General features: G+C 52.6%; 2 protein-coding genes across 2 annotated transcripts; one reads left to right on the plus strand and one right to left on the minus strand.

The window, feature by feature from the left end:
• Window positions 1-1,333: 1,333 nt before the first annotated feature.
• On the minus strand, window positions 1,334-138,641 carry EPHB2 (EPH receptor B2). The gene is made up of 15 exons (XM_052635730.1): window positions 138,585-138,641; window positions 134,565-135,249; window positions 54,977-55,132; window positions 53,368-53,703; window positions 37,046-37,170; window positions 27,077-27,239; window positions 24,247-24,355; window positions 23,160-23,224; window positions 11,562-11,684; window positions 10,770-11,017; window positions 8,732-8,947; window positions 7,723-7,872; window positions 6,263-6,456; window positions 4,291-4,446; window positions 1,334-1,611 (listed from the first exon to the last, which is right to left on the minus strand). Exons 1-15 carry the CDS (start codon window positions 138,639-138,641, stop codon window positions 1,503-1,505), a joined length of 2,892 nt encoding a protein of 963 aa, XP_052491690.1. The 3' UTR covers window positions 1,334-1,502.
• Window positions 138,642-216,012: 77,371 nt separating this feature from the next.
• Window positions 216,013-217,347, plus strand: LOC128061408 (collagen alpha-1(III) chain-like). The gene has a single exon (XM_052653721.1). It carries the CDS (start codon window positions 216,013-216,015, stop codon window positions 217,345-217,347), a length of 1,335 nt encoding a protein of 444 aa, XP_052509681.1.
• Window positions 217,348-254,024: the final 36,677 nt, after the last annotated feature.

The following is a 254,024-nucleotide window of genomic DNA, read 5'->3' on the forward strand; positions in this document are numbered from 1 at the left end:
GCAGCCTGATTGAGGCTTTCCAGAGACAAAGGGGGTTCTGGCCATCTGAGGGCACTCGGGAACCTCGGAGGGGCCGATTTACCTGCAAAATACTGGACAGACTGGGCCAGAAGGAGCACCAAGATGCAGGCAGAGACTTCTGACCCCGCGGCCGCCTCTCCCTTCTTAATCTCTTGCTCTCAGAGACAGTCCTGGGGTGGGATTGGTCCTCCACCTTGGCCCCCTACCCTCCGCCCAAACCTCAGTCTCTGAATGGCCCAGATGGCCCCTAGGCAGTTGGCTTTGGTGAGGCCTGGCAGTGGGAGGGAAACTCTCTGCGGAGTGGGGGACGGGTGGGGAGAAGGGAAGGATGTCAGTGAAAACCATATAAAAAATCCAGAAATGTGCATATAAAATCTCGCCCTTGGTGTATTGCCTAAGTCAGTAAGCAGAAAGCACCTTCTTCCTGGAGAAGGATCAAGTCCTCAAAAGGTAGGAAATGTCAAAGTGTCACTTCATTGTCATAAAAAAAAAAAACCAACAAGTCCCGTTCCCACCCCCCCCCAACCCAAACCAAATCCACCCCTGACCAAAAATACCCCCGAGTCCACGAATTGCTGTAAACAAACCCAGATGCAGGAGCAGTCCTTGGTGGCAGTCGTAGCTAGTCCTCCGGATGGGGGCTGGTGGGAGTGGGTGCCCCGCTGGGCCGGGGCCGCCGCACTGGGCCCATGATCTGGGCGTGCAGCTTCAGATCCAGGTGGCGGCGGGTGCTGTGCCCAGCCTCAGAAAGGCTGACCTTTCAGGTGTCCCCATGTTCTCCCTGACCCAGGGGGACAGAAATCCCTTCGCAGCCCCGGGAGCTGACAGGGGAAACAAGTCTCTTTCATTGGAGTTTCTAAAATATTTTCCAAAGACAGAAAGATTCTGATCGCCCGGGAGCAGCAGGATTGGATGTTACCAGGCTGGTTCCAAGGGTGGCTGCCTGTCCGCCTGTCCATCCGCTTGGCACGTTGCTGTTGAGCGAGACCTGGAAGAGCAGCGCTAGGGACAGGAGAGAAGGGTGGGCCCCTGTCTCTCCCCTTCACATTTGTTTTCCTGAATGTGTTTCTTGGCGCCCGCCAGGTCACCTTCCCAGAGGGAGTTGGAGAGAAACTGCTTTTGATCTCCGATAGGACAAACTGCATGGATCTCCCAAGCCCTTTTTTTTTTTTCTTTTTGTTTTCCTCCAAGAACGATGATCGCTTTCCTTATGAGAATCCTCTTTAAAAAATATTCCTCGGTATTTCCCGCCCCCTCCCAGGATCTATTTTCTTTTGTTCCCATTCCCTTTTTTTCCATCATCTGAGTTGCACATATTCTTGGTGATGTCTCCTGGCTGGAGCGCTGCTTGGTTCTTCCTGTTGCCGGTGGCCTCCTGGCAGGTGGCTGCTGACCCTGCGGTGGACCGAGAACCGGGGGCCGGCTTGGGGGCGCGGAGGGGGCGGGGCCTGGAGGAAGCGGTGAGCCGAGGCAGGTGAACGTCAAACCTCCACCGACTGGATCTGGTTCATCTGTGCCCGCATCACCTGGATACTGTTGAGGATTTTTTTCTGGTGACCGGCCAGGGTGACCCCAACCCGGAGAATGTCCCTTTGGGGAGAGAAACACATGTGTTAGGGACACGTGAGCGTGGAGGGACTCCATCCAGGTAGAACCACCTGGGCTATTCCAGGGGTTTCTCACTGGAGAGAGCAAGGGAAGGGGGAGGGGAGCTGGAGTGAGTGAATGTTAAGATCAGGAGAGAGGGGGTTGGGAGTGAGGGCACCTAGGTGTACGCGTCTCCTTTGCTACAGGGGAGGAGAAGGGACCCTGCATGACCCTGCAAGAACTAAGTACCCATGTGTTCACTTTTATCTCTGTTGCTCTTCCTACCACACCCCAGTTCACAGAAGAGAAAACTGAGGCTAAGGGGAGTCCTGTGATTTGCTCAAGGTCACTCAGATGGTCAATACCGAAATCAGATTGATTATATTCTTTGCAGCCAAAGATGGAGAAACTCTATACAGTCAGCAAAAACAAGACTGGGAAATGACTGTGGCTCAGATCATGAATTCCTTATTGCCACATTCAGATTTAAGTTGAAGAAAGTAGGGAAAACCACTAGACCATTCAGGTATGACCTAAATCAAATCCCTTATGATTATACAGTGGAAGTAAGAAATAGATTTAAGGGATTAGATCTGATAGACAGACAGCCTGAAGAACTTTGGATGGAGGTTTGTGACATTGTACAGGAGGAAGTGATCAAGACCACCCCCAAGAAAAAGAAATGCAAAAAGGTTGTCTGAGAAGCCTGTACAAACAGTTATGAAAAGAAGAGAAGTGAAAGGCAAAAGAGAAAAGGAAAGATAAACCCATTTGAATGCAGGGTTCCAAAGAATAGCAAGGAGAGATAAGAAAGCCTTCCTCAGTGAATCAATGCAAAGAAATAGAGGAAAACAATAGAATGGGAAAGACTAGATATCTCTTCAAGAAAATTAGAGATACCAAGGGAACTTTTCATGCAAAGATGGGCACAATAAAGGACAGAAATGGTATGGACCTAACAGAAGCAGAAGATATTAAGAGGTGGCAAGAATACACAGAAGAACTGTACAAAAAAGATCTTCATGACCCAGATAAGCACGATGGTGTGATCACTCACCTAGAGCCAGACATCCTGGAATGTGAAGTCAAGTGGGCCTTAGAAAGCATCACTATGAACAAAGCTAGTGGAGTGATGGAATTGCAGTTCAGCTATTTCAAATCCGAAAAGATGATGCTGTGAAAGTGCTGCACTCAATATGCCAGAAAATTTGGAAAACTCAGAAGTGGCCACAGGACTGGAAAAGGTCAGTTTTCATTCCAATCCCAAAGGCAATGCCAAAGAATGCTGAAACTATCACACAATTTTACTTATCTCACATGCTAGCAAAGTAATGTTCAAAATTCTCCAAGCCAGGCTTCAGCAGTATGTGAACCGTAAACTTCCAGATGTTCAAGCTGGATTTAGAAAACGAAGAGGAAACCAGAGACCAAATTGCCAACATCCACTGGATCATTGAAAAAGCAAGAGGGTCCCAGGAAAACATCTGCTTTATTGACTATGCCAAAGCCTTTGACTGTGTGGATCACAATAAACTGTAGAAAATTCTGAAAGAGATGGGAATACCAGACCACCTGACCTGCCTCCTGAGAAATCTGTATGCAGGTCAGGAAGCAACAGTTAGAACTGGACATGGAACAACAGACTGGTTCCAAATTGGGAAAGGAGTTCATCAAGGCTGTATATTGTCACCCTGCTTATTGAACTTATATGCAGAGTACATCACGAGAAACACTGGGCTGGAAGAAGCACAAGCTAGAATCAAGATTGGCGGGAGAAATATCAATAACCTTAGATATGCAGATGACACCACCCTTATGGCAGAAAGTGAAGAGGAACTAAATAGCCTCTTGATGAAAGTGAAAGAAGAGAGTGAAAAAGTTGGCTTAAGAAAACGAAGATCATGGCATCTGGTCCCATGACTTCATGACAAATAGACAGGGAAACAATGGAAATAGTGACAGACTATTTTTTTGGGCTCCAAAATCACGGCAGATGGTGACTGCAGCCATAAAATTAAAAGACGCTTGCTCCTTGCAAGAAAAGTTATGACCAACCTAGACAGCTTACTAAAAAGCAGAGATATTACTTTGCCAACAAAGGTCCATCTAGTCAAAGCTATGGTTTTTCCAGTAGTCATGTATGGATGTGAGAGTTGGGCTATAAAGAAAGCTGAGTGCCGAAGAACTGATGCTTTTGAACTATGGTGTTGGAGAAGACTTTTGAGAGTCCCTTGGACTGAAAGGAGATCCAACCAGTCCATCCTAAAGGAAATCAGCAGACTCATTTGAGAAGACCCTGATGCTGGGAAAGATTGATTGAAGGCAGCAGGAAAAGGGGATGACAAAGGACGAGATGGTTGGATGGTATCACCGACTCGATGGACATGAGTCTGAGTAAACTCCAGGAGATGGTGATGGACAGGGAGGCCTGGTGTGCTGCAGTCCATGGGGTCGCAAAGAGTCGGACACGACTGAGCAACTGAACTGAACTGAAAAGCCAGTGGGTGGCAGGAGACCCGGGTGTTGATCAGAATGTGATTTCTGCATTGGCCATCTTGCTCCTTGGTCCCCCATATCCCTGCTGGGACACTGTCAATTCCTCACTCTCCAGAGCCCCTGTGCTTGGCGGGATGGGTGGAGAGGGGGGCTCACGGTGGTGGGTGGAGGCGGCTGGGCACTTACTCCATCATCATCTGTGACACGACATCGAAGGAGGTGAAGCCGGCATTGGCGAAGCTCTCCTTGTACTGCCCCATCTTAATGGCCTCCAGCCACTCGTCCACTGTGTTAAAGCTGGTGTAGTCGGGGATCGTGCGGTCCAGCAATGGCAGGTTGATTCTAGGGGATGGGGTGGCGACAGGTACGGTCAGTGCATGTGCTGCCCTAGGGGTGAGGGTAAGCGTGGGCGTGGGCACAGATGCAGGCTGCGTGTGTACCGGCCTGTGTGCATCCATGTGTGTGAACACAGTGTGTATGCATGTGGCCACTTCTGTGCGAGAGCAGGCGTGAGTCTGAACCCACATAAATGTGCACACGTGTATGTGTGAGTAGGTGAGAGTGAGTATGTGTGCAGGTATCAAAGGTGGGGCCATCTGGACAGTCTAGGGAAGCCTCTAGGGGACTGCTGAGAGGCTGGAACACAGTGGTGAGGCAGGGACAGGTCTCCATGCCGCTGCTTTGGGGGAGGGTTTCAGTTGGACTAATTGTGCTGATTTTATCTATCTATCATCTATTTATGCCCGGTCTTAGTTGTGGCATGCCAACTCTTAGCTGTGACATGTGGGATCTAGTTCTCTGACCAGAGATCAAACCCAGACTCTCTGCATTTGGGAGTGCAGAGTCTTAGCCACTGGACCGCCAGGAAAGTCCCATCACTGTGCTGAGTACTTGTCATTTCCTCTCCCAATGCCCTTCTCTGTCCTCCCCTACCCTGGCTATGCTACAGGAAGCCGATCTTGTGGGCCACATCTACAAAGTCCAGACACAGCTGGTGGGGCTGGTGGGAATGACTTCCGGGCAGGCAAGGTGTGAAGTGACCATCATGAGGCTAAACGCTCAGAATGATTTTTATCCAGAGAATCAGGAGTAGCTGAGGCAGGGTTGTGGTGAGGAGGGATGGGAAGGGGCATACATGGACATCTCCTGGCAGGTGAAGGACTTGGGCCCAGAGAGTCTCTGGACACAGCCAGCCCTGGACCCTGAGGATATCTAGCCAGACACCCCTCAGACAGCCCATGGGGTCGAGGGTCCTGAAGAGTAAGGATGTGCAGGGCTGGGACCAGTCTGTGAAAGCCGCCCAGGGAGAGCCAGGGTTGGCTGCAGGTCTGGTGCAGGGTGCCCTGGGACCACTGGGCAAAGGGAAGCGCTCGGATCATTGAAGCTGACGCTTGTGCACCTGAGCCAGTCTCTGCTACGAGGATGGTAACCCCAGCGCGGGGGCATGCGTGCCTGTGTTTTCTGTGGTCTGTGAGTACTTCTGAATGTGCATGCTCAGATACGTATGGTTGTGTGTACGTGTGAGAGCTTGGGAATGAGTGTATCTGTGTGTGAGAGATTGTGAGCATAAGCATGAGCGTTTGTGCCCAAATGAGCGTTCATGTACATGTGTAGGACTGTGTGTGTGTGTGTGTGTGTGTGTGAAAGCATGGCTGTGTCGAGGAGGATGCAAATGCAAGTTAGAGGGTCCAGGTTTAAGTGTGGAGTAGGAACCTGAGTGAGGAGTAAATCTATTCACCAAGATTCTGAGAACTGGGACTTCCCTGGTGGTCCAGTGGCTAGGACTCCAAACTCCCAGTGCAGGGGGGGAGCCTGGTTCCATCCCTGGTCAGGGAACAAGATCCCCCACATGCTACAGCTAAAGATCCTGCGAGCCACATCCAAGATCCAGCACAGCCAAATAAATATTTTACAAAAAGATACCGATAATTTCTTTTAAACCCTGTCCTCTCTGACCACGTTTTAAAAGATGCTTTCTCTCCCACCCATCTCGGGCTTCCCTCTCCTCCTCAGGATAGCCTGTGCCCTGCACCCTGCACCGCAAGGCAGGCAGCCTCCCAAAAAACCCTGGCACTGTCCTTCCCCATCCCAATTCAGCAACCACAGGAGTGGGCGGGGCCAGGCGGCTCTGGGAAAAGGGGCGGGGCAGGGGACGTACCCGGAAGAGAGCGGCGCCATGGCTTTGAGGCTGTTGGGGTTGCGGATCATCTTGTCCAGCGTGTTGACGATCTGGCCGAACTTGGGCCGGTGGTTGCGGTCCTTCTGCCAGCAGTCCAGCATGAGCTGGTGCAGCGCGCTCGGGCAGTCCATGGGCGGTGGTAGCCGGTAGTCCTGTTCTATGGCGTTGATTACCTGGGGAGGGGCAGGGAGGGATTCCGGGGGTGAGGTAAGCGCATCTGTTCTCTGGCCCTGCCCCCAGTGCGTTGCAGGACAGGCTTATTTGATTGCGCCGTGGCAACCATCTTCACTTCCTGGAGGCAGCCTGGGTTCCCACCATCTCTGACCTCAGTCTGGCCTGGAAGCTGGGCATCTGGCTCCCCTTCCACTCAGCACCCCAAGATACCCTCTGCCTCAGGGTCCACCAGGCCCACTCTCCTCTGAACAACCCCCCTTTGGCTGCTCTGTTAGGGGAAAGGAGCCCAAACACCTCTCCAAGCCATCCTGCCCGCATGGCCAAATTTGTCTTCCCCAGCTTGACTGTGGGTATCTTCCCTGCTCAAGTATTTATTCCCTGTTCTGCATTGTTGCAAATCAGAATTCCTAGAGAGGGACTTTCAAACACCCCATTACTGAACCTCAGCAACCGTTCTGACCAACTTTCCACTGCTCCCCAGCATGACCCCTCGTCGTCCCACTTCTGGGCCTTGGCACAGGCTGTTCCTTCCACTGGAAGTCCTCACATCTTCAAGTCTCACTACTGTTTGAGTCCCAGCTATCGGTATAGACCTCATGGCTAACTGTGCCACGTTCCCTTTCCTGAGCACCTGCAGGGTTTGATGCCTGCCTTCTTCACTTTACCACCTGGCCATACATAGCACCTGTTAACTCCATCTGGTTCCCTGAATGACTGTCTTGTCCCTCACATGGGAGGTGAACCCCTGAGGGGCAGACATGGTCGCTTAGGGTTGGCCACAGGTGGCTGGATCCTGAAGATCTGCCTATTTGTGGATGGGTGGGCCTTTTCTGGGCTTCCCAGGTGGTGCTAGTGGTAACGAACCTGTCTGCCAATGCAGGAAACATAAGAGATGCGGGTTTGATTCTTGGCTCGGGAAGATCCCCTGGAGAAGAGAATGGCAACCCCTCTCCAGTATCCTTGCCTGGAGAATCCCATGGACAGAAGAGCTGGCTGGCTACAGTCCACATGTCGCAAAGAGCTGGATACGAATGAAGCGACTTAGCATGCATGCATGGGCCTTTTCTCCTCCTGACCCCCTGGAGAGTCCAGGGTCCTGTGCAGATGTTTGAATCAACCAACACTGTGCTGGGAGCTGCCCGGACCCAGGATCTCAGAGACCTTGCTCCTACCTGCTGAAAGTCGAGCAAAAGCCCTAGCGTTCTAGGTCCTCCCCTCCCGCCTGGCTGGCCAGAGAGGCTATGCCCACCTCCTTGCAGACTTACGTCTTGGTTGGTCATGTCCCAGTAGGGCCGTTCCCCGTAGGACATCACCTCCCACATGACGATGCCGTAGCTCCAGACGTCACTGGCCGAGGTGAACTTCCGGTACTGGATGGCCTCTGGGGCTGTCCAGCGGATGGGGATCTTCCCACCCTGGGGAGCAGAACAGGGAGCATCAATGGGTGGGAGGCTGAGCCGAATGGCCTCTGCTGGCAAAGCTCCCTACCCTCCGCCCCATGCTGCACAGTCACAAGGTGCCTTATTGCTTCCCTAGACTGTCTTACTCCTTTCTGTTTAAAACTCTTCAACAGGGCCTTCCCTGGTCGTCCAGTGGTTAAGAATTCATCTTTCCAAAGCAGGGGACATGGGTTTGATCTCTGGCGGGGGAACTAGGATCCTACATGCTGTGGGGCAACTAAGCTCGTCCGCGGCAACTACTGAGCCCATGCTCTGGAGCTGCAACTAGGGAAGCACGATTGCATGCCTCAGTGAAGACCCAGCACAGCCAAAAAGCAAAACCACCACCCCCACCCCGCCCCGCCTCCCTGCAACTCTTCAACAACCGTAACAGCTTTCAGGAGAGAGTCCTGAGCCTGGGCAATCAAGGGTCTCCAAGATGTGGCCCTGCCTACCTCTCCAGCATGGTTGCCCACCACTTTTCCCGACAGCCTGTGTGCCAGTCATACCTGCCCATGAGAATACAGCATCTGGCAAACTTTTACTGGCACTTGGCTTTCAGCTCAGCTATCATTCCCTCTTAGCAAGCCTTCCCCTGCCTCCTAAGTCTGGTGTCTGACTCTTAGCCCCATTGCTCAGTAGTGCTCTGTACATCTGTGCCCACCAGCCTGTGAGCTCCAAGAGGGCAGAAATCGGGGTTTGTGTCTCTACCTCTCCAGGGCTCAGAACAGCGCTTGGCATGAGCAAGTGTTGGTGAGAATGTGTTGTGGGGAGAGACGGACGTCCGCCCTCTTTCCCGGCCCTGCGGCTCCGCTGTCCCTTGCCTCCGTCTTACCAGGGCGCTGGTGTACGTGGGGTCTGAGGTATCATCCTCCAGGAAGCGTGAGAGCCCGAAGTCAGACACCTTGCAGACCAGGTTGCTGTTGACGAGGATGTTGCGGGCGGCCAGGTCGCGGTGGACGTAGTTCATGTCGGCCAGGTACTTCATGCCAGCCGCGATGCCCCGTAGCATGCCCACCAGCTGGATGACTGTGAACTGCCCGTCATTTTGCTTTGGGAGAAGTGGAGGAAACAGAGTGAATGGAAGTGCGTGTGTCAGATCTCTGGAGCTTTCTCACAGTGGGACACCAGACTGGGACCCTGTCGCCCCGGCCTGGGCTCCCTGTGGAAAGGACTCAGATGCTCAGGCCATACAGAGGCCCAGGAGAGGCTGGTTTCAGGGTGGCGGAGAGAACATGGACTCCGGGGCTGGTTGGATTCTGGCTTTTTCCCTTGCTGGCTGTGCAACTTTGGACATGTGACCTAACCTCTCAGAGTCTTGAAAGTCAAAGTCGCTCAGTCATGTCCGACTCTTTGCAACCCCATGGACTATACAGTCCATGGAATTCTCCAGGCCAGAATACCAGGCCTTTCCCTTCTCCAGGGGCTCTTCCCAACCCACCAATTGAACCCAGGTCTCCTGCATTGCAGGCAGATTCTTTACCAGCTGAGCCACCAGGGAAGCCCCTGTGTCCTCAACTGTGTGTTAAATGGGAATAAGTAATGCCCACCTTCTAGGGCACTCAGTGTTCAACAAGAAGGTGCATGGAAGGCTCCTGGCACATACTAGGTGCTTAATAAATATTTGTTAAATAGGTAGTTCAGTGGCATACTTCTTTAAAAAAATTTTTATTGCCGTATAACTGATCTACAATGCGGTGTTAGTTTCAGGTGTACAGCAAAGTGAATCAGTTATACGTATACCCACTCTTTTTAGATTCTTTTCCCATATAGGTCATTACAAAGTACTGAGTAGAATTCTCTGTGCTATACAGTAGGTCCTTATTAGTTATCTTATAGGTGTGTGTATGTATATATATATATATATATATATATGTTGTTGTTCAGTTGCTAAGTCCTGTCTGACTCTCTGATCCCATGGACTGCAGCATGCGAGGCCTCCCTGTCTTTCACTATCTTCCAGAGTTTAACCAAGTTCATGTGTATTGAGCCAGTGATGCCATCTAACAATCTCATCCTCTGGTGCCCTCCTCTCCTTTTGCCTTCTATCTTTCCCAGCATCTGACTCACTGGAGAAGACCCTGATGATGGGAAAGATTTTATTTATAGTAGCATGTATGTGTCAATTCCAATCTTCCAGTTTATCCCTCCCCTTCCAATGGCATACTTCTGATTCCTAGTCAGTGCTCTTTATCTAGCTGGTTGACTGACTTCTCGGGGGGCCTAGAACTTTCGTCTGTTGCCTTGTGCTCCAAACTCTTCCTCTATAGCTTTGGGGAAATCCAAACCTGGTGGAAACTCTGGACTAAGGGTCAGGAGACCTGGATCCAGTCCTGGCTCTCATCTCGAGCCTCCGGGTAACCTTGGGCACACTCTGCTTCTCTTAGAGCCTCAGTTTTTCTCTTGGGCGTTATGAGAAGGCTGGCTAAGTGCTTGGAGGGAACAGATTTCAGGTTGTATGCCAACTCTGATCAACTGGCCGTGGTTTCCCTGATAGAGAAAGATTCTGAGATTGCTTCTGGGTTTAGTGGAGAGAGTCTGGGATTTATTAGCAATGCCTGTTGTGGGTTCAATCCCTCTATCCCTGGGTCAGGGAGGTTCCCTGGAGGAGGGCATGGCAACCCACTCCAGTATTCTTGCTCGGAGAATCCCATGGACAGAGGAGCCTGGACAGCCACAGTCCATAGGGTCGCAAAGAGTCAAGACACAACTGAAGTGACTTAGCACGCATGTACACCATGTGTAAAGGAATAGAAAGTGGCAGCAAGCAAGCCATTCTTGACCATGATCTTTCCAAGACCTTTCAGGCTCTGACAGCATGAAGCTATGTTCACCACTGCTCTTCCTGCCCCACCACTCTTGGCTTTCCCTACCCGGAGGAAGGAGTCCAGGGAGCCGTTTTCCATGAACTCAGTGATGATCATCACAGGTGTGCTCTTGGTGACCACACCCTCTAGGTGGATGACGTTGGGATGGTCGAACTGGCCCATGATGGAGGCCTCGCTCAGAAAGTCCCGGCGCTGCTTCTCAGTATAGCCCGACTTGAGGGTCTTGATGGCCACGAAGATCTCTCTCTTGCCCGGCAGCTTCAGGTGGCCACTGCATACCTCACCAAACTCCCCTGGGACAGACACACCAAAGAGGCAGGATGTCACTTAGCAGGTGGAAGCGCCACCTCCCTCTTCCCTGTCACCTCTGCCCCTGGGGCCAGTTAATCCTTGCAGACACAGAATCCCTTTAGAGAACGCAAGGGCCCCAAAGAGTCTCAGCCACCTTCAGGAGGAAGGGTAAACCCTTCATGGCCAAGCCGTGGTGTTTGGCTAGGCGTGGGGTGAGGATGTAGGGGGACCTGGGGAGATGGAGCGAGGGACCTGGGATGAATGGCAGGAAGGACAAAGCATTAGACAGAGTCCAGAGTACCGGGTCCCAGAACTAGCTCGGTCTCTGATGTGAGCAAGCTCCTTCCCTGGGCCTATTTCCTCATGTGATGAGGAGGTAGTTTTACTGGACATCTTTGGGAGCCCTTGCACCTTGGACATTCTGAGTCTTCAGGCCTTGGAGGGTCCTCTGAGGCATCCTACCCTCCACCCCAGGAGTACACATTGGGGTGGTCCCCCCTACCCATGGCTGAGGCCATGGTACTTGGGAGGGTATCAGTCACCTACCTGCTCCAATCACCTGCTCAATTTTGACACAGGAGATGTCAATTTCCTTGGCAAACTCCCGCACTGCCTCATTGGGGTCTTCGTAGGTGAAGGGGTCGATGTAGATCTTCATGCCTGGGGTCACTGGGAGAGAAGGTCAGGCTTAGTCACGTGCACAGACTCAAGAGGTGGACAGACGGGAAAAGTGTGAACCAGTCCTTCTGCGGAGGGAAGGACTCTCCCACAGGGCCCCAGGAAGAGCTTGGCAACCCCCTGCATTTTCCCTTGACCTCTCTGGGTCTCAGTGAGCAGGTGGGCACTGAGCTAAGTAGAGGGTGAGAGGAACAGAAAGGTCAGCAGGGATAGCAAATAGGTTCTAGTTTTTGTTCCAACTGCAATTGATTAATAAGGGCTTCCTCCAGCAGCTAAAAGACTGTGGGGATTGATTAACAAGGTCTGTTCGAGCGTGGGCATGAAAGGACAGATAGGCTGGTCACGCTTGTGATGGAGAATCAGGGGGTGCAAAGTAAAGGAAGAGGAAGACAAGAAAGGAGCAGAGGGAACTGGAACAAAAATACAGAAAAAGCAGGCAACAGACCATGGTCTTGGTCTTTTGCTAAGATTTCCCTGCTTCTCAAGGCCTAATTCAGGCCTGCTCTCTGCTCAGGAGACTTTTTGGCTGCCTCAGGCATCCCAGGCACTGGAGGGACTGCCTCATAAGCATCTGAGTACCCACAGCTCCTAGGCCCACCTCCTGGGTCCCTCTGTTAGCTAGGTCTCAAACTTTTCTGGATCTCATATTCCTTGGTGATCAGCAGGAGGCTGGACACGGGGCATATGCATTTAATTCCTGATCTGATATGGATTTTTATTTTTGATGCAGAAAGGAAGATGGTAACTTGGATACTAAAGACCCAATTCTGACCTCAGCAGTGAGTCAGCAACGTGCTTTGAAGGAAGGGAAAGACGATCCCTCCCTCCTCCTCCCAGATGACTAGTCTTCCACTTCCCAGACCATCTGGCTGTCACCCAGCTGGGGCCTTCCTCTGGGTCCTGAGCTCCCTCCCCGCATTCTCCGCCTGCTCCAGGAGCTGTGACTTTGGGGGCAGCAGCTCTCGGCGTTGGGCGCTGGAGTCTCTGCACCGTAGCAAGGTTGGCTGGTTGGTGAGTGGGGTCACAACCCTGCTCAGCTCCGTGACCTTGGACTTGTTAGTTGACCACTCTCAGCCTCTAGTTAAGACATTCCAGTCATCTAAGAGCTGGAACCTCTAACATAGGGGTTGGCAAAATGGCCCACTGCCCATTTTGTAATAAAGTGTCATAAATAAAGTTTTATTGGAACAAAGCCACACACATTCCTTTGTTTGTGACTGCCTTCATGCTCCAGTGGCTGAGTTGATCAGTTACAACAGAGACCATAAGGCCTGCAAAGCCTAAAATATTTACTGTCTGACCCTTTACAGAAAAGCTTGCCAACCACTGCTCTAACACATTAGTTTTATTTTGTCTTATTTATGTGGGTGTCTGCCTAGCCCTTTAGGTCAGAGTTTTCTTAATTTGGATCTGTGAACCACTTGGCAGGCCCAGGATGGGTTGAGTGGGGCTGCTGAAATGGAATACATTATTATTGTCTTTTTGGATTAGAAAAATAATTTATGCTCTTTATAGTTTAAAATTATGTAAATACATATTGTTGAAAATAAAAGTTCTCCAAAAATCTATCTCTGAATATAGAATTTTTTTCTGGATTTCCCTTATAATTTTATACACGTACATATGTATATTTGTGTTTTTCTGGGCATAGGATCCAAAACTTTTAGCAGACTTAGAGGAGTCTCTGACCTCAAAAGAGGTTAAGAACTACCGTCTTCCAACTTTCCTGGTGGTCCAGTGGTTACGAATCTGCCTTCCAATGCAGGGGACTTGGGTTTGACCCCTGATTGGGGAACTAAGATCCCACATACCGTGGGGTAACTAAGCCTGTGTGCTGCAACTTTTTAGCCCACGTGCCACAACAAAAACCCAGCACAACCTAAATAAATAAAAAATAAAACTATAAGAATTAAGTGAGATGATTAAAAAAATCCACCATCGTGGGAGCCTGGGAAGCAGGGGATGGGTGCACGTTTTTTCCTCAACCCTCCCTCCCTGGCACACTGCAGAATCAACGCTCTGCATGCCGTTGACACTCAGTGTCTGTACATTGACAGAACCTGGATGATAGACATAGAAGAATAACAATACCAGTTTCCACTTTCTGAGCCCTTTGTCTCTGCCCAACACTGTGCCAGGCTCTTTATATGTATAATCCCATCTCCTCCACCCAACAGCTAGCTCCTAGAGGTTGTTGTTTAGTTGCTAAGTCCTGTCCGACTCTTTGGGACCCCAAGGGCTGCAGCACGTCAGGCTTCCCTGTCCGTCACCATCTCCCTGAGTTTGCTCAAACCTGTGTCTATTGAATGGGTGATGCCATCTCGTCCTCTGTCGCCCCTTCTCCTCCTGCCCTCAGTCTTTCCCAGCATCAGGGTCTGGGTCTTGGCAATTTGCATCAGGTGACCAAAGTATTGGAGCTTCAGCTACAGCATCAGTCTTTCCATTGAATATTCAGGACTGAGTTCCTTTAGGATTGACTGGTTTGATCTTCTTGCAGTCCAAGGGACTCTCAAGAGTCTTCTCCAATACCAGAATTTGAAAGGATCTGCGCTCAGCCTTCTTTTTGGTCCAACTCTCACATCAATAGTAATAGTCATTTACAATAGGAAATGACTATTGGAAAAACCATAGCTTTGACTAGACAGACCTTTGTTGGCAAAGTGATGTCTCTGCTTTTTAATATGCTGTCTAGGTTTGTCATAGATTATCTTCCAAAGAGCAAGGACCTTTTAATTTCATGGCTGAAGTCACCATTTGCAGTGATTCTGGAGCCCAAGATAATAAAATCAGTCACTGATTCCACTCCCCACCCCCCCATCTATTTGTCATGAAGTGATGGGACTGGATGCCATGATCTTAGTTTTTCAAATGAGATCATTATTCTCATTTCACATGAGAGAAAACTTTAGCTCAGAGAGGCTAAGTAATTTGTGCAAGACCACACAGCTAGCAAATGGCACAGCCAGCAATTGAACCCAGGTCTGTCAGAATTGAGCCGAGGGCCACTGTTCTGAATCACCAAGCTCACTGCTTCCTGAAGGAAACCCATCCAGATCTGGTCCATGCTTCCTCCTCCTGGATTCATCTGTGATTCCTCCTTCCCCAAGTCAGCCCTCCCCAGAGCAGGGGCATCAGCTCCCGCAGAGAGGCTCTCTTTTTTTGCCCAGACTCAGCATCTGGACTGTGGCCCTTGGTGACTGACTTTTCGCTTCCCTGCCAACAGAACTAGGGGAAGCTTTTCCTGCTGGACCAGCTGGGGAGGGAGGACAGGAATGAGTCAGTTCAGGGAGCTAAGGGAAGCATGACGGCAGCTCAAAGCCTGCTTGGATGCCGCCAACCAATCAGATGCTGTCCCCAAGCCTTGGACAGGAGTGCTAGTCAGGAGGGCTCATCATTTACAGCAGGGGTCCCCAACCCCCTCGGGCCACTTGGACTGGTACCCGTTAGGAACCAGGCCACACAGTAGGAGGTGAGCAGCAAGCAAGTGAGCAAAGTTTCATCTGTATCTATAGCTGTTCTCTATCACTCTCCCCAGAGTGGGGAGGAGAAGGGGACGACAGAGGATGAGATGGTTGGATGGCATCACCGACTCAATGAACATGAGTTTGAGTAAGTTCTGGGAGTTGGTGATGGACAAGGAGGGCTGGCATGCTTCACTCCATGGGATCACAAAGAATCAGACATGACTGAGTGACTGAACTGAACTGATCACTCTCCCATCACCCCCAAATGGGACCATCTAGTTGCAGGAAAACAAGCTCAGGGCTCCCACTCATTCTGCATTATGGTGAATTGTAGAATTATTTCATTATGTATCACAATGTAATAATAACAGAGGGCTTCCCTGGTGACTCAGATGGTAAAGAATCTGCCTGCAATTCATGAGACCTGAGTTTGATCCCTGGGTTGGGAAGATCCCCTGGAGGAGGGCATGGCAACCCACTCCAGTATTCTCGCTTAGAGAATTCCATGGACAGGGTTGCAAACAGTTGGACACGACCGAGTGATTAACACACACTAATAATCATAATAGAAATAAAAATCATAATAGAAATCACGGTAAATGTGATGCACTTGAATCATCCCTCTACCCCTGCCACTGGTCTGTGGAAAAATTCTCTTCCACGAAACTGTCCCTGGGGACCTCTGGCTTAAAGGAGGTCCTTAAAGGCGAGTGCCTTCATCTGGCCTTCTTCCGTAATGGCCTCCACTGACAGCTCCCTGCTACTGCCAGCACGAGGAATTACTTACCCAGAGGTCCCGGACACACCTCACAGCTTCTGGCCTCTCTGCTTCTGTTCACTTGGTTCCCTCTAGCTGGAGCACCCTCTTCTTCCTTTGTGTCCAGGTCGAATGCCACCTCCTCTGTGCAGCCTGCCTGGATCCCTCCAGAGGGGACCAAGGCCTTCTCAGGCTAGCACTGCTCTGCCCCCACGCCCACTCCCACAGACGTCTGTATGACTTCTCTACCTCGTGCCAGGGCTCCCGGATTCACAGGCCCACAGTCCCCTCCCACCCTTTTCTGGAACACTCTCCTGCCTGTGAGGGCTTGCTTTACCCTCTCTCCCCCAGGGGCACAGAGGCCATGTCTGTCTTGTTCTTGCTAAATCCCAGGGCCTGGCACATAGACGGTGCTCAATAAATGCTCACTGAAAGAACACTAGCCTTACTCATTGACATGCCCTTGTTTTCTCTCTCCACCTGTTTGGGGTCACAAATACCTTTGGGAATTTTATGAAAGCTATGAACTCTGCTTCCTGGCCAAGAATTCACACGTGTGTGCATGTGCCCATGGTCAGCATGTAATTTTGGGATGTTTATAGGCCCCGGAAGCTCTAGGAGTTATGAACTCTCCAGTTACGAGCCCTTGCTCTAAAATTTTTTCTCTACAGTATATTTGAGGGTCGTATACAGTAGGTACTTAATAAATGCTTTTTGACTATATGGCTCTGAGTGCTGCAGTTCCTGCTTCGGTGGCCCTCTGGTTTTGCCTTACCATTGATAACATGATTTGCTCACAGTTTAGCATGGTTTCACCACATAGCAGACCCTGTTCTAGGCACTTAACAGGTATTGATCCAATTAATCTTCCCTGACAATTTTTCTGGGTAAATGCTACTACTAGACTGAGCCCTACAAAACTGTCAATATTTGACTCCTCCTGATCTACATGGAACAACAGACTGGTTCCAAATAGGAAAAGGAGTACGTCAAAGCTGTATATTGTTACCCTGCTTATTTAACTTATATGCAGAGTACATCATGAGAAACGCTGGACTGGAAGAAACACAAGCTGGAATCAAGATTGCTGGGAGAAATATCAATAACCTCAGATATGCAGATGACACCACCCTTATGGCAGAAAGGGAAGAGGAACTAAAGAGCCTCTTGATGAAAGTGAAAGTGGAGAGTGAAAAAGTTGGCTTAAAGCTCAACATTCAGAAAACAAAGATCATGGCATCTGGTCCCATCACTTCATGGGAAATGGATGGGGAAACAGTGGAAACAGTGTCAGACTTTATTTTTTGGGGCTCCAAAATCACTGCAGGTGGTGACTGCAGCCATGAAATTAAAAGACACTTACTCCTTGGAAGGAAAGTTATGACCAACCTAGACAGCATATCCAAAAGCAGAGACGTTACTTTGCCAACAAAGGTCCGTCTAGTCAAGGCTATGGTTTTCCCAGTGGTCGTGTATGGATGTGAGAGTTGGACTGTGAAGAAAGCTGAGCGCTGAAGAATTGATGCTTTTGAACTGTGGTGTTGGAGAAGACTCTTTAGAATCCCTTGGACTGCAAGGAGATCGAACTAGTCCATTCAGCAGGAGATCGGCCCTGGGATTTCTTTGAAGGGAATGATGCTGAAGCTGAAACTCCAGTACTTTGGCCACCTGATGCGAAGAGCTGACTCACTGGAAAAGACTGATGTTGGGAGGGATTGGGGGCAGGAGGAGAAGGGAACGACAGAGGATGAGATGGCTGGATGGCATCACGGACTCGATGGACGTGAGTCTGAGTGAACTCCGGGAGTTGGTGATGGACAGGGAGGCCTGGCGTGCTGCGGTTCATGGGGTTGCAAAGAATTGGACACGACTGAGCAACTGAACTGAACTGAATTGATCTACAAAAATGGCCATTTCCTTTGGTTTCAACCTAATGGTCTCCCCCTTTTTTGATGAAGAAACTGGTATAAGAAAGGCTAAATGGGACTTTCCTGGTGGTCCAGTGGTTAAGAATCTGCCTGACAATGCAGGGGACACAGGTTCGATTTCTGATCCGGGAAGCTCCCACCTGCTGCAGAGCAACTAAGCCCATGCAACTACTGGGCTTGTGCTCTGAGACAAGAGAAGTCACTGCAGTGAGAAGCCTGCACCGCCACGAAGAGTAGCCCCGCTCACCAGAACTAGAGAAAGCTGGTGCACAGCAATGAGACCCGGTGCAGCCATAAATGAATGAATGAATGAATAAGGTGAAATAACTTGCCCAAGGGGACATGGACATAGCTAGTTAGTGGCAGAAGTGTTGTTTGAATCCAGGTTGTCTGCCTTGAGGGTTTATTCTGAGTGCTTCCCCACCTGTGTCTCGGGATAGAATGTGAGCCCCTTGTGGTCAGAGGTTTGCACAAGGCCTGGCTCCCAGGAAGGGCATCTTCTGAACTGCAGTTGGATGAGAACCTTGGCAGGCAAGAATCTTCAGAAAATATTGGGCCACTGTTTGGATGATTCATGACTGTCAGGGTCACCAACAGTGTCATATGCCATCCTGAACCCATGTGGGAAATTCAAGATGAGGGAAGGAGGAACCAGGCATCCAGAGACCTGGATCTGCCAGCAATAATGGTAACAAACAAGTTGCTTTATGAGTTTGAATTCAGGATCAGCCACTGTATTAATCTGGCCGTGTGCCCTTGGGCAAATTACTTCACCTCTCCGCATCTCACTTTTTTCATCTTCAAAATGGAGATAATAAACAAATCCCCTATCTCGTAAGGAGGTTGCAGAGATTAAATGAGAAGCTTTTGTTCAGGATTTGGCAACCAGAAAGCACTGAATAATTGTTAATTGTTATCATGAGGAGTTGCTTATTATTAAATATTATTATTGCAAAGCACTTTAACATCCATTAATTCATTTAATCCTGAAAACTCTGTGAAAGAAGCATCAATCCTGCTACTTCCCACATAAGGAGGCCAAGGCTCAGAGTGGCTTTTCCTGAGCTTCCAGTGACTTCCCCAAGGTCACTGAGCTGGCCGGTAGCAAAGTAGGGTTGAGAAACCCGGTGCATCCCTCTGGCTCCATGTCCAAGCACCATAGATGTCAGCACTCATTCAGCATTTGCTGCACAATGGAAAACATGAGCCCATGAGGGTGACCTTGGGTCAGCCACACACATAGCCAGGCCTCAGCTTCCTCCTCTGTCCCAGCCACACAGGGCTGCTGGTAGATATGTGATCACGGGGCTGGCAGTGTTTTGAGAAAAAAACAAAACAACAAAATCTTGCTCAGATGCAGAGAGTAGGAGTATGAGCTTGAGAATGCGTTGATTTATGAACAACACGTTCTATTCTGGAGTCTATTTTTAAAATAAACCCCTGTGTCACCTGTTTCCTTGTTACTGACTTGCTGCTCTAAATAGTGACGCTCCTGAATGGCTCCAGGTGATGGAGCGTGTGAGCCTGTCTTACTCAGAAGGGTGTAGGTAGCACAGCGTGGCCAAGACTGTGTTTGTATCCCAGCGTTTGCCCTGCACAACTGCGGGACCTCTCTGTGCCCTGGTTTCCTCATATTCAAAGTGGGAAATGATCAGGGTTAAATGAGGAAATACACATTGAGCATTAAAGTAGCTCTTGGCCTATAGAACACAATATGTTTAGCTATATCATGATTTTATTACTTGGGGAACAGGCTGGGGCGATGGAATTTATGAGTTTTATTTTTAACATACAGGTGGATTTTTATTTCTGTGTAGTTAAATTTGTCCACGTTTGTCTTATGATCCTTTCATTGCTTTTGTGCTTAGAAAGTGCTTTTCCCTCCACGTATCAATTAAATAGTTACCTAAATTGTCTTCTGGAAATGTTAATGGTTTAATTATTTTTACATTGATGTCTAAAAATGATTTTTAAGCTCAAGAACTTTTACTCCAAATTAAGTCTTACCCAGAGGGGCCTCCCAGGTGGCACAGCGGTAAAGAATCTGCCTGCCAGTGCAGGAGCTGTAAGAGACACAGGTTTGATCCCCAGGTTGGGAAGATCCCCTAGAGCAGGAAATGGCTACCTACTCCAATATTCTTGCCTGGAAAATTCCATGGACAGACGAGCCTGGTGGGCTACAGTTCATGGGGTTGCAAAGAGTTGGACATGACTAAGCAAAGTGTGTGTGTGCGCGCACGCACACACACACACGCATATACACACAGAGGCTTAATATCAAGAACTCCTTGACTCTGCTCTTTATTGTATACCCCATATCTAGTACTGCAGAGAATCCAGTGGCTCTACTTTCAAAGTGTGTCAGAACCCTCCGCCTTCCCACCACTTCCCCTGCTGCCACCCTGGTCCAGCCACCAGGGAAAAGCACTTCCCTGGATGATCCCAAAGGCCACCTCCCGGTCCCTGCTCCGTCCCTGCCTGGCACCACCCCGTCCATGTTCCACAGGGCAGCCAGAGAAGTCCTGTGGAAACTGTAACTCCGAGCATGTCCATCTTTTTCTCAGACCCTTCCAGAGGCTTCTCATTTCACTCAGAGTCAAAACCAAGGCCTGGACTTCCCTGGCGGTCCAGTGGTTAAGAATCCGCCTGCCACTGCAGGGGACATGAGTTCGATTCCTGGCCCAGGAAGATTCCACATGCCCCGGGGCAAGTAAGCCCGTGTGCCACAACTACTGAGCCCACGTGCTGCAACTCCTGAAGCCCTCGAGACCTGGAGCCCACACTCCACAGCTGGGGAGTATCCCCCTCTCTTGGCAACTAGAGAAAGCCTGTGCACAGCAACAAAAACCCAGCACAGCGTTCCCAAATTAACATTAAAAACACTCCTCTAACCCCTGCTTGGAGAATTCTGAGCATTACTTTGCTGGGGTGTGAGATGAGTACAATTGTGCGGTAGTTTGAACATTCTTTGGCATTGCAAAATGAAGACGAAAAGAACTAAAGAGCCTCTTGATGAAAGTGAAAGAGGAGAGAGAAAAAGTTGGCTTAAAACTCAACATTCAGAAAACAAGATCACGGCATCTGGTCCCATCACTTCATGGCAAATAGATGGGGAAAAAATGGAAATGGTGAGAGGCTTTACTTTTTTGGGCTCCAAAATCACTGCAGATGGTGACTGCTGCCATGAAATTAAAAGACGCTTGCTCCTTGGAAGAAAAGTTATGGCCAACCTAGATAGCATATTAAAAAGCAGAGACATTATTTGTCAACAAAGGTCCATCTAGTCAAGGCTATAGTTTTTCCAGTAGTCATGTACGGATGTGAGAGTTGGACTATAAAGAAAGCTGAGCAAGATGCTTGAACTGTGGTGTTGGAGAAGACTCTTGAGAGTCCCTTGGACTGCAAGGAGATCCAACCAGTCCATCCTAAAGGAGATCAGTCCTGAATATGCATTGGAAGGACTGATGCTGAAGCTGAAACTCCACTACTTTGGCCACCTGATGTGAAGAACTGATTCACTGAAAAAGACTCTGATGCTTGGAAAGATTGAAGGCAGGAGAAGGGGACGACAGAGATGAGATGGTTGGATGGCATCACCGACTCGATGGATATGAGTTTGAGCAAGCTCTGAGAGTTGGTGATGGACAGGGAAGCCTGGCGTGCTGCAGTCCATGGAATTGCAAAGAGTCAGACACAACTGAGCGACTGAACTGAAACTGAACCCCTGCAGCTCTGAATCACCCCTTCCTACCTTGTTTTTTTTCCCACAGCACTTTCATCTTCTGATATACCATACACTTTGCTCATTTATTGCATGTATTAAAAAATTTTTTCCTAGGATTTTTTATTATATTCTTTTAAAAAATTGTGCTAAATTTGCATAATATAAATTGCACAATTTTAACCATTTCAAAATGTGCAGTTCAGTATTATTAAGTACAGTCATACTGATGTACAACCAATCTTCAGAATTCTTTTAATCTTGCAGAAAATGTAAACCCTATTTTTTAAAATTTATCAATATTTTGCGTTTATATTAAAAATACCTGTCACTTTTTAAAAATTGAAGTATAGTTGAGTTGGTGTGTTGTGCCAATCTCTGCTGTACAGCAAAGTGACTCAGTTATACACATACATACATTCTTTTTTTATATTTTTTTCCACTATGGTGTATCACAGGATATTGAGTATAGTTCCCTGCCCCATCCATGAGGACCTTGTTTATCCATTCTAAATGTAATAGTTTATTGTCCCTCCCACTAGAATATAAGTTCCATCAGGGCGGGAATATGGGGTTTGTTTACTTGCGTGTCCCCAGCACCTGAAGCAGAGCCTGATGTACGTAATGGGCCACAACAAATACGTGGCAACTGAAGGGGTGTGCGGATGACCCCTCACTTGGGAACTATCTGAGAAGCCCTAGGGTACCCCACTGAGTACACTTTGAGAGCCTATAGGGGACCCACTTGGAATTCCCATTTGCCAAGTGAGCCAAAGTGAGGATCCATATCTCCTCTCCCCCACAGATTGTTGGTTCTGCCAAGATCAGATGGAGAGGAATCTACACTCTGTTCTTCTCTCTGCTTGGCGCCCCCGGGAGGAGACATCTGCTCTGGGTGTGTCTGGCACATGTGCCCCCAGCCCTGGCCGAAGGTGGCATGGGACAGTGAAGGAAACCGGGGCACGGTGCAGGGGTCGGGAAGAGGCAGCCAAGGAGTCACTGAGCGGCACAAGAATGGGCCTCCCGGCTCCCTTCTCTCCCCTCCGCGGTCAGAGCCTGGGGTCCCCATCGTCTCACTCAGATCATATACTGGCTTGGCCCAAAATTTCGTTGCCCATACCATCTTATGGAAAAACCCGAACGAACATTTTGGCATACCCGACATTTATTCTGCCAGTCTGTCCGGTGCCTGCTGTGTGCTGGGCAGCCAGCGGACACCGGGGAGGTGGTGGCGACTGTCAGACACGATTTCAGGTCCCCAAGTGCTCCCACTATAATGGTGGAGGGACAGGGAGACGACCATCACCATGCAGCCAGGTGGGGGCGCTGTGCATCCAGGGGAGAGTGGGGACCAAGGACGGCTTCTCAGAGGGGTTTGTACACGATGAAGCCTGAGGGAGTGAGCTAGCCAGGGCAAGAGAGGGAAGAGTGCTCCAGGCAGGAGGAACAGGATGTTCACGTTCAGGGAACAACAGCTCGACATTCAGTCTGACTGCCGCAAGGGAGGAGGCAGACAGAGAAAGGAGGCTGGAGAGGTTGGTGGGGAGCTGACAAGTGAAGGATCCCGGGGTGCCGGCCCTGCCGGGGTATACGTACTGTGGCCGCTGGTGTAGTGTTGCAGCTTATCTGTGTACTCCGAGTCGGCACGTTCAAACCCCCGTCTTCTGGAACAAGAGCAAAGGGCTGGAGCCACCTGGAGGCGCCCGGGGAGATGGGAGCCACAGCAGGTGATAGGCAGAGGGTGGGCAGGCCCTGGAAACCACCTCCTTGCCAGAGAATTCCCTGCTGGACCCTTGCCTCGCAAGCTCACCTTCCCTGGTTCCCCCTGCCCCCAGCCCTTCCCACCTCTCCAACTTCAAGTCCAGGCTCACTGGTTCCCCTCTCCCCTCTCCAGCCAAGCTCCTTTCAAAGAGCAAAGGCATCTCTGGCCGTGGCCCCTGGTCCCAGAAACCCAGAGGCTTCTGTCCGTCTGACCTTAAGACCTAGTCTGTTCTCAAGTGGGAAGCTCTTGGGACTTCCCTGGTGGTCCAGTGGTTAGAACTCTGCCCTTCCACCTGCAGGGGGCACAGGTTCGATCCCTGGACGGGAAAATAAGATCCTGCAGGCCATGCAGTGTGGCCAAAAATAAATAAAGTAGAAAGCTCTAAGGAAGAAGGGACAGTCTCTGCATTAAGTCCAGCAGAAGTCCAGGAACCAGTGCCACTGCTTGCCTTTGTGCTTGCTGTGCCAGTCCCTTGGATGCCAGACACCTGGCCCTGTCTATGTCCCCTCTCTTTCTGGCCACCTCAGCCAGCTGAGCTCCTCAGCCTGCTTCAGGCCCTGTTCACGAAGGGCTTTTGCTAGAGCAGAAAGTGGGGTGATCTGTACTCCCCCTCACTGTCCCCTGGCTTCCTGCATTGTGCAGTCTTTGCTGCCCACTGTTTGGAGCTGTCCCTTTGCGCTGAAGTATTAGTGTCTCGGTAAGCCACCTCCGTGGAGCATGGACTTGTCCAGGGCAACACCTGACCAAATGGACGGACTGCCAACTGTGGCCATTTAGCCGGTGGGAGGCCACTTGGGGGTCTCCGGGCCTCCCCGAGCCCCTCCTGCCCCCTCTGGTCATAGACCCTGTTCAGGGATGGCAGAATGGATGGGCAGCCCTCTCGGAACCCAGGCCTGGCCCAGGCAGGGGGACACCACCCACCTGTTACATACGATGGCGATGACCACCACGGCGATGAGGAAGACCAGGCCGGCCGCCGAGGAGCCAATGATGAGCGGCAGCTTCTCCTGGATGCTTGTCTGGTACTCGGCTGGAGAGGAAGCACAGCACACTGTTCTCAGCCTGGCTCGGGGGGTCATAACCCCCTGCATTCCCACTGCCCTGGCTCTCCTGGGATCCCCAGACTCTCTGCCACTCCAGACAGAGCATCAGGTGGAGAACTGGCTGTTACTCCCTCACAAGTTACCTTGGACAAATCCATGAACTGCTCTGGCACTCAACTTCTCATCTATAAAATGGGCATAATGCCTATATCTCAATGTAGACATGAAAATCAATAAGGAGAGCCAACCAGTCCGTCCTAAAGGAAATCAGTCCTGAATATTCATTGGAAGGACTGATGCTGAAGCTGAAACTCCAATACTTTGGCCACCTGATGCGAAGAGCTGACTCACTGGAAAAGATCCTGATGCTGGGAAAGATTGAGGGTGGGAGAAGCGGACGACAGAGGATGAGATGGTTGGATGGCATCACCAACTCGATGGACATAAGTTTGAGTGAACTCCAGGACTTGGTGATGGACAGGGAGGCCTGGCGTGTTGCAGTCTGTGGGCTCGCAAAGAGTTGGACACGACTGAGCGCTGAACTGAACTGAACTGAATAATAATACGCTGACACGTATACAGAGGCAGGTCAAAACACAGACTCTCAAGCCAAACTCCTTGGGTTTCGGCTCCAGTGGTGCCACTTACTACCTGTGCGGTCTCTGGTAAAGTGACTTATCTCTGTGGCTCAGTTTCCTCATTTGTAAAGTGGAGAGGATAATAGTTCCCATCATAGGATTTTTGTGTAAAACACGTAGAGTGGGGCTTCCCTGGTGGTCCAGAGGTTAAGAATGTGCCTGCCAGTGCAGGGGACGTGGGTTTTCTGCCTGGTGTGGGAAGATCCCACACGCCACGGGGCAGCTAAGCCCGTGTACCACCACCACTGAGCCTGCACATGCTAGAGACGGTGCTCCACAACGAGAGAAGACACTGCAGTAAAAGCAAACACAGCAATAGAGAGTAGCCACCAGCTCGCTGCAGCTAGAGAAATCCCGCATGCACCAACAAAGCCCCAGCCCCAAATAAACAAACACATTGAAAAAAAGCCCACTTACAGTAACTTGTAGCACATAGTGAGTACTCAGTAAATATTAACTATTATTGTTTTTAAGTGTTTTAAGAGCCTATCATGATAGGTATGTACCTTGTGTGAGTCTCAGAACAGTTCTATGATATCCTACGTGTAATTATCCCATTTATCAGATCAGAAAACTGAGGCTTCGCAAAATCGTGACTTGCCTAACTTTACACAGTTAGACAGTGACCAGTGCCAACATTTGAATCCAGGTCTGTTTAACCCAAGGCCATGGGCTTAAGCGAGATAATGTGTAAAATGCACTCAGCATTGGTCCCGGCTCTTGGAAACCCCTCAGTGCATTCTCAGTGGCATCAAGATCTTCATTATTTAACACTTTATTTTTATTACTTCTCATTGCCTCCAGGCCCAGGCAGGAACTTGCTGAAGTCAGGGACTAGGTCATTTCTGCATCCTTAGCACAAGCACATATTTGTGGAATTAATAAAGATCTTGGGACAGTCCCCTAGTCCCCAGGTCAGTGACCCTCAACCAACATACAAGAGGACCTAGAGAGGTGAAAAACTCTGGCCATGAGGAAGGGGGATTTTACAGAGGAGCTGAGTGCTAGAGGTGATGGTGGAGCTATAAGGGAGGATTTTTGTGATAAGACAAGAATTCAGGGGTCCAGGAGCCCCCTGAGATGTTTAACTCGGCACAGGCTGAGGCCTGTGTCCAGGGGTTGAAGCAGATGCTAAGAAGGGATGCTGCAGTGTGGTCATAAATATTCTGCTCTGGAGTTTGGCTGGTTGGGGAAAAGACCCCCAGACTCACAGCAGTGACAACTATGACCTTAACTCTATTTTGGTGAGCACTAACCATGTGAGACCTAATGCCAACCCTGTGCTCGGGCCTGTACTTTTATGCCCTTCCTGACACTAGTTTCATGCTGCTGCTGCTAATGAGTTAGCTGTTATCATCCCCATTTATAAATGGGAAAATTGAGGCTCAGAGAGGTAAGATGAGTTACTCAGGACCACACAGGTAGAGCTCAATCAGCACTGTAATTTCCATCTGTCAGGCATTAGAGCCTACATTCTTTAACTATGCAGCTTCTCAAAGATTACTGGAGCAGGAAGGTGCTTAGAGACCATGTGGTCCCAGACTCGGAGACACATAGCACATGGGCTGCAACTTCCCATTCTCTTGCTCAGGGAAAGACATTACTAATCCATCCCAGCACTTCTCCCTGTTGAGTTCAGATGTCGCTTCAGAATGCGTCTCAATCCGACTGCATGTCATTGGTGTGATGTATGGATAAGATACGTTTGCTCCCTCAGATGGACTATAACACTTTGATTTTTATAGATGAGAAGAAACTGGACCAGGGAATGGAAGTGGCTTGTTCAGAGTAGCTTTGCAAGTTGAGGCTGGGCTCCCAAGGGTCCTGGGAAAGGACATGATGGCAACGGAGGAGTCCATATCCTTTCTGGGCCACAGAAACAGTGCCTGCATATGTGGCTGTGCAGTTGGTATAGTGCACGAGCGTTCTCACCCAGGATGGAGGGAGAATGACATCTAGAAGTGGGGAAGGAGCCCTTGCTAATTTGCACAAAGGCACTGTGTAGACGCGGCGGCCCTTGTTCTGTCTGTAGAGTCAAGGCCCTCCTCCTGCGCTCTGGCCCCTACTCACCTTCGGTCATGGTCTGGAAATACATCTTGCCACTGTAGCGCCCGTAGCCTGCCACGGTGCGTGCCCGCACCTGGAAGACATAGATGGCGCCGGCTTTGAGGCCCTGCACAGTGACCGTGTTGGTGGGGCTTTTTATGGCTGTGGCGTTGTACTCACTCAGCTCCTGCCGAGGAACAGAGAAAACAGTTAGTGAGGCTGTGCCCAGAGTCCACCATCTCCTCCTGCCACTTGGGGGCAGGTATGGCTACTGGACAAATTCTGTGGTTCCAAAGACTTCGCTCCTTCCCTATAACAGAATGACATGCCTACATCTTCGGCATATGATTTGCAACACTTCCCACAAAAGAAGGCAGAAGGTATTTCTTTGCCTCACAGATGGTGAGTTTGTTCCTGTGACTTGGTTTGGCTGCTGGAATACGCTAGAGGACGTAATGCAAGTAGGGGCTTTATAGGCACTTGTTGATTTGACTCAGTCTCCTGGGCTTCTGCCATCTGTCATGGTGAGGCTTAACTTGGGTAACCGCTGGTTCCAGAAGGGGAAACATGCGAAGAAGTCCTTGACCTAACTCCTAGGCTGAAACAGCACCACCTCAGTTGACCCAAAGACAAAAACCCATGAGCAGGAAAAACAGCCACTTCTCGTAAGCCGCTGGATTGCTGGAACTGTTTGTTCTGCAGCATCATCTCAACAATAGCTGACTGATACACACAGACTGACTGGCCACTGTGTGCAGACCCTGAAGACGAGGCTGTGAGTTCTTAGAGACAGCAGGGAGAGGCTCCACCTTATTCATTTCTGCTTCCCCCTCTTTGCCCCATGCCTCAATGGATTAAGTGGAAGGACCCCCATTCAGCCTCAGCATGTTTGAATAAGGCAAGAATTAAGACCCAGAAAGGGGAAACGATGCTCAGGGTCACATATATCAGTTGGTGGCTGCCTTAGGAGTTAAAACCAGGTTCCTGCATGGAACCACCTCACATACGCATGCCTTTGGATACCTAGGACCTGATGTTCCCTCTTTTGAGAGATGCAGAATGCCAATTCTGATCTGAGCACTGCCCAGGGTCACCTGAGGAGTCTGGGACTAGACAGAGATCTGGCTGGCGCATAGGAGTGCTTGAGCTGAGGCAGATGTTTACCAGCCTCCATGGTGCTTGTTCAGGTGTCTGTCAGCTACCCAGAAAACCCTCCCCACATACCCTCTTTGTACTAGACCCTGAGTTGGGTACCAGGGGCCCCCAGTGGGTAAAGCACAAGCCCTGGCCTCCTTGGGGAGCTCAGTTTAGTAAAGCAAATGGTGTGGAGGTCTTAACACTTGGAGGATCATGAGCCTCTTTGAGAAACTAATGAAAAGCTAGGAACCTTTGTGTAGAAAAATGTGCGCCTGAGTGTACATGTCAGTCATGTATATGTCTGGGTACACAGAGCCCTTGGAAACTCTCATGCAACAAATTCAGTGTGGGCCATGTTATTATAGATAATAATTGTAACTACTATCCTATTATGTAATTATATAACTACACTGTAGTTACAGTGTTATTATCATATAGAGGTTAAAACAACAAACTGGAGCCAGACTTTCTGGGTTCAAATCCTGACTCTATGACTTTTGCGATCTTGGGCAAGGTTCTTAACTTCTCCCTGCCTCCTTTACTTCATCTGTATTATGGGGAGGATAATAATAATAGCTACCTCAGAGGACTGTTTAGAGAAAGAAATGAATTGGTATGTATGAAAGGCTTACACGGGTGGGGTAAGCACAATGAGCCCAAGGGCATGTGACCTGGCCTGGGTCGGGGATAGCAGATGAAGCCATGGAAAGTGTCTTGACGAGTGGGGGGAACTGAAATGGAACCTTAATAAATACAAGTCACCAGGCAAAGAAGGGGGAGGGTGGTCCTGGAAAGGAGCAGTAGGCACAAAGGCAAGGAGGTACGAAAAAGCTTGGGATGTGGGGGCAGCAGCAGGTAGGAAGTCTCTTTAGCCTTGCCAGATTGCCTGCCCCCTCCTCCAGGAAGCCTCCTTGATTTCCCAGCCAGATGTGTGTCTCCTGCTCTGAGCCCTGGAACACTTGCTATTGGTACCATAGGAGGGGGTTCCTGCTGTGTTCCATTGCCCTGGGCCCTGGCTTATGTCTCTCCCTTGACAGTAAGCTCCAGAGGGAAGGGGCTGTATTTTGCTCCCCTGGACCAGGCACAGGGGCCTGTGTGCAGAGTCCTTCCCCAGTTCTAGACTTTCCATGACCCGGCTTTTCCTGGTCTCTCCTGCCACATCCCCAGGGTCCTCCAGGCTCCAGACATATGGAGCTGCTTCCCCTTTCCCTGCTGGGGTTGCCAGATTTAGAAAAACAAAACAAAATAGAATAATGCTCCGCTAAATCTGGATTTCAGCTAAACAATGACTAATTTTTAGTAAAGCATGTCCTGTGCAGTCTTTGAGGTATTATACTAAAATGTTAAAAGAAAATTCAAATGTAACCTGGTGTCCTGTATTTTATTGGCCAGTCTGACCTTCCCTGGACACTCTGAGCCTTTGCAAGTGCTGTTGCCCATCTGAACTACGCTTTCCTCATTTGTCCGGCAGTTCTCTTACTTATCATTCAAGACTCAGCACAGTTACTACCTTGGCTGGGGAAAGTGGAAGAGAAAGTCGCTCAGTTGTGTCTGACTCTTTGCGACCCCATGGACTGTGTCCACGGAATTCTCCAGGCCAGAATACTGGAGTGGGTAGCCTTTCCCTTCTCCAGGGGATCGTCCCAACCCAGGGATCGAACCCAGGTCTCCCGCACTGTGGGCAGATTCTTTACCAGCTGAGCCATAAGGGAAGCCCAAGAATACTGGAGTGGGTAGCCTATTTCTTCTCCAGGGGATCTTTCCAACAGAGGAATTGAACCGGGGTCTCCTGCATTGCAGGCGGATTCTTTACCAACTGAGCTATCCGGGAAGCCTGGGAGCCCTCCCAAATGTCCCAGTCAGAGACTGCAGGTCCTTTGTCTCCTCTCCTACCCATCGTTCTGATATAAACGTGTCTTCTCCACAGCCTGTGGGATCTCTGGGGCAGAAAGCGTGTCTGGCTTATCTCTGGGACCCTCAGGCTGGGCACACAGTACCTGCTCACTAACTACTGACATAATGAATGAATGAATGAATATTAATTAAACTGTTAAGACTATTCATTTGTGAAATCTAGGGAGCAGTACCAGATTTGGCCAATAGGTGCCGCTGTCCAACATGGGATGGGCTCAGGCTCGAAAAAGGGGCTTGGATTCTGCATACTAGATAGGTCCCCCACTTAAGAGAGGCTAGAAGTTTTTGATTATACGAGGTAGATGGGAGGGAACTGCTAGAGGCATAGCTGCCTTGGGAAGCTGAGGCACTAACCTGAGTGGATCCCTTCTCTAAAACCAGACACAGGGCTGAGCAGGGGATTGGCATGTTTGTTAGTTGCTCAGTTGTGTCCGACTCTTTGCGACTCCATGGACTGTAGCCCGCCAGGGTCCTCTGTCCCTGGAATTGCCCAGGCAAGAATACTGGAGTGGGTTGCCATTTCCCCCTCCAGAGGATCTTCCCGATCTAGGGATCCATCCTGGGTCTCCTGCATTGCAGACAGGTTCTTTACTGTCTGAGCCATGCAGGGGACTGGAGGTCATTTCAGATGCCAATTCTTCCACTGCTCTGCATTATAATCTCGGGGAAAGCCCTTCACTTCTCTGAGCCCCTGTTTTCTATTCCAGAAAATGGAGCAATAAATGCCAATTTTTCAGGGTTGTTGTGAAGATAAAATTTGATCAGGCAGTGCTTGGCACACTGGAGATACTGTCTAGAGCCATCAATTTCCTTCCCTCTCCCCACTCTCTTTTCTCTCTCTTTGAAGTTCCATTATCTGAATAAAGATTAAGCAATGATGGATTATGGGAAGAAATTTAGTATGAAATTCACTAGCGCTTAGTTTAAGGCCTTACACAGTGCGCCAGTGAGGCACGGGTACATTTACTAAGCCTTCTCACTCTCAGTGTTCTCATCTCTAAAGTGGAATCACACCACTACACACTATACAGAGTGGCTGCGGAAGTTTAACAGGAAAAACTGGGCAAAGCTTTTGGCATAGACAAGCCTATGGTCTTTCTGGTAGTCATGTACGGATGCAAGAGTTAGACCATAAAGAACGCAGAGTGCCGAAGAACTGATGCTTTCTAACTGGTGCTGGAGAAGACCGTTGAGAGTCACTGGAACAGAAAGGAGATCAAAACAGTCAATCTTAAAGGAAATCAACCCCGAATACTCATTGGAAGGACTGATGCTGAAGCTGAAGTTCCAATACTTTGCCCACCTGATGCAAAGAACCGACTCATTGGAAAAGACCCTGATTGCTGGGAAAGATTGAGGGCAGGAGGAGAAGAGGGTGACAGAGGATGAGACGGTTGGATGACATCACTGATTCAACGGCCATGAACTTGGGACAGAGAAGCCTGGCATGCTGTAGTCCACGGGGTCAGAAAGAGTTGGCCACAACTTGGCAACTGAACAACAACCGCTAACACACAAAAGAGTAAACGGAGGCTACCGCCATCGTGGTTATCATCAACACGTGATAGAATAAGCCTTCACCAATGTTCATTAAATGAAGGCATGTATGCAAAAGCGAGTGAGTGAACAGGCATCTCCGTGTCGCTACTGCTCCACGTACCCTCGGCAACAACCTGAGTGCAGCCTGGCCTTTCATAGTTCACCCCCTCCTGCCCCCACCTTTGCTGCCTCTCTCTGGAATATCCTTCCCTTCCACTTCTGCCAAGTAGAAGTTTCTGTTGAATAAACACATAAATTGATGTGGCCTTCGCGGGCCCATCCGCCTCACAAATGACTCGTCTTGAGCCCTTGCGGGGAGCCGAGGGGAGTGTGAACCTGTGTGCTCTGGGGCAGCTGCCAAAGGAGGCCACCTCCCCTGGGACGCCGGAGCCAATGGGAGCGGCCCGCCCCGGTCTGGCTAACGCCATTCGCCGTTCGTCAGCGGCATCCAGAAGCCTTCCTGCGAAGCGGTCGTCAGCTCCGGGCTCCGGGCAGGCTGGGAAATCCCCGCGGAGCCGGGGAAAGGCCAAGCCAGAACCCGCTCCAAAAGAGCTCTTTCTGAAGAAGGCGGGGAGGAGGGGGAGGGCTGGGGGGTGCGGCCCACACGGGACGGCAGGGCTCGGTTCGGACTCCCCTACCTGGGAGGATCTGGAGCCCTCATTAAAGAAATCGATGGCAGGCCCCAGGAGGACTCTGAAGAGCTGGTGAGAGCCGGCTTACCTAGAAATAATCCCCTCACTCCCGCCAGCAGCCTGGCGCGCCTCCCGAGTGGGGCTGATTCGGGAAGGCAGAGGTGGTGCGGGGATGTCACAGCCCTACCTGAGGGCCCAGGGGCAGAAACCACTCTTGATTCTCCTCCTACCCCTCTGCTGGTGTCTCCTCTGAGACGTTCAGCTACAACTTTTCTTTCTCTCCTTAAACCTTGCCATTCTCTTGGATCCTAACCTTTCACTTCCGTGTATCCTCTGCACACTTGCCTGCACACTTGTCTGTTCTTGACTACACCTCCCTACCCCTGGCAAAGAATTCTCCTGCCAACGCAGGAGACACAAGAGATGTGGGCTCAACCCCTGGGTTGGGAAGATCCCTGGAGGAGGAAATGGCGACCCGCTCCAGTGTTCTTGCCTGGAGAATCCCATGGACAGAGGAGCCTGGTGGGCTACAGTCCATGGGGTCGTAAAGCGTCAGACACGACTGAGCGACTAAGCGCACATAAGTACCGAACCTATACCTGCAAATCACAAGGCCTGCATCTGTCCCGAGGAAAAGGCTCCACCGTCCACCAGGAGTCGTCCTTCACGCCTCCCTGGTCCTCTGAGGTCCGAAATACTGGTTGAATCGGTCAGCTCCTCACATCTCTGCTGCCAGCCCTCCATGCTCATCTCCCACTTGGCATCCCATGAGAGCCCCGTGTTGGGTCTGCCTGTGTCCCTGGGACCCCCTTGCAGTCTATTCTCCACGTGGCAAGTTATAGGAATCTTTAAAGCAATATGAATCAGATCACATCATTCCCAAATCTCCTGATGGCTTCCTATCAGACTCTATCAAATTGAATCCAGACCCTAAAGGCCTGGAAGACCCACCACAACCCGACCCGCCTCCCTCCCCAAGCTCCTCCCCTACTGCTCTCTCCCTTGTGGCCCTGGCTCTTCCACTCTCTTCTTTGTTCGCTGAGTACAGCTAGCACATTCCTGCCCTGGGGCCTTTGCACAGGCTGTTCTTGCTGCCCAGAAAAATCCCACCCTCATCACTTCTCTGTCTGAACTCCTAACATCTTTCAAGGTTCTGCTCAACTGTCACTTAAATGAAGACTTCCTCTCATCCATGCCAGAATTATGAGTATTTCCTTGGTGTCCCCCCGAAAACTTTGCTGGCTTTTCTATGGCTTGTATCACATCTTGTCTAATAGCTGTGTCTGAACCTGTCTTTTCCCCTGGGCTGTGAAGTCTTCCATCTCCAGTCACATCCACAACTCAGTTAGAACTGGACATGGAACAACTTGGACTGGTTCCAAGTAGGAAAAGGAGTACGTCAAGGCTGTATATTGTCACCCTGCTTATTTAACTTCTATGCAGAGTACATCATGAGAAATGCTGGGCTGGAAGAAGCACAAGCTAGAATCAGGATTGCCAGGAGAAATATCAATAACCTCAGATATGCAGATGACACCACCCTTATGGCAGAAAGTGAAGAAGAACTAAAGAGCCTCTTGATGAAAGCAAGAGAGGAGAGTGAAAAAGTTGTCTTAAAACTCAATATTCAGAAAACTAAGATCATGGCATCCAGTCCCATCACTTCACGGCAAATAGATGGGGAAACAGTGGAAACAGCGGCTGACTTTATTTTTTTGGGCTCCAAAATCACTGCAGATGGTGACTGCAGCCATGAAATTAAAAGACACTTGGAAGGAAAGTTATGACCAACCTAGATAGCATATTGAAAAGCAGAGACATTATTTTGCCAACAAAGGTCTGTCTAGTCAATGCTATGGTTTTTCCAGTAGTCATGTATGGATGTGAGAGTTGGACTATAAAGAAAGCTGAGCACTGAAGAATTGATGCTTTTGAACTGTGGTGTTGGAGAAGACTCTTGAGAGTCCTCTGGACTGCAAGGAGATCCAACCAGTCCATTCTAAAGGAGATCAGTGCTGGGTATTCATTGGAAGGACTGATGCTGAAGCTGAAACTCCAATACTTTGGCCACCTGACACGAAGAACTGACTCACTGGAAAAGACCCTGATGCTGGGAAAGATTGAAGGCAGGAGGAGAAGGGGATGACAGAGGATGAGATGGTTGGATGGCATCACTGACTCAATGGGCATGAGTTTGGGTAAACTCCAGGAGTTGGTGATGGACAGGGAGGCCTGGTGTGCTGCGGTCCATGGGGTCACAAAGAGTCGGACATGACTGAAAGACTGAGCTGAACTGAACTGTGAAGTCCTCAGGTCTCCAGGCAAGCGTAGTTACTCTGAGTGAACTCAGCATCCAGGTCAGGGCCCAGTTCAAAGCTGATGACAGTGAATGCTGAGTGAACGGATGTCTGTCTCCCCATTGGCAGAGCCAAGCTGCCTCTTTCTGCATCCAGGCCCTGGGAGGAGCGGCTAACAGCTGTACCTCAGGTCTGCCCCGCTCTCATCACTTGTGCCTAGAATTCTCCATCAGAGTCTGGTCCTATCCACCTCTTAACAGTCATCCTAGAACATCTCTGGGAGAAAACTGGGAGGCAGGAGGGCCAGGTGAAGAGTAAGAGCAGAGTGTCAAATCCTTGCTCCGCCACTTAGCAGCTGAGTGCTCTTGGACATGTCACACAGCTTCTCCTTGCCTCAGTTTTCCCTCCTGTCTAATGGGATGAATCACACTGCCGCAAGAAGGAATGGGGTTACCAGAGATGGTATGCTCAGCACATAGTGAGTGCGCAGGGAAGGTGAGCAGGTGATAACTGCGGTGGCTGCAGGGCCTGCTGGTCCTGCCACCCCTGGCAGGGGCCTGGGGATGCCTGGGCAGCAGCAGAAAGTAGGGCAGAGCTGCCTCGGGTTCATACCTCTGTCAGGCTCCCCAGCCCCTCCCGTCTCGGTAGGAAATGGGTCGTAGGCAGGATCTGCACTGGGATTTCTCATTTCCGCTCCCGTCTTTGGGGACAAACACTTTCAGTTTCATTTAATCATAAAGCTTCTTAATTAGTTTTTTTTTTTTTTTTTTAAATTCTGGGCTGCTAAGCTATCCCTGCCAGAGGGGGTGGGAAGGCTGGCTTCTGCAAAGCCAGGGGCTTCCTGGGCCTGAGAGCAGTTGGTCCAGCCACCCTGGGAGCTGGGTGCCCAGCTCCTTCAAGCCTCGCGATGGTCCAGCGAGGGAGAAGCTGATTGCCTCCCATCATCTGGGCTCGGGCCATCCAACAACACCTGGAGTGCCTACTGTGTGCCAGGCGGGGGACATGGCAGAGACAAGGCAAGGACTCCACACTCCACCAAGACTGCAGGAAGGAATTCACTCACTTGTTCACTTGCCCAACATTTATCATGTGTCTCCTTGGAGGCAGCCCCAGGGCCCTGGGAGAACGTGCTGAATGGGACAGTTGTGGTCCCTGGTCTCTTGGAATGCAGTGCTGAGAGGAGGGGATGAGCAAGGAAACAAGCCAGCTGGGTGAGGTTGGACAGATGTTTGCTGAACCTCTGAGACGCACCAGAGTTCAGCTGAGCCAGGAGTTAACAGAGTGGAAGGGCTGGGCAGGGCCTCAGTAGGCGGGGCTCCAGCTCAGCTGGCTGGAACTGCCTCCATCTCTCTTCCTCTCAGTCAGGGAAAGCCCTTCCATCCTTTTCTGTTTCCCAGTGGGCTTACCCTTAACTAATGTACTTCCTACAGTCATTTACACCTTAGTCTGAATGAGAGCCCAGTGACCGCTTTCTCAGGGGTGGTCTCTGTGGCTCCCTGGGACGGCTTCAGGGAGCAGGTAAGGAAGCTATCAGTCAGGAGTTCCCTGGGCCTCTGATGTTTGGCTGCGCTCTCCCCCGCCTCTGTACTGGGCAGCCTCCACATTCGGATGTGCTGAGCTTACCTGGTCTTCCGTCACATAGCCCTTGCTCACCGAGAGGCAGGCAGGGCAGGAAAGGGAGGAAGGGAAAGCATACTCAGTACTCGTCTCTGCTGAGGGCCAGACCATTTTCTCCTTCACCTGCACAGCGACCCCCACCCCCCACCCAAGAAAGGTGGTCTCATTCGTATCTGACACGAGAGGGAACTGAAGCTCAGAGAAAGATGCCTGCTCAAGGTCACACACAGCTGGTTAGGGATGGAGCTGGGGTTTGAACCTACAGTTCCTCACTCCTTGTCCAGAGCTCTTTCTTCGACACCAGTGGCTTCCAACCCTGGGGCTCTGAGGGAGTCATGGGGGTCTGATTTAAAAGCTCAAAGAGAGATCCCTGTCCCCATCCAAAGGGCACGCAGGCAAATGCAAACAGGTGTTTTAGCTGGAATCAGAGCCACGTGGGGAGGAGGCTCCGTTCTCTCCCCTTGTATGGAAGCTCTCTTGAGCAGTTTCAAACCTCTGCCTCAGAAAGGACACACAACTAACTGGAACTTCAGAAATGCGGCTTTTGGGAAAACCAGTTTTCAGAACATCAGGCCCTTCAGGGTCCAGATGAAAGGGGTCTCAGTGGGGAAAGGGCCATGACCACTGCATTTTACTGATTGTGCCCGGATGCCCAAGACCGGGAAAGCAAGACTCGGAGAAGTCAAGGCGCCCGCCTGAGGCCTCACAGCTGGGGAAGAGTGGAGCTGAGGCCAGGGCTCTTTCTGCTGCACCGGCCTGCCTCATCTGGCTGGATGGTAGAAGCCCAGAGGCCGGCCTGGGGGAGCGGGTCCCTGCGTGAGCTGGGGGGCGGGGGCAGCACCCAGGAACACAGGTACCTTCTCATAGTACTGCAGCTCGTAATCCAGGATGACGCCGTTGGGCTGGTCGGGCTGGGACCACGAGAGGGTGATGCTGTCCACGGTGCGGCTCACCTGGTGCATGATGGACACGGCCGAAGGAGCTGAAAGAGAGGTCAGAGGTCAGGGGTCGGGGCGGGCATGAGAAGGTGCAGCTTCTGCCCCAACCTCAAAGGTGCCCAGACAATAGACAGCTGTGGGACCAGAGAGGGGAAGGCATCCGGCCTAAGTCACACAGCCAACCTGCAGGAGATAACAGAGTTCAGGGTCACAGGTGCTGCTCTCACGGGGCACCTCTAGGCTACAGACGCCGGCAACTGCAGCCATACCTGCCGGTGCTCAGCCACGTCAGGTCAAGGCAGGCGCTGGGCCCCTTCTCTGATCTGGCTCCGAGCGGGTTGGACTAAATGTCATTCATTCTCTCTCGAAGCTTACAGTCTATGGAGTCCCTAGACGTGGCGACGGGGCTCCGGAACAGGGAAGCAGAGAAGGTGGGAGATTCACTCATTCCTTCAACAAATTTGCACCGAGTGCCTCCTATGTGGCGGGATATAGCAAGGAATAAAACTGACCGCCAAAAATAAATATATGAAAATAAACTCATTCATGTCAATGTATGGCAAAAACCACCACAGTATTGTAAAGTAATTAGCCTCCAATGAAAATAAATAAATAAATTTTCAAAATAAAAGAAAAAGTTAAAACCAACCAATCAATCAATTCATAGCTACTTTGGAAAAGTTTGGTGGTTCCTTAAAAAGTTAAACATAGAATTACCCTATGATCCAGCTATTCCACTCTTAATCACATACCCCAAAGAACTGAAAGCAGCTATTCAAGCAAATATTTGTATATGAATGTTTACAGCAGTATTATTCACAACAGCCAAGAGGTGTGCTGTGCTCAGTTTATCAACAGATGAATGTCTATCAACAGATGAATGAATAAACAAATTGTGGCATTCACATATAACAGAATATTACTTAGGCATAAAAGAATGAAGCACTGTCATATGCTATGATGAAGATAAACCTCAAATCTGTGCTAAGGGCGAGTGCCAATTGTATGGAATAGGTAAGGTGACAGAGGCAGTGAGTAGATTGTGGTTGCCAAGGGTTGGTGAGGGGGCATGGGGAGTGCTGGGTACAGGGTTTTCTTCTGGGGTGATGAGAATGGCACTAGGGAGAGGTGCTAAGCGCCCACATGTGACTGTACTACAATGTCGCTGGACCATGCACGTTAACATGTTAATTGCATGTTACGGGAACTTCACCAATCCCTCCCTGCAGCGCTGGTTGTGCCCTCATGGAGGGAACTTAGATCAAGGGGACAAGAAATCACAGGAGGTTGTGTCTGGCGCTAGAAGGACCCTCAGAAATAATTTAGTCCCATTCTCTCATTTTACTGACGTGGAAACTGAGGTCTGGAGAGGGTTGTCAGCTGCCCCGGGGTCACAGTGAAGTCAAGCTCGTAGCCCTTTCCTTGATTCCTTCTTTCACAGAGCATGCCCCCCCACCCCCGCCATGCTTGTTGCTTTCTTCTTAAATGGGATGAACCTGCACGAAGTGCTTACATTGTGTTGGCCGTGGCCCCGGACCCTTCATGTGCGTGTGTCCTGAGCTGACTCTCGGCGAGGGGGCTGTATTAGCCCCACCAACAGCTGCAGCTCCCGAAGCTCAGAGCTGCACAAGGCTTCCTGAGGTCACACAGCCTGTCCGTGGGGGAGCTGGGGTCTGAACTCAGGCCTGCTGCTCCCAGAGCAGGGTTCATCCAGGAGTCCTGGCCTGGTTCATCCCTATGGCGTCGCTGGAGTGGGGAGCCCCCTTGGCTCTCTGGCCCTGAGGTTTTCATGGTTCCAGGAGGGGCTGAGGACTCACCAGGAGTGGGGGAGCACCTCCTGTAGTCTCTCCTGGCTCCTGGGTGGGTCCACGACAAGCGGATGCCCTGTCTCCACCATCTTGGCAATTCCTACAGGAGGCTGAGGCTGACTCTTCTCCCACCCAAACCCTGCTTTGCAGGGGCTCTGGCCACACCGACAGGAGCGTAGACCAGGGAGGGGGAGGGGCTCCTGGAGGATGAGCACCACCTGTTTCCTGCTCTGTTTCCGCCCCTTCGTCCCCCGGGGGGAGGGAACAGTCTCTTGGTCAGAAGATTCAGGGCCTGCTCTCTGGCCTGCTGCTCACTGACTGCCCTATGAGCTACAGGCTATTAACATCCCCAGTTTATAGGTGGAGAAACAGGCTTGGAGCTATTCAGTGATCTGCTCATGCGTGGCTCATGCAGCCAGGCAGTGGAGGGCTGACTCTTGAAACTGGTGGCTCAGACTCCTCACCAGCACAGCTCTGGTTACCGTGAGATCAGCCTGGTTCCAACCAGGCTGGGGCAATCTTGGGCAGGTGGCCCCCCTCTCTGGATCTGGTTCCTTCTCTGCACCGTGGGCACAGCTGGAAGATCCCTAGGAGCTTGCACTCAAAGGCTCCCTGCCTGTCCTTCCTGGTTGACCCTGGTCCTGGAGTTGCATCAGCCCAGGAGGGGCCAGCGTGGGCCCGAGCAGGTCCAGGCTTCCCTCCAGCACCTCAAAGAGCTGCGAAAAATGGGCCCGAGACATCCTAGAAGGGGCGGCACCGCCCACAGGACTTGGACCCTGGTCCAGGTGTCCCTGTAGTCCACTGTTCTTTCTGCATCTGCCCGACCCCCAAGGGAGGGCCATCTGTCCCTCAACTCAGCTTCTTGTCCCGCCAAGGGGCAGCAGGCCTCTTGGGAAGGTTAGAGACCTGGCTCCCTGCAAGGAGATCCAACCTGTCAATCCTAAAGGAAATCAGTCTTGAATATTCATTGGAAGGACTGATGCTGAAGCTGAAACTCCAATACTTTGGCCACCTGATGCAAAGAGCTGACTCATTGGAAAAGACCCTGATGCTGGGAAAGATTGGAGGCAGGAGGAGAAGGGGACGACAGAGGATGCGATGGTTGGATGGCATTACAATACAATGGATGTGAGTTTGAGCAAGCTCCGGGAGTTGGTGGTGGACAGGGAGGCCTGGCGTGCTGCAGTCCGTGGGGTCACAAAGGGTCGGACACGACTGAGCGACTGAATTGAACTCCCTACAGTTTCCTCCTTAGTCAAACAAAGAGACTCTGTCTTCCTTGTTCCTTCCTCACTAACCAGTGTTTTTTAAGCACCTGCTAAGCTGGGCACTGTGTTAAGCCCTTGACATTCACAAACCCATTAATCCGCACAGCTGCCTGTGAAGCAGATCTCCTTCAGCCCATTTAGCAGATGGGAAAACTGAGAATCACAGTAAAGTGACTTGCCTGAAGCTGCATAGATAGTAAGCGGCCAGACAAAGCAACATACAGTCATGCTCCATGAAGTCACCTGAAGGGTTTTCAGGGCTGTGTGCGTGTGTATAACCATAACAAGGATAAAGCTGCTGACCTAACTCTTTCTGAGCGCTCATTCTGTGCCACGCCCTATTCCAGGCACTCAACACCTATTAACACAGGCCTGGGAAATCCCATGGATGGAGGAATCTGGTGGGCTGCAGTCCATGGGGTCGCCAAGAGTCAGACACAACTGAACGACTTCACTTTCATTTTTCACTTTCATGCACTGGAGAAGGAAATGGCAACCCACTCCAGTGTTCTTGCCTGGAGAATCCCAGGGACGGGGCGGCCTGGTGAGCTGCCGTCTACGGGGTCGCACAGAGTCGGACACGACGGAAGCGACTTAGCAGCAGCAGCAGCAGCAGCAGAGTCTTCCCTGCTGGCCCAGTGGTCAGGACTCTGTGCTCCCAAGGGGCATGGATTCAATCCCTGGTTGGGGAACTAAGACCCCACATGACAAAGCAAACAACTCCCCCTCCTCCAAAGAACCAGACACTAGCATAACAGAATCCTCACAACTGCCCTATGAACTGGGGGCTATTAACATCCCTAGTTTACAGATGGAGAAATTGAGGCTTGGAGGTCTTTGGTGACCTGCTCAAGGCTTACGCAGCCAGGCAGTGGAGGACTAGCCCTTGAACTAGCCTTCAGGCTCTTCACCAGCGCGCCTCTGGTTACCATGAGATCAGCCTGATTCCAAGTAATGCTCACCGGAAATTAACAAGGAAATTGATAGACCCCTGGGGAGGGGGGTGTGGTCAGAGCTCTCAGTGTCTGGGTTTCCTCAGGTGCAAAGTGAGCCTAATGGTTGCATGTTTGGGGGCTGTTATGAGGAGGAATGAGTGAAAACACTTCCGGTGCTTAGTGTGGTCCCCAGCACATGGTCAGCGCTGTGAGTGTTTGGGGGGTGTCACTGGGCACTGGCCACTGAGCAGCTGACCTGCGTTTTGTTTGAGCCTCTCAATAACAGTGTGGGATGAGGGTTAATAGCCGCAATTTGCAGAAGAGGAAACTGAGGCAGGAGACGTGGGTTCGATCCCTGGCTTGGGAAGATTCCCTGGAGAAAGAAATGGCAACCCACTCCAGAATTCTTGCCTGGAGAATCCTACGGACAGAGGACCCTGGCAGGCTACAATCCATGGCGTTGCAAAGAGTCACACATGACTGAGTGTGCGTGCACACACGCACACACACACACAGGCTCAGAGAGGCATGATGACTTCAAGATCACACAGGTAGTGAGGAGCTGAGCTGTGCCTAGAGACTTGTGCCCAAGACTGCCCTCTCATTTGCCCAGGCCAGAGTCTTCTGGGGCCTGCAGGCTCAGAGAGTCCGGATGCAGTGGGACAAGTAGTTTCAGGACAGGCGGAGGGACGGGGCTGCAGAGGCAGGTGGGGGCCAGATCTCCAGACTTAGGAGCGACTTTATCCCGAAGGCACTGGGAAGCCATAGGAAGACTGCAGCAGGAATGGCAACACACACAAAAAGGCAGGCCCCCAGCTAACACCTGACACTTCCTTATCCACTCCACGCCAGGCGCTTCGGCAAGCGCTTTACATCAACTAACTCGTTCAACACTCACAGCAACCCAAAGAGGCTCGGCTATCCCCTTTCACAGATGAGGAAGTGGAGGCACTGAGGTATGAGGTACACTGGCCCAAAGTTACCAAGCCGTGGAGCTGGGATGTGAACCCAGGCCCACGCATGTCCAACATCTCCTGTCCTTTCCGCTGGCTGCAGCCGAGGCAGGCTGACCATAGTGGTCTGGAGGCCAGGGGGTCTCAGCGGGCCTCTTGAGGACAGCGTGGTCCACTGCCCATCCGGCCGCCCTGGCTCTGGGTGCTCAGCTGTTGGTGGAGGCAGGTCGCCCACGGCCAGGGCGGTCTGGGTTTGGTGGGCTTAGCTGGTAGTCTTGGGTTACAGGCAGCGAACCCGGGCTCTGATCCCATAAGCCCAGTCACCCTGGGTGTGGCAGGGAGGAGGCATTCGCCGGGAAGACGATCAAGGCGGGCCAGCGAGGGCTGGCCTTTCTCCTGGAATCCGGGGGGATTAACGGCGGAGAAAAGGGAACAGCTGGACGATTCCTCGTCCCTCCTGGCTGCCCGCCGCCCACCCTGAGGTGTCAGGTTGCCCTGTGAGTTGCTCTTTAGGGAATTCTGGTATTTTCAATTACCAGCCAGGCGCACCGGCAGGGGGATGGGGTCAGGGGCGCCCCGTGACCCCTGCAAGAAGATGGAGCCCCAGGGAACAAGCACAAAAAGAGGCTTGTGGGGGTCGAGAGGGGACGGGGGAGGCCAGCCAGGCAGGGCCTTGCTCAGTGGGAGCAGGTGGTCAGGGGCCCCGCTGCCCCCAGAGAGCCCTGGGGGAAGCTTCCAGTCTCTTCTTCAGCCGAAACCTGGAGAAGAAGCCTTTCCTTCTGCGAGCCTCTTTCTCCCCCAGGGCATGAAGGAATAGGAGGAGGGGGTTTTTGAAGTCTTCTGGGACTAGCGTCCTTTGACAGGCAGGAGGTCAGGAGGCCTGTGGGTCTGGCTACTGCAAGAGAGTGTGGGTTTGGGTCTCATTCAGTGCTGAGCTCTCAGGAAGGAGACCCCCACTCGGCCTTTGCCCTTTCACCAGAAGACCCCATGAGCTTAGAGGGGCGGGGGAAGTGTTGCTGGCCCTGGGGGAGTCAGAGACACCACCCCAAACCCCAGACTCTCAGACCCCACTGCCTCCCTGACATCTTCACACGCCATCCGTGGATTCCACCGGGAATAAAACCCACGGGCTCCCAAGTGCCACCCACACTGGCTGCCTCTCTGTCCCTGATCACACTGAGGTCATTCTTGCCTCGGGGCCTTGGCCTCACAGTGTTTCTGCCCGGAAACCTCCTCCCCCAGTTCTTCCATGACCAGCGCCTCCTCGTCATTCAGGTCTCAGCTAAACCATCACCTTCTCAGAGCGGCCCTGTCTGACCATCAGCCCGGCCTCAGTCACCCACCAGGCCACACGCTCTTTTCTTTATAGAGTGAACACCGTCTTCTCTGCAGAGGGGGGCCTTGTGGCTCTTATTCAGTCTATCCCTAGCATGTGGAACAGTATGTAGCTCAGAGCAGGTGCTCGGGCGATACTTGGTACAGGAAGAAAGGAAGAGGAGAGGAGGAAGGATGGGAGGCTGGCTCTCATTTTTTAGCCCTTCAGCAACCTGGGTGAGTCCACTGACCTTGGGGTACAGGGCCTCAGGCAGCATCCAGGAGAAGGCAATATGGCTTGTGTGAGGCTCAGTTGTGTCCAACTCTTTGCGACCCTATGGACTGTCTCCTGCCGGCTCCTCCGTCCGTAGGATTCTCCAGGCAAGAGCACTGGAGCGGGTTGCCATGCCCTCCTCCAGGGGATCTTCCCGACCCGGGGATCAAATCTGCATCTCTTAGTCTCCTGCACTGGCAGGCGGGTTCTTTACGACTAGCACCGCCCAGGAAGCCTTTTCCACATAATAGCTATTGTGTTTCGGAACCAGTAATCTGAGGAACATAGTTTGGAGGGGAAAAAAAGTTGGTCCAGGAGATACTATTATTCTTTTTCTTAAACCTGAGAAAAACCTGCTGTCTGGCGCGGCAGCTGGCAGTTCATCTGCTCATCCTCTCTTCCCTTGACTCACTGTCGATTCCGCTGTATCCACCTGGGGCCACACGATCAGACAGCCCATTTTACAGATGAGGAGAGAGAGGCTCAGATCTATGTCTCCTGCCCAGTGTGCCTCAGCTCCCAAGCAGTGGGGCTGGGATCAGGACCCAGGTCTGCCTGACTCGGAAACCCAGGTTGTTTTTTTCTCCTGGTTGTCTGGCCCTCTCCACAAGTGTGATCTGAGCAGGCTGAGGTCCAGCCCTGGGCTTCGTGTTGTGGAAACATCCAACGGTCTGCCCCTTAGTGGGCTGCTCAGGCACCCTGGTCTCATCTGAGGCCACTCAGCGGGAACCAGTCCCATCCCAGCATCTGGGCTAGCAAGGCGGGAAGAGCCTGGCCCTCGAATCAGAGGACCTAACTCAGCCTTCTGTGGGGACAGTGGCAAGGATGCTGGCAAGGTTAAATGAAGACCTGTATCTAAAGTGTTCAGCACAGGACGTGGCCCAGAGTAAAGGATCAGGGGACATCAGCCAGGTGCCACTGTCTGGGCCGCTCAGACTCTCAGACAGCACAGTGAGTAGCGGAATGCTTAGCAAAGGATCATGAATGGTAGTGGCGATGGCGGAAGATAGGAGAAGGAGCGACATCCAGGGTTCAGGTCCCATCTCTTAAGCTTAGGTGACACTATTACTTCAGGGCAGCAACCCCTTTCTCTGAGCCCCGGTATCTCACCTGTAAAATGGTTGTGGCAGACAGTATCCACTGCCTACCAAATATCCATTCTTCCTTTCTCAGATTAACAGAATCCTGGTTCTTTGCTGGGCACATTCTTCCTTAATAAAAGATTACACTTTCTCAAGCTTTTCGGCAGCTAGAAGTGGCCATGTAACAATGTGCTTGCCAATGAGCGATAAGCTAAAGTGTGGGACTTCTAGGGAGTCTCTTTAAAATGAAGGGGCCCTACCCTTGTCACTTTTCTTCTTCCATCTTGCTGCCTGGCATATGGATGTGATAGCTGGAGCTCTTGCAACCATTTTGGGCTATAAGGATGAGAAACTGTGTGCTGAGGAGTCTGAATCTCTAATGATCCCATCCAGTTGCCCTGACTCCTATTTTCTGACATCCTTTACACATTAGAAAAATAAATCTCCGTTTAGTCTAAGTTACTATGTAGACTGGTTGTATTAATTGCCTCACTGTATCTACAACCTTTGTCCTAGAATTTGCGTAATCCCCCTCTGGCTATGGCTTTGGGCTTGGCTGTGTGACTTGCTCTGGCCAGTGGAATTTTAGTAAATATGAAATAAGCAGAGGCTTAAAAAAGCCCTCCCATGTATCTGACAGCCGTGAGAACAGACCCAGGCTGACCTGTTAGAGGCCGAGACACGTGGAGCAGACTTGTTGCCCCAGCGGTCCCCGCCAGGGCCATTCTTGACTAGCTCACAGCGCTCCACCCCAAACATGCAATAGAGCCCTGACGAAATCCAAAGAGCTGCTGAGAGACCCGGAGTAGCTGGAGCACAAACATATGAAAGCTCCCCGCCGAGACCCATCCAGCCAGGAGACTCACGAGCTAGATAAGTGCTTCTTGCTTTTACGGTTGATTGTTAAACAGCCTTACTGTGGCAGCGGCTATCTGTTCTTTTTCTTGCTCTCATAGGCAGCCAAACCAATCTTAGCTGAGAGTCTAGGCGGGCAAGGCCTCCCCCTGCAGAACACTTGGGAGGATGAAAGAGGTTGATGCGCGCAGAGGGCTTGGCCTGGGGAGGGAAGTGCCCTCTCCCTCTCTCTTCCTTTCCCCAGGCATGGGCCTCACTGGGGGTTCTCTTGTCCTGTTTCTTTCTGATCCTCTCCACCCCTAGAGAGAGAAGTAGGTGAGCACTTGCTCATGCCAGTTCTGCAGACCAGCCACTCTGTGCCCGCTCTGCAGGAGGGCGAAAGGATCACAGGCAAACACGGCTGGTAGAAAGGGCTTCGGAAAGTTGAAAGTTTTTCCATGAGAAAGCCGCGCGGAGTGATGTCACGGACAGAGGCCGTGACACCCGGCCAGGGGGTGGGAAACCAGCTCTGCCTAGGACCTGCAGACCTGTATGGTCTTGGGTAGGCACTTAGGAAGCTCCCAGGGCCTCAGTTTTCCTCCCTATAAAAGGAGGTGTTTGCACTGGATGGATACTGATGTGTTTTTTAATTTGATCTCCGTTACCTCCTGGGCGTGATAGGCAGGATCACAGCTCCCGAAGATGTCTGCGACCTAACCCCAGAATCCCTGAATCTGTTATCTTACAGGGCAAAAGACACTTTGCAGATGTGATTAAGGTTATGGCCCTTGAGATGGGAGATTATCCTGGATCATCCAGGTGCACCCAGTCTAATCACTTGAGTCCTTAAAAGAGGAGGGAATCTTTCCCAGATGAGAGTCAGGCCAGAGAGTGAGAGTTTGAAGAAGACTTCACCGCCTTGTTGCTGCTTCTGAGATGAGGTGGGAGTAGGGTGGGGTGGGGTGGGGTGGGGCCTCTGCAAGGACCATAGTGAGTCCCCTGGGAGCTAGGGAATCTCTTAGATGACAGTCAGCAAGGTAACAGAGATGTCTCTGCTACAAACGCAGGGAGCTGAATTCTGCTAACACCGAATGAGTGAAGGCACCAGCAAGCAACACAGCCCTGCGAACGCATGAGTTTAGCCTGATGAGATTCAGGCTAGACTTCCGACCCATGGAAAAGTAAGATAAGAACTACGTCTCTTTCTCTGCTGCTAAGTTTGTGGCATCTTGTTGCAGCAGCAACAGGAACCTAACACACCTTCTGATTTCATTTGAAGCTGAGCTACCAAGTACTGTGCCCAGGGCTTCTATCACATTTTGACTAACCTGGCGACCATCTTGGAAAGCCGGGATGATGAAAACATGCCCATTTGGAAGGGGAAGATTCTGAGGCTCGAGGAAGTAAGGGTCCCTAGACAGCCTGATCCCATAGCTTGGAAAGGGGGCTTGCTAGGTGAGGATGGAGTTTGCCAAGCCCAGCACTGATGCCTTTCCCCCACCCATGACTCCCTAGGACATGACAATGGGGGAATCTTCCTAATGGGTCATTCAGTATGGGTGGCCCCAAAGGCTGCACTGGCTCGGCCGAGCTGTGGTGTGGCAGGTCCAGGCACACGGCTTGCCCCACCTCTGCAGAAGGTTTGGCTCCAGTTTCAACACTGAGCCTTGAGTATGCAGCGATGTCATTATTCAGGTTCTGTCAGTGACTTGAGTGGTGGGCAAGTCATTTAACTCTTACCTTTCCTTATCTGTAAGATAAAAGAATAACAGGATCCACTGAGGTTGGGGAGATTCATCATCCAGGGCTTAGTATCTGGCAAATAATAAACACTTGCCAGGTGTGACCCATTATTATGATTAGAGTGAATATAGGATGATTTGTGTGTGTGTGTGTGTTTTGGCCATGGGATCTCAGTTCCTTGACCAGGGACCGAACTCACGTCTCCTGCATTGAAAGTGTGGCATCCCAACCACCAGGCCAACAAAGTCCCGATCCCTGCTTTTGGAGTGCTGACCCTCCTAGGCAGCCTCTGAGGCACCTTGAGAGCCTGAGCTCACAGCACCCCACAGGAGAGGGTGGTGACGCCCAGGAGGAAGACGTGATCGGATGCCGGCTAAGTGACTTGTCTGGGCCTATGTGCCGGTGAGCAGCTAGGCTTGATTCACAACCAGGTTTGTTTGCCTGATTCCAAAGCCCAGACCCTTCTCTTCACCTCTGGGACCAGGCAGAGATGCAGCCTGTCAGGCCTTGCTTGGGGTGACAGTGAGTCCGCTGCAGCCCTGCAGGGATGCCCAGAGTACTGGGGCAGGCTAGAGGACCAGCCCCATGTGGCCGAGACGCTGCATGCACTGAGGTCTGTATGGCCGTCTCCGCCCTGTCATCTGGATCTCGGCTCACATCCACCTCCTGGGAGAGGCTCTCTTCCGATCCTCTGATGCCCTCGCCGAGGCTCCCCCTCCCTCTCCCCCTCTGTCCCTGTGTTGTCTTGTATTTTTGTGTTGAGAACTGTGGACTCTGCACAGCCAGACTGAACCCTGCGTCCTCCTCTGTCCCAGCTGAGTGAGCCCAGGCACGTGCCTCACCCAGTGCCATCTCCTAAACCTTCAATACGCAGCCAAGCCTAGTCTCCTACCTCTGGGCCCCCCAACTCCCCACCAAGAGGACTTGTGAACACAGGCAGAAAGGTGTTCTGGAATGGCCGAGTGTGGTTCGAAGTCAGCGTGATGGCTTTATGAAGTCAGAAGACAGCTCTGGCCCCCGTGAATGCCAAGGGAGTGCAAGCCAGGCCCAATCACTTGCCCCAAAGAAATACTTTTTCCTTTTAAGGCCATGAACTAGCTATTTATATATTGAATTTTAGGGTCTGATTAAAACCGAGCACTGAATGCATTTGTCTGGAAATCCAGTCTCCGGCCTTATTTTCCAGCATCGTCGGAATTCTCCACGCCTCTCCTCACTCCATGCTCTTCTGGACCCCTTGGCGCTGCTCACCAAGCACACACTGTGGGGTGCCCCCATCCAGGCACCAGGAAAACCACGGTGAGGGAAGGAGACCCACAGTGTACTGCTGAGTACTGATGGTGAGGAGACAGACAGCAGTGAAGTGATCACAGCCACGAAGCTAAAATCCCAGCCACAGGAAGCTGAGGGGTATGGTGCTGGGGCATGTGACCGAGTCAGGACGGTCAATGAAGATGAGCTAAGGGCAAAGGGCAAAGCATTCCAAGCAGTGGGAACAGCATGTGCAAAGAGCCTGTGGCAGAGGAGCTTAGTCCCTCAGAGGAAGACAAAGGAGAATTCCTCTCCAGTTTGCCTCCTGTACTTTTTTCTCCTGGGATACCTTCTTCCCTGCCTGAGTCCATCTCTGTCTTTTAGAAGCCTCTCCATTCTTCAAAGAAAGTAAAAGTGTTAGCAGCTCAGTCATGTCTGACTCTTTGTGACCCCATGGGGTTTAGCCCAGCAGACTCCTCTGTCCATGGGATTCTCCAGGCAAGAACACTGGAGTGGGTTCCTACTCCAGGTGATCTTCCCAACCTAGGGATTGAACCTGGGTCTCCTGTATTGCAGACAGCTTCTTTACCCGTCTGAGCCACCAGGGAAGACCTCTCATTCTTCAAGCATAGGCTCAAACGCCTCCTGTTTCAGGAAGCCTTTCATGGCAGGCCTTTCTCCCATTCCCTAGGAGGAAAGGATTTCTCCCTCACCCCCCCAGATCGCTCCTTGAATCCTCACTCATGCCATATTGTACATAAGCTTGTCCAGGTCTCATCTTCCCAACCACGGCAGAAACCTCCAACGGCAGGAGCCATGTCTTCCCCAGTGTAGACTTGGAGCCACACGGTTCTGGGTTCAAACCCTAGCTGAGGCCACTTAGTAGCGGGACGTCGCATAAATGGCTCCACTTCTCCGGGCCTCTGTTTCCTCCTCTGGCAGAAGGGGAGGGTGTGGTGAGGGTGTGTGTGTTTGCACAGACCCCAGCTGGGCTCTGGATGCCTGAGAGAGAATGGGGCTTGTCACGGGGCTTGGAACAAAGAGGATGGGGAAAGAGTGGTTATGGCCCAGAGAGCCCCAGGGCTTCAAGGGCTCGAGGGCTTTGCTGTTGGTCAGTTGCTGTCTTGTGTGACTCTTTGCGACCCCAGGGACTGCAGCAGGCCAGGCTTCCCTGTCCTTCACTGTCTCCTGGAGCTTGCTCAAACTCATGTCCATTCGCTCGGTGATGCCATCCAACCATCTCATCCTCTGTTACCCTCCTCTCCTCCCACCCACAATCTTCCACAGTATCAGGAAGACTCACTTTCCCAATGAGTCTGCTCTTCGCATGAGGTGGCCAAAGTATTGGAGCTTCAGCTTCAGCATCAGTCCTTCCAATGAATATTCAGGACTGATCTCCTTTAGGATGGACTGGTTGGGTCTCCTTGCCGTCCCAGGGACTCTCAAGAGTCTTCTCCAGCACCGCAGTTCAGAAGCATCAGTTCTTCGGCGCTCAGCCTTCCTGATGGTCTAGGTCTCACATCCACAAATGACTACTGGAAAAACCACAGCTTTGACTAGACAGATCTTTACCAGCAGGGGTTTGGGTTCACTTAAACTTGACTCTCCCAAATCTGTGTAATGGTAAGAAACACTTGAGCCACTTGTGAAAAGTGTTCTGATCCAGCAGGTCTGGGGTGGGGTCAGGGGAACTGTGTTCTGAAAACACTTTCATAGATTAGAAAATATTGATTCATTTGCTGAGCTGGGTCTTCGTTGCTGTGCGCGGGCTTTCTCCAGCTGTGACCAGCGGGGGCCACTCTTCATCGCAGCGTCAGCGCGCTCGTTGCAGGGGCTTCTCTTGTTGTGGAGCACGGGCCCTAGGGCACTCAGGTTCTGCAGCTGTGGCCCACAGGCCTAGTAGCTCCACGGCACATGGGATCTTAGTTCCCGGACCAGGGATGGAACCCGTGTCCCCTGAATTGGCAGGCAGATTCTTAACCCTTGGACCCCCAGAGAAGTCCCTCTCGTGGACTTTTGATGCGCAATGTGGTGGGGAAATGGAGGTCCAAAGGGAGGAAGTGATTTTCTCGAGTGCGATAGGTTAGAAGGCCGATCTCAGCTCTACCTCTCTTGAACAGGATCTCACGCCCACACTCTTTCCAAGGAGCCCTGCAGGCTACGTTCACTGTGGACCACTGTGCCTCGGGTGGTGGCACACGTTTATGTGGCCTGATATCACTCGGCCACTTACATTCCCTCCATCACCACAAGAGAAACAAGCCCGGGGAGTTGCTAATCCAAGGAGAATGGGGACACACGGGGAACTGACCCAATTCAGCCACATTCTGGAGCTCTGCCCCATTCAGAGGGCTTGGTGCAGATTAGATAAACCCTAGCTGATGCACAGACTAGTGAGTGAGGAAATGAATGTTATTATGGTAAAATTCTGGGTTTGGGGGTGGTTTTGTTATGCAGCATTATCGCAGCAATAACTGACCAATATAGTAAAGTCACAAAGCAAAGGAATGACAAAACTGGGATTCAAACTCAGGTCCCCCTGCGACTAACCCAGGGCTTGTTACTGCTCCTGCCTTTCAATCCTGAGGGCTCTCCCAGCATCCTCGTGTCTGGGGCCCTCATTTCCACTCTGCCCTGCCTCTATTGTCTGGGAATGTCCCACTCCAGACAGGAGGGGTCCACTCCAGCAGCCCTTGCTGCTAGCAAGCTGAGCCTTGTTAAGTATGCAGTTTGACTCTTGGGGATCCTGAATGGTTGCAGGGGAGGACTGCACACCTAGGGAAAGAACTCCAGGGACTCTGGGGAATTTCTAGCCTCTCCCAGTTGAAAAGAGTTCCCTCGTCTCCACTCCGCACTGGGAGCCTGGGCTTCCCGACCTCAAGGGCTTTGTCAAGCTGGAGAGACTCAGAACCAAGGCTTCATAATCTGCCACGTGTCTTTGCCAACAGCTGCTGGCGTTGGAGGGGTTTCTCAGATTGCCCGCTTTGAGTCAGCTCCATCCAGAACCCCATCCGAGGCGGGCTTAAATGCACCCGCGAGCCTACAAGGGCTGCAGCATACGCTCATAAACGTGCCCTCTCGGCCCAGCAACACCACGAGCACTCACAAACAAGACCACGCTCCTTCTACGACACAAACACACAGAGGGGCTGAGCCACCCTCAGGCATACAAACTCAGGCTCAGACGTAGCAGAAGCATGCACACTCACACATGGATTCTCATCAGACCCCCCAGTCCACAGTTCCTTGGAGGTGCCCTGGATGGTGCTGAGCATTGGAGTCTATTAGACCTAGTCAATTTCTGCCTCACACCCTGCCTAGCTTTGTGACTCAACTTTTCTGAGCACCATCTGTGAAATGGGGACGCAGATGCCTCCTACTCCTGGAGGCCAGGGGGTGGGTGGCAGTGAGGTCAGGTATAAACACATCCCTCAACCAGGTGGAGCTGGCTGCTCCTCTCCTTCCATGTGCTTGTGCATGCCCTTCCTCCTTCTCAAAACCCTTGTTTCCATCACGCCCTTCAAAATGTTGTGAGTCTTTCAAACCGCAGGTCAAATTCTGCCCCCTCCTCGAAGGCTTCCTGGACCTCCATCTCTGGATGCCCAGCCCACTCACTCTGCAGCCTGGTCTCCCTCTGCCCCACTTAGATGGGCCCCAGACCGCACTCACAGCAGGGCCTCGCAAAGGCTGCTGAGTAAGTTACTAAGGCGCACACTCAGAGGGCCGACCACAGCCTTCTGAAGGAACTGCAGGAACCATGAGACCCTGAAAAATCTCACGTGTCTCTTGGATGGGGATGAGACTGGGAAGTGTCTCCTGGACCTGGCAGTCTGGAGGTCCCAGGTGACCCTGAGGACAACGACCTTGGTGGAGAGGTGGGGCTGGAAGCTTGAGTGCCGTGGAGTGAAGGGGGATGAGGGGAGGTGAGGCGAGGTGATGGGATGCATTATTTGGCATCTATTTTTTTTGTTGTAAAGGAAACCAGGGCAGAAGATGGGGGGTGGGCACATGGGGGTCACAGAGGGATTATTAAAGGTAAGCCTGGGGAGAAGAGTTTTGCTGGAATTAGACTGGAGGGGGATGAAAGTTCAGGAAAAGCACCTGTGGAAACTGCTAGATGGCCACTGAAGTCTGTCTCCTCACCTGCTGTGATGGAGGTTTAAGTTAGGCTGGGAGAGATGATGTTCCCGACCTCCTTTGCAGCCTGGGGAGGCCATGAGAGCACGTTCCTTTCAGTGGAACGTGCACAAGAGTGGTAGGCGCCACTTCTGCCTACCTTGCTTAAAACATACTGCTGCCCTGGCCTTCTGTCTCTCCCTTTTGTACAGGTTAGAGAGCAGACAAACCCGCGACTCAGCTTCTAACGGGCCAACGAGGAGCGTGGAGGCTCGTGAGACAAGAGAAAAGGAAGCCAGGTCCCTGAATCTCCAGGTGGATCAGAGCTGCCCCGCTGACCTGGCCTGCTCACCCCTGGACCCTCACAAGAGAGAGAAAGGCTCTTCTGTTGTTCTTGACACTGAACCCGGGCCCTTTTGTTATAGCAGCTTTACTTTCGCCTTGAAGAATACACGCTCAACAAATGCCAGCAATTATGATAAATGCCGGTATAGCCGAGAGTTAACACTGACTCTCCCAGGTGGCCGATCACATGAACAGCCTTGGAAAAGAGAAAAGCACTCTGCAGATGTGAGGGAGTCTTTAACGAGAGCTGGCAGGATACCTGTTTGGCACGGCATGGCACAGCGCCGCCCCGGGGAGCCCGCAACTGAAGCCGCTTACCTGCCTGGTTGGTGGTGATGTTCACGGAGGCAAACTGTGGTGAGAAGGGGCTCTGGTCCGTGACGCCGTTCACAGCCTGGATCTCGAAGGTGTACTGGGTGTGGGCCAGCAGGTCGCTGATGTAAATGCGAGGCTCGGTGAGGCCCAGCTGGCGGGGGGCGTACTGCACGTTGTCCCCGCAGCGGGTGCAGGCGCCCCGGCCCGCGCCGCAGCTCTTGCAGATGACGTTGTAGACGAGGTCCTCGCGGCCTCCCGAGTCCCGGGGCGGGGTCCACTCGAGCATGAGTGAGGTCTCGTTGACACTGGAGATCACGGCCTGGGGAGCGGAGGGGATCGCTAGGGAGGGGGAGAGGTGTCTGTCAGTGGGGGTGGGGGTGCATTCCCCAAGAGACCGCTCTGTGCCCACTGCCCTGGCTCCAGCCTAGGCCTCCCCAAAGCTTTCCTCTAAATCCTTTCTCCTCTGCACCCAAGAGACACGCTTCTAGAATATAACTCTCCATCCAACTGCACCCATCTGCTCAAACCTTTCTCCCTGGACTCCACCCTCCTCGGTGTTCCTTACTAGGGACAGTCTTTTTGTGTTGGAAATATATCCACCCAATATCTATTTCCTGGAGAAGGAAATGGCAGCCCCCTCCAATATTCTTGCCTGGAAAATCCCATGAACAGAGGAGCCTGGCAGGTTACAGTCCATGGGGTCACAAAAGAGTCAGACACGACAGAGGGACCAAACAACATATATTTATTTCTCCCTGTTTCCTGATAACAGGACCTGCTTTTATTCAAGGTGGCAATATGTCCCACTAAAGACTCTATTTCCCAGCCTCCTGGGATTAAGTGCTGGCCACTGATATACAGAAGTTGACAGTTAGGACTTTTTCTTAAAAGGAGATAGCTATAGTAGATCTCTTTATCCCTTTCCCTCTTTCCACGACTGAGAATGTGTGTGATGGCTGGAGCTTCAGCAGCAATGTTGGACCATGATGTGACCCCAAGGGTGGAAACAACATGCTGTGTCTGGAAGAGCAGAAGAAAGTGCTGGGTCTCGGGGAGCTTCATGGATTTACCATGTTACCCAAGGGTTGCCTATTTTGGGGTTTCCAAGAATAAATTCTTAGGGTTTAAGTTACAGGGGTCCGTTCTCTGCTCCTGGCAGCTGTCTGCCTTTCCTGTCTGATACAGGGTTGTGACATGGCCCTTGTGGTCACCCTGTTCTTGGAGAACCTTGGCCTGTGATTCAGGCAACCGCTGCCAGAAAAGAACACTGGGAAGCCTTTTCTACCACAGACACCACCTGTGTTGGTTGTTCTGCCAAACTTTCCATTCTCTGTCCCTTTGTGAATCAAGACCTTGACTTCATCCTGCGTGTGACTTAGCAGAAGGGGGTAAGGAGCCAGATGCCAGCTCTGTGGTGTCTGCCTGTTGGCTGCACGACCACCCCAGGATGGTGCTTTTTAGCCAGTTTTCCATTTCCCCTCCCCCCAGGCACCTGGCTGCCCCTCAGTTAGGAAAGGTTACCGGGGCCGGAGAGCCACCCCGCCCTCTGAGAGTTCCTGCAGGTGGACTCGGGGCTCGGCCGGGCGTCGCCCTCCGGGGGCCCTGGACGTACTTGTGCAGGGCATGTCCACGGGATCCAGGTCTGCTCTGTAGTAGCCGTTGCGGCAGACGCAGTTGGTGGCTCCTTCTGAAGTGGTCCGGCTGTTGATGGGGCAGTGGGTACAGGCCTCGTCCCCTTGGTTGGCCTTGAAGGTTCCAGATGGGCAACCTGGAGAGAAGACAAGGAGAGTCACAGGGGAAACCAAACGAGAACTCAGGCCACAAGCCACGGAAAGGCCAGCAATGTCCCAGAGGGGCCACACAGTGGGGGCAGGTGGGGAGCCGCGCCTCTGAAAGCTCTTGAGGGTCTCCAGGCCCCAGCATGGCAGTCCCAGCTGTGCCCAGAGGTCCCCCTGAAGCTTCAGTTTGTCTCTGAAGCTGTCTATGAGTTCAGCTGGGGCCCCTAGCAACCATCCCTTCCTACTGCAGGTGGGCTGCCCCACAGCTTCTAGGACCAATCCTGACTTAGTCTGAAGACTGTGACGAAGCCTAGGGCAGTGCCCACGGTCCAGGCTTGCTGACTAACGGCTGGCTGGGCTCTGATTCTTGCACCTAGATTCCTGGATTCTAGATGACTGTGAGGATATCATTGCAGTAGAAAAATCCTAACCCAGCACAGGGCGCGCAGAGAGGTGACGTGCGAGAGCAGGAAAGAAGGCTGGCTTGGGAAGCTAACCCAGAGGCTGAGTCTGAGTTCCTGTGTGGCCCTTTTTCTAGCTGTGTGGCCCAGACAAATGGTTTAACCATTCTGAGACTTGTGTTCTTTTTTAGTAAAATTATGATGTGTGTGTGCATGTGGGCATGCTTAGTCATACCCAGTTCTCTGTGACCCAGTGGGCTGTAGCCCATCAGGCCCATGAGATTTTCCAGGCAAGAATAATGGAGTGGTTTGCATTTCCTTCTCCAGGGGATCTTTCCAACCCAGGAACTGAACCCACGACTGCTGAATCTCCTGCAATGGACGTGGATTCTTTACCGCTGAGCCACTGAGGAAGAAAAATTATGCCAAGGCCCATTTCTGAAGGCCATTGTGAGCACTTGGCATAAATATGCGAGGCACATGGCCTGAGGCCTTGCACAGTATAGATGTCCAATGAATAGTAGCCGTTAACAGCAGGTGTTTGATCAATTGAGTGAAGAGGACGTGCAGTACCAGGGACAGCCTGAGGAGGGCAGTGTTTGCACTTGGTGGGCATTCAACAAGCTGGATTTTCCCCTGGGCTTTGGTATTCTTCCCTGCTCTGGGGGCATGTTTAGGATTTGGATTCAGGGCCTAACACTCAGCGCTTCGATTCTTCAAGAGGTGTCCACTCCTGTGTGTTCCTATGTGCAAACTCATCCCCCCACCCTCCTCCTGGCCCTGGACTGGAAATCAGGAGGTCTGGGGTCTAGGTCCTGCCCATTTCTTGGGCTCAGTTTCTTCTGCATTCTGGGGTTCATAATCACAGTTCTCCTATGGTGCCTCAGGTCGGGGGGTCAAGCAAGGGGTAAGTGAGAGGCGGACCAGGAAGAGCTTTGCAGTGGGCAAGCTCTTCCTGGGGATGAAATGTGGCTGAACTGTCCACAGGCCGGGGGCTCTCACCTGGATTGCATTCCATGCCTGTGTACTTTGTGACCTTTCACAAGTAACTCTACCTTTCTGAGCATTAATTTCCTCATATGTTATAAATGGCTCACATAGATTTCCCTGAATCATTTTTCCAGTCCAGTTTAAGTCTTAGCAACTTGCCTTCCTCCCAAACCTCTCAGAGACGCTGCTCTCCTTAGTCTCACATCAGGGGTCCCTGACCTCCATGCCGTGGGCTGGGACCAGTCTGTGGCCTGTTAGGAAGCGGGCTGCACAGCAGGAGGCGAGCAGCGGGTGAGGGAGCAAAGCTTTGTCTGTATAGCGGCTCCCCATTGCTTACATTACCACATGAGATTGCAAATGACTGTGGCTTTAAAAGCATGTTTGAGACAACTTCCACTCTCCACACATTCTGGATTGAAGTCAAGGTGGAATATCCTGAGATGGCCAAAAAAGCACTGAAAAGCCTGCTTCCATTTCCGACATGCTATCTACAAGAAGCAGGATTTTCTGCGGTGATTGTGACCAGACAAGACGGTGCAGCAGACTGGACATCAGCAGCACACTGTGGTGCCACGTCTCCCGTCACCCCAGACGGAGCCATCTCGTTGCAGGGAAACAAGCTCAGGGCTCCCACTGATTCTGCATTATGGTGAGTTGCATAATTATTTCAGGGGCTTCCCTGGTGCTTCAGCAGTAAAGAATATGCCTGCAATGCAGGAGATGAGGGTTCAGTCCCTGGGTCGGGAAGATCCTCTGGAGGAGGGCACGGCAATCCACTCCAATATTCTTGCCTGGGAAATCCCATGGACCGGGGAGCCTGGCTGGCTACAGTTCACGGGGTCACAAAGAGTCAAACACACACACATAATTATTTCATTATATATCAAAATATAATTATAATAGAAATAAAGTGCACAATAAATGTAATTGAATCACCCCAAAACCATCACCCCTCCTCCGGTCTGTGGAAAATTGTCCTCCACAAAACTGGTCCCTGGTACCAAAAACACTGGGGATCAATACCTTACACGACTTGCGTTTAGGGTGCTTTACTCCTCTGTCATAATTACTCATCAAGGGGAATCTCCTGGCCTTGTTCTTGGCTCCCCCAAGACTGCAGCCATGTCTGACCCACGGCTCCTTCTCCTGTGCCTAGCACAGAGCCTGGCGCTGAGCAGCTGCTCCATAAATACTCCCTGAAGCTGTCTGCTGAAATGGAAAGGGCCTGGGCTTTGGGGATCATATATATAGGCTGAAAGGCAGGGAGGAACGGTGCTTACTGCGCAGGCTGCTGAGTGAAACCCAGCTCCGCATGTGCCCGCTATCTGGCCTGGAGCCAGTTGCTTGTCTCCTCATCTGTAAAATGGGGCAATAGCATCTACCTCCTGCAGTTGTGAGGATTCCATGGGTCAGTTCCAGCAAAACTGCCTAGCCAATTCCTGGCATTAGTAAGCTGTATCTGGTTCAAGTACCGACCTGCTGGGTGACCTCAGAGAGGTGGTTCAGCCTCTCTGAACTAGTTTTCTCCTTGGTAAGAGAGCGTCTGCCTTGGAAAGTAGCCATGAAGGATTGCATGTGATGAACAGCGCCTGGCCCAGGGTCAGAGAGGCGTTGCAGTTCCAATCTCAGGGAAGTCTCCATGATGAAGCAAAGGGCGGTTCTCCCAGGGTGCTAAACCACAGCACCCTCCCTCGGCCTGGGGTTCTACTTTGCCTGCCTTTTGCGGGGGAGCTTCCAGAAGGTGGCATTCCCCGTAATCCTGCAGCCCTGGCTGGTGCCACCCTGACCAGGCCCTGTCAGGATCTCAGAGAAGAACCACGTTCAGCCCAGTCCTTAAGAGCTGCCGGACAAGGGAAAGACAGTACCTTGAAGCAACCAACCAGGCCACAGCGACACCAACGAGGAAGGTGGCAGGAAGTGCCTCATCCATCATACAGAGGGGGAAAACCAGGGCTCTGGAGCGTAAATATGAAGTGCACAGCATTTATTGAGTACTTATTAAGTGCTGGCCCTGTTCAAAGGACTTAACCCGTAGGAACTCATCCAAACCTCACCCAGCCCTACATCAGAGATAGTATTTTCTGACGAGGGAATTTCTGCATAGGGGTGAAGTAGTTTTCCGAGGATGTGGGCTTAAGGGGGCAGTGCTGGGATCTGACCTTGGGTGGTCTGACTGCAGAGGTCACATCCCTAACCGCCACACTGTCCTGCCTGTAAGAGACTCACACCGCACCAATGGTCCACACATGCTGGGCAGGGGCTGGCAGCTTCTGCTCTGGGAGCCCAACCAGGGCTCACTGCATTTTGCTGCGCTGGTCCTAGAGACCCTGCCTGCCCTCCCTCTCAGGCACCAACCTTCCCCTGCTGGGTGGATGAAGGGACAGCCTTGCCATCTCGGCATCTTGGCACCATCCCGTCCAGACACACGGGCTGCAGCCCTGGCTCTAGCTGAGTGGTTGGCCTCTCTGAGCCTCAATCTGCTCTGCAGTAGAATGGGGACACAGGATCCCAGGAGGGCCACCTGAGAGAAGCCAAATGTCTTGGTCCCAAGACTGGGATCCTCCTGGCTCCCTCCCAGGCGAGAGCCTGCCCAGCTTTAGTATGCCTCTCCCATCTGCTGATGGTTCCGTGGGCCTGGCCGGGTGGCTGCCTGCTCTCTGCTCCAGGCTGTGCCAGCCCCTCCATCTGGACCACCTTCCCGGCTGGCCTCCCTGCATCGCCACGTCCCAGGCCCCCTCTCCGACTCCCCAGTCTGCCTCCATCGGAAGGCTTCCTGCCTGGCCACCCCTCGGCCCTCTCAGGGGACATTCTACACTTTCTGTATCTTTGGGCTTCATGAAAACCGCCCTTCAGTCTTGAGAATTGGCACTGCTCTCCACCTGGTCACCAGGTGCCCTGGGGGCCTCCTCCTCTCCCCCACCCCCTGCAGCCAATCAATTACTAGGTCTTCCCTCCTCAGCAGGGCCTGACTCTGGCTCCCCTCGGCGGTCCCCACCCCTGCGGGCATCTGGAAAGCCCCTCCTGCCCACTCCTTAGCCTCTCATGACCATCTGGCCTCCTCCGCCCACCCTCCAGAGCCAGCTTTCCAAAGCCGACATTTTTGCGTCCTTTGAAAATCCACAATGGCATAGACAATGGAATATTATTCAGCCAGAAAAAGAAACGAAGTATTGATACACGCTACAACATGGATGAACCTGGAAAGCATCATGCTTGGTGAAAGAAGCTAGACACACGCTTCCATTTATATGAAAATGGGTAGACGGGGCGCATCCAGAGAGACAGAAAGGAGCTGAGGGGTTGCCAGGGGCCAGTGGGAGCAGCGAATGGAGAGTGACTGCTAATGGCTATGGGGCTTCTTTCTGAGGTGATGAACATGCTCTAAAGTTGACTGCGGTGAGAGTTACACAATTCTGCGAAAATACTAAAAACAGAGGTGAATTTTATGGTGATATGAATGGTATCAAAATAAAATTCCTATGTAAGAAAAATCCACGATTGCTCCCTAAATTCCTCAGGGTGCCCGGGACCCCAGGGCTGGCACTTGCCCCCTCTCAGCACCCACCGCCCCAAGCCTGATGCTTCACTGTCAACCATGTGTGGCACCACCGCCCCAGCCTGCCCCCATGCCTGTGCCCCTCCTGCCCTCATTACCTGGAATGCCCTCCCTTTGTCATCAGGCAAACTTTTACACCCCTTTAGGACAGCACAGGTATCCCCCTTCCGGGATGTCTTCCCCAAGCCCCCCCAAAAGGGTTGAGGGGCCTATCTGAATTACTTACACATCTGTCAGTCTGACCGCAAACTCCCAGCGTGATGTTGGGCGCCTAGTGAGTGATGGATGGAGGGAGTAAGGGCTGAGAGTATCCGCCCAGCTACTGTGCTTGACATTTGAGTCAACAGGTCCACAGAGGGGCAGACAACACGTGGCTCTTTAGCAGCAGAGGCGGAAACTGATCCCACCAGCCACTGCTTCTCGTACAGAGAAGGGGTCGGAGGCAGCCCCCAGTCCATGGTGCCCAGGGGCCCAGGGCCCACGCCGCTCCTAACATCTCAGTTGGGAAGGCGCCCTCCTGCCAACACCTGAGTCTCGGGTACAGAAGTGGGAAGAAAACAGAGACAGCTGAGGTCACAAACGTGGGTGGCTCTACCACGGACAGGTGTGGGTTCAGACAGGTCTCCTGCCCTCTGAGACTCAGTCTCCTCCCTGGAAAGGGAACTGACACCTGTCTAGATGCAGCAAGAAGCCTCTGAATGTGTCTCTTGCTTCACCTCAGCCTCCCTGGCAATCATTTGCAGTAGCTGGAGTGACCTCATGAGAAGGAGTCAGAGCTCAGGCTCACCAGGGGTGCCCCACGCGCTTAGAACGGATGCGCGCACCTAGGCCTGGAAGGGCGGCTCCGGGGCCTTCCTGCCCCCACCTGATGCTCTCCCCTTCGTCTCTGTTTCCTTCGCTGACCCCATCACAATTTGCAATCATATTAGCAAAGAGCTTATCAACTTACAGCCCATCTGTCCTTTGCTTGCATTTGGAAGTACCTGGCGAGGAAAAGAACCTGGTCGGTCTGGTGCTCCTTGGTTGCCTAGCAACTGGCAGAGTGGTGGGAACATAGTAGGTGCTCAACATACATTTCCTGAGGGAACAGATATGCCCCTTACAAGGTGTCGCGAGAATCATATGAGAAAGCGGGAGAGAAAAGACTTAGCAAATGCCAGGCTGGGTACCGCGGTTATCATGTCAGCTTCACCAGGACTGCCTCATGGCTCAGATCTCTCTCCACGTCTCACTTTTCCCCATGGGTCCTCCCATGGGCCTGTCCACCAGGGAGACAAAGTCATCCCGGGTTTTCAGACTGGAAGTTCTGCATCCCAGAAATAGCCGCCGTCCCAGACAAACCCTCCTGGATGCTTCCCAGCCCCATCTGTCACCTCTCTCCTTTGCTTGCAGTGCTCTGGACGCCCCGGGTGTGCATGCACCGGTCCCTGTACCTGAATGCCCTCCTCCCCCATCCTCCGCTCCCGCTGGATCGGTGCGTCTGAAGCATGTTCCTCTGGGAGGCCTGCCTTCCACTGTCTACAGCAGATGACTCAGACTCCACTGCAGCAGATCAGGCTCAGGTCACCCGGACCGTGGTGTGCCGGTGAACGGCTATTTGGTGGTGGTGGGGGGAAGCCCTGATATGTTGTGTTTGCCAACTGCTATGGTAAAAATGCTCCCACCGGGCAAATTTCAAGCCACCAATCTGAGATGACTAAACACTGAGTTAGGAAGAAATGCCCACAGTCAGCTCTTGTGAGCCAAGCCAGCAAAACTCAGCCCATCCCACCACTAGACTTCACCTGTATGTCACCACCCACATCTTGAGCACTTAGTACAGGGTATGGTGCATAGAAGGTGCTCAGTTAGTTCAGTTTGCTATATGAAGGCAGGTCTGTCTAACTGGACTGGTTAGGGGCTGTAGGTTTGATAGGTTAATATACATAAGGTGCTTAGGACATACAGCAAGTGCTATATAAACCTTAGCTGTTATTACTCATTCAGCATGTAGGGACAATCATAATCACCCTTTATTATGTGCTTTTGGGGTGACAAGTCCGGTGCAAGTGATTTACATGGGTTCTCTCGCTGAATCCACGCAACCACTCATTGAAGTAGGTTATCATTATTATCCCCATTTTACAGATGATGAAACTGAGGCTCAGAGGGGGTAAGTGAACGTCACAAGGCCACACAGCTACTCAATGGCAGAACTGAGGTTTGACTCCAGGTCTTTGTGGTTCCAGGTACTATCGGTTACAGGAATTATCAAGTGGCGGAGTATCAGGGCTGGAGACCATTTTTCAGGCTGACAGAGGGGACAGGGCTTGCTGGGGTCATTCAGCAAGGTAGAGAGGCATAGCCTGGGCCCCAAACCCAGGAGCTGGAGCCAAAGTGGGCAGCCAGCACCTGCCTGCTGCAGACGCCCAGAGCCCTAAGCCAGGCAACCCGAGGCGGGGATGGCAGCCGAGGCGGGGATGGCAGTCAGCCGGGAGGAGGAGAGAGGATTACGGGGAAACAGATTTTCTCCCCGCCTGCCCCCTGGGCTCCGGGGATAGGTGATAATTGACCGAGTGAGCCCTGAGTCAGGCCGAGGCAGGGCTCCATCTGGGCCTGGCACGGCGGGGCTTCTAACTGGCACGGAGTGATCCTCGAAGCCTCCCTGGCTGGCCCGCCGCTTGGCTCCCCCTTCTCCGCCCAGAGACTCCGGATTAATCCCCGAACGACTGATGGGCAGGGGACTCAAATGCTGTCGGGCCTCGTGTGCCAGGCCTCGGGGGTGGGGAAGCAGTGTCTCTATCTTTCCAGGGGTGTCCTGCAGACCAGGGGGCTCTGTGTTCCGAGTAGAGGCAGGCTCACCAGTCTAGCTCCCACTCCTAAGAAATGGATGAAATTGAACCAGGGCCTCAACCGTGGAGCTGGCTGCCAGGGCGGAATCCCAGGCCTGCCTCTGGCTAACAGTGTAACTGTGGGTAAGTTCCCTAACTCTCTGCCTCAGTTTCCATGTTTATATAATGCGGGGGCAGAATGGTGACACTGTCTTACATTTGCTGGCAAGATGACGTGAGTTAAGGGAAAGAAGACACTTGCCACAGTGCCTGCCTGATTCATATGAAGGGCTATACACGCGTTTACTTTTATTATATATGTTCATTCTTGGCCTGCCACTTGCTATGTGATAAGACCTGGGGATACAGAGACAAAGAAGATGTAGTCTCTGCGCTCAGGAGTGTGGGTCCAGTTGGCGAGATGGTGTGTGATGAATTTATTCAATAGGCACTTATTAAGCCCTTGTTATTTCATGGCTGGTGACTGCAGCTTGCTCCTTGGAAGAAAAGCTATGACCAACCTAGACAGCATATTAAAAAGCAGAGACATTATTTTGCCAACAAAAGTCCATCTAGTCAAAGCTATAGTTTTTCCAGTAGCCATGTATGGCTATGAGAGTTGGACTATAAAGAAAGCTGAGTGCTGAAGAATTGATGCTTTTGAACTGTGGTTTTGGAGAAGACTCTTGAGTCCCTTGGACAGCAAGGAGATCCAACCAGTCTGTTTTCCTGGGTGTTCACTGGAAGGACTGATGCTGAAGCTGAAACTCCAATACCTGATGCTGACTCATTGGAAAAGACCCTGATGCTGGGAAAGATTGAGGGCAGGAGCAGAAGGGGACGACAGAGGATGAGATGGTTGGATGGTATCACCGACTCAATAGACGTGAGTTTGAGCAAGCTCTGGGCGTTGGTGATGGATAGGGAGGCCTGGTGTGCTGCAGTCCATGGGGTCATAAAGAGTCAGACACGACTGAGTGACTGAACTGAACTGAAGCCCTTGTTGTGTACTAGGCACTGGGTCATGGAGACAAAAGGCCCAAGTCCTGCCTATTAGAGGCCACAACTGAGCAAAAGGCTGGCACGTCTTCCTTTAACCAGGGCTAACTGCTGGCTGCTGTGGGTAGAGGGGCCCGGGAGTGGTGCTGGGCTCAGTGGTGCCTGGTTTGAAGGGCAGCTGGCCTACCTTCCTGCCTTGAGATCTCCAGGAAGTTCTGGATTTGGGTAGTGGAAGGGAGGAGGGAGGGAGGGAGGCCAGGCCTCAGCTATGCTCCGGGCCGTTGCTCTGTGAACCCAGGCCACTTCCAGCCTACTTCGGTGTGGTTGGGACCATCGCTGTGGCCTCTTCCAGCCAAAGGACTCTGGCTGTGGACACGCTCAGGCACCCGACCCTGGGCTTACACTCTCCCTGAACTGTGAAAGAACTGATTTGTGTGTTTCAGGGGCTTATGAGGAGCGTATGTCGGGGCTGAGCTGGCGGTGCTCTTGTGGCTGAGTGGGCGGGGCTCTGGGGTCTCCTCATGCAAAGTGGCTTTAGCATTTTGCACGCTTTCTGCTTCGGCTGCTGAAGTTCAGCCAGTGGAGCCAGTGCCCCTGCCCTGGGCTGGGCAGGGCACTGATCCTCTGTGCCAGGGGCAAAGTCACGTGGGATGCGGGCGGCAGGCAAGCTCCCAGGGTGGGAGGAGGAGCTTCCGATCTCTGTGTGTCTACAGGCACCGCCTGGTGCTGGGCCAGGGGCCTCCGAGCCTATAACCTCATCCATCCTCATGATGGCCCTGTGCGGCAGGAGGTGTTGTCCCCATTTTAGAGATTAGGAAACTGAGGCTCACAGGAAGGAAGTGTCTGTCCCAAAGTCACTCAGAGACATAGTGGCAGAGCCTGTACCCCCAGAGTCCACGCTCTCACATGGCGTCCGAGACCCTCAGTGTTCCAATCTGATGAAGGGGGGCCCCTTCTGACCCTTCTAGCTCTTCCCGTCTCAAGGGGTGGGGGGAGGGCCCTGCCCATCCAGGTTAAATCCAAGAAATGACTCGGGGCCAACCCCCTGCTGCGGTAGCTCCTACTGGGACCACCCAGGGGATGTCAGTCATCCTCCAACGCCCCCGCCCCCCCCATAGGCCCAGGCTCCCCCTGCTTGCCCCTGCTGGGACCCTGGCTCTCTGGATCTCTGCCAACAGCTGGCAGGACTACAGAAGTCAGGAGGCAGCGGCGGGAGTTGTGTTAACAGCTTCCTCTCTGCCCGAGGGGGGAACCCAGGGTGTCCCCAGGCCAGCCTCGCACACGGCCATCTGCAGCGTCCTCTCCCGGCTCGAGACCCGTCTGGGGCTCCCTTGTGCCTGTGGCAAGTGGCGCCCGCTTCAGCCTCCCCTGCACGGTCTACACTGCCATCTTCAGCTCCCATGGCCTCCCAGCGGCGCCCTGGGCGCCACTCACAGGAGGCCGCTGCCTAGCGAGTGTGCTCAGTGTCACCTCTGCCTGATACGTGGGCCCCAGCTCCAGCCTGGCTTAATTCCTCTTAGTCCTTCACATCTTGACTCCAGCTCCTTGTGGGCCCTTCTCCTGGAGCACTGCCCCCCACCAGGGCTGGGGTTGGGGCCTCTCTTCTGTGTTCCTGAACCACCCACCCCTCGCCATGGCCCCTGCACGATTACATGGGTGTGACTGTCTGCCTCCCTCCCAAGGCCTCGAGCCCAGTGGTGGCAGGAACCCACAGTGACCGGCAGCTCTCAGCCCCACGGTCTGGCTGAGAGGTGATGAACAGGAGGTCTCAGCAAGTGTTTGTTGATTGACCTACTGACTGAGGCTTAGAAAGGTGGAATCTTGCACTTACGGTCACTCAGCTTGTGCATGGACTAGAGGTTTGGTTCTAAGGCTTCTGGGCCATGGCGGCCCCAGGGCTCACCTGGGGTCTAGGCAGTGGGCTCTCAAAGCACCCTACCTTCCTCCTTCTTGGCATTTGGGTGACATCCATCTCTCTGCCTCCCCCAGACTGTGGGCTCCGTGAAGGCACCCCCACGCCTTCCCTGTTCAGGGCCAGCCCTCCGTAACACCTCCCTGAATGACAGGCCCCAAGCGGGGGAAAGGGCACGTTCACAGCCTCCTGGAGAAGGCAGACCCTGAAGCCCATGGCTGCAGAGGTGGGTGAGAGTGTTTCAGTGCCAGCTCTCTGGCCCCGGGATCCTGTCAGGGGCCCCTGGCTCGGCTCTGGCCCGCCTCCCTTCACGCCATCCCCGTGGTGGGGGCCCAAGAGCTCCCGCCCGCCCAGCAGGGAGCCCCATTCCTCCAATTTCCTCCCAATTAATCAAGCTCTGAACTTTTTAATTATCTGCCTGCAGGGTGACTCCCCACTCTGGTGAAGCAATTAAGGACATTTCCAAGTGTTGTGTGGTTGCCGGCAGGCGGCTTTGACCAGACCCTCGCGGAGGAGGTGAGCAGAGGGAGGGGCTGGGGACAGGAGGGGTGGACAGGAAACCCCTGGGGTCATGGGGCTACTGGGAGGCTGTCCTGGGGTCCTGACCAGGGCTATTCCAGGGATCTGCGGCTGTGTTATCCTGGTGTGTCCCCCTCCACTGACACGTTCATGCAAAGGTCCTTCCTCTTCAGCTAGAATCTGGCTTCACAGATTCCAGACAGTTACCATGTGCCAGGCGCTGGGTTAAGGCGCTTGACAATTTCACTGCATCCCTACATTGACCCTGAGAGTAGGAAGTGTAATGATCAGAGGACGCAGAAGCTTAGACGACTCCAGAGATGCAGCCGGGATTTGAGGCCAGTTCCAAGTCCACAGCCGCTTTATCAACTGTCTCTTACAGAACAGCAAGCATGGCCTGTCAAAGCGCCCCAGAACAAGGCTGGCAGCAGGAGATGCCAGCCAGCTTGAGAGCCGCTGAAGAACACGGGCTCTCCCTGGGCAGGGCGGCTTGGGGGAGGGGGCCTGCAGGCAGAGTGGACAGGCTGTGCCAAGGCGTGGAGGCCTGAAGTCACACGGTGTGTGTGCGTGCACGTGTGCAGCTACGCATAGGTCAGGTTCGCGGAGGCATGAAGCTGGAGTCTGGGAGGGGTGGGAGGTAGGCCTGGAGAGGTGGCTGGGGTCTGGGTCACTGGAAGTCAGGAGGATCTTCACCATCTTCTGTCCAAGCTCTTCGTTTTACGACTACAGAATACATGACCCAGACAGGCACAGTGACGTGCCTGAGCTCACACAGCAAGTTGGTGGCTGATGGAGCTGGGGCAGCAGCCAGGAATCCTGATGCCCAGAATGGAAGGGATTGAGAGAGGGGCAAAGGAGCTGCAGCTGTAGGCTCACGGTGGCTGCCTCCAGACTGGTCTCCTGGCCCTTGCCCTTGCCTCCTGCCCCCAACCTCCCTTCTTGCCGCTGGCTGCACTCGGCCCTCAACACACCAGTCAGAGGGATCCTGCCGAATGGGAATCTGTGGCATGTCGCTTCTCTGCTCCAAGCCCTGCAACAACTGCCACCTCACTTGGGATGAAAACCAATAACTGTACAAAGCCCCCTTGACCTCTCTGGTTACATTTACCCCCAGGTATTTTCTTTTTCTTGGTGCAATTGTGTCCTCTTTTACTTCTCCGAACACACTTCCTACAACCGTCCCTCTCGTCCACCCTGCTCCAGCCACACCGGTTTCCTGGCTGACCTGGAATATGTTGGGCTTCTTCTAGCCTCAGGGCCTTTGCACACACTGTTTCCCTTGCCTGGCTCAAGTCCTTGTTCAGCTACTCCTTCACTCCGCCCCTCTCTGAGCCTCACATCCCCCATCTATAATTGGGGTTAATGTTGTACTCTCTGCCTTCCTCCCCAGGCTAACATGGGATCCTGATGAGAAAATGGGGAACAAATAGAGCTCCCCAAAAGCCCCCCCTCCATCTTGAGGCTACCACTGCAACAGGGCTTGTAAAGATCTTCACTGAGCCTCTGACGAACCGTGGGCTCCAGGCTCCCCCAGAGCTGAAGCTGGAGCAACACGGTGGAGCTCCCTAACCTGTAATCCTCAGGACTCACAGATGCTGGAAAAGCGAGTGTTAAATAATAACCACGATGTGCCCTGGGGGGAAGCCGGATGTGTGGGGAGAGCTTGACACATCTGGCAGGGCAGGCCTGAGTCCCCCGGCACATCTGGCTGCTGTATTGACAGGCGGTGCGGCGGGTCACTGCGGAAGGGCCTGTCAGGTCCGGTCCTCGCATCACGAGGTGGGTGACGGCCGGATGGAGCTGGGAGCATCTCCCAAGGGCCGGGGGCCATCGCTCCCCTGTGGGTTGCCGCTTCAGACCCCACTTCAGGCCATCCACTGGACTTTGAGGTTGTGCTCTGAGAGGCGGAATTAGGACCCAGAACCTGGGCCACCAGATTCCAAAATCCCTACCTCATCTTGTCTGCACCGGCTGCCCCTACTGGGGCTTGGGGAGCCTGGGAAAGCCCCCTCTCCTCTCCAGCTGGGCGGTGGGTGTTTTCGGGGTCACCTCATGGAGCACTTCCTCTTTTATGGGATCCAGTAACATGGTCATCAGCTCCACCTGAGACAGCCCCCTTGGGCTCCTCCCTCCTCCCACCTGCCCCAAGAAAGCCATGGTCATTAATAAAGGACACAATTAGCTGTCAGCGGAGAACATGTCTGGAATTTTTTTACCTGCTCTGTGAGTTCGGTTAAGGCAACAAAGCCCCAGACCCCCCCGGGGAAGCAGCTGCCATATACCTTTCAGAGGCCCCCTTTGGCTGGGCCCAGGGCAGGAGGGGGCCTGTGACTTCTGCGGTGTGGGTTCCGCAGGTCTGGGCCTGCGCAGGGCGGTGTTTTCCAGGCCAGTGGAGAAAGTGACAGAGTAAGAGAGATTTTCTGGCAGAAGTTGTTTTTTTCAACCCAACAGGCAATACAATTCAATACAATTTCCTCCTCCTTCCTGTGCGGACTTAAGGGTCTTTTAGAGCTCGAAGGACTTGAGAGAAAGCAATTAGTTCAGCCTCTCATTTTATACCTCATTTTACAAGTGGGGAAACCAAGGCCCCGGGAGGGGAAGTGATCTTGTTCGTGGCAGATACATCTATGTGGTGCTCTTTGGGGTTCTGCACAGATCCCTGAGCTCTTTGACCACGATCAGAACCCGCAGTCAGCGTCTTTGAAGTCCGTGATGGTCGCTGTCCAGGCTCTGCTGAGTCTCGACTACGTGCTGGGGAGCGAGGGACAGTGGGATCCGAGGGAAACGTGGCCCCTGGCCTCGCAGAGCTGAGGGTCCCATGAGACGGATGGAGGGAAAGGGGCAGTGGACAAGCGTGAATACTCCATCTGCAATGGCCGCAGAGGAGAAAAGGGAGGCTGAGGCAGGACCACGGGCATCACTTTGTGGTCAGGAGAGACTTCTCTGAAATACGGTCTTTAAAAGGCAATCCCTGGGGGACAGAAATGAGTGGGAGCAGGATTTGCAAAGATGGGACCAGCTCAGGGCCTCGGTTCCTCTCCGTGTAACGAAGCGGGACATGACAGGCGCCTGCTGCCCAGCTGCCTGGGCCCAGCTGACTCTGACCCTGGCAGGCACTTTCGTCTAAGAATGCCACAAGGTCAGGACCTGCCAGCCCTATTCCGCAGACGAGGAGAGGAGGGACTTCCATGGTGGCCCAGCGGCTGAAGGCTCCATGTTCCCAGTGCAGGGGGCCCGGGTTCAACCCCTGGTTGGAGAGATAGACTCCACATGCCGCAACCAAGAGTTTGCATGTCACAAGTGAAGATCTCGGACGCTACAATGAAGACAGAAGGTCCCGTGTGCTGTGAATAAGACCCAGCGCAGCACCTTGCCCCCGCCCTCCCCCTCCCCCCTAAAAAAGACAAGAAAATGAGGCTCAGAACAATGAACTGCCTTCCCGGGACACCTGGACACCAAGTTCAGGAGCCTGGGCCTCTAACACCTGCCTCTCTCTGCCCTTCTGGGAGATTTCCAGAACTACGCCTCTCCCCCTCAGTAACCCTAAGGCTGGTCTGCTCAAGCCCTGGTGGCCTGTGACTTGAATGCTAATGAAAACCCCACTCAAGAGGTCCTGGCATTTGGCGCCTCAAGGAAAAGGGATTAAGAAACAGGAATAGGGAGAGCTGGGAGCTTGCCTGCTTCGCCCCGAGGCTCCTAGGTTGGTGGGGTGGGGGGGCGGTGGCCTGCAATCGCTCTCCCTCCTAGGGGTACAGGAATCATTCCCCTTCTCCTGTCGGCTTCTGGGGAGCAGGAGTGAGCCTCAGCGAACCCAAGCCATAAATCAAATGTGCAAGATGTGGCTTGGCAGCCATCCCAGTGAAAAAGATCTGGGGGTTTGAGTTGACCACAAGCCAAAAGCTGCTGAAAAAGCCAATGTGGTCTTAGGCTGTAAGAGTAGACGGAGACTGACAGCCCGGCATCGCACCCCTCCACCCCGCTGCTCAGGGAAGGTCAGTGCTGAGCTCCACGTTTTAAGGAGGGCCAATGAGTGGTAGTGGACAGGGAATCTCAGGCATCCAGCTGGTTGTCTATCTGCAGGCATTTCTGGACGGTGCTGGAGGGGCCCGGAGTAGGCTCCCAGGTTCAAACTCTCCTGGCAGCATTTTTCAGGCACACAGCAGAGCTCTGGAGCCTGACCTGCCCCGGAGCTCTTCCTCGCCTGGATCTCTGAGAAGTATGAGTTCTCTCCTTAATCTTGCTCAGCTTCTGTCTCTATGTCCTAGCCCTCCTGGACACTGCGGATTTGAGATCACGTGTGTGGTCTCACCATGGCCTGCCCTCGGTTAAGGACAAGACTTCATTAAAAAGACCCAAAACAAACCCAACATTCTAGATAAAGACTTTGTGCTCAGCCCTGTGTTCAGACTGGAATAAGCCAATCCCTGGCCTTACAATCGCTGTCGAGAATGGGAGAGTGAATACGATCAGTTAAGATATCGAAGCAGTTTTCCGGAGGACGGGCCATTTGAACTGGGTGTTACAGGATGAACAGGAGTCTGTGAGGGCCAGAGGAGGTGAAGGATGAACAGCGTGTGCAAAGGCATGGAGGGGAGATGGGCAGGGGGCAGGGGTAGCTGGAGCATGAGCGGTGTGGGAGAAAGCGGGGGGCACAAGGCAAGAAAGAAGACCTGGGCTTAAGTCACAGTAGCCTTATGAGCTCAGTGATGGAGTTTGGGGTTTTATTCTCTAAGAGGAGCGAGGCCAGTGGGGGTCCTGCGCCAGAGCTCAAAATGGTGTTCATATGCCCTCTGTCCTTCCCTCCCAGCCGCGTGCCTGGGCTCTCACCTTCTTGCACTACAGCCCCCCTCCCCTTGCCTCAGCTGACCCGCTCCCTTGTCTCAACTCTTACCCATCTCCTCTCTGTTTTCCCTAGTTCTCCAGCCTTTCTTCCTTTGTTGAAACCAGTTCCACCTCTTCCATCATTAAAAAAAAAATGAACTGAGCGATTAACAACAACCATGAACACCATCTATTGTGCCCAAGCCATGTGCCAGACTGATGGCTTCATGAAAGTTATGGGGGGCGGGGCTGTGCACCCCAGGGGTTGGGGGCACAGGCTCTGGGGTCAGGGTCCGACTGGCCTTGGCTCTCCCACTGACTTTGGGCAGGTTACTTTTCTTTGGGCCTCTACATCCTCATCTGGAAAATGGGTCTATCAATAGGACTTAGCTTGTAGGGAAAATTCAGAGTCAATTCCATAGTGTGTACATTCATCAGCAATTCCTACAGGAGTCCTAGAAAGGCAGGTACTAGTGACATTCCTACTTAGAGAGGAGACAGTCAAGGTTTTATGAAGATAAGTACCCTGCCCAGAGCCGGTATCAGAGCAGGAGAGGAACAGTGGAGTGCTACATCTGAGGCCAAAGGCGAGGTATTAACTATTCTATCACAAGGCCTCACCTCTTCCAAGCTGGGGACTGGGCTGGGCCCAGGGACCTAAGTCTCAGTAGGCTCCCAGCCTGGTGGGGAAGACGCCCCAGAATATAGCTGGTTTTTAAACAGCGTGACCAATGTCAGGGGACGCATGGGGTAGAGCGAGGAGGTGCTGGGCCTGGAAGCCCAGAGAAGGGGACCTTAACATTGTTTCCTGGAGGTGTTAACACTTGAGCGATCTTAGGAGAGAAAGAAGGACAAGAGAAAAGAATGAAAGGAGGGCTGTGCTGGGCAGAGAGGGAACAGCCCGTGCCAAGGGGTGGAGATGTGAGACCTGCGGCTGGAACCTTGAGTCTCTGAGTGTGGGGTTGCAGGATATGAGGCCGGGCAGGCAGGCAGGGGTGGCCAGCACTGAGTCTCCCACCCATGCCCCGTGGCACTGCCTACAGATCAAGGAGCTCTGCCTACAGCTTGACAGCCTGTGAACCCACAGAGAATCAGGAAGAAGCCTGCTCAGTCCCTGGACTGGAACATCCTTGGATCAAAAAATCCCCCACGGCTGAGCAGAGACCCGGGGATCCTAGCCTCCTCTGCAGGGCCCTTCGAGTCTAACAGATCCCAAACCTGCCCAAAGATAGATGGCTTCCTTAACAGTTACTGTAAAAACACTCCTATCCCCGAAGCTTACAAAAATCCCACACCTTCTCAGTTTTAAAGGGTCGAAAGTTGAAAATTATGAGCCAACAGCAAGAACTGCAGAACAAGTGATGTTTGGCCAGCAGCCGGGATACCTCATGACAAGTTGCCCAGATGCCGTCATTTAAGAGCGCACACCTTTAAGTGGCACTTCAGCCTTCCTCTAAATGTCTCCTTTATTTGAGCAGCGTGTTTATGGAGCCTGGAGCTGCTGTTCCCAGCTCTTGCTGGAACACAAGCTAGCTTTGTAAAAGAGAAGGAAACCGACAGAGAGACAGACATCAAAGCAAAGGATGATGACAACCCTGTAATCTCATAAACTCGCCTCTTATCTCAGTCCTTATAAAAACGGGGAGGCCTGGTTGTCACTAAAAGCAGCTCTGAAAGCTCATAAACTTGACAAGCACTTAGTTCTAGCACCCAGAGGGAAGGACTCTAATCCTTGAGAAGCCTGGAGAGGAAGAATGGGGAGGCAGGGGAGAAGAAGGGGAGGCAAAGCCTACGCTGTCACCAAGTGGGGGCTGGAGAACGTAGCACCCTCGCTTACTTTGTTTGACCTCAAGGCTCAACCCCGTTGGAGAGAGTCTCCTTGGTTACAAGAGAGGCTGAAACCGCTATTTTAACATTTGTAATCTTCCAATAAATAACAGCTCACACTTAGAGCTTATTCTGGGCCAGGCACTATTTTAAGTGCCTTATGTGGATTAATTTATATAATCTCAAATTATACTGTAATTATCCTCATTTACGGGGGATACGGGCAGAGGAGTCAGTCCCTGGCCAAACATCACGGATTCAGCGAGTGGTAGAGCAGGGATTCCAAGTGAGAGGGGAGTCGTGTGCTTCCCCTCACCCGCTGCCTGATCATCATTCAAGGGGTCAGGCTGCAGGCTGGGGGGTGCCTGGCTCACGTCTACCCCTCCTCTCCTCCCGTTCCAACATCCTGATGAACTCCCTGATTCATAGCCGAGGAAGGAATGGCCCAGAGAGGTGGAGTGCTCCAGCCAAGAGCGTGCAGTGGGCACAGCTCGGGCCCACCCCTGCTGCCTGGCTACCGGACCTGGGCACCTGGCACGGAGGTTTGGACTCAGCCTCCGGGTCTGACCTGCATGTGAACCCCCAAGGGGGCTGGGATCAGTCAGGATCCTGAGGATTGGAATTCAGTGGCCGGGGGCCACAGGCTTCATTTACTCTGCTGGGCTTGGAGCCCCTTCCTGAACCGGAGGGCTCTAAAGCCCTGCCCGGCTTTGTCTCCTCGGAAGGGCAAATAGAGTGCAGTGGTCAGCTCCCGAGCTTAACCCAGAGGCAACGCCTCTGGCTGGGTGATCTCGGAGAAGTCATAACCTCTCTGTAGTTAGTTTTGTCATCTGCAAAGTGGGCATAATAATGCTACCTCTCTCCCAAGATTGCTGAGATGATGGTTAATACACTTAGAGTACTTAGAACATTGCCACATGCTCCACACAGTGTTTTGAACTGTGGTGCTGGAGGAGGCTCTTGAGAGACCCTTGGACAGCAAGATCAAACCAGTCAATCCTAAAGGAGATCAGTCCTGAATATTTATTGGAAGGACTGATGCTGAAGCTGAATCTCTAATACTTTGGCCACCTGATGTGAAGAGCTAACTCACTGGAAAACACCCTGATGCTGGGAAAAGATTGAAGGCAGGAGGAGGGGCGACGGAGGATGAGATAGTTGGATGGCATCACTGACTCAGTGGCTGAGTTTCAGCAAACTCTGGGAGACGGTGAAGGACAGGGAAGCCTGGCGTGCTGCACTCCACAGGGTCGCAGAGTCAGACACGACTGAGGGACAGACAACAACACATGCAGTAAGTGTTCAACAGATATCATTACTATGGTCTCCTCTCTCTGTGGGAGTGTCCTGAGCCCCGGACTTGCCAAACCAGACAGTTTCTGCCCACCCCTAACACCCATTACATTACAGACTGCTCCCTGACCGGCCAGCCTTCCAGTCACCTGAGCCTCCTGCCATCCCTGTCCTTGGAGAGAAAGCAGCATTCTGAGTTTAAATCCCAGCCCCAGATCTTACTGGCTGAGGCCTTCAGGCCCAGGAACATGACTCGCTGAGTCTCTGTTCTCTTGTCTGGAAAACAAGGGTAATAACCCCTGTTTTGATAACACAGAGGTCAGAGTGGGGACTTAGACAGACCTGGGTCTCTGCTTCTAGCTCTCTGTATGACCTTAGGAAAGTTGCTTGAACCCCTGAGGCCTCAGTTTTCTCAGCTGTAAAATGGGAGCACTCTGTAGGGCTTATCCTGTGAGGACAAAATGAGGTTACAGCCAGATAGTGCCGTGTGTCTGCTGGGGCTCATTATGTGGCTATTAGTATTACTCATTTCTTCTGGTAGAAATCATTCTTTCAACAGACATGAAGCCTTACTATGTGCCAGGCACTGCTCTAGCTTCTGGGGACACAGCAGCAAAGACAACAAGCTAGGTCCCTGTGTGCAGAGCTTATAATCAAACGAGGAAGATGGCCAACAAACAGATATCAGACAAATACAAAGCGATGTCCTGGAGCGTGCTGAGTGGGGGAGCAACTCTAGCTGGGGTGGTCAGGGAGGGCTTCCCTGAGGAGGTGACATGTGAGCTGAGGCCTGAAGGACATGAAGGAGCTGGAGGTGAGGAGAGCGCAGGGAAGGGGATTGCAGGCAGAGGGAAGCGCACGTGCAAAGGCCCTTCTTCAGGAGGGACTAGGGAAGCCCCAGGTGTCTGAAGAGGGCAGAGGTCCTTGTGGCTGGAGAGGCATTAACCAGAGGGAAAGAGTGGGAGACCAAGCCTCAGGCCTGCGGGCACAGAAAGAAGCTGAGAAAGCCCCGGAGGGTGTCCAGGAGGGTGTCCAGCAGGGTGGTGAAACGGCCTGCGACTTGAACAGGTGGAGGTGACAGTGGATGGACAGGGCGGTGACAGGGAGGGTGGAGAGAGGAGGCTGGGATTTAATGAGGAGCTGCCAGCAGTTTCTTCTGCCCCCGGGAGCGCCCCACGCGAACATGAGCGGGTGAGAGGGGAGTTGCCATGTTCTGCTTCTGCGAAGGAATAGCAGTGTCTCCTTCCGGGTATTTTACTGTTTCAGCAGCGCCTTCTCCCCAAGGACGCTTAATCAGCGAGCGGACTGCCCGTCGAGATTCTGTAATTAGGCTTGTGGGACAGGTGCCTGGGGCGGGCGGGGCTGGCAGCGCCTCTTCTCTGGGCCGCGTGGAGCCTGTGGCCACGCTGTTACTTGGCAGAAAGTTGAAAGGGAAGACAGCTGCTCTGGGCAGCTCCTGGCTCCGCTTTTAGGGTCCTCCGGTCGCCCTCCCCCAGCCTTGGGCATGGGGCTTCCTGAGCTACTTACTTCAAGGCCCTTGAGGACCCCTGGCTCAGGGTCTCAGATCTTGCCCAGCTCCTAGCATCTGACCCTCTGCCCCTGGCTGCATCTTGTTCCCTCTGCACTCGGCTCATGGCAGAAGGGGTCAAGGATGCATCTTTGCCAGGCAGTCAAAATGTCATGCTGTACCTGGGTGCTTCAACGCAGGATCGCTCCTGGAGACACCGGGCCTTCACCCTGGGAGGGCGTCAAACGGGGGCACTTCAGGCACTGAGTTCAGGGAGGGGAGGTGGACTTCGGGGCTGACAGGGCACCAGGCTGCCCTTCATCTCCGATGGTCTCCTGCTGTTCTCATCTTCAAGACTGACCCACCTGTTCCCGAAACCAGACTGTACATCACAACCTTCCAGGACAATCTGCTTCGGCCTGAGCGTGGTCACGGGGGCATCTCCCTCACAACAGCCTGTGACGGGCTGTGATTATTGTACCCCTCGTGCTGATGAGCAAAGCAAGGCTCAGGGAGCGATGTGACCGCCCAGGGCCACACGGATGCCTGGGTCAAGGTCTCTACCTCCGACTTTGAGTCGAGCACGGTCTCCTTGGCAGCAGGCCCTCTCTGCCACCCAGGTTCCCTCCTGCTTTGCAAGGACAGAAATGACAGCAGAGGGCTCTGGTGAAGATCAGAGGGATAACCGACAAGGCTGTTAATGGGTAGTGACAGGCAGGAATGGACAGCAAAGCACATGACTTAGGTGAGCTCTGAAACTGACCAGGACATCCCATGAGGAATGACACAGTCACTCAGATGATTTAGGCACTAACCCCTGTCATTTGTCTACTAATGTCAGGATTAGAGCCTGGCACACTGATCTAAGGTTCATTCGTTCGTTTATTTACTCATTCATTCCCCAGACACTGACTGAGAACTTGCTATGTGGCAGGCACCTCGCCAGGACAGAGAAATGTCGGATACAGGGCCTTGGCAACTGTTCCCCAGTAGTACAGCTCTGCCTTTTCCACTGGACTGGGAGCTTCTCAAGTGGTTAAGAGAGTGGTCTCGGGATTTCTGTGTATTAATTTGGATCCTGTGATTTTACGAAATTCATTGATTAGCTCTAGTAACTTTCTGACAGCATTTTTAGGATTTTGTATGTATCGTATCGTGTCATCTGCAAACAGGGACAGTTTTGCTTCTTCTTTTCCAATTTGGGTTCATTTGAGAGTGGTCTTTAGAGACCACATCCTGGCTGTGTGATTTTGGGCAACTCATTTCACCTCTCTGTAGCTCAGTTTCCCCAGGTGACAAATGAGGATAATAACAACACCTATACCACCAAGGTTGGTCTTCCCAGGTGGCTCAGTGGTAAAGAATCCACCTGCCAATGTAGGAGACGCAAGATACGCAGGTTCCATCCCTGGGGTCAGGAAGATCCCCTGGAGTAGGAAATGGCAACCCACTCCCAGTATTCTTGCCTGGAAAATTTCATGGACAGAGGATCCTGGCGGGCCACAGTCCATGGACTTGCAAAGAGTTGGACACGACTGAGCACACACACGCCATCAAAGTTATGGTGGGGGTGGATGAGTAATATGGGTAAAGTGCTTAGAAAGGTGTGTCTGCACAGTTAATGCTTAGCTTTGCCCTTCCAGGTTCTTATGGATCTACAGGATTTCCCAAGCAAGCTCTTACTGTCCTGATGGGAACTGTTTGGTTTTGTTCCTGACAATCATGTACCAGCTTCCCTCCTCTTTTAAGCCTCCTGGCAGACAGCATGCAAAATGCACTCGTCAGGAACTGTCTGTCAGGAGTGCCTTTACACTGGTGCTCAAACAGTCATCAGTGTGCCTTGAATACACATTTTCTGAATGCCAGACACTGTTCTAGGACTTTCAGCTACATCATCTTATTTAATCCCTCAATATCCCGATGAAGTTGGCACTATTTCCCATTTTGCAAAGGAGAAAGCAGGCTTAGGGAGGCTGCACGGCTGACCATCCGTCCATCCAAGATGTACTGAGTATCCGCTATGAGCCAAGCAGGCACTGTGCTAGCACTAGGTTCGAGTTCCAGCTACTAACAAAAGATACCCAGTCCTTACCCTATCAGAGCTTCCGGTTTAGCCAGAGAAGACTGACCTGCATTAAGCAATGAGCAGCACCATGAGGGTCCGAGTGAAGGAATACAGGGTGTGATGAGTGAGTTCAACAGGGGCCTGCAGTGCGTGGAGTTGGAGGAAAGCAGCCTAGAAATTTCTCCTACAGTCTCCTAAGCCACTCCTCCCAGGCTCCACCTTTGCCCCTTTCCAGCATTCATCAGGGTCAGTGGCCCCCCCGCCCCCCACGACACCTCTCATCATCTCACGGCTCGCAGACGGCCTTCATCCCTAGAGAAGCCCAGTGTATCTGAACCCTGTTCTGCAGCTCACGTTTGTCCCTTGTTTGGTGGCTGAGGGCTGACTGCAACAGACCCTCCTTTGGGAGGTCTTCCTCAGCTACCAACCCCATCTGTGAACACCAGCTTCCTCTCTTTGCAGAGTTCCCATAGGAACCTGTTTATATTTCCAAATCCCTTCATAGCATCATTATTTTCCTTCTGACTTTTCCCCCACCAGACTGGGAGCTTATAAGCAGGCCTTATTCATCTTTGAATCTAGTACACAGCTGAGCAGAGGATGGTTACTCAACAAAAGCTGGTTTAAGGAATAAATGAAGAAGCAGAGTGGGTGAGAGAACCTGGCTCTGAGTGCCAGCCTTGCTAATTCTGGCCAAACAGCTTTGGATGAGCCCACGGCTAGGATTTAGGGTCAGTATGCAAACAGTTTCGTGCCACCCTCCAACTTCAATCAACTGGCTGGTAGCTGCCTGGAGCGTTGTGTTGAGAAGGGTCCTGACGTGGTATCAGGTTTAATGGAAAGAGCGCTGCGATTGATTTGCAATGCCCGCCCTGGATTCAAGAGTAGTGGCGACGGGGGCTCCTTATTTCTGATATCCTTGAAAGTCGTGGTTCTCTTTAAGGCTTTGTTTTTTCCCAGCTATACAACGAGGGGACCAGACTCACTTATATCTGACACTGTATGATTCAGACTGAGCCGCACATTCGTTTCCAGAAAGATTTTTCTTTAGGGACAGGAACCACATGTGGGCCTAGCCCAGGGCCTAGCGCACAGCAGATGCTCAGTAAACGCTGGTTGGATGAATAATCTTCCTTGGTTATCACGAGACTCTGCAGGGAGAACAGGACTTATCCTTCCAGTTCTATATGAGGAAGTCAAGATTCGGGCCCAGAGCCACACAGACCCCACACTAGTGTCTGGATCTTCTGATCCCTAGGCCACAGGGCTCCTGCCCCAAGTCAGCGGCATGTCCCTTTCTCAGTCAATGAAATAACGGTGCCAATCAGCACCATATTGCAGCTGACTCCGCCGAGCATTTTCACTTTCATTCTTGCACTTGAGTTTCTTAAGGACTCTAGGAAGAGGGGGTGACCACTGCCCTCAGTCGGCAGACTGGGACAGTGATGCTCAGAGTAGGCATGTGATTTGCTAGGTCACACAGAGCTGGGATGTAAACCCAGGTCTCCTGGTTCCAACCCCGCCCCCCACCACCCCCACCCCCGCCCCCCAACTCTGGCCACCTGCCCCTGACTAACCAGCTCCTACATTCCACCGCCCTCTCACTTTCCTCACGGCCACCTCTGCTTTTTCAGCAAAGATGAAAGAGCAGAGACATGAAGGGGATGTAACAGGAGCCATGCTCCCCTCTCCTAGGAGGCCAAGCCCCACCTTGGGCCACCTCATCAAGCGGGGGCCTGGAAGGGGAGAGATGGGGTCAGAAGACCTGAGCAGTGGGGCGCCAGCTAGACGCCGGGCCTCCCAGGTCTTCCCCATGACCCGAGCCTGGGCTCACATCAGCTGGGTAAACAGGCACCGGCCCCATCCAAGGGTGGGGGGCATTCCTTCCCCTCTCAGACTGCCTGTCTGTTGCTAAGGATTCTGGGAAGGAGGCAGGGAAAAGCTAAGGCGGGAAGCTGACCAGAAGCAGCCACACACTGGTCTGGCATTGTCCTTGGGATGATAGAGAAGACCTGGAAACAGATGAGAAAATGGCTGGATCTGGTCTGGCATCCGCCCTCTTCTCTCTCTCCTGCTCCATACAAGTTTGGTTTCACTTTGCCGCTCCCAGTGTTTGACTTGGTCTCCTGTGACTCAACTTTTCCACCTGTAAAATGGGCCTAGGGACCAACAATTCAGAACTAGAGGAACTCCTCCCCCTCCCCCATCTGTACCCTCTTTCCAGAGGCCCTGTCCTTCCAGGAGGAGCAACTTCTATAAACTCACGACATTATAAATATCACATCGTCTCCACCCCACACCTCAGCCAACCAGAGCAGAGAAAGCAGGTGCCTGCGTGTGTAGGGGAACCACACCAGTGAGGTTCTCACCCCTGACTGTGGAAATGGTCCCACGTAGGAACTTGGGGATCCCAAAGGTCCCTCTGACAATGGGAAATCACCTCCTGTCTTCAGGCCTCAGCTGCTTCCTTTGTAAGACCTGGGAGATGATGATAATTAGCCCTTTCTGGCTGAGACATCTTTTTTTTTCCCTTTAAATATTTATTTGTTAGGCTGTGCCAGGTCTTAGCTGCAGCATGCGGGATCTTAGTTCCTTGACCAGGGATCAAACCCAGCCCCCTGCAGTGGGAATGCAGAATCTTAACCACTGGACCCCAGGGAAGTCCCTGACTGGGACATCTTTTGAATGACTCCACACTTTCCACCTCTATGCCTTTGCTTACCCAGTGTCCCCGTCTCCTCATGTTCAGATCCAGCTTAGAGGTCCCCTCCTGTGTTATGCCTCCCCTGGTCTTGCCCCAACCCTCCAGATCTGTAAGCCTCTCTTCCCACCTCCTGTGCCCCTATAGACTTGGTCTGCCTCTCTGAGGACACAAAAGGCCTGGGACTGTTGGCTCCTCAAGGCAGGGCTCTTTTTTTTTTTTTTTTTAAGGCTGTGCCATGCAGCATGGGGGATCTTAGTTCCCCAACCAGGGATTAAACCCCTGCCTCCTGCCAGTGGGAGCACGGAGTCTTAGCCAGTGGACTGCCAGGGAAGTCCAGGGCTCTGCCTTCTACTCCGCTGCCACAGTGCCCAGCACAGGGCCCAGAGCATGGCAGGTGCCCAGCATGGGTTCGTTCACTTGGCAGAAGAAATGAGCGTGAGGGCGGCCACACCCCTCCCTGGCCCTGGGTTCAAGCTATACACGGTCAAGGGGGGGTGGCATGCAGCTCTGAAACCCACTCATTTTCTTGGTGCCCAGAGAAGAGGAGAGACAAGATGTGAGCCTCGGGCAGAGAGGGCTCAGGTTTTCAACTCTCCTGGAATCCAAAGCTGCAGGGCGGTGCATAAGGGCCACTAGAAGGTCAAGTTCAATTAACGGCTGGCTCTAAGACAGTAGCCAGTTGATCTCTGACCCAGCAGCAGCTACCACGCGCTCCCGTCTGCATGCATGATAAAAACTTCCAATGCGCAATAGTCTAGGAACCAGGCAGCTACCTATCACAAAACCGAGACAGTGGTTCTCCTCCACGGTCTTTTCAAATAATGGGAAGATGAGAACAATCAAGGGACCTCGACTCCTTGTCTGGTTCATCTCTGCACCCCTGAGCGGCTGGTGCAGAGCAGGACTTAGCTGAGCTAGGGGAATGAGACTGACCGCCCCCATCCCCACCCCAGCGCATGGGCTGCGCTCTCAGCACGCCTCCCCTAGGATACACACGCTCTGTGGAGTGTAGACGATCAGAAGACTTCGGGGAAATCAAAAGCAGCTACTCAGGAAAGGCCGGGGCCCTGCTGCAGAGGCCGCTCTGCGGGGCTGCTGGGCCCCCGGGCTGGTGATTCATGTCTCGCTGGCCCAGGGTGGGAGCACGGGCCGAGTATGAGCTGAATTCATAAGACCTTCTCTGTTTTATCTCACAGATGTTTCTGGGATGGATGTGTCAAGGAAAAAAAAAAAGGCTGAAGTTGAAAAATTCCAACTCAGCACATGTCCTCCAGCCCTTGGAGACGTGACGAGGAATTAAAACGCCTTTTCTCCTCATTTGCCCAACATCTCAGAAGAAAGCTAAATTGCATCCCCGTCAGAGCTGCTCTGGGCACCTGCTGGCTACGAAGACGACCTCCTCATTAGCCCGGCTCTCCTTTAGAAACAAACTCGCAAAAATCGCATTATGGGGACGTGTGTGAACGTGTGTGGTGTCACAGACCCCTTGCTGCGTCTCCAGACCTCTTCCCACATATCATAAAAGCTAACTTCTGAGTGCCTGCCATGTGCCAGGCGGCACAGCAAGCATCACCTCATTTTAGCCTCATAACCCGCTGAGGTCTGCGTTCTGTGATCCCATGTTCTAGATGATTTGCCTACACCTGCGTGTCTAGTTGTGTGCACAAAACGTGCTCGTGTCTACACGTTAACCTTTCTCTCCTCATCCAGAGGCAAACATATCTTTGCGTCTGGGTCTTTGTATAGACACGCACATGTATCTATGTGTCCACACCCTCATGGTATGTCCTTGTTTCACAATACAGACCACTAACTGAGCTCATTCTGCATAAGATGCTTCATTTCAATTACTATTCTTTATGTCATCATTAATCCTGGCAAGGCCAATGGTATTATCTACATTGGAGTCGATAGACTATGGTCCAGGGGCCAAACTGGACCTGCCACCTGTTTTGGAGAATAAAGTTTTATTGGCTCACACCCATGATCATTTGTGTCTGAACTGTCTGTGCCGGCTTTTATACTATGACTACAACAGCAGAGTTGAGCCGTGTATTAATTCTCTGGCTCTTTACAGTCTGCTGACTGCTAATCTGTTTTTTCTCACATGAGGAAACTGAGACTCAGACAGGGTATCTGACTATCCAAGGTCATGCATGCATCAGGTGAGGGTTTAGTCAGCCAAACACCTGGCCACCAGACCCTCTCCCACGTCTTGGTGTCTTTGTGGATGCTAACTGCAATTGTGCCTGTACACTTGGGATTCTCTGTCCCTATGCGCTTACACGCCTGGCAGAACTTTTATGTGTCGGTATGACCCTCTCTGTGTGCATAATCAGAAAAATAAATGTGCCGTTTTTATTTGTTGGGAATAGGGTTCTTATTAATTAGGCCATTCAAATCTAGTAATTTGTGTCTACTTAATCAATTTCTGAGAAAGCTATCCTAAAATATCTCACTAAGAATGTGGATTTGAGAAGTCAGAGAAAGACAAATATATAATATCACTTACATGTGGAATCTAAACAAATGATACAGATGAACTTATTTACAAAAATGTAAAGACTCACAGACATAGCAAACTTATGGTTACCAAAGAAGAAAAGAAGGGAGGGAGAAATTAGGAGTCTGGAATTGACAGATATATACTACCTACAGAAAATAAACAACAAGGACCTCATAAATAGCACAGGGAGCCATATTCAATATCTTGTAATAACCTATAGTATGGAAAAGAATCTGGAAAAGAATAGAGATTAGAACTGAATCACTTTGCTATATACCTGAAATGAACACGACATTGTAAATCAATGATACTTTGACTTAAAAAAAAAGAATGTGGATTTGACAATTTCTTTTTGCAAGTAATTTTTTTTTTTAAGTGTTTTGAGATTATGGTATAAGTGCATGCAAGGTCAAGATTACTACATCTTCTGGGTGGATCATTCAATTTGTCATCAAATAATGACCTCCTTTGTCCCCAGTAATGCTTCTTGCCTTAAAGACTTTTTTTCTCCCTGATATTTATCTCGCATATTTATCTCGCCACCGACTTTATTATAGAGCATATCTGCTGATGTATCATTTTCTATCCTTTCCTTAACCCTCAGTGCATCAGTATCTCTTAGGTGTGTCTCTCATCAACAGAGCTGGACATTTTTCTCCCAGCTAAACTAAGAATCTCTGATTTTCAACAGTTGAGTTTAATCCATTTTCATGCACTGTGATTACTAAATATATTTGACCTTATCTACACTATCTTACATTATGCGTTTTATTTATCATCCATGTAAAATTTTTTTTCTCCTTTCTTGCCTTCTGTGGAATTGGTTAAATTTTCTCTATGCCTTTTTATTTCCTCTACTGGCTCAGTAGTTATATATTCTAGTCTTTTATGGCTACCCTTACATTTTGACTTTTATTTATTTTTATTTATTTATTTGGCTGTGCCGGGTCTTTGTGCGGCATGTGGGATCTAGTTCCCTGACCAGGGATTGAACACAGACCCTCTGCATTGGGAGCTCAGAGACTAAGCCACTGGACCACCAGGGAAGTCCTGACTCCTTAGATTTCTAATGTGCATATTTGTCTCAACCATGTCAAAAGTTAACTGACATCCCCATCTACTTCCAAATGATCTTAGCATGTGAGTTTTTTGTTTTTTTTTTTCCCCAATCTTATCCTCCTGTCTTCTATTGGAGTGGATTGCCATTCCCTTCTCCAAAGGATCTTTCCGACCCAGGGATTGAACCCGGGTGTCTTGCACCGCAGGCAGATTATTTACCTTCTGAGCTGCCAGGGAAGCCCCATTTTTGTTCCACCTGTTATTTTAAAAATCACCCAAAGATTTTCCTTTCTTTCAAGCTATGTCCATATCATCTCTAATATTTTTGTGTATTTCTGCAGGTGTGGGGAGAAGACAGCATCCATGCCAGCTTAGTCTACTATGTTCCAGAAAGTTTGCCCTCTACCCATGCACATGTGCACTCATCAACCCACATGTGCGCAACTGTGTATACGCCCACCTGTGTACTTGTGAGTCTGTGTCCACCTGCACATTCCTCTGTGTGGGAATAGCTGCAGTCAGTACCGAAGTATTTATTATGCTCCTTCTCCTTCTACGGAGAGCACTGCTCAGGCCCTCAGAGTCTTAGGTGGGGGCACCTAACGATCATGACACTTGACAGAGGAAGTCCAGAGGGCTGTCGGAAAACAGAGGAGTTGTGCTTACCCAGGCTGTGCGATCAAGGAAGGCTTCCTGGCGGAAGAGGCGCTTAACCTGAATTCTGACAGAGAAACAGACCAAAGGTGAGTGGCCTGGCTGGGCTGGCTCACTGTGACGGTCACGATGGAGTCAGACTCGGTGTGACTCTAAGTCCCTTAATCTCTCTATGGCTTTTCCAGTGGTCACGTATGGATGTGAGAGTTGGACTATAAAGAAAGCTGCGTGCAGGAGAATTGATGGTTTTGAACTGTGGTGTTGGAGAAGACTCTTGAGAGTCCCTTGGACTTCAAGGAGACCCAACCAGTCCACCCTAAAGGAGATCAGTCCTGGGTGTTCATTGGAAGGACTGATGTTGAAGCTGAAACTCCCGTACTTTGGCCACCTGATGCGAAGAGCTGACTCATTGGAAAAGACCCTGATGCTGGGAAAGATTGAGGGCAGGAGGAGAAGGGGACGACAGAGGATGAGATGGTTGGACGGCATCACCGACTCAAAGGACGTGAATTTGGGTAAACTGCAGGAGTTGGTGATGGACAGGGAGGCCGGGCGTGCTGTGGTTCACGGGGTCGAAAAGAGTCGGACACGACTGAGTGACTGAACTGAGCTGAATCTCTCATAAGAATCCTCACATTTCTGGAAGAAGAAAGAAAATGGATGTGAATGTGCTTGGCAAGCTGTGAAGGGGTCAAGACTGTAAAACCATGGCAGTGGTAACAGCCACCATTCCTGAACTCCTACTGTGCGTCAGGTGCAGTGTTGCTAGTCTGCCCAGCGACAGGAAGAGCTGGCATTGGTTTGCCCTTACTACAAGCAAGGAGGAATCAAAAGATTTGAGAGGTGACGTGACTTGTCCAAGGCCACGTGCAGAAGGGACAAGGGATGGTGACTCGGGGCTCTGTGTTAGGATGGCCTGTGCTGTGCTCCCCAGCCTGGATTCCCTTGTTCTTTCTTCCTGGCTTAGGATCCCTCTCCCCATTCCCTCCTCAAAGAGCCAGGGGCCTCGAAGGCCCTCCTGGACTGCAGGAGAGGAAACTGGTGCCATTGGCAGCTCCACCTGGGGCCTGGGGAAGCCCAATTCTTCCCCTCCCCAGCGCCTCTCCCTCGCGGGGCTCCCTCTGCAGGTTTATGTGGGGCAGAGAATCAGGTTAATGGAATCCTGGCTGCCTCTGGCTAGGAGGTGGGGTGGAGGGGAAATGGCTGTAGCCCCCCTCTAGAACCCACCATAGTCAGCCCTCTATCTCCAGCCCAGCTTAATACAACCCTGCCTGAGCCCTTGAAGAGCCCCGGGGGAGGCAGCATTTCATACCTTCCTGAAGGAGGCCCGGTAAGCATATCCCACCAATAGCTTCCATCGGGAAATGATTTCAGTGTTCATTCTAGACCTCCCCTTTCAACCATCTCAGGCAGCAGCTCTGGGTATCTATGCCAGCGTGGTGTGGCACAGGGGTAAGGCTCTGGGTTCAGAAAGTCCTGGATTCCTGCCCTGCTCTGTCTGATCAAAGGCAAAACACTTCCGGAGCCTCAGTTTTTTCCTCTGTCAAAAGGAAATGATAATGGAGTTGTTCAGGATTCCCAGGCATAGTTCAGCTGGTAAAGAATCTGCCTGCAATGCAGGAGACCCCAGTTCGATTCCTGAGTCGGGAAGATCCCCTGGAGAAGGGAAAGGCTACCCACTCCAGTATTCTGGCCTGGAGAATACAGTCCATGGGGTTGCAGAGTTGGAAACGAGTGAGCGACTTTCACTTTCACTTTTCATGGAGTTGTTCATAAGGGTTGATGGGTTTAAATGAGATGATCCGTGCAAAGGGTCCAGCAGGTTGCCTGGCACATAGGAACTCAATAACTATTTCTTGTGCGTGTGCGTGCTAAGACGCTTCAGTCGTGTCCAACTCTTTGTGAGCCCATGGACTGTAGCCTACCAGACTCCTCCGTCCATGGGGATTCTCCAGGCAAGAATACTGGAGTGGGTTGCCATGCCTTCCTCCAGGGGATCTTCCCGACCAGGGGATTGAACCCACGTCTCTTACGTCTCCTGCACTGGCAGGCAAGTTCTTTACCACTAGTGCCGCCTGGGAAGCCCATTTCTTGCATAGGTAAATGTTAGTCTAAAAAGGTGTGTAGTGTCTACAGCTGAGTTTTTGTGCAAAAATCTTGCCACTGTGCTGGATGGGGTGGCAAGAGGCAGTCACTTCCATCCCAGTTTTGGTTTGTATCCAGTGCTCACAGTCTGCTGATAATCCATCCTAGACCTGGGCACCTACTGTGTGCAGGACACACCATGAGAAGCTTTAGTGAAATTGTCTTGCTTAATACCCCTCACCATCTCTGCAGCTGCCCCTCGCCCTCAGTGGAACTGCTGCTCTGTTCCTCGATGGTGTGGTGAGGCTGCCGGTGTGGACCTGCAAAGCCACAGTGAGTGCCTGACACGCTTACCCACGTGCCCCTGGGTTTACAGTCTATCCTGTCATCCCAGGTTCAGACTCTGGGCTTCACTCTTTATAGTCCACACTGAGCTCACCTAGCTCCCCACCCCCAGGTTACCAAATGCCTGGCCATTCTACCTCTCAGATGTCTGCGGTCGTTTGAGGCTCAGTTTGCCTACCTATAAAATGGGTGGTTGGACTAAATGCTTCTTGTTGATTCTAAGACTGTTTGCATAAAGGGAACAAAATGAATTGCAAGCCTATTGGGGACAGGCATCCACTCCCTCTCAGGAGCCCTGTCTTCAGTCCCATATTACAGATGGGGAAACTGAGTCACTTGTTCCACTAACTCAAGTAATAGGAGACCAGTCTAGGATTTGAGCGCAGGCCTTTCTGGCCCTTTTCCTGGTGTTCATGCCTCCTGCTCTCAGAAGAGACTGCCAAGAACCAGAAGGAATTGCATGGTGCCCGTGTGGGTCCCACTCCGAGCCTGGGCATCTCCCGGTCCCCTGCCCGGAGAGCCTTGTCGGCTGCCAGCTGCCCTGGACAAAAGGCTATGTGGCCAGCACCCACCACTCAGCCTTGGAATTCCCGCGAAAGCCCTCTCTCTGTGCTTTTGGAGCCCAGCCCAGGGTTGGCCCTCCCGTCCTGGGAAGGAATTTGCAGTTTCTAGTTTCTGAAGGAGGCAAGCTCCTCAGCCCCCCCTCTTACCAGTCAGACTCAAGCATCGTCATGAACTTGCCTGGCCACTTACCAATCCTGACCTCCCTAGCCTGGCTCCCCAAACTCAGCCCACTTCTCCCGCCCCACATCCATCATCCGGCAGCTTTTGCACTGCCGGACGAGAGCTCCCTGACGGTTCCTAACAGAGCGCACACGTGGCTGCCTCTGGGCCTTTGCTCTTTCTGCTTCCTCTGTCTGGAACGCCCTTCCCACCACCCCTGCTTTTCAAGAGTGTGCTTTATGCCACTTCACTTTTGAAAAATTTACAAATTTATTTTTGGCCCCGTCACTTGGCATGTGGGATCTTAGTTCTCTGACCAGGGATTGAACCTGTGCCGCCTGCATTGGAAGCAATCGCGTCTTAACCACTGGACTGCCAGGGAAGTCCCCAAAGCCACTTTGTTGTTGTTGTTGTTGTTTTTAAACAAAGTACATTAGTACTGTTTTCGTTAAAAGAAAAAGAATCTGAGGAGGACTTACACTTTTATGATGAAGAAAATTGCATCTTGTCTCTATGTCACTTCAGCTTATGAAAGATTTCATAGGAACACTCTGCTTTCAGAGAGCAGGGGAAAACCTGTATATCCCAATTCTGCCTCCCTCTAGGTCCCAACTCCTCCAAGAAGAGCTCCATGATGCCCTGGCCATTTCTCTCTCCTCTGACCCCATATAAGCGCTTTCTCTGTATCCACAAATAGCCCCGCGATTCCATTCCTTAGGGCAGAGGCCTTGTTTCAGGGCCCTGAATGGGGCCTGGTCCTCAGAAGGTGATCTGAAAATGGTAACTGATGGAAGAGCTGAAGGGTGTTTGGTGAAAATCAGCATGGTCATCCGTGCAGACAAGCAGGTGAGGTCAGGGCGGTGGGGGAAGGCCTTTGGGAACCCTGCACCCCTGGCCCCTCACACCCAGGCTAGGAATCCGGGTGGGGCCTGCAGGGCTGACCTCAGGAGGCTGCAGGCTTCCTGCCTACACACTGGAAGCTGATTCAGCAGGCCCCGAAGCCACAAGTTAACAAAAGGGGAAGCACTGTCCGTGGTTCTCTCCTCTGGGTTTGTGTTGAGGGTGGGGAGAGGCCAAGAACAGGCCCAAACAACTATTCCCTTTTTCCCTGCCAAGACTCCAAGGCCGGGAATTCCCTGGTGGTCCAGGGGTGAGGATTCTGCATTTTCACTGCTGAGTCCGTGGGTTCGATCTCTGGCCAGGGAACTAAGATCCGGCAAGCCCTGCAGCACAGCCAAAACCACAACAAAGAGACTCCAAGACCTCGGTGAGGGGGCGGCAGGGGTGGGCGCTTGCACGTGGCTTCTGCCTGCCCCCAGAGTTCCTTGTCCATCTAGGAGGGGCTCACTTCTTAGGCTGCTGGGAGGAGTAATGAATTAGTTGATGTCACATAATTCGCATAGGCTCTGGCAACGATACCTGTAAAATGTTCTTCCAGTTCTAACATTCTCGGATTCTTGAGTGTGACATTCTAACACCTGAAGAAGATTGAAATATTCTACAGCCCTTGACTGTGATATTCTGCTACTGTAGCATTCTACAATTCCTGCCTTTAAGTCTACAAGTGTATATCTCTGTGCACGTGTGTGCATGTGTGTGTGTGTGTTTACTACAACAGGCCATAGTTTCATGATTGTAGCATTTAAAACTCCTGCTTGTAAAGCTAAAATTTTAATATTCTAAGGTTATAAAATTCTACAATTCTGTGATTATTACCTCTTTATGCTTGCAACACTCTCCACTCTTGCTTCCTAGTCTTCTATGTGCTTATTCTTCTGGGTGCTACTGAGATCACACGATTGCAACAGTCTATCATTCTGTGATTACAACCTTTCTAGGCCTGAAACATTCTGAGATCCTTGCTTGACTGTGATGTTAACACTGCACAATCCTGTGGCCGTAACAGGCGGAGGCCGTAACATCCTGGGAGGCCATGATCCCAGGCTGTTCGACCTCATGACCTTCCCTGAACGCCAGCCCCTGGCTGCTGGTGGTTCTAGCAGGACACAGGGTTCCTTCAGAAAGGCCTTCTGCCTTCTGTAGAGTCTGGACCCTCTGGCCTCATCCTGCCAGAGCAAAGCTTGGGTCAACTAAATGTTCATCTGTGCAGATGTAGAAGGGGCCCCGGGGGCTCTGGAGTCGGGGTGGCGGGGGCTGGGGCTTCTGAGGCCTCCTGGATGCCTGTGCTGCGGCCTGGCCGCAGCCGGCGGGAGGGCTGTGGAGCAGCCCAGGCTCTGCTGCTGCTACGTCCCACCGGGACCCACAGAGAGGCACGTGCACCTTCTGATGAGCCCCCAGTCAGAGCTAGTCAGGGAATGGTGGCGCAGTGGAAAAGAACCTGCCTGCCAATGTAGGGGCCACAGGATCGATCCCTGGTTCGGGAAGATCCCACAGCCTGTGGAGCAGGTAAGCCCGTGCGCCACGGCTGCTGAGCCCGCGCTCTGGAGCCGGGGAGCCGCAACTACTGAAGCCGGGCACAGCTGGAGCCTATGCTCCGCAGCAAGAGAAGCTGCGGCGGTGAGAAGCCCACGCACCGCACCTAGAGAGCCTGCGCTAGAGGCGCAGTGCAGCCCAAGGTAACAAGTATCTTTCAAAAGAAACAAAGAGATAGTCAAACCACCATGCAGTCCCTCCAGCTCCCCAGAGCTGAGGCCCGGCTGGTATCCCGGCTCCGGGCCGTTGGGCGCAGATCTCCGTCCCTAATGGAACTGAACTGAAACCCACGCAGGAGTGCGGGGAAAGCAGGACAAGGGAGCTGTTGGCCCCTCACTCTTGCTCTGCAACGTTTGCGTTTGCCTGGGAGTCAGCAAAAGCGGCCTCTTTTTCCTTATTCTGAGTGTGTGTGTGTGTGTGTGCATGTATGTGGGTGTCTCTACGCATGTCCCTGGTGTGTGGGTCTTTGTATGTGCGTGGATGCGGAAGCCTCGTGAGACAAGAGCCAGGAGTCTGGCCACCTTTCCGCAGGTCATGCCTGCAGTAGCTTGAGCCCAGGCCCAGCTGTTTCCTGGTGGGAGCGAGAGAGGAAAAAGGAGAGTCAGCAGTGCTCACACTGGCCCGACCCCTAAACTGAGAATTTTTCTAACTCCGAGCCGTGTCTCCCTGAACCACCCTGCCCCGAGCTGTGGGGGTGCAGGGGCTCTGGCGTAAGGTTCTAGCACTTCATCACCACCATCACCGGCATTAGCTCATTTTACTGAGCACTTACTGTGTCCCAGGCACTTTACATGGAGTCCCTCGTTTAAGTCCTCACAGAGCCCCCACTGGGTAAGTGCTATCGTTACCCATTTTTCAGATGAGAAGAGTAAGACTTCCAGCAACTCAGCCCAAAGCCGTCAGCTGATTGGGGGTGGAGCTGCAGTTGAAACTCAGGCTTGACGGACAACAAGGGCATTGCTCTGACTATTGTACTAGAGGCCAGGCTGGCGTCACTGGCCCCTCTGCCGAGAATACAGCTCAGGGAGCATGTCCGCCCACCAGCCCGGGGGTGATGTGTAGACCTCTTCTGCGGGCCCTCTGCTATGAGCCAGGCACCGAGTGGGTGGAAGTAGGGGACACATGCCAGCAGTTCCAGGTCCTGGCTGACTATGGACCACTCAAGGCAAGAAGAAGACCCAGGGAGGCGCATGTGCTTCGGACGTTCCATGGTCCAGCAGACATATTTGGCTGGGGAAATCAGGGAGGGCTCTCTGGAGGTGGCATGGTTGGACTGGGACCTGGGCAACTGTGCAGAGTTGCTATGGAGAGGCGGACAGGTGTAGAGAAACGTGAGGCTTTTTCTCTTTTCAGAGGAGTTTTGTGCACCGGTGTGTGGGTGGAAGAGAAGGGGGAAGGCAGGAGCTCTGAATTCCACACTAATTTACTGAGAATTTCAGGAAAAACTGGTTTGGCTCTGCTGGACTAGAAAACAAAGATCAACTGAAGGTCAAAGGCAGGGGGAGGGGGCCTATGGGGCTTCCAGAGAGAGAATTCACCTCAGTTCACAAGCCCTCTCTGGGTTCAGATCAGTGTCAGGCCGTGGGGACGCGGAGATGAGCCAGAGATGGATCCTGCATTGGAAAGGTCTGCCGTCCTGGGGGAAGGCGGGTCTGACAGCACTTCTCGGAGCCCGACAAGGCTCGGGCCCTGTGGTGAGGGAAATGTTCTGTGGATCTTTACGGACTTTCTCTCCAAACCTCAGATGCCAGGCCGAGAAATAAAGATGCTCCCTTTTGTGAAGCCAGGAGAAATTAGTGTTGCGTTAGAGATGGTCAAAAAATTTTTTTGTTTCTTTCTTTGGAATCAGCAGTAAAATCTAAACACAGAAATTGTAGATTCTCTTAGAATTTGTGGAGCCCTTGAAATACTACTGAGACCACACCTCCCTAAATCCTGGGGTTTGAAGACCCAGTTTGAGAAAGCATGGGCTACAGCCTTGGAGCTGGGGTCACAGAGAAATTCCAAACATATTCATTAAGCCCAAGGCCATAGGGAGAGGGAGGTGCACCCTGCCTTTCCTAAAAAGCGCACACTTTAAGTACATTAGCTCACTGCTTCTGGAAGTCTCGCCGAGGCTGTCCAACTCTGCAAGACTGTACTGCTTTGAGTAAGACAGCAGCCCCTCTCACAGCCCTTCCTGCGTTCTGTCTCCTCACTTCCCTTCACTCATCTCTGAAAGTCGAAGTCGCTCAGTCCTGTCCAACTCTTTGTGACCCCATGCACTATACAGTCCATGGAATTCTCAAGGCCAGGATACCGGAGTGGGTAGCCTTTCCCTTCTCCAGGGGATCTTCCCAACCCAGGAAATGAACCGAGATCTCCTCCCTTGCAGGTGCATTCTTTACCAGCTGAGCTCTCAGGGAAGCACTCATGTCTGCCAGAGCTCAATCACCGGATCAGGCCACACTCCTGCTCTAAATCCTGCCATGGCTCCCCAGTGCCCTCAGGGTTAGCGTAAACTCCTGAGCTGGCATCCCCCCCGCAGAGAGGGCCTTTTCACTCCTCGAGCCTCAGCCCTCACCCCTGCCCTACGTTCCTAGCTCCCTGCACTCTTGGCCAGGCGTCCCCTCTTGGCCTCCAGGCTCTCCTCTCCCCAACTTCTGCCACTGGCCAGCTTCCCCTTGGAGGATCCTCAGTTGTCTCACTATCTTGACAGCTGCTTCTCTGGCTCCCACCGCGGGGCAGGCATGTTGATTTGTTTCCCACCTGCAGCAGGACCTTGTAACCAAGTCAGCCGTATCCTCCCTGGTAGCACCTGCTTTGCCTTGCAAAATGTGGAGGCCTCACCTGGCCCCCAAGGCTGATCCGAGGGTCCAGTTCCCACTTAGACCTCCTGTTTCAGATTTGGGTTCTCTGCACCACCTGCACTTTAACTCTCCACTCCTGATCAGAGCAGGGGTGGGTGGTGTGCTCCGAAAGCGTCTTGTTCTCCCATGTCTCCGTCTCTCCCACTCTGGGTGGGAGTAGGGAAGATGCCCAGGCTGGCCGAGAGATTTAGAGGTGCTCGCACAGCTGGAACTGGGACCTGGGTGTCCTGACTTCCAGCCTCGTGCTCTGCCCCCTTCAGCCCTCTCCACTGCTGGCTCAGGGGTGGCTGCCACAGTGTTTACTCTGCCTTGACCGGGAGGGGGCTGCGTGTGTGGACCCCCCGAGCCCTGCATCCTTGGCGGGGGCAGGGGGCCACGTCTAGATGAGCGCCCCATTCCACCGGGGTTCAGAGAGAGCAAGTGCTTTCACTAAGGCCACACACCTAGAAAGTTCCAGAACTAGGACACGAATCCTTCTGAATGCAGAGTCCATGTTCAGAAAGTGCGGTCAGTGTATGGGGCCTGTTTGAGTCCAAGGGGCAGTCACAGACTCTGTTCCTGACCTGTGCGTGCTCTGGGAGCAACTGGTGGCTGAGAACGCTCCCTTGAGATGGGGAGGAAAGCATCCTGTCCCCAAGTTTTCTCCCCTCAGGGCCAGGGAGGAGCCAGGCTGTCTGTCACCAGCTCTGCCCAATCTGGGGCTGCCTGGGAGTGCCCCCCAAGAACCAGGCATTGGCCGGCCCACCCTGCCCCAGCCGCAGGCGCCCTGGGACAGAATACTCACAGGGCTGCCATCCTGGGCTGGAGCTGAAAATTAAATTAAAACCACGACAGGGACAGTTAATTAAAGCAGATTAGCGCGAGACTAATTAGGGACACTGACACTGGAACCATCGCACTCCAAGATGTTAATTAGCTGTTCATTAATGTCAGCTCTCTGTTCAAGAGAGAAATATGAACAACTCTTCTCCGGGGCTTCATTCCGGAGCTGAGTAAACAGGGGCGGCTGACCAATGGCAGCCCCAGCCCCCACCCATCTCCCCTCCCTTCCTCCCTCCCTCTGGCCCTCGTACCTGCCCACTCCCTTTGTCTCCCTCCTACATCAGTTTCTGAGCATTGGCCCTGCCAGCAAGACCCTGGACCCATGGCAAGGAGGAGCTCAGCTGGAGCCCGCCCCTCCACAGGCCTTGGAGGAAAGGTGGCTTATCTGCTCTGCAAGCCAGCCTTCTGCACAGGAAACCCTCTGTCCCTGCCTCATCACTCTCTGGCCTGGGTTAGATGGAGGCCACCGTCCTTCCCTCTCTTCCTTCCTTCTATTCACCCGTCCACACATCCATCCACTCTTCAGTCCCTCTATCAACACACACTATACCTCCCATGTGCACAAACATACACACACTTTGCATAAGTCTTCATCCATCCGTCCATTAGTTCATCCAATCACCAGTAGCCATCCAACTGTCCATTGGTTCATCCATCCAAACATCTCATAATCCCTTATGTAATGTGAAAGTGTTAGTTACCCAGCTGTGTCTGACCCTTTGTGACCTCATGGACTGTAGCCCGCCAGGCTCCTCTGTCCATGCAATCCTCCAGGCAAGAATACTGGAGTGGGTTGCCATTCCCTTCTCCAGGGGGGTCTTCCTGACCTAGGGACCAAACCTGGGTCTCTTGCCTTGCAGGCAGATTCTTTACCATCTGAGCCGCCAGGGAAGCCCATAATCCCTTATATGCACGTATAAAAATCTGGTGTACAATTTCCATCCATCCGTCCCTCCATTTGTCTATTCATCTACCCATCCACCCTCCCATCTGTCCGTCCACCTACACATTCATTCACAAATCCATCTATGGTCCATCGAGTCCTGCGCTTTTCATTTTCATCTGTCTACTGATTCTTTATATAAAAACCCACCTGCTTCTCCACCTCTTCCCAAACATCAGTCCTTCCTGTTGCTGATCCATTCATTTAGTCATTCACCTGGACATTCGTCCATTTGTGCACTCTACTCACCCATCCATCACCCAATCTTCCTATCTACTGAGTCACCCAGCTAGCCGATGAACCTGCCAACGAACCTGCTGAGCCTTGACATTCACCAGCCACCCGCCCACTCACTCGCTTGCCATCATTCATTCTTAAAAGCACCGATTCTTCCATCTACCTACCAAATTACCCATCTGTCCATTCCCCTCAGACCCATCCACAGAACACCTACTATGTGTCAGACACTGTGCTGGAAACTAGGGTAGAGGAGAAATACAGAAATGAGGAAAAGCTCAGTGGAATCTCTACTTATCCCCATTTTACGGATGAGAAAATCAGGATCAAAAAAGGTGAAGTTACTTGCCTAAGGTCATCCATCGAATTATTCATCCAACATTTCATTCAATTAACATTTATTGTATTGCCTGCTGATTACAAAGATACAGTGACAGACACAGTTTTTAACTATAAGAGCATCACAGTGTAGAGCAGGGATCTTCAAAAAAACCTGATGAAAGTTTTTACTGTTATTCCGCCAAATGCACCTATGTACACAAATAAAACACGTGGACAGTCTTGAGTTTACAAACCTCCTTAAAGTCCATGCATCTATCTATATATTTAGGGGGCAGTTTAGAGTGATGCTAACGGGAGTGACTGATGATTGCCCCAATATCTGATATCCCCTCATGTCTTAATAATAGTCCCTGATTTTCAGCCGGGCACAGGGCCTCTTGGAAGCAAGTCTACACTTCCTTCCTGTCCTGCAGATGGACCTTGCCATGTGATTTAGTTCTGGCCAGTGAGATGTTGCAGTGAGACGATGAGATAAGAGTTGCACCATAAAGAAGCCTGAACGTTGAAGAATTAATGTTTTCAAACTGTGGTGCTGAAGGAGACTCTAGAGAATCCCTTGGAGATCAAACCAGACAATTGTAAAGGAAATCAACCCTAAATATTCACTGGACAGACTTGCTAAAGCTGAAGCTCCAATACTTTGGCCATCTGATGCAAAGAGGCAACTCACTGGAAAAAGATCCTGATGATGGGAAAGATTGAGGGCAAGAGGAGAAAGGGGCGTCAGAGGATAAGATGGTTCGATAGCTTCACTGACTCAATGGACACGAATCTGAGCAAACTCCGGAAGGTAGTAGAGGACAGAGGAGCCTGGTGTGCTACAGTCCATGGAGGTGCAAAGAATGAGACATGGCTTAGTGACCAAATAACAGCAGTGAAAGTGAAAGTCACTCAGTCGTGTCCGACACTGTGACCCCATGGACTATAGTCCATGGAATTTTCCAGGCCATAATACTGCAGTGGGTAGCTTTTCCCATCTTCAGGGATCTTCCCAACCCAGGGATGGACCTAGGTCTCCCACATTGCAGGTAGATTCTTTACCAGCTGAGCCACAAGGGAAGCCCAAGAATACTGGAGTAGGGGGCCTATCCCTTTTCCAGCAGATCTGCCCAACCCAGGGATCAAACCAGGGTCTCCTGCATTGCAGGCAGATTCTTTACCAACTGAGCTATGAGGGAAGCCCCAATAACAACAGCGGATACTGGCAAAAATGGTAGGCGCAATTTCTGGGAAGTGTCCTTAAGAGAAATGTGCATATCTGTATCTTTTCCTTTTCCCAGTTGGCTGGCATGCAATGCAGATGCGATGGATGGAGCTCTTGCAGCCAAACTAGACCATGAGATCGTGACAGAAGGTGCCTAGCACCTGTGTGATCATGGAGTTGCCATAGCAGCCTTGAACTACTCTAGACTTCGTCTAGTTGAGAGAAGAATTAAGTCTTATATTGTTTAAGTCATTTTTATTTGGTTAGCAGTCATTCTCAATCCAAATTGAAACAGTTGGTTAAACAGGCATGCCATGGGTTAAAACATACCCAGTTTGAATCCTAGCTTTACCACTCATCTGGGTGATCTTATATAAGTCACTTGACCTCTGAGGTTCAGTTTCCCTACCTGTGAAATGGCTATAATAATATATACTTCTCAGCATAGTTCTAAGGAGGAAATGAAATACAGATGTAAACACGGAGGCCACGTATTGGCATAGCCTCTGTTTCATAATTAAGAGCTCAGTAAACAAGCCCTTGTTGCTGCCATTACTGATGCCACTATTATTAGCAGCTAATCCCTAGGAGTCCCATGAAAGCTGTAATTCCTGCAGTGCTATAGCTTTTAGGGGAATCACCATCACTTTACATGTAACACTTTGAAAGGTACATGTAAGAACAGGGAAACCCAGCCTTCGATGCCAGAAAGAGTTAGGTTCAAATCTCAACTTCACCGTTTATTAGCTGCATGACTTTAGCCAAGTCTTGCCATGTTTCGGAACCTACCTCGTCTCTCACCTTGCCTTTGACATGGTGAAACAAATCACGTGAGGGTTACTGTAAGATTTCAACCTGGTAACCTTGGGAAGGCCCTGGGATGGGGTGACTGCCAAGGAAATGGGAGCTGTGGCCGTGGCTTTAGGAAGTTTCTGCTGAATGAAGGATACATGAACGGTGTGGGTATGACCAGCCCTGGCCTCAGTTCTTACAAGGAGTAAAATCATACCATCACTCATCTTTTGGCCTAACAAGCCTTGAGGGGTTAGTTAGGATACAAGGGGGGGAAAAAAAAAAACACCAAAGCTCCATTTAAAAAAACCCAATCAATTTGCAACAATCCAAATGAAAGCCATTAGAGGTGGCTTCCCCACCAGAGACACACGGGGGCCTTTTCCCCACCAGGATCCCAGGAAATTGATTGGCAATTACTGACACTAATGGGGGCCGGAGAGGCCTGGTGATTTCCCTGTCACTCTCTGGGGAAGTGACGACACCTCAAGAGCTGTCAGGCTGAGTCGTCCTGGGGAGGTCGAGACCCCAGATCTGGCCAGAGACAGGGCAGCCAGCTGGGGCTGCGCCCCCTGGGGACCCTCACCCCTTTACTTATTTATAGCATCGTTTGACTCATGGTGAGTTAATGGCCCTACTGGGGCTGTGCAGATGGCGGGTCCCATGGTGGGAGGATGGGTAAGGGGCTGGGGTGGCTTCCAGGCCTGCCCTTCGACCTGGATCTGGAGTTGCATAAAGGAGGCCTCAGTCCTCACAGGAAGCCTGGGGGCAGACAGGGAGAGAAAATGTCACGGGGAGGCCCAAACAGCTTGTGAGAGGTGGTGGCTGGAGACGGACTTTCGAGACAGAATGAAAAGGCACAAAGATCGGCCGAGAGGGGTCCTCTGCTGGGTGTCCAAGCTGTGGGACTGTAGAGCTAGCAGGCCCTTGAGAAGCCGTCTAGTTCAGACTTGCCTTTTTAGAGATCCTTGGCAGCTGAGGCACAGAGAGGAGAAGGCGCTGGGCTGAAGGCTCACAGTGCGGTCCTGGGGAGGCTGGGACTACACACTGGCAGGCTGCCCAGTGAGCTGGGGAGTGAGGTTACCTGGGATAGAAGGGCCTGGGGGGCGGGTGTGGGAATACTTGCTCTCACTCACTATAGGGCCAACTCTGAGCCTGGAGATGGGGGCCCCTGTCTAGAGGGCGGGGAGACATGTACATAGACAACAACAGGACTTCCCGGGTGGTCCAGTGGTTATGAATCAGCCTTCCAATGCAGGAGACACGGGTTCAATCCCTGGTCGGGGAACTAAGATCCCATGTGCTGCAGGGCAAATAAGCCTGCTCCGCACCTAGGGAAGCCTGCAAGCTTGCAAGGAAGACTCAGCACAGTAAAAAAAAAAAAAAGATGATGACAGTTCAGAGGGGAAGCTGCTCTGATGGGGGGGTGTGGGCTCTCAGGGTGACCACCTCCCCATCCTGGCGAGTGGTGGTGACGAAGGATTCATGGAAGGAGGGCTGTCAAAACTGAGACCTGAAGGCCAGATGGGTGTGAAACAAAGGGTGAGGGGGAGGGTGAAGAGAGAAGGGGATTCTAGGCTAAGAGAATAATGTGTGCAGAGGCTTAGAGGTGGATCTAAGCGCATCCATCCAGTACGACTGGAAGAAGAGGGGTCTGCCTGCTTTGGAGGATGGGAAGGAGGCGAAGGTTTATCCTGTGTGCAGTCAGGATGCGTCTCAGGCCGTCACAACATGACCAGATTCCCTTTTCAGAGACGTGGTTCTGGAACTGCCAGAGGGGAATGGGGTGGGCAGGGCATGGCAGGGGGCAGCGAGGAGACTGCTGCATAAATTCAGGAGAAAAAAGGCCTGGATCAGGGCAGGGAGGTGGTGAGGCCAGAAGGGGAAGTGACCACTCAGATATTTAGAGAGGAAATGGACAGGGTTCGGTGTCTGACAGTCTGGAAAGTGTGAGGGTGCGGGAGGGCTGGAGGAGGACTCAGGGGTGGGCCTGAGGGTGGGGGACTGTGGGGGACCGGCCAGGTGCACTGGGCTTCAGGGAAGAAAAGGATGTGTGCAAGGATCCTGAGTGTGGATGGATCGGGTGGCTTGGAGACAAGTGAGAGAGCGCCGACAGACTGAGGCTCAGAGAGGTTCAGTGTGTTGCCCAATGTCACGCGGCTAGGAGGCAACCCGCTGAATTCAACCCACATTTCCTACCACTCGAGCTACCCTTTAGGGAGCTCAAGAGCCCTTCACAGAGCTGGGCCTACTTCGCAGCTCCACACCTCATGTCCTGACCATCTGTCTCATCTCCTAGCTTAACCCTATCTGGGGCTGGGGCTTCTCTTGCTTCTCCTGTGACGTATGGAGCTGGCCAAACCTCAGGCTGGCCCATCCTTGGCTATGGACGTGCCATCTCCGGCCAATGGGCAGTGAGGCTGGGACCACTCCAGACCAAGGCTTTAGGCCCCTGAGAATTCAAGTCAGCCAGGGAGGTCTCCCCTGTCCAGAGTGACCACAGGGCACCTTAGACCTGCGTGCTCTGAGGTTTGGCAGAATAAGGCTGAACATGGGTACCTGATGGGTTGGGGCCTCCCCCAACCTATCAAGGAGCGCCCGCCTGGCAAAGAACATGCCAAGCATTGAAATGTGGCTCAAGGCCCCAATGCCTAGGGCACAGAGGGAGCTGGGAAGGAGGTCCCAAGTGGGCATTCTGAAAGGCAAAGAGCCTGTGGCTGTGACTGCCCACAGAGTGTTCTGTATGACTAAAAAAGCCACAGAATATGCTTGCAAAAGCATGGGCTCTGAGTCAGGTAGGTGTGGATTCTGATCCTGGTGGGCTGCTTTCTAGCTCTGTGACCCTGGGCAAGTCACTCAACCTCTCTCCGCCACATTTCATCTATAAAATGGGGATGTTATCAGAACCTGCCTTATAGGGTGGCTGGGAGGATCCAGTGAATTCATATGCTGAAAATACTTAAACAGAGCCTGGCACATGGATGTTGCTTGGTGTGATGATATGATGACGACGATGCCACAGGTGGCCACATCAAAACCCACACCATTCTGGTCTGGCCCAGACTGACCCTACAGAGGGAGCAGGCTGGGTTGTATTTATTCTTGGCCCGTTTTCACCCTTGGGGGTTGGCCGTGGCTTTGAGCGAAGCTGCCGGCCCGCCGCAGTATCGATCTCCCCGTCTCCCAGGAAAGCATGATGCATTTAGCACATCAGTTGGCTGCTGGTGGATCATCTCAGCTGGGAGCCAGCCTGCCCGCCCGCAGCTCTGCAAGTGGGTCAGGGAGTTGCAGAAAAGTATAACTTCTCAGAGGGGCCCCCCCGCACGGCCTGGGGTTCCAGGGGGAGGAAGTCTTCATCAGGGCTCTCATTGGAGCCTTGGATCAAGATTAAGGTCCTGGGGGCTTCCCCTGGGGCTCAGTGGTAAAGAATCTGCTTGCTGATGCAAGAGACACGGGTTCAATCCCTGATCGGGAAAGATCCCTCGTGCCTTGGAGCGACTAAGCCACCGAGCCTGCACTTTAGAGCCCCAGGAGCCGCAACTACGGAGCCCTCTGGCCACAACCGCCGAAGCCCTGGCACCCTAGAGCTCATGCTCCATGACAAGAGACGCCACCGCGGCGAGAAGCCCTTGCACCACAACGATTGTGGCCCCTGCTCGCCACAGCTAGAGAAAGGCCCACGCAGCGACGAAGAGCCCGCACAGCCAGAGATACACAAACAAACGGAATTACGATTAAGGTCCTGGCTTGGCCCCGACACTCCCCAGGATGACCTTAGGCAAATCACTCAGCCACCCTCAGCCCCATTACTTTAAGAGTCTCTATACGCTGTTCCCACGCATCATCTAATTTAACCCTCACAACAAGGAGGGAGTCAGGCAGAGCGTGACTTACCATTCCCATTTTATGGAGGGGGAAACTGAGATTCAGAGGGCTTAGCTGCAAGCCTGCCCCAGGTCACACCGTGGGGCAGAGGCTTAGCCGAGCCTGGGGCTGACTCCTCACCCCACGCCTAGTCCACACAGTGAGGAGTCACTGGGGTGGCAAGAATTGTAGGGAGCCTGTGGGGCATCACTGGGGTAGCAAGAGTTTTAGCCCAGGAGGTGACAGACCCTGAATGTATCACTCTGGCCACTGACATGAAAAAGGCAGAGGGGAGTAGAGAAGGAGCTGAGGGAGTCCAGGAAGGCTGTGATGTGTGTGTGTGTGGACGGACATTCTGGGCAAACAGTAAACCTGAGATATAAGGTACAGATGGGCACGGACAGGGTAGTTGGGCCAATAATAAAGAAGAGAGAGGGGAAAGGACACGGGTGCCAGTGACGTGTGGAAAAGCCAAAGGCAGGACGGGTCTTTGACCAGAGAGAACCTTCCACGGGGGCCTGGGCAGGTCTGGGCACTCTGGTCAACCAGGGCCTTCTGCCCATGGCTGCTCCTCCAGGAGTGGGCACGGCAGGGCCGGGCCTCAGGCTCAGGGTGGTCTGGTCTGAGCAGGACTGGCAGGCCAATTACTGCACCCTGAACAGAGACCTCCCCCCACCCCCCCACCCCAAGTCCATAACCAGAAGCAGTCAGGAAAGCGTTAACCAGCCCTGAAGCGGGGTGTTCTCTGACTTAATCCTGAGATGGGAGGGGGGACAACCTGGCCTGCCGAAGATGGCAGAAAAGGAGGCCCAGGGAGGTTAAGCAACTGGCCTCAGGTCACACAGCCTGTGAGTGGTAAAACTGGGATCCAAACTCTGTCCCCCTGCTGCCAACACCCACACACCTTCTGCTCCACAGAACAGCAGATGCCCTGATGGGCTTGGCGGCTCCCTAGGCCGAGTCCTTGGGGAGAAAGCTGGGAGCCTCCGTTGCCAGGAGCCCCGTGTCCAGTGCTCCCCGGGGCTCTCAGCATGCTTCTGCCCCAGACCCCAACACTGCCTTAGGGGACAGTCAGCCAGGGCCTCGAACCTCTCTGGAAATCATGTACAACAGCCTTTGCAAATGCAGTGCATTCTGGGAGCCTTTAAAATCATTTTTGGAGCTTCCAAACAGCTTCCAGGACTGACAAATTGCTTCCAAAATGTTCAAATGCCTTTGGAATCTTCGAGCAGCCCCTGAGACTTGGACCAAAACGGAGAGCCAAGGAAGGCCCAGGGCCAAGGAAAGGCTCAGGCCGCCTTCCCAGCCAGCGAGCTCGCCTCCGGATTCGGGCTGGCTGCGTCCAGCCTTGGCTTGCAGCGGGGGCCCCGCTGCTCCCTGGGTCTGCCCGAGCACCCTCCTGGCAGCCCAGGAGCCCTGGGCTCAGAGAAGGCGGCGGCCCGGCTCTGGCTGGCCCCGCCTTGCTGGTGGCCTTGGGCAAATCGTTTCTCTCTGTACATGGCCATATCCACGGCAGATCGCTTCTGCCCTGGGTCACGTACAGAACGGGATTTCCGTGTGAGTTTTAGGGGGCTGTGGGTGTGCAGCCAGCCGACCCCTGGGATTCAAATCCAGCCCTCCCAGTGCTGGGCTTTAGCATGTCCAGATTCCAGCAGGGGTGGGCTGGGCAAAAGCACTGCTTCAGTGCCGAGGGGCGGATGGGGGAGCAGACACAGGAGGGTGGAGACAGGCTCCTGCCACAATGAAGTGGCCTCCACCGCTTCACTTTCAGTGGGAGGTGGGTTTAAAGCCCTGCCCTCAACAAGCATCTCTTCAGGAAAGGCCTCTATGGGTGCCCACCCAGCCCCCCGCACCCGGCGTGGCACCCGCCCCAGCACCGGGCAGCCTTCACGCGTGGCCACAGAGGCCGGCCGGTCTCAGCCACCCAGAGCCGTCTCCATGGTGACAGGCACAGAGCCGAGCCGGGCCTTTGAAGAATGCTCATAAAGGCACAAACTTACCCCAGATGAGCCGGCGAGCATTTGCGAAGCAAAACATCTCTGGCCAGCCCCGCGCCTCGTAAACCGCAGCTGCCAGTGGCCCCGGCTGGCCTGGAGAACACGGTTTCCGAGCTGCTACGCGTGGATCTCGGGCTTCCTCCCAGGATCCTGGGGCCCCTCCCAGACCCACCCTCCCTTCCCTGGTAATTGTGGAAGCAGATGCCCCTGAGGCAGAGTCAGCTTCTCGGCTGTGTGACTTCGAGCAAGTGCATTCACCTCTCTGAGCCATAGTGTCCTCACTTGTAAAGTGGGCATGAGGAGGCTACCACGACATGCTGCAAGGAGACTGAGACGGGTAGCAAGGGCATAGCAAGGTGCGAAGTACATCTGGCTCCCCTCCACTTGCTCCCGGTCCCCGCCCTTCAGCATCACCCGTGTGTGGGGGCATAGGGTCACCTCCCGCTGGCAGCATCAGGGACCACTCCCTCCTGTTCTACGGGCTCCTCTATGGCCTTTTGCATTACAGCACTCAGCACAGTGAATTGCCAGAGTCTATTTAGCTGTTTCCCAGACGGGGGCTTCTCCGGTGGCTCCGTGGGTAAAGAATAGGCCTGCAATGCAGGAGACACAGGATATGTGGGTTTGATCCCTGGGTGGGGAAGATCCCCGGGAATAGGAAATGGCAACCTGCTCCAGTATTCTTGCCTGGAGAATCTCAGGATAGAGGAGCCGGGCGAGCTATACAGTTCACGGGGTCCCAAAGAGTTGAACATGGCTGAGCGAGGAAGCACAGATAAGCTTGCGTGGCTGACGCTGTGCTCTACCATCTTTGTTGAGCCAAGTTCAAGGCTGGCATTCAACAGGTCCTCAGTGAATGCATAAGAACAAACAAACGTGGTGATGATCATTTCTGAACCTCCAGCCCAGGACTGTGGTCTGGGGAGCGCCTGGGGACATATTTTTGGGTGGGGGTGAAGCTGGTGCGGGGGTGGAGGTGGGGACAGTGGGGGTGGAGGTGGTGGGGGTGGGGTAGAAGACTGCTAACTGACAGGAAGACCAGCCAGGGTGCCCTGAGTTCTGCATCGAGGGCTCTGGATGAAAACTTCCATTCTCCCATTGAAGCTTCCATTTTGCAGGGGAGGAAATCAAGGGCGGTGAATCACTTGCTGGGGGGACATGGGCAGGGGCCAGTGATGCGGGCACACGCACTTCATCCGGGAGGATCTGGGCATGCCCACCCGTCTAAGGCCTGTGACGCCTGCTGCCGACCTTGCCTCCTGGCCGGCCTTCCCGTCACTCCCCCTCTTCTTCCCTCCACCAGCATGCACCTCAAATGCAGTGTGGAGGTCACCTGGCTGGGTACAGGTCCCTCATGCCCTCACAAGGTGCCAGACTGCACCCTGGAACAGACATTGAGCTGTCCCCGCCGCCCCGGCCTCTGATCTCTGATGCCCGACTTCACCCTATTTTTATTGCTCCCACCCCTGATGTGAAAAGCTGACTCACTGGAAAAGACCCTGATGCTGGGAAAGGTTGAGGGCAGGAGGAGAAGGGGGCAACAGAGGATGAGATGGTTGGATGGCTTCACCAACTCAATGGACAGGAGTTTGGGCAAGCTCTGGAAGTTGTTGATGGACAGGGAAGCCTGGCATGCTGCAGTCCATGGGGTTGCAAAGAGTGGGACACAACTGAGCGACTGAACAACAACCTCCAATGCCTCCTTTACACCTTCGTGTTAGGCTCCAAATTATCCAAAATGCCCACCCAGAATGACCTACTCCAGCAGGCAGTGTCCCTGAAGACAAAAGACCCAGGGTTTGAATTCTGGCCCTGCCCCCTGTGAGCTGTATGTCAGTAACTCTGACAAGTTACTGAACCTCTCTGAGCCTGGATTTCCTCTCCTGGAAAAGAGGACCTGCCTGACAGGTTGTTGTGAGGATGAGGCAGCCAGTTGATGAGTGTGGATGTGCTTTGTAAACAGAAAAGCACTGGGTAGTTGGTGGACTTTAATTAAAGAACTATAATGGATTATAGAATTGAACCATAACTTAAGTACGTAACATAATATGCCCAATTATAATGAATTACAAACAATCAATCAAAAGGGTACCAGATGTCAGCAGCTGAGTGCGGGCTTTCGGGTGATAGAAGGAAAAGATGTAATGCAGATTTCAGCGCCTGAGCCCAGCGAGTGTGGTCTGCAGTCATTCACTCATCCCTTTGCCCATCACGTCTGTCCACCCACCAATCCGTCACTCCGACCACTCTACCTACACTCACCAACTCCTGCTGAGAGCAGGGCGCTTGCAAAGTCTCAGACGGGTGAGTAGCACACCACTCCCACCCACAAAGGAGATCGATACCAGCTTCTCTTCACGGAGCCCCAAGGATGCCTTCTCTAATCCTCATACCCACCCATTGCACAGGTGAGGATGCAGAGGCTCAGGGAGGCTGGGACCAAGATCCAGGGGCTTGGAAGACCTTGCTGACCTTGGTGCCACATCCCTATCTTCCACGGACTGGCCCTGATGTCCCCTCCTGGCCTTACTGGCAACGTCATCTCATGCGTTTTATGATCATGTCACTCTCCACAGCCCCTGCTCCCAACTTCCTTCCTTCTGCAAGACCCCCTCCTTGCCCCCGCAGCTCAGTCGGGTGGGTCTGGCACCTCTGAGTGCACCAACCCCACATCTCCACCCCCACCCTGCCTCCTTGGCCTCCAAGAGCTCATAGTTTCCATCTCCAACCGTTCCTTATTAATTTTCCTACAAAATGTGTTCCATGATTTCACTGACATCACTACTGCTGCTACGAGTGGAAGCCTTGTGGAAAATCCCCAGGTGCGCCTGAAGGCCCCCCAGTGGCTCTGTGTGCCCACCTCACCCCCAACCCCGTCACCCAGCAGGGCTGCAGCTTTCTTACTCTCTGCAAGGCTATCTTCTCTCCCTGGCCAGGCAGGACACCAGGAGCAAGGCGGCAATGACTGATGGTGCTTAAATTTGCCATTATTTCAAACTCCTCAATATCCAGAGAGGCAGATGCCACGCCTGCATTTTACAACCATGTCCAGGGGTGCAGAGAGGTGGACTGGCTTGCCCCAGGCCACACAGCTAAGCAGGGCTGGACCTGAGGTGTTAAGCCTGAGCCTGACCTGCAGGCTCACCCCCCTTGGCCTCCTGTACAATGCTTTTGTCCTCCACTCTCAGTGCCCAGGATGGGTTATTTTCAGCCTCCATCTCGCCCAGGCCACCCACGAGGACAGACTGGCTTGGGGGCTGGCATGCTGAGAGTGAAAGTGAGGGGGAAAGATGACCTTCTGGCCTGGACATCCCAAGGGTGATTGGGCTGACGGGGTCAAAGCTGCCTTGCTCTGTGGTCCTGGTCATTAGGGTGCCAGGAGTCAGACCTGGGGCAAACGGAGAAGAAGAGTTCACAAGTGTTGGAGCCGAACGTGGCCCTTAGGGATCTCCTAGGCTGGCAGTGTTCAAGCACAGGGTGGCTGGGCCCTTCCTCAGACCAACAGTATCAGAAATGGGCTTAGAGGCCCAGGTGATTCTCAGATACTCTTGGGGCTAAGAAGCATTTGTTATCCAAACCCTCTTCATTGTACAGATGAGAAAACAGCCTCAGAGAGGGCAGAGAACTCATCCAGGGTCACACAGCAAGCGGGTTTCCAAGCTTCAGGCCAGGTCCTGTTTCTTCTGACTCCCCAGTTCAGGCCCCGTCACTTGACCCCAAAGGCCGGGAATAGGGCATTTTAATAAAGGCCACTTGGGGGCTGTCAGTGGGCTGAGTGGGGCTGGGGAGGGGAACCTGGGGTTGCCAGAGCCCTTGCCCAAATACATACCCTCTCTGCTGTGTCAGAACGTCTGAATGTCCCCCATGGGGCTTTCCTAGCCTTCAGGAGGGATGACAGGGACCAAGCGACACGTCAGGGGAGCTTAGGTGACACGGACCAAGAAGGGGCCTGAGTCGGGGTGGGACAGGAAGGCAGAGAGGTTTGGAGTCACACTTCCTGCCCTGACAGCTTTGCGGGAGGGGGTCCTCACCAGGCTCCCTGCCTCCACCCCCATCCATTGGCAACTCCCACAGGCCAGAGCTTCCTCGCCCATGTTCTCAGGGAACTCGGGGATACAGAGGTTAAAGGCCACTGAGACCTCTGACTTAGTTCCTTCTTAGACTTTCGGGGAGACTGAGGGCCAGGTAGAAGTGACTTGCCGCAGGTTACAGAGTGAGTTAGTAACTGCCTGACTTGGGGAGGTGGGAGAGGACAGGGAGGGAGGTCTGTAAGTCCTGGAAGACAGCAAGGAGGTGGTGGTTCCACGGACAAGCAACCAGCTTGGCCCCTCTCTGCTGTCGCTCCCTTTAAGCATACCATCATGAGACCATCATGAAACCCAGGGAACAGGAGAAAGGGTCCGAGGAATGGGGAGCCCCTGCCGTGTGTACTGGGTGGGTACATAGGATGGCATTGCCAACCAGGCCCCCCCTCCATCTCCTGTGCCTCTTCTCTTTGGCTAGCACCCAGGTCACTGCTCAGTCAGTATAGAATCTGCCTGCAATGCGAGAGACCTGGGTTGGATCCCTGGGTTGGGAAGATCCCCCAGAGGAGGATATGGAGACCCACTCCAGGATTCTTGCCTGGAGAATCCCCATGGACAGAGGAGCCCGGTCGGTTGCAGTCCATGGGGCCTTGAAGAGTTGAACGTGACTGAGCGACGAAGCACAAGGTCACCACCTGCTCAGCCAGGCCTTCAGGGTCCTTTGTCATCTGTCCCAACTGTCTTCTCTGCTCTCTCCCCTCCCCTTTCTGCCCTGCCTCAACGATCTCACCAAACACCAGACCGAACTCTGAACACTTCCCCAGCACACAAAGCACTGGGGTGTCCATGCTGAATTCTCCCCTCTGGAATGCGCTTTGGCTCATCTTTATCTGGCAGGCTCCTATTCAGCCTTCAAAGCCCCAAACAAGGTTTGTTTTCTCCATGAAGCGCTACCCTATCATCAGAACTGACTCAAGTTGGCCAGACCTTCCTGGAATCTTGCTCTGTACCACACACACCTCCCACGTGGCACTCCCCAAGGCAGGAAAGGGATCTCACATTCTTACTCTTCTCTATGCCTGGCACAGAGTTGGTACACAGCACACACTGGATCGACTCTTGCTTCTGGCTCAACCTTGGTGCCTAATACAGGGCTATGTCTGTTCAAACACCAGAAAAGAGACCTATTCTATGGCAAGAAGCAAAAGTTTGGAGTCAGACAGATCTGAGTTCAAATCCTACCTCCCCCGTGTGACCTGCAAGATGTCCCCTAACCTTGCTGAGCCTCAGTCTCTTCATCTGTAAAATGGCAATAACCATGTCTATCTTGCAGAGAAAAGGTGAGGATTCAACATGGCAACCCAGATAAGGAAAAAAATGAATGACTATATATGTATATGTTATATATAAACATATTACTAGGTAATATACTAATAAGAATGAATAAAGACCCCAGTTCCCTGGAAACTTGTTCTCAGGCACTGATCCCTTGGAAAAACATTTTAGGAGGGTTTCCATCTGATCTGTAGACATCTCCGCACCCCGGCCTAAGCTCCACTTAATTGTCTTGCTCTGAGGGTGCCGAGTAAATACTCCAGGCCAGCTGGTGCCTGGAAACCGCCAATTGCCGGGGAGCAGCTCGTTAATTTTCCCCGACTCTGCACACAGACCCTGCAGCTTCTGCAACTCATCTTGGGAAATTGAGTGGAGCGGGTCAGGCCAGGGCCAGGGGTCGCAGGAAGTGGGGCTGGGGGTGCCAGGGGACTTGAAAGGGCCTGCAGAGGCACCACTGGGAAGCTGTCCAGGCTGGAGGAAGCCGGCCTGGAGCTGCCGAAAGGCAGATGGATCCCAGGCCTGGCCTGGCGCTGCCAGCTCTGACTAAGCTTTTGGGTCTCCACTGTGGGGGAGGAAGCCAGGGTCTCATAGCGAGGCTGGAGGCACACCAGCCCTGGGGGCGGCCAGCTCTGAGGGCCAGGAGGTCCCAGCTAGTGGAGGAGAGGCAGTGAGGCATAGCAACAGAGGGTGTGACTCTGGGGCGAGGCTCCCTGGGTTTGGAGTCTGGCCTTGCAAAGTAGTAATGTGTGCTCTAGGGTGGCGCTGTCCTTTATTGAGCCCATCTTTGCATGAAATGTTCCCTTGATATCTCTCATTTTCTTGAAGAGATCGCTAGTCTCTCCCATTCTACTGTTTTCCTCTATTTCTTTGCTCTGATCACTGAGGAAGGCTTTTTATTTTTATCTCTCCTTGTTATTCTTTGGAACTCTGCATTCAGATGAGTATATCTTTCCTTTTCTCCTTTGCTTTTCGCTTCTCTTCTTTTCACAGTTATTTGTAAGGCCTCCTCAGACAGCCATTTTGCTTTTTTTGCATTTCTTTTTCTTGGGAATGGTCTTGATCCCTGTCTCCTGTACAGTGTCATGAACCTCTGTCCATAGTTCATTAGGCACTCTGTCTATAAGATCTAGTCCCTTAAATCTATTTCTCACTTCCTTATAATTGTATAAGTAAAGTAATCTCACTTACTTATAATCGTAAGGGATTTGATTTAGGTCATACCTGAACGGTCTAGTGGTTATCCCTACTGTCTTCAATTTGAGTCTGAATTTGGCAATAAGGAGTTCATGATCTGAGCCACAGTCAGCTCCTGGTCTTGTTTTAGAAAAGGCAGAGGAACCAGAGTTCAAATTGCCACATCCACTGGATCATCAAAAAAGCAAAAATTCCAGAAAAACACCTATTTCTGCTTTATTGACTCTGCCAAAGCCTTTGACTGTGTGGATCACGACAAACTGCGGAAAATTCTGAAAGAGATGGGAATACCAGACCACTTGACCTGCCTCTTGAGAAGTCTGTATGCAGGTCAGGAAGCAACAGTTAGAACTGGACATGGAACAACAGACTGGTTCCAAATCGGGAAAGGAGTACATCCAGGCTGTGTATTGTCATCCTGCTTATTTAACTTATATGCAGAGTACATCATGAGAAACGCTGGGCTGGATGAAGCACAAGCTGGAATCAAGATTGCCAGGAGAAATATCAACAACCTCAGATATGAAGATGACACCACCCTTATGGCAGAAAGCGAAGAAGAATTAAAGAGCCTCTTGATGAAAGTGAAAGAGGAGAGTGAAAAAGTTGGCTTAAAGTTCAACATTCAGAAAACGAAGATCATGGCATCTGGTCCCATCACTTCATGGCAAATAGATGGGGAAACAGTGGAAACAGTGTCAGACTTTATTTTGGGGGGCTCCAAAATCACTGGAGATGGTGACTGCAGCCATGAAATTAAAAGACGCTTACTCCTTGGAAGAAAATCTATGACTAACCTAGATAGCATATTAAAAACCAGAGACATTACTTTGCCAACAAAGGTCCATCTAGTCAAAGCTATGGTTTTTCCAGTGGTCATGTATGGATGTGAGAGTTGGACTGTGAAGAAAACTGAGCACCGAAGAATTGATGCTTTTGAACTGAGGTGTTGAAGAAGACTCTTGAGAGTCCCTTGGACTGCAAGGAGATCCAACCAGTCCATCCTAAAGGAAAGCAGTCCTGAATATTCATTGGAAGGATTCATGCCGAAATTGAAACTCCAATACTTTGGTCACCTGACGCGACGAACTGACTCATTTGAAAAGACTCTGATGCTGGGAAAGATTGAAGGCAGGAGGAGAAGGGGATGACAGAGGATGAGATGGCTGGATGGCATTACCGACTTGATGGACATGAGTTTGAGTGAACTCCGGGAGTTGGTGATGGACAGGGAGGCCTGGTGTGCTGCGATTCATGGGGTTGCAAAGAGTCGGACACGACTGAGCGACTGAACTGAACTGAGGATGGGGCTAGTGGTAAAGAACCCACCTGCCGCCAGCGCAGGAGACATAAGAGACTTGGGTTCCATCCCTGGGTCGGGAAGATCTCTTGGAGAAGGGAATGGCATCCCACTCCAGTATTCTTGCCTGGTGAACCCCATGGGCAGAGGAATCTGGTAGGTTACAGTCCAAGGTGTCAAGAAGAGCTGGACACAACTGAAGCAACTTAGCACCCACATATGCTCTAGGGTCAGTTACTTAACTTCTTTGTGCCTCAACTTCCCCCTCTGGAAAATGAGAAGAAGAAAAATACCCATGTCGTGGGTGCTGTAGGACTTGAGTATATATTATTAAGAGCTTAGAACAGTGCCTAGTATGTGAAAGTCACTCAGTAAATGTTGAACTATCATTAGTATTGTACCTTCCTCCCCATTTGGAAACATCCTACTTGGAAATTCTCATCTGCAAATTGTGAGCCTGGACTTGACTCTGCAGTGATTTCATCACATACACCAGCTCCAAGGAGTCTGCCTGCGGCCCTTCTGGACTGAGCAGAAAAGTGTGGTGATGGATTGGTGATGTCTGTCCTGGACCTCAGAAGGGAGAGTGGAGGCCAGCAAGTCTCTCACAGGCCTCCACTGGGCCATTTCATTGACTCAGCAGATATTTATTAAGCTCCTGCCCAGGTCAGGACTGGGCAAGGTCCCAGGCTATAAAAGTGAGCAAAGACAGACATGATTTCCCCCTAGAGTCAAGAGTCCAGTGGGGAAGACCTTCGTGGGCTGAATGCAGTACTGCATTCAGAGGTCAGGCTTCCTTTCCAACACTTGCTTGCTGTGTGACCTTAGGCTAGTCACTCAGCCCGCCTGGGCCTCTGTCCCCTTATCCATAGTGGGCTTAGTGATCCCTTTTCTGCCGGAACCATTCACCTTTCTTGAAACTGGCTCTCTCTTAATGCGTGGACTTTGCCTACAATGCTCTTGCCCACTGTCCTCTTTTGAAAAATATTTATTCATTTGGCTGGGCTGGGTCTTAGTTGCAGCACATGGGAGCTTCAAGCTTGGTCGCAGCATACAAGATCTTTAGTTGCAGCATGTGGAATCAAATTTCCCGACGAGGGATCAAACCCAGGTCCCCTACACTGCTAGAAAAGTCTGCAAAGCCCTCTTCTATCACAGGGTGCTGCTGCTGTGCACGGGTCTGTTCATAGCAGCTCCCCTTAGAGTAGGAGCTCCTGGAGGCCATGGCCGTGTCTACATTCTTTTCAGCACCCAGAGGGGGCCCAAGATTGCCTGGCACTTGGCATAGGCTCAGTCCCTGGGGTCCGAGGCAAGCGGAGAGCTAGACCAGATGACCGTTTGAAGTCTAAGAAGAGGCTGGGCTCCCAGTTTGCTGAGATCCAACCAGTATGCTCAGCTCAGAAGGCCTCGTCTTGACTACTGGTTCTGCTACTCTCTAGTTGTGCTTTGCCAAGTTGCTGAGCCATTCTGAGCCTTGGCATGTCTGTCTACTATAATAGAATTATGCTGTGCAGTTAGAGGCTAGCCAGGGCCCCAGCACATAACAGGTGCTCAGTAAAAGTCATTTCTCCCTTTTCCTTTCTTCTTAAGGGAGCACTCAGGGCCAGCATCTGTAATCAGACACAGGTCAGACACAGAGTTTTGGGAGAAAACACATGGGTGGGTCAAATTCTAAGAAGCAGAGGGGGAGAAAGGAAGGTGTAAAGTCCCTCTTAGGTGCCCCAACTGGACCTGGCACCCACAGGCGATTTCTCGAAAAGCAAGACCCATGGCCCACGTGTGCCAGGCCACCCCAGTGTCCTTGGCTGTTCACGCTCCCCAGCCTCGCTGGGAAGCACTCCCTTCCCTTTCTTGAGCAGAGGCGCCTGTCTCCTGGTGCTGCAGCCTCGGTGCTCATAATAAAGGCACCTCTGTGTGTCTCTAGGGAAGCAGGACTGGGGGCGGCGGCGGCAGGGGGGGGGTGGTGCCCACAAAGCTCCCGCAGCTGTGTGTTTGCAAACAGGGGAGCTGAGCTGTGCAGAGGGGCTGAAAGCACTAATTGTCTTTAATTAAAGGAGGTTGGAGGCAGCGCAGGCTTTGACAAAAGAGATTTCCAGCCTGTTACAGCTTCAGCCTGCGCTGGGGCTGGGCCGCCCGGGCGCGCCCCCGGCTTTGTCCCTGTGGGGCCTGGCCCTGCGGAGGGCACAGCCAACACCTGCCTGCTGGGGGCAGGGGTGGGGGCGGGGGCGGGGGCGACGTACATGCAGTAGAACCGTGCTGCGAGAGCTGGGCTCCTGGGGCCTGGGAAGACGTCTTCGTGGTGAAGGTCCTCTCTCGCTCATTCACCCACTCAGCAAGCATCGCTGAGCACTTGCTATGTGCCAGGCCAGTGCTCAGAACTGGAAGGTCAGAGACTTAACGGTCCCCATGTTTCAAGAATTCCACATTCGAAGAGGCTGCATGGTACAGTGACCGCAAGCATGGACTCTGGTACCAGCTGGCCTGGTCTTGAACCCTGGCTCTGCTGCTTATGAGCTGTAGGATCTGGAGCAAATTACCTTTCTGGGCCTCAGTGTTCCCATCTGTAAAACGGGGATGATAAAAATGGCACACATTTTAGAGGTTGTGTGAGGCTCAAAGGTTTGCCCAGTGCATTTGACAAACATCGCCAGTCGTGACTCATTCCTTCATTTGTCCAACTCTGGACCTAGCTGCAGCCCCAGAGGCACTCAAGACATGGGAAAACCCTGGTCTGAGAGGCTGGCTGGGTTCCGGTCCCAGCCTGGCCACTTTACTTGCCCTGTGGCTCCCCAGTCTCGGTTTCCCCACCTGCACAATGAGGGCTGGGCAGGATGGTGTGTGAGGGAGGGGCTCTGCTTTGCTTGCTCCAGTGTCCTGGGAATGGAGGCTCTTCTGAAGAGCGGGCCTTGCTGGGCTCCTGCTCCTGCTGTGTACAAACGGGCTCAGCCTCCCGCGCCCAGCAGCAGCGGCTTCTTCGGCTCAGGCCATTCTTTCATCTTCTCTCCCCGGGCTCACCCTGCCAGGTCCACAGACACATCTGTAGCCCCCCTAGCAGCACATACGCACTGGCGATCTCTCTCTCTCACACACACACACTCACACACCCATACACGCACCTGCCTTATGCTCACCCCCCGCCCCCTCCCCACCCCCACTCGGCAGAACCTCGATCTCCATCTCCTCCCATGCTCCAAGGCTTGCTGACCTGGGGTCCAGGCTGGGTGGGGGGGGGACTGCAGCTCGCAGCCTCTGATCCCCTGCCGCCCAGCTGGCTGGGCTGGGTGGTCGCAGGGCAGTGGGGGGAGGGGGCAGAGGGCGCAGGCGTCCTGGGGCTAGACTTCTCAGGCAGTGGGAGGGGAGGTCAGTTCCTGAAAGGGAGGGTCTGAGATGAGCCCCTCGAGGGGCGGGGTAGGTCTGGAATTTTCAGCATGGGGAGCACCCTGGGAGGTTGGGAGATGGTGACCCCACGCCCACTCTGAGGTTGCAGCCCCTTGTCTAAGCGCCTCAAGGGCCCTGGTGAGGAAACCGAGGCTCAAAGAGAGGATGGGTGGGATTCAAGGATGCACAGTGGGGTCACGCCAACCCGGGGCACCACCGAAGTCTCTTGGAAATCAACAAGCCAGGCCCCCTGTGGCCAGCATGGGAGAGAGATTATGGGTGGATGATGTGAAGGTAGGTGGCTCACCCCAAGTCTCCAGGGTTCTAGCCTTGGTATGAAGGTGAGGGGCCAACCAGGCGTGCTTGAGAACCCCTAGACTGATGAACTCCAGGCTGGCCAGATTGTAGGCTGAATTCCCGGCAACGGCTCCCACTGAGGCATGCGGCCCAGCGTCGCTCAGGATGAGACCTATCTCTTCCCTGTGATTCCTGACCCCAGCCCCTCAAACTGACCTCAGGGACAAACAGCCTCTGATTACGGCTCTACCAGCTCCCCAGAGCCTGAGGGGGGTGACTTTTCCCGTCCACCTGCCTTCCACTGGGCCGTGAGTCCTCTGAGGGCAGAGCCTGTCTCTTCCAAGGCCACCCATGAGCGCCTGCTGTGTGTTGGGCAGGACTTCCAAGCTTCACACAGCTCTTCCGGGGCACGTCTCCTGTCCCCTTTTCACAGATGAGAAAACTGAGGCTCGGAGGCATGGAGAAAAGCTGAACTGGGCTGTGTGAGTCTGCAGCCTTCTCGCCACCTCGCCGGGGTGGGGCTCAGTAGATACGTGCGCAGCAAATCAATGGCCAGGCCAGCTGACTCCCTGGGTTAGCTGGTGAGGCGACTGTGGCGGCCGCCCCGGGTATGTGTACCACACCCCTTTCTGAGGGGGAAGGTGAGGGGGCTTTTGGACCCCAGCTTGACCCCTGTGTCTGGGTTGAGGAGAAAGTCTTCACTCTGCAGTTCACAGTTCCCCCTGGGCCCCAGCTGAGTCCAAGACAGGGTGCGGGGCTGGGGGGGGAGCAGTGCGGGGTGGCAAGGGGTCTCCTTCAGGTCTGAGGAGATCTGAGGGGAATAGGTGAGGAAGGGCGAGGGGAGGGGGGAGACAAAGAGAAAGTACCCAGCGGATGGACAGACAGACAGGTGGAGGATGAAGCCAAGACAATGGAGGATGAAACCAAGACGGGAAACCCGATTAAGGCAGAGAAACCAAGAGACGGAGGAAGAAAGGAAACACAGGAGGAGGACGGGAGGGGAAGACAAAGGAAGGAGAAGGAGGCGAGGAGGAGCAGTCAGGTTCAGAGGGAGGGGAGGGGCTGGAAGAGGCTGCGCGCCTGTGGGCAGGGCCAGGGAGGCCTCCACCCGGAACTGGGCAGACGGAGGGGTGGGGGGTGCGGAGGTCCCTTGCGGGGGCATCGGCTGTGCGAGAGTGTGTGAGTGGGTGAGAACGTGCGAGCGGGTCTGGGTGACTGAGCGTGTGCCTTTAGGTCCAGACAGGTATGGGAAGCAGCCCAGGATGTCTTTTCTGGCTCTCTTGGGTCCACACACACACACCTTCCCGTCTTGTATTCCTGAGAACTGAGCTGAAAGATTAATCCATCATTAATGCAGTCTTTGCTGGCAGGATGGGGACAAGTGCCAATTTTTTTTTTTTTTAAGGTACCAGGTAAGGAAGAATTGCTCAATCGAGTGATTGGTTTTCTCCACCCATCCATCCGTCTGCCACGCACCCACTGGGCACCTTCTGTGTGTCAGGCATTAAGCTGGGACAGGAGAACCTAAAACATAAAGCCAATAAACTCGTACCTGCACTGGCTGTGATAGCCCAGAGTGGGAGGAAAGGCCTGTGGGGGTCCTGAGTGTAGAGGCTGGGGCCATATATTAACATGCTGAGTCTGGGCAGCCCCTTTGCCTCCCTGAACCATTTTCTCACTGGTAAACTGGGGTGGCATTTCTTGCTTCCTGGGCTGATGTGGGGTCCGCAGAGGTGGTATGTGGAAGGGGCCCGGTTCTCTAATGCATGCTCTCTGGCCCTGTGCCATCCCACCTTTGCTACAATTCTTCCTGAAGATGCTGAGCATCCAAAGCTGCCAACCCTTCCAGGCCCAGGAGGCAGTCACAGCTGTGCAGCCTGGCTGGGGCGCTGGGACAGGAGATGGGTCAGCCCTGCCCAGCCCAGGCAGCTGCGGAATGAGGACGGGGATGAGGGTGGGCAGGTGCCCCTCCCCGGGAAGCCCCACACCTGCCCTGCCTCTCATGCCTGGAATATTCGGGGTGGGGGGGCCTCCTCAAGCTATTTCAGCTTGTCCTCCAGGTCTCGGCTCAGGTGCCGCTTCCTCCAAGAAGCCCTCTGGGACTCCCAGCCTGAAGTGTGGTCCCACCTCCACCCCACATTTCTCCTGTGGGTCCTCACGGTCCTGGGCTTCCCCTTTATACACCTACCACTGTGATCTCCTGGAGGCAGAAGCCACCTCAGGTCCAAATCTCCCTGGGTGCTTGGGCCCAGGACAAGGCCCAGTGCACTGTGGGTTCCAGCCGTTTCTGGAGGGGCTGGGGCATTTGTTGTCCCATATTCTGCCTGCTGCTCCTGAGGCTGGGGGTGAGGCTGTTGTTTTTCCCTGAGAGCTAGAAATCCACTTCTTCAGACACCAAATCCCTCCTTGGGGAGGGGGCATCGGGGACTCTCCTGACTTAGGAGGTGGGGAACGGTGTCAGGGTGATGCTGGGATAGGAGCAGGGGGTGAGGGGGGACGAATCCTAGCTCTGCCTCAGACTGGCCTTCGGTCCTTGGGACCCTCATCTTCCTTGGCTGTAAACCAGGAGGATAACTTCTTGGTGGTGGGTGGGGAGGGGCAGGGTTTTGGCCTTAGGCTGGTGTCCATGCCAAGGAGCAGTTGCGGTGGGCGAGTCTTCAGACACCATCATGAAGTGGCCGCCCCTTTCCAATTTGGGGGATTGCCTCTCCCAGTCATGAGTAAAGTGTTTTACAAATGAAGCATCAAGATAATATCTCACCCTTGCAAGCACCTAAATCCCCAATGCCCCTCCTAGGTGGAAATTCGAGTGTCTCCCCTACAGCAGGCAGACCTGAGGCTGGCTGCCAGCTCTGCTTCAATCTAGCTCTGGAACCACATAACCTAAATGGGCTGGGCTGTCACTTCCCCAAGCATCCTCTCTATTGGCCAAGGTGGTGGCCCAGTCCACACCAAGGCCACCCTGCCTCCTGTCCTTTCTCCTCCCGCTTCTTCCCCATGCTGGGGTCCCCCGCAGAGCAGAGGGGGGATCCTCCACTCTCCCCGCAATGTGACATTCACCAGCATCACTTCTGGTCCCATCTGTGGAGAGGCCCCACCCCGGCCCAGGCTGCTAATCCCCACAAAGCCCTGCCCTGGGCCCGGCATGACAAGCAGGCCCTGCGTGGCCCGCAAGCTCTGTCGGGCGTGCTCGGAGGGGCCGAGGCGGGATTCAGTGTGGCTGTCACTCTCCCTGTCCGCGCCTCTAATTGGATTCCCAACACGCAGAGGTCAGCAGAAACCCTAGGGAGAGGAGAATCAAAGGGAAGGGGCGCCCGGGAGATAAAGAGAGGCATTCTTCCCGGGCCACAAAGACGGCAGCTCGAGGGATGGGAGGGGACCCCAGCGAGGGGGTGCCCAGCTGGAGGGGGCCGGTACCCGGAGAGCCGGAGCCAGTGCGCAGGAGGCTGAGGCTGAAGGGCCTGCCTTCTTCCAGCCTCGGGCTTCCCCTCCTCTGTTCCCGGGGAGCCTCGGGCTTGGACACCCTCCAGCCCCAGCTCTGGGGAACAGGGGTCCTTTGAGGCCTGACCTCTCTCTCCCGCCTGCTCTAGGAAGTGTTCTTAGCAGGCTCGAGAAGGCCCTGGAGTCAGCTGGATCTGGGTCCCAATCCTGGCTTGCCTCCTGCAAGGCTCGGGCAGGCCCTTGCAGCTCTCTGGCCACAGTCTCCTCCTCTGTGGAATGGGGGTAACAGAGGGCAGCGGGCAGGCTGGGATGAGGGGATGCTAGCTTAGACCACAGTGGGGATGCATGGAGGGGCACACAGTTGCCTCTTCCTCCAGGAGGCACCACAGCTCCTCCGCCGGCCTGTCCACCACCGGCCCTCGTGTACACGCAGCCTCTCTCCCCGAGAAGAAGGCAGAAGCGTTGTGTGAACAAAACATGGCCCACAGATGTGAGAAAAACGCCGATCCAGCCTGGGTGGGGGCCTTGCCATCAAGTCTGTACCACCATTCGGGCCTCCTTGGCAGCTGAGAAACTGGAGGCTCTGGGAAGCGAGGGAATGCCCAAGACCACCGACTAGAAATCAGCAGAGCCTGGTGAGGAACTGACCCCAGCCCAGCACCGTCACCAAAGCCCCCCCAAGGGCCCCTCCTGCTTTACCGTAAATCATAAGCAGATTCTGGGTGTATGTGCTGTGCACACAACCAGCGGGGGAGGCTGGCAGGCCGGGGACAGAGGCTTGCTGCAAAACGGGCCGATTTGCTTTAAGGACGTTGGAACTGCTGAGTTTGGTTCATGAAAGAGACATGAAGAGGACCTCAAAGGGAATTTCTAAGAGACAGAAAATCAATGACCCTGACATTCTGGCCCCCAGAAAGTGTGAGTGTGTGTGTGTGTGTGTGTGTGTGTGTGTGTGTGTGTGTATCTGTGTGTGTGTGTGTGTATCCCTCCCTGACACACACACTTCACTAGTGGGGTCCCTTGCATGCACAGAGACACATATGCACACAAATACCCATTTCCAAGCATGTGTTCATGTGGTTTGATACAATATATAAATGAACATATACACTCGGGCTTGATTTCCTTGTGGTTGGACATGCACAAATATACCCACACCTACTTGACTCAGTACACACACGCCCATGGACAGGGATCCCCTCACACTGTGATGGGTACACACACTCATTTTGTGGCACCTACGTTCCTCTGTGTGCACTGGTCCAAGTGAGTCAGCATGTGCGTGAGTATGCTCCTTCTTGTACACACATGTACTGGGACAAGTCAGGCAGACACAGGAACATACAAGCACAAGGGCAGTAATGACTAACGGTGGGCTCCAGGGTGAGCGTGTGGGCAAGGGCACGTACAGGCCCCGCCCCTGAAATGTACACACATGCTCTTATGTCCAGAGACGTTCCAATCGCACATGTGGAGGGATGTTGGGTCAGTGGGCACGCTTCTACACACACAGGCACACAAACAGACTCCCATGAGGCCCAGTACACACTCTGCCACGTCTACCAGGGCCAGCGCACAGATACATGCAGTCATGTCAGGGATGCCCTGCCCTGACCCAGCACACGCGTGTGTGTACGCCCCTCCCAGGACTCCAGGGAGTTCCCAGAGACAGACAGCTCTGACCGCAGGGTGTGGGGGAGGCAGCCCAGGGCTGCAGTTGCCAGGGATACGGATGTGGGGCCCCTGAGGCTGTCTGGTCTGCCCAGGCAGCTCAAAAAGGCCAGCGACCGTTCTCGGGTCTTTAAGATGCTGCGAATCAGATGGTGACACCTTTAGGGGATGAAGCCTGAGTCTGGTTCCCTGGAAGAAGCCAAGGTAACATGAGGCTCTGGGCCCAGAATTTGCCAGGGACATCGGGGACAGAGGCGGGAAATCGCTCCGACTGGCCCTCAAGTCCCACCCAGGCCTCTGCTTTTGTTCGCCTGGACGACAGGGGTTAAGGGCCCTTACTTGCTGTGTGGCCTTGGAGCAAGTAACTCACTCGCTCTCTCTGAACCTCAGTTTCCTCATCTGCAAAAGGGGATGACGACAACCTTGAGCACCGAGATAATTAGTTTCAGGCTATGGTCAGCGTTGACCACATGCCACGTGCTGGGTGCTGTGCCTGGTGCCTTACTTTGATTATTGCATTGAACCCTCACAACTCACCTGTAACATTCCATTCATTATTATACCCATTATTTAGATGAGAAGGTTGAGGTTTTTGGGAAGTGATCACATGCCTGGAGTCACACAGCTCGTAAATGTCAGAACCGGTATGAGAATCAAAGCAGCTGGCTCTTCGCCTTAACCTTCCTGCTTAAGGGCCAGGGTGTGGCAGGTAACAGGGGGTCACTGTTCTCATGTCACAGATGGCCACAGCTGCCCCGCTGGCCTCTCAAGCGGCACTGTGAGGACCAGGAAGAACAGAATCAGAGGCTGTTGGTACATAAGAGTCGCTCTATAGGTGGCCACGCTGAGCCCCAGAGGTGGGAGGGGCGGGGGAGGTGCTCTGCCAGGGTCCCAGGGTGAGTGGGTCGGGGGCACAGAGCCCATATTCGGACCCAGGCACCCTGACTCTGTGAGCTGCTCCTGTGCTGGTCAATCTGGCTAAAACAATGCCGCGCCACAAGCATGTATGAAGCGCCTGCTGTGTACTCAGGCTTGCTTGTAATTGAGAGGGGATTACCAGCAACCGCCAGCCCCCTGAATGATGTACACACACTCTGTCCTCCAGGCGCTCGGCCAGGGCACTGCCTGGTGCCCAACCCAAGAAACACTCCTTCCCAGATGGAGCAAGGGCGCCCCTCCCCTCCCCATCCTTTGCCTGTCCTCTGAGCTCCCATAACTCCTCTGGGCCTCTTCTAAACCCAGCGAGGCTGGGACCGCAGGCCCCACTTAACAATGAGGAAACTGAGGCTCAGAGAAAAGACTTCCTCAAGAGAGACAGGCACTGGGGCTGGGGTCTGACTCCTGAGGCTGGAGACCAGCGGGCTGGGCGCCTCCTCCTGCTCTGTGTCTGCACAGACCCAGGCCCCTGGTGGGTCCCCCAGCAGGCCCTGGTCAAGGACCACCATGTGCAGAGTCTAAACACATAGGCCAGTGCAGGCAAGGGAGCAAGAACTGGAATTACGGTTGTTAACGATGAAGACACAAGGCATACTGAGACGTGCTTTCTGAGGCCCCCAGCTCCAAGAAGCATTTAACATTTTTACAGGAAATACTGCGTCAGGAAACAAGAAATACTACAGGAAAAAGGACCCTTAACCCAAGTCTAGAAACACCTGTGCCAACCCCAGATAGACCTGCTGGGCATCCTGGCCACTCTGGTTGCCCTGGAGAAAGAACCCCCAGCCTCTCCAAGGGCCTTTGTTAGCATCATCACTCACATCAGGGTTGGGAGGGTACAGGGCATGAGACTGGGGTGAGTGGGGCTCTGCAACTAACATTTGTGGAGTAGCTTCTGTGAGCTAGGTTTTCCCTGGTGGCTTAGATGGCAAAAAATCTGCCTGCAACGCAGGAGACCTAGGTTTGATCCCAGGGTTGGGAAGATCCCCTGGAGAAGGGAATGGCTACCCACTCCAGTATTCTTGCCTGGACAATTCCACGGACAGAGGACCCTGGTGGGTATAGTCCATGGGGTTACAGAGTTGGACACAACTGAGCAACTAACGCTACTTTCACTTTCTATGAGCTAAACATCACTCTAGAAGCTGGAGACAGCAGTGGATAAAACAGAAACATCTCCCCTCCTGGAGTTTGCATTCCAGGTGGGGAGAAAAGTAGTTAAGAGATAAAGAAGTGAGCCTACAGTATGTCAGGTGGCAGTAAGGGTGACGCAGAGAAATAAAGAGGGAAGAGGGACAGGCTGTGTGCACACGTGTGTAAGTGCACATCTGTGCATGTGAACACATGGGCACCCTTTTGAAAACTAGGGCCATAGGGGACCTTGGTGAGAAGGTGATGTCTGGGGAGAGACCTGAAGAAGATGAGAAGGCAATCAACGTAGACACCCAAGGAAAGAACATTCCAGGCAGATGAAACTGCGGGTCTGGAGTGAAGGAGGCAAGAAGAAGCGAGAGAAAAATCTGTCTGGAGTGACGAGGGACAGGTCACGGAGGGCTCTATGGGCCCTTCTGGCTTTTGCTTTATGTCCGATGAGGGACTTCGGGGGTTGAGCAGAGGCAGGGCATGACCTATGTTTTAGAGGGACCTCTGGCTGCAGGGCAGGGAGCAGACTAGGGGCCAGGGAGGAGGATGGGTGGAGACGTCCAGTTGGTAGTTGGGTATGTGAGTCTGGACGTTAGAGAAGGGGTCCAGGCTAGAGATTGGCCAGAGAGGGCCTGGATGAAATCAACTGGAGAGAGAGAGACGAGGAAGAGGAGACCAAGGACTCAGCACTGGGTCCTCTCGGGTAGAGAGGTGGGAGGTGAGCAGGAACTGGCCACAAAGCACCTGGCAAAGCAGGAGGGACACCAGGAGTGAGTGGTCTCTCTGTCACATGCCCCTGGGGAAGCTGAGGCCTGGGAACTGACCAACAGATTGGTGACATGGGTGTCACTATGTGGGAGTTGGACCATAAAGAAGGCTGAACGCCGAAGAATTGATGCTTTTGAACTGTAGCGCTGGAGAAGACTCTTGAGAGTCCCTTGGACTGCAAGGAGATCCAACCAGTCCATTTTAATGGAAATAAACCCTGAATCTTCACTGGAAGGACTGATGCTGAAGCTGAAGCTCCGATACCTTGGCCACCTGATGCAAAGAGCTGACTCACTGGGACAAGACCTTGATGCTGGGAAAGATTGAAGGTGGGAAGAGAAGGGGATGACAAAGGATGAGATGGTTGGATGGTATCATCGACTCAATAGACACAAGTTTGAACAAGCTCCAGGAGATAGTAAGGGACAGGGAAGCCTGGCGTACTGCAGTCCGTGGGGTCACAAAGAATCTGACACGACTGAGCAAGTGAACAAGAACAATGTGGCCTTGATTAGGAGCAGTTTTAGTGGAACGATGGGGCAGGGGTCTGATATGAATGTGTTCATGAGAGCTTTCAGAACAAGAGTCATCAGCAAGAGGCTGGGAGGGTCACACAGCCTGGGCGTCAGAGTCAAACTGACCCAGTGACCCAGCTCTGGTCCCAGCCCCGACCCTTCCTAGCGGTGAGCCTCAAGCAGCGCACCTCGCCGAGCCTTAATGTCCTCAGCTCAACGACGACGGGGATAAGATCCCTCTTATACCCTAGGGCTGTCAAGAATCAAATGAGATAAAGATTGTGAAAATATTTCACTCACAATGAAATGCACAAATATTCCAGTGGGAAGACAGCAGGTTTTAGATTTCAGTGCTGGCTCCACCATTCATTAGCTGCGTGATCCTGAGCTGATTTATTTAACCTCTTTGAGTCTCTGCTTCATCCTCTATAAAATGAAAATAACAACTGTACCTAACTTCTGGCGACTGCAGGGATCCAGAATTCTATACCAAGCCTAAGGCAGAAGGCCTAGTACACAGTGGGTGCTCAACCAATGCACGTTCCCTGCCTCCCTGGGCTCTTGTCTCTGATATTTACAATCAGGGCCCAGTGGGAGGTACAGGGAGCATGGGACTGGACCCTGAGTTTGATTGCTGGGTCTCTGGATAAGCCATTTTGTCTAACATCTTGGGGCTTCAGTTTTTATAAGCTTGAAGCTGGTGAGCAGTTGCCTTGGCCCCTTTGTTTAGCCCAAGTTCATGTATTGTGTCTGGATGCCAGTGACATGGGAGCCCTTGTAAGTTTGTGACCCTCTTCTGGGTCAGCATGATCAGAAAATAAATCCTTGAGATGGAAACAACAGTATCATCCAGCCTCCATGGATGGGGTTCCACGGAGAAAGACTGGGAAGGTCTGGTGAAGGAGCAAAGAGCCCGAGGGAGCAGAAAGGGTGGGGGTCTGGAGGCCTGCCCACCCCTCAGGGTGACCCTGGGGCCGTTTATCTGTACGGTTGTCAGGGGCCCACCACACCTTCCTCTTCACATAAACCATGCGTCCTAGGGGCTGTGAGGAAGTCTGCCAGGGTACCTTTCTTGTGGGGTGGAGACTAAGCTCTCCTGTGGTTCCAGCGGTCCCTGGGGTCTTGCTCCTGCAGAGGTGGAGGTAACGGGTGGGGGCCACCTAACAGAACATACGGGGACAACAAGGGGCTCCCATGAGAGCCTGGGCCAGGAGGCCGGGGCACTGGGCTCAAGTCTCGTCTCTGCCACCAAGGGCACTGTAACCCTGGGAAAGGCCGGTCCTCTTTGGCTTCAGATTTTCTTGCCTCTAAAATGGCACTAATAATCTTCGCCTTGCTTCTCTCATGTGGGTATCATTCAGATCAAAGTATCTCAGAGGGTGAGATCAAATGCTACACAAAAGCAGCCTCTAATCTTTTTCTGGAACGAGGCAGAATGTAAGTAAATAAATACTGTACATATGTAAGACATTATAATTACAAATGGCATGCCCTCCCCACCCCCCGACACGCAACGGAAACAAAACAAAACAAAACAAACAACAAACCTCGTTTTGTACCGTGTGAAGAATTCTCATTCGGCCTGAGTTCTGATTCCAGCTCGATAGCTGACAAGGTGAGGGAGCCTGGGCAAGTCTCCCCACCCCGACCCTGTTCCCAAAGCCCTGGTAGAGATCAGTTGCTGGTTTTGAGGGGGGCGGTTTGAAAGCCCTGCCAGTAGGGAATTAACAATAGACCATCCTCCCGCCACACTCCCCTACCCAAGGAAAGCAGTCTAGGGTGTGGGAAGGGACTCGAGCTTTGCCGGGCAGGTCTCAGTTCAAGCCTCTCACCTGCTGTGTGGCCTTGGGCAGCTCCCTTCCCCTCTCTGGACCTCAGTTCCCCTCTGAGGTCAAAGTTCATCCCTAGGCACTAGGAATGAGGGGAGCAGGGAGAAGTGGCAGGGTGGGGGCTGAGGACAAAGGGCCCCAGGGAGGAGGTGTCCCAGCAGGGCGAGGGGTAGAGGCCAGAACGGGGCCTGTGGGGCCCACGCCAGCTGCCGCACAGCCATGAAAATCTCTTAACCACACAGAATTGTTAACGGCTCTGAAATCCTGTTGTATCACAGGCTTAGAAAGGCTTAAACTGTTAAATGCATAAACTTCCTCAATAAACGGGCTCCTCTTGCCAGATCCCGAAGCCCAGCCAGATGAAAAGGCAGCCGCTGGAGGGAGGGGAACTTCCCCCAGCTGTTTATGGTCCTGCCGGAGTGTTCTGGGGCAGCCTGTGGCCAAAGCCCTCAACCTGATGCCTTCGGGGTCCCGGGTCAGTCTAGGGCTGAGAGAGGGCAGTGCTGGGGCTCCAGGGTCAGATGACCTGGGTTCAAATCCTATCACTTCCTGTGTCACCGTGGACAAGCTGCTTCACCTCTTTGAGCCTCAGTTTCCTCTTCTGTAAAACAGGGATGAGGATGCTAAACCGGTGACTGGGAGTCAGTGAGACCCTCAGTGGGGAGCTGCCTGGTCCATAGGAGATCCTTGGATATGCTGGGTCTTAGCTGCAACACTCGGGAGCTTCGCTCTTTGTTGCGGCACACAGGATGTTTAGTTGCGGCATGCGGGGTCTAGTTCCTGGACCAGAGATGGAACCCTGGGGACCCCTGCATTGGGAGTGCGGCGTCTTAGCCACTGGACCACCAGGGGAGGCCCTGCCAAGCCTTTCTGACACCTCCAAGAAGCAGGAAGCACAAGAGCGCACACCTGCCTCGGCCACCTACAAGGGGGTGGGATGCTGGCCCTCGGTCTCAGTTTCCTAATCTGATGGAGAGATTCCAGAAGGTAACAGGCAGGAAGGCAGCATGACACAAGCACTTGGTTAATGCTGTGTGGAGGCAGGCAGTGGGGGGCCCCTTCTCCCTGGCCAGCGGTCAACTGGGGTGGCTGCGCCCCTTTCATGGCTCAGCATGAAGAGAGGAGGCCCATGGGGGCCTTCCCCATCCCTGAGCCTCTGCCCTGGGAGGGTGCTCCATCCTGCCAACACCTCTTGATGCAAAAGCACCTCACCCTCCACGGCCCAGCCATGAGCTTCCCTCTTCCCCTCGGAAGCCCTTCAGCTGCCCTCTCTTTCCTATGAGGTCTTACAATCTCACGCGTGACCCTCCCCCTACCCCCACCCCCAAGCTGGTTATCTGTCAAACTCTTTTTACTTCTGCCATCTCAGAGGCCCCAGGGTAATCAGGAGGTGTGCAGGGCAGGGTACCTCCAGATATCCGCCCACTCCTGGGTAATCAGTTGTCCCAGCAAACTGGAGGGAGCTGGGCTCACAGTCTGCCTCTGCTGCTTGCTGCTGGCTGTGTGGCCTTGGAAGACTTGCTGAGCCTCTCTGGACGTCTGTCGCATTTGCAAATGGAGCTCATCATACCAACCGAAGATTCAATAAGACAATAGAGCCCATCATATAGCACAGAGCTGGGCACACCGGAGGCGCCTTCACCCTCAGCTCCGGCCCTCTCCAGTCCTCCGGACCCCTTTCAGCCTCTGCCTCGTTCAGCCCTCGGACAGAGCGCAACTAAAGGGCTGACAGCCCCTCTGCCCTTCTCCCTTGGCTAGGAAGACTTCTTCCATGCCCCCTGTCCCCCAGAAGGCTGAGGGTCAGTGAGAGACTAGGGTTAAAAACAAAACATCAGTATCATTTCTGACTATCTTTTTTCTGGACTAATTTCTGCCCTCAACTCCTCCCATTCTCCAAAGCCCTGGGAAAATGGCTCCTCCTCCAGGAAGCACCTCTCCCCTGCCCTGCAGCCACGCCCAGCTGTCTCCTGACTTCCTCTGGAGTGCCCCAAGGCTATAGTTACAGATGGAGCCATCTCCCCTATACCAAACTGGAAGCGTTAGGAGGGCAAGAAGGGCCTTCTTCATGTCTGCAGTCCTTATACCAGATCCAGGGACTGGCACACAGTAGGTACCTGATTTACTAGTGTGTTAGTTTCTTGGTCCTCTATACGAAGACTCTCCAAGAAGCAAAAAAAAAAAAAATCAGAAAATGAACTTCAGTGAATGGATGATGGTTGGCTGGGTAGGTAGATAAATAGGTAGATCAATGGATGGAGAGATGGATGGATAATCGTGAATAAAAACATGTTTTGAGAGCATAGAGGGAAGGGGATGTGGGGAGAGGGAGGTACTTTCAATTTTTAAAAGCAAAGACTTGAATAGCCTGAGTGTATTGGCCAGGATTCCCATCCAATCCCCTTTCCCAAAGGCTGGTGTGTGTGGTCTCAGCCCTGGCCTGAGTCGGGGGTCTGGAGGGGTTATCTATGACCCTTCCCCGTCCCCAAGCTGGGTGTCTCCACCCTGCCCTTGAAAAGATGCTGCAGAACTTTCTGTGGCCGGGGGTGGGGGGGTCTGGGCTTTTCCTCCCACCCAGCTTTCCAACACTCACACCCCTTTCCCAACACAGGCCTCGCCAGCTGGACGCCGCCTCCTCTTCACCCCGAGACTGACCGCACCCCACCCCCACAGACTCACCAGACACAGCTGGGCCACTGGTCCAGCCCCTGTGGGAAGGGCTGGAGCTGAGAGCAGGGTGAGAAGGAGGCCACCCTGAGGGTGGCCCAGGCTCCAGCTCTGAGGGCCCAGAGAGGATCTCTGACCCCAGCCCCTCCCTACCTTGGCTGGGGAAGCACAGGATTCTAGAAGTAAAACAGAAAATAAAGCCACAGGCAGAATATCCCATGCTGCTGAGTATGTGGGGAAACAGACACTCCTGAAGGCTGCTGCCAGGAGGGTAACTCAGCCCAGTGTTTCTGGAGGGCAATCTGGCAATGTGTGCCAAAAGCTCTAAAAAAAAAGTCCATACCCTTTGACCCCACAATTCCACGCCAGGAGACATATCCTACACAGACACCAGGAGCAGTGCAGAAAGGCAGAGGGACCAGGAATTCATCTCAGCATTGAGGATAGTGAGAAACCAAGCAATCTACCTGTGGATCACAGAGGACTGGTTAAAAAAATTATCCCACAGATAGCCTATGGAATTCTAAGAGCCTTCCCACATGATCCAACATGACATGGAAAAACGCCCACAAAATACTAGTAAGTCAAAAATCCTCATGTATTCCCAAAAGGAATCTATTTTTTCTTTAAAAAAATCAGTATGTGTAAATACACATAAATACACCTCAGAGGATCCACATCAGTCTGTTAACAGTGGTTACTCTCTGTGTTATTATAATTTTCTCCTTTAAGATTCTGCAAATAAACTGTATTGCTTTTGTGATAAGGAAGAGTTATTTTTTCCTCAAAATAAAAAAAAGCTCATTGGGAGAAAAAAAAAAAAAAGCTCACAGGCAAGTTTGTAAAAGTTCTTATTTTTTTGACACTTTTCTAGGTATTTTCTCATTTACTTGGCACAGCAGTCCATCTGTTTATTCTGTTTTGCAGATGAGAAAACAAAGATCAGGAGAGGGTCCATGGCTTGCCCAAGGTCACACAGCTAGCAAGAGGCAGGACTGGGGTTTGAAACCAGGTCTCCAAGTCCAAGGTCAAGGAGAGGCCACGGGTGGGGAAGAGAGCAGGACCAGGGGCCGCCAAGCAGGGCAGGGGGAGGAGAAGGAGAGGCTGGGAGGGGAAGCCTGGGGCAGCTGGGAGCTGGGAAGTCTGAGCTGGAGCCAGCTGATCAACATGTGCGTGCGACCATCCCCCTCCCCCAACCCCGCCGCCCCCTCACCCCTCTAACCCGCTGGCTTGCAGCCCCTCTCCCTGTCCAAGCTAAATATTAAAAATCCCATTACACCCTGAGAGCATCGCAGAGATCACACTCACTGTGGAACTCCCTCCAGACCCCTTCGAGACACATGTCTGCCATTGGGAAAGAGAGAAGGGCAGGGTCCCCAGCGGTTTCTGGGCTGGAAGGGGGGTGCCCACGCATGGGCAGGGAGGGGCAAGTAGGAGTTTCATTAGGGAAGGAGAGGCCAAGATAAAACTTGGAGAAACTGAGGCCAGGTCACGTTCCCAATCAACCCCATCAACATCTGGAAAGAGTCAGGCGAATGGGCTCAGGGCTTGGGTGGAGCAGCTGCTGCAGAGGCTGGTGGGGGGCGGATTCCCAGGCCACCCTCTTGCCCCACAACCCCCGGCCCCAGCAGATCCGCTGATGGCAAGCCCCAGTGGGGACTGTGCTACCGAGGGGGCTGGGGGCCAGGGTAGCGGGAGAAGGCAGAGGTCTTCTGCGGACAGTTCCCGGAGTCTCCCACCCGCCATCTCTATGGCCAGTGCAGGCTCAGCGAACCGTGAATAGATGAATCAAGGAGAGAAAGCCGTGTCCCAGCCCCACTCCCAGGAGGGCGCTGGACACCCACCACACATGCCCTGTACTGTCACACCATGGGCCTTTGTTCACGAGGCTTCTTGACCACGAGTTCCTTCCCTCCCTTCACCCATCCAAATCCTACTCACTCCTGAAGGCCTACTTCAAATGCCACCTCCTCCTTGAAGCACTCCCAGATGTCCAATCAGAAAAGATGGTCTGCTTCTGTCAAAGTACTTGGCCTGGACAGATCTCATTTCTGGAAGGACCATGCTCTGCCTTGTTCTTTGGTGTCTGAATCCTCTGCTCACCCAGGAGCCACTTGAGGCCAAACCCTGAGTCTCAGGCACTCTCTTCCAACCATCCCAGGTCAGCCCTAGTCAGCTCAAATGACACCTCGTCCAAGAAGTCTTCTCTGAATCACCTGGCTAAAGCAGATCCTCCTTTTAATCTCTAATGTTACACCTTATATTTTTCTTTTCACTCCTCACAGTTTGTAACTATTTACTCGTTTATTTACTTTGTGTCCTCCATCTTCCTCTGCCCACCCACCTGGACCAAAAACTCTGGGAGGGTAGTGAATGTGCCCTCTTGTTCACTTTGAGGGCAGTGGTACCCCACTCCAGTCCTCTTGCCTGGAGAGTCCCATGGACGGAGGAGCCTGGTGGGCTGCAGTCCATGGGGTCACTAAGAGTAGGGCACGACTGAGCGACTTCACTTTCATGCATTGGAGAAGGCAATGGCAACCCACTCCAGTACCCTTGCCTGGAGAATCCCAGGGACAGAGGAGCCTAGTGGGCTGCCGTCTCTGGGGTCGCACAGAGTCGGACACGACTGAAGCGACTTAGCAGCAGCAGCAGCAGCAGCAGGGCTGGCATAGACCTGGCTCATAGAAGGCGCTCGATAAATACCTGTTAGAAGGCTAACTGGTGCACAGAAGGTACCCAGGACATGCTGGTTGAGCGGTTAACTGGGCCCCTCCCATGCCCTCCCCACTGTGCCCTGCACACAACAGGCTCAAGAGCAAGTTGGTCTGATTGAATCAGTTTAGCCCATAGTTTCAGGAACCACTGAGTGCATTAGAATAGCCAGTCCATCATTATTCGCCACAGCCCACCCCCTGGGATCGCTGCCATGCCCCGAGAGGACTCACCTACTTCTCCTCTGCCAAGTTTTCTCTAACTTGCATTTCTTTGAGAAAGCAAGGGATTATTTTCCCATCAAATTATGCTTCAACATTAAATGGATCTTTCCAAACCACACCCTCCCAGAGATTCTGCTAAGGTCCCCTCCCACCCTTTAGGGTGGATGCTCCCTGAGGTGGTGGTGGGGCTGGGCCTGTGGTCATTGCCTGGCTTTGAGTCCTGCTTGGTCTGGCCAAGGATGTGTTAACACATCGTGTGTCTGAGCTAAGAGTCCTGTTATAGAAGCATCGGGGCTGCTTGGTTTAAAAAAAATGCCGATTCTTGGCGTCACCTCTGAGGCACAGAACCAGACCTGGGATGAAGTTTGCACCAGACTCAGGAATCTGCATTTTAAGAAACCTGCCAGTGGTTCTGGAGGGAGGTGCAGAAAAGGTAGAGAATCCCTGAGCTGGAGATGGGAGAGCACTCTGCCGACCACTCGGATGGGAGCTGTAATTACCATTCCGACACGTCCCGGGCTGGTGGGGCCAGCGCCTCTGGGGCTTGGGCTGAAGCAGCCCCACATCTGGGTGGCTGCACACAGGCCATGGCAGCAGCTGGTGTCCTTCTGGCTCCCTGAGCTCATTAATCACACCCTGACTGGCCTCTGCTCACACCCAGCAGCCGGCGGGGCTAGGCTGGGCCTGGGCTGGGGGTTGGGGTTGGGGGAAGCCAGCCCTGGACACACCCTGCCCTCGTATTACCTCGAGCCCCCACCACTTGCAAGAAGCAGCCCAGACTCTGATCCTGTGACAGGCAACCTCTGCCATGGCCCCAGTGACCGTGCCTCCTGGCGTTCACACCCCTGTGTAATTCCCTCCCCTGGAGCAAGGACTGAATTGGATGACTCACTTTTAATGAAGAGAACTTGGGAGAAGTAATGAGACGTCCCTTCTGAAAATGAGAGGATCAAAAGATTGTGGCTTCTGTCTTGGGTACTCTCTCCTTCATACTCTGGGGAAGCTGCTGCACACGCGGGAGGCCCATGTGGGAGGGACTGAGGCCTGCCAACAACCCTGTGCAGGAACGTGGAAGCAGATCCTTCCCTGGTCAAACCTCGAGATGCAACCTCAGGAGAGACCCTGAGCGAGAGGCACCCATTGATCAAGCCATCCGTGCCTGATTTCTGACCCTAAGAAGCTGAGAGATAACACATGCTTTCTGTTTTCAGCGGCTAAATATGAGGGTAACTTGCTATGCAGCAGTGGATAACTCACACACCTTCTCATCTAGGTACCCCTCCACTCATGCTTCTTCTTACCTCCCTCCTTGTGCCCTGAGCCATAGCCACACCAAACAACTGACCAGTCCCTCTAAGGAGCCACACTGATTCTTGTCCCCAGGCCTTTGCTTATGCCAATCCAACCTCCAGAGGGCCTGGGCCACCTGGTCAATGCCTCCTTCTCCCAAGACTCAGCTCCAATGCCACCTCCTCCCAGAAGCCCTCCCTTTTTTGATGCCCATCATGGCCTGGACCATTCCTATTAAAACAAATCTGACACAATCTCACTCTTGTTCATTTACAGCTGGTCCTCTCTGCTAGACCATGAGCTCCTAGCAGGCAAGGCCACAGCTGGATTCTTCTGTCTTGCCTGGTGTTCAGCACAAGGTCTGACACAGAGGAGGGGTGGGGAAGGTTGGAGGAGTGAATAGCCAGTAGACAGTGAGGGACTGATTCCGCTCCCCACGGCCTGTCTCACCCCCGCCATCTCCCAAGGTGGTGCATTTTCACGCTCAGGTATAGAAAACCAGATGTATTGTCTTCCCCGAGAAGTCAGCCTTTTCTCCCCGTTTCCCCATTTCTTTCCCAAGATCATCAAGGCTCTGTAAACTGGAATTTCTGGTTTCCTCTGAGTCCTCTCCCTGCTCCAACTTGTCTCCACTTCCAAAACACCCTTCGACTATACTCCTCCTCTTCCCCAGTACTGGGGATGCCCAGTCCAGGGGTCACCGTCTCCTAAGATCATTGCAGCAGCTTCCTCAGAGGCCACTGCTCCTGTCTCTCACAGACCCACTTCTCCTCCCAGAGATCTTTAACACGCTTCCTCCAAGGGCTGGAGGGAGGTGTCACGGAGATGGTGGATGTGATAGAATTTCATAAAGGTGAGGATCACTGTAGCTTCCCCAGACTCAATTTTAATCGACTTTCAAGGCTCCTGGACTAGCATTTGGAACACTCCAGGATTCATTCCAATCAGGAAGGCAAGAGGAACCGGCACAAGTAGGCTCCAAGTCTCCTATGCCATCACCATCGACCACCACGGCTCACAGTGCAGAGACTCTGTGCCATGCTGGGGTTTATACGTAGCATCCCATTTAGTTAACATTTATTAGGTTTTTACTAGAAGTCACTATAAGTGGTTTACATGTTTTGAGGCCTTGAATCCTCACAACTATCCCATGAGAGAGGGTTTCACACTTGGTTCAAGATATCCAGCTAGCAACTGGCAGGGATGGGACTTGTTCTCAGCTCTGGCTACCTTTATAGGCTTCTCACCACCATGCAGTACCTTTTACAACTTCTTACATTTGCAAAGCAGCTTTGTGACTCTTGGTTGTCATCAAATACCACCTGTCCTATTGTTTACTTAACATTTTTCCTTAAAAAAACTTAAAGGGCACAGTGGTTAAAAGGGTGGTTTGGAATCACACAACCTGGTAAGCCCCCAGGCCACCTCTGCTTACTCCCTGTACGAACTCTCTGAGCTCTGACTTCTTCCTAAAAGACGGCATGTTCCTTCACAGGATTCTTGCAAGGATTAAAAGAGTTTGACACGTAAAGTGCTCGGCACACAGTAAAAATAGCTCACAGTGGGGCTGTACTTTCCCATTTCTCTGGATTGGAAGTAATCACATTACTTGCCTTGGCCACTGAAATGTGGACAGGCATGACGTATGAGCCATTCTAGGGGGTGGGGGGGGGGGGTGCTTTAGAGCCCATATACAACCTGTCTCACTTGCTCCTTCCTTCTGCCTGGTGATCACAACCTTCCAAAGAGTGGGCGGCTCCATCTGCTTGGCTCGCAGAGGGAGGAATCCCAAGCTGACTCATGATGGCCATGTGGCATTAAGTGCTAAATAAACATGTTCTGTTACTTCAGCATGGCTTGGCCTATACTGACTGATACAGCAAAAGCTCAATGAAAGTGATCTTATCAATATCATTTACTAAGCTTTACACATTTTCCCAAGCTGACTCGTGATGGACATGTATCATAGTGCAATATAAACTTTACTGCTTGGCCACTTTGGCACTGCTTGGCCTACACTGACTGACACAACAAAAGGCCAACGGATATTATCTTATCGACGTTATTTACTACGGTGTACAAGTTTTCTTAAAAAGGAAACCACATCACTTTTGTGAATGAAGAAACAAAGTAACACCTGCTATCATTAATATTCACATAGTAGTTAAAAGGAGAAACGGTTATCCTCATACCAACGAAAATCAGCGGGCACACCCCCCGCAGCATCTGCACACACTACCATTCATGAGGTGCTGTTCAACGCCTTCCTCCAAGAAGCAGAACCATGGCGATGGATCCGGAAACTCTGGCTGCAGAGGGCCTCCCACTCAACTCCAGGCCTCTGCCCTGACTAGCCTGCCTCTCAGCTGCCAGGCTCAAGGCTGCAGCCGATACCAATGCCACGCGCTTGCAAGGGGCACCTGTCCCGCCGCGGCCCTTACCTCGGCAGACCGTGCCGTTCTCCACGGCCTCGAAGCCCGCCTTGCACATGCAGCGCCCGATGGGCACCAGCCACTCGCCATCCCCATTGCAGTAGAGCTTGATGGGCACGTCCACCTCCTCCGCGTTGGCGATGCAGCTGCCCCGGGCAGCCACCAGCGATGTGCTCTCCGCCCCCGACAGCGTCTCCTGGAAGATGGCGCCATTCTGGATGATGCGGGGGCACTTGCGGTAGAAGACGCGCACGGCAATGAGGGACATGCAGCCGCCATAGTCCTGGAAGGCCAGGTAGAAGCCGCTGCGGGACACGGGCCCGAAACTCCGCACCTCGGTGTTGATCTTCATGACCCGGCCGCCCAGGTCCACCTGGGAGAAGCTCTCATCGGCGGCAATGGTGTCCACCTTCACCCACGGGTTCTCCATCCAGGTGGGGAAGGTCTTGGTGGCCGAGTCGAAGTCGGCCTCGTAGTAATAGAGGTTGAAGGTCTCCTTGCAGGAGCCGGGCACGCTGGGGATGCTGCTGCAGTCACGCACCGAGAACTTCATCTCCACGTGGATGCGATGGGCGCCCCGGCGCCGGATGAACTTGGTCCGTAGCCAGTTGTTCTGGCTCGACTCAAACACATTGCATACCTGGTACGTGCGGATCGTGTTCATGTTCTCATCGTAGCCACTCACCTCTTCCCACTGTGGGTGAAACGCCAGTCAGGTGGGGCAGCTAGGGGCTGAGCCCCAGGGAACATCCTAAGCGGGGAGGGCACAGACATTTCCTTAGGGATCCTCCAGCCATGAAGGCGGCAGGCAGGACACCTACCATCAGGGGCCTCCTGTCTCTCAGGGGGAGGCACAGACTCTACCTAAGGGGTCTCCCAGTTTGATGATGGAGACACGATGCCTACCATCAGGGAAACCCCAAACTGAGCAGGAGACTTGGCTCTGGCCCTGAGGAATTCCCCACTCTACGCAGGAGACGCGCCAATCTGACGGGAAGGCCACACGCCCTGCTCTTGGTGGTATTCCCCTATCCACGTGGGAGATGTCACCCTTACCCCCCAGGGGTAACTAATCTGGTAAAGAAGTCACGGCCCCCCTGCTGTTCCTGGGAAGCTCCCAACCAAACGGAAACCAGGGAGAGGCTGAACCCACACAAAGTACTTGCTTGAGGAGCGGCCAGTCTGCTGAGGAGACAGGGCTCTGTCCGCCAGGAGTGCCCTATCTGGCCAGGCAGACACAGCCCTTGCCCTCGGGGATCCTCAGCCCAACGGACGATGAGCCCTCACCCCCATAACAGAAACGTGAGGCATTTCCCTGCGAGAGTAGTGAATACGGAGACTGGAGGGAGACCTCCCCGCCTTCCTGCCTGGGGTCATTGCTCTGGCACCTCACCAGGCCCTGGCCTGGGCGCTCGCCCACCCAGCTGTGAGCTCCCCACTCCCACTGCTGGATGGGGCTTGGCAGGGCGGCGGAAAGCGGGGAACAGAAGGGCAAAGGCTGTGTTCCATGCACAGACGCTCACTCTCATGCAGGCTCACTCTCAGGCTGAGCCTTTGTTTACCCTTTCACACCCCCTTGAGCACCTCTCACTTTCTCTATCCAGCCTTCTGGAACCTCCTGGGGTGGAGTCTCCCTCCGGCCGCTGTGTCCAGGTTCACCAACTCTCCCTTGGGCCTTTGGGGACAGCCTGCCTAAATGAGTGCCAGGCACGCCCAAGCCCTCTTGGTCTGGTCTCCCCCAGTGGGTCTGAGAGCTTGCTGGGATCAGCTCCCCGATCCCTCCTTCTCCTGGGCCCCTCTTTGGTGCTGGGCTGGCTTCACCTGGGGCAGGCCCATAAAAGGGCCCCAACAAGCAGGGTGAACCCGTGCCGAGCCCAGGGTGGGTGCTGTAATAGCATCCTATTTCTTTGTTGTGATTATCACACGTGGGAAGCACAGTTATCCCCATTTTACAGATGAGCAAGTGGAGACCAGAGAAGTGCAGTCACACACTGTGAGCCAAGGTCACACAGACCCAAACTCAGACCCATGCCCACGCTTGTCCACACTGCCTTGAAACACGAGGACCGAGCAGTGGGCTCTGTTCCAGCTCTGCTAACTTGATGTGTGACCTTAGGCAAGTCACTGCCCCTCTCTGGGCCTCTATTTCCCCAACTGCCAGAAGTGACTGTCGGGGGGAGGGTAAGCGGTGGGAGAGGTGTCGGCCTCGTGTAGGTGCTCTTTGTCTTTCTGCCTTCCTCAGATTCTGCCTGCGCGGGGCGGGGCGGTGGCTGTGGCTGCTGTGAAGGGTGAGTGTGTGTGAGCAAGGCCGAACGGGCCCAGCCACTGCTCCAGTGGCGGCTCTGAAGCTCCCTACATTGCATTTAATTTTTTTTTTTTTTGGTGGCACCATGTGACAAAGTCAGCCCCTTGTTACAATCACTGCTCTTCTTCAGAACTTAATTAGAGCACTTAATTAGAGCACTCTGCCTTTCTCCCCTCTCTCTAATTAACATGCGGAGGCCCTGCAGCCTAAACACCCCAAATAATTGCGTCCGGGGGCCCTGCAGCCCAGCCTGGCCTCATTACTGGCAGGGTGGGGCTGTGGGCCCAGCCGCCTTCGCAGATGGAAAATTGGTGACAAGAAAGAGCCACAGAAAGAGGCCTGACCCTGGGGCCCTGCCTATTGAGAGCACAGGCCTGAGGGGGTAGCGGAGGACGCAGTTCCTTGGGGTAGCAGCTGAGTCTCCATGGAGGAGCTGGGATGGGGGAGGGGGACTGGGAGCCCTGAGCCCCCACCAGAGACCAGGGGGGTGAGGAGGGGCTGGTATCAGAAAGGATGGTGATGAGGATGACGCCGGCAACAGCTCCCATAGCCACTTGTCACTGGGAGCCCCCTCTGCATCAGGCGCTATGCTGGATACTTGGCAGAAAAACCTCATAACAGTTCTGTGAGGAAGACATAAACACCACCATTTGACACACGAAGAAGCTAAAAGCTCAGACAGGTTAAGGAACTGGCCCCCAAATCACACAGCTGGTAAGTGGCAGGATTGGAATGGCTTCCCTGGTGGTTCAGGCGGTTACAGTAAGGCAGGAGACCTGGGTTCCATCCCTGGGTCGGGAAGATCCCCTGGAGGAAGGCAATGGAAACCCACTCCAGTACGCTTGCCTGGAAAATCCCATGGACAGAGGAGCCTGGTAGGCTGCAGTCCATGGGGTCGCAAAGAGTTGGACACGACAGAGAGACTTTTCTTCCTTTCTTCAGGGGTCTGACTCCATAGCCAGTAGGTAACTGCCGGAGAGGAATCTCAAACTGCACCGGATCCTTTTATCGGGGGGGTGGGGTGGGTATGTGCCATGTGGAATTTTAGCTCCTGGACCAGGGATCCAACCTGTGCCCTGTGCAGTGGAAGCACAGAGTCTTAACCATCGGACCACCAGGGCAGTCCCTGTGCCTGAAGTGTTCCTGGGAAGCTCTTAGCCTACGTGGGCTCAGACCACAGGACCCAAGGAAGTGTGATGGTAGGAGCTCAGGAAGGTGGAATCTAGTGTGGTGGGAACCCAGAGGACTAGGTCACAGCCTTGGTTACAAACCTGAGCCCTCATCACTTACTAGCTGTAGGGTCCCCAGTAGGTGGCTATAGCTCTCTGAGCTTCAGTTTCCTCATCTGTAAAATGGAGGTGGTTCCTTCCCATAGGACTGGAGATGATGTGTGTAAAGGTGCTTTGATACAGTATGACACCCAGTGCATGCTCAGGAACTGACAATTCACTTTCCCTATCTGTAAAACAGGGGTTGTGAGTACCCACTTCTCAGCCTCACTCCTAGAATTCTATAGGACAAGAGCTAAAAGCATCCAGCCTGTTGTCATGGTAACTGGTACTCATCAATGGTAGGGGAGCAGTAGGGTGGGGCAACGAGAGTCCAGGTCCTGGGACCTGAAGGAGGGGAAGGGGCTCGAATGGGGTGGGCTAGGACATCCAGGCCCCGCAGCAGAACCGGAGGTATCCTGGAGACCAGGCAGGGTTTGAGGACCACTGACTTACCCCCGATGGAGGATGCACAATCCAGCCCAGCTCCGCCGTCGCTGTGGTTGAATCCATCAGCGTTTCTGTGGAGAGAGCAGAGTCACTGCTGAGTTGCCTACAAAGCACGGTCAGTCACTAAGAACTTCCCTCTTAAGGGCTGTCTGTACAGAGGAGCCACCTACTTCCTTGCTCCAATCAATCACTGGGTCTAACCCTATAGACTGTCCTCCCTTTAGGTCCGGCATCTCACTCCATGATCCCGCCCACTCACTCCCACACTCCAGCCAATCATCTGAGTCTATTTCTCTAGACTCCACCCCTTAAATCCAACTCCAGCCCTTCTACACACGGTCATGCCCCACCCTCTCAGCCAATCACATCCCTCCAACCTAGGTATTACCCTCCTTTACTGGGAAAGGGTCTTAACCTGGGGTCTCCTGGATAGGCTTCAGAGAGTCCTCAAGAAATTTCAAATTTTTCCTTCAAAATGAGGGTCCTGTTTGCTTTTCTGCATGCATCAAATTCTCACCAACTGGAATGCTGGCCTTACAGAGGCCTCCCTTGGGCCCCAGCCAAGCTGTCTCAGTTATCCCAATTTTGCCATCTGCCCCATGCCTCCCATCAGGGATACCGTCCCTCTTTCTCCAGGAACTGGGAGTTCTCCATCGTGTCCTCATCCCTGGGCCCCCTCCCCCAGGGCTCAGCCAACTCTGTCCCAAGGACAGAGCCCTGGGGATGGAGGGGGAGCAGGGGTGAACACCATGTCCAGTGGGGCCAGCCCATCACCTGCCCTCTGGGGGTTCAGAAAACTCAGATCAGCTTCTGACCCAGCTGGGCCCTACTTGCTTCCCGTTATTCTAGCTGGAGGGGAGGAACCATCCAGTCAATGACAAAGGAGACCCACAGGGCCAGAAAGATCTCCATTCACCCCCAGATCAGGCTCAGCACCCCTCCCCTCTCCCCCCTTTCCTGCCACAAGGGATTCAAAATGCTTTTTGAACTGCACTGTGATGCACTGAGTAGATTTAAATTGCTTGGGCATTCAATCCACAAATATATCCGATGTACATTATGTACCCGAGCACTGTACGGGTACCCTGAGGGTGACTAGCAAAGCCCTTCTAAGGGAGCAGTTCACAGTCTGGTGGCGGAGATGGGGTGTGAATATAAAGAGTTGTCAGAGGGTAGACTGAGCGACTTCACTTTCACTTCTCACTTTCATGCATTGGAGAAGGAAATGGCAACCCACTCCAGCGTTCTTGCCTGGAGAATCCCAGGGACTGGGGAGCCTGGTGGGCTGCCGTCTATGGGGTCGCACAGAGTCGGACATGGCTGAAATGACTTAGCAGCAGCAGGTGGAGAGACCTAGGGAATCACAGCTGGACCTTCCACACCCCCTAGGTGAGCAAAAGTGAGTGAGAGGTAATGCTTGCTGCTAAGCCCCCATCCTGTGCCCAGGATAGACATCACTAATCAATGCCTACACTCTGTGACTACACAGGGCTTCTCACCACAGTGCTCCAGGAAACCACCACCCACCATCTGAGATCCTATCTCTGGTCTAATCTAACAGCCTCATTTTGGAAATAGGGCAACTGAGGCACAGAGAGCGGAAGAGGCTTCCTAAAGATCACCCAGGAGGTGGTGACAGAGTGGGAGGTGAGGGTCTCCTGCCTCCTACCCTGTAAACTTCTAGACACTTGGTTTGATGGCCTGGGTTGAATGAACTAGGGCAAGGAGAGTGGGGGCAGAGGGAAGTGTCTGTGTTGCTGTCAAAGTCGAAATGGGAGGAACAAGGTTTTGAACCAGGCAGGGGCGGTAAGGATGGGAGGGTGGGAAAGAAGGAAGCGTTGAGCCAGAGGTGACCCCAGTCAGACCCGCGGGCTGACAAGAGAGGATGCGGCAGTGTCCCCATGACCGCCTGTGGCTTGAGTTTGCGGTCACTGTGTCCCTTTGCACTGGGGGCTGGCGAGTTGGGGGGAGGAGGGTGCCAGGGACGGTGGAGTCCAGTGCCAAGGGCGTCCTTTTGATGGCAAATTGGAGGGAAGTTCTATTGTGCTGCTTTGGGGCTGAAAAAAGGGTTCCTTTTCACACTCCGAATGCTACAGATTTTTCTTCCTGGAGAGAACAAGGGCTGAACTTTTAACCTGTTTTCTCTCATCGGCCTCAGCCAGAGACGCGCCAAGCCAGGCTCTCTGCCTGGGCCCGAGGAACAGCTGCTGGGAGCCGCGCACAACAAGGGAGAGAGGAGTCTGTGCTTGGGACCAGAGAGGGGTCGAAGGGGAGGCAAACCCGCCAAGCAGGTGGCCCCACCCCTTGGCTGGATTCTTGGGCTGACCCAGAGGCCAAGCGCTAGAGGATTCCACAGCCCAGAGGAGGGACTGCGAACGGACGTCCTCCATGCCTGGGTGGAAACTCAGGCCCAGAGAGGTGCAAAGGACTCGCCAAAAGACACACATTAAAAGCTGGTTGTCAAACTCTGGGCTCCCAGGGAGTTCAGGTTTGGGGGCTGCACTGTTCCTTTCCTTTGCCTCCCACCACAACTGGAACCAGCAAGGGGAGGATCTCAGAAGGATAGGAAGTCAACAGGCTGTTTGGTCATAGACTGGAAGGGGCTAAGAGGAGGGGCCAGCTTCCAGGTCCGCTGGGGAGGACACAGAAGGTGGCCTGGCCCCTACGCTCCTTTCTCACCAAGCCAGTACTGGGTTCTGCCTAGAAGGCTGTTACCCGCCTGGAGCCACGGCAGGAGGGAACCCCCAGGGTGCTTTCCCCACAACTTCCCCTTGGCCTTTGCCTTTCCGTGTCCACATCACCCTCCACCCTCTGCAGAAAAGGCAAGTGAGCAGAGCAGATGGACTGGGACTGGGAGGTCAGACTTCAATTCCAATACCTTTTCTGCCACCTTGGACTTGCAACCTTTCTAAGCTTCAGTTTCCTCACCTACAGAAAGTCCATAATACCTTGTGGAGGTGAACAGGAGAGCTAAGTGAGATGGGAGGGTTCTCAGCTTGCAGCCCAGCCCAAGCAGAGCATCAGTAAGTGGCGGCTATTCTTTTTTCAGATCCAGCGTGGTGTGTTTTGGCTGACCCTGTGCTGGCGTACACACATCGTTTCCTTTGGGCTCATCAGGTGGCCTCTGCAAGTAAAGGCGAGTCCAAGCAGCTCCCCCCACACCGCAGACCACGCCTGCCAACATCTGATGGACATCAGCCTCTTGTTCGAGGGCTGAGGCCTCCGGGGAGCCCCTCCTAGTCTGTCTGATGCCGCTTTCCTGGAATGCCCTGGTTTCCTCTTTGTTCCTCTTAACCAAGTACTGAAGTTCAAGCTCAGTTTCCCTGGGAACTTGGGTGGCTTCAGAAAGCCATGCCCTATTTCCATCACCAGCACTTCCCACCTCCCCATAACACCCCAGACCTTGCCCCTCTGTTCTCAAAAATCTACAGAGGGTGAGAACTCATGTTCACTGAGACCAGAGACCCTGTCTATTAGGAGCCAGAAACCCTCCCCAACGTTCTCACAGTGATGCCAAGAGATAACTGAGACTGTCCCATTTCACAGATGAGAAAACTGAGGTTTACAAAAGCTTAGGGACTTGCCCAGGATCACACAGCTATTCCAGTTACAAGCTGTGCTCCGGCTGCACAGACTGTTTGGTACTCTCTCTCACACAGTGTTTCTCCTGATCTCCTCCCCTTCCACCCCGTCTATAATTTACTTACCCCAAGACCCAGCAGAGGGCTTTGCACTTAGTAGGTCTTCAGTCAAAGGCAACATTCCCCTTCCCTCCCCTAAAACTGTAGGGCTCGAACATGCCAGCGTTCTGCTCCTTCCGGACAACATCCAGGACTTTGGCCGTTTCCACCTATAGCCTCTACTATTGTATAATTACACAATTTCTTCCGACTCTTTTTTTTTCCCTTAAGTGTATTTTAAAGAGGAAAAAGTTATCATTATTACAAATGGGAAACCAGGATCACTTGCCATAGAAGGAAGGAAAACAAATATAAGACTATTACCATTAAAAAAGTTTGCCTGCAAACTACCTAATATCATCTCACTCCCCACACTTTGGGGACCGCTAGGCTCCACCAAGCTGCCTCTCAATTGCTTGAAATGTGCTCTCCACTCCCCCGCCCCGCTCTCCCCACCAGCTGTGACAAGGACAATCTCACGTGCAGGGGAAGCCACTTACACTGTACACAGATAATTAATCACCACATGATGCGCCAAAACCACAACAGGAATGCATGTCTGGGTTCGGTATGTGATGGCCACTGGGTACAGCAGGAGAGAAAGAAAACAAACAATCCAGGGACGGCTTCCTGGAGGAAGTGACACAGATAAAGGGCTTGAAGGATGAGTTAGGAGAGAGTCGTGAGAGGCTGAGCGGGAAAGTGTGCCAGGCAGAAGGGACAACAGAGGCATAGGCACGGAGGTGACAGCAGGGTGGCCAGCAGGCAGGCATGAGGGAGGGAGGCGCAGGGATCGATGCAGGCTGGGGGCTGAGCTGGAGAGCTGGAGCAGGGCTGCCCAGGAAAGGCCAGCGACTGTCCGTGGCCCCCTTGCTGGACCGCACCCATCTGCCCACATCTTTCCCGGCTCCCCTGGTACCACCCACCCCGCCCTGCCTACCACTGCCCTTTCACTCGCCTCTGGGCCCTCCCAACCTTCCAGTTAGCCCTGGAAATGCCCAGATCCCAATCCCTGGATGTTTGAAGTGACCGTTGGAAAAAAAAAAATCCCAGTGGAAAGATGGGGAAACTGAGAGTACATGGACAAGATTTTCAGCACCCAGCCAGCAGCCTGGAGTGCCTTACTTGATGGGGAAAACAGGGTCCGGCCCATGGGAGTGGCTTTGGCCCTCGCCCCGCTGCTCCCACACATCCCCCTCTGCTTCCTGGAGACTGCACAGAAGAAAGCAATCAGGAGGCCCCGATCGTACAGGCTGGGGAGGCCCGAAGACCCCTCTGGCTATGTGTGAATGAGCAGTGCACATTTCAGAAATATTTGCGCTAAAAAGGAGACACACTGAAGTCGTTAGCGTTGGGCCGACGGGAGAGTGGCTGTGCGGGGGCCTGTTTTTAGGCTGGAGCGGAGGGGGTCGCCCTCTGCTCCCCGACCCAGCCCTGGTCAGCTCCATCTGACCCCTTCTTGGACCAGACTTCTCTAGGGCCACAGACACTCTCTGCACTAATGACAGTAGGTGCGAGTTCCAAAGACACGAGGAGAAGCATTTATTAAGTGCCTACTGTGTGCTGGGCATTGAGTTGGGTGCTCTAAGCATGGACTCAGTCTCCTGGCAACCTGTGGGGTACATTAGCCCCACTTTACAGATGTGGAAACTGACGTCAGAGAGGCGAAGCGGCCTGTACAAGCACTCAGAGGCAGGGCTAGGATTTGAACCACCATCTGTCTCATTCTTCATCTGTGTTATTTTCAGGGGACTTGTAGCTATAGCCTGAAAACACACACACCCCCACACACACTCACACACTATGCTCTTTTTGTTTATGGGCCTGTGTAAGGACAGGAGGGGAAGAAAAAGGGGAGGGCAGCAGGGGAGTGGTGCACAGACTGTCCAGGCTGGAACCTTGGCTCTGGCACTCCTTTAGTGAGTGACTGTAGGCAAGCCTGTGCTCCTCTCTGGACCTCAGTTTCCCCATCTGTATAATGGGTCATGTGAGAATTAAGTGGCATCACATAGGTGAGTCCCGTTAATCTGCAGTCTCCAAGGTAGTCCACAGGGTCGCAAAGAGCTGGACATGACTGAGCGACTGAACTGAACTGAAGGCCCTCATTCTGGGAGAGCTCTGTGTCTGCCTCCTTCACCGCTGTGACTTTAGCACTGAGAAATGATTCCGGTACACAGTAGATGTATTTGATTTTACACACGGGTGAGGTTTCTAAAGCCCATGTCTGATCATGTCTTAACTGAACCAAATGCCCTTCAGAACTCCCACTGCCAGTGAGGTCAAGTCCCAGCTCCTCAACAACCCATTCAAGGCCCCTGTCAGGCAGGCCAGCTTAATTACCTTCCAGCCGTGACCAGCCTTCCCGAGTTTCCTTCTGCAGTGCAGAAGGCGCTATGTTTCCTTGGGCCTTGGTGACTTGAATGTTCCCAATTTTTCTGCTTGGAATGTCCTTCCAGCTTTGGAGCCTGGCTAACTTCTCTTCCAAAACTTAACTCAAGGGAGCTTAAGTTTCTGGCAGCTGTCCCTGAATCCTCCCGGTCTGAGAAATAAGACCATGGTGATTCAACAAACATCTACTTGACTCTACCTCTTGGGTGTCAGGCCCTGTGCTGAACACCGGGGACGCAAAACCAGATCAACAAGTCCTCCCCTCAAGGAGCTTTCCAGACTAGTGCCCAAAGGTAAACTCTCTACAGAGAGAGGCAGAGTGAAACAGGTGATATGGGCTGTGAACCAGGAAGCCCAGGGGAAGAAAGGATTACCCATGACCAGGAAATCAGCAAAGGCACCTCAGAGGAGGTAGCATTTGGGCTGGGAGGAGAGGGGAAGGGCATGCCATGTAAAGGACATGGCAGAATCAAAGGCTCAGAGGTGTGAAACTTGAGTCTGGGCAACACTAAAACCTGAGGGCTCTGGGCTAAAGGGTTAGCATTCATTATCTCATTTCATCGTAACTGTTTATAAAGTAGGTACTTTACTGAACCTCCCTTTACAGATGGGAAAGTTAAAGTTAGGAGAGCTGTTCAAGGTTTTCATGGCCAGGCAGTGGTGGAGCTCCATCTGCCTCACGCCAAAGCCCATGTTCTTCACTGCTGCATTGGGCTGGCATGTCTGTGCCGTGGGGTGGGAGCAAAATGCTTTGTGGATGAGTCTGTCACCTCAGGATGGGGCTAAGGAGTTTGGATCTTGTCTTGAAGATCCAAAACGGGGCAATGGGGAGCTATAAAGGGTTCCTGAGGACGGTAATGATATGGTCTATCTTAAGAACATGGACATGAGAACACAGTCTGTCCTGAAGATGGACAGATACCTTGCAGTAATTCCCTGGGATCTTTGCTCCAAATTGGCCAGCAGCCCTCAGCCCAGGCGACCAAACAGCCTGGCACATGACCCGAGATGCAGATGCCACTCCGAATCCTTCCCGCAGCTCCAGCTGCTCCCTGCTGGGGGTAAGGGGGCTCAGGTGACTTGAACACAGGCCTGTCTACCCCACCACGGCCTGGTCAGATGCTAGCCACAGCCTGGAGGCCAGACCTGGGTTACCATTGCAGGGAGTCGGAGCATTCTTCCTCTGGTCCATGTTAGGGTTCCAAGAGGAGGCAATAGTCAGGATCAGGAGATAAAGTTCAAGGTTGTGGATAAGCTGGGTGATCTGGAGAAGTTCACTGTACCTCCCTGAGCCTCAGTCTCTTCATCTATAAAATGGGGATCATAATATTCTCACTCAGTGTACCTCCCAGGGCTGCTGAGAGGCTCCAAGGAGGCACTGGGTGCAAAGGGTCTTCATCACATGCAAAGGCTGGGCCCTGCGGAAGCAACAGCGAAAATCACTGACACGCGTGGAGGACGCAGTGTGGGCTTCACTGACATTGTCTTACTGACGCTTCAGAGCAAGTAATGGGGAAGCCAAAGCTTGGAGAGATCAAGGACTCCCCGCAGGCCACACGGCCGCTAAGAAGCAAGGCCAGGTGGGACGTGTTTGGTCTGACCCCAGAAGGCACCAGGTCACGCTGATTTGCAAATGGGGGGGAAAAAAATCAGAGTGTTCAGGTACCATGCTCTTGGTGCCAGGGCTTGAGCCATCACTCCACACATCCTGCAAGGCTGGCACGTTACCCTCATTGTACAGATGAGGAACCTGGGTTCCAAAAGGCTCAGAGACCTGGCCAAAGCCACACAGCCCCACAGCAGCAACGTTGGATTTGAACTATCAACCCCGGGTTTCCTGTGGCCTCCTTCTCCTCTGAAAACCAGGCGAGAAGCATCAGCTGAGGGCATCTTGGGGTCACTGGTCCAAAGCAACTAAGTAGAAGGCGGTGATGCCAGCAGGGCAGCCCTGGGCCAGCTGCGGGCAGGCCGTGGATTTTACAGGCTGAAATGTGCCGAGAGGCAGCGTGATGTTTTTCCAGCTCAGCCCTCCCACCCCCGCTCCGCCCTCAGGCTCACAGAAAGAGGACCCAGTTGATGTAAAATCCTTCTGCCCGCCCCCCTCCCAGCACACACCCCTGCCTGTCCTCCTGGCATCAGAGGCCCTCCTCTGTCTTGGTTGCCTGCCTGGGGCCTGCTCTTGTTTTCTCAGGCCCTGGGCAGAGGAGTCCCCGCGACGCTGGGCTCCTCTGCTCTGTCCCCCTGTCTGCCCGCCGCTGGCCTGGGCATCCGCCAGCGCCGGCCGCCCGGCTGAAACCGAATCCTCCGGGCCAGCCGGGGTGCTCACTAACAGCGGGCCGTATTGTGCGGCCGGGGCTTCGGGAGAGTTTGGATTTGCTGCTTGGGGACCCACTTAACCTCCGCCAAGGACAGGATGATGGATGGGGGTCTGGGAAGGGGTTGCTGGGGGTGGGGTGGGCAGTAAATGAACACCAGGGCTGCTGGGGAAGGGGAAGAAGGGAGGCAGGGATGGGAACAGCCCTGCACGCACAAGAGCCCTGTCAGTCTTCAGGACAACCCTGAGGGATGCCCGGTATTCTTACTGGCCCCATTTTATAACAGAAGAAAGATGAAGATCTGAGAGGTGAGGTGACTTGGCCCAAGTCACACAGCAACTCAGAAATTGAATCTATTGCCCTTGACATTCCTGACACACCAGGCTGCCTCTCACAGCCAGCATTTGTCCAGTGTTTTTAACATTTTAAAGCCCTCTTTCTTAAATAAATCCATAAGCAATTCCCCCCTATTAAGTAGTTAATGAAAATATAGGGATGGCACTGCTCTATTTAAAATGGATAACCAACAAGGTCCTTCTGTATAGCACGGGGAACTCTGCTCAATGTTGGATGGGAGGCTGGATGGGACGGGAGTTTGGGGGAGAATGGATACATGTAAATGTTTGGCTGAGTCCCTTTGTGGTCCACCTGAAACTATCACAACATAATCGGCTATACTCCAATATAAAGTACACAGTTTAAAAATATATATAAAGTGATGGCAACTGGCATTACTGAGCACCTACTATGTGCCAGGTCTGTGCTGAGCACTTTTTGGCTTTATCTGGTGAGACCCTAACAGTGACTGTTTAGTTGGGAACATTAGTCACAACCTTTTTTTTTTTCTTTTGGCTACAATGAGGCACGCAGGATCTTAGTTCCTTGACCGGGGATCAAACCTGTGTCCCCTGAAGTGGGAGCACGGACTCTTAACCACTGGTCCACCAGGGAAGTTCCCATCATAACCATTTTAAAGAAGAGGAAGCACACTCAGGAAGGCAGTTACTTCTGGGACCTGTCTCGGGCTGGCTAAGGGAAGCAGGAGCTCAGGCACGCCAGCTGTTTACAGTCAGCACCCCTTCTGAGTGGTTGGTTAACATTTTTTCATCTCCCTTCAGCCCCCTGGACAGAGCTCCCACCCTGCAGTTCGGCACTCAAGGCTTTCCTTCTCCCTGCAATGTTCCTCATCCTCTTAACTTGCCTAGGACACTCATACGCAACCTCCAAGCTCCATATCAAGGGATCTGCCTGGTGGGTCAGTGGTTAAGAATCCACTTAGCAACGCAAGGGGCGCAGTGTCCATCCCTGGTCAGAGAACTAAGGTCTCACGTGTTGCTGAGCAACTAAGCTCATGTGCTGCAATGACTGGAGCCCGAGCGCCTCAACTAGAGGGTCTGTGCACAACAAAAGGCCCCACGTGACACAGTGAAGGTCCGCACGCTGCAGCTAAGGCCCAGTGCAGCCAAAAAAAGATCCGTATCAAAAGTCACCCCCTCCTGGAAGCCCTTTCTGATGATCCTGGCAGTGGGCCTTCTACAGTCCTGTGCGTACCTCTCATTGTCACCCTTGTAACCCTGCCCTGAGACTTTTACTCATCAGCCCAACTGGGTTATGAGTACCTTGTGGGCAGGACCAAGCCTGGATCACTGTCATAGCCCTCAGCTTCTGTTAAAGCCACTGAACCCGCACCTTGCCCTGACCTCCAGCCAACCCAGACATCAAATGCCCTTTCCCACTTATACCACATGGATGCCTGGACTTTTCCTCCAAGAAAGGTTACTGTTATCAAAATGGCTCCATATACTATATAATTCAGGCTTCCCTGAATTATACAGTATTATGAAGTTTCCAGGTGGTACCCTGGAGAAGGAAATGGCAACCCACTCCAGTACTCTTGCCTGGAAAATTCCATGAACAGAGGAGCCTGGTAGGCTACAGTCCATGCGATTGCAGAGTTGGACATGACCGAGGGACTTCACTTTCACCAGCGGTAAAGAACCTGCCTGCCAAAGCAGAAGACATACGAAAGGGCTTGATCCCGGGATTGGGAAGGTTCTCTGGAGAAGGAAAGGGCAACCCACTCCAGCATTCTTGCCTGGAGAATCTCAAGGACAGAGAAGCCTGGCAGGCTACAGTCCACAGCATCACAGAGAGTTGGACATGACTGAAGCAACTTCAGTTCAGTTCAGTTGAGTTGCTCAATCATGTCCTACTCTTTGTGACCCCATGAATCGCAGCACACCCGGCCTCCCTGTCCATCACCAACTCCAGGAGTTCACTCAGACTCACATCCATTGAGTCAGTGATGCCATCCAGCCATCTCATCCTCTGTCGTCCCCTTCTCCTCCTGCCCCCAATCCCTCCCAGCATCAGAGTCTTTTCCAATGAGTCAACTCTTCACATGAGGTGGCCAAAGTACTGGAGTTTCAGCTTCAGCATCAGTCCCTTCAAAGAACACCCAGGGCTGATCTCCTTTAGAATGGACTGGTTGGATCTCCTTGCAGTCCAAGGGACTCTCAAGAGTCTTCTCCAACACCACAGTTCAAAAGCATCAATTCTTCGGCGCTCAGCTTTCTTCACAGTCCAACTCTCACATCCATACATGACCACTGGGAAAACCATAGCCTTGACTAGACGGACTTTAGTTGGCAAAGTAATGTCTCTGCTTTTGAATATGCTGTCTAGGTTGGTCATAACTTTTCTTCCAAGGAGTAAGCGTCTTTTAATTTCATGGCTGCAGTCACTATCTGCAGTGATTTTGGAGCCCCCCAAAATAAAATCAGCCACTATTTCCACTGTTTCCCCATCTATTTCCCATGAAGTGATGAGACTGGATGCTGTGAAGCGACTTAGCATGCACTATATAATCCAAAACACTCACTTAATCCCACTTGTATGCTGTCACTCCTGTGATGCTCACAACACCCTATGAGGCAGAATTATTATTGTCCCCATTTACCCCACTCATCATCCATCCAACTATCCATTCATCCGTCTACTCTCTCACTTAACCCATCCACCCATCTACCATTCCACTCACCCTATAACCCTATTCATCCACTCATCCACGTTTTCAAGCTTCCCACTTAAGTATCCAACCATCAGGCATACATTGTCCCCATTAAACCAACTTTGTTTCCTTCTTTCAATTCTTCCTCCTTTCCTTCCTATAGATGGGAGAAATGAGCTTCAGAGAGGTTAAACCACCTGCCCAACATCACACAGCTAACAAGCAGCAGATCCAGGGGGTTGAACCAGGGACACTTTTATAACCACTCTGCTCTGTGGCCTCTCACTTTCTCACTTCATTTCAAACTGTCCCATTGCATGCAGGTTTAGTATTGCAAGTCACCTCAAATCCTTTTGGATGTGTGTAAAGTGTAAATTACAAATCAATAAGACACAGGCCAGTGTAAGTCCAAGCTGGGGTCTGTCAGGTTGGAGTCAATTAGGAAGCCTGCTGCAAGACCTGCTGGGACTAGATCTATTTGCCTAATTGGCACCGGTTTCTTCCACTGAAGGACAATTAACTCAAATCCCAGAATCCAGAACACCCCTCTGCTTCTGGACAAGATGTCAGACATTTAGTCACATGGAATTCTCCTGCTCATTCATTCACCCATTGACCCCACACACCCACTCATCCGTTTCTTTCCAACCACCCAGTCTTCATAATGGTCCATAAACTATCCTGCCATCTACCCACCCACTCACCTCCCTACTTACCTATTTGCATGCTGATCTATTCACTTATTTATCCCTCTAACCCTAACCCTCACCCTTTGGCTGCATCCTGAGTTCTGCCCTGCTGTCTCTCAGTCTGTTTCCCCTCTGCCTCCAGGCAGCCTGTTTCACTGGGGTCCCCTTTGGTCTGTAGACCTGGCTTCCCCCATCCTAACAGGCACGGATATGGCTGAGGCCTCTCCCACCCCCAAAGAGGAGCCAATGAATGAGAACTTGAGCCCAGATGCAGCCTCATTGCCAACCGCGACCCCCTGTTGCACAGTCTGGAAGGAGGTGGTGGTGGTTTCGCCGTCAGTCATGTCTGACTCTTGCAATCCCATGGACCGTAGCCCGCTAGGCTCCTCTGTCCATGGGATTCTCTAGGCAAGAATACTGGAGTGGGCTGCCATTTCCTTCTCCAGGGATCTTCCTGACCCAGGGATCGAACCCTGGTCTCCTGCATTGCAGGCAGATTCTTTACTGTCTGAGCCACCAGAGAAGCTGAGTCTGGAAGGAGGGCCAGCGCGTAAAGAGAAAACCGCAGAGCAGAGAGACCCCAACCCTGCCTGGGGAGTCGGTGGAGACTTCTCAGATGTGGGACATCCGGCGTGAACCCCGAGGTTCCGAGTGGGAGGCAAGCCAGTCTGGAAGGAAAGAAAAGGAGAACTGAGAGCAGGATAAGAGGGTGTTCCAGGCAGGAGGAACACTCTGGGCAAAGGCCAGGAGGAGAGGATGAGCACAGCTCCTGCAGGGAGCTGCTCGAGGAAAGAGGAAGTCTTGGGAGAAAGAACGACAGACACCACCGAGAGCCTTGAATGTTAGGCCGTTCGGCCCAGGCCAGCCTGAGGGCAGCAGGGAACTGTTGGAGGCGCATGGCCTGGCTCAGTTGTCACTGCATTCTCTGGTGTGACTGGTCCGTTTTATAAGCGTGGACATCGCAGCCGAGGGATCAGAGGTGCAGAAGGCGGCCCAGGTCACGCAGTTAAGCTGGTCAGGGGCACAGCAAAGGTTCCACTCCACGAGCGATGGCTCCAAAGCCCCCGCTCATTCTGAAAGCAGCTTCTGTCTCAAGAGGAGCTGCTTCTACAGAGAGTCTGCGTCCCCCTCAGTGCCAGGACCCGCCTCCAGCTCTGCCTCTGTGGCCCTTGTGGTTCTGCCGTGCAGCGACAGAACCCCTGGGGCACCATCTCCGCTCAGCGAGACTCCGCCTGCTCCCTCCGACACCCTGGGCCCACTTGCCAACTGCATCTGGCATCTCGGGCAGTTAAGCAGACGCAGCTCTGCTGGGGCGTTTTCTCCTGTGCCCGTACTCCCCATCACCATCTCCATGACTGGACTATCCACGTGTTCATCACCTTCCTCATACCGTTCATTCCCCCACCATCCCCAACACGCTGAGGGGTGACCTCCGACAGAAAGCCAGGCAGGCCCAAGAGCTTTCCACTACTGGGGCTCATGACAGGGCGGCACAGAAGGTTCTTGACAGTGGACAGGCCTGATAAGGGATAGGACTTGAAACGAGAGGCCCTTCGGGTGGAGAAGACATGGAGGAAGAGGCTCTCTGAGTCAGGAAAGAGATTATCCAGGAGGCAAGGGAACAGACCTGCATCTCCATCACCATGGAGACCATTTACTGGGCACCTGTGCTACACCAGGCACTGCGCCATGCAAGGGACATCCAGGAGCACATCTGAGCCTCCCCAAATCCTCCAAGGGGCATACAGTGGCTCCACTTTACAGATTAGTAAACTGAGGTTCAGTGAGGACAAGTCTGGAGAATGAAACAGCAACCCACTCCAGTATTCTGGCCTGGAGGATCCCACGGACAGAGGAGCCTGGCAGGCTACAGTCCATAGGGTCCCAAAAAGTAGGACATGGCTAAGTGCATGTGCACGCGTGCACACACACACACACACACACACGAGGACAAGTTAGTGGGCCCAACTGGCCCTGAAAGTTGGTGGGGAAGGCAGAGTTTGTTTTCTGGGCTGCATGACCCCATCTCCTTCCACAATCTTGAGAAGGCTTTTGGGAGTCCACAGCCTCAGGTGAGGACTGAAGCAGGCGGTGGGGTCGGGAAGGAGTTGGGGTTGGGGTGGGGGCCTTCCACGGCAGCATGGACGCAGGGAACAGGCATGATCTGACCCAGAGGTGGGAGGTTGCCCCCAGGGAGGGGCAGGGGGCAGGGGACAAGGCTACAGACTTGAACTCTTCCTACCACAAGCTGGGGGTCCTTTGCAGCCTGAGGATCTTCAGAAGGAGGGCACATCCAGCTCCAGGAGGTGGGCTGTGACAGTCACATCGACTGCCAATGGGCTTTTCTGGGTTTCCGGTGCAGGGGAGGGCACAGGGGACGGCAGAGGAGACTTCTTGTCTGTGCGAGAGATCATTCCATAGAGGCATGGAAGGCTTCCAGCAGGGAGTCAGCCACAGTGCCAGGAGGGCAGATAACCTGTGGTTTCACAGGCTTCCGGGTGCCGACGGGCTAGGCAGAGAGGCTTTTTCCATGTCCTTCCCTGGGGGGACGATCCAGACTGGCCTGACCTGGAAGGCCTTCTGTGGGCTGCCCTGGCTTCCCATGCTGATGGCACCTCCCTCCACCCCAGGCCAGTCTGCTAACTATCAGAGTCCATACCCTCTTCACTCCACTGTCAAGCCTTTGCTCTTGGTTATACCCCCACCTGGAACACTTTCTCTGAAAAGATGGGGCCGTGGCAGGTAGGCAGAGGAGCAGAAGCAAAACCCAGGGCAGGAAAGAAGAGTTCCGCCAACATTCTACACCTCCTTGTGGCTCCTGCCCAAGCCTCTTCCTCTACCTGGGATGATCACCTTCCTCACCTGGAAAACTCCTCTTTACCCTTAAACATTTAGCTCAGGGATCTCTTCTTCCAGGAAGCCTTCCCTGACCCACACCTCTCCGCTTTCCCAGCTTGGGTCAGACGCCCCTTCTCTGAGCAACAGTTCTGCAGAGTGCACCTGATGCCCTTTCCCAGCCTGGTGTTGGGATGGAGGCAGGAGTCCTGCCCTGCTGGCTGCTGAGTGGAAGTGGTGGCCCCTGGTGTCCACAGTGACCAGGACGTCACAGCTCCCCCGCTGGCATAAGCAGAGGCCAGGTCAGAGGACGAGCAGGTGGTCTGCACTGAGAACACAAGCACAATAGGCCGGCCCTGCCTCAGAGCTGAGCCAAGGAGCAGCCCCCTCAAGTGGCTGGGCTGTGCCACTCAGCTGGGGCACCTAGGAGCTGGAGAAGACCACAGGACCACTGGCCGTGGGCAGGCCATCTCCTTGCCCTAACTGACCAGCCCTCAGTTCCCCACACCCACACTGGGGCTCTTCCTCCTGAGGAATTCCACAGTAGCGTAGCTGCAGCTGCAGCCTGGGTTGGCCCCGAGGAGCTGCGGATGCTGGGAGCAGGCTCGGGAATTCCTGCTCCAATTAGGAAATTGGACCTGGAACCTCAAGCATCTTGCCACACTGGGATAGGATGCTTCTCTGATGGGGTTAAGGTGTGTGGTGGGTGGTCCTGTGTCCTCATGATGACGGCTGTCCCCCTTCCCTGCTGGCCCTGTCTCTCTCCTCCCCAGACCCACTCCAGGTCTGCAGCCTCAATGACCTCCTCTGGAGAATGGGAGCACTAAGCAAGACTTACACGCAGGTAGGGATGCAAAGCTCTTGGCACATGCCTGGCACAGTCAGCTTAGCCCAGGAGAGGTCAGCACCACAATTTGTATCACCCTTCATTACCCAGAGGCCAACAGGACTGAGGACAGCTCCCAGAGAAGCCTCTGGTGGGGTGGGGGGATAGGATGGGCAGCTGCATTTAAACTGGGAAAATTAATAACCCTAATCCTGACCTCCAGCCGGGCACCTCCGACTGCCTGTGCCAGGCCCTATGATAGCTCATTTTCATGGGTGATGCTATTTGGCCCCCATTTCACAGGTGAGAAGACTGAGGCTCCGAGAAAGGCAGTGGCTTGCCTGGACTCACCAGGGAGTTAGTGGCAGCACTGGGATTTCTCAGCGTCATTGTCAAGGGCTTCCTGCTGCCTTCTGTGGAAGCTCAGGAAGTCCCCCGTGCTGGGCTTGGCAGGGAGCGCTCACTTGGCCTTATTTAAAGTTGCAATTATCTGTCCCATTTCCCACTGGTTACAACTGAGCTCTCCGGGGATGTGGGAAGACCCTGATGGAGGAAGTCGGGAATGGGGAGTTTCCAGGGGATCCTCCCTGAGCCTGAAACTGAATGAGCATGGAGGACACATGTCTCTTCCTTCCTGAGCCTCTCTCCCCTCTGCCCCTGCCCAGGGAGCTGTCCAGGCCAGCGTGGGGGGGTGCGGGGTGGCGCTGAGAGGGGCTGCCCCATGGTGGGCGGGGGCTGCAAAAGGATTACACCATGGGCCGAGGTACAAAGATGGAGCCCAATGTAGAGATGGGAAGACTGAGGCATCCTGGGGATTGGTCCAATATCCCACGGCAAGGCAGCAGTGTGTGGTGTCTTAGACACAGACCTAGAGAAGGGCTCCCAAAAGCTCATTGAGAGGGAGAATGATGGAACTGGTGAAGGGACCCAGTAGAGAGTAACCGTGCTCACAGGTGTGGATCTGGGATTTTCAGTGGGCTGGTGCCTCCTGAAGGCCTTGTGAGGGACAGAGGGCAACAGGCGAAAAGCCCCAGAAAAGGAGATCTGGGCTCTGGCTGTGCACAGCCACTCTGCAGTGTGGGCAGAACTGGGGTCCAGATTGTCTGGCTCCCAGTACCCCAACTCCCACCCAGATGCAGAATTACTCAGGCATAGAGCACCTACGCTGCTGTCCCACACGCAGTCCTCAACGCCCCTGCCCGCCTTCTCCGCTCTGATTTTAGCACATTCGCTCACGGAGCGCCTGCAGCCGCGGTCCCTGCTGCGAACCACAGACTGGCCAGGGTGACACCGAGCAATCAGTTCCGGCAGCCACCACCGGAGCAGGCTGCAGACGCTGGCAGTGGGATGAGCTGGGCGGGACAGTGGGAGCCTGGTGGGTGGGGGGGGGGCTGGTGGTGGAACCCAGGTGGGGTTGGGTCCAAATGCCAGGGAAGCAGAGTAGGTGTATCCTGGGGAGCAGAGAGCACGGACTCAGCAGTTACATCTTGTTTTGAACCCCACTTCCTGACCCCAGGGACTCGGGGGTGGGAGGGACACTTCCCAGGTCCATGAGCTGCAGAATGGAAGATCACATTAGCACCTGCCTTGCAGGTGGTGGTGATGGTTAACGAGGGCATGCCCAGAAAGCGCTCTGCCCAGGGCCTGGGCTCAGCAAAATAGAGCACTCAGTACAATACTGACTGTCCTTATAACTCAAATTCCTACATAAATTGGGCACACAGCAGTCACTAAATAGGGTTCCCTGATGACTCAGATGGTAAAGAATCTGCCTTCAGTATAGGAGACCTGGGTTCAATCCCTGGGTCAGGAAGATCCCCTGGAGAAGGGAATGACAACCCACTCTGGTATTCTTGCCTGGAGAATTCCATGGCCAGAAGAGCCTGATGAGCTACAGTCCACAGGGTCACAAAGAGTTGGACATGGCTGAGTGACTAACACATTAATAAATGGAGGTTATGATGCTATTATTATCAACATTAGCCAGGCCCCTCTGGTCAAGGTTGAGGTAGATGCCAGTTTTTCCACCCATGGCAGACAGACCAAAGACCCCAGAAATTGTCAACATCCTAATCCCTAGAACCTGTGAATGTTACACAGCAAAAGGGACTCTGCAAATGGGATTAAAGTAAGGATTTTTGAGATGGGGAGATTATCCTGGATTATCCAAGTGGGCCCAATGTAATCATGAGGATCCTTTTAAGAGAAGCAGGAGGGTCAGAGTAAGAGAAGAGATGCAAGGATGGGAGCAGAGGTTACAGTGATGCCCTCTGAAGACAGAGGGAGGGGCTCCAAGCCAAGGAATGCAGTCAGCCGGGGGGAAGCTGGGAAAAGCAAGGAGACAGGTTCTCTCCTGGAGAGAGACAGGGCGCCGCCCCCAACACACTGATTTCAGCCAGTGACACCCATTTCAGACATCTGACCTCCAGGACTGTAAGAAAACAATGCATTTGTGCTGTTTTAAGCCATGAAGTTTGTGGTTATTCATCACAGCAGCAAACAGAAACTGATACACCATCCTTAACAGAGAAAAAGTGATCACTCCCTGCACCCTAGCAATTACTCTACCCTCAAGCATGCCTTGTGTGTGTGTGCATGTGGGCATGTGCGTGTGTGCATGTGTGTGTGTGCATGTGTGTGTGTATGCGTGCATGCGTGTGTGTGGTGTGTGCACGTGTGTTGGGCTTCCCTGGTGGCTCAGATGGTAAAGAATCTGCCTGCAATGCAGGAGACCCGGGTTTGATCCCTGGGTCGGGAAGATCCCCTGAAGAAGAGAAAGGCTACCCATTCCAGTATTCGTGCCTGGAGAATCCCCATGGACAGAGCAGCCTGGCAGGCTACAGTCCATAGGGTCACAGAGTCAGACACGACTGAACGACTAACACACACCCTCAAGAATGCCACATGCTCACCCCCTGCCATTGAGAAGAAGCCCCTGTGCAGAGAAGGGGGGTGTTAGGGGTTTGGGGGGTTCAGGGCTGTGGTCGATGAGACCCCTCTCCTCCAGCACTTCCGGTTCTGCTGACCCATGAGCTGGGAGAGGCTTGGGACTCGAGCAGGGCAGGTGCTGGTCCCATGTAACTGGGCACCCACAGGCCCAGCAACAGGCTCTGTTCTGGATAGATGAGAGACCAGGTCGGGGTGGCCTACTCTTCAGGACACCATCTATCTAGTGCTTACCATGTGCCAGGCACTGCCCAGGATCCAGTCTTCCCAAAGCAGGCAGACTATTATCAGCCCCATTTTGCAGATGGAAAAACCGAGGCTCAGAGCAAGTTGCCCAAAGCTATGCAGCATGGTGTGGTCTGGCTTCGGCTTGCACAGGCCCAGCATAGGCAGCTCTGGCCCCCTCTCAGTGCTCTGTCTGCCCCCAGGCCACTCAAATCTGACTGCCCTTTTTACTGGACCTCTGCTGCAGGCCGGGCTGCGGGACCTGGTGTGACCCCCTGCTCTCCCACTCTCTGGGCCTTGGGGGTGAAGATCCAGCCCCCTTGCCTGCTTCACACAGGTCTGCACAGTAGCCGAGGTTACAGGCGCCCTGGAGAGCGCTGGACCTCTCGGAGAAGGAAAAGCCCCTCTGGGAATCACGGAACCAGTGCTCCTGGACAGAGGCCAGGCCTTCCTCATGGTGAGCAGCCGCAGCCAGTGCACAGCAAGCCCTCTGCCATCCGCATGACCTCTCTCAGGCTTCCGGCAGCTTGCCATCACACCCCATTTCCCAGAAAACAGTGAGAAGAGCTGTCATCGTGGCCATTCGTGGAGACCCCTCCATACTGAGCTAAGAGCTTGTTGGTCTCTCATGCACCCCCTGGAGGAAACTCCTAAATCAGACGCATCTCCAACTAGGCACTGGGGTTCAGGAGCCCAGGCACGGGCCACCCTCTGAGCCTGCTGAGACCCTCACTCAGCAGAGGAGGAGACGAGCCCTTAGAGATTCCTGGTTTGTGCTCAAGGTGATTCCAAGGTTTTGCTCAAGGGCTGGCAAGTCAGTGCAGGGGTAGTGGGGGCCAGGGTGAACCCAGGTCTCCAGGCCCCAGTGTCTACCCTTCTCTTAGCCACATGGCGCCCCTTGGTGAGACCTCCTCAGGAGGCAGAGGCCTCAGTCCCCAGCTGGTGGATCTAAATCCATCTTCTGCAGCCTCCAACAGGGCGCCAGGACCTCTGGACACGAGCAAGCTGGGAGCCTGGACATCAGAACCAGGGGTCCCTGACGACCCTTGGAGCTATGGATGATGCTGTCTGCACCCGGGCCCCTTCCTAGGAGACATTCGCCTCAGATGACTTCCCAGTGGCATCGCTGCCAGGCTGGGAGGTGGGAGGAGGCAGGCTGGGCGTCTCTGCCACAGCAGGCCTCAGAGCTCCGCTCGGAATCCCAATTGAGCTATTTTTAATGCGCTTCAATTTTCATTTTCTTTTATTGGAAAACACAGATGGTGACTTGCTGCCCCTCACACACACTGAGTGAGGCGCCGGCAGGGAGAGAGATGTGCAGTGAGCACGTGTACGCCTCTCCCACGGTGGGGGAGCTGGCGCGGCAGCCGAGCTCGGGGGCGGCTCCGAGCCTCAGTTTCCCCAGCTGTAAAATGGATCGGCTGTGGTTGCACCACCCTCCCCCACCCCACCCTGCAGAGTTTCTGCCAGCCCCACAGTCTATGAAGGTCCAGACCAGACTAGGGGACACGGCTCCAACTGGACACTGGCAGAAAAGATGTCCCAGGTAAGGGGCACCACGGCCAGGGGGGAAGTGTAGGAGAGGGAGGGAAGATCATCTTACTTAACGCATCCAGTCACACTTTAAGGTTTTCGCGCTCCCATTTTACAGATGAGGAAACTGAGGCTCAGCAGATCTCATGCCCAGCCCGAGAGTGCTGTAGCAGGGAAGGGGCAGGGCTGGGCCACTGACTAGGTCTGTGTAAGCACACACAGTCTCTTTCTCACTCCTTTCCAAACTGCTCCTCTCCTGATGCTGTTATTTATTTTCCTCCTCATAAATGCCATTGTGCTTCTGCTCAGTCCCTTCAGTTGTGTCCCGACTCTTTGCGACCCCAGGGACGGTAGCCCGCCAGGCACCTCTGCCCACAGGCAAGAATACTGGAGTGGTTTAACATTTCCTCCTCCAGGGGGGTCTTCCCGACCCAAGGACCAAACCCGCATCTCCCACATGCACCTCCTGTACTGGCAGATCCTTTACCACTGAGCCACCTGGGAAGCCCCTGTAAGAGCAATACACGCTCTTTAAAGACAGTCTGGGAAATGTGGGAAAGCAGGAAGGAGAGTACCAAAGAATCGCCATCCCCCACCTCCTCCGTCCCGCCACCCCTACACGATGACGACACTAACGTTCTGGCTGGCGTGCTCTTTTGGCTCTTTGTTTTCCCCTCATGTAATCTGTGATGCTTTTAATACCGCTTGGTGGTGGCATGGGGTAGCAGCTGGCTGTGCATCACAATGGACTCAAGCGTCTTTTGAAAACACCAGTCCTGGCCTCCCTTTCCCCACAAGATGGGAAGAATCAGAGTCTTGGGAGGGGGCTGGCAAGTGGCAGCTGGGAATCTACATTTTCAACAAGATTTCCAGGTGACATCGAGGCAGTCAGCCCGGATCAGCCCACAGACCTGCGCATGGCCAGACCCTGGGGACAGCTGGAGCCACCTGGCTTGACCACAGGCTGAGCTGTGTGGCCTGAGGTGAGTGAATTTATCTCTCTGAGCATCAGTTTTCTCATCTGGAAAAATGGGACACTCTTTTGCAGGGTTGTGAAGAGAATGAGGGCTTCCCTGATATCTCAGTTGGTAAAGAATCCGCCTTACAAATAGCTGTGAAAAGAAGAGAGGCGAAAAGCAAAGGAGAAAAGGAAAGATATAAGCATCTGGATGCAGAGTTCCAAAGAATAGCAAGAAGAGATAAGAAAACCTTCTTCAGTGATCAATGCAAAGAAATAGAGGAAAACAACAGAATGGGAAAGACTAGAGATCTCTTCAAGAAAATTAGAGATACCAAGGGAACATTTCATGCAAAGATGGGCTCGATAAAGGACAGAAATGGTCTGGACCTAACAGAAGCAGAAGATATTAAGAAGAGGTGGCAAGAATGCACAGAAGAACTGTACAAAAAAGATCTTCATGACCCAGATAATCATGATGATGTGATCACTAATCTAGAGCCAGACATCTTGGAAAGTGAAGTCAAGTGGGCCTTAGAAAGCATCACTACAAACAAAGCTAGTGGAGGTGATGCAATTCCAGTTGAGCTGTTTCAAATCCTGAAAGATGATGCTGTGAAAGTGCTGCACTCAATATGCCAGCAAATTTGGAAAACTCAGCAGTGGCCACAGGACTGGAAAAGGTCAGTTTTCATTCCAATCCCAAAGAAAGACAATGCCAAAGAATGATCAAACTACCGCACAATTGCACTCATCTCACACGCTAGTAAAGTAATGCTCAAAATGATCCAAGCCAGGCTTCAGCAATACGTGAACCGTGAACTCCCTGATGTTCAAGCTGGTTTTAGAAAAGGCAGAGGAACCAGAGATCAAATTGCCAACATCTGCTGGATCATGGAAAAAGCAAGAGAGTTCCAGAAAAACATCTATTTCTGCTTTATTGACTATGCCAAAGCCTTTAACTGTGTGGATCACAAGAAACTGTGGAAAATTCTGAAAGAGATGGGAATACCAGACCACCTGACCTGCCTCTTGAGAAATCTGTATGCAGGTCAGGAAGCAACAGTTAGAACTGGACATGGAACAACAGACTGGTTCCAAATAGGAAAAGGAGTATGTCAAGGCTGTATACTGTCACCCTGCTTATTTAACTTATATGCAGAGTACATCATGAGAAACATTGGACTGGAAGAAACACAAGCTGGAATCAAGATTGCCGGGAGAAATATCAATAACCTCAGATATGCAGATGACACCCCCCTTCTGGCAGAAAGTGAAGAGGAGCTAAAAAGCCTCTCGATGAACGTGAAAGAGGAGAGTGAAAAAGTTGGCTTAAAGCTCAACATTCAGAAAATGAAGATCATGGCATCCGGTCCCATCACTTCATGGGAAATAGATGGGGAAACAGTGGAAACAGTGGCTGACTTTATTTTGGGGGGCTCCAAAATCACTGCAGATGGTGATTGCAGCCATGAAATTAAAAGACGCTTACTCCTTGGAAGAAAAGTTATGACCAACCTAGACAGCATATTCAAAAGCAGAGACATTACTTTGCCAACTAAGGTCTGTCTAGTCAAGGCTATGGTTTTTCCTGTGGTCATGTATGGATGTGAGAGTTGGACTGTGAAGAAGGCTGAGCACCAAAGAATTGATGCTTTTAAACTGTGGGGTTGGAGAAGACTCTTGAGAGTCCCTTGGACTGCAAGGAGATCCAACCAGTCCATTCTGAAGGAGATCAACCCTGGGATTTCTTTGGAAGGAATGATGCTGAAGCTGAAACTCCAGTACTATGGCCACCTTATGAGAAGAGTTGACTCATTGGAAAAGACTCTGATGCTGGGAGGGATTGGGGGCAGGAGGAGAAGGGGACAACAGAGGATGAGATGGCTGGATGGCATCACTGACTCGATGGACGTGAGTCTGAGTGAACTCGGGGAGATGGTGATGGACAGGGAGGCCGGGCGTGCTGCGATTCATGGGGTTGCAAAGAGTCGGACACGACTGAGCAACTGAACTGAACTGAACTGAAAGAATCCACCTGTAATGCCGGAGACCCTGTTTCGATTCCTGGGGCAGGAAGATCCGCTGGAGAAGGGATAGGCTACTCACTCCAGTATCCTGGCCTGGAGAATCCCATGGACTGAATGAGAAAAAGGCCGAGGAGCATTTTACACTCACCTGAGACACTGCCACCCTCCCAAGGCTGTCATCATAACTGTCCCAAAGCCACTGTCATAAGGGTCCTAAGGCCATTTTCTTGGGGTGCAGCTGGTATGGTGGAGAGGGCCCCCAGAAGAGGGGAAGTGGGTTATAAAGGGGGAAGTGACCACCACAGGCCGTTTGCTCAGCTGGCCTGGTCTCCATCTGTCTCATGTGCCCCATTTCTATCTGCCCTCTGAGACACAGGGCACGCGTGAACCACAGGCACCTGCTGGTCCCGACGGCCAGGGAGACAGGAGGCAGATTCTTGGTGGCGGGGGGCGGGCTTTGGGAAGAGTGAGGAGCTGCCCCCTGAGGACAGGAAGGAGACACCTGGGAAAAAGACACAAGGTGTGGCAGGAGGGTCTTTGGGAAGCAAAACCGCAGTTGATGCTGATTAAGACCCTGACTCCCCGGGTAGGTTTCCATGCATAAGTCAGACCTTGTCACTCAAGAATCATTCATGGCCCCACCACCCACAGGCGAAGGTCCAGCCGAGACTGACGGTCATTCCCGCCAGTGTCACTGTGACAGGCTTCCAGAACGCCTCTCCTGCTCTTCCCTTCCTCACTCCTGCCTGCCCCCCTAGTCTACACGCCAGCCCCTCTGGTTCTTAAACACCAGCCCCCGTGGCCAGGCCCAGAAGTGGTCTCGGTCCAAAGCCTGCCCGCGCCCCCACCCCCCGCCCCCCGCCACCAACCCTGCTGTTGTTGTTTAGTTGCTAAGTCGTGTCTGACTGTTTGCAAGCCCAGGGACTGTAGCCTTCCAGGCTCCTCTGTCCATGGAATTTCTCAGGCGAGAATACTGGAGTGGGTTGCCATTTCCTTCTCCAGGGGATCTTCCTGACCCAGGGATCGAACTTGCATCTCCTGTGGTAAAGGTGAATTCTTTACTACTGAACCCAGCTGGGAAGCCCATCCTACCGGCCCCAGTTCTGCTCAGCCTCCAGAGTCTGCCTCAAAGGTCACCTCCTGGGTTCCTTCAGTGCCCCTTTCTGTGTGTCCCTAGCCTTCACCACTACTTCCCCCCACTGGGATATGATTATTTCTGAGTGCCCCCACCACCACCAAACTGTGGGGTCTAGGAGGGCAGGGTTGGGTTAGATTATGCCCTGTCTGAATAAACCAAGCATGAAGGTTTTTAAGCCTCAGTCTTCCTAGTAAAATGGGGTAGTTGTATTATCTGTCTCACCTGCCTCAGAGGTTTGGCATCTATAGCAAGTTAGAGGATATGGCTGCATTTTGAGAATGACAAAGTGCATAGGCCTTGGGCTGCTGGGGAGAGAGAGTTGCATGGGTGGGATTTGAGGCAGGCTTTTGAGGCCCCCTCCCCACACATAGCTGCAGGCTTGCTGTCTGCTGGGCCCAGAATTCCCTTTGTAGGCTGTGGGCTGCAGGAACCATCAGGCTAGCATGGCCATGGGGAGGGGACCCCTCCAGCACCAGAGGGTGCTGCCGTCACCAAGGAAGGTGAGCTGATCGCCCCTTGTGAGAACAACACCCCTCACACCTCCCCTCCGGAGTGTCACAGCACACAGCACAGGGCTGGGGGCACTGCTTTGAAGCCTCTGCCCAAAGACCCAGAGACACACAGAAGGGCAACCGAGACAGAGCCGTGGAGGGTGTGGCCGGTGTGGGCACCAGCCACAGGGGCCAAGGTTCCTTGAAAATGAAAACTCAGTGCCTCACAGTCTGCATGTCACTTTCTCCTTCACACAATCCTGCAACTTGGACCTTCCTCCATTCATCAGGCCTTCACTGAGCACGTGGATACGAGGCCTCACGCCAGAGGAAGGAAATCCAGCCCCGGAGCAATGCGGCTAATGAAGGGGCCTGTGAGGACAGAAGAAGGGGCAGACAGACCACTGTTAAGGGCAATAAAAGGTAACAGGTGTGGGGGGTGGGGAGGGGGTGCGGGGAGGCGGCACACAGAGGCACACAGCAAACGGACCAGCATCACTGTCATCTCTAGGCGATGTAACTGGGGCTCAGTGAGGCCGAGGGCTTTGCTCAAGGCCCGAGGTGATTAGCGGCTGTGCTGAGTTCCTCGGGAGGCCTCGTGGCAGGTGAGGAAGTGAGCCAGGAAAAGAATTGGGGGTAACAATGTCCCACAGAGAAGAAGGAGCAAGTGCAAAGGCCCCGCGGAGCAAGCATTCATTATCTGAGTCCATCTTCTGTTCTGCTCATTACCTGACCAGTGCATGGGTATCACGGTGCCTGCTTTGCAGATGTCCCAAGCCCCACTCGGAAGGCAGTGCCCATGCAAACGAGTGCCGGCTGCCCCTGGAAACTCAGACCTTGGGGGGGGGAGGTCCTGGATCCAAGGGCTGCCTGGTGCCCATATGAGGGGCTGCAGTCTCCCTGTCCTAGCGCAGCTGCCTGGGAAGCCCCCTCCTAGGAGGAATCGCCTCCCCTTCATATTGCTTCACACAATCCTCCCTGAACCTTCTGCCTTTTCAGGCAAGGGTCCGAGATATCTGGCAGGGTACTTTCAAAATCTCTGGGGCCATCCTCCAGCTTCTGGGACCTCTACGCCTAAAAAATAATAGCTTAGACCTAATTGCCGGGAGAAATATCAATAACGTCAGATATGCAGATGACACCACCCTTACGGCAGAAAGTGAAGAGGAACTAAAAAGCCTCTTGATGAACGTGAAAGTGGAGAGTGAAAAAGTTGGCTTAAAGTTCAACATTCAGAAAACGAAGATCATGGCATCTGGTCCCATCACTTCATGGGAAATAGATGGGGAAACAGTGGAAACAGTGGCAGACTTTATTTTGGGGGGCTCCAAAATCACTGCAGATGGTGATTGCAGCCATGAAATTAAAAGACGCTTATTCCTTGGAAGAAAAATTATGACCAACCTAGATAGCATATTAAAAAGCAGAGACATTACTTTGCCAACAAAGGTCCGTCTAGTCAAGACTATGGTTTTTCCAGTGGTCATGTATGGATGTGAGAGTTGGACTGTGAAGAAGGCTGAGCACCGAAGAATTGATGCTTTTGAACTGTGGTGTTGGAGAAGACTCTTGAGAGTTCCTTGGACTGCAAGGAGATCCAGCCAGTCCATCCTAAGGAGATCGGTCCTGGGTGTTCTTTGGAAGGATTGATGCTAAAGCTGAAACTCCAGTACTATGGCCACCTTATGAGAAGAGTTGACTCATTGGAAAAGACCCTGATGCTGGGAGGGATTGGGGGCAGGAGGAGAAGGGGACGACAGAGGATGAGATGGCTGGATGGCCTCACAGACTTGATGGACGTGAATCTGAATGAACTCCGGGAGTTGGTGATGGACAGGGAGGCCTGGCGTGCTGCGATTCATGGGGTCGCAAAGAGTCGGACATGACTGAGCGACTGAACTGAACTGAATGAACACAGACTGATTTTGAATAACATTAGCATTCCCATTACACAGATGACAAAACTGACGCTCAGCTCTCTTTCCCATCTAGTCAAATCTTATCAGTCTTCAAGGTCTACTGCCTCTGGGAGGCCCTTCTTAACAGACCCAACTCACCTCCATACTCCCAAGAACCTGTCCGCACGTGGGTCAGCACTGTCTGCCCGCTGAGGCTGGGGTCTCTAGCAGTAGTGGGGGCAGGGTTTTCAGCAGAGAATGACCTAAGCTCTGAGCACCCTGGCAATGAGCATGGAACACGCCACCCGCCACCCATGAGCAGGGAGAAGCCCCTCCCTTTTCTCCCTGACTTCACCACCCTCCCCGCCCCCTGCCATTACTCTGAATTTTAAAAACACAGTTTTTAAGTAGAAAGAAAAGATACATGCTTATTACAAGACAGTGAAACATCGTATTTAGAGGAGTAGAAAGTGAAAAGTCGCTGCTCTTTCTCTGGAGGCAATCACAATTAGATATCATTTAGACGTTTCGCTGTGCATAAAATGTATACAGAGAGACACAAATGCATATTTATGCCCCTGAAAGTCACAAACGGAATCATACTCAACATACTGTTTATAACCTACTCTTAATGTTTCATAGACATCTTCTGACCCTGGTACAGAAGGTTCCGGCTTCCTTCTGGTGGCTGGGGAATCTAGCTGGGACAGCCTCCTCATGTCTAATAAGATTCTCATATTTGGTCCCTCTCTACTCACCCCCACCCCAGAGTGTCTGTGAGGGGAAACTGAGGCAGCAGGTGCCGGCGCAGTGTCCGGCCCAGGCCAGGGCAGGCTCTCGGCCACGGTGACGGAGTGGTGGGGTGGCAGAGGGGTCATAGCATGTCGGAGGCTGGAGAGCATCTTCCGATCTCCTCCCCCCCCCCCCCCCGCCCGTCTCCTGTGCCGCCACCCCCGCCCGCTTCCCCCACACCTCATAAATCTGCAGGCAGCCGGGACGCCCTCCGGAGGCTCCCAGATAAAGCCAAAAACTGGCAAAGTGCAGGAGGGTTGAGTCTCTGGGGCGCAGTCAGCCTCTCTGGCCCCGGGCCCTGACCTGGCTGGGCCTTCTCTGGGGCCCCCGGGGTCAGTCTGACTAAGGGTCCCTTGTGAGCGTCTCAGGGACCTTTCCAGTCCTGCTGCCGGGCTGGGCTTCCTGCCTCCCTTCTGGACACTTTTGCCGCCCATCCATCCTGAAACCGCAGCCGCGCAGAGCCTTTCTGAACACCCCCTTTATCATGTCACTCCCTGCCTGTGGCCTGCTGTTGGCTCCTCAGCGCCCGTGGGAGAGAGTGCAAGCTGCTTCTCCCGGAATTCCTGAGCCAGCCCCGCTGCCTTGCCCAGCCTGTCTCCCACCCCTACCCTGGAGGCCCCTGCTGTGCTAGTCAGCTCCTCACACTGCAGGTCTCCACGTCCACACGGGGCCTGAGTCCATGCAGTGAACATCCGGGTACCCAGACAGATGCAGACTGCACCCCCACAGCGGTGTGACCCTGGGCACCTCACTTATGCTCTCTGCTCATCGGACAAAGAACTACCTTCCTAGAACGATCCTGAGGATTTTGGAGGATGAACTACGCAGATTGCAGGCACAGTGCTTGACCCTTCAGAAGGGCTAAACAAATGTTAGTCCCCTTCCTTTCTTCTCGTGCTTAATAATAACAATAATAATATCACCAAACACATGTGGTGCTATGCCAGGACAGTTAGCGTTTACATGAATCCTCGGGTTTAATCTTCTAAACACTCCTATGAGAGAGGTATCGTATTACCCACATTTTACAGATGAGGAAACTGAGGACCGGAGTAGGGAAGTAATTTTTCAAGGTCACATGACCATTTGGGAGCAGAAAGATAGATCTGAACCCCATGCCTCCAGCTTTCCCAGGAAGCCTTCTTGAAGCCAGAGAGAAAGCTCTCCTCTCTGTCCTGTGTCCTTTCTCTAAGGACAAGAAATCAGAAATCACCCTGAGGGTGCTGGGCTGGGGTGGGGGAGGCAGTGAAGAGGAGGAGAGGCCGCTGGCACAGTGGGCCTTTCTGAGGCTCTGGTTCTTTCCACAGACCACAGCTGAGGCTGACAGTAGCCTCCTGCCCATTTAGTTTTGGGGATCCCCTCTCCTGTATCTACCGGGCCTCCCTGGTGGCTCAGACAGTAAAGAGTCTGCCTGCAGTGCTGGAGACCCAGGTTCGATCCCTCGGTTGGAAAGATCCCCTGGAGAAGGGAATGGCAACCCACGCCAGTACTCTTGGCTAGAAAATCCCATGGATAGAGGAGCCTGGCAGGCTACAGTCCATGGGGTTGCAAAGAGTGGGACACGACTGAGCGACTTCACTTCTCCTGTATCAGTCTGAAAACATTTCCTGGTGTTTGCTTTGAAGAAAACTGTTATATAAAAAAGTGAGTGAACATGAATTCAGGGAAGGCGGGTCAGGGCAGGGAAAGGGGAACCCAGCTTTCTAGCTCCAACGTGCCTTAGACAAGTCCCTTCTCCCCTGGGAGCTTGTTCGCTCGTGGGGCCAAGTCTGAGAGGCGTTAGGGGGATCTGAGACTGCATCCTAGGATGTTATGCAGGGAGAACGTCTCCTCCTTGTCGGTTCCCTCCAATCCCCCGCTCCCTCAAAGAGACAGTCTCACCTGGGGGCTGCTGAGACGTCAACACCCCTGTGAAACATGCTGCTCTGTTTAACTGAGAGTGGCGAGCAGGCCTCAGCTCGGGGCCTGTGCAGAGTTGCCTTGGAGGCTTTCACTCCTCACCTGCTCCTCTCCTCATCTGCCAGCCCTCTTGCTTCCACCCTGGTGTCCGCAGAGGCCTCACCTCCTTGCACACAACAAACGGGGATGGGCGAGAAAATACCTCCCCGGGCTGGTGAAGGTGGTGGCGAGGCTGAGGTCCGTCTCCACCGCCCTACACCGGGTCCCCGTGGGACCGAGCCCCAGTGGCCCAGAACAGTGACAGCCCCGCTACTTGCCCCTGCATCCCCTTTGCCTGCTCCCCTGTGCCCCTGTGGCCCGCTGGCCCCTGTCTCAGGCTCCTCTCCCTTCTGCAGGAGCTGAGCTAAGAGAGCAAGTGTCAGGCTCGAGTTGGACCGGAATCACCTTGTGCTGTGTCTATTGTATTTATAGTCACAGTTACCTTCTGTTTGTGTCAAGAGACATCGATGTTTTATTTATGGCAGGAAGACGGGCTTTCCTTCTTAATACATTCACTCTGGTAAGGAGAAAAGTGAGTCATTTCAAGAACAGTGAGACCACAAGTGGAGAACAGCAGAAATTGGGACTGACAAGTGGGAACCACAGGACAAAAGGTTTCTGAGCCCCTTAAAGCCCGAACATTCTGGTTTGGTTTAGGGACATTCCTGTTTTCCTTGTGGCTAGAACGAGCTTCCTGGCTGTGCCATCTCCCCCCTGGAATGGGTGCCCCTTGAGGAGCCCACAGATACCCTGGCAGGCAGAGCACTCAGGCCTGGGACTGGGGGGAGTCTCTCAGTAGCCTGGAGCCCCCCAGGAGGCCCTATGCCCACCCCAATTCGGGTCTTAGGCCCATGGAAGGATGAAGCCAGGCTTGGGGAGCAGCCGCTGAGGCCTTCCCCTTGGCCCCCAATCCCGGAACCCTCTCGGCCCAAGGTAGAGGTTTCGGGAAGGCCCCCCTCCCCACATCTGGAGCTCATTACCCTGTGAAGCCGAAGAGGCTGAGGATATAAATGGGTCCAGCAAGGGTTTAGATAAATACAGGGATGATAGATCCGCGCCAGGTTATTCAGGGGAAGTGAAAGGATGTTCGGGGAAGATCCTTAACCTTGTCAAGCTCCCCGACAAAGCGTCCCCGGGGGGCCCGTCGACTCAGCAACCTCATCTCCCGTCTCCCCCCGCCCAACACGCAGCCCGAGTGCAGCCCCTCTCAGGACCCTGAGCTCGCGCCTGAGCTGGTCCGTCTGCCAGGGGGGTCTTCTCCATCTCCCGCGCACCCTACACAGGGACTGCCCCGGCTGGGCATGGCCCCCAGGCCTCCTCCACCAGGACGGAGGGTGACCGACTCACCTGGAGGCCCACCAAACCCACGGGACTCAGCCATGAACGCCTGGTGGAGGGCCCGCTGTATGGTGACAATACGACACGAACAGGCGACTACGTCTCAGATGCCCACCACGGGCCAGGAGGTGCACCACGCATCTCACACGCATCGGCTCCTTTAATCCCCAGTGCAACCTGCAGAGGCAGGTCCTAGGACCATTCCCATTTTAAAGACGAGGAACCTGAAGGCTCAGAGACATGAAGCAACTTGCCCAGGGTCACCCAGCCAGGAGGTAGGGGAGCCAGCATGCAAACCCAGGGCGACCCCACCTTGGAGCGCCTGCTCTGTCTTCCATACCCAGTAGCGGGCGAGAAAAGATTGTTGGCTGGAAGAAGGAATCGGAAATAAAACACGAGCCCAGATCCAGCTCCTCCAGGCCCCTCTCAGAGGCTGTCACTAGAAAGGGGATTTTATTTCCCTTCCGTGTCCTGTCTACACGGTAGGAGTGTCGTACGCTGATTTTCCTGTCTACAAGAGGATACAGCCAGCCATAAATAACATCTGGAGAGTGCCTTGGACGCTACAAACAACACCCACCACATTTAAGTCTCACATCAACCCTGCGTGCTAGGCTTCACTTGACAAATGAGGAAACTGAGGCTGAGAGAGGAGAAACTACCCAGCCAAGGCTACCGGAGCTGGTGGTCAGCCAGGGTCCAAAGCCTGGGAGTGAGGCCATGGCCCACAGGGTGGAATTCCAGAGCAGCGCCAGATTTTGGAAGAAGCTGGGCCCTGACGTGGGATCTCAGTTTTCTCCTCTCTGTGATGGACGATAACCCCAACCCATTCTCCTCCTCAGTGGACTCTTCTTCCTCCCAGGACACAGAGGTGGCCCTGTGGCTTGGCGACTCCAAGGGCAGCTGAGCAGAGGTATCTGCGCATGCCTTCCTGTGCAGCAGGCACACCTCCCCTCAGGCATCCTCCAGCCAACATCTCCCTGATCTCATTCATCCTCACTTTACATACGGGGACAACAAAGCTCAGAGGGGCTGGCGATCCTGCTGAAGGTGGGCCCATGGCAGAGCCAGGATTTGAGCCCAGGTACGCTCACGTCGGGCTTCCCAGGCAGCTCTAGTGGTGAAGAACCCGCCTGCCAATACAGGAGACATAGGAGACCTGGGTTCGATCCCTGGGTCGGGAAGATCCCCTGGAGGAGGAAATGGCAGCCCACTCCAGTATTCTTGCCTGGAGAATCCCGTGGATAGAGGAGCCTGGCAGGCTACAGTCCACAGGGTCCCAAAGAGTCAGACACGACTAAAGTGACTCAGCACATGCACGCACAGCTCACGTCTCTGCATGGTGGAGGTGTGGAACTTTCTAGAAAGTTATGAAGGTAATGAGCAGGCAGAGGTCAGCTCCCCACCCAGGCTGTAACTAGACCTGAGAGAGAAGGTAGAGAACGTCACGGCAGTCAGTTTGGCCATGGCCTAAACGCTGATGTGGTCTTGGGTCTCAGGGCTCTGGCCTCCCTGTGTCGGTAACAGCAGAGATAAGGGGAATCCTGTTACAGCTCCGGATACCTCCGGTCAGGTGAGTACCCCTCAGACTCCAGCCATCCGGCACCCATCAGCCCTGACTGCAGGAAGGAGGCGTGCCTGGGCTGCAGGTGATAACACAGCCCCACCTGCCCAGGTGGTTCACAGGCTCACTTGCTGTGTGACGCTGGGCTGGTTCTGTCCTTCTCTGGGCTTCAGCTTCCCATCTGGCATGTAAACAGCCCTGATTTGACCAGAGTACCTCAGACTTCACTTATTCCTCAATGATTTTTAGGACTTTGGCCATATGCACGTAACCACTTGAACTACTGATACATTTTATTTTTAAATGGACTCACCTAGTTTTACTGAAGTGAATTCATTAGTCAAGGAAAAATCAGGCTGCTACTGTGAAAGCGAAGTGAAAGTATTAGCCGCCCAGTCGTGTCCGACTCTTTGCGACCCCATGAACTGTAGCCCGCCAGGCTCCGGTGTCCATGGAGTTCTCCAGGCAAGAAGACAGGAGTGGGTTGCCTTCTCCAGGGAACCTTCCTGACCCAGGGATTGAACCTGGGTCTCCCACATTGCAGGCAGATTCTCTACTGTCTGAGCTACCGGGGAAGTTGCACTGATTCCTCCACCAGAGTCTGGTGAAGTGTTTAAGAACAGGGGCTAAGGAGCCAGCTGCCTAGGTTCACAGTCTCTGCTCTGATCGTCGCTAACTGTGTGACCTCGGGCAAGTTACTTAACCTCTCTGTGCCTCAGCTCACTCATCAGTAAGACAAAGATAATAACTGTGCTGAGCACATAACATTATTATGAGGATGAAAGAAGTTAGTGTCTGCAAAGCACTGACACTCCGTAAGGGCTGTCCACGTGTTTGTTAAACAAAAATACATACACAAAGTACGCACAGTGAAGTGAGATGGCGCCCTGGCATTCCAGCTCCCAGGTCGGGGCTGAGCCTGAGGCTCGCTTTTTCCTCTTGAAAAGGGAGATTAGGGGCTGTCAGAGAGGTGTTAGAGACATGTTGGCAGGAACCAGAGACTTTCTCCGTGAGTAATCAGCAGGCGTGGAGGGGAAGGGAAGGGGAACTTTCTTACCGTATGATTCAGTGTTATTTAATGCCATTTCCGTGTTCCCCCCAGAGTCTGCTCTGTTGGACACCCTGGTGAACACGGGACGAAAGCACGTCCAAAGTCTGGCTCTGATGACCTGGAGCTCCAGGAAGAAATGGGGATCTGAGGCCACGGAAGGGTCGGTCCTCCTCTCCCCTACCTGCTGAGAACCGTCCTCCTGCCGCCGCAGCCACCACCTGGCCTGGATTTGCTCCGTTGGCTCCAATTTAAACCATCCCACTCTGTTTCTTTGCATTGGGAGGTGGTACACGGTCAAGGTTAAGAGTAAGGATTCTGAACTTTACATTCCGTTTCTGACCTGCCTCAGGCAAGCCACATCCCTGCTCTGTTTCATTTCTTCATCCACCAAATAAGGAGAAAACTACCTAACGGGTGGGGGGCTGGTGAGCGTGTCAACGTGATAATGCAGCTTAAGGGCTTAACACACGCAGCCCTGGGCTTCCCTGGTGGCTCAGACGGTAAAGACTCTGCCTGCAATGCAGAAGAGCCGGGTTTGATCCCTGGCTGGGGAAGATCCCCTGGAGAAAGAAATGGCAACTCACTCCAGTATTCTTGCCTGGAGAATCCCATGGACAGAGGAGCCTGGCAGGCTATAGTCCATGGGGTCGCAGAGACACGACTGGGCAACTAACACTTACTCCTTACTTACAGTTCTGGGCACATAATAAGCACTTAACAAAGGGGAGCTGTTGTTATACAGAAGTTCAAAATTTGAGAAAAGTGTCCTTTGTCGAGCTTGTGTGTCTTGATTACAGTAATTGTACCATTTCACGCATTCTCTCCTCATCCCATCCTTCTGTTTGTTTTTCTTCGGGCTCCATGAGGGCAGGGACTCTGACTCTGGTCAGCACCTTCAGCCCACTGTGCAGGGATGGAGCCCCAGGGAGGTCTGGCTGAGACAGTGTTCATCGAATGAATGAATGCAGTAATGGCTCGGGTGGACTTAAGCACCCTGAGATGGGGAGGAAGCCGTGTCCGTTCCCCTCTCCATCCGGGATCCCACCCCTGCAGCTTCCTCTGCCCTTCCTTCCAAGAGGAACCAGGAGGGACAACTTTCCTCAGTGGCAGTTGATGCCAGCCTGGATCTGTGATATCAGACAACCAAAAGACACTTTCTGTTGTTACCTGTGGAACTGAACTGAACACCTTGAATTCCTCCGTAAGCTACCAGGTCTCTGCTGGATGTTTACGACATGCCCAGCCCTGGGCTAGGCAGTGAGAGGGAGGAGGATTCCAAAGGGAACACACACAGGCTCTGTCCTTCTTTCCTTTTTTCCGGGGCACCAATAGATGCTGATATCCAGCAAAGTCAGGAGTACAAATGAGTGCATGAAGACAGGGGCTCACAGACAAGAGGCTCGATCGTGTGTGTTATCTCCCTGCTGGTTCTCATAAAATCCCATGTGCCTGCATGCTAAGTCGCTTCAGTCATGTCCAACTCTTTGCAACCCTATGGTGTGTAGCCCATCAGACTCCTCTGTCCATTGGATTCTCCAGGCAAGAATATTGGAGTGGGTTGCTGTGCCCTCCTTGTAAAATACCGTATACTGTGTTATTACTAGAAAGAATTACAGGTAAGTTTATCAATTTAAAAGATATGTGACATTTGAATTACATCTATGTAAAAAAGCTGTTGTTGTTGTTTAGTTACTAAGTCGTGATTGATTCTTTGTGACCCCATACACTGTAGTCCACCAGGCTCCTCTGTCCGTGGGATTCACCAGGCAAGAATACTGGAGTGGGTTGCCATTTCCTTCTCCAGAGGTTCTTCCCGACCCAGGAATCAAACCCACAGTCTCCTGCATTGGCAGGCAGATTCTTTACTGCTGAGCCACCAGGGAAGCCTTATGTTAAAAGAACGTCCAGAAAGCCCTTAGAGGTAAAGGAAAGAGAACTGTTTCATGAATCTGGGATGAGATAAAGACTGTAATCAGTAAGTCACATTTGCTTTGAGCTTCCCAGCAGCCTAACTGAGAAAGGAGGCAGCTTGAGATGGGAAGATGAAGGAAAATAAGAGCAAGAGGCAAAGCTTATTGAACGCTTACTCTGAGCTGGGCATCAAGAACTTTATGTGTGGAAACACACTGAATGTTCATAGTAACCCAGCGAGATACATAAGATTGAAGTGAATTGAAAATCGCTCAGTCATGTCTGAATCTTTGTGACCCTATGGACTATATAGTCCATGGGATTTTCTAGGCCAGAATACTGGAGTGGCGAGCCTTTCCCTTCTTCAGGGAATGTTCCCAACCCAGGGATCAAACCCACATCTCTCGCACTACAGGCGGATTCTTTACCAACTGAGCCACAGGGAAGCCCAAGAATACTAAAGTGGGAAGCCTATCCCTTCTCCAGAGGATCTTCCCGACCCAGAAATTGAACCGGGGTCTCCTGCACTGCAGGCGGATTCTTTACCAACTGAGCTATCAGTTAAGTTCAGTTCAGTCGCTCAGTTGTGTCCGACTCTTTGCGACCCCATGGACTGCAGTACACCAGGCTTCCCTGTCCACCATCAACTCCTGGAGCTTACTCAAACTCATGTCCATCGAGTCAGTAATGCCATCAAACCATCTCATCCTCTGTCGTCCCCTTCTCCTCCCGCCTTCAATCTTTCCCAGCATCAGGGTCTTTTCCAATGAGTCAGCTCTTCACATCAGGTGGCCAAAATATTGGAGTTTCAGCTTCAACATCAGTCCTTCCAATGAATATTCAGGACTGATTTCCTTTAGGATGGACTGGTTGCATCTCCTTGCAGTCCAAGGGATTCTCAAGAGTCTTCTCCAACACCACAGTTCAAAAGCATCAATTCTTTGGCACTCAGCTTTCTTTATAGTCCAACTCTCACATCCATACATGACTACTGGAAAAACTAAAGCTTTGAATAGATGGACTTTTGTTCGCAAAGTATCAGGGGCTATCAGGGAAGCCCTGATAAGATTATCTGCCTTCATTTTACAGATGAGGAAACTGAGGCAAGAAAGGATAAGTTGCTTGCTCAAGTGGCTGGAGAACAGTGAGGCCAGGATTTGAACCAGGGAATCTGGCTCCAGAGCCGCACCAGTGCTTGGCCATCATCTCATTCTGCTAGGCCCTTTACGTGTGCTTTCTAGCTGGCTTTGCACAACTCTACCAGGTAGAATTCTTTTTAACATTTTTTTTTTTGGCCGTGCCAGGTGTTAGTTATGGTATATGGGGCCTTTAGTGGCTGCAAGTGGGAACTAGTTCCCTGATCAGGGATTGAACTCGGGCCCCTGCCTTGGGAGCAAGGAGTCTTAGCCACTGGACCACCAGGGAGGCCCCACTACCAGGTGGCGTTATTACCTTCATTTCCCAGTGACATAACTGAGGCACAGGGAGGTGGAATGACTTGCTCAAAGTCACATAGCAGAGAGAGGCCTGCCTAACCTCCCCACGCCTCCCCTCTGGCAGACAGGCTCGGCTCCACAGCACATGCCACTGATGAAAGGAAACAAAGCCTTCATTCCAGGGGACAAGACAGGCCACACCCGAGTTCCCTGAAGGCAGTGGAATCCCGACAGCTCGCCTGCCCACTCTCCCGCGGCTGCCCCTGCTGGCAGAGGTCCCTGATGACTGGGGGTCTGGCAATGCCAGCTCGCAGCCACATGCCACTCAGAGGTGTTTGCTTTACTTCGCTGGATGGGTGAGTCATCTCAGACCCCCACCCCTCCTCTGCTGGGCCCGTGTGAAGGTGTGGACAGATGGGACTGGGAGGACCCCAGGCCCCTCTCATCTTGTCCTGCCAGGAAAACAGAGAGTTCCTGGAACAGCCTGGTTGGTCCGGAGTCAACAGACCTTGACTGAGCCTGATCTTGGGCGAGTCACTTTGTCAGCAGTGGGGCAATGTCAAGGACTAAATAATATAAGGCAATAAAAGCACCGAGTGCAGTGTCTGGCCCATAAAACGTGCTTAATAATACAAGCAACCTGGCCTGGGCCTGTCTGTGGGCCAGAACTGCTCTGACCACGATGGACAGACGTGAGCCTGCCTTACTGGGGCTCCGGCTCAGGGACTGAGGTCATAGCAACAGGCCTCATCCGCCACTCCACCTGGGTTCCTGGTACGCAGCAGCTGGTGCAGAAACCCGAGCTGCAATCCCAGCCCTGCCTCTAGCGACTGTGTGAGCTGAGGCCAGCCAGTCTTTCTCTCTGAGCCTCAGTTTCCCCTTCTCTAAGAGGCTTGGATTAAAAAAGAGAGAGAGAGAGAGAGACTTGGACGCAGAGGCCTGCCCACTCTGCCCACGTATCATTTCATCCTTTATGTCGTCTGCCTTGGCAACAGGACCTAAGAAGCAGGCAGGGCTGGCCCCAGTACCTTTCCGGAAATGAGGAAAGCGAGGCTGAGAAGGGAAGTCGACTCACACCCGGAGGCTTTTGTGGATCAGAAAGGCTCAATGGGAAGTGTGTGGACACGGCGTCACACACAGCTGGGTTTGGTTCCCAGCTCCTCCACTCCCAGCTCGAAGCGCATGAAGAGAACGCTTAACACCTCCCTGACTTCCTTCTGCATCTTGAAAGCGGGGAGGAAGTTCCTTGCAGGAGGTGGTCAGGATTAGGAATGTGGTCACAGGGCCCAGCACAGAATACGGCCCATGGTGGGCGGTCAGTCAGATTGCTCTGTTTTTCTTCGTAAAGGACAGATTTCACCGTCTCATCTTTTCCCTGCAGAAAACTCTGGAAGGGAGGGTTTCCTGGGGCTCCAAGTATGAGGAGGTACCAGGTGGCCTCAGCCGCCCCTCGCCTTCCCTACCTCTCAGTTCCAGCCACTCCAGGTCCCTTCAGCCGCCAGTAATCCACACTCCTGCTGGGTCTTTGCCCTGGCTGATCCCCCTGCTTTGGTGCACCCTCCTTTCCCTTTGAGCCAGGTCAGCACCCAACTCATCTTTCAGGCCACCCTGTGTGTCACTGCATCTAGGAAGCCTTCCCTGGCCTCCCTACCCATCTGCTGGGGTCCATGCGGTGGTCCCATGTGTGAGGTTCTTTGACGACTGTCTGTTCTGCCACCAGGCTCTAAGTTCCTTGAGGGCAGACACCTTGCGTGGTCTTCCCATGGCTCCACTCTGGCCCGTGGCCCAGCCCTTAGCAGGCACTTGGTCATTCCCAGAGTTTTGATCAGAGCAGAGTGGACAATCACAGGATTAGTGGTCTCTTTTTCCTAGCCTGGGTAGGCTGCAGAGAAGTTTAAATCGATCCTGCTTTGTCATCACTTTCAGGCTGCTTGCTGCAGGCGGGGGTCGGGGGCAGGAGGGGAGATAGACTTTGGAAGATAAGCTAGAGATTGTCACAGAAACCAAATGAGTGCCAGCTAGATGCCCCGGTCACATCCGTGGGTACAGACACCAGGCTTCTCCTATGCTCATAGCTGCTGACCCAGCTGAGACCCAGCCTGGGGCCCTTCTGGACAATGTCAACACAGGCTCCCATTGCCCGCCAGGCCCTGCTCAGACTGCAGTTACTCATTACATTCTCATAACCCCATAATGTGGGGAAGGTCACCCTCTTGTAGAGATGAAGGAAACTGAGGCTCCGAGAGGTGAAGTTGGTCACTCAAGGTCATACTGTTACACGCTGGAGATGGGGACTGCTTTGGATTCTTCACTTATTTACAGTATTTTTAGTTACTTATTTGGCTGCGCCAGGTCCTGTTGCAGCACTCAGAATCTTTGATTTTTGTTGCAGCATGTGGGGTTACTTTTAGTCACAGCATGAGAGATTTTTAGTTGCGGCGTGTGGGGTCTAGTTTCCTGACCAGGGATTGAACCGGGGCCCTTTGCACTGGGATCTCGGAGTCTTAGCCACTGGACTGCCAGGAAGTCCCTGGATTTCTTCATTTTTTAACTGAACTGTAATTATACACAGTGAAAGGGCACAGAACCATCCACATTCAGCCCAACGAATTTCTCAAACGGATGGACCCAAGTAACTGCCACCCAGCAAGTTCCTCCTATCCTTTCCTCATTAATGACCCCCTTCTCCACATGCAGCCACTGTTCTGACTTCCACCATCCTTGACGAGTTCTGCCTGGTTTGGAAGTTTTGGAAAGAGAACCATTCTGTACAGATTCCTTGGTGCCTGGCCTCTTGCTCAGCACCATGATTTTGAGATTCACCCATCATGCTTTGTGTTCTCAGCAATTTGTGTGTGTGTGTGTGTGTGTTTTTTTTTTTTTTGACTGCCTGGGTCTTTGCTGTGATGTTTAGCTTTTCTAGTTGTGGTGCACGGGCTCCAGAGTAAATGGGCTCAGAAGCTGGGGTGCATGGGCTTAACTACCCCACTGCAGGTGGGATCTTAGTTCCCCGACCAGGGATCAAACCAGTGTCCCCTGGTTTGGAAGGCAGATTCTTAACTACTGGACCACCAGGGAAGTTCCTAGTTTGTGCTTTTTTTTTTTTTAACTGCAGTGTGGTATTCCATTGTGTGGCTTCACCACAATGTATGTGCCTGGTCTTTGCTGATGGGCATTTGGGTCTTTTCCAGTTTGGCGCTATTTTGAGCAGAGCTTCTATAAACATTCTAGCCTGGTACCTGCCTTGGTGAACATGTGTACTCATTTCATTTAAGTACACACTTAACTGGGAGTGGAACTGCTGGGCCATGGGATAGGCATATGTTTAGCTGTATTAGAAACTGCAAAATTGTTTTCCAAACGGGTTATATGACTGATTTTATTCACGTCACTGCTCTAATCTTTTCTTAGGGAAATCATGATGTGGGGTGATTTTAATATTTTGGATGGAGGCAATTTATTGTGTTAATAATGAAAAGTGATTTGATTACTTTTAATATTACTGGGTGATTTCTATTAGAAAAAAATTCACAAATCAATTATAAACTCTGTCAGATCTCCTATGGGCAATCTGGGGGTTCAGATAAACATGGCTCTGTTAACAAGTGACATGGACACCAGGCTCCCAGTCCAGAAGCAGATACAATTAGCATTTGTGGAGGTGTAGGAAGAGGCCCACTATGTGCCAGGTACTGTACTCAGAGCTTTTGTTTTCATCTCCTTTAATCCTCCCAAATGTACTGTGAAGCAGTAATGACTATCCCATTTTACAGAGGAGGAAACTGAGGCTCAAAGAGGCAAAGACCTTGGCCTGGGTCTCACATAAGTAAGTGTATGCAGAGTGGCCTCCTGGTATTGGAGGTCCGTAGTCTATCAGGACGGAGAAATGGCCTGGGCATTACTGAGCTGTGGGTTGATGTGATCATTAATAACCAACCCATCCCCAAGAGCACAACGCCTAGCAAAAACTCTGTGCTCAGTTGAGGCTTGTTGGCAACTGAATGGCCAAGAGTGTGCGTGCATGCATGCGTAGTTGCTTCAGTTGTGTCTGACTCTTTGTGACCCCGTGGACTGTAGCCCGCCAGGCTCCTCTGTCCATGGGATTCTCCAAGCAAGAATACTGGAGAGGGTTGCCATGCCCTCCTCCGGGGATCTTCCTGACGCAGGGATTGAACCTGCGTCTCTTACGTCTCCTGCATTGGCAGGTGAATTTTTTTTTTTTTTTTTTACCACCAGAGCCACCTGGGAAGCCTGGGCAGGTGCATATAACTAAAGTCAAAGCAGGAAAGGAACAAGCTCCCCAACCCTGTGGGGATCCTCTGATAGTTCAGTGGTTAGGACTACAAGATGAGGGTGTAGGTTTAATCCCTGGTCAGAGAACTAAAATCCTGCAAGCCACATGGCATAGGCAAAAAAAACAAAAAACAAAAAAACCCCGAGCAAACCTGGGTGTTGAACTTCTCTGCCCACCCTGGCTGCAGAAAGACTGTCTGACTCCAGCCTCTCTCTCAGGCACCCTCCTGGATCAGCCGGGCAGTATCGATGGCAGCCACCCTGTGACTTGCCCACACCAAGAGCTGAGTTTTGCAAGACCACTACGGTCCTTGAGCTCATGCGGGCTCAAGGAAGGTAGAGTGCACGGACCCCAGGATGTGAGAAATAGATGGAGTTTTCTTGCTGAAAAGAAAACCGGGCTGTCAGAGCAAATACATCTTGCCTCCTCTCAGGCTTCTCGATTTCGTTCTAAATCTCCCCCAAAGAGGACCAGACGGTCCACATAGTGCAGGCACCTGCTCGACAAGTATTCAGGCACCCTACCATGTGCCAGAAGTTACTCTAAATGTCAGGCACCAAGCACCTAAGGGGTAACTACGGTATCAGTGGGGGCGGGGGAAGGGAATCCCCTTATCTCCCAAGGAGAGACGAGCTGGCTTGGGATTTAGATAAGAGGGAGACTTGGGGTGGCGGAGGGGGGAGTCGGTCATGGGACAGAGGGGAGCAAAGCCAGGTGTCGGGAGGGAGGGAACGCAGATGGCTCCAGGAACGCGGCTTTAAGGGGTTTTACTTAGGAGGATAAAGCGGAGGGGACGTTGAGGTGTCAGGTTAGGAAGACAAGTCCCAGTGGCCCCAGGGGGGCAGAGAGGTGATGTCTCCCAAGGTGCCGTTGCAGGGAGGTCCTTGGGAGATACTGGTGGGGCGGGAGGCGGGGTGGGGGGGTGTCTCCCAAGCCAGAGCCAGTCCCCACTGAGCCCCAGGGCACCCTCCTCATCCGTGTGACCAGGCCACTGTGGCTAAGCAGGAGGATGGGACGGTCCCCTTACCCCCACAGGGGCGGCCCGGGGCCTGGAAGCAGAGCCAGTGCGGAGCAGCGGGGTGGACAAGAGGAAGGCTTGGCCGCAGCAGGCACTTGACCAGCACCAAGTTAAGAGCTTTGCAGGAACCAGGCTACTACGGGGTGGGGTTGCAGTGGGGAGGCAAGTTCTCTCCTGGCCTTCATCTCACTGACAAGGAGAATGAATGAGGCTCTGAGAGCTGAAGGAGCAGGCCAAGGCCCCACAGCAGTGAAGCTGGAGGAGCCAGCGTAGAGATGCCTGCTCTTGACAGATGGCTTCTTGGACTAAGACGGGTGGGGTCTCCGGAAGAGAATGGAGGGGTGGGGAAGGCACTCTAGGCTGGGGAAGGGCGGAGCAAAGGCAGGCAGGCAGGTCAGGAGAAGCAGCAGGGTGCGTGCAAGGAATGGAAAGACGTTGGGTGCGGAAGACACAGGCGGCGGTGACGGCAGAGGGTCTCGGCACCGTGCCCCCCGCTGCACTGGCACTCATGTACTTACTTTCTTTGAGAGGTCTTTGTTAAAAATAATTTTATTTATTTATCATTTTTGGTTGCACTGGGTCTTCGTTGCTAGACACAGGCTTTCTCTAGTTGAAGTAAACGCGGAGGGGTGGGTGTGTGGGCTTCTCATCGCGGTGGATTCCCTTGTTGCAGAGCGTGGGCTCAGGAGGCTCTCGGGCTCCAGAGCAGACTCAGTCCTTGCGGTGCCTGGCCTTAGTTGCTCCATGGCACGTGGGATCCTCCTGGATCAGGGACCGAACCCGTGTCTCCTGCACTGGCAGGTGGATTCTTTACCACTGAGCCACCGGGGAAGCCCGAGTTGGCATTTAGAAATGTCTAGCGGCAACTGTGATCGTTTTAATGACAATGGAGACTCACAGGCAAGCTTGCTTCTTGCTGACACCACAGCAGTGCCATCTGAAACCCAGAGCTGCAGGAACCCAGGGCCACGGATCCAACCACCTGAGAACCAGGGTGGCACAGTGACCTTGGGGGATGCTGTGGCATTCCATGGCAGGAGACCAGAGTACTAGGTACTCTGCGATGGGCAGGACAGTCTCACAAAAGGAAGAATTGTCCTGAGCAAAGGATAGTGAGCAATCTTGTTTTAAAAAAATAAAGGTAGATTAGAGTTGGTTCCCAACCTTTGTGGCACCAGGAACCGGTTTCGTGGAAGATAGTTTTCCACAGACTGGGGTGGGGAGCAGGGAGGTGATGGTTTCAGGATGATTCAAGTGTGTTACATTTATTGTGTACTTTATCTGTATTATTATTACATCAGCTCCACCTCCAATCATCAGGCATTAGATCCCGGAGGCTGGGGACCCTTGGATTAGACTAATCATGGCACCCAGCCTGCAAAAGACCCATACATACTCCATTGACCCTAGCTGAAGGGAATTCCAATGAGGCCAAATGGTGGGGACATCACCCAGATGGAAAGGACCTGGCTGCACTGGGACCTCTGAGAAAGAGCTCAGGGTCATTGGGGACCTCAAGCACCAGAAAGCAACCAGAGGCTCAGGCAAATCATCGGGGCCTGAAGCTTCAAAACTCGGGTTTATTTAGATAATCCCTCCCCAGGCCTCCCTGCCTCAGCGCCTGGTTTCTCTAAGGATTTATTTTGTGAAAATGTCTCTCTCAACAAGTAAGTTATCCTACCCTGAGCCGACGAGGGAATTTTTCCCTGCGATCAAAACCACAAACCCTGGGCAGCCCTTCTGCAGCCCGGCACGACTTTCTGCAGCGTCAGGCTATGAATCACTCGTCAAATCCGAGTCTGACTCTGGGCCAGGCTGGGTGTAAGGGGGAGGGCGGCCCAAGTTCCACTCCCAGCTCCGGGCGCTGGGCTGCTGTGCCAGGTGGGCTCGGTCTAGCTTCTGCTGACTCGGACTCAAGGGTTGTCCGCCTGTGGCATCAGAAATGCCCAGACTGGGTTAGGTCCAATCTACCATGCCAGGCCCTCCACAGAGAGGAAGTCCTTGAGGCCTTGGGATAACCAGCTGAGCTAGGGGCTGGTCAGCCCACTTCAGAAATGAGGCGCAGGGAGTGATGAGGTGGGGGAAAGGGAACCGTGGCAGCTAAGGCAAGAAGCTCCAAAACCCCAAGCATGCCTCAATATGCCCAAGACCCCTGAGTGCGCTGGCTCACTGCCCATGCCCCCGTGGCACCATCATCCCCAAAGTGCCAGACTTCAGGACCTCTAAGCCACAGGTTCAACCTTTCTAGGACTGTGGGTGCACCTGAGCCCAAGGGGTTCCTCCATCACAGCTTGAGAACCCTTCTCTTCCTCTCGGCCAACCTCAAGCGCCAACTCCAGTCTCATCTCTCCTAGAAACCTCTACAGCAGAGCCCTAGGACACAGTAGGCCCTCCACAGACATTTACTGAATGCCAGGAATGAATAAATGATCAAAATGACTAATAACAACATATGCATTCCATAAATGGCTACTGAATGAATAAATAAACGGATGTATGGGTGCAGAGTAGTCCTAGCACAGGAAAGCATAAGAAACTCAAGTAGATTTGAATCCCAGTTCTGCTGTTTTTATTAGCTGTGTAGTTTCAGGAAAATTCCTTAGCTTCTGGGAGCCTTGGTTTTCTCGTGTGCAATATGGGATAATGGTCATACCTACCACAAGGAGTTGTGAGGAAGACGTGATGGACTAAGGTACCAAGAGAGCTTGGCACAGCACCTGGCACTCAGGCAGGCCCAGAGATGGAAACTGTTCCTCTCACGACCATGACTGTTATTTACAACTGATACTTGAGGGCTTGAGACCAAGAACATTTGAGGTTTCCTGGCTTTGGAAAGATGGTCAAGACAGACATGGACAGAGCCAGGCATATTTAGGAATATGGAAAATGATCAAGGAAAGAGAAAGCGAAGCTCAAACCAAACTCCCAAGCAAATCAGTCATCCCCAAAGCTAGGCTGGGCCCCCACTAATCCTGCCAGCCCCGAAGTGGGCATTTCTCATCCCAGACGAGTTGGTGTTTTTCACCTATAAATGGTTTCATTAGGGCCTGCCTCAAGGGCATGAACTCAAAGATCTCTTCAAGGCGGGGACGATAAAAGAGCCGCCATGTTCTGGCCCGAGACCCAGCTCCCTTCTCTCTCCAGATTCAGCCCAGTTTTAGAAGCATCAGAACAGCCTGTGTATTACGATCACTTCCTCCCACTTCCAAGGTCTTGAGAGGGTGTCACGCTGAGTTGTAAACGCCTCTAGGATAGCGGAAGAAGCTATTTTTATGGGCAGACAGCGCACTCATTCATTCGTTCATTCATTAAACGTCAATTTGAGAGCCTACTGGTAACAGATCCTGAGCGAGGCACTGGCAGCCCAGCGATGAGTAAGAACAGAAGGTTCACGCTCCAGTCTAGCGGAGGAAGCTGATGCGGACAAGATTAACCATACCTGATGTTCTAAAGAACGGTAGCTGATGGGGGAATTCCCTGGCGGCCCAGTGGTTAGGACTCAATGCTTTCACTCCTGGGACCTGGGTTCAATCCCTAGTCGGGGAACTGAGACTCTGATTCGATTTGGGCCATGAAGGATGATTAAGAGTTCACTAGACTCGGAATTCCATCCAGTGGTTAGTTAAGACTCTACATTTCCACCGCAGGGTGCACAGGTTTGACCTCTGGTCAGGGAACTAAGATCCCACATGTGTGAGGCTTAAAAAAAAAAAAAAAAAAAAAGGGCTCACTAGATTGAAAAGCGAAAGAAGAGCATTCACTCCAGGGAGCAACTAGAGCCTGAACAAAAGTCTGGGGGCACAGGAGTTTATGACACATATGTAGGAAACCTAAAGCTTATGGATGAGAATGACAAGGACAGGCAGGGAGGTCAGCAGGGGGCCAGGGCCCCCAAGCAGCTGGGTTAGTAAACCAGGTGGAGGGGTTTGACTTTGATTTTTCAGATGACAAGGAGCCTACAGTCTGAGCAGGGGAGTAATATGATCTGACCTGCAGTTCTGAAGACTTAGTAGTGATGCTCTGTGAGGTCAGAGGTCACCGAGATGGTCCAGGAGAGGAAGGGGAAGGCTTAGAGGTCAGGAAGTAGTTCGAATGGTCAGGGAGAGGGGGAAGCACAGATGAGAAGGATTGTGCAGGCTCTGGCCAAGATGCCCTCTCTCCCCATCCACAAGGCAGCCCGGCTAGGAGACAAGCTCAGGATGACTGGCCCAGGATTCCTAGGCAGCCTACGGCTGGATTCACAGATACCCGGAGGCCTCTGGGGGGAGTCCCAAGTTCTCCGTTGTGTCTTCCCTTCGGAATCCGCCCAGAGAGCCATTGCCAAGGTGGCAGCCAGGATTTCTGAGCCAACCAGCTTCCCCAACCTCCCCTTCCCGCCCCCCCACCCCCGGCTCTGCTGCGGGGTGGGGGTGGGGGGCAGGCTGGGCCCTGTGTCTCCATCAACGTAGTTCCATTATCCTCCGGGGCCGGGTGACCCCCTGCCGCCGCCCCGCAGTGCGCTGGGAAGAAAAGCTCCTCTCTGACAAGAAAGCCCCTTTCCAGGCTGGGCCCGGGGTCTGGGCAGCGCCTTTATGCACGGTGACCCTGCCACAGTGCCAGCCGCACAAACACGTCGGCCTGCAGAGGCCGCCCCCACCCTCAAAGGGCCTGGTGCTGACACTGTGAAGGGGCCTCCTCCTGGGCCTCTGGGAACCAGACTGCAGCCTGCAAGCCTCACTGAGGCTCCCAGGCCCCTTCCCACCCCCCGAGGAATCAGGTTCTGCCAGCATGGAGACCAAGGCGGGTCTGTGGGGTGGGGGGCAGCTCCATAGAGCCCTTGCTTGTACACTGGGAAGGGGCCCCAAGGAACTCTTTGTCCAGCCTCCAGAATTATTTAGGAGGAAAGCTGAAGGGGAGAGGCTTTTGTGCCCCTGGGCCCAGCTCCTGGGGTCTCATTCCTCCCACCACCCAAGCAAGAGGGGCCTCCTTGTCTTCAACCTCCCCCCAACCCTGCCACCTCCCATAAGTTTTCAAGCTCCTCACCCGACCCCCCTCCAGGTACAGTCTTGCCAAGGAGGGAACAGAGCCCTAACCCCTGGCCAGCCTCCTGCAGACCCATCGGGGCACACCTTCGGAGGCTGGGCCGTGTGTTCCCTGAAAAACACACACCCGGCTTACGGCAATAGTTGCTATGACCAGTGATCGCTGTCCTCAGCAAACACTTCCTCTGTGCCCGGCACCGTGCAAGGTGCGTCTTCGGACAGTGTTTTCATCCTCAAGTCACTGATGGCGAGCTGAAGCTCAGAGAAGGAAAGCGGCCTAAGGTCACAGAGAGTGTGAACGGCGAAACCAGGGTTCAAATCCAAGTCCACCAGAGCTCAGGGCCCAGCAACCTCCTCACGCTGCACACGGCCATTAGGGAAGGACAAGCAGGTCAGAGGCGCTGCTCCAACTTCAGCGACCTCATCAACCCCTGGCCCTCGGGGAGACTTGCTGCCAAAGAGCTCTGAGTGCCCGACGACAATTATGGGGCCGTCCCGGTTGGGAGAGGCAGTTTTGGGGAAGATAAACTCCCCATAATTTAAGCCAAATGAGTTCAGTTTAAATTGCAGATTTTTCCAGTCCTATAACCAAGAGAGGGGCTCCCCACAAGGTCCTCCGATGGAAGGCCTAGGACATGGAAGGAAAGCAACCAGGCAGGAGCTCCAGGGGCTAGAAAAGCTGGTCTCAGGGGTTCTCTTAGCTCAAGGGCCCTTTCCCAGAGGCAGAACCTCACTAGGGACTCGGAACTTCCTCAGAGTCCCAGGTTCTGGGTAACAGCCTCTGAAGGAGGCCGCAGCACCATGCCCCTCAAGGCCGGAGATGGAAGAGCACAACCTTCAGGACTGGGCAGAACTGTTCAGATCGCTGCTGTGCTGCAGCCTTGGGGAGCGCTACCCTCTCTGGGCCTGTTTCACCACCTTGCGGGGAGGCGACGAGGATTCATTGAAATGATGTATGTGAAGCATCACGTGCCTGCCACAGGGTGGCACGTCGTCACCACCATCATCGGCCTCCCAGAGCAAAACCACAGAAGCTTTGAATCTGTGCTTCTGCTGCTAAGTCACGTCAGTCGTGTCCGACTCTGTGCGACTGCATAGGCAGCAGCCCACCAGGCTCCTCCGCCCATGGGATTTCCCAGGCAAGAGTACTGGAGTGGGCTGCCATCGCCTTCTCCCTTGAATCTGTGAGCCCCTTGAAATGATACATGGAATTACACGTGTGCCCGTGTCTCCAGTGTTCTGGCAGGTGGGGAGGTCATCGGTTTTTGTCAGCTTCTCCAGGCTCTTCATGACCCCAAAGAAGTTAAGAACCACAGCCAAAGAAAGCTGATGTTTCTCGAGCCCTCTCTTGGGGTGTACACGTCTCTGGGCCTCGGTTTCTCCATCTGAAGACTGGGGACTCCGGCCTTGCCTGTCTCAGGAGGATGGTGTGAGGCTCAGTTGGGACTGTGGAGGTGAAAGGGTACATGGCTGTTGGGGAAGGAAGGGCTATCTTACCCTGCCAAGGAGGCAGCTGGGTCAGCTGCCCCCAGGCCCCTTCACCGAGGGACCCGGGAAAGACACCAGCCCCTTACCCCACCCTAGGCTGGCCTCTGAGTGTGGGGGCGCCCAGGATAGGGCTCTGTCTTTCCCAACTCAGGAGGTCCCGATGGGGGTGGCCTCTTGCTTGTAATTCTGATTTTGGAGGCCAGGAGGCCAAGAGTCTATAGTGTCCTGGGTTCTTGGCTCTGTCCCCCACCAAATCCAGCCAGCCTGATGTAGTAGCCTGGAGCATGGGCTTTAGACTCAGAAAATGCTGATTCAAATCCCAGTCCTGCCACTTCCTCGCTGTGTGGCCCTGGGCAAGTTACTGAACCTCTCAGAGATTCTCTTATCTGGAAAACAGGGATAACGATCCTGCTTCATGGTGGCAGATTCAACAAGGCAACATTATCAGCACAGAGTTAGGCTGCAAATAGGTGAATTACTAGGATGGGAACCTCCTTTGTCAAGTCAACCCTTTGTCAACAGTTTTTGTGGGTCACATCATCCCTGTGCGACCCAATCCAGGTCCTCTGGCCTCTCTGGGGCTTGGTCTCCCAGTCTCAAAATGACGGGGCTGATTAGAAAGAGAGCGGAGGAGGGGAACACACAGCGAAGGAGGACAGTCCTGGTTTAAATCCAAAGAAAAACCCACTTGGGCAAATCCGTTCACCACTCTGAGCCTCAGTTTCCTCCTCTGTATAATGGGCCTCATCCCTCATCTGCATTCAGTTGACATCAACTGGGTTTGAATGTGGACTGTGCCAGGTCCAGGGCCAGATGCTGCTGCTAAAAACATGGAGTTGCCATGGTCCTACCTTCCAGTGGTGGATCATGGGGACAGCCCCTCTCTTACAGGCCTGCAGGAGGAGTGACAGGGATGGCGCCAGTGAACACGCCCGGTAAACTGCAAAGAGCTGCAGTGTCAGCTACCGTCACAGGCCCCCAAAGGGCCTCCAGCTGCAAATCAGAAGATTTAGAGGTGGGGGAGTCCCTTATTTACCTGTTGCACAAAAATAAGAACTCTTTAGAAGAGGCACGAGAGACAGCTTTAAAATCTAGCCGTGTGTGTGTGTGTTGGGGGGGCGTGGAATGAAATGAGGTCATATGGAAATGGACTATTTTTGTTTCAACACAGCATTTTAAAAATACTCTTAATTATATGAAGATGGGGGAAAGGTTTTCTCAGAAATTAAAGAGAACTGTTAGAGCTGCCCTCTGGCCACTCCCAGGCACTCCTCCAAATCCTTCTGCCCTTCCCCTCCAGGGGCCTGCCCACCACCCTCTCCACACCCCAGCACCTTTCCCAGGCCCCTGCAGCTCTTGGCTTACACTCTTGGGAGGCAACTGGCCCACACATCTGAGTAGAAGGGAGCCAGAACTTGCTGAGTCCCACCCTCCAAGCCCTTTCCAAATGGCTTCTTCATTTATCCCTAAGCAACCCTGGGAGGCACAGATGGGGACACTCATTATCTCTGGAGCTCAGAGAGGCTGTGACCCCAGCCTGAGGTCACACAGCCTGGGAATGGTCTGTCCCGCCCTGGAGTCGAGTCTTTTGCTTTAGAGGGCACTGTCTCCCGGGGGTCACTGCTGCCTGGCTCTGTATGTCCTGAGGCCCAGGGGCGAATCCTAGGGCGGCTGGAACCAAGGATGGGGCAAATTCTCTTTGGGTGGGGAGTGGGTTGAGGGCACAGCCTGGAAAAACAGGCATTCCCGGCTCTGCCTTTCCTGCCTGTCCGGTACACCATGATGATCATTTCCTGAGCACTTACTGTGCATCACAACCGCAATAGGTGAGAACTAGCATTATACCCATTTTACAGATATGGAACTGGGGCTCCAGGGCGATCACATCTAGTAAGAGCTGACCCCAGGACCTGAACCCAGCGAGTGCGTTTGCAGAGCCCCTTGGCCACCTGCCTCTGGGAGTGCATTATGTAATCATCTTGGGCTCAATACACGTCTTTTGTTCAGCCCAGTCTTCTTACTTTGAGTCCGACCTCCTTGAGGATGGCAAAAAGGCATCGTCCTCTCTGTATTGCTCTAAGGAACTCTGCACACATCAGGAGCCTCATATATGTAGATCCAACCAGGAGGTTATGGTGGCCAGGGCAGGAGATGCCAGGTCTCATCGCCCCATTCTATAGACAGACGAGCCATCACCTGAGGAGGGGAAGGGACTTGTGCAAAGTCAGCCAGAGGGTCCTGACCGAGACTGGACCCGGACCCTTCCTTCAACCACCGCCCACCCCCCCACCCCCCTGCCCCAGAACAATCCAGCCTCAGTTGCCAACACGGCTGCCGGGATATGGAGTTGTCAATAAATTATTACTTTATGTTAGAAACAAAAAAACAGATGCTTCTACCTCACAAACACCAACAGAGCCTCCTGGGGTGGTTGGAGGGGGTGAAGGGTCAGGGTGAGAAGAGGGGCATGGAGCTTCCTCACCCCTGCCTCTCCCCTCAAACCAGCAAAGCCAAGGCCATCTATCGACTGGTTTCCACTCCCACCATCTCAGCCCCAGCGCCACCACCTGCCTGGGTGCTGCAGAGGTTCGGCCCCGTCCACTGAGTGGCCTGTGCCCCACAGTCCCTTCCCTTCATTGCAACCAGAGCCACGTTTTCCAAACACAAATCAGATCCTGTCACCTCCTCAAATCCCTCCGTGGCTTCCATGCTGCTTGAGGCAGAAGCCAAGTCCTGACCATGGTCCCCCCCTGCCCCCACACTTCATTTTTCTCCTAAACATCCTCAACACCTAACCTGCTCACTAGATATTGTGCCTGCTGGAAGGAAAGCTCCACAGGGCAGGGCAGTTTGCACGGCCCACTGGAACTTGTCCACAATCACAGGGCTGGTTAAGAGGCTTGGATGTCAAGGCACCAGGGTGCCGGCCCCCTGGACCATTCAAGGACCCCAGGGTACCACTCATCTGAGTGCCAGACAGAAGTGGGGGAAGGGTCAGCAACTTGATGTCCAACAGATGAGTGTATTTCCATCCCCCCTTACTCACTGAATGGCCCCACCAAGCCACTTCCTGTCTCTGAGAATCAGAGCCTCATCTATCCGTCTAGAACAATCCCACTGGGCCTTCCTCCCAAGCGGCCGTGCAGATCCAGAGTAAGAGCTCCCGAAGGCAAGACCCGTGATGCCTGATTCGCTCTCGAATCAAGCGAACGGAATCAAGCCCACCCCCACCCTGGGGCCTGCCTGGCCCTGTGCCAAGCCCCCGCAGACTTCAGTACCAGTCTATTCAATTAAAGGGAGATGACGGATGTCACAGCACTCTGCCAACTGTCACCCCGAAGAACAAACAGAAGCGTATCCTCCTTTCACTGATCCCGAGAACTGTTCATTCGTTCCGTCCTTCCCATCAGTACTCAGCTACGGAGCACCGACAAGGGACCGGGCTTTACAGCAGGCCCAGGAATCTAGCGATGAAGCAATTGAATCATGGCTCCTGCTCTCAGGGAGAGTATAATCAGGTAGGAGAGAAAGAGACACGATCAAAGAAACAACATTAATTTTACAATTATGACTTTGAAAAATGCCGTCAAAAATCGGCCAGTGGAGCTGTTGAGAGCTCAGGGAAAAGTTCCCTGAAAGAGTGGAGGATGGGTGAGTTATCCAGGTGACGAGCAAAGGAATCAGTCCAGGGGAATCAGCCGGCACAAAGGCCCTGTGTTGGGAAGAAGTCTAGTGAGAATAAGGAATTGAAAGGCTGGAGTGGGTAGAACTGCTAGACCCATGTGGGTGATGGAGATGAGTCAGTAAACGGGCAGTAGCCAGCCTAAGCAGGGCCCCTGGCCTATGGGGAGGGGGGAATCTATCCCTAAAGAAATAGAAGTCATGGACAGGTTTTAGAGAAATTGCGTAGTTAGATTCAAAATCCAGTCACAGGTGATGCTCACCTAAATGAGGTCCATGTGTCTCTCTGTCCCAGTGTGGCCAGGGGGCATGGGGTGTTGGGCTCAAGTCTCCCAATTCAGAGATGCCAAGGCAAAAGGTCCTCTCCTCCCAGCAGCTCATGCCCAGGTAAGAACGCTGACCATTCTCAGGACTGAACATTCCAGTGGTGTCTAGGTGCCCGCTGGCTGAGGTCTAGCCACTGACCAAGGTCTGCCCAACAGCACAGTTGCCAAAGAGAGTGAAAATCTGCCCAGAAATTCAGGAAACTCGGCACGGCTTCCCCTGTGATCCTAACTGGGAGGCATTACCCCGAGTGAGCAGATTATCAGGATGTGTAATTTCTGGAATAAACACAGCTGTGTTTGTTTCTCCGAGCAGTGCTCCAGACAGAGTGGCAGCCCGGCCCGCCGCGTGCAGCTGGAGCCTCACACCTTGGGACGGACAGCCGCCAGGGAATGGGGGACACGCCCCTCCTTGCAGGCCTCCGGGTGAGGCCGTCCAGGCGGATCTGTCTGGCCGCCACTTCGGGGCCCCTTGGGAAGCTAGTGCAAGAGACCTCAGAGGCACTACAGTCCCAGGATGGGGAGGGAGCACGGAGAAACCTCCAGGTCTTTTCCCTTTGGGATGAGGGGATTGGTCACAATCGCTAGGACAATCTAGAGTTGGTCACTGTGGGAGCATCCTCCTTAGTGCAGGCGGTCCATGTGCAAGGACCCTGAGAAGGTCAGAGTCCAGATCCGGAGCTTCCAGACAGGAGAATGGAGTTCCAGGGAAGGGGAATGGGGAGAACAGGGCCAGGGACACCGTACGGCAAACCTCTGCTTTGTGCCAGCTGTTGAAATAGGTCCCCAAAACACCATGGCGTTCACTCAGCTCTGCAGCAGCTGTGCAGCCCTGCCGCCTGCAGAGCTTTAATCTCACATCTGTCTCCCAGAAACCCAGTGACCATCAGCAAGTCATATAAGCCTCTTGCGTGTGCACTAAGTCACTTCAGTCGTGTCCGACTCTGCGATGGACTGTAGTCCGATGCTGTAAAGAACAATATTGCATAAGAACTGGGAATGTCAGGTCCATGAATCAAGGCAAATTGGAAGTGGTCAAACAGATGGCAAGAGTGAACGTTGACATTTTAGGAATCAGTGAACTAAAATGGACTGGAATGGGTGAATTTAACTCAGATGACCATTATATCTACTACTGTGGGCAGGAATCCCTTAGAAGAAATGGAGTAGCCATCATGGTCAACAAAAGAGTCTGAAATGCAGTACTTGGATGCAATCTCAAAAATGACAGAATGATCTCTGTTTGTTTCCAAGGCAAACCATTCAATATCATACTAATCCAAGTCTATGCCCCAACCACTAATACTGAAGTTGAACAGTTCTATGATGACCTACAAGACCTTCTAGAACTAACACCAAAAAAAAAAAAAAAAAAAAAAAAAAGATGTCATTTTCATCATAGGGGACTGGAATGCAAAAGTAGGAAGTCAAGAGATACCTGGAGTAACAGGCAAGTTTGGCCTTGGAGTACAAAATGAAGCAGGGCAAAGGCTAATAGTGTTTTGCCAAGAGAATGCACTGGTCATAGCAAACACCCTGGTCCAGCAATACAAGAGATGACTCTACACATGGACATCACCAGATGGTCAATACCAAAATCAGATTGATTATATTCTTTGCAGTCAAAGATGGAGAAACTCTATATAAAGTCAGCAAAAACAAGACCAGAAGCTGACTGTGACTCAGATCATGAACTCCTTATTGCAAAATTCAGACTTAAGTTAAAAGAAAGTAAGGAAAACCACTAGACCATTCATGTATGACCTAAATCAAATTCGTTATGATTATATAGTAGAAGTGACAAACAGATTCAAGGGATTAAATTAGACAGAGTGCCTGAAGAACTATGGATGGAGGTTCGTGACATTGTACAGAAGACAGGGATCAAGACCATCCCCAGTAAAAGAAATGCAAAAAGACAAAATGGTTGTCTGAGGAGGCCTTACAAATAGCTGAGAAAAGAAGAGAAGCAAAAGGCAAAGGAGAAAACGAAAGATATACCCATTTGAATGCAGAGTTCCAAGGAATAGCAAGGAGAGATAAGAAAGCCCTCCTCAGTGATTAGTGCAAAGAAATAGAGGAAAACAGTAGAATGGGAAAGACTAGAGATCTCTTCAAGAAAATTAGAGATACCAAGGGAATATTTCAAGCAAAGATGTGCATAATAAAGGACAGAAAAACTATGGAAGATATAGTCACGATGGTGTGATCACTCACCTAGAGCAAGACATCCTGAAATAAGAAGTCAAGTGGGCCTTAGGAAGCATCACTACAAACAAAGCTAGCAGACGTGATGGAATTCCAGCTGAGCTCTTTCAAATCCTAAAAGGTGATGCTGTGAAAGTGCTGCACTCAGTATGCCAGCAAATTTGGAAAACTCAGCAGTGGCCACAGGACTGGAAAAGGTCAGTTTTCATTCCAATCCCAAAGAAGGGCAATGCCAAAGAATGCTCAAACTACCACACCATTGTACTCATCTCACATGCTAGCAAAGTAATGCTCAAAATTCTCCAAGCCGGGCTTCAATGGTATGTGAACCAAGAACTTCCAGATGTTCCTGCTGGATTTAGAAAAGGCAGAGGAACCAGAGATCAAATTGCCAACATCTGCTGGATCATCAAAAAAGCAAGAGAGTTTCAGAAAAACATCTCAGTTCAGTTCAGTTCAGTTCAGGCGCTCAGTCATGTCCGACTCTTTGTGACCCCATGAATCGCAGCACACCAGGCCTCCCTGTCCATCACCAACCCCTGGAGTTTACTCAAACTCATGTCCACTGAGTCGGTGATGCCATCCAACCATCTCATCCTCTGACGTCCCCTTCTCCTGCTGCCTTCAATGTTTCCCAGCATCAGAGTCTTTTCCAATGAGTCAACTCTTTGCATCAGGTGGCCAAAGTATTGGAGTTTCAGCTTCAGCATCAGTCCTTCCAGCGAATATTCAGGACTGATTTCCTTTAGGATGGACAGGTTTGATCTCCTTGCAGTCCAAGGGATTCTCAAGAGTCTTCTCCAACACCACAGTTCAAAAGCATCAATTCTTAGGCACTCAGTTTTCTTTATAGTCCTACTTCTGCTTTATTGACTATGCCAAAGCCTTTGACTGTGTGGATCACAACAAACTATGGAAAATTCTTCAAGAGATGGGAATACCAGACCACCTGACCTGCCTCATGAGAAATCTGTATGCAGCTCAAGAAGCAACACTTAGAACCAGACATGGAACAACAGGCTGGTTCCAAACTGGGAAAGGAATGCGTCAAGGCTGTATATTGTCACCCTGCTTATTTAACTTATATGCAGAGCACATCATGAGAAATGCTGGGCTGGATGAAGCACAAGCTGGAATCAAGATTGCTGGGGGGAAACATCAATAACCTCAGATATGCAGATGACACCACCCTTATGGCAGAAAGCAAAGAAGAACTGAAGAGCCTCTTAATGAAAGTGAAAGAGGAGAGTGAAAAAGTTGGCTTAAAACTCAACATTTAAAAAACTAAGATCATGGCATCCAGTTCTATCACTTCATGGCAAATAGATGGGGAAACAATGGAAACAGTGGCAGACTTCATATTTTGGGGCTCCGAAATCACTGCAGATGGTGACTGCAGCCATGAAAATAAAAGATGCTTGCTCCCTGGAAGAAAAGCTCTGACCAACCTAGACAGCATGTTGAAAAGCAGAGACATTACTTTGTCAACAAAGGTCTGTCTAGTCAAGGCTATGGTTTTTCCAGTGGTCATATATGGATGCGAGAGTTGGACTATAAAGAAAGCTGAGTGCCAAAGAATTGATGCTTTTGAACTGTGGTGTTGGAGAAGACTCTTGAGAGTCCCCTGGACTGCAAGGAGACCCAACCAGTATATTCTAAAGGAAATCAGTCCTGAATATCCACTGGAACGACTGATGCTGAAACTGAAACTCCAATACTTTGGCCACCTGATGCGAAAAACTGACTCAATGGAAAAGACCCTGATGTTGGGAAAGACTGAAGAAAGGAGTAGAAGGGGATGATAGAGGATGAGATGGTTGGATGGCACCGCCAACTCAATGGACATGAGTTTGAATAAGCTCTGGGAGTTGGTGATGGACAGGGAAGCCTGGCGTGCTGCAGTCCATGGGGTCACAAAGAGTCAGACGCAACTGAGCGACAGAACTGACTGACTAGTCTGCCAGACTCCTCTGCCCATGGGATTCTCCAGGCAAGAATCCTGGCGTGGGTTGCCATGTCCTCCTCCAGGGGATCTTCCTGACCCTGGGATGGAACGCACGTCTCTTCTGTCTCCTGCAGTGGCAGTGTAGTGCCACTTGGGAAGCCCCCATCTAAGCTTCAGTTCCCCCATCTGTAGAGTGGGGATAATCATACCCACTCCATTGGGTTGTTGTTAGGGTTAAGCAGGCTTTGACATGTAAAGGACTATGTGCCTGGTGCACTGTAGGAAGCTCATATATGATGGCTAGTCCTCCATTCATTCATTCACTCATTCATTCATTCCCAAGCACCACTATCTCCCAGGACACATGGTGGGTACTTGCAAACAAGAGTCAAAGTCTCACGGGAACCTAGTCAGGCGCTCTGAGATGACTGGAGGGATGGGACAGGGGAGGGGACGGAGGCTCGAGAGGGAGAGGACGTATGTATAATTATGGCGGACTTGCATTTTATGACAGAAAACGACACAACAACACTGTAACAAATTTTTTAAATTATTTGCGTAAAATTAAAAAAATCCTGCCTTCATGAAGCTTACATTCTTACAGGGAGGACAATGACTAAATGATGCTTTGTTTTTCTTGTTATTATTCCTGCCAGTTGACAGAAGGGCAAGCTGAAGGCTGAAATGGTTAAGTCATTTTTTAGATGTCCATTATTTATTTTTATCCCATGTTATTCTCAGAAGGGCTAGAGGCAGATGTTAAATAATTTATCCAAGTCTCTACAGTTAGAAAAGGGAACCGCTGGCTTTAAAGGTCTTCTCTCCCTTGGAAAGACTTTTAGCGGCTACAGACCTAGCTCCTGGCCTGCAATGGGCCTACTGTGACCTCAGGCAAGGGTAGACCCCTGCTGGGCCTCAGTTTCCCCACGTCTGGCTCTAGTATTTTGCATCCTGGGATGGCTCCTGGTGTGCTGCCTGGATTGTACAGCCTCTGTGGGATTGCTGAGCCCTTGCAAAGCGCCCACAACCCTTCCCTGGCACTGAGGGGTGAAGTGGGTGGGCTGGGACAGGCTCTCTGGAGAAGCGGGAGGGCTTCTGGAAGGGGAGCAGGGGCCAGGCAGACATGTTCCCTCTGCCATGAAGTGAAGTGAAAGTTGCTCAGTTGTGTCCGATTCTTTGTGACCCCATGGACTATACAGCCCATGGAATTCTCCAGGCCAGAATACTGGAGTGGGTAGCCTTTCCCTTCTCCAGGGGATCTTCCCAACCAAGGGACTGAACCCAGGTCTCCCACAATGCAGGCAGATTCTTTACCAGCTGAGCCGCAAGGGAAGCCCAAGAATACTGGAGCGGGTAGCCTATCCCTTCTCCAGCAGATCTCTGTGACCCAGGAACTGAACCAGGGTCTCCTGCATCCAGGTGGGTTCTTCACCAACTTCTTCAGGGAAGCCCCTCACTCTGCCAGGGGCCCACCATTCCAGCCCCCTTCCCAATGCATTCCTTATGTCCTGGCCCCTTGTACAACCAGAGGAGCTGGCTGGGGAAGATTTGCTTGCACCCAGGGTATGGTCTAATCCTCGAGGTCAGACCCATACAGCCCCTCCCTGCCTGCCCCTCCCGCACTCTGGGTCGTCCGCCGACATCAGCCTCCACAGCCCCTGAGCCCGTCCCTGCTTTTGATTCCCTTCCATGGCTTCCTATTGCCTCCGGTATCAAGTTCAAACACCACAGCTTGTCACTCAAGGGCCTGCTTCCCTGGCTCAAACCTTCTCCCAGAGCTTCATCTTCCTTTTCTTTCTTTTATACATTTTCATTCACTGTGGTTTTACAGGGCTTCCCAGGTGGCACTAGTGGTAAAAAAAAAAAAAAACACCCCACCTGTCAGTCAATGCGGGAGACATAAGAGACTCAAGTTTGATCCCTGGGTTGGGAAGATCTCCTGGAGGAGGGCATGGCAACCCACTCCAGTATTCTTGCCTGGAGAATCTCCAGGGACAGAGGAAGCCTGGCGGGCGACAGTCCACAGTGTTGCAAGGAGTCGGACACGACCGAAGCGACTTAGCACGCACTTAGCACGTGGTTTCCACAAACCTGCCCTGCTCCAGGCTCTCGGCCTTTGCTCAAGCTGTCCCCTCTGCTAAGAATGTTCTCCGTTCCATTCACTGTGTGTCAAAAATCCTACTGGGCTAAACATGCCTTCCACCAACCCAGGCTGGAAGACATTTCCCCTTTGCAGTAAACAATATCCCATCTCACACCCTATATATCACATCACTGAACATCTCTGAACCTGCCTTTTTATCAGCAAAATCAGTGTTAATAACTATGATCCAGGGTTGTTGAGGGGAATAAATAAGAATGTGTCAGAAAAGCAGCCAGTATAGTACCTAGTACTCAACAGGGACTCAGCGGCGAGCAGTTGCTATGATGCTGCTGCTGCCAAGTCGCTTCAGTTGTGTCCGACTCTGTGCGACTCCATAGACGGCAGCCCACCAGGCTCCCCCATCCCTGGGATTCTCCAGGGAAGAACACTGGAGCGGGTTGCCATTTCCTTCTCCTGATGCTGATGACGGAAGAGAAAGAGGAGAAAGAGAAGAGAAGGTGAAGGGAAAGAAGAGATGGAAAAGAAGGAAGAGGAAGGAGAGGTCACCAGTCCCTCTGTTGGGATGTCACTCCCTGACATGAGAATGTCAGTTCTTTTTTTTCTTTAAACATTTTTATTTATTGTATCGAGTCTTAGCTGCGTTGTATGAGATCTTTCATTGGGGCATACAGGATCTCAGCTCCTCAACCAAGGACTAAACCCACGTCTTCCACACGGCCAAGTGGGCCCCCAACCACTGGACTACCAGGAAGTGCCTGAGAATGTCAGTTCTGATTAATTCCTCTCTATGTCCCAGCATCCTGGAGGCTTTCATAAATGACTATTGAATGAACAGACAGAATGAAAGGGCGGACGGATGGGGAGACGGAAAAGCTAGGACTGTGGGAGAGAAGCAAGGACGTATGGACAGATGAATGGAACAGATAAGCCTGGAGGAGACTGAGCGTGCTCTCCCAGAAGCCTAGCAGCACAGCAGCCCACTGGCAGCTGAGGTTTCTGGGAACAGATGCCAAATCTGTTCCCCTGGCTCCAAGCTCCTGTGCTCCTGGCCAGCATCAGGCTGCTCTCAAGGTTGAGCAAGTGGAAGCTCAGGGCAGCTGATGCCCCTGGGAGTTCCAACTCTTTCCCCACCTGTCACCAGCCTCTAAGAGCACCAGCCCCTGACAGCAGGAACATAGCTCCAAAAGTGTGAGCCAAGTCAATGGGAAAATAGGATTTATTTTACAGAATTTCACTTTGGGGGCCAACTTCTTTGGAACTCCCCAGTGCAGAAACTTTGGCAAATCCACAGTCAATGGCTCAGAAGGTTCCTCCAAACCTGGGGAGTGTGCAGTTTGCCAGCTCTTTTTTTAAGTCCCGAAAGTGGAGAATAAGGAAATATCACAATCTAGATGCCAAAGAGAATCTGAGGGGGAGAAATGCACTCTGGGTTTTCAGGTTTGTTCATTCTTCCATTCATTTATCCAACCATCTAAAATGTGCACCAATTTTGCCATTATCCATCCGTCCATCCATCCCAGCCCCTCCACCCATCCACCCATCTCTCCACCCATCCAATCCACTCAGTTGCCATAAAACCATCCTTTGCTCTCTCTCTCTCTTGATCCATCTATCAACATGCCCATTACTGACCCAACCATCCAACCCACGCAATTACCCATGCACTCATCCTCTATCCAACCAGCCATCAATCACTCAAGCTCCTATCCAACTGCTCAGCTATTTACCTCTCAAATTGTACTCTATTCAACCAGTATGACTGAGGATCTGCCAGGATGGTTGGGGGTAAACCAGACGTGCTGACACAGTACCCAGGACAGTCTAACCGAGGCAGTATAGAAAAGGCACGTAACAAGGTGCCACTGAGAACACAGTGGTCACCAAGGACAGTTCAACTCTACACGTAGATGGGGGAGGGGTCAGAGAGGTCAAAGCAGGCTTCAAACAGGAGACACTTGAGCTTGGTCTTAATAAGCAGCCAGAGAAAGAAGGTGAAAAGGGTACCCAGGCAAGGGGGCAACAAATATGCTGGCTTCTAGAAATCCCAAGGCCTGAGTCCTCATAACTACCTAGTTAACTGTGGACCCTGGGCCAGTCCCCAGTTTTCCCAAGTCCACATGCCTCTCTAATAATGCCCTCTTGATTCCCACAGAGAAAGGCCCGTGTTCATCTACTGCTGGGAGCAGAGTTGCCCTGTGCCGCCCTGGCGGCTACAATAAGGGTTGACCTGATGGGGAGGAAAGTGGGTCCTTAAAGTTTTGTGCGACAGGATTTGCTGTCAAGCAGACACAGGTGTAAATCCCAACCTCACATTTTGCTCTAAGTTACTTAATTTTTGAGTCTCATTTATTCAGCTAGCTGGCTGGGCTGGGTCTTTGCTGCAGCATGCGGGATCTCTGATGTTCGCTGTGGCATCTTTGTTGCCCCATGCAGGATCTTTAGTTGCAGCATGCAAGCTCTTAGCTGTGGGATCTAGCTCCCTGACCAGGGACTGAGCCTGGGCCCCCTGCATTGAGAGCGTAGAGCCTCAGCCACTGGACCACAAAGGAAGCCCCTCTTCCTTCTTTGGAGAATGAAGACACCGCTAATCGTCTCCTCCTAGCCCACAGCGAGGACTGAATGAGGTGATGCAGGGGGATTCCCTGGTCAGCTGTAGGTGATACCAGCTATTCCTCCCAACCGCTACCAATTTTCAGGTCCTACTGTGTGCCAGGCAAAGTGATCTAAAATGGTGGTTAAGAACATCGGCCTTAGACCTATATGTATCAATTCTCAGTCAACATTCGTTTTTTGCCCATATCAGCAATTTATGTTCAAATGGTTCAGAAAAAAAAAATACACACATACAGGTACTCTCATACAAAAAGGGGTACAAATATGGCAAAATGTTCACAACTGCTGAATCTAGGTAAAGGATGGGCTTCCCTGGTGGCTCAGTGGTAAAGAATTCACCTGCCAATGCAGGAGACGTGGGTTCCATCCCTGGGTCAGGATGATCCCCTGGAGTAGGAAAAGGCAACCCACTCCAGTATTCTTGCTTGGAAAATTTCAAGGACAGAGGAGCGTGGTGGGCTATAGCCCATGGGGCTGCAAAGAGTCAGACACGACTGAACGCTGTTTTAATTACTGCTATTATTATCAATCATTGAACTGCTGAGAAACTGAGGCTGAGAGGTTGGGTAAACACCTGCTTTTCAAATACACCTGTTTTTTTCCTTTTAATTTCTGAAACACCATGATGCAATAGGTGGTATTATCCTCATTTTCCAGATAAGAAGCCAAAGCTGAGCGGGAAATGAGCTACCCAAGGTGACACAGCTAGTGAGTGGAGGGGCCAGGACGTGGACAGCCTGACTATCTCGAGTCCAGGATCTCGCCCCAGCATCTCCTGCCTCGCCTGTGTCCCTGGACCCAGGCCAAAAGGGGCCGGGCCTCATCAGACCCATTCAACTCCAGCAGAGGCCATTCAGAAAGGAGCCCTGCGCTTTGCTGGCGTGGGGCTGAGCTTCGGGGCGGCCCGGGAACACCCAGCATCAGGGCCTCCTTGGTATCTAGGGAGCGCGCCGACTGTTCTCCTGAGAGCGGCAGGAGCTGCCATTTGGAGCCGTGGGGAGTGACAGCTGACACTGACGGGGACAGGCTCGCGAGGACATCCCGCCCTGGGGCCCTGACTCGAACAGACTCCCTGGGCCACATGGCTTTTCGTGGGTTCCAGAAAGGCCCTGCAGGCTCTGGCCGGGGCTGTTCCCAGGCTCTGCCTCCCCGCGAGAGGCGGAGAAGCCCCCATTCAGGCGGGACGCATCCCACTGTGCGCTAAGCCGCTTTCTCCCCACTTACACGTTCAGATGCTTTTTGTCCTTCCGGCTTCCCATGGACTCAGGCCAAGTGACAAGTTGGTGCTGTGGACATATGTCGTCGCCATAATGGGAGTGTTGACCCCACGCTCTCTGCCTGCTGGGCCCAGGCAGCTTGCACCCCGCCCTGGTGCTTGGCGTGCCCGGTTCTCAGCCGCACAGGCCTCTTTCCAGCTCCCAAAGACACCACGCACTCCGGGGCCTCCCCTTCGGATCTCTGCAAATGCTGTCCTGCTGTTTGCCCAGAATGCCTGCCTGCCTCGCCACTTCTCCGCCTGGCTGTTCCTCGACAAGCATCGTGGAAGTCGCCTTCTATGAAACTTTCCTAACTCCAGTTTACCACGGAAGAAACTGAGGCACAAAGAGGTAAGTAAGTTAAAAGGCACCAAGGCCTGGGATTTGCCTGGAGGTCCAGTGGTTAAGAATCCGCCTGCCACTGGAGGGGACGTGGGTTCAATCCCTGTTCCGGGAACTCAGAGTCCACCTGCCATGGGGCAACAAAGCCCACGCAGCCTGTGGGCTGCAACTAAGGAAGCCCGCACGCCTAGAGTCCGCGATCCACCGCGAGAGAAGCCACCGCAAATGGAAGTCTGCGCAGTGCAGCTAGAGAGAGCCCCCACGCTACAACAAAGACCCAGCACGGCCAAAAATAATGAAATTTTTCTAAAAGGGCTGAGGTCAGGCTGTTTGTAAGTTTCAGAGCCAGAGGTTCTACTCCAAGAACACACACCTCCCACTGCACCAACTCTGCCCGCGAAGAAGGAACTGGAAGGAAGACATGTTCTCTGCCTTTAAATAGCGTAGATGCCTGCCAGAAGGAGTGTCTGCTCCTGGATTGTTCTGGAAGGCAGGAAACAGAAGCCATGGAGGGAAGTTCCAGGAAGACTCTCCAGTTTAAGATGAAGAAGCACTTCTGACAATGTCACTGCTTACCAGCTGTGTGTGTGTGTGCATGCGTGCATGCATGCTGAGTCATATCTGACTCTTTGTGACCCCATGGGATTGTAGCCCGCCAGGCTCCTCTGTCCCTGGGATTCTCCCGGCAAGAATACTGGAGCGGGTTGCCACTTCTTCCTCCAGGGGGATCTTCCCGAACCAGGGACCAAAACTGGGTCTCTTGCACCTGCTGCATTGGCAGGCAAATTCTTTACCACTGTGCCACCTGGGAAGCCTGTGGCTACCAGCTCTGCAGCCTTGGGTAAGTCACTACAGCTCTCTGAACCTCAACTTCTCCATCAGTAAAATGGAGGTAACAACGCCCTTGCTATTTCTCTGTCCAAAACACCTCAACTAGAGCTTGAAACTCCCAGCTCCTGAGCCAAATTCAGCCAACAAATATGACTTAGATTGGCCAGGACTGTATCATAGAGTTGAGCAAACATTTAACAAGTTTTTCTATAAATGTCAGAACTTTGCAAACCAGAAGTTCTGGCAAAACTGAGCCCCAATCCCCACACAGCAAGATGGTCAACAGTGGGTAGCACCTGCCTTCTTTATGTTATTATTATTACATTTTTGGCTGTGCCACGTGGCATGCAGGATCTTAGTTCCCTGACCAGGGATTGAACCGGTGTCCCCTACAGTGGCAGTGTGGAATCCGAACCACTGGACCACCAGGGAAGTCCCACTTGCTTTCTTTAGACAACACACGCACCCTCCTGGGGACACTGCTGTCTGTCAAATATCCATTCACAACCCGGCCAACTCAAGAGTCTAGGGTGTCTGGCTGGGACTCTTAGGATTTGGTTGGTTGTTAATTTATTTTACTGTACCTCTGTTTAATAAGTTCAAGAAGGAAAAGACTGAATCTGTCTCTACTGAATCAGTAGAGACAAGGGCTATATAAAAAAGACATAAATGGGAATTCTAGAAACAATATACTGGATGCTATAAGAGCAGATCAGACTCTGCGGAAGAAGGCATAAGTACAAAGGGGACCACCAGAACAAGACCACGAACCTCCCTAAATACCGATCGTATCCACATAAACCAGAGCCCAGAATGCACATCGTGTGGAAAAAGAAGCACAGCCAATAAAGTGCACATCATCATACTGGGTCGGCCAAAAAGCTCGTCTGGCCAACCCCCAAAAATACCAAAACAGAGTTGAGACCCAGCACATCCATTACATCAATAAACATGAGCAGGCTTAACTCACTTATTAAAAGAATAAGACTTAGGCATTGAGTAACAAATCTAGAGCCCCAAATCATAATTCGGCTTCCCTTGTGCAAACAAGAGACGCACCCAAACACATTTTTAGTTTTTTCTAAAAATAAAAGAGAGACTAAGGTATATCAGAAGGACTGTGTCTGTATTATCTGTGTAGGTTTGATTCCTATTCAGTCAGCAACCCCATTTCCTGCTTAACCGTTTGACAATAAAACTCGCTAAGGTGTTGCTTATGGTCTTCAACGCTTCACCGCGTGCACGTATCTCCACAAGCCCTGTGCCACCCTGTGGTCCCAGCTTAGGTCTGACAGCAACTGGCCAACCAATGCCTCAGACGTTTCGGTTTCCCCCAGCGCTTCCCTGCTCCTACGGTGGCCCCCAGCCAGGGCGGGGTGACAGACCAATCACCCCGTTACAGGTTCTTTTTGTTTGTTTTTTTACTTTATAAAATTGTATTTAAGTATAGTTGACTTACAGCATTGTGTCAAAGGATTTCTTTTTTCTTTGGACTGCACAGCTTCTAGGATCTTCGTTTACATGTTCCTTTATAGCTGAATGAAGAACACAGCTGCTCCTTGACATGGCCTTCTAAGGTGGTTAAATCATGATCCCCTATTTACCGATGAGAAAACTGAGGCCCAGAGGGGTGAAGTGACCTGCCCCAGGCCACAAGGGTACCTTAGCCCCATCCTCCAAATTCATTCCTACCAGCCCAGGGCCTCCTCCTCCTGCCTGATTCTGAATAGCTACGACTTGGGCCACCACGGCTCCCCTTGTGGCCCAGCTGGTAAAGAATCCGCCTGCAATGCGGGAGACCTGGGTTTGACCCCTGGGTTGGGAAAACTCCCCTGGAGAAGGGAAAGGCTACCCACTCCAGTATTCAGTACCCACTCCAGTGTTCTTGCCTAGAGAATCCCAGGGATGGGGGAGCCTGGTGGGGTGCCATCTATGGGGTCGCACAGAGTCAGACAGGACTGAAGCGACTTAGCAGCTTAGCAGCAGCAGGCCTGGAGAATTCCATGGAGTTGCAAAGAGCTGAACACAACTGAGCGACTTTCACTTTCACTTTATGGCACAAACATCTATTCAGTGCATATCATGAGCCAGGCCTTGTGCTGGGCAGGGGACATGGTGAAGTGCAGGGTCCCTGTCCTCTCGGGGGAGGCAGACAGCACGGGAAGTCAGTGCAGCGGTGGGATAGGACGGAGAGCAGGCCGGGCATGAGGTTTCTGGCTCCCTGTTACCCACACCCTGTGCGGGACTAGAAACTCCCTGGGGTGGACTGTCCCTCAGTGTGGTCACCGCCTATACCTGCTGTCACTAAACAGAAAGCCGCCTCCCATTAAGGGGCTGAGGGACTTCCCCGGTGGTCCGGTGGTTAAGGATCTGCCTTCAAATGCAGGGGACGCAGGTTCGATCACTGCTCAGGGAATTAAGATCCCACGTGCCACCGGGCAACTAAGTCTGCACACCGCAAGTAGAGAGACTGCACATCACAAGTAGAGAGCCTGCACGCCGTTAACTAGAGAGCCTGCACGTCACAACCAGAGGACGCGTGCATCACAACCAGAGGACGCGTGCATCACAACCAGAGGGTGCAAGCACCGTAACTGGGGAGCTCGGACACCACAACTAGAGAAAAGTCCACTCTCCGCAACAAGGACCAATGTAGCCAAAAAAAAAAAGAGGGAGGGAGGGGGTTGCTGAAGCTACGTTTGGACCACAGGTTGGCCCAGAACACGAGGTGTGTGCACACGGTGAGGGGGGTGTTTGGGGGCCGAGCATCGCCTCCAAAGACACGCTGAGGACCACGGGCAACACACAGGTGAATGCTGCGTGTTGAACCGTTCGCAGCACACGGTGCTTCCTTTGAAAGACTGAACAGAAAATCGAGCCCAGCGTATTTCCTCCCAGTCTCTGAACTGGATGAGGAGGCCTGGGATGCATCTGAGATGGCTCTGTGACTTGCTCCGACTGCAGGGGTGATGTTTTGTGACATCACAGTCCAGGCCTCAAGGAGTCTTCCGGTTTCCTCTTTACCCTCTTGGGAGCTAGCCGCTGTGGAAAGCTCGGTCTAGACTAGTGACGGGTGAGCGATCTTGAAGAGTGGGGTGGGGGATGCCTTCCCACCCTCCCTACCAGGGCCTCAGAGATGTAGGAGAGGCCACGCCAGACCTTCCAGCACAGCCCGGCTGAGTGCAAGCTCAAGAGTGATCCAAGCTCACACCACATGGAGCAGAATAAGTGCCCAGCTGCACCCGGCCACGCCACTGAGTCAGGAGGAATAATACACCACTGTTGTACTGAGACAGTATGTTTTGGGGTGGCTTATTAGGCAGCAATGGATAACTGATACACGTCCCGGGGGCAGAGCCCTGGCCTTTGTCTAGCTCTCCCCTCCTTGCCTGGAGCCTGGCACCGGGCATGCAATCCCAGAGCTGGAAGGAGCCTCCGAAACCACTGAGTCCTACCCCCTCTTTTGAGAGAAGAGGTAGCTGAAGCCTGGGGAGGAGAAGCAATTTACTCCAGATCGCAAGAGAGACTAGAGGCTAAACACCACCACCACCACTAACAGGAGAGGCGGGGCAGATCTAGTAGGCAAACTTGAACCCTGGAGGACCCAGGCAAGTAACACAAATGTGTGACACAAGCTGATGGAGAGCTCCCAACCACCCCCCGCCGCCCCAGCCCACGCTCACGTGCTCGTCTGCAGAGGCAGTCACTATTCGGCTCCAGCCAACTGTGGCCATGTGGGAATGTGGGCCTAGAGAAGCCAGATTGTCTGACTTCTTACAAAGCCAGAACAGGATTTCTCTGTAAACTCTCCTGATTTTTAAATGTTGGCTAGGAATTCAAATTGAATCGAGGATCTCTGAGCCGTTGAGAACCGCCTTGGGCTTCAGGCATGGTCTGGCCACTGCCCTCCAGAAAGTCGCCTTATTCCCCCAGGTCTCAGTTTCCTCATCTCTAAAATGGGCCCCATGGTTCCCTCCCACTTATTGGGTTGCTGTGAAAACCCGATGAGCTAATGGGTTTAGAAACACAAGCTACAAATGGCCCTGTGACTGTTCCACAGCCTCTGTTCTCTGCGGAGGCACCCCTCACAATGTAATGAGTTAACACCCGATTTGTCTAAGTTAGAACAACATTATTCTGACCATTATGACAGCGATTGCTTTTTTATGGCAGGTTTGTGAGTTCCAGACCCTCCCACTTGCATTATCTCAGGATGTTGATGGAGTCAGAGGCTGGATGGCTGCCTTGGAGACCCTCGTCAGAGCCAAGCCTTTTCTCTGAGCTGAGAGGTACATTCCAGAGGCTGCTGGAAGGTGGTGGTGCAGAGCAGGAGCTTCAAAGTCCTCCAGACCTGGGTTCGAATCCCTGCCTCCTGCTCCCTAGTTATGTGTCCCTGGGCTAGTTGCTTTCTGAGTTTCAGTTTCCACCTCTTTAAAATTGGCACAATAATAAAACCACCAGGGCAGCTGTTGAGGTAGTTGCATAAGATGACATATATGGGGTTGGCCAAAAAGTTCGTTTGGGTTTTTCCATAACCTCTTAATGGAAAACCCAAACAAACTTTTTGGCCAACTCAGTACAATGTCTTTAAGCAGAGCATCTGGCTGTTTTTATTATCATGTATGGAAGTTGGTGTGAATTTCCTGGTAGTTCAGGTGGTAAAGAATCTGCCTGCAATGCAGATTCTTGCAATGATCAGGTTCAATCCCTGGGTTGGGAAGATCCCCTGGAGAAGGGAATGGCAACCCACGCCAGTATTCTTGGCCTGGAGAATTCCAATGACAGAGGAGACTGGCGGGCTACAGTTCATGAGTTGCAAAGAGCTGGACACGACTGAGCAACTAACATTTTCACGGAAGTTGGTGGCTGGGAGGCCAAGGGTCAGGAATGAAGTCGCAGCGATAGAAGATCCTGTCCCTTTCCTGGGGTTAAGGGAGGCTGACTTGGAGGGGGGATGGGCTCTTGCAGAAAGCCTGCATGGGAAGCAAAGAGGCAGGCTGGAGGGACCTCTCAACTACTCAGCAAGAGTCAGATAGAACTTAACTCTGTATCTTTGGCTTTTTCCTGGGATGAAGTGGACAGGGATGGGGGAGAGCTGCAGACAGAGTTCTTGAGTAAAACGGCACCTACATCCCCCTTCTCTGAATGCAGTTTCCCACTGGTTTTGAGAAATAACAGCCACAGTTAATATTTACTGTGCACTCATCACATGTACGATACACATTCAGTTACAAATGCAAATTCATCCTTCATGGACTGACCCATTCATTTATCATTGCCACCTCAAGAACTAATAGCCAGGACATGGAAGCAACCTGGATGTCCGTCAGCAGACGAATGGACAAGAAAGCTGTGGTACTTATACACAACGGAGTATTACTCAGCCATTAAAAAGAATACATTTGAATCAGTTCTAATGAGGTGGATGAAACTGGAGCCTATTATACAGCGTGAAGTAAGCCAGAAAGAAAAACCACCAATACAGTATCCTAACACATATATATGGAATTTAGAAAGATGGTAACAATAACCCTGTATGCGAGACAGCAAAAGAGACACAGATGTATAGAACAGTCTTTTGGACTCTGTGGGAGAGGGAGAGGGTGGGATGATCTGGGAGAATGGCATTGAAACATGTATATTATCATATGTGAAACAAATTGCCAGTCCAGGTTCGATGCATGATACAGGGTGCTCGGGGTTGGTGCAGAGGGATGGGATGGGGAGAGAGGTGGGAAGGGGGCTCAGGATGGGGAACGCACGTACACCTGTGGTGGATTCATGTCAATGTATGGCAAAACCAATACAATATTATAAAGTAATTAGCCTCCAATTAAGATAAATTGGTATAAATTTGGTATAATTTGGTATAAATTTATACCAAAAAAAAGAAAAAGAAAACGCATATTCTCTGAGAGCTTAGAGGGGACAAGTGGACTCCAGAAGTCCCAACATCAAATCCTTCACTACGTAAGAAGGGAGGGGGCTTGGGCGGATCACCTAAGCTCTAGTGAAATGGGGACAAAAAGATCTACCTTACAGGGCAGTCATGAATGATATATCTGTATGTGAAACACATGGAGCTTGGTAGGCATTTATTTAATAAATAGCAAGTGCCCTTAAAAAAAAAAGAAGAAGAAGTGAGGGAACCAGGGCTCAGAGAGGTTAAATAACCGACCAGAGGACACACAGTAAGGGACAGCCTGACTCCAGACATCCTTGTAACCCCTAGGCTCTGCTATTTATGGAACAAGACAGAGAGTGGTCAGGGCTTGGCTAAAGGGCTCTGGGATTTCAAAGACAGAAGTAGGTACTCCGGCAGGGAACAAGGGTGCTGACGTTTCACAGTCCTGACAACGGATAAACACCAGCAGGGCCGCAGACCAGGCTGCTCTGCTGGCCGCTGTATATGGGACCTCCTTTATCCCTCACCACGAGCCTCCGACAGGCAGTATCCCGTTTACGGATCAGCAAACCGAGGCTCAGACAGCACACCGCTTGCTCAAGGCCACAGAGCAGACAAGGTCTCTTCCCTGAGGATAGCGTTATCCCGAGGGGGCTGCAGCAGGGCTCCAGATAGCTCCAGGAAGCTCACCGAGCACGGCCCAGGCTAAGGTGGTCTAAGCAAGCCCCCCACCCCAGGTGATACAGCGGCACCTGGGAAACAGGTGTCTCCTCTCCACCCTCCGGAAGGCACCTGCTTTAAAAGGCCCTAAAACCCTCAAATGCTTCCAAGGCAGCCTTATCAGACAGTTGATCCCAATCAGGAAGCTTCCAGGTGCTGTCAGATCAAGGGCCCACCCCATCCCTGAGAGGTGTGCAAACATTCTGCCCTGCCCTGCCCTGCCCTCCCCTCGCCAAGCCTCCTTCCGTTCACCAGCAGGCCGGCAGCCTGGGCTGGTGGGGGCTAACTCAGACTGACTTGACTTCATTTTGGCCTTTTCCAGTTTCCTGCTGAGGTTTCTCTTTCTCTTTCCTAGTAGTCTCCGCCTGCCCAATGGAAAGACCTGGGAAGTGAGTTAAAAATTACTGATCCCTGGGCTCCAGCTGGATGTATCAAATCTCCAGCAAAGTCAGTCAAGCAGGCCAGGCCACAGGATGGGATGGGGCTTTGGTCAGAGGTGCAGGCCGGGTCCACCACTGCCAGGAGGCCCTCCTGGTCTCACCCCTCCACCCTTAGAGGGAGCAGGGTACCCTCTCCCTTGTCCAGCCCAGGCCTCCTGTCACCAGCCAGTTCTATCATCAGCCCCTTCCTTTATGGGTCTCTCTGCCTGCAGGGGTCCGACCTCCACCCTAAGCTCATAGGTAAGCTCTGGGCAGGCCAAGCTGACCAGCTGCGACCCTGGGCCTTGAGGAGTCCCTGGCAAAGCTGCCCAGACAACCTGCCCCCACCCTGGCTTTGGGGTTGATGCAAAATCTTGATGAAGTGGAGGCGGCCAAAGGCATTAGGAAGGACAACCCCCGCCCCTTGGGAGGGTCTGGGACCATGGCAGGGCAGAGGGAGCTGGCAGTGGGGTCTCAGGACCAACCAAGGATTCAAACCCCTCCAGTGGGAGCCTGGGTATGGGCTTGTGTTTTCACAACTGTTTTGAGAATCTTCTGAAAGCTAAGACCCCGCTTCCTAGGAAAATCTACGGTCACGGCCAACATTCTATTATAATTTCAGGGTGATCCCAGGGTCCCATAACTAAGGCCTGTGGATCCCAGTTGAGAACCCCTCTTCCAATTCTCTGCCATGGTAAGAAGCAAGTATTTTCCCCTGACAGAGCCCTGAAGAGAGAGGCAGAGATGGGGCTCTGGGCCTGCTCACACTTGGGGGGTCGCCATCCCAAGGTGGGAGCAGTTGGGAGTCTGTGTGCTGGGTTGGGGGAGACACTGAAGTTTGGTTTGTGGACTGAACAATCTGAATGCCAGAAAGAGGGGCAGTGAATTAGGACACAGCCATCACTGATCACAGGCACTCACTCCAAGGACGAGGACTTTGGAGGGGCTGAGAACAGCCTCTACACAGATAAGTACCTGACACTTCTTTTTTTTTTGACTCTATTTTTATATTGGGGTATAGCCGATGAATAATGTTGTGATAGTTTCAGGTGGACAGCAAAGGGACTCAGCCATACATAAACATGCATCCACTCTCCCCCAAACTCCCCTCCCATCCAGGCTGTGACATAACATCGAACAGAGCTCCCCGCGCTATACAGTAGGTCCTTGTCGGTTATCCATTTTAAACAAAGCAGCGGGTACATGTCCATCCCAAACTCCCTAACTATCCCTTCCCCTCCTCCTCCCCCGTCGTGTGCCTGACACTTTGTGTGGGTGTCCCCAGGAACCCCTGAGGAAATGGGAGTCCAGCTCCTTGCCCAGGGCACACACAGTGTGCTGGGCTGGGGGATTTGAACCCAGGTCTGATTATCCAGAAAGGCCGTGGCTTTTCTCTGCCCCACAGGGTCCTGGAAGTTGGCTGCCCTTGTTTCCCACTGAAGTCGGAATCCTTTCTCCCCACCCAGCACCTGACATGAAGGGAGTGCCTGGCGACTCTTTTAAAACATATGGATGGATGGAGGAATAAATGAATAAGTCAACTTGCTTTTGAATTCTACAGCATTCGGGCTTTAAATCTAAGCTCTGATTTCCTGGCTAAGACGAGTACATGAAAGCAGCCTCCTTTAAAAATGAGAAGCAGGAGAAATAAACATAAAAGGAAAACCAATTCTAAATTAATCCCACTGAAGGTCGCTGGATCTCAGATAGGTAATGCCCCAGAGGTGGGCCCAGCAGAGGGCTGGGCTGGGGGTGGGAGAGACAAGACGTATATGGGGGGAAGGGGCGGGCAGTCTCCCTCGACCCCTGTAAGGAGCGGACTTGCCTGGCACAGAGCTGCCACTGGTCCATTTGAATCCTCAGCTCTGGCTGAACTGATCTCTTTATTATCCCCAAACATCTTCCTGCATTCTGTATCTCTGCTCACATCTGCCCTCTGCTTCTCCCTCTGGGAAGATTTCCTTCATCTCCCCGGCCCTGGGACTCCCTCCTTTGTCTCTGTATCATTCTCCCGACACTTACTGTATAGCACAATATAATGCATTCATTCATTTGCTCACTCCGCACTCATTCATTCATTCAGCGTCCCTCAGCTCCTTTCAGTTCAGGGCACCGGGTGACTGGGTTCAATTCAGGGCACAGGGAAGATAAAAACCTCAGGACTTCCCTGGCAGACCAGCGATTAGGGCTTCATGCTTCCAATTCAGGGGCCCTGGGTTTGATACCGGGTCGGGGAGACGAAGATCCCGTAGGCCGTCTAGTGTAGCCAAATAATAATAATAATAAAAATTTTAAATTAAAAAAAAGAAATTTAAAAAAGCCCTCTCGTCTCTTGGAGTTTACAGTCTAGTGGGCAAGATGGACACTAAATAAGGAAAGGAACAAGTCTCTGATACCACTTCGGATGGCAGTGGGTATTCTGAAGTACGACAAAACAGGAGGGATGAACATGCCTGCACTGAGCCTGTGTTAGATGAGGTAATCAGGGAAGGCCTCTGGGAGGCAGCATTTGAATGGAGCTCTTTTCACTACTCCTGGGCTTCCCTGAAGGCTCAGAGGGTAAAGCATCTGCCCGCAATGCGGGAGCCCCAGGTTCGATCCCTGGGTTGGGAAGATTCCCTGGAGAAGGAAATGGCAACCCACTCCAGTATTCTTGCCTGGAAAATTCCATGGACAGAGGAGCCTGGTGGACTACAGCCCATGGGGTCGCAAAGAGTCGGACACGACTGAGCAACTTCACTTTCTTTTTATTACCACCGTGGACACAAAACTGAGCTCCCTTGGGGAGCTCACAGCCTAGCCAAGAACAGACAAGCTGGCCTTTTCCTTACTGTGCAGGACAGGTTTTAGCCCATCTGAACATTCCCACAAGCCAGTGATCTTTCCAAAAACAAATCTGGCCAGGTCTCCCATGGCTCAAGAACCTTCAGTGGCTCCCCAGTGCCCTAAGCATCAAGCCCAAACTTCTCAGCCTAATCACCCTTTGCTGCCGTTAACACCCATCTCCTTCAGATACACCCAAGTATCACACACCAATCATCGTGTCTCTAGGTCTTTACACATGCTGTTCCTTCTTCCAGGCTAAGACTTTGCTTCCTCTAGGTTCCAAAGTCAACCTCTTTAGCTTTTTGGGAACACAGTTCATTAATACGGCAGGTGGTTGAGAAAGTTTCAAGGCAGGGAGAACGGGAAGTAAGAAAATGAGGCAAAGAATAAAGCTATAAATGACAAAGTAACTGGCTTCCACCCTACATGGCTGCTGCTCCCCCAGGTGGCGCACGACTGCCTCCTGGCAGGACCCGGGACACACTTATCACATTGTACTTCGCCAACGGCTTCCCTGTCAGTTTGTCCCGTCTCCCCGCCCGCCCCAGGGCCCAGCACCACTCCAGTTAAACACGCTCCATAAATATTTGGAAACCAAAAGAACGAACGTATGAGGACTTCCCTGGCAGTCTAGTGGTTAAGACTTTGCCTTCCAATGCAAGTGGTGCCAGTTCGATCCCTGGTAGCAGAGCTAAGATCCCGTGAGCCTTATGACCAGAAAATAAAAATCTACAGTGGAAGCAATACTGTAACCAATTCAATAAAGACTTGACAAGTGGTCTATATCAAAAAATCTTAAGGAAAAAAAAGATCAAATGTACAGAGGAGATGGATTTTCTCTAGACTTCAACTTTTGGCTTCCACCTAGTGGCTGGTCTGGGCCTCCCTGGTGGCTCAGCTGGTAAAGAATCTCCCTGCAATGTGGGAGACCTGGGTTCGATCCCTGGGTTGGGAAGATTCCCTGGAGAAGGGAAAGGCTACTCACTCCAGTATTCTGGCCTGGAGAATTCCATGGACTGTATAGTCCATGGGGTTGCAAAGAGTCGGACACAACTGAGCAACTTTCAGTAGCAGCTGGTCCACCACTGGCCTCTTCTCCTGTTGGACACAACCCTGGGGACACTACCATCCTCTCAAAACATCCAGATGCTCCAGACTTAGGTTTCCTTTGGGGGGTCTCATGGTTTGGGCAGATACCAAGCTTGCCATCCTAACCTAGCCCCCATGCTGTGTGCTAAGTCGCTTCAGTCGTGTTTGACTCTTTGCAACCCTAAGAACCATAGCCTGCCAGGCTCCTCTGTCTGTGGGATTCTCCGGGCAAGAATACTGGAGTGGGTTGCCATTTCCTTCTCCGGGGGATCTTCCCCCACCCAGGGGTCGAACCCGCATCTCTTACGTCTCCTGAATTGGCAGGCGGGTTCTTTACCACTAGCGCCACCTGGGAAGCCCAACCTAGCCGCCCTCCCCACCCCCAAAAACTACACATATCCTGTCTCCTCTCTCAAAGGCTGGGAATTTTCTAGACCTTAACACTCAGGACAGCACGGTTACTACGGGGTAGGAAGAGGGGGATGGGCCAGGAGTGGCGGCTGCACATCCCTGGGTACCAGGAGACCCGAGGGCTGCCCCCTCATCACCCTGGGCTTCAGGTCTGCGTCCACAGAATTGTCCTGCTCCCGGGAGGCTCCCGTCTCTTCGGGGCTGTGTCATGAGCGGCACTGCCCATCTTCCATCCCCCAGAGGCCACGCAGATCTTCAAGGTGACTTCTTCCCATCCGTTATCTGGTCTGAATCTCACAGACATGCCTGTGAGACAGGCCGGACCAGCGTGATTACCCTCACTTGGCAGATGAGAACACTGAGGCTCAGGGAAGGCAAGGAGGGTGTGTGAGAATCCTAGGAGGCTAGGTCAAACATTCTGGACTCAGGGAAACTGAGCTCCCTGTAGAGCAGGGAGCTGGTCTGGGGGTCCCCGAGTGAGAGGCCAGGCCCCTGACCTCCACCTCACACCATCTCCCCCCTCTGTTAGGCCAGCTCCTTCCTAACGCCTAATGGACTAGACTCCAGAGTATCCAGGGAGCAAAGGAAGAGCCTGAAGCAAGGTTCGGGATGCCCACTGCAGCCCGCCTCCCAGTCTGCCCCCAAGTGGCAGCCCACGCCGCCACGCCCTCCTGGGATATCAGCAGCTGATCAGCCCTGTGTCCAGGGCCCAGGGTCTGCTCTGGCCAGAGCCCACCAGATTCTGACCCACCCTCCCCCGCCAGGGCCAGGCCTGGACAGACGTGGCCCTTCCATCTACCACCCCCCCCACCACCCCGGTAATTAAAAACACACCCAGGGCCTTTTCCAACGCAAGAGGGGCCAATTTTCTTCCCCTCCAGCACCGCTGACTACAACCCAAAGAGCAATATTTATGCCAAGCTCCCCATAATACTGTAAACATCCCAACGTATAGCGGGCCAACGCATGAGTCATTTCCCCAAAGCCAGAGCTAATAAGTGGTACCTCAGCCCTATTCCAGGGAGCTCCCGCCAGCAGCCAGGTCTCAGGGCTGCCCTGCACACCCAGGGCTCGTGGCACCCTGGTGCCCCAGGGGCCCCACGCCGGGAAACCTCAGGCAGCCGTCAAACCCTCCAGGAGCCTGGGGACAGCTGCTTCCGTGCCAGAAACTATGGCTGCCATCCAGGGACACCCCCTCCACCCCCTGAATTGCGGTCACTAGAGCACTCATTACTGAGAGAAACTAAAGTTATCGCGTGGGGTCCCCTGTCCGTCCTTTCCCAGAGTCTTCAGGCTCCACGCCTGGTTCCATCGGGTTATTTTTGGGTTTGGTTTTTCGGGTTTTTTTGAGCTGCAAGAGGGAAAGGGGCTTCGCATCACCCCCAAATGGCCCAAGATGAGGGTACCCCTCAGGCCTAAGGTGGCAGAATCCTGGAGAGGTTAGCCTGTTTAGGGATGAGAAGACCCAGCCAAAGGAACAGAGCACAAGCTTCCCAGACTCCAGACCCCCATTCTATTTTTATCACCCAAGGGCCAAGGCTGAAGCACTGGCTTTTCTGAGCCTTGGTTTCCCTTTCTAGTAAAAGGAAGTTAAGACTCTAACCCATCTGGATTCCCTGGAAGGCTTATTTTGGGGAATCCAACAAAATTGCTGGTGGGAAAGCACTTCGTAAAGCTTCAAGTACCTTGTCAACTGTGCCGCACGTTGTAAACCACAGTACTTTGCATATAGTGCAAAGTACTTCATAAACTGTAAAGCGGGTTGAAAACTGTAAAGTGCAGTACACATGAGAACCATTATTCACGTTCATTTCTTGCCCCACAGGCTCGGCCATTTCTGGGGGACACACCCAGACCCCACTAACTTTCCCTCCAGAGCAAGCTGGCCTGGGAGGCTGGGCAGCCGCCCTGTTTCCTTGGGGGTCGGGTGGGACCGACACACGAGGCCATGGGGGAGAGGGCCCAGCGACCCTGGCCAAGGCCAACACATGGCAAGAGCATCTGGTCCGGCCCTGGCGGCAGCTGGAGAGTTCCCGGGGCTCCAGCAGCCACGCTGAGCTCTGCCGCCAGCGGGGCGGTGGCCGGCAGGGGTGCCCGGAGACCCCGCGCGGCCCAGAGATGCCCACGGACCCATCCCCCGCGCAGTCCTCCAGGGGAGGGGACCCCATTGTACGCCGCGGGCGATGGGCAGGCACCGGCGCGGGGTGCTGGCGCACTCACTTCCACTCTGCCAGTTCCCCCTCTTCGGGGCTCCGACCCCATCCTGGGGGCGCGGACCGGGAACCCCCACCCCGGACCACTCGCGGTGCCTGCCTCCCTCCGCTCCCTGCCAAACTTTCCAGCCCCGACTGCGCTCCGGGCCTCCCCACCCCCCGGCCGGCGCCCCTCCACCCGGTGCCGAGCAAGGCCAGGCCGACGCGCAGAGGGGTGCCCGGGCCGGGGGCGGCGAGCGCGCGTGGGCAGCCCCCCGGCCCTGGGCGGCGCTCGCCGGGCTGGCTACAAAGCCTCGGCAAGATGGTCCCTTCGCCTCCTCCTGGCACAGTCAATCAGCGCCCGCCGCTCCCGGGCGCCCGCGGGGCCCGCGCCTCCCGGCGCGGCCGGACACACCTCCCCGCGGCCACCTGCGCCCGGCGCGAGCCCCGGGGCAAACTTTGCGGGGCCGCGGGGCGGAGGTGGGCGCCGGCGGCCGCCAGTGCCCGGCCGCTCCCCGCCCCCACCGCCCGGCCGCCCGCCCGCCCGCTCACCTTCCACGGCGGCGAGCAGCGGCAACAGCAGCAGCGCGGCCCCCAGCCTCCGCAGGGCCATGGCTGCGCTTCCCGGGGCCTCGGGCCGCGGCGCCGCGGGGCCCGGGCGGCCCGGGCGGGAGCGCGCGCCCCGGGCTCGGGGGGCCGGGGGGGAGCGGCGAGGCGCGGCGCACACACAGCCGCCGCCACCGCGCAGCCAGCAGAATGAGCCATCCAGCCCGGGCAGAACGGGGACCCGGGCTCCGCCAGCGCTGGGCGCGGCCCACCTGAGCCGCGAGCGCGGGGGGAGCCCAGCCCGGCCGCGGGCCCCCGCGCGCGCCCCGGCAGCCCCGCCGGCCCGCGCGCGCCCCCGGAGCCCCCAGCCCCTGGCGTCCGCGGGGGCCCCCCGGGGGCCGCGCGCGCGCCGGAGCGCAGAGACGCCCCGTGCCCCGGCCACCGAGAGCCCCGGCTCCCCCCGCGCAGCAGTGGTCTCTCCCGGCGCTGTGGCTCCTCCAGATAAAGCAGCGATTTCAGCCCAAATGTTTCTGAATTTTTATTGAATGCTGCAAAGCCGGAGAGCGTCTGGCGCGGCTGACAGGGGCAGGGAGAGGGGACCCGGGGAGGGGTGGGGGGAGAGGGCGAGGGAAGGGGCTGCCCAAAGCGGGGCGGGCCCTACCTGTCAGGGCCGGGAGGGCCACCCCCTCGCCTCAGCCCTGCAACCCGGGTCCCTGCAGCTCGGAAAGGGACCGAACTGCAATGAATGAGAAAAAAAAAAAAAAAAAAAAAAGAGGTGGGGGGGATGTGTGGAGATGGGAACAAAACAGGCGGCTTTCCCAGGCGCTGGGGCTGGGCTGGGGCCTCCGCCTGGGAGAGCGGGCCTTGGCGCTGAGGCTGGGCCCTGGGGTGGGTGGGGTGTGGGGGTCACTCTGGCACGGGTGGGCCGGGCGCTGGAAGGCAGACCCCAGGCCTACTCTTCCTGTCTGGTTCTGAACAAGCCCGCGAGCCCCTCCCTGGACACCCTTCTGTCTGTATACACTGAATTTCTCCCTCTCTGTTCATCTCGTTCCCAGGGCAGTTCAGGGGTGGTGCAGAGGGCGGGCATCTGGGCAGACCACCCCACCCCTCCGTGGGAGGGACCTGCGCGTGCCACCGTGGTTTTGTGCTGTGGCTTGTCCCTTCAGGGAGGGCACAACCCCCGGTTCCATCCTTGCTCTGACAGCCTTCATCACCATCATCATTAAGGGCTTTGCTGAGGCCGGATGGTCGGTGAGCTGCAGGGGGGTGGCAGGAATCACCCAGTCAGGGCCTCTGGCCTTTGGGCGCCACACTGATGACAAACCAGACTTCACCAGGAGCTTCCTGCCCCGTGGAGTGGGTGTAAGGGCCCTGTGGAGGGTCACAGGGTTTCAATTCAACCGAAGGCACCCAGACCTCTCCAAACCCTTTGTCCCATGCACTATCAGAAGGTCCCAGCGATCCCCTCCCTTCAGATGCACCCTACAGTTCATACCAAGAAAAGGACACCAAAGACTCGGAGACCCCACTGACGGTTTGGAAAAGTGGGGTCATCTTCAGAGGCTTCCAGGGTCCAACTGAAATGGGCCTCATCCTGAAAGTTCCCCAGGAGGAAGGAGGCCAGAAGGGCTGGTGGAGACTGCCTGGGAAGGAGACAGAGCCGAAGGGAGCAGAGAGAGGAAATGAGGTGGGGGGTTGCTCCCTGGAGGCTTCAGACTCCTTGGCCAGGGTCAAAATCCACTGGGGTGTGGCTGGCTTTTATTTTTAGTTCCTGCTTCTCAGCTTTGCAGGGGACCCAGGGTTTGAGAGAGCCTGAGCTGGGCCCATCCTGGGGCAAGACTCCCTCTCCTGGGCAAGAGGCTCCAAGCTGCTCTCCTCGCCAGGGTCAGCATCCAGGTGCCTATGTGCTAAGTGGCTTCAGTCTTTCCGACTCTTTGCGACCCTATGGACCTTAGCCTGCCAGGTTCCTCTGTTCGCGGGATTCTCTAGGCAAGAATACTAGAACGGGTTGCCATGCCCAGACCCAGGGATGAAGCACGTCTCTCTTAAGTCCCCTCCATCAGCAGGTGAGTTCTTTACCACTAGCGCCACCTGGGAAGTCCTATCTCTTCCCCAAATCAAGAAATATTTTGTGAGCACCTACTATGTGCTGGTTAGATAGCATCACCAACTCAATGGACATGAATTTGAGCATATTCTGGGAGATAGTGAAGGACAGGGAAGCCTGGTGCGCTGCAGTCCGTGGGGTGGCAAAGAGTCGGACACAGACTTAGTGACTGAACAGCAATGAAAGCTATGTGCTAAGGGGGATTCAGCACTTCCGGCCTGTTTCTAGCCCCTGGGACCCTTGCCCCATCTTCCCACCCCAGTGGTACCTCCTTCTCTGATGCCCAATAAAAACAGCAGTGGTATTTATTGAAAACCTGGTACCAGAGTTGGACACAACTGAGCATAGGATGAGTACCCCCGGCCCTGGGCTAAGCTTTGCTTTACAGTGTTTACTTTCATCTTTCAACGCGATGAGGTAGGTGCTCACCTTTTCAGGTGATGAAATTGGAGACCAGACGATTTGATCAAGGTCGCACAGCAAGTCAGGGTTTTAACTCGACCCCAGGCCCTTCTAACCCCAACACTGATTCCCCTTTGCGCCTTTCATGGACACCAAGAATTCAGGGAGTCATCTGTCAACTTCCCACCTCCCCTTTTCGCAGAAGAGAAAACTGAGTCTGAAAGATGGAAGTGACTCCCTCAACCCTGTATAATTAAATAGATACCAGTCCAGGGCCTTTAACTGACTAAAAAGAAAAATAGCGATAATAATAAAATAAAGCCCCTTTCTCTCTCATCTTCTCCTGCCTACACATTGTCTTACTCCCTGTTTGGGAGCCCATAGGGTGGCTGGGTTTTGCAGTCTAGCCAGGCCCCTCCTCACTGGTCTCTGTGGCAACTGCCTTCAGCCGTGCCTTTGTCCCAGCTGTGCACTCCACCTGGTTGCTCTCTCCACCCTAGTGGCTTGCATTTGCCCCGCCCTGTGCCCCCCACCAAGAGCTTTAATTGACCTTGGCCTCACCCCCTCCTCAGACTGTTTGCACTTGTTATCTGTTTCCTGAAAGATGGTCAGCCCCTCGCGGCCAGCTGAGTACTGGTGTCTCAGCTTGTTTGTTTCTGATCTGCATTTTGTCTCTACCACCCCTTCAGATTGGGAGCTGCCTGCAGGCAGTGCCCGGACTCTGAACAACATGCACTCAGGGCAGAAGGCCTCAGAGAACCTCTGACCCAGTCCCCTCCTCAGCAGAGGAAGAGGCGGCTTTAAGCCTCATTTGTCTAATGACAACAGCTACTCGCATTTGCAATCACGCTTTAACAGTTTACAAAGCAGCATTCACACCCATCAACTCGACTGATGCTAATTCAACCAGCCCATCCTGCCAGCCAGCCTGGCAGCAGTGGGAACTCCATATCTCAGAAGGGGAATCCGGGGCTCAGAGAGGGCGAAAAAAGTACTTGTCCAAGGACATATGGCAAACTTGGGGTGCAGCTAGAACTAGGCTTCAGTGACGTGATCTGTGCATGTCACTTTCAATCAAATTCTATTAATAAACATTCATTGGGCCCTTCCTACATGCCAGTTACTGGGGAGGCAGGGTACCCAACTGTGGATCTGCCCGACAAGACCCTGGTCTTCTAGAACCTACATTCTGCTGTGTAAGACCTGTGTATGGACAAGATGATTATGATGAATGCTAGGAAGACAGTACCAAAGGTGATGGGACAGTGAGTGGCCGAGAGGAGGGGACTGTGCTAACCAGGGGGATCAACAAGGCCTGTCTGAAAGCTGGATGATGGGAGTCCTGCCTGCAAAAGTGCGGAGGAAGTGTTCCAGGTGGAAGGGTCTGCAAATGCAAAGGCTCTGGGGTGGGAATATACAAGGTGCCTTCTCGGAACAGCAGCTGAAGCACAGCAAGCAATGGGAGTGTGGAGGGGATGGCGTGGTGGGGGACGGATGTAATTGCATTTTATGTGCAGTGGGGAGTCATCAAGGATTATACGTAGAGAATGCACTGAGGAAGAAGTATGAGCCTGGTTCAGCAGGGCCTGGGGGCAGCCCGGGTGCCAATCCATGCCACCATCCTCCTGGTCTAGAGTGTTCCCGGCCCCTATACCCTAGACTGAGACTCCAGGGTGTGTCCCAGCCCTCCCCTAACTCTCTGTGTGAGCTTGGGCAGGGCACTCTACCTCCCCCGGCCCCACTTGGCACCAATGAAAATGAGGGCACTGGCCAAGGGGGTTTGTCTGAGGCCACCTTCAGACATTGTGGCTTTAGTGGGGCAGCAGGACCTGTGTGCTCATCTCAGCCATGCCCAGGGATGCCACTGCGTTCCCTGAGTCCTTCCAACTGGAAACGCCTTCAGGCAGGGCTTCTGGAAGGAAAGTGCTATGCTGAGGGACAGCCTGGAGAGACCTTAGAGGTCATCTCTCAGTGTTTCTAGGTCTCCAACTCCCATCCCATGCCCCTTCCCTGCTCAAATGCAGGACTGATGAGCGCGCGTGGCCGGTTACGATTCAGACTTCACCTGCAGCCGTTGCCAGGCCCGGGAGAGACTGGAGTCGACTCGCCTCAAGTTCCGGTTCTTGCACTAGTTTGCTGTGTGACCTCAGACAAGATCCTTCCCCTCTCTGGGCCTGAAATGGACATCACAGATCTATGCTTATGAAACTCAGGGACCAGCACTGTCCAGTAGAATACAATACAAGACCATTATGCAATTTAAAAATTTTCCATCAGCCACATTAAAAAAATAAAAAAACAGGTGAAATGAATTTTAATATATTTATTTAACCCAGTATATCAAAAATATTATCATTTCAACATGTAATTAATGAACTATTTTACCTTTTTTTGGTACTAAGTCTTTGAAGTTTGGTGTGTATTTTATATTTCATCTCTCAGTTTGCACCAGCCACATTTGGAATGCTCAATAACCACATGTAGCAAGTGGCAATTGGCTGCCATATTGAATAGCATAGATTCAGACATTGACATCAATAATTACCCAACGAAGTGAAAAGCATCCTTGTATAAAAACAGTTCATTCCTTCCAGGGGCACAGAGAAGGAAGTCAGTACCTCTTCCTAGATATGGAAGGAAAGCTTCCTGGTGGAGGTGACAGTTAAAAGACAAAAAAAATCTTATTGGTGGCTAATATCTTTCCTACCTCCCTTAAGAAAAAATTTTCTACCTTATGATAAAAGTAGCACACATTCATCGGTAAAAAATAAAGTAGATACAGAAGAGTTAAGAAGGGAAAAAACAACAACCCATAATTTCCCCAGCCTGAGTGACATTGTTAATGTTCCTATCCATTTCCTTTTAGGCATTTCTAGGCAAAAGTATTTTGCACGCAACTATAATCTTACTGTATGCAGAGTTCTATATCCTTCCTCGCCCCCCCCACCCCAGCACTGTGGAGCGAGCATCTCTCTGGGTTGTTCAAAACCCTCATGCAACGATACTGTTATTGGCTGTGTACTCTTCCAGGGGATACAAAGTGTTAATTGCTCAGTGGTGCCCAACTCTTTGCCACCCCATGAATGGTAGCCCACCAGGCAACTCTGTCCATGGGATTCTCCAGGCAAGAATACTGGAGTGGGTTGCCTTTTCCTTCTCCAGGGGATCTTTCCCATCAGGGATCGAACCCGGGTCTCCTGCACTGCAAGCAGAATCTTTACCGTCTGAGCCACTAGGGAAGCGGGCATTCCCGGGGAGGACTGGCCATGAAACCTTGGTGCCTTCCCGCCGCGCCTAAGGGTGCCTGCAAGCCCAGCTCTGCTTTGAATGCCCCGCGGAGCACAGCGGGGGTTGGGATTGGGGCGGGGAACAACCAGGAAGGCCAGGTGCTCTGAAAGCCACGCTGTGCCTCTTTCCTCACTGCCAGTCCCTGGGCTTTTGTGACTTGGAGAAGCCTGGGCTGGGCCGTGGCTCCGTGTCGCCAGTCTCCCCAGTGCCACCTGGCGGTCCTGGAAGGGAATGCACCCTCCAGGAGCACAGCGCTGCCCAGGGAGCCAACGGCAGGAGGTGCTGGGCTCCTGGGTTTCCATTTTTGACCACTGGGTCTCTGCGTCACTCTGTGACGGGTCTTCCATAGCGCAGGCCATCTGAGTTTTTATTCTGGAGAGGGATTTCCTGCCTGCTTTCATTCGGAAGGGCTGCAGCTTTGAGAGAAAGACTGCCCAGGTTCAAATCCAGCTCTAGCTCTTAGGAGCCCTGTGGCCTTGGAATGCCAGTCCACTTTTCTGTGTCTTGGTCTCCTCGTTTGTCACATGGGATGACAATAGGGTGTATGTCATTGAGTTGGGAAGTTGAAATGAGATCGCACGTGAAATGCTTGGCTTTGAGGCTGGGCCACAGTAAATGCTGGATGTTTTTAACTCCGTGATGTCAGATGGAAACTAATGGCAAAGTATAGAGGGTGGATCTTCTTTAGTTTCTTTCCCTTTCTCTAGATCTCTGCTTCTAACCTTCCAACCAAACCCTGGAAGGTTTTCCTGAAACTTGAAATCTCCAGTTGAGCCAATTTCCTGCTCAAAAGTCTTCAGGGGTTCCCGGCTGCTCCCTGCAGTAAATATTAATACAAATGCCCTAGTCTGACATTCAAGACCCTCAAGAACAGGGCCCAACTCACCTTCCGAGGATTGTCTCCCGTTGTGTACCTCTAGGTCCCCTCTGCTCCAGCCAAACTGTTTTCCTCAAGACTCTTGGTGCTGTGCTGTGTTCAACGGTGTCTACCTCTTTGCGACCTCATGGTCTATAGCCCAGCAGGCTCCTCTATCCATGGGATTTTCCAGGCAAGAATACTGGAGTTTGTTGCCGTTTCCTACTCCAACGGGTCTTCCCAACCCAGGGATTGAACCCATATCTCTTGCATCTCCTGCAGTCTCTTTACCACTGAGCCAGCTGGGAAGCCCGAGACCCTAGGAGCTCCCTCCAGTTTCCCACCTCTGCATTCTTCTCATACTCAGCTTCACTCTGGACCACATTCTCCCCACCTTCCAAAGACCTCATCACATACCACCTCCTCCAGCAATCCTGCTATAGACCTAGCCCTCTCTCTAAAGCTCCCCAGCATGCTAATGGCATACGTGTCAATTGCCTTCATCTTGGATTCTTGTAAATAGCCTCATGGGATGGAGAGACTGTGAGCTTTGGGGCTAAGGGAGGTATGTGTTCATATCCTGTGTGCTCTTGAGCAGGGAACATACTCAACCACTTGGAGCCTCAGTTGTTTTTTTGTTTTTGTTTTTTCTGTGTAAATGGTCCTAATCCTTGCAGGTTTGTTGTAAATGTAGAAGGACAGGACACACAAAACGCTTGCCACCTGACAGGAAGCGCCTTTGGGGCAGAATGCATCCTGTCCCCCTTGGAGTCCCAGAGGGCCTGGCACATGGGTACTCTAAAAGTGCTTTGCTTTGGTGAATCGAAACCTCTCTCCCATCAGCAGGGAGAAATATCTTGGTATTGGAAACACATGGTAAAAGGCTACTCAGTGTCTGTGAGCCATGGGAATTACCACCCAGAGCCAGAGTCACTTCTTCCTGGGAGCTGGGAGGGCCTGGATAATCCATCTCCTAGCTGAGGGTCCTAGAAGGTTTGGGGGCGGCCTCTGGCTTGCAGTGGGCAGACTGTCTCCACAGCCTGTTCACACCCATGATTACAGCCTGTTCACACCCATGATTGCTTTGATCCTTCTCAGAGTCTAGTGAGCCTAGCAGCCCTCTCCATATTATTGTGGGGGAAACAGCACCCAAGAGGGGAAGAGACTTTGCTAACTTTGTCACTTAACAGCCTCATGAATGTGGGGCTGGGTGCCAGGGGTCCTGACCCCCAGATAAAAGCCCTTTAGAGACTATAGATATGACACGACATTGGATTAAATGTTAGGAGAACCAAGTTCAAATCCCAATGCCGCCATTGACGTTCTGCCCGGCTTTGAGCGGCTGTGTCACTTCCTGACTCTCAGGTTCCTTGTGGCAGGGGGCCCTGTTGGGAGCTGAAAGGAGCCGGGAGATAGGAGTCGCTTCTGTAAACTGTGGAGTGTTAGTTCCAGGTAAAAGGTTGTTACAGTTGACTCTGGAGCCTGATAGACGAGGCTTTGATCTCTGCACCACACCGGGAGTACACAGGGTTTTTATGGCTGCTCACCTGCCTGGCCGTTTCCCAATTTGCCTCTCTCCCGGAGTTTGAAAGAGCTGTTTTGATAGGTGCCTGGCAACAGGGGTGCAGCAGGGTGGGGTTGATGGGTTGGTAAGCTGGGTGTGAAGGCACTAAAGGCCACAGGAGAGCTGCCTCCTTCCAAAGAAGCTTAAAGTGGGGTGGATGCTGTGGCTGGGGAAACCCACGGAAAGATAAGGCATTCCTTAAGGACCCTTGTCCATGAAAAGAAAAAGTCATAGAACTAAGTATAGCTGAGCACTCTGGGATAAGAGTGAAGCCCCATTAGGACAAATAATGAAGCCCCGCTACAACTGGTTCATATTTGCATCGGACCAGGCACAAGGAGGTGTTTCGGAGGCCTTGACCAAATGGATGGATGGGTGGATGAAGAGGAAGGGAGATGAAGACAAGCAGGCAGGCTTCCAAGTGGTGGTGACACAGGAGCTCTGACAACTCTCTGGATTATAAGACACGGACTCAGGAGTTTTTGGAAGGACGCACCTGGCAATCAGAACACAGGAAGCTCTACTCTGTTATCAGGCCTTAACGGAACCCAGCAAAAGCCTCAGAAGGCCTGAATGTGATCTGTGATTATTCAGAATCTAAGGCATCTCTTATGGCAGAAAGTAAAGAACTAAAGAGGCTCTTGATGAAAGTGAAAGAAGAGAGTGAAAAAGTTGGCTTAAAGCTCAACATTCAGAAAACTAAGATCATGGCATCCGGTCCCATCACTTCATGGGAAATAGATGGGGAAACAGTGGCTGATTTTATTTTTCTGGGTTCCAAAATCACTGCGGATGGTGATTGCAGCCATGAAATTAAAACACACTTCCTCCTTGGAAGGAAAGTTATGACCAACCTGGACAGCATATTAAGAAGCAGAGACATTACTTTGCCAACAAAAGTCTGTTTAGTCAAGGTTATGGTTTTTCCAGTAGTCATGTATGGATGTGAGAGTTGGACTATAAAGAAAGCTGAGTGCCTAAGAATTGATGCTTTTGAACTGTGGTGCTGGAGAAGACTCTTGAGAGTCCCTTGGACTGCAAGGAGATCCAACCAGTCCATCCTAAAGGAAATCAGTCCTGGGTGTTTATTGGAAGAGACTGATGTTGAAGCTGAAACTCCAATACTTTGGCCACCTGATGCAGAGAGCTGACTCATTTGAAAAGACCCTGATGCTGGGAAAGATTAAGAGCAGGAGGAAAAGGGGATGACAGAGGATGAAATGGTTGGATGGCATCACCAACACAATGGAGATAGGTTTGGGTGAACTCCGGGAGTTGGTGATGGACAGGGAGGCCTGGTGTGCTGTGGTTCATGGGGTCGCAAAGAATCGGACACAACTGAGCGACTGAACCGAACTGAAGGCATCTCTAACCATTGAGATAATGATAGTAATAACATTGGCTGCCAGGGGCTGTGCTGAGCATTTCATGCATGTTGTCTCATTCGCCCCTGGAGAGATCCTCTCAGGATGCTGTAAGGAGGCTTCCGTGCCCTTTCTTCTCTCTGCAGGTTGCTCTGCTCTGCATGCGCACCCTGATGGCCCTAGTGTGCCTCTCGGCAGGAGACTGGGATTGGTCCAGCCAGCATCTCAGTCTGGTATGGGCACAGCACTCATACCACCCATGGGCCCCTGGTCAGGCCAAAATCCTCTGCCCATGGGTCTCATGGGAGAGGAAGCAGCTCTGTCCAGGGTCTCGGGGGGTTGGGGCAATGTCAGGACGAGAACTCAGATCTCCTGGCACTTTTCTGTCCCTGTGCCTGGATGGAACAGCTGTCTGGGGTCCAGGAGAGGTTCTGAGAAGAGGGATGGAGAAGGGGCTGGCGGTAGTGGGCTCAAACTTCCCAGTCTTCTCTTGGACAGACTGTTCCTGAGAAGAGGATTTCAGCATGACGTGCCTCAGTACAAGCGTTCGCTGTTGGTGACGACCGGGACCCTAGAACTTTTAAATCTGGAAGAGGCTGACGTCAGCTTCTGCACCCCTCTCCTTTTTATAAATGAAGAAACCGAGTCTCAGAGAAGGAAAGTGACTAACTCAAGGTCAGCCAGCCAGTTAGTGGGCGACAGTAGTGAGGTATTCCCTGGGCTATAGAGCCGACTTGGCAATTGGCCTCAGACTTCCAACCACGGAGCTGGGACACGGGGCTCAAGGGGAGTCCAAGGAGACTGGGCAGGTGGTTTTCATCTTTCTTGGACCATCTCGAAGGCTGTGCAGAGCTCAGCACTGTAACTGCCTGAGATGGCATTGGAAAGCAGCCAGCTTGTCAATTCTACCCATTAACTAATAGTCTATTATTTTCCTCTGGGATTAATTTTTAAATGCAAATGGCATGTTTTATCACACAATTGAACACTTAACATCCACCGATGGCTGATCTCTGATCAGGGGCCAGGCCTTCCTTCCTCCAGTGGCTCAGGGGGCTTAGGCAGGCCCAAGGGAACGCAGGAATGAGGCGACACAAGAGAGCATGTTCACACCTCTTGTCGCTGAGTTGCACTTCCTCACCATACCCATGATCTATATGGGAGGGGCGAGCAGGATGGATGGCGTGGGGGAATGTGGCTGAAAATCCGGAGCCAGTTTTCCTCACCCAAGACATTTTCCTCCACTTAATTAATATCACAAAGGGAAGCTGGGTCTGCATTGGCTTGTGGGGATTATGCAAATGAAGCCATGGAAAGGGAGATTTCTGAGCTCCCTGGTTGTTCTGGCCTCTGGTAAATTCTGTCAAGGAAACACCCCCCAAAGCCATGGCTGGGACTAGGGCCATGGGGGAGGCATTTGGAGGGACCCTGACTTATCAGACCCTAGACAGCATATTAAAAAGCAGAGACATTACTTTGCCAACAAAGGTCCGTTTAGTCAAGGCTATGGTTTTTCCAGTGGTCATGTATGGATGTGAGAGTTGGACTGTGAAGAAAGCTGAGCATCAAAGAATTGATGCTTTTGAACTGTGGTGTTGGAGAAGACTCTTGAGAGTCCCTTGGACTGCAAGGAGATCCAACCAGTCCATCCTAAAGGAAATCAGTCCTGAATATTCATTGGAAGGACTGATATTGAAGCTGAAACTCCAATACTTTGGCCACCTGATGTGAAGAACTGACTCATTGGAAAAGACCCTGACGCTGGGAAAGATTGAAGGCAGGAGGAGAAGAGGGATGACAGAGGATGAGATGGTTGGATGGCATCACCGACTCAATGGACATGAATCCGAGAAAGCTTGGGGAGTTGGTGATGGACAGGGAGGCCTGACGTACTGCAGTCCATGGTGTCACAAGGAGTCTGACATGACTGAGCAACTGAACTGAACTGAACTGACTTATCAGTGCCCAGCTAGGGGCCAGAACTTCTAGAGGGAGTCGGAGGGTAGGTTTTCCTACCTGAGAGGATCTTGGACTGGTCTCCGTATGGGAACGGAGCCATAGAATGAAAATGAAAGTGAAAGTCGTTCAATCGTGTCCGACTCTTTGTGACCCCATGGACTGTATAGTCCATGGAATTCTCCAGGCCAGAATATTGGAGTAGGTAGCCTTTCCCTTCTCCAGGTTGAGATCTTCCCAACCCAGGGATAGAACCCAGGTCTTCCGCATTGCGGGCGGATTCTTTACCTGCTGAGCCACAAGGGAGGCCCGAGCCATAGAACCCAGAGCTTAGATTTTTCCTCTTTTTTTTTTCTGGTTGTACCACACGGCATGCAGAACATCCCCGATCAGGGATCGAACCCACATGCCTGCAATGGAAGCACAAATCCTTAGCCACTGAGCCACCAGCGAAGTCCAAGCTTAGTTCTTCTTCTCCAAGGAGACAGGCGTGAGAGAGAGGCTGAGGCCTTTGGAGTCAGAACTGAGTTCAATCCCTGTTCTGCTGCTTGCTGGCTGTGTGACCCTGGGTGAGTTGTTTCACCCTAAGCCTCAGTCTCCTCATCTGTGAAATGGGGCCACAGAGAGCACCCTCTTGGAGCTGACGTAAGGACTGAATGAGATAAAGTCCACTAACTGCCCGGAAGGCTCAATACTGCCAACGCTGCCTCCTCTTCCACCTGCTTCATGTGGGACGACTGTCACAATAGTTCATGTAACATAATAGTATTAGTAATAAAATAATACTATAACATCAAACTATACGTATGCACACACACACACACACTTGTGTATATATAACAGTGCAAAATAAGGTAACAGTGAACACTTGAAGAGAACCTGCAAGAGCTGAGGACTGTTCTGAGCTCTTTATACCCATCAGTTCATTTAAGGTTCACCACAACCCTACGAGGTAAGGAGCAATACACCCATTTTACGGATGAGGAAACTGAGGTAAGTTAAGAAACTTACTGAAGGTCACACAGCTGTGAGTGGTCAAGCCAGGATGACAAGCTGGTTCCTGAGTGTGGGCTGTGCCATCTCCTCACCCTCCTCTGTGGAGGGAGAAGGATGGTAGGTACCTTGGGGTCAGTAGACCTGGAGGCCAGACCTGACTTTGCCTGAGAGTGTAGGGGCTGGGCATTCTGATCTGGGCTCCCCAGGAGAGTGTGTGTCAGAAGGTACGCTGCCTCTGAGCATAGCCTGGCTGGTCAGGGGCCTTGTTACCAGCTGTGTAGCTGCCACTGGAGGGCCCTGTCATTCATCAGGTTTGATTTGCTCATTTTACAGTTGGGAAACTGAGGCCAGAGCGGGAATGGCACCCGCCAAAGATTGCCGAGAGAGTTATGAGCAGGTCTCCTCTCTCCCAGCCCACAGCTTTCTTACCCCTGCACCTCCACTCACCAAAGGGAGAATTTCTAAACTGCCTCACGGACTGAAATGTTTGCTGAGCCTGAGACATGAGCTCTGAGCTTGACCCTGGGGGGAGGGGGCCGACTCGAAATCTGAACAGCCTTCGTGCTTGTCTGACCACAGAGTGAGGCCCAGTCAGAGGGAAGCTCTAGGTCAGATGTAGGGGAAAGGGTTGGGGGCGAGGGCAGAGAATAAACAGACCCTGGTCTCTGCCCTTCAGGAGCTCACAGTCTGGTGCAGAAGTCAGACCTGTAACAGTGACAGCCACCACCATTGCAAGCAGCCTGCATCAGGAGTTCACCCCGCAGCATTCATTATGCCAAAGGCTTGTATGCAGTCTCTTTATGAATCTTCACAATATTTTTAATTGGTGATATGTCAAAATGATAGTTAGGATATATTGGGTTAAATAAAATATTTTGTTAGAATTAATGTATCTATTTATTTTGGCTTTCTTTAATGTAGCTGCCAGGGAATTTAAAATAACACACGTGACTTGTCTTATCTCTCTGTTGGAGCTGCTGCTCTAAATCAGTGCTGTCCAATAGAACCTTCTGCAGTGACGCAGGTGTTCCATCCTGCTTGATCCAGTTGGGTAGCCACTAAGTCTGATGCGGCGATGGAAAACTTGAAATATGGCTATTGTGACTAAGAAAGTGAATTTTTAATTTGACTTAATTTACATTTGAATTTAAGTACCTGGACCACATATTTAAAAAGCAGAGATATTACTTTGCCAACAAAGGTCTGTATAGTCAAAGCTATGGTTTTTCCAGTAGTCATGCATGGATGTGAGAGTTGGACCAAAGAGAAGGCTGAGCGCTGAGGAACTGATACTTCTGAATTGTGGTGTTGGAGAAGGCTCTTGAGTCCCTTGGACTGCAAGGAGATCCAACCAGTCCATCCTAAAGGAAATCAGTCCTGAATATTCATTGGAGGGACTGATGCTGAAGCTGAAACTCCGATAGTTTGGCCACCTGATGTGAAGAACCAACTCATTAAAAAAGACCCTGATGCTGGGAAAGATTGAAGGCAGGAGAAGCAGATGACAGAGGATGAGATGGTTGGATGGCATCATCGACTCAATGGACATGAGTTTGAGCAAGTTCCGAGAGATGATAAGGAACAGGGAAGCCTGGCATGCTGCAGTCCATGGGGCTGCAAAGCGTCAGACACGACTGAGCGACTGAACAGTAATCACACATGGCTAGTGGCTAGCACAGCTCCAGACAGTTATGCTTTTCTGCCCCATGAAGACAATTAGGCCCCAAGGGGCGTCACAGGCATTCCGATAGCTGTGTTGATACTAGGTATCGGGGGCACAAAAAGGACTTCAGTGGGTATTAGTGCCTGGAAACAAAGACTCAGAGAGGTTTAGAGATCACCCAGTGGCACACAGCTTGGAGGTAGCAGAGACTTAGTTTGGCCCCAGAGGAAACTCTCCAAGCCCCAGACTTGTCCTCAAAATTTGCTGCCTCCTTGGCTGGGGTACTGTCACCTAGGAACCCCTCCAAGGCCAACACTGGCTGCACCACCCCATCCCAAAGCCCATCCAGTCCCCCATCACCCTGCCAGAAACCCTCAGACATGGCCACCTGCATCAGTGTGTCCTCTGGTGCTGTTGACACCTGCCCAGTCTCTCTCTGTCACCCCTCCCCTGCCCTCATCCCCAGCACTTCGTGCTTGAAGGCCTGCCATACCTCATTGTGTACCGTGTCTCCTGCAAGCTCGCCAGACCCCTCCCATCCTGTCCCACCCTCTCTTTCTGGAAGAGTTGCCGCCCTTGCCCATGGTCTGCTAGATTTCTATGGCTTCTCAGATTTCCTGGTACCTCTGAGTGCAGAGCTTGATCTCCCATCGTGTGTGGAAGCAGCATGAGAGGTAGCCAGGCTGGTTGCTCTCCTACCAGCGGGCAGGCTTCCAGCCCTGATCTGCCGCCAGCGTCTGCTTGACTCTAGGTAAGTCACTTCTCTCTGAGCCTTTTTCCTTACCTGCAAGATGGGAATAATGACACCACAGGGTTCTTATGAACATTAAATTCAGCAAAGAATGCAAAGAACCCTGCTAACTGTCAAACGAAGTACAAACATGGGAAATAATCATGGCACTCACAATGAACGCTTACTTACCAGATCCTCTGCTAAGCAGGTTCATGCTGTCTAAAAATATGTCTCCAAATTCTAAGCTCCTCTTACCTTCAGGAGGTGGAAACTAATCCCCTCCTCTTGAAGGTGGTCTGGGCTTAGTGACTTGCTTCTAACTAATACAATAGAGGAGAGGTGATGATGCGTGTCTTCGGAGACTTGGCCATAAAGAAAGCGCTGTGGCTTTCTCCTCTTGCTTGGATCACTCACTCTGTGGAGAGTTAGCTGCCATGTGTTGAGGACACTCAAGTACGTGTCGGGACGCCCAGGTGATAAGGAGCGAAGGCCTCCTGCAAGTAGCCAGCAAGGGTCTGAGGCTGCTGCCAACAGCCACACGAAGGAGCCAGCTGGGAAGCAGATTCTCCAGCCCCAGTCAAACCTTCGGATGAATGCAGCCCCTTTGCATTCTGACTGCAGGCTGGCAAGACACCCTGAGCCAGAACCACCCAGCAATGCCAGTGACCCACAGACCCTGGGCAGTAATAAGTGTTTGTTATTTTAAGCCATGAAGTTTGGGGGATAATTTGTTACACAGTAATAGATAACTAAAACACATGCATAATCTCATTTAACTCTCATAACATTAGGATGTAGGTATTGTTATCATCCCTACTTTATGGAGGGAAAAACCAAGGCTCAGACAGGAGATGACATTTGCCTCAGGCCACTCAGTAAGGCTGCAGTGAACTCAAGCAAGACTTCAGTCCCGGTCCATTAGAATTAAAAGCTGGTCAGTGTGGAACCACATGCCAGACATCTCCTAGAGGTGCTCCAATGACTGAATACAGGTCTTTCTAGCTCCACTAGGAGCTGGTACACTCCCAAGAACAGGGATTATAAATTACATAGCTTGGCCGAATCCACACACCTAGCAATCAGTAGGTGCTCATTTAAAAAAAATTAATTTATATTTATGTATTTGTTTATTTGGCTGGGCTGGGTCTCGGTTGCATCACACACGATCTTGGATCCTCGGTGAGGCTTCTGGGATCTTTGTTTGCGGCACTGGAACTCTTAGCTGCAGCACGTGTGATCTAGCTCCCCCACCAGGGATCAAACCTGTGTCCCCTGCATTGGGAGCGTGGAGTCTTAGCCGGGGGATCACCAGGGAAGTCCCAGTAGGTGCTCATTAACTGCGTGTTTGAATGGGAGAGACAAAGCATTTGGATTACTTGTGGCCCTGGGCGGATCCCTTGGCCAAATCCATCCAAACATTTGTGGGGTCCAGGGCAAGGTACAAATGCAGCTCTGCACACTATATATCTAAATATTTTAAAGTTTTGAATCAAGCTAATCAATAGTAAGTGAATTATGGCAACTATACATTCATTATAACAAAACACAAAATACATGTAAAGCGATGGTTTTTACATGAGTGCAAGTCAGCCAAGCAGTAACGATGCCTACACATGCCTCAGCTGTCTCTTGATGGGCTGATGATGTTCGAGTGAGTGATAAAATAAAGACAGACATGTTCATAAGTTAGTACTCATTCATCCTGTCAAATCTGTTTTCCCTGCCTTTATTTCGGCAAAAATCCATACTTGCGTTGTGATAATCAAGATTTTCTTATAATTTCTGTTCTGTTTCTAGTCACGTGAAATTAGACAACCTTTCTCAAGTCATTGTATTTCTCAGATAGTTCTAATTAATTTTAATTGGCGAACACTTGCTCTGTTGAGGCTGTAGGAAGAAATTGTCAATACTACTCTAAAAGCAATATTTAGATTAGGAAATGAGCTGTGAGTTTCACATAGCAAGCTTAAATGCGGTAACGGGATTGCATAGATAAATTATGATTATTGTGGAAAATATTACAAACTCTCTTAAGTTCTTCATATAAATCGTATCACATATACGATTGAATTTTGCTGTCTCTTAAAGCAATATCTAAATCTAACACTCAGGTAAGTGATCGGTGTCACGCTCTAAGCTTGTTACATCCACACCAGCTTTAAATACGGATTATTTGATATTGCAAAATGTTCCCCAGCTGCCCTGTGTGACTCTTTTGGATTATATGTGCTTTTTTTGAGTACCTCTGGAGCCACAGACTGGAACATGAAAAGAGGCAAGGGAATGGACGCTGGGTACCACTGGGAATTTACTGCGTTTGTGCTAAGAGGAGAAGATGATGGCACCCCACTCCAGTACTCTTGCCTGGAAAATCCCATGGACGGAGGAGCCTGGTAGGCTGCAGTCCATGGGGGGTCGCGAAGAGTTGAACTTGACTGAGCGACTTCACTTTCACTTTTCACTTTCATACATTGGAGAAGGAAATGGCAACCCACTCCAGTGTTCTTGCCTGGAGAATCCCAGGGACGGGGGAGTCTGGTGGGCTGCCGTCTATGGGGTCGCACAGAGTCAGACACGATTGAAGCAACTTAGCAGCAGCAGCAGTGCTAAGAGGAAGGATCTAACAAGTCAACTGATTTGTCTTTTCTCTTAACAAAGAGCAAGGGCTTTTCTTTCATTAAAAAAAATTTTATTTACTTGGCTGCACTGGGTCTTAGCTGTGGCACATGGGATCTTCAGCCTTCACTGTAGCTCCTGGAATCTTCACCGTGGCATGTGAGCTCTTGGTTGCAGCGTGTGGGATCTAGTTCCCTGACCAGGGATTGGACTTGGGCCCCCTATTTTGGGAGCCTCAGCCACTGGACCACCAGGTAGGCTCCTGAGCAGAGGCTTTTCCTGCACTGTTCGAAGCCTCCCTGTCCTCCAAAGCAGGGCTCATCGGCAATGTCAGCACCCCTACACTCCACAAGCGCCGGTGGATTTGGAGGCAGTCGAGTTTTGTGCTGAGGACACAGCAAAGGATGAACAGCATTTCCCTTCCTTCCCTGGGGCCTGAACAGTGTCAGGGCCCAAACAGTCACGGGAATGTGCTGTGACGGTTGACCGAGGCCCCAGGTTTCCTCAATAAATTGTTTGCGTTGTGACACACAGGCCTCCAGATGACTCGTGTGTGGCCTGGTGGGCCGTGGCTGGTGCATGAGCTGTGCAGAAGCGGAGGGCGTCGCCAGACTTCCATCCCTATCTAGAATTGCTGCATCCGACCTCATGTTCATTTTTGGAGTCATTCATCTTTTTGTAATTATTTTATAAAATGTACTAAGACAAATACAGTATGTTTCTCTCATTTCCTGCACAGTTTTAGTACTGTTGCTTTATGAAGCATCAACTGTCACTTCAAAATAGAACTTTATGTATTGGCATCTATAGTCCTGCAAGTTATGAGACTTTTCTTATTGTGGTAAAAAAAAAAATCATAACATAAAATTTACCATCTTAACCATTTTTAAATGAACAGTTCAGTAGTGTAAAGTATATTCACAGGGTTGTGAAACAAATCTCATGTAGATTGCAAAATGGTAACTCTGTGTCCTTTAAACAACTCCCCATCCCCTTTTCCCCTCATCCCCCCAATCAGACTCCCAGCCCCTGGGAACCACCCTTTACTTTCTATTTCTTTCTTTTTTGAAAGATTTTTTTTTTTTGATGTGGACCATTTTTAAAGTCTTTGTTGAATGTGTTACAATATTGTTTCTGTATTTGTTTTGATCTTTTGGCCATGAGGTGTGTGGGGTCTTATTCCCTAACCCCAGATCAAACATGTGTCCTTTTCATTGAAAAGTGAAGCCTTAACCACTGGACTACCCGGGAAGTCTCTACTTTCTGTTTTTGTGAATTAGATACCTTACTAGTAATAATTTATTTTTACTGTCTTTTATAAAAGGTTCGGTCTGCGATGGATTGGAAGTGGACTGGAAGTTTTAAAAGCCAAACGGTCTTCTGCGATAGATAGTTTGAGAGCAGCAGCTTAGTCGTCTCTAAGGGCATATCTTGCTTTTTATGGATTCAGTTGATTATTTTATTATCTCACTTCGTCTTACATTTTTCTGTATAGATTTCATAAATACAGTTTTTATTGTCTTTCATAGGTAAAGAAAGTAGAGAGAAGGTAGGAACGAATACATGTAGTTGAACTTGGTCCTAAAGGCATTTCTGATTTGCTTTGCTGGACCTCCATTTCCTCGAGTATAGAAAGGGGAGATGAAGCAGCCATGCTCTGAAGCCTCTGCAGCCACATTGGCCTGGAATGCTCTGGTTGTTGGAATTCTTCGTGTTGGGACTGGCCGTCCAGCTGGGCAGCTGGCCTCTGTCCCCCCGGCCCTGCTCCAAGTCCCATTTCACACCCTGGGGACATTTTGTCTCCGCTGACACCTGGCTTCCTGCCTCTGCAGTCACAGAAGGGTCTTCTCATGGGTGACACACTTGGGCAACTTCCATTTCTCACATCCTGGCCAAAGGTCCACAGCATTTCCACATCACACCCACATCCCTCTTTGGTTGACTGTCACTCTTGTTTTCCATGATTCACACCAGGGCTGAGGGGGACAAGTTAATGTTAATGGGGACACAACCAGGGAGGGGCCCCGTATTCTAGAATTTCAGAGCTGAAAGGAACTGGATTCTATTTTATAAGTAATACATACTCACTGCAAAACAACTCTAAAAGGATATAAGCTTTTGAATCACCCTTAATCCCAGCACCCAATAATAACCATCTTTAACATTTAGTGAATATTTTGCTTGTTTTTTAACATATATTTTAAAGCAACAACACTGCAGGAATGCACTACCTATTGTTTATCATCTGCTTTCCCCAGTCAGTATTTTTCTGCATCATATATGCACTGTGTATCATCAGTTTGAGTGGTTACAGAATTATTCCATTGTGTATATCTTTGGCAATTGCCAGTGTCCTTTGACATCTGTCTTTGCCTCTCTCTCTCTTTCTCTCATTATAATAAACAATGAACAGCATTCAGTGTTTTCATTGTTTCCTTACAATAAAATCCTAGAAGTGGAGTTTTCTAGGCCAAAGGGTATGCACATCATACTTACAAGATTTTGTCTGTAGGATTTGACGGTACTGACTAACAGTGCCTCAAAAGTATCAAGACTGCGCATTTCAGTTCATGCCTACTGACACTGGGTATTATTGCTTTTTATTTTGCTGTTTTAATTTATGTTTCTTTGTAAGATGTTGGACATGTTTTCCTTACTGATCAGTTACACTGAAACATATTTTGGAGCTAGTCTATCTAGCCCTTTACTTTCACAGCTATGAAAACAGGGGAAGAGCTTCTTCCACAAGCAAATTAGGGACAGACCAGAATGGTAACCAAGCAGGTGATGTCCAGGTGAGGAAGTTTCCCATGATTCTGGGGTCCCTGGAATTGACAGAGGGAGATTCAGGGTTAGGAATGGAGATTAGAAGATGACCCTCCTGTGCACAACAAGTAAGTCCTCCCATCCAAACCTCAGTCTTCTCACCTGTAATTGAGGAGCTTGAATGAGTCAATTGCTCAGATCTTCCTCAGCTCTAAGATTAAGGTTACCTGCTATCTCCAAGTTCCTTCCTATTTCTAACAGTTATAATGAAAATCTTACATGTGCATAGCCCCTTATGGTTTACAAAACGTTTCTGTGAAATAGAGGGGAGATCTTGTCTTTAACACCATCTCATGCATGTGTGCGTGCCAAGTCGCTTTAGTCGTGTCCAACTCTTTGCCACCCTATGGACTGTAGCCCACTAGGGTCCTCTCTCCATGGGATCTCCAGGCAAGAATACTGGAGTGGGTGGCCAGGCCCTACTCCAGGGGGTCTTCCTGACCCAGGGATCAAACCTGCGTCTCCTGCATTGCGGGAAGATTCTTTACCACTGAGCCACTGGAGAAGCCCTAACACCATCTCACAAATGAGAAATGGAGGCTCACAGAGCTTAAATAGCTTACTCTGTAAGAACCACTCCCCCTTAGACAGATCCCCTGGCCACCTTTGGAAATGCCTTCCAACAAGACAGCCACCTTTAAACTTGTCCTACATAGGAATTCTGAACTCACCAATAATATCTGTCCACCTGCCACGGGCTTTTCATTTAGCTGCAAAATTCACTAAGCACCTACCAAGTGCCAGGCTCTGTGCCAGGGGCGGGGCGTACAGAGATGAGGGAGCAGCTTGCACTCTGGTAAAGGAGATGCACCAAGGCAAACCTGAACGGAGCTCTGAAACGGGGCAGCATGACAGTGCTGGGAGAACAGGGGAGACTAGAGGCATCAGGGCAGGCTTCCTGGAGGAAGTGAGACCCGACTCTGATCCTGAAGAGACAATAGATTAAGGAGGAAAAAGAGGGTTTGGGGGGCAATAGCATGGGCAGAGATCTGGAGACGAAAGAGGGGAACACAACCTTCAGGGAACTTTCAACAGGCAACACAGTTTGGATTCAGTCCAGCAGACTGAGAAGACTTAAAAAATGTTTATTATTTCATTTCAAAGTAATGGTAATAAACTCATCACACGTTAAAATAAATAATACAGTTTTTTTATGAAAGATAACTGTATTTTCCAAAATAGAAACATTTAGTGGGCAGAGTGTCACTGTTTTACATTTTTGCAGAATTCTTTTTCTTTGTCTTGTGATGGCTTCGTTTTTTCAAAAAACTTTATTTATTTTATTTCTTGGCTGTGCTGGATCTTCGTTGCTTCGTGCGGGCTTTCTCTAGTTGCAGCGAGCTGGGGTTACTCCTCACTGTGGTGCTCAGGCATCTCACTGTGGTGGCTTCTCCTGTTGTGGAGAACAGCCTCTAGGCACTTGGTCTTTTGCATCACACAGGCTCAGTAGTTGTGGCTCACAGGCCCTAGAGCATGGGCTCAGTAGATGTGGCACATGGGGCTCGTTGCTCCATGGCACAGGGAATCTTCCCGGGCCAGGGATCGAACCCATGTCCTCTGCACTGGCAGGCAGATTCATATCCACTGCGCCACCAGAGAAGTCCACAGATCTGTTTCAGTTCAGTTCAGTTCAGTCGCTCAGTCCTGTCTGACTCTTTGCGACTTCGTGGACTGCAGCACACCAGGCCTCCCTGTCCATCACCAACTCCTGGAGCTTACTCAAACTCACGTCCATTAAGTTGGTGATGCCATCCAGCCATCTCATCCTCTGTCGTCCCCTTCTCCTCCTGCCCTCAATCTTTCCCAGCATCAGAGTCTTTTCCAAAGACTCAGTGCTTCGCATTAGGTGGCCAAACTGTTGGGAGTTTCAGCTTCAACATCAGTCCTTCCAGTGAATATTCAGGACTGATTTCCTTTAGGATGGACTGGTTTGATCTCCTTGCAGTTCAAGCGACTCTCAAGAGTCTTCTCCAACACCACAGTTCAAAAGCATCAGTTCTTTGGTGCTCAGCTTTCTTTATAGCCTAGCTCTCACATCCATCTATACATGACTACTGGAAAAACCATAGCTTTGACTAGATTGAACTTTGTTGGTAAAGTAAGGTCTCTGCTTTTACTCATTATGACTGGCTTATTTTCATGAAAAAAAAGTGTCGACCTCGCCAACTCCCTGAAAAGGGCTCGCAGAGCCCAAGGTGAGGAGGGTACATTGGCTGAGTGGGCCTTGGAAGCCGGGTTTTGAGCTGCCAAGGGGCCTGAAGGGGAGGGGCAGGCTCCAGGGGTGTTGGTGGGGCTGAGAGGCGGGGCCAGGGGCGTGGTTTTGGCTGCAGGGCTAGGAGGCAGGCTCTAGCTCCAGCTCCAGCTCCAGCTCCAGCTCAGGTGCCCGAATGCGAATGCCGAGCCCAGGCTCTGGTGGAGGAGAGTTTGGGGAGGAGATGGTAAATCGCGTCTGGAACTACTTGAGTGTGAAATGTCTGTGGACCCCACGTGCAGCACCCAGAGACTGGCTCCTGGGCTGCGGACGGGATGACTTGGTCAGGAAGGGAGCCCATCACTGAGCACAGGGCTGCCAGGACCCGGGAAGGTCCCCGAGGTGGGTGCACTGCCTGCCTCCCGCCCCCCACTGCTGTGAGACCGACGGGGAGCCGGGAAGGGGTGTGTGGCCTGCAGGCTGTGCACTAGCTCGGCAGGAGCCAATTGATGGGGGTGGGAGTCTGTCTCCTCCCAGCCTTGCTGAGCAAACACTGTGATCCAAGCCAGCTCCAAGGAGGAGCAGCCAAGGAGAGGCTTAGCGAGGGCTCAGCCCAGAGGGGAACTGGGGACATGTGAGGAGCGGGTGGCTGGATGCCCAGGAGCTGGGTGGGAGTTCTAGGGGGGTGCACAAGATGCCCAGATGGGGGGAGATTCAGGGGAGCGGCACGTTCAAGGCTTCAGTAGTACAGTATTGGGGTCCCCGAAGATGATCTGCTGTGTTTTGACAGTCTGGACAGCCTGCCAGATAGAGGCAGGTTCTAGGCCAGAGGACTGCAATGTGGGCTCTTCCACATCAAGCCACAGACCCGACCTCAGTCCTGCGCTCTGATACCGTTCTGGGAGTTCTCATGTCTGATCTGGGTTGCAAGAACACCAGTCCCAGGCGGCTCTGGTCCTTTCACAGGCAACCGGGGGGTGAGCACTGCGCATGTGCTAGCGGCACCCCGGCAGGGCTGGATCCAGGCCCTCCAACTATGCCGGCAGTCACCAGTCTCTTCCCTCTGCTTTCCTCCTCAAGCACTTGATCCCCAAGTCCTCTGCCCACGTGTTGGCAAGATGGCTTCCTGGATAGCAAGCCCAGTAGAAAGATGGCTCCTTTCCCCCTAAACCCACACAATTCCGGGGTAGATTCTCATTGGCCTGACATGAGTCACACACCCATTTTTGAACCAATCACTGCTGCCATAAGGAGAATGGCTTATGTTGATTGGCCAGGCCTGGGATGTGTACCCACAGCTTAGAGTGGGAGGTGGGATGGATGAACCCCTCTCAAATTGCCTAGATAGAGTGAGGAACCCAGAGGTCCCCAAAGGAAAAGCACAGGGCTGCTGCCAGAGGAAGGGGCTGGACCTTACAGAGGTGAGAGCCCTTTCCCCTAGGATGAACACCCCTGGAGTTAAGAGCCTTCCTCCTATAGAAGTAATGAGTGCCAAGCCCCTCAACATGTAGTACAATATTGGGGTCCCCACGTTAGCCCTTGGGGATCAGTTGGACTTGGCTTCTACCCCCTGGCTGGGTGACCTCCCGTAAGTTATTTTTCTTCTCTGTGCCTCAGTTTCCTCCTCTGTAAAATGGGATGAATCATTAAAAGAAGAGGAGAGGGCACAGAGAAGGGGTCACGTGAGGACAGAGGTAGATTGGACTGATGCAGTCTTGAACCAAGAAATGCCAGGTGCCATTACGTGCTGGAAGAGACAAGAAAGGATTCTTTCCTAGAGTCTTCGGAAGACTCAGCATCCTGCCACACTTTGATTTCAGACTTCTGGCCTCCAGAACTCTGAGATGATAAATTTTTGTTGTCTGAAGTCACCCAGTTTGTGGCAGTTTGTTGCAGCAGCCCTGGGAGACTAATACACCATCTGAAATGATTTTATTTATTTATGTGTTTATTCTCCATCCTTCCCCCCAAGGGATCAGTTCCATGAGACCATGCAGTGTCTATTTTTTGTCACTACTGTGCCCCTAGCATTTGGAACAATATCTGTTGCATAGCAGACGCTCATGAAATATTTGGTCAAATCAAAGAATGGGTAATTGCTGAACACTTCAACCAGCACTTTCAAAGCAACTTGTCTCAGACTGGCCCTAATATGCTGTTCTAGCCAGGCCCTTCCACCCCCACTTCCCAGACTTTTGGCTTTTGACAAATGGTTCCAGGGACAGGCCATGTCCTCATTCCCTTCTTATCCCCAGAGACACACATGTACACATACTATTCCTACGTGGGCAGCACAACACAGTGGTGATGAGCTTGGAGGTGTGGGGAACCCAGACATGGTTTAAAATCTGGCCCTGGCTTGCCCTGTGGCACTGCTTAGGCCCCTTCCCTCTCAGTTTTCTCCTCTGGAAAATGGGTATAGGAGTCTCATCCTTTCAGTGCCTGGAACACAGTAAGTGCTCAATGAGTAGCAGCTGTAGTCAACTCTCCTGGGACATCCTGTCTTTTTCCCACAAGGCTGGCCTGAGTCCCTTCCTCCTGCAGGAAGCCCTCCCAGACCACCTCTGTGCTGGCCCGAGCTCTCCCCAGCTCAGACTCTCTGAACGGCTCCCTTGCCGCTTGGCGCCATCTGCCTGGGATCATTAATTCTCTTTTTGTGCATACGTGGCCCGTCTCCCTGGCTGCCTTAGCCGTTGGCCATGTTTTAATGAGGATTTCTCTTTGTGAATAAAGAAGCAGGCCTTTGATCTCCCTTCTGGAATCGGTTGTCTTTGATAATCTGCACCGAGTAACCGCTGAGAGCCAGGCCAGAATTCGAGCCCGCACACTGCTGCCTCTTGCTGTCGGACCCTTGGCAGGTGGCCTCCCTTCTCCCAGCCTCAGTTTCCCCAAAAGTACAAAGGGCCCTTGCAGAGCAAACATTCTGTTGTATGTAAATGGGGCAATCCACAGATTCAGCCACATGACCCCCTAGCCCCGGTTTCTTTAGTAACGTCCCTTTCTTAAACTTCAACTACAAATCCGTAGTTTATGTTCCACTCACTGATGAAGAAAAATAAGGCCTAGAGAAGAAAAGTCACGTGCCCAGCACCCTTAGCCAGTTACGGGACAGAGGAGGGATTTGAACCCAGGTTGTCTGACTCCCAGTGACCTCAAGGCCAAAAGTTAACTAGGAATGAATGTTGTGGTCATCTGATGACCCCTTGGGGTGAATCCGAATAGGGATCCACAGGCCCACCCTGCTCTGCAGGGGGCAGTCTGAGAGCTCTGGGCAGGGGTTGACCAGAGGGCTGAAACGGGGGTCGCTGGGGGGCTCAAGGCTGGGGACGTTTGTCGGGGGAGGGGTGGGAGAGACAAGATTTGGAGGAGGGACCATTTTCAAAGGTGAGTAAAGTTCTTACGAAGCTCCTCAAGTCACTCCGTGACTCCGGTTCTTGGGGACAGGAACGTGCGTGGGGCCATGTCCATCCTGCGCCCTGGCCGTGCACGCAGAGAGGGACGGAGGCTCCCAGGGGGACAGGGGTCACCTGGACCTGGCCCGGATGATGAGCTGGCCCTGACCATCACCCCATGCCCCCGAGCGGGGATACTGTCAACGGGGAAGCCCCCAGGAGAGCCCCTGGTGCATGGAGAGGGATGCACAGAGGGGAAAGTGCGTCCAGGGCTGGGGTGGGGCCAGGAGACCAACGCAGAGAGATAGTATGAGCATGAGAAAGAGATGCTGAGAGAGAGAAAGAGACTGAGAAACGGAGAGCAAGTGCAGAAAAGATGAGAGGGAGGGCGTAGGAGGCTGGAGGAGAGAGAGGAGGAAACCGCGGGCTCACTTACCGCTTCCGAGAGGAGTCCAGCTGCTTCCGGATCCTGGGACTAGGAGGGGCAGAGGGCTCACTCAGGCCACCTGGCACTCTGCGTGGCTCCTTGGTGGGCAGGGCAGGGAGGGAGGCTGGTGGGAATTCAGGGCCAGATCCCCTCGAGGGAGGGGACACGGTGGCTGGGGCCTGGGCTATGATCAGTGGCTGGGTGATCTTCAGGGAGGTCCCAGCCTCCTTCCTGAGCCTCAGTTTAGGCACCTGTAAGGGGGTCAGAAGTTGGCCTGTGTGTGTCTGTGTGTATGTGTGTAGGAGACAGCATCTGGGTTCTGATATTCTGAATTCCACTACACCTAGGCTCTGGGCCTCACATGGGGCGTGGGGGACAGGGGCAGCTGATTTGTAGTTCCCCTCCCTGGAAGGGGTTCAACCTAGGCCCCAGCTGCTGCCTCCCTCCCGCTGATCCCTGCCCCTTCCTCACTCCGCCAGACAAACCCCAACCATGGAAAAAAATGAGTGTTTGGGGCCAGCCATTCATAGACGGAAACTCACCATTTCCTCCTCTTCCTGTTCTGGGGTCCATTCTGCTCTGGGCTATCTAATACCATAATTGGCAACCTACTATGTGCCAGGCCTGAGCTCGAGTTTTAATTGATTATCTTATCAAACCCTCAGAATTACCCTCTTCACAGATGCCCATTTAAAGAGGAGGAAAGGAAGACTCCAAGGGTAACGTGGCCAGCCCATGTTAAGTTGTAAGGAGCCGGAGGTTAGAAGCCAGAAGGTGGCAGAACCAGGCCTGCTGAGTCTAAAGACCCACTCTTCCCCAGCAGCACCCCAACTCTGGCCTACAGGACGAGCAGTTGAGAGGTGGATTCAGGTCCCCATTCAGCTATTATCCTTAAGCCAGTCACCTCTTCACTCTGAACCTCAGTTTCTTTATAAGTAAAATGGGACAAATATTATCTGTCTACACTTTGAAATGGGCTCCCGGTGGCTCAGCAGTAAAGAATCTACCTGCACTGTAGGAGATGCAAGAGACATGTGTTCACTCCCTGGGTTGGGAAAGTCCCCTGGAGGAGGAAATGGCAACCTACTCCAGTATTCTTGCCTAGAAAACTTCATGGACAGAGGAACCTGGTGGGCTACAGTCCAATGTTGCAAAGTTGGACATGATTGAAGCAACTTAGCATGTAGACGTGAACTTGGCATTCTAAACGACTGTAACGGGACTTGCCTGGTGGTCCAGAATCTGCCTTGCAATGCAGGGGATGCAGGTTCGATTCCTGGTTGGGGAACTAGGATCCCACATGCCACGGGTTGACTGGGCCAGCCTGCTGTACTGGGAGAGTCTGTAGACCTCAAAGAAACATCATCCTCCATGAGGCAACAAAGACCCCGCATGCTGCAACCAAGACCTGATGCAGCCAAAGAAATAAATATTTGAAAATAAATTTTAAAATGACTATGACTTAATCAACTGAATGCTTGCAACAACCCTATGAGGTAGTTAATCTTACGGCCATTTTCCAGATGAAGATCTTGAGGCTCATAGATGCTGATTTGTCCAAGGTTGCACATAGAAAGTTATGAGGGTTGGGACCAGAAAGCAGAATGGAGCTAGGACTTTAACTGGTCTGTGATGGTGAAGTTAAAATGAAAGTCACTCGGTCATGCCCAAGTCTTTGCGACTCCACGGACTGTAACCTGCCAGCTTTCTCTCTGTCCATGGAGTTCTCCGGGCAAGAGGAGTGGAGTGGGTAACCGTTCCCTTCTCCAGGGGATCTTCCCAACCCAGGGATGGAACATGGGTCTCTCGCATTGAAGGCAGATTCTTTACCACCTGAGCCACCAGGGACTCTCTACCTGGTCTGTGGCCTTGGGTAAATCACCTTCTGCTTCCGGGCCGCAGTTTCCCCATTTGTCCAAGGGCTGTAGTAAGAAATGGAGACGGTCGTAGAGTCCTGGCGCAGAGAGGCTCGGCAAACTTCAGAGCCACCCGGGTGAATGACTTTAGATTCAGCCCAGAGCTGAGATCCCAGCTCTGCCATGAAGCAGCTGGGTGACTTAGCCTAGCTGAGGCCACTCAGAAAATGGGGTGCTGCAAGGAAAAGATAAGGGATGGACGTAAAGGGGTCCACTGAGGGCCTGGAGCTGGAGAGAGGGCCCTGGAGAGGACCCAGTCCCTCCCCCTCCCATCTCTTGTCCCAGCCAGGCGCAGGGGTATGGGAAGGGAAGGCACGGGGCAGGAGGGGATTAGCCCAGGGTCCCCCTCCTGGGGCGGCGCTTTTAACTGTGTTCTCCCCCTGGGATCAGCCTTGCCCCCTCCCAGGCCCCAGGCCAGGCCTGTGTTTGCCGTGGGGATCTGGGCTGGCCGGGCCGGGCTTTTATTCCCCAGCAGCTTTTGCTTGCTTTCTGCGCGGGCCAGCGCCGGCTTTGCCCGGCTCCCCGGGAGCAGATGGATCCCAGTGGGAAAGCGCACAGCAGGTCCTAAGAGGATTGGTGCCTTTCTTCCCACCCTTTGTGCTGCTCCCCACGGTGGCCCGCACCCGGACCACAAAGGCCGCTTGTTTGACCGCTTCTAGGGGTGCAGCAGGGGTCGCCGCTGCGCTCTTGGAGACGTCGGCACCCCCGTGTGAGCAGGAGGGTTGGGAGAACCCAGGCTCCAAGCAGGGCAGGAAGTTCTGAGCCACAGGCTGCACCCCAGGGGCTCACTGGGGAGATGCCTCAGGCAGTCTGGAGGGGGCCAGGCCCAGATTTTGATGGCCAACCAGGCTTTGCTTCCAGGACTCCCATCGCCTGGCAAAACTCCCTGTGATCTTGAAAATGTGGTATCCCTTTCTTGCTTGCTTATTCCAAGTGACTGTGTGGACCAGGAGGACCCAGGGAAAGGAAGGTGGAGGCCAAGAGAAACCGGCGGGACGTAGCAAACTGAAGACTGGAGACCCAGGAATAGCCTCATTTGAGGCCAGACTCCAAGTGAGAGGTGGTAGCTGGGCAGAGAAAAGGACAGGAATCATCTTGCCAGTGAGTTTACTTAAAAAGATAATTGTTGGGGCTTCTCTGGTGGACCAGTGGCTAAGACTCCATTTTCCCAATGCAGAAGGCCCAGGTTCCATCCAGGTCAGGGAACCAGATCCCACATGCTGCAACTAAGCATTTGGATGCCACAGTGAAAGCTCCCGTGTGCCACAACTCAGACCAGGTGCAACCAAATAAAGAAATTAGTTAATCAATTAAAAAAATTGTTGATTGAGTGCCTCCTCTCTGGTGGGTGCTGAGCAGACAGAGAAATAAGCTGAGATTCTGCTCTGAGGGTCCTCAGTGTACTCGGGGGACAGATTTGTATGTAACAAGCTCTAGACCTGGGTTTCTCAGTTTGGCACTACTGATGTGTTGTTGTTGTTGTTGTTCAGTTGCCCAATTGTATTTGACTCTTGGCAGCCCCATGGACTGCAGCACGCCAGGCTTCCCTGTCCTTCACTATATCCCACAGTTTGCTCAAACTCATGTCCACTGAGTCAGTGATGCCACTCAACCATCTCACCCTCTGCCTCCCCCTTCTCCTTTTGTCTTCAGTCTTTCCCAGCATCAGGGTCTTTTCCAGTGAGTTGGCTCTTTGCGTCAGATGGCCAGAGGATTGGAGCTTTAGCATCAGCTCTTCCAATAATATTCAGGGCTGATCTCCTTTAGGATGGACTGGTATGACTCCCTCGCTGTCCAAGGGGCTTTCAAAACTGGCATGTTGGGACTTCTAATTCCTTGGTGTGGGGGCTGTCATGAGAAAATGGTAGGATGTTTAACCGTTTCCTTGGCATCTCCCTGCACAAGCACCCCCTCCCCACTGCTATGACAAATAAAAATGTCTCCAGACATTGCCAAAAGTCCTCCAGGGGCTAAATCACCTTGGATGAGAGCCACTGGTCTAGACTATAATCCCGCTCGTGTGTTTGTTCCTTCTTGCAACACGTGTTTTGAGATCTGAGTGTGTGCTGGATGCTGCTCTAGGGCCTGGGGGTTCAGCCCTAGAGTTCTAGGTGTTGCGTTCAGGCCCATTGTGATGGCCTGCTGGAGGTGGGAGTGAAATAGTTCATGCAGGGCTGAAACGGGCTGCCAGGGTGACCCAAGGCTCTTGGAGGAGGTGGCATTTAGCCAGGCCTGGAAGGATGAATAGAAGGGACTGGAACAGAGAAGGTGGGGAAGAGGACATTGGAAGAGGACCTTGCAGGCTGCCTAGGACAGAGTAGCCATCCTGCTTGTGTTCCGCAGAGGTTCACAGAGGACCTGCTGTATTGGGGCATCTTCTAGGGATACTGATGGACCATAAGAGACCTCGTCTAGCATGCAAAGGGTTCAGGGCATCCGAAGAAGTGTCTCCACCCTGTCTGGAGGCTGCAGAGGCATCTGGAAGGGCTGCTCAGAGAAGGAGAGACAGCCGCCAAATCTTGAGTCTTAGCAGGCGGGAGCTAGGCAGACAGGGTGGGGGGAGGGGGAGATGGAGGGTGAGGAAAAGCTCCTGCCCGGCCCATGGAGCCTGAGAGTGCCCAAGGCCTTGAGGGCACTGCTAGGGCAAGAGCGCCCCATTCTGACGGTGGCGGGGGGAGGAAGACGAGGCTGGAGCGAGAGGCAGGGGAGAAAGGCTCGGTTATAAAGAGCTGGCCTTACCTGCGGGTGCTGGGGAGCCACAGAGGGCATGTGAGCAGGGGTGACTTGTCTTAGAAAAGTCGCTGTGGCTACACTGCGGAGACTGGGCGTCAGGGAGCAGAATGAGAAGTAGGGGGACAGTGGGAGAGGTGCAGGGGTGAGATCAAGGCAGCAGGAGGCTGGAGCTGGGGGACACGGTTGCCACGGACACTTAGGAGGTGAAACATGAGGATACGGGCTTGGACGCAGGGCTGAGGGAGCAGGAGGCAGCACCAGGACAGGTTGTGGGTGTCTAAGCACAGCCCTGCAGCCAATCAGCAGATAGAAGACCAAGCAGAGAAAGACAGGCCTGTGTATCTCAGGATGCAAATTACTTTGGAAACTTTGCTCTCATGCATCATCTTTAAATATTAATAATCGACATTTTCTTAGGAGCTTAATGCCGCGCCAGCCACTGTCCTAAGCACTTTGTGTGTGTTAACTCATTAAGCCCTCGAAACAGACTTATGAGGGAGATAATTTTTACCATCTTCATTTTGCTGAGAAAGAACGGAGGTACAGAGAGAGTAAGTAACTTGCCTGAGGATATACAGCAAGCGAGTGGGCGAGCCAGGATTTGAATTCAGGCAGTTCAGTTCTCCCACAGTCTGTGCTATCTACTGCCAAAATGTAGAGTTTGTTTAAAGTCTGCTGAACTTCAGCTATTGATAAATCCCCGTAACCTTCCCTAGTGGCTCAGATAGTAATGAGTCTGCCTGCAATGCAGGGGACCCGGGATCCATCCCTGAGTCAGGAAGATCCCTTGGAGAAGGAAATGGCAGCCCACTGCAGTATTCTTGCCTGGGGAAATCCCATGGACGAAGGAGCCCCAGTCCATGGGGTTCCAAAGAGTTGGACACAACTGAGTAACTAACATTTTTCACCTTCTGTAACCTTAATATAAAGGTTAAAAAAAAGGAGAGATTACATTTAATAGGTTGTGGTAGAGGATGTGAACTGGAAAAGCACCTGGGCTCTCCATGCTGCCACGGGGCGGCAGTGTGCCCACAGGGGGAGCCGTGTCAGAGGCCACACCCAGTTTGCTTGGGTGCTGAATTTATGAAACCCCAGGCCAGGGTGATGAGCACTTGCTAAAACAGGCCTTACTAATTATGAAACTGTGTCCTCTGTTAGACAGGAAGGAGTGAGGCAAGGCTCCCGAAGTCCAGGCTGCAGGCTCTGGCCCCGAGGACTGTGACTGTGGGTGCTTGGGAGGGGGCTTGCCAGACCCCATCCCCACAGCTTCTCCAGTTCCCTAGACGACCAGCATTCGGCATTTGTGAAACAGCTGGTGGGAGACAGGGGTGGGGTGAGATGCTCTGCAAACAGGGGCTGTACCCATGACCCCGACCTTCTAATCCCAGGGCTTAACTGACTTCATTAACTCCAGGGGGCTCCTGAAAGAGCCCCCGTATCATTCTCTGTCAAACCCATCTTCCTGAAAGTCCCAGGCCTGAGAGCTGTGCGGGAAAGCCTCCCGCCTTGGAGGTGGGGGCCCTGGCGGGTGCACCCTGGGCGGGCGGGTGACAGGGCAGGGCCGGCCCCGCCCCCTGCCCGCCTGAAGGGCCGCGAGGGAGAAAACTGGGTGAAAGCGGAGCATGCTGGGTAGCCTGGCCAGGAGCTCAGCCGTCCAGCCCCCGCCCCCCACTGCGGTTGCCATGACAACCGAGTTGGGGGGAGGAAGGAGGCAAGGAGAGACCACTAGCCCCTCAAACAATGGGAACCTATTCCAGGTCACCCTTGGCCTTGTCCTGAGGGCCTTGGGGAAGTCAGGAGTTCTGAATTCCTCATAGCCTGCAGGATCGGCGTTTGGGGGAGCAGTCCCCCGGCTTAGGTCAGGTCTGGGGAACCCAGAAGGATGCGGGGGGTGGTCACAGATGGGTTTTCTTTCTTTGGAAAATCCAACCCTCTTTCCTGGGCTCTCTGACACCCACTGTAGGCTAATGTCAGATGAAGTTCGGTTCATATTCTGAGTGCCTCTTTCTCCCTACTCCCACCCCCCACTGAAGAACTTGACCTTGTAGTGGGAGGTGAGCAGCGGGCGCGGGGAGGAGGCGGCAGTCGCTTTGGGGACAGGCCAAATATTTTATGAGTAATTTAATATCTGGAGCACGAACCACTGAACAGAGAACCCGTCAGCTGCCCGGAGCAAGGAGCAGGTCTGGTCCTCATAATGCGCGGGAGAGGGTGGGAGAACTGACAGGGACGGCCCGGGGCCTCAGGGAAGTTAACCCATTGAGGGCCCCGGAGCGAAGTAGGAGGGCACAGGGCGGGCTTCCGCTCCGGGTGTGCCCGCCGTGGAATAGCTGTGGGCTGAGTGCTTGAGCTCGGATGGGAGAGTGCACCTTGGGGAAGAGGCGCTGGCTTTGAGACCCACAGACCTGAGCTTGACTCCTGCTAAGTCAAGTCATACTGGACCAGTGACTCCATTTGTCTGAGCCTTAGTTTCTTCATCTGTAAAATGAGGATGATCATTGATGGAACCTGCATCACAGGTGACAAGAAAGACAAGAATTCAGCGTGGTACACGGGACACAGCAGGTGTCAGAAGGTCTCAATAAAGAGACCTTCCCCCTCAACTCCGATGCCCCCGTGAAGCTCACAGCAGCTCTCTGGAGCTCCCAAGCCTCCTTTCAGGGGGTGTCCCCACGACCCACCTGACTAGGTCATGGGACATGGACTAAGAGAGCGTGGCCCTTGAGCTGTTCTCTTGAGGTGTCGATGATGAAGAGTCATTTAATGAGCACCTGGTGTGTCCAGGCTCTCTGCTAGCTTCTGACTCCCTGACTTCCTCCTCTCTTCTCTGGAGTGGGGCCTGGAGGGCGCTTGTCATGTTCCACACCACCATGGGTGTGTCTTCCTTCAGACACCGGCTTTCAGACGCCCTTGGGGTTTCTGGGGAGGAGTCCTGTCCAGACTGATGGCCTAGCAGGGGCGCCCGCAGGCCCTAGACTCAGATTTGGGTCAGATTCCCAGTTCAGCCATCTTCAGGGGAGCTCTCCGTCACTCTGGGCCTTTATTTCTTCATCTGCAAAACATGATTAATCAAAACGTTTCCTCGTAAAGAGGCTGTTACAATGAATGGAAGCTCATGCGGTACAGAAGCTAGCAGAGAGCCCGGTACACACTAGCTGCTCATTAAATGAGTTTTCATCACTGATGCTTCAAGAGAACAGGGCCACGCTGGCTTAGTCCGTGTCCCAGCTCTGTCTTAGCCAACTTATGTAACCTCCCTGTACCTCAGTTTCCATATCCATGAAATCGGTTTAATAACAGCACCTGCCTCATGGGACTCAAACATGTTAAGATACAGAAAGTGCTTGGAATGGAGCCTGGAGCAAAGGAGGAGCAGAGCCAATACCAGCTGCTATCCTTCTCTTCTTCTGAGGTTAAGGAGCAGTCAGTGAGTCTCCACTTCCCTCCCCTCAACCCTGCCATTCCTGGGTCTGGCATGCGGGTCCCATCTTTGGTGTTTGGGGCTGCAGCCTGGTGAGCTCTCTTCCTGTTCTGGGTTTTTCCTTCAGCCTGGCTGGGGCACTCCAAGAGCGTCCAGGGGCTTCACCCCCCAACACATCTCTGCCCTTTGGTTAATCATTAAACCACCCCTCTCCCACAGCCCAGTCCCGACCACTCTTTCACTCCCTGGAAGAGATTTCGAGGTCCCTGAGTCGAGATGACCCAGAGATTCCCCTGGTCCAACCCTTCTCATGTTACAGATGGGGAAACTGAGGCTCAGGAGGGAAAGCCAGGGACGTCCCTGGTGGTCCTTTGGTTAAGAGTCCACCTTCCAATGCAACGGGTGCAGGTTTGATCCCTGGTTGGGAACTAAGATCCCACAAGCCTTGGGGCAACTAGGTCTTGAGTTGCAACAAAGACTCAGTGTAGCCAAAAAATAAAAGTGAGAGGGAGACTTTAAAAAAAAGGAGGAGGGGGAACCACACACAAATGGCTGCTCAGGCCAGAACTTGAGCCAAGGTCTCTAGCTCCCTGTCCAGGGCCCTTGCTCTGCACCGACTTGATTTTGGAAGCGCCTGGCCGTAACTGGTGCTCAGTCCAGAGAGGGGCTGGGACTGAAATCTAGGCCCCAGGAGCATCTAGAATCTCAGTAGTTCTATGCCTTGACCACCAGGGCTAGCAAAGACCTGAGCAGCAGGCTTGTGTCTCATGACAGAGCTCAGGAAGGGAGGACCTGGCCAGGCCTGGGATCACCCCACCACATGTTATAGTCCCAAAGAGTAGAGTCACTTAGCTGAAGTCACAGTGAGTTAATGACTCTGGAACCAGCACACCCTCATCCTACTCTGCCCGTATTAACTCTTTAATGTCCTTTCACTAAGAATCTCAAAGTCTTACCGCTTGAATCCAATTCACAGGACATTCTTTGAGCATCTCTGCAGACCAAGTATGCAGCTCCATTCCCCATCGTCTATGCCAGGTACCATACAAGCGTTATCCTTTTCTTCTTAATAGCCCTCAGCGCACAGATTATGGGTTTTGTTTTTTTGTTAACAAGTGAGAAAAAAAGGCTCAAAGGGCCTGAGTGACTCCAGGTCACACAATTACTGGCCTGGTCGGGGGCAGACTGTCTCCCCGCCACCCCTTGCAGACCCTGTACTGGTTTCCAGCCCCGAGAAACAGGAGGAATGAAGACACGCTTTTCAGATCTCCTCCGGAAACCAGCTGGGGCGGTCCCGGCAAGGCTGACATTTATGTCCTGCCTGTAATCACATTAGCTGACGTGTTCCAGACAAGGTCTGCACGTTGCTTTTTAACGAGGGCCCAGCTGTCTCTCCCAAGGAAACCTGTGCCTATGGGGAGGGCTGCCCAGAGAGGTGTGAACTCAGGAACCAGAGCCTGTAGCCCGCCCCGCGGGGCAGCCCACACGCCCGCTGCAGACCCAGGCTGGGGGCAGGTACAGAAGTTTGTCCTAAGATGGGCTCAGGACTCGTCTGTGTGCGAAGCTTGTCTGCCTCTTGCAGCTTCTCCGAACCCCACAACAGCCAATAATCTCATTTTTCAGATGAGGATGCTCATAGTTGTTGTGGGTCTACTGTGTATCAGGTGTGGCAAGCGGTTCTTGATAAAAACCACTCTTTTTAAAAAAGATTTTTTTTTCTTGTGTAGCAGAAGTTTTATTACAGTGAAAAGGGGCAGAGAAAGCTTCTGACAAAAATATCAGAAGGGGGATGGAAAGTGCCTCCCTCTTTTTCCAAAAGATTTTTTTATGTTGACTCTTTTTAAAGGCTTTATTGAATTTGTTACAAGATTGCCTCTGTTTTATGTTTTGGCTTTTTGGCCAGGAGGTGTGTGGGATCTTCCCGACTGGGGAATGAACCAGCACCCCTTGCTGCGTTGGAAGGTGGAGTTTTAACCACTGGACGGCCAAGGAATTTCCCCCAAGTCACTCTTAGTGGTGTGTGTACCACACACCAGGTGGGCATTTTACTGGCACTAGCTCATCTAGCATTCGCACCAATACTAGCTGATACAGCTCCATCTTGCCGCCGAGGAAACGAAAGCTCAGGGTCGAGCTGACTTCCTCGCCCCAAGGTCACCCAGCCAGAATGTGGCAAAGCTGGGCCGGGACCAAGTGGGGCTCTTGTGAGAAGCCAATGAGGGAAGGCTCGTAAAGCATCGGGCACGGTGCCTGATGCCCGGTAGGCGCTCTCTAAACTGTGCCTCTCCTGCCCTCTTTCGCCGTCAGCTTGTCTGCATTCTCCCTGCTCCCCCAGATGCTGTAAGAGCTTGTAGGGACAAATACGTGGCAAGATGGCACAGGTGAGGAGAATCTGCAAAAGACACTGGGAAAGTGGGGTGGGGAGGCAAGAAGATCTGGAATGGAAGCGAGGACAGAGGCTCCCAAGAAAACATGTTCCATCGGATGTGCCCACTCATTGCCAGAGCATCGCATGGGAGCCACTAGGGGCTCAGCTCTCTTTGCGTCATTGAGGAATAAGCCCCAGTCTCATTACCTCTGAGTGAGGGTGATAAGCCCACATCGGGGCTGGCGAGGGGGGTAGCCCATTAAATGGGCCAGTGTCTGTGTGACATTCATGATCTCAGCTAAGTTTCTCCCACCTTCCTGTCTATTTCCTTTGGACATGCCAGGTCTTCCCAAGGAAACGGTCCCATGGGCTTAGGAAACACGATCGCATTCCCTTTCATTCT

This window comes from Budorcas taxicolor, chromosome 2 (assembly GCF_023091745.1).
Source record: "Budorcas taxicolor isolate Tak-1 chromosome 2, Takin1.1, whole genome shotgun sequence".
Lineage (NCBI taxonomy): Eukaryota > Metazoa > Chordata > Mammalia > Artiodactyla > Bovidae > Budorcas > Budorcas taxicolor.

Excerpts from the sequence above, each read along its gene's own strand:
- LOC128061408 (XM_052653721.1), top strand. The coding sequence starts at position 216,013 with ATGGGGGAGAGGGCCCAGCGACCCTGGCCAAGGCCAACACATGGCAAG.
- EPHB2 (XM_052635730.1), bottom strand. The coding sequence starts at position 138,641 with ATGGATTCAACCACAGCGACGGCGGAGCTGGGCTGGATTGTGCATCCT. Across the intron at positions 53,704-54,976 it reads CGTGGACATGCCCTGCACAA|CGATCCCCTCCGCTCCCCAG; the intron begins GTACGTCCAGGG and ends CCCCCTCCCTAG. Across the intron at positions 1,612-4,290 it reads GTGTCACAGATGATGATGGA|GGACATTCTCCGGGTTGGGG; the intron begins GTAAGTGCCCAG and ends CTCTCCCCAAAG.